This window comes from Corapipo altera, unplaced genomic scaffold (assembly GCF_003945725.1).
Source record: "Corapipo altera isolate COAL_440 unplaced genomic scaffold, ASM394572v1 24b, whole genome shotgun sequence".
Taxonomy (NCBI): domain Eukaryota; kingdom Metazoa; phylum Chordata; class Aves; order Passeriformes; family Pipridae; genus Corapipo; species Corapipo altera.
The window spans coordinates 10,775,451-10,989,884 of NW_020884888.1; the positions used below are offsets into that span (position 1 = coordinate 10,775,451).

A 214,434-nucleotide genomic window follows, 5' to 3' on the forward strand; every position below is an offset into this window, starting at 1 on the left:
TTTCAACCAGTTCCCTTTGCACACTTTTAACCCCAAGAAAGTTTTCCACCATTACCAAAAATGGCAAAAATACCCTTTTGCCTCATATGCCCAGAACAGTAAATTGTCACCTGTAATCAAAGGTGCCATTAGAAAAAATAGGTTTAACTTGCCAGGGGAGGTTTCTCCCAATAGAAGGTAACATTATTCTCCACAGCAGCACACCAGTCCAGCATTGAAGTCTGCCAGAGAAATACCAAATGCAAGATGTAAACCTGGTTTTATAAGAAATACATCCCAGTTCTACCTGACCTGTGCCTAGGAGCAGATTTTATTTTTCAGTGTGTGAGGCAGAATTTTCAGAGATGAAGGATCATGAGTCAGACCCACAAAATCATGAGACCAGTATCCAGTATGATGAGGGTTGCATTTTTCTGTTTTTAAGGGAACAGGTTCTGCCATGTGGTTTAGTCTGCCTGATTTCTGAAACTCCTTTGTCTATCCATGGAGTGTGGGTATAGCTGTCAGCACGGTCCTCTCTCGCCTCATCCCCCCAGCTGTGCTGTGGAGTCAGGCAGGGAAACCCAAACTGGCCCCAAAGGCAGTAAGCAGTTCCAGAAGGGATGTTGAGTCAGCAGAGTGCTTGACGAGCCCTAGTGAGCATGGCTTCTCATTCAGCCCCTGTCCATGCTAGTTTCTCCACACCGGGCATTAATTGCTCCTTAAAAGGGAAAAGAACCAGAATAAGAAAGATTAAAATATAATATTTCCTGCAAGCACTGTTATCACGCTGTGAAGCCTCCCTGGCTGCCAGACTACTGAATATTTGACCCAGGTTTGCCGGTGAGCACTAAAAAGTAGTCCAAGCCAGCACTCAGAAAATATCCAGCCAGATTATTTATTAAGACAGTTTTTACAGTATTGAGGAGCGGGGGAAAGGAACCTGTATAAAGTTTTTGCTCAGACCTGATTGACTCAGGTTTTGTACTGGTACAGCTATTTCCATTAAAGGTGTGACTTTTCTACTGAAATAGATAAACTAGTGTAACCACTGTTGTACTGGCACAAAGGTGTTTTATACCAGTACAGTTTATTCGCCTGCTTGTATTGAAATAGAAATTGAGGCATAAATAAGCTTCTTTATACTGGTATAACTGTTTCTACCCGAGGGAAATTATAGCATTTTTACTATACCAGTGTAGTTACAATTTTGTGTGTAGCCAAGCCTTCGCAGTGTACACCTTCTGTGTAGAAAAACCTTCATGGCTCAGTGCTTTACTGTGCCAAAAAGCAGCAGAAAGTCAATGAGATTATTCAGATATTAGTTATTTCACTGGATCAGTCTATCAAAATCTGGTGGAGGAGAAGGAGCACTTTTGTTTACTTTTGTTGGCTAGTGAAATGGTCCATGTATCTGGCATCAGCTGGCAGTGGTTTTGCTGATATGTAGAGACAGCAGACAACAAAAATGAGGGTAATTATTTTGTAACACACTCCAACAGGAAGAGTTACTTTTCCAATGTCTGCTTAAGTCCATTTTATGAGAGAGGAATAAAGCTTTAGTAGCAGAAGCCTGTCGCTGTTTGACTCTCTACTTTGGAAATCAGCATCCTTCCCTTGCTCACACCTGAATATCTCCAATTCAACTCAGCACGACATAGAAGCAGAAAGCCATTATCCTGTGAGATAACAGCCTATTCATTTGTCATCACTTACAGACAGTATATGTTAAGCAGAAAAAAAGGAGAAATACAACTTTTAAGGGTAGCCAGCAATGATGCGTATCTTTTCACCTTAAAATGCCTTGCAAACCCTAGTTATATTTAAACTTATATCACTAGAGTATGTCTGTGCTAGTCTATCCATGCGAGTGCTCTGTCCTTTTATAGATACTCTGTGTAAACATACAAGGAAGATAGGCAGCACTTAGCAGGTCAGTATATGTAACAGGAAAATGAGTGAACTGAGCATAGCACAGGTTGAGCTCCTGCTGTTGGGACTCCGGTGGGAGGGGAGGGAAGGGAAGGACAGGACATTGTCTCTCACAGCCTCTAGCTGCACTCAGAAATGGAGTCAGATTCTCCATTTATGTGATAAGAAAAGTAACTTGATGAATGAGGTGGAAATGATTTTTAAATGCCTGCTGACAGTATGATTACTTATGGCATTATTGATAGAGTATGCAAGATGGTGACCCAAGTCCTTTCCCACTAAATATAAATTCACCATTTTCCTCTCTTTGTCTGTAATAATTTAGAGGTCATTTTGGCAGTGTGAAAAAGGGATTAATTCATCTGCTATCCTGATGGTCATTATGAGAAAATCACAAAGTCAGAGCAGTGTTTTGATTTTTATGACTGAAGTTTTCTCCAGACATCAGTCTATTATTGAGCTGCAGAGCTCTGTGGCCCTGGAAGCCAAGTTACCAGGGTGAAGGTCACTGCTCTGCCAGTATTCACATTGCCATTACATGAAGTTTTAATCAGCAAATACTGGACAGATACAGCTCTGATACCATACTGTTAGATACAATGGAATTTGCCCCACAGATGTCTGTAGGTCCTTATTGTTAAATCAGGTCTCCCTGTTTACCTTTCAGCTGCAGATTAAACATATGAAATGTGCTATAATCCAGCTTTGCCCACATCAAAGGCATGAAGAAACCACTTTCTTGTAGCATTTCATATAAAAAGGTAACGTTTCTTCATTTGCCTCACATATCAAAATTCAAGGCAATCAGTCATTCATTCTACATCATAAATAATACATGTACCCAACCAAACACAAAAGGCTGTACTTCTGTCTGTTTTCCCTCCACACTTTAATAAGAGCGTCTGAATTTCAAGATGAAATGTGCAATCTCATATTTAAATCATTAGGTCCCTGTGTGGTATTTCATTTCATGTTTACAAGGTCAGGGTGGCCGATGTGGTCAAAGAAAGAAAGATAATGACTTTATCAGCAGAAAAGAAGTAACTGGTTCAGGGTGAAGAGGAAATAGGGGACCCAGCGAGGGTCAAGACTTGCTGGAGATTTGCAAGGGAGCTGTAAATCAGTGGTTTGCTACAGTGAGATGCACCTTCCCTCTGGTACAGTGTCCTGCCATAATGAGCCCTCAGCTCCTCTGTTGGCTCTTTCCCAAGTTTCGTTGTGTTTTGCTGAAAGGGTAGCAGTCCAACTTCCAAAATACATGTGGCAATTTTATGGAAACTGGAATAATCACTCAAGAGAAACAAAATTTCACAATATCAGTATGTGGCCAGGAGCTAAAAACTCCTGCTTTCTGAGCAACTTCTTGCTGTGATTCCCTCTTCAGAACAGAGGATGGTCCTGAGACCCAGCAAGCCTGGGTTACATTTTTGCCTCCTCACAGACTTCCTCTGTGACCCTAGGCAGGTCACTCCATTCTTGCATGCCTTGGTTTCCAGGCCTTTGTTTTGTACAGGATTTCCGCTCTGCTGGCCTCCCCTGTCCTGTCTGCTTCGAAGGAAACCTGCCAGAGAATGAGGAGGTGTCTGAATTGGTGTACATTGTTAATCACTGGGGAGGTCCAAATCTTGGGCAGCATTTCTGATCCTCCTAGCATATCCCTACTGTAATAATAAGGTGATTATTTTAACCCATCTGCAATAGCTTCCCTAGATGTGAAACTGCAAATATTTATGGTGGGTTGCTGCCTCATAAAGATGGTGTGGGTAGTGTTTTTGAGGCACTGGTTAGATTAAAGGTGCTAACTCGTCTTTACTTCCATATCTCAGCAAGTGTTCATATAAATGCATTGGGTACAGGAGTAAATGCTACAATCCTTATTAGTTTTTAGCACAAGCAGAAGCAGGACCTCAATCACAGTCCAAGAAAGAGTGAGACAAAAATTTGGCAGGCAAAGTACACTATATTCTCATGTCATCTTTATATAACCATTTAACCAAAAGAAAAGAAGGTCACCTATAAATCCAAATAGAGCCACACAACTCAACTCTAAAGCTAGTTTACAAAAGAGATTTCCAAAGCCCACATGCTTGCGTATGAGATTAAAAATGTTATTTTGGACCACAATAATCTGGGCAATACTGGGACCACTCTCAGCAGCAACAGCTTGGTCACAGAATAGCTACAGAATACAGAAGTGCATGATTAAATGTAGAGTGTTGAATGGGTAACCCTAGCAGAAGTGTCATGCCTTTCCCCTTCGTTATACCCACAGTACATTTAGCACAGCTAGGAAGTTTTCTGTGATTCTCAAAGCTGCTCTCCATCTTCTGTGATGCCCCTTACAGGACCTTTCACTAAGAAGGGACATCACAGAGAGCATTTATGGGGAGCTAACTGGGCTGTTAGGGAGAGTCTACCAAATGCCAACACAAGACACCTTTAACCCAAGTAAGTTCATTCAATAATAGTCCAGAGTTAGTGAAGGAATGACCGTAAGTGCTAAATGTAGTCTTTTGGCAGGTTGCTTTTCCCACCATGTCAACTGTTGCAGGCACCCACTGGTGCAGTGCTGACCTGTGGCAGGACAGCCTTCCCTCCCACCATCTCTCAGGCAGCCCCCTTTCCAGCTGTGATGCTGGAGGCAAGAGGAGACCTTGGCAGCTGGAATGGAGCTCATGGCATCACTGCTTGGTGGAGAGGTCAGAGGTTTTCAGAATTCAGAATCTCCTCACAGCCAGCACAGCCAGACCATAGTGGTCAACAAACTACTGACCACAGAGCAGTCATTGGCACAAGCTGAAGATTATTCATGAGAGGAATAGATTGTTTCCCCCTTCAATTATCTTTTTACTGCTGAAAGCAAAAAAAAAAAACAAAAAACATTTAATTATATGCTTTTTTTCAAGTCCAAGGGTTCAGGATAAACTAGCAAGCTTAAGAAAGAAAATGTTCATACAGAATAAAATGAAGAATTATGACAACGCAACGCAAAACACATATGCTTTTCTACTTCTTTTTCTCCTTTCTCTAAGCTGTTGAAAAAAGATGGGCTGATAGACCATCTTTGAACAACCCTTTGTACATAAAATATCTAGAAATTGAAATAAATACGTACAGTGAGTTATATTGACTGCCTTATATCTAAGCTAATCACAACCCAGATGGAATGAGAAAGACCTTACACACTCACACACACACTCAAGCAGGTGTCATATCTCCAGAGGAGGTTAAAAAGGAAACCTGTAAAGTGATGGATGAAAAAATAAAGTCCTCTCTATGTTTATTTAAATATGCATCCTCTGCAGTGCTTATCCGAACCCTGAACTCTTAAAGATGCTGATGAACAAGACAGACCTATTAAAGCCTCATTTGAAAATCTCCAGAACAGGCACCCAGCCTCATGTCAGCTGAAAACCCCTGTCTCCAGGGCCCCCAGGCTCCTATAGAAACATTAGTTTCTGGGGATTTTACTGATGCTCAAGCAAATCTTATGGAGGGAAGAAGAGACCACAAAGAGAACAGGGGCAGGGAATCACCTTTCAAAAGCATCCTAGTGCAGTGTGTCTCCTGGAGTGTGGTGGGGCCTTTCAGGATTGCCTCAGAGCTGCATTCGCTGTCCCTCAGTCAGTGAATTCACTGGTGAAGGCCCTAAGCCCTTTTTACACATGCAGTCCTAGACTCAGATGGGATCTGGGCCAGTTTCTGGAGTAATTATGGTCCTAAGGGGTCATTTGATAGAAGACAGTCAAAGGCACACAACAAGAACCTGCTCATACTTGGTTTCATTTAAGCACAGTCCCAGCAGCCAGGAGTTAGTGAAGGAATGACCGTGTTCTCCACGTCCTGCCCTTCTCCTACCCTAGCACAGGCTGATTAGTTAAAACTTCACCATGACTGGTCAGTCTCACAAATCAGTTCCCTCAAGAGTGAAAATCTTGCCCTCAGATCATGAACAAAAGTTTGTCAGTGACATAGCTCTCATTTTGCTCCAGCTCTATATGGATGGTTTATGCGCTGTCACTCCCTTTTGCCGGGTCTTTGTCTATGTGATTTTCATGAGCTTTTGAGCTCCCTAAAGAAAAATTTCCCATGAGAATGTAGTGCTGGAAAAGGTTGTTTTGCTTTTCTGCTGCAAGCCACACTTACTGTTACCCATTCACAGATCATCACTTTTCCAGCACTAAGGTTTGGAGCCTTAACAGCAGCTGAAAGGCAGTTGCAGTCCTTCTGTCCCTTGTTTAAGCCTAGTCAACATGTGTTCCTGGGCAGTTTATATTTCTTCTGTCTTTGCAAACGTTGGAGAAATGCTGCAAAACTTGTGAGTTGAAAAATGTGGCTAAATATTGACTTTCATTGAATTCATCTTCAACCACAGAGAGCTCTTAGGTACAGGCCTGCCTCTCTTCTGCAAGTTCAAACCACATCCCCGTGTCAGGTAGCTGCTGCAGCAGGACCAAAGGGGTGTTTTCTCCCTTCTGCTGAGATACTGGTTTGCTTGCAGCTGTATAGCTGAAGAGTGTATTTGCGCAGCAGAATAGCTGGTAGCTATTGTGGTAGAGATGGGCTCTGTAGTCTGCTCAGCCTTACAGGTAAGTACCTGCCTGCTTAACAACTGTTGTTTTTAGGTAATTTTTAGGATCATCTTGTATTACAGTAGTCCAGGCTTAAAAGCTTTGATGTCTCTGTGATAGAAACTTCTGCTCAAGACAGGATTTTTCTCCCTTATTACTCTAAAAGTGTATGAAGAAGTCCTAAAAGATGTACTTAATTTTTTTGACCTAGAAGGTGATTTTCTGATAGCCTTGTTCATGCCTGTCAAGAGGAGTAATGAAGTGGATTGTGAGATTTCTCTACCATTTGCTCAGGAGACAAGGTCATATATTTTTTAAGAAAGCTTCTCTCTCAACTGCTAGGAGTTCAGTGTGTAGAAGAAAAGAGCTGAGCACATTTGGGTTCACCTGCATGGCTGCTTTGCTAGTGGTTGTGGTACTCCACAGGCTCTCCTGCTACAAGACACATGTGGCTGGCTTTCCCCCAAGTCCTCAGTGCTCACATCAAGTATGAGGCATGCTTGAAAGTCTGAGCCGGAAGAAGAAAACGAGAGAGAGAACCTGAATTTCTGAGCTACGGTTTAAAGAAAATACATAAACAGCTTTCCTATCTTTTATGAGATGAGAGAAGTGGTCAGGCAGGCAGACTGGACTTTTTGTTATGGTTCTTTTTAAGGCCTTAAAGGAGTTGAATAAAAGGCATAATCTCATATTTCTCTTCTAAGGATACTGACTATAATATGTGGGTTTTATCTGATTAGAGAAGTAAAATCCTTACAGAAGAAGAGAAGATGTATCATTTTCTGAGGGAATGCTTCCTACTGTTTTTTGTAGCCCCTGGGCCAGACTGTAAGCCTTTGGACATGATAAACTCTGTGACCTCCTCAGGAGAATGAAAGGTGGTTTGATTTCTTTTTCTGCTTTCTTTTTTTTTTCCTTACTGCTCCAAGTGATATGCAGCTTGGCTGAAGACATTAAAGGACATTAAATTACTAGGTTCCCAGAGCTCACTTGCCTTCTTAGAAGGACTGCTTCTCTTTTTATTCAGCTTGATAATTTGATGCTGCTGTCTGGAAAAAGGTCAGGCTTGCTCACATTTCTGGGTATTTTCTTAGATGGGAAAAGTCTGGGTGCTGTCACCCTCCATGCTATAGAGGTCCTGTCTTGCACTGAATATTAGAAAAACTTCTTACAAATTCATTAATAGAACTGAGGTCCATTTGTAGAAAAAAATTGCTCTGTAGAGCATTTGCAGGAGTGATTTCTGTATCAAATAGAGATGATGTCTTATTGCTGATTGTGGACAAATACTCTTCTTCTAGAGTAAAGGCAGACCTTGCTGAGTCAGCCTTCCTGTCCTGGCCTGAACACAACGGCCTGAGCTTCTCTGTCTAATATACCCATCAATTATATATGTGGTACCAGGCAAGCTAAAGCAGGAGCTCCTTCTAGGTGGAGGGAGCTCAGTGAGAACCTCTGTAGCCTTATACCTTCTAAGCCATCATTGGCCAGTCACTATCTGTTACACCTCATGTGCCAAAAGTATGAGAGGAAGACCTGATGTGCCCTGGCATGTGTGGTCCAGGGATACAACACAGGTCTCCCACCACTCTTACTGTGTTTGGAATTACGTCATCTCTTTTACCCACAATCCCACTGACCAGTGCAGGTTGCTCCCCTGCTCCCAGGCACTCTAGTTCCCATCTCCACAGCAGCTCAGCTGCACCCCAAATGATTGTTAGGTGTTTGTTCCAACGAGCTGTAAGATGCCTGAAGGCCAGCAGATGCTGCTGACACAGCCAGAGAGCTGGTCAGCACTATCAGGATTGCCATGGCTTACTGTACCCTTTCCAGCCCGGGCCAAAACTATAGGACGGCCTGTCAGTCCCCTGGCTCTAAGGAGATCACATGGTTCAAACAGGGTTTTGCCAATTTTTGCAAATTTTTGGTTTCGGAGATGTGACCCTACAAAGGAAGAATGTGCCTCTTGTCTTGTCCTTCCAGCTTACCTTCAGATGCCACATTACCTTTTATAGTCATGTGATTCTTTGATCTAGGATCTTTCTACTACTGCCTTCAGACAATGTTCCCCACTCTCCTACCCTTCCCACCTCGGAAACATGTGTCTGCTCCTGAAACACCTTACACTAGTCCACCACTGCCAGCCAAACCAGCCAGGATGCCTGCCCCATGCATTAATAAAGTTTCCCTGTTTAAAGAAGCACACCAAAACCTTCTGGCTTTTTCCTGGAGTCTCTAGCACTTAGCTGCAATGAAATTTGCCATTTTTCCTTCCCCTAAAACTCAAGGAAAAGTGCTTCCCCCTGTGTTAACCTCCTGCACTCAGGGGCATGCTCTCTTGCAAAGTCACAATTCTTACCATGCACACATGTACACGCGTGTGCAAGCACCCATGCCATGGCCCTGCATAGCCACCCTCAGCTCACTGTCCTCCCTCTCCATATGAGCTTCAAGGCCTGTCACAGGGGTCTGCCCTTGAGTCCACCCACTGCACTTCTCGTGCTCGTGCCTGCCCTGGTGGTTGGGTCACCTCTCATCTCCTACCATCTTGCTTTCACCAGGACTTCCAGAACAGAGTTTCCAGTAACAATGGACAAACACTGGCATTTCTTGCATGATTCAGTCACATCAGGAAAATACTTGAGCTTCTGAAATAAGATTGAAATGTATGCATTATCTCATCAGCCCAAGTAAATAAAAGGTACATTGGGAGTTATTCTACCAAATTAATAAGCTTAATTCAAATCTCTGCTGTTTTAAAAGTATGTACTTTAGGTTCTCTGTTTCTTTTCTACTTTTGAAGTCCTTTTAGTGCAATTAGGAAGACACAGAGCTACTATTTCAAAAGTGACAATTGACCTTTTAACAATAGCACTACATCCAGGCGATGGGCTGAGAACAGAAAAAGAAAACTAACATAACGCAAAACTCATGATGAGATCCTGACCTGTCAACATCAAATACTTCAAGATAGTTAGAAGACCAGATATGTCTAGCCCAAATGGATATTTGATTTACTGCGTCACAAATATGTACTCATGGGTCACTTAATCCCTTCTGGAGCAAGATAGAGACAGTAGCAACTGCAGGCAGGGATACTATGTGCTGGGGATGGGGTTGGGAATCCCTTCTTTTTGTTGACTTTCAACAGAGAAGCCACTGGAGTCAGAAAATCTTGTTCCCATCGTCTTCTATTTGCACTTCTTGCGTCTTTGATAACCAGATGACCACATGGCTGAGCTTTTCTGCAGCACTCCTGTGCTAAAGCAGTTGTGTGGGTCTTGGTACTGTTACCTGTATGTAGGGACAGGGAATGGTGGTTGCTTTGGAGTTCCTTGCATGGACCATCTACCTAGACTTACTCCTCATGGCAGAACCAGACAGTTTACATGCAGCAGTGGAAAAAGTCACTACACAAGAAACACAGTGCTCTGTGGCATTCATATCTGCTTTGTTTTAATCCCATTTGTGCTCTATTGCCCCTTCTGCCAAACCACAAAAAGCAGGGAGATGGTCTGGGGTAGGTGAGGCATTTCTACATCAGGAGGAGATTGGAGGCATGGGCAGGGGCTGGGCATGTGGTATGGGAGAGGGCTTGGGGTCAGGCACAGGGGCTAAATGAAATAGGAAGAAGGTTTTCCACCCCCTAAGACAGCTAAGTGAGAAATTAAACCCCCATGAGAGCTGAGAAAGAGTAGAGTGATGCTGGGATAAGGCAGGACTGGGAGGTCACTGATTGTGCCTCAGCTCTGATCAACCTCCCCTTTCTCCCCTGGGGAAACACAAGGAGGGGGCAGGGAATGGTAAGCAGTTTTGGTTCTGGCTCTTTGTGGCACCAGCTCTCTGTCCCTGGCAGCTGTGCCTTAGGGAGAAGCAGACAGCAGCCCTGGCCCAAGGGGACAAGGGAAAAGCTGGGGGAAGCTGGGGGAAGGGAGAGACTTCAACAAGGGCCATGGGAGGCAGGCAAGCCCCAGCAAAGCACTATTTTCAGTCCACACCATCAGGCAGGATTTGTTCAGGGACAATACATTTCCCCATTATGACAGCTCTGGCAGACGGTGCAAGTGTGGCTGGTCCAAAGCCCTGCTCAGGGGCTCACTTCCTTATTAGGAAGAGAATTTAGGAAGACTTCCTGAATTTTTGTTGTTTACCAACACCCTGGTGGTCACCTTGCTAGGGAAAAGCAATTCTGCACCCTCGAGACCTTTGGTAAAACCTGCCAGAGGAAGACTGATGGAGAAAGTATTCATGGTACAAATAGTCACACAAAGGTTCTGTTTGCGCAGAAAGGGATGCACAGCCTTGGAGCTGACAAAGAAGACAAACAAGTAATAATTTTTGAGGATGTATTTAAAGCAGAATAATGAAGCTTACAGAGGAAGGTGCCATAGTCAGAGTGCTGGAATTAGAGATGATCAAGCAAATTAGGAGGCAAATGTAAGTAAAATACAGTTCTTTTAAGGAAGGGCCTTTATATACAAGCAATAATTAACTAGTGGAACTTACTGCCCCAGCTGCTATTATTGAGGTCAGCAAAGAAATGAGATTTAAAAAGGCCCATGAATAATAAAAAACACCAAGCATTGCACTCAGTAGAATAACAAATTATAAGGGATATAAATCACCATGCTTTAGATCTTAAATAACAATAAATTGCCCAGTGATTAGAAGGCAACTTTTGCTAGGGGCAGGTTCCTTAGTAATTGCTCATTTTAGCACTTCTTGCCCTTTTTTTTCTTGCTCTGAATGTGTGGTGCTGGTCACTGCCTCAGGAAAAGAAATGAGTTTAGATGGCGAGCAGACATTTTCTGTGTGTGGTGTACTGTAGCGAAGAATTTCAGCTTCTTCCCTTAGATAAGAATTATTGAAGAGGGAGTTTCCCTCACAGAAACAGTACAATAGCAGCAGAAAACCTGCAGTTTGCTACTGTAATCTGCTATGTTGGGAAAAAAACCTTAAAATAAACAAATTTTGAATTATTTATCTTTTAGCCTTCCCAGATTAGTTCTTAGTTTTTTTATGATCATTTTGTTGGCTTATTTGTTTTGGGCTTTTTTAAGGAGGCCTTAAAAAATTTCAAGATAAACACTGTTCTTAGGCTATTGTATTTTTGTGGTACCTACTTTTGGCTGCTGTGCCAGACAAACTGATTTATAGATTTGATAAATGTATGTTGCTTCGGTTGACACACCAGAAACCCTATGTTCAAGCTATTTAGATTCTAACTCCTTACTAATAGAGATTAATACAGTTCTCTGAGTTAACATTTTCTCAGCTGCCAAAAATAAAGTAATTTGAAGCAGCTAAGAGACAGTCACGGAGCTGAGCTGGGTACAAATTGAATCAAGGCTTTCAGAGCTCCACTCGCTGAGGCGTTGCTCCCTGGCTTGTTTCCTAGCAGGATGCAGGGCAGTGTTAACTGGCACAGGCTCTCTACAAAGACATTTTGTGCTGCTTCCCCATCCTGAAGTTTTCCATATGTTTTCTCCATACTCAGTAATTAAGCAGGGCTCAGGCAGCACCACTTCGCTGCCCTTGGGGTGAGGAACGTGTGCTTGGATCAGAGGTTTTACAGCTTAAGTCTATCTGTATAGCCCGGTGGCTATTCTGGTACCACTCAGCTTTGCTGAGCGTCTCTATATGCTTTGTGGCCTTTCAACGTGCATACTTCTTTATATTAAAGCTTTTTTTCCTGTAACAATTCATTACTACCTTCATTTTTGAAGAAAAGGCAATTGCATTACTTTTCTCTCTCCCCTCACAGCAGCACCCCTTGAAACACAACGCCTCACCCTGCTGAGCATCTCTAACGCTTTCCTCAAGCTCAGCTTGCCACCAGAGCAAGGCACAGCTGGCTGAAACCAAATTTGGTCAAATCCCCTTCACTGGGCTGACACTTTGTTGGTACGGTGAAAAATCCTGCAGGACACCAAAGCCACTCCTAACCCATGTCTGCCCCTTCTTTCCATGGGAAAGCATGATCAGTCCTGCCCCAGAGTGGGAGACTAATAATACAGTCTCCACTGTTTTGGACCAGCTGCTTTCCTAAAATTAAATGCATTGGAGTGCCTGGCGTTTCTTCTGAGGAAGTGTTTCTAAATGTTAGGCAAGGACTTTACACCACCGGTTATCATTTTGCAGGATGTGCTAATAAGGCAATGCTTGACAGAGCATGTATGTCACCCATACTGCCCAAGCAAAACTAGTGGCAACATTCACCTCCTCAGAGGGAAACAAGGAAACAACCTGATGGGTTTAGATTAAGATAGCAAAGAAACTAGAAAACATGTATGTACACCAAAGGCAGCCTACATTTTAACTCTGTACTGAGGACATGATTTTCAGATTTTCCATAGGATTTTTCATACTTACCCTATTTTGCATACACAAACACACATGTACACACAAATTTACTGTTTGGAAAGGTGGGACAGGCACGACTCTTTAACAACTCTGCAATTTAGACCAATGTGGTACAGTATTCCCCTAGCACAGCCTCGGCCAAGGTCAGGAGCTGGCCCCTGAGGTCTCAGTGGGAAGGGGACAGAAGGGGAGCAGCCACTCTCAGCACAGTGACCTCCTGGTGCCACCCTATAAATGGACGCCTATGGCCACAGGGTATTTACCTGTGAACACAAATGTTTAGCAAGAGGCTTTGGTTTGTTTTGTGTAATGTTTCTGTCTCACCGCAGGGCACTTATCATCATTTACCTGATTATTCAGTGTCAAATGGTTCTGCTAACTTTGTTCAGCTGGGTTCTTCTCAGGGAAGGACGACTGTTCCCATCCACTGAGTCCTTGGTAGAGCACTTAAGTCAGCATGATCCAGCCATTTTTCTGGGCCACCAGATAAAGTAGATGAAAAATCATAGAGCCTTGAGACCAAAGGGACAAGACAATTATTGAGGTTAATGATGTCTTGGATTGAACCAACACTGTTTTGGCAAATCACAGGAAGAATTTATGGTACTCAGAGATGAGACTCTGCACCCACGCAGACAACTGGGCATACCTCCCACGACTGTAATCGTCTGGCCTGCTGCATGTAGCATGTAAATACACTGCTGGTTTTCTGTGTGAGGAATCCCATGCAGGACCAAAAGGGCTTGCGGTGGTCATTTCCCTGGCCCTCTCCTCCTCCTCAACTTTTGGTGGCACTGGTGAAGTGTGTGGCACCATGGTGTGCACACTTGCCTATGTGTGCGAGCAGGCAAGGGCACTTGGAAGAAGGAATGCGTAGAAATGTTTGGTCCCAAATGCTTCCTGGAGACACTTCCCTCCTCTGCCACTGCATTTCACTGCAGGTCAAGAAAATCTACTTTTCCACTGTTGGCTGAAACTTATGAGGAATATCATAGCACTGACAATTACTGTGAAAAGAAACTCTTCCCATATAGCACTGCAAACTAACTTAGAGAACATAGAGAGACAGAAGACCATCGACAAATCAAGTGAAGAGGATGATTCAAAATGATACAATTAAATACTTTTTTCCTCTTACTGTTTTAAAATGAGGTTTTCTTCATGACAGAGTTCTGCTGGAAAAAAATACTCACCTCAGCTATTGATTGCAAACAATTACCCAAAATGCTTGCTTGTTTGTTTGCTTGCAGAAAGAGCCTCATTTCTTCTCCCTAGAGAACAGGTAAACTGGCAAACCACGCACCATGACCATTTGCTCATCCTCATTTAAGGTCTGTAATTGATACACTAAATGATATGATACGTTTCTATTCCCTTGGTGCTGTGATTAGATGAGTGGATCTCTTTTAAACAGAAGAATAATGAAATAATGACTAGTGAATAATAAATCTTTGTTTGCATGCTAATACCCTGTGGAGTATCAGGTGTGGTATAAAAAGTGGTTATCCCCCAAACAATTTGCTCAAACAAAACCCTTGTTCTGAATTCAAATACTGTTTCTGCCATATCCAGTAATCTGTAGCCAGAGGCTTTGCAGAGAAAGTGTGTTTCAAGGAATTATTTAAATGAAAATGGGTGGCTGCTTGGATCATAAAAGAGGGAAGGAGTTCCAAGAATGACAAACTACAGAAAAAGGGCCAAAATCATAACATGTAAATTTGTGTTTTTAGGAATTGTTCACTACGTTTCAAACAGAGGGAGCCGGCTATCCTCCACTCACTGGAAAGCTTGTCCCCAGCTCTGGGAGAAGGGGAGTTTGTGAGTTTTGTGGGAAGATCATGGATGACATAAAGAGGCAGCTCCAACCCCAGCATGTGCTGCCTCATCATTGCTGAAATCAGCCTGCGCCCGAGGCCCTGTGCTGGTCGCAGGCCAAGGATAGGCCCCAGTGCAAGGCCAAGGGCCTTTGAGCAGAAGGGCATGAATTCTGCACCTGCAAGGATTCACTGCTGATGTTATGATGGAGGTCAAGGAGGAGCATGACTTTTAAAAAGCATTACAGGGTATGTACACATGCACAAGCACCACGCATGTAGGTAGCAGATATGATGTGCCTATGGAATGTGGGTGCATGTGTGTGCACGTGCACATAAAGCATCAGATTGACAGTTGAAGTTGGTTTCTAAGAAACAGTTTGTTTCTAACACAGTTTGGCAATGTGATAAACCTGACTGTTTGCTGAGGCTGAAGAGTTAAAAGTGTCACATGCTGTGCAAGGGATTTTTATATTATTAGATTATTCTTAAATTAATTTTAATAGTTTTATTAGATTTACTTAGGTATCTGCTTTATTTACTTCATTGGATTACCCATTATGAGGACTAGATTTCCCTTAAACCTAGCAATATGCACGTTGCTATAGCTACCCCGGTTCTGGCTATTTTTTCCATAAAGCCAGAGTTATGAAGAGCTTCCTGTTCCACCATCTGAAACAGTTCACCCATGGGTTTTGTATTTGTGTGTATCTTGCATTTAAGACCTTGGAAGCTTCTGTTTCATCCTCCTCTTGAGAAATAGTAAGGACCTTAATCTGAGGACAATTAAACTCCACTTAGGTACAGGAGGGGACAAAAGGTCTTTGAAGAACACTTTTGAAATTAAGAATTTACAAAAGGCACAGTGAGGAAAGCTTGGAGAAGGAAAAATAAAAGCCCTCCTCTGCAAAAAATAGTTAGCAGGAAACTAAAGAGGAAAGACCAAAACCTAAAATGCAGCAGAGATGTAAAAGCTTAGCATCCCGACAACTATCTATAAGGTGCCATCCTTTAGGAAATCCTAGAGATGAGGAAAACATGCAGCTTTCATTTGTGTGCTCTCCCACTGATGGGAGAAAATCACTGGAACTTGCTTCCTACCAGGACCAGGGGAGAAATCTGACCTGAGGAGCAATTTCTCCATGTGAAATCTCAGGAGAAAGAATTCTTTGAAGGTGGAACACCATCTATGTAAAGTGGTCCAGGTGCACACTGCAGTCCACATTAACCAACAACCCTCTGACACCTGTGCTCATGTGAGACTGACAGGAAGAATGGAGGGACATGCAGGCAGGTGGGTGAAGATGTGAGAAAGGTGTTTTGTTGTACAGAGAGAGCAAATGAAAATTTACTGCCTTGGCAACTATCATATATCCTAAATGACAAAAATTACACCTAAGCAATCCTTCTTACGTGGCTCCTGATGTTGCTTCCCTTAGAAGCAAACCAAATTTATGGCTCAGAGTTTCTTATGCAATGTTCATACCAAAGGGTGACTAAAAAATATCATAGAGTTGATGGCACAAATGCAGAGCTTGGGGTCAAGGGGTGCACCAGACTTTCCCTATTTGTGCTTGACAAGCTGTGTAGACATAGCCTAGAATTATCACCATCCTCTACTCCATTGACATCTCTGGTATTTCCTCCAGGCCCTGCAACTGGCAGCACTGGATTCTTATTTTACCTGGCATCTGTTGTTTCCTTCAGACCAAATGGTAGCCAGTGTGTCTCATACACTTTAATATCATATTAGCAAAGCCACAAAATATGTTTGACCAACGGGAATGTGGTTTCCTAAGGTTACACATTGTCAACTATTTTAAAGTGTAATTCATGGGTTTTGAGTGAGGTAAACAAAATAGGGGAGAGAAGAAGTTTCTACCCAGGTAGGAGTTTTTAGCTTTTGGTCTGCATGATGTTGATTCAACAAATAGGGAAGAAATGGCTGGCTCTGTGAGGCATCCCTACACTCTTGCTGTGACTGACCACCTCACCTCAACCAGCCCCAACTGTTTGAACTGAAGAATTGGTATCTAACCAGTTTGATTTCACATTTCATTGAATGCCAAGTCCAAAGGCTTTTATTGTTCAACAGTTCATCTAAGCAGAAGGGTGTGACTCTTCGCAGAAACTGGGATTTCAGACTTGATGAGTGTCAAGCTACACCCTTATCGCATATTGAATTACTTTATGATTTCTAACAGCACAGGGTAGACTGTCCTGGATGTACAGTAAAACATTTATCAGCAAATAGTATAAATGTGACCTTATGTTCCTCGAATGAGCTGTAAATGCAGCTGACATTTCCCTGACCCCAGCTGTTGCCTATTTTGTCTCTTCTGAGACCTCTCCCAGCTCCCTAAGGACACTTTCCAAGAAATAGTCAGGTGCCTTCACTTCTTCCTTGGTGTTATGAACTAATGATCTCCTTGCTTCCATCTCCAGGCTATACCTTCATGCTTGCTGAGCATGATGCTGTCCCTTTACATGCTACAGGACCTCCATCTGAAATTCAATTCATGCTTTGAGTAGGCATAACTTAAGCAGCCCCTTCTCTGGAGAACTGAGCCCTGATTATGCTTTGGGCTCAGACCCTCCGAATGCCAATTTTTGAAAGTGACAATTTCCTCTCTTGCCTCTTCCAGTAATCAGGCCCTTAGCAAATTGCTGTCTTTCAATTGCTCCCCTCTAAGCTTTGGCAAACAATCCTACTGCTGGGCTGAGGAGCACAGACTGAGGAGTCACCTTGAAACTATAAATCTGTTTGAGGGGATGCTGTTTAATTAGGGTACTGTTTTGATCTTTCTTGCACCTTTTTTTAGCCACCACTCATGAGCTGATGTTAATCATTCAGATAAGGATAGTCTGCAACACAGATACACTGAGGTTATATGATATGCAGCTAAGTAATACATATTAAAGCTCAAACTTTGTGCTAAGAAGCTAATGATCAAGTTATCCACATCAAGGACACCTTGACTTAGTAACCTCAACAGAGACAGCTTCCCTTTTAGTATGGGCATGATGCAGAGGGCTGTGCTCAAGGTGCCGGTAACTTATAATATTAAAACAGTGCTTTGCCCAGAGATCACCATTTTTCCTTCATCTCCTGCAGGCACAATCTTGGTCATTACCCACCATTCTTTTAGTCAAATGCCTTTTGGATATCAAGATTCAAAGTATATGGAATGTACACCAAAATTCATTATCCTGACAAAATGTAGCAGAGACCTCTGTAATCTCTTCTATACAGAGATGTCTTCATCAACATGTTTGAAAATCAAAGATAAGAAAGAAGCTGTGCCTTTCCAGCCACTGACGACCTTTTTGTCATGAGAGCTATTACCTTCTCTTTACCCATGATAATTTGATGTTCGCTGCTCTCCTACTTTCCTCCTCCACTGGCATCATTTTCTTTGAAACCAGTTCTCTTGCTATTACCGTTTGTGTTTTTTTTTTTCTTGTACACACAGATTTCTAGTACAGAACAACTTACCTTTCTTCTATATTCAGGAGAGAATCCTTGAATAAGAAAGGCTGAAAAAGTTTGACCTTCTGTTTCTCTAGCTCCTTGGATTTTAGTCTGTTTATACTCATGGTGTCTCCAGCATAACATATCTGCTATGGATTCATAGACTTTGCTCATCTCAGTCTTTGCTTTGTAATCTGTATTTTGAGAACTAGCAGACTGCCATTATCAAGAAACTATGCTTAAATAGGGAAATATAACTTATTTTGAACTTCAAGAGTGTAAGATATTCATCACTAAAGTGTTTAGGAGTGAATTTGTTTACCTTAACTTTTAGAAACAAATATATTCTTCACATTTTCTTGAAGTAGCCCATTATGCAATTCAATTAACTGCTCCAAAATAGCAGAATAACATTAAATTACACTGGGATACTCTGAAGTCCCAGCACACTTGTTTAATCAAAAGTAAATGTTATATCTACAGAAGATTTTTAACTAAGTGTTATGACTATAGTATGTCATATAATATGTTATTAAACACATTAGAGAAAGTAATATAAAAACATCTGTTCTATAGAACAGTGGTATTCTAGCACAAATATCTTTCTATATTACCAGGTTGCTACAGAAAATGAAAAACTATAATAAATATGACTGAATTATCTCATGTTTTATCTCCTTATTTTCAAATTCGGCTTGGGCATCTTTCAGTTTTCAACTACTGACTGCTCAGCATGGTATTTAAGTTACCCAAAGATACATTATATAATTTATTTATATAATTGGTTCCAGCAATATGCTGAGTGTTGTTTGAAGCACAGTGATAAAAACAACTCTCCCCGCAAATTATTTACAGTCTAGAGAGAGAGGCATGGTCCAATTCCCTCACAGCTTAAAGCTCAGGACACAAACATCCTTTTAAAATGTTAAGGATTGTACTGGTTTCCAGAAATGTCCCTCAATAGTAGCAACTTGGCTGTGCACCTTTTGCTCAAAGTCTCTGTTGTGCTCAGTGGTGTTACGTGGGGCTACCTTGCAGTCTGCCTGACACCTTCAGGCACCCTCAGCCTCTTGCTGATGGGCTCCAGAACTGGACAAAAGTGATTTTGGCTGTGATCCATCTTGTCTCCTGTTCTCACATGCTGGACTGCAGGAGTTTGCCTGCTCAGGAACAAGACAAGGGACTTTATCCACTCCTTACACCAGTGAGGAAAAACCTGTGTAAACCATAGAGGGAAGGTATGATCCCTGCCTCAGAAAAGAAGTCTTCTGATAAGCACAGTGAATCACATTAAATGCAGTAACATGGAAGTTGTTAATTAAACCATTATATAAAAAGAACTTGCTTTAGCAATTTACTTGCATCAGGCATTTCTAAAATATATGCTGTCCCACCCAGATTTTTCATGAACTGCAATCTTAGGACATGTCTCTATTCCCAGCTGTGCAGGGCAGATAGCATTTGTCATGCAACGAGTCAGAGGCAGATGAGACAGAGCTGATTCCTGCAAGGCAGCTTAAACAGGTTACAGCACCTCATGCTGCACCACGAGCAAGCCAAACCACAAGGAGAGCTTTGCACAAAGCAAAGCTTCGGAATTGCTGATGCTTTATTCTTACATGAACCAAGCATCAGCCAGCACTCACCAACTATCTCTCTCTCCGAACCATGTTTAATTTATTGAATTGTTTCATTTGTCACAACCACAAGGGTGCTTTAAAGCTTGAAATGTATTATGTCACTAAGAAAGGCATGATCAGAGAGGGCAAACTGTCCTACCATTACTGTCATTACTACAGCCATTAAGAAGCATGGTCAGAGTTTTAATTATTCCCCTAATCATTGCATCATATCTTGTTTGGGTTATGGTAAAATGTTTTACGGGCTGGTCACCGTTCCAAAAAGTGACAGAAATTAATCAACAGCTGTTTCACTGTGGTCTGGAGATGCTGACCCTAAGGTAGACAAATCCCAAATCACCTCTCCATCAACACATGTGGCTGCTGAACTGTACAGCTTTGATTCCCCATGTGCTGGTACGAGAGGTGGGCTTGACACCGCTGGCACTACCAGAAGAGTCCTCTACCTGGAAAAGACACATAATAGACATACACAAAAGATGAACACATAATCCCAGCGCATGCCTTTTGTCCTGTACCCACCAGGGACTGGGGGTGCAACAGGAAGAGGAGCCAAAGAAAAGGCTAGTTTTCTTGAGGACACTGCCGAAAAGCTGTAGATGAGACCATATTGTTTTTAGACAGCAGCTTTCCGGAGGGAGTCAGCATGGGTTTTATCTGGCCAACTGCCTCAAAATGAGTCGCTCTAAATCAGTCCCCTGGAATCCAGGCAATGTAAACCTTTCCTGTCCCCAGCACATGCCAGCATTCACAGCTGCTGAGATGTGGGCATGCTCCTGCATCCCAAAAATAAATCATGATCATAGCCGATATACCCAGCCCTGCACCCAAGGCTGCAACTGTCTTAGAGGCCAGCTGTGGAAAATGCAAGGCACTTGGATGATTAGGAAGTGCTGGCTATAGAAGGGAAGAGAACACAGCAAAACACTTTTCATAATTTGTGAGTTGAGAAGCCAGGAAGACAATAGATACAAGTTAAGACATGAAAAGGGCTGAGATGGATGGAATGAAATGTTTTTTGGAGGGCAGAAAGCACAGATGAATTGAGCTATCTCCAAACCATTACCCATGTCTTCTCTGGTTGGCTTTGATGGGGCTACACTGGAGTACACCACCCAGAGGCTCTGACTTATGAAGTCAGGTGAACTGAGAATTTTTGTCTGATAATCTCTTAGTCCTTATGAAAGCCAAGAGAGTAATGGGAGAGCGGCACTGTACTGAAGCCAGGCAAAGTGCCAGATAGTATAGAATGCCCACTGGAGTGTCCCATCACCTCTAATATGGTGGATGGTTTAGTGACTTTGATTGCTGAGTCACTGGATCTTAGGAAAAATTAAGAACAGGTGAATAGTAAGTTCAAATTGATGCTACTGAAATGATAATTTGCTTTGTGTCTTGAGGAACACTTCAATTACAGAAAAAAAAAAAAATCATGCCAAGAGCTCATTATTTAGCCCTGTCTGTCCTTTGATCCAGAGAGGTGAGATGATTGCCAGACTCCCATTTTATACTGGTAAGGGCTGAGGCTGCTCATCACCTTGCAGAGGCAGATCCTGGAGCTATTTACGAGGAATATTTGTACATAGTGATGATCTTAACCACTAGCTGAAAGAACACTGCAGTCTACCAAAGTCCCAAATGCATCAGCTAAAAGTGGTAGTAAAAGGAGATTATTTGCTGCTACTGACTGTGTTTAAATACTGGATTCTCCAAGTGAAAAGAAATCTGCATAAAATATAGCTTATAAAAAATATTATATCCTACAGCAACAGCCTAGACACCTTTTGTGAAAGACAAATGGTTTAATTATAAACTGATGCTGTTAAGAATACATTCTCCTATCATTATAACTGTGATTTTTGGAGCTGAAGTTTGTGATTATTCTTTTTAATTTTCATTTTGGGTGGAAGATAGCACTCTTTAGAGAGGAAACAGGACAGAAATGAGGGCAAGAAATTTAAGAGAAGACATCACACGGCAACTTCCCTCTTACTACCAGTCATGATATAATTAAGAAATAGCTCCATTACACTCAGTGTTCACCTTTCAGAGCTTGGGATGAGAGTTACACAGACGAGACCACAGGAAACTCCATCTCCCTATAAAGTAAAGAAAATGACAGGGCAGGTTGCAAAATGCTGACATAAGCAGTAACTTGCTGCTCATAAAAAAAAAAGACATGGTCAAACTGCATTGGATAGAGATCATCGAGGAGGTGATTAATCAAATTATGAACTGCCTGAAATCCAAAGGCCATGGTCTGATGATGTGCCCCCTTTCACATGTGTCCTGTTGTCTGACTTCTCCCAGGCCCATTGTCTAATCACATAAAGTATGTGGTTGTTTTTTCCCCCCACACCTAGACTGTATAATGGGCAACCAGTAAAACCTTCCTGAGAAAATAAACCAAATTCTCCATTTCCAAACAGCATAAGAATGATTAAGCATAACTGAGGATCCTGAGAGAAGAATTTAACTTCACTGTATATACTTGAACCCGTACTCAGTTTAAAACATGACTTTTAACTTCAAAAGTAAACTTTAAAATAATTTTAAGTTATTAGCCTGACATCCTAATATTCTATGGACCAAGGGGCTGTGTCACTTAAGATGTGATGTGCAGAGTTACTTATATATTTGGAAATCAAATTTAGATCAGAAAAATAGAGCCACTCACAAAGATTCCTCCAAATAATAAGATAATTACTCTGAGAAAGAAGATTATGGCAGAGCCACTGCCATTTTCTATCCCATAATAAAAGGACTCTTTAGTGCTCAGCTGTGTTGCTTGTCCTAGTGTGACTAGGTCAGTCCTCACCAAATGTAACTTACCTCTTTCCTCAGGCCCCATTTTTGATTAACTTACTGAGGTTTGGCTACCCATTTGTTTTTTCTTTGGAATGCTAAGAATCTTGAACTTATCACAACCAGCATCATAACAGGCAGATAGGAACTGATTTGGTGAAAGAAAGGCTAGCCTCTTGCACCCCTGGGTGTGCTTGGAGGATGTGCAGCTTCTCCAGACTCCTAATGACCTCACAAACAGGGCTTGTAATGAGGTTCCTGCATGAGGGACTCATTTACTGAAACACCTTAGCACCTGAGAAAAACAAGTCAGGTTGAACAGCTCTGTCTGACATAAAGAGACAGAAAAAGAGGGCACCATTGCGTGTACATGACATAGTGTCTGAGTTGAAATGCCCACAGCAGGAGGTGTACTATGAGTCTTATGTTCACATGTGCCTTAGGATTATATCACCATAAACTATTAAGGCTTTGTTTTTTATAGTTCTGACAAATATAGCTATGAGTACTCAGGACAACAAGGCTCATTAAGTTTTTCTGCACTTGTATATCATAGATGTTCATCTCTGAAATGCTGGAAGATTATTCATTTTCTTATAGACCATCTGCAACATCCTAAAACAAATGCAAAAACCTTTTAGTTAAAACATAAAATAAAAGCTCATATTCTGCAAGAGGCAGAACAAAGAAGACCCTGATCATGGGGTTGAATTTCTAGCACAGATGCTCATCTTGACTTAATTTCAGGAGGCTTTGAGTGCACCATGCAATTAGGCAAACTCTTACCCAACACATCCCAGCACTGGAGCTCCAGTGACTTTTGTCGGATACCGATGATGCTCTAACCCTGCAGCTCAGCAGCCTCCTTCAAACTGAACAAAAATTCATGCCACTTTTCTGCTTCTCCCTACTGTAGTTTTAGACAAGATAAATTTTGAAGCAGACAAGTAAATAGCACCATTTCATTCTTGCTCTAGATCTGGTAACCACCCTTTGCTTATTTGCTAGGCAGATGAATTCTCATGGGGTAGTTTTTGAGACACAGAAGCTGGGATCTAAACACAGTGAACTGGATTGTCAGACAGCTTGGGAGATGTTGTCCTTTCTTAAAGTGGGGTGACACCGTAGAATAGGAGACATCTCATTTCCCTTAGTGATAATGTCCTTACCACGCAGGGGCAAAACTATTCAGCCCTTCAGCATTCATAGTTTATCCAGTCAGGAAACACTTTATTGTCTCATAAAATGGGACACCTGCCTCATTTTCCGTTAAATATTAACAGCAGCACCATGGAAATGAACTGTAATGGTGTTACTATAGTAATGTTCTGGGTAAATCTTATTACAATGTACTGTGGATGTCAACAAACAGAAAGGAAGCATGAAAACACAAAATTTATAAATAATTGCAGACTGGTGTGATTTAGACACCACTGCAACCTTCTGGCACAGGTAACTGTACCAAGTACTTTTTCTTCCTTCAGTCCTGAGTTACAGAAATGGTAACACTTATCACTTCTGAAGTATCTTCATTATCAGTAGATATCAAAGCATTTGCCTAGGACTGCAAAGGGCCTTTGCAGGGTGCTTCTGTAGCAGATGAAAGCCGGGTACAGACAGCACCTGGAACCAGTTGCATTAGCTGCAAGACAGGAGCTACAGAAATAGGACCAGCCCCCCGACGCCTGCTCTCCAGCACCCTCTCTTATCCACTTAGCAGTGCTTGCTATATAAGGGACAGCATGCCACATCTGCTGACAGCTTATATCCCACACAATCTCCTTAGCTCTGCTGCCTGGTTCCTGACCTTTGTGGGCAGAATACACCAAATCGGGGCTCTTGCTTAAAAAAGTCGTGTACTTCACTGTTCCCTGCTTCAGACCAGGCAGGAAGTGGCAGTACCGAAATACCTCACTGAAGGCTGTTCCTGCTGCTTCCCAAGCCTGACATTCCCATTCTTGTTCCTTGTGGACAAGGCTTCTGAAACCTCTGAGTTGTGCTGGGAGTCTCCAGGCTTTCTCAGGAGCTTTTCCGTTGGTCCTGGGTTTAGCTGAACTGGGAAATCTGCAAGAATAGCCTTTGTCCTGCCTCTGCTGTGTTCCTGTTTCTCAGCCTCACTGAAACAAAAGTTGCACAGGAACATTTTCAGTGTTGCAGATGAATAAGACTTTCCTGTAATGAATAAAAAGGTCAAATTTGGTTCCTGTCGCATCTCCTGCACATTTCTAGCTTGTGGGCCCTTGCTGAGGCTCAGCCACTTTACGCTCAAAAGCCAGCCACTGACATTTTGCCCAGTTTTAGTCCTTCATACAGCAATGTCTTTAAAACACACAACCAAATAAATGGTTTATACTAATTTTGCAGACACAAATCAGCAACTAATGCCATAGACATGAAAGACAGAAAACCACTGAAGACTCAGTTTTGTTATTTCTTCGTGTTTCTCAAATTTCCCAAAAGCAAAGCTCTTCAGGTTAAACTAGAGCACCACAATATTCTCTGTTCTCATCAATGGTATCCAAATGCTACAGCCAGGGACACAGTAGTAATTGAGCTGGGAAACTGTGACTTCAATTGAAAGTTGTAAGTTCATAAGCCAGAAAATAAATTACGAATTACCCCAAAAATTAACAATAAAGTCTTACCTATACAGCACCTCCATATACTCTCTGTATGTTATTTCCTTGAAAAAAAATGGTACTACTTTTAGAAATAATTCCGAGATGTCTTTATTTAATACAAATGCTCTTTTTCATATGAATTACTCTGTGATAAATTCAGACTTTCATCATACTATCTATCTACCATACAGGCCTTGATGGGGGAAAGAAAAATTGTGATGGATTAGTTCTGGAAAGACAAAAGCTGCCTACAATAGATTTTCCATACATCCTAACAATCCTTAAATGGAAGGAATATGAGAAAGAATACTTAAATGTCTAGTTTCTGTTTTTTGCCTTGATAGAGTTCATACTTTGGTATAGTCCCAGACTAAGCAGTGTGTAGGAATTGAAGGGAAAGAGAGATTTTCGTTGCTAAGGAAAGATAGGTGTTTTAGAGATTTGGAGGGGGAAGTTAACAAGACTTTGTGTTTGAAGCTGATCCGGGGCTTGTCTGACAGTTCCAGGACAGATGCTCAGGGATTTTTACAATTGTAGGGGCCTGATAAACACTGCTTGGGACTATTCCAGGACCCAGCTGAGTGATGAGAAGATTTACAAATGTATGTGTGAATAAATAACCTTACAGCTTCTTGTAGGACAGCATATTTTGTTACTTGAGTTGTTTGTAGGGTGATAGTATTTGTTAATTTAAAATATTTATCTGAAATTGATCTGAAATTGCAAGAAGTGGTTACTTTAATGGCTTTTTTTCCCCTTTTTTTTTCCTAATTGTTCTTCAGTGTTATCCTGTTAAACATTTTCAGTCATCTAGTCCAGGTGCTACAATTATGTGATATAGCACAGTATGATAAAGCCAGTAAATAACCAGAGCAAACAACTTGCAAAATAACTACAGGCAGATTATTAAACTTACCCAAATCATCCAGCAAATTTTTGCAGCAAATTACATTTACAGGCAAAAGTAGGAAAGATTTCATATTGTTGCACAGCCCAGAGAAAAGACAACATCAAAGAAATTTATGCAATGCTGGCTTCAATGCTCTTCAATGATACTTTTCTTCCAATATATCTTATTTATACACTTTTTATTGAACTTGACCTTATAGTAGAACAAGAACCCATCAAGTACATTCTCTACCTTATAGAATTTATATTCTGTCGCTAAAAAGTAGTATTAATGAATACTACAGTGTTTCAGATCATAAACTTCAATTCTGAATTACTGAGGAGCAGGTATCAATGTTATTTTATACTTGAATAGACAAATTTAAAAGGATTTTCTTTCCATACAAGACCAGTGTTACATTTAATGCCACAAAGACCTTACACACTCATCAAAAATTAACTTTAATTTCTGAAAAAGCTGTTGCTTTAAAAATTATTTACACATAGTTAAGAAGACAAAAGAGGGAGACTATGGAGCTGAGTTCTGTGTAACTGCTCTGAGACTGAAAAATGTAAACATATAAAAAATAGAAGCAATAATCCAGTTCAGTTGTGTCTAATGGCAGATAATGTTGGTGATAAGTACTGTAATATGTTCTGCCTTCTTATCTGGAAAGACCACAAATAATGACTAACTACTGATAAAAATAACAATCCCTTTGCAGACTAGCTTTTTCCCCTCCAACAAAATGTGGACTCTGTGAACAAGAGCCCTGTGATGATGATGACCTCTGAGTAACTTATGTGTTGTCTTGGAATAAATTTTTAATTTATGACTGTGTTGATTATGCTGGCTGAAGGGGAAAAAGCTCGAAGATCCCAAACCCCCACCTCCTCTGCTTTTTCATCCTCCGATGTTTTATTTTCCCAGCAGTCCAGCTGCACTCTCCTCATACTGTGTGTATTGTTGGGATTATCTTCAGCCATGTGAACTATAAACATGGCTCACTGCAGCCCAGCTAACAGAGTGGCAAAGGGCCAAGAAGGAAAATCATCCTGTTCATCTGAGAGGCATCTGGAAAATGGACCCAGAAAGGGTCTTTGCCTTGGTCTGCTGGAAGTTCTCTGACGTCACAATGACAAAGCAAAGTCCACAAAAAAGAAGAGTACATGTTTGTAGGTGATGGTATACTCCCAGGTAATAATCATGACCACAGTGATTTTGGTTCTGGTTGGGTTTTTGCCTTTTTTTAAGTTATGAGGGAATGAAAAACTTGTCCTCATTTCCCACCAGAGGTAGGGATGTTCTTCAGCAACACATTTTCAGAGGCTGAAAAGTAGAACTCGAGGACTCACCTTCTAACCACTATGACTTTGGGTAATGCAATTTCTCTGCGTCTCAGGTTCATCATATGTAAACATAGAAAGCAAATCCGCACACTCCTTTATAATGTATTCTTGTAGCTGTAATGTCCAGTGTTGAGCTTTCTGCTACAGAGAAGTATTTTATGTTACTAAAGACTACCTGAAGAGTAAGGATAATGACCAAAAAGGTTTGAAATCACTTAATACCCCTGAGAAAAACTAATTCTCTTTAAAACTATTGCACAGTAAAGGCCAAAGTGGAAATTAAGAACATAAAGAGCTCTCTGTATCTATGTCTGTGGTGATACTGATATAACAAGGCGTACCAGGGTCAGTCCCTAATTAAAAGAGAATAGTTGTCTGATTAATGGGCAGCACCAGATGGTATCAAAAGAGTTGCCTTTTTTAGCTTATTTCAGGCTTATTTGCTTATTTCAGGCTGTGATGAAATTCTCTTCGGTGAAGTATCACCTAGAAATTTATGTTCCCTCCACAAATTCCTCAAGTGCCTGGGAAGCAGTGTTCAGAATAGAGTAGTTTAACAATCTTATCATGTGCTATTGTTAACACTCAAACCATATTTTCACTTCTTTACATCCCGTGCACTTACTTTACAGTTTGGTGAAGGAGAGAGAAGGGCTTCATCTCCAGCCCTGGTTACCAATGTGCAGCCATGCTGATGCTGAAGTCAGCAGTATCAGAGCACGTATGAAAGCCGTATTGCCAGTGACCCTCAGCACAAATCTAAATTTTAAAGGTCAAACTTTGCTTCTGCCTTTTTTTTTTACTCAGAAAGCTAATGTCCTCAGGAAAGCAAGCTATTTCCTTTTATTTTATCGGTTAGTGGAAAGCAGCTGTACTGCTTAGCATAATTAACAAGGAGGTCAGACAGTAATGCTTTGTATACAGTAGTGTTATATGCACCACTAAGGCAAGTAATTGCCCATAAAACCCGTATCTTGTAAAAATAGTTGGGAAAATCCCCCTCCCCTGAGGAAAAAAGTAGGAGCACAGTACTTCCTTTTAGTCATCATTAAAAACATTACCCCTTCAGGTTCTTCAAGACCAGAAAATCATTTATCAAAAAGATTCAGGAAGAAATCCACGGTAATACTCATTACGGTTTACTGAAAATTTGCAACTGACTATTGCCAATACACATGAAAAATATCCATGTAAAAGGAAGGCAATTGCATGCAGCACTGCCTTTACTACCCCTCCTGGTGTGTCCACAGATATTTTTAAAAATATTACTAGTTGATCTTCTCAATAGTTTCCTGTAAGTTCCATTTTTGACAACTTTTGCTCATGTCTTCTTTGACTGCTAAACGCATTTCTACAGGCAGGTGGAAGAAAAGCCATTGGTATAGGCTCATTCATGATAAAATATCTACTTCTTTCCTGCTGAAGCCAGTTGGAGCAAGAACAGGAGGTACATTTTCAGAAATACTGAACAGGTTAACTCAACACTAGCTCATGCAGAGTCATTCATCAGGAAACTGAGAATGCTCAAGAAAATGGCAAGACAAATGGCATCCCTCTTAAGTTAAGTTTGTACTGTTTAGAATAGAATAGAACAGACTATTTGGAAGGGATCTACAGCGCCCATCTGGTCCAACTGCCCAAACAAATTCAGTACTGACCAAGCTAAAACTCGTTAAGGGCACCGTCCAACTGATTCTAAAATATTGACAGGCTTTGGACATCAACCACCCATCTAGGAAACCTGTTCTAGTTTTGACTCCTCTCTGAGTAAAGAAATGTTTCCTGATGTTCAGTCTGAATGTCCTCTGATGCAGCTTTGTACTGTTGTCTAATTTGGGTTTGATCTTTTTTGATAGCAATGCAGGACGGCTTCTGAAGAACACAAAGGCCTCTGGCTTGCTGCCCAGAGCATTTTTTTACAACCTTTTACGACAGATGATAACACAAAGTGTTTCTCATGTGTCCCTTTACTTAAGAAAGCTGTTTCTGTCTTTGCTATAAACATGACATCTGGAGAGTGTGCTGCCAGACTTTTTCATGCTGACTTTGTGCTTGTGCACAAAAGTATTCAACAGAACCGGAGGATGCCAGGATCACAATACATATTACATAGGTTGCAGCATGTATACAAAGAGTCAGTATAGAGCATTACTCTGTGTCAATGCTGTGGACCAGTGCCAGGCAGCACCTTACTCCATTTACAGTATCACTAATTTTGGTGAGGATGTTCCCAACGCAATATAGATCAATGCAGCTGATCTGAGAAGACCTGGTCCAGTATAAAAATTTTAGGGCCCCATACGAGAAGGTATATTAACATACAAATTCCTCTGGAATTCTATTTTATACATTTTGTTTGAACTTTTCAGATGGTACTACTTGCACACGTACCATGCTTTCCAAAAGTAAGGAATCTAGTCCTGTCTAGTCTGTTGGGGAGGTCACCTATACTTATTGTCTATACAGTCAATTTAGACAATCATTTTTAATTAGACACCTAACTTTTGGGTGGACAAAGCTGCTTGAGATAAATTCCCCTCCATTCTGTCAGTGATATTTTATACAGGCATACAGAGAGAAATAAAAACATTTACATCCACATGTTATATATTATGTATATATTAATATATTTTTTCTATATATATCCTATATACATGTATTTCAACATTTACTGAATTCCATATAACAAGTTACTTTCCCTGTAGTATACTACCTCAATACAGATATACCTGGCAAAACTTGTAATGCACATTTAGTAGTGTTCCACTTTTTTTTTCCTGATTCTTCTTCTGACTTGTTAAGTTACCTGGTAACTAGAACTAAAAGAATAAATAAAATAAAGTAGAAAGTAAAATAATGCTGACTGGCTTTGCAAAGGACTTCAAAGATGTTAAGCATTTGCTACACAGGCAGAATGATCACTGTCTCCCATTCCCCAGTGTGGGGAAGGTGGCCCTCCATGGGCAGGTTTTTACTTTGTCTTTCACATCTATGTTATACAGACTTCTGCTCACCATAATTGGAACATCTCAAACGGAAGGAGTATGTGGGAGGAAATACTGTTGTTATGATGTTCTCTGTGAATATTTCACATAAGAAACACTTTTACATCTTGGTTGTTTTAGCATGTCAATGACTGCCTTGGGGGCTATAGAATCGAGCTGGAGCTTGGGTTGTGGGCATTTTTTGTTGTTGAAGCCTGGAATATTAGGCAAGATCCTCAGGCGTGTTTTTCAGTGCACTGAAGGGACAAGTTAATATTTCAACCTAAGACACAAAGTTAATAATATCCTTATGGCTGGCTCTTGGACTCCCTCCTTGCGGAGACAAATGCTACCCACACATTCCTTTGCCCGATACACAGACAGTCATAACTTGGCGATTAGCGTGGTTCCAAGGCCTACTGAGATAAATCAGAGAGAAGCACCACATTGCTTTATATAGACTAATAACTTGAAGCAAGTTGCGAATGCAAAGAAAGCTGTGGGAATGGATATTTCTAATGAAAACTCTCTGTCAAAGATAACAGCAAGGAGCACAAGTGACGGATGACACCAGCAGAAGATAGAACATAGGAGAACCAGGGAGAAATTTGAAGGCCAAACAGTCAAAGATATATAGGCAATTTATAAATTCTTAGCTAATTCTGCCATCTCTGAGATGTGACTAATATGGAGACAATGACAGCACATGGATGTCTCAGGGAAAAATAAAATGGTGTTGGGAAGAGAAGCAGAGTTTTTAATTTCTAAACTGAAAAACGGTAGTGTCTGTTTCCTTTTTTTAAATTATCATTATCACAGGGACATAGCTGATTTTAAGCAGCAAGTACTCTCCTGGGAATGGCAACAATTTGTTTCATGTATGAGCAGTATCCATACAGAAACACACAATTGCCACATAGGAAAAAAGGAAAAATCAGAGCATTCATTTGGCTTTTGCAGTACACCTGAATCCATGGAAAGGATAGTTAGCTGTCCTTAAGTGTAGAATAAAATGGAGCTGTATTTTGGCTTGTCGGCAATAATGCAAGGCTAACAAAAAAGAGAAATAAGTGTTTGTTTTAGACAGAGGTTCCATATTTTGCATGCATCCATACTGATTTGAGGTGTTGTGTACTAGATTTTCCCTTCTCAGAAACAAGGACTTTGCCTGTAGATTTATTCTGGTTGATGCTTCTTTGATTGTGAAGCTGAAATAATGTACTCTCCAAACCCACTAATATTTCTATTGTGACCAGACTTGTCCAGAGTTTTACAATCCTAATTAGTTTCACAGTTGTCTTGTTGTTTTCCTGTACTCCCCCTCTGTCTGCTCATCACCATCTGCTGTTGTCCACAGTAAGATCTTAAAGCGAGTACCATCTCTTTGTTCTGCCTCTATACAGTGCTTCATAGAAATAGCTCATTATGGGAATCCAGGGCTGAAATTCCTAAACACCATGGCAATAAATGTAGTGGATAGAAAGAATAATGAGTCTCAGAAGCAGTGGAAAATGCCCAACTCCTGGCTTTTGGGTAGTGTCTCCTGCTTTTTGACTCTTGCACCATTTCTGCTCAGCCCATTACAAAAATTACTAGAAGGAGTTAGGTGAGCACAGAGAGCTTGATCACAATGCAGCCACCATTTGTGTAAAAAAGGCAAGGATGGATGTGGGAAAGGGAAAAGTGAACATCAGAGCAAATCTTCTTCCAAACTCACACAAGGGCAAATAGGAAAACATCACCTCTGTTGGTACCTGTATCTCAGACTGTCTGCTTGAGGTTTTAGTTCTGTTTTTATCAAGTTGAAAACATTTAAATGAAGACTCACTAGATGCCAGTCTGTCCCAACTGGGAATGGACGTGGATGTGGTCAGTGACAGTGTACTAAAATGGAGCATTAGCCCTAAGGATCAGTTCTCCTCATTCTTCAGCAGCTTTTTTTCTCTCCAGCTTTTTTTCTATGCCAGTAGCTGGGCATAATACTCAGCGGATGCTTCCTGCTTACTGCACCCCTATCACCTATTTCTCACAAGATCTTTACATTTGTTATTTATACATACCAAGAACATAAGACTCTGGTTCATTCAGTAACTGAAAGAACTGATGACATAAGAACAATAAAACAAAATTACCGTTTCAGCTGGTAAGTTATGGGTGGTCAGAACTAAGACTTCTCAACTGAACTCTATTATAAACTCTTGTGTTTTGGAGTCAGGAGGGTTGCTTAGATTTGTGATGAAGGATATGGAAAATCTGAAAAAAAAATTGATATTTTTCACTATTATGTAATAGAAAAGGCTAAACATAGCAGTTCAAAGGCCTTGCTTGGATTGAATGTGAAATGTGATCGAATTGCCTCCAAAATCTGAGGTTTGTGGCTATTAAAAATACAGCAGTTTGGGAGACAGTGTATTGAACCTCAATTAATGGATTTTGGCACTTGAACAAGTCAACATAAAATGGTGAAACTAGATATTCAGGAGGACTGGTCTCTTAGCATTCCTTAAGAGACATTAATTTTCACAGCTATTCATCTTATATTGTGGTCCATGGTATTTGGTTGCTCATAAAACTCTCCTAAAGTAAAACTGCATTTTCAAGTAAGGCAAAACTTGTTATTTATAAAGGTTTATTAATACTTAATCAATTGTTGCAAAGTTGATCAAGTCAATATGTTGTTCATTCCCATATTTTATGCCCAGTTTCATCATTCTCTCATAAAGTACTTACTCTACACAGCACATTCATTTATAGGACCATCATATGAAGCCTGTAACATTATTTTAACCCTATAAAATTTATAAATGCATCATTACTATAAAATTTAACCTGAATAGGTATTTATTTTTCATCTTTTGGATACCCACTACTTAAATGAATGTCCAAATCTGTCCCATTATTTTAAAATTATATGACCAATTAAGTAAGCTACAGCCCTGTTTTAAAGAACTAGACATCTCTGTAACACATGCAGTCTGTCTTAGTGTAGGAAATTGCCGGGTGATGAGCAAATGCTTGGGTCATACTATTTAGTTATTGAAGGTGACTTTAAAAGACTGAAATGACTACTCAAAAGATGATAGTGTTCCCAGGGAAGCCCCTAGCAGGGGTAACACAGCAATCCTTTGTGCAGGGCAGCAATTAGGAGTGCCAGCGCTGACTAGAATCCTGGGGCGCATTGTTCTTCCTGATTTTCAGGTCATTCCACCCAAAGGGCAGATGCTGGGGAAGTCATAATAGAGATTACCAGTTTGGGGATGCCACTTCAATAGACAACCATGGGTTAGTGTGGGATTTTCACTTGTCTGGATTCTGCTAGAGGAAATAACTGCTTTTGAGAGGAAAAGCTAACTACAATGAACACAAGTATCTGGTGTTGTATTTGGGGAAATAATTGCCAGTGTGCCTCTGGTACCTCTGGGGAGCCATCCAGACTCACATTCCTTTCCCTTCTAACACCCTGTCATCATCAGGGTAAAGACCATCATTACATGTTCCCTGCAGAAGTGTTCCCAGGATGTACCAACTGTTGCACCTAAAGCCTATGGATACTTGAAAAAATTCAGAGCTGCAGTAAATGGCCTAGAAAGTGCTTGCAAGCAGTTTGGTAGGCTAGCTTCAGGCAGATTCCTGGGGAGCTGAATGCTTTGGGTACTTGCCCTATCTGTGCTGGTGATTCTCAAAGGTCAGCATGGGGCTCTCAGCAGGGTGTGAGAAAGTAGGAATTAGAAGTGAAAGGCCTCCAAGTTCTGCAACAGAGAGACCAGTTGGTACAACTCATCTTTTTCATGAAGTAGGGCCCCAGTGCAAGGAAAGGTCAATGGTCAGCGTACCCTATTGACATGCTCCTCAGGGAGCAAGTTTTCTTGAGCAATATCAGCATGTTCAGACCATCTTTTTCCACCTGGGATATTTCTCTTTTCCCGTTCCCTCTATCTTGGACCAGACCAAATTTGGGTCACCTGTGTGTTCTCTTTCCCTTACTTTGTCTTATTCTTCCTCCCCATGTGAGTTGCCAGAAGATATTCCTAGAAGCAGTGCAATGACCATTGCCAATGGGGTTGATGGATGGTGCATTTAACTATTTAACAGTGAATGTAAGTAAGTGTTGGTAATTCACTGAAGAACATGGTCAAATCTAAATCACCTGAAGTCTTTAAAACAAACTGGCTATCAAAAAATACAAGATGTGTTGCGTAAACCAGAGATGTTTATACCAGCATCTCAGAGCCTAAGCATGCTCTACTTCTTAACTAAGAGCAACATATCATTCTTAGCCAAAGTAGTACCTGCAAACTGAGCAAATTCCTTATGCTTGCAAGAAAATATCTCTAATTTCAAGCCAAAATTTGTGCTTATGTTTCGCAAAATTTTTCACTCGCTGTACAATAGGTCATGAGGAGGCAGGAAAATCTGTGGTCAGGATCCTATATGGGTGTATAACTGCGCAGTGGTAAAGTATTTACTTGCAGCAGATGGAATGAATATGCGAGAACATCTAATGTGGTAATTGACGCTAAAATCTAAAGCACTAATTAAATGTGTGTTCTACTTAAGGAGTCAACTAAATGATGAGTGACAATTAAAAATGATGTCTTTATAATTATTTCAATTCCTATTTATGAAAGTGGAGTGTGACTGCATATTAAAATATGATTGAAGGTTTGGTGACTCCTTATTCTTTCACAGTTAAAACGTTTGCAATTATTTCTCCCTCAGATTAGAGCAATGCATAGTGATGTAAAGTAAAACAGAGTGGGTTTGATTCTCCAGTTACTTAACACAGGTTTAATACTGGCATATGGTGACTCCCTTAAGCAGAGCACTCCTCAGTTTGGGTGATTTGAATAGACAATTAGGCTCAGCATGCTAAATACTGCAAATTCAGTATGAACATCTGGGGATGCATTTAAGGATCAATGATTCATTTCTTTTAAGTAATTTGATTAGGTTGGAAAGTCCGTTGCAGCTGTGAGTGTGGAGATTTCTCCTTCCAGATGAAGCAGTGTGAAAAATCCCTTTCCTTCTCAGGGCTCAAGATTAGCCCACTCATAGAAGTCAGGGGCCTTTCCCTCAATCTGCCTGTATCTAATGTATTTCTTTGAAGATACTTAATTAGTACAGTAGATTCAAATTTTGCAAAAGGGCTGCATAGAGCTGTCTTTGGTTTAGGTTAGCTAGGAGTTGTATTGGTTGCAATACCAAGAGCCATTCTCAAACCAATTCTACACTTCCACAATGACTGTCTAAGACTTTAGACAGTGGAAAATTTCCTTCTCTTGACAAGTTTTTGAAAACTCCTCACAATTTCAGCCAAAATTAATTTTTTGCCTTGTTTATTATGTAACCATTATTATTCCTCATTTTCAATTATTTTTCAGAATTTATACTGCAAATATTTTTGTTCAGAAACAGAAGTTTGATTTTGTATTACATCCAAGAATTACAGGGCAGAGAAGATGAGCCCTTCTTTTATTTGAATTTTATTTTTATTTATTTTTACTTAGCATATCCTTTTGCCTTTCTTTCACCCTTCATACTTGAGGATATGCTGTGGAACCAGCAGTGTAAACCTTTGAGAAGGCAGTAAGCTCAGGGCTAGCTGGCAATGCTGTTGATTATTTTTACTGCAACTTTGAAAAGAAAGAGAATGAAAAGTGTATGTATGTGTATATATCTACACATTTATTTACACACACAGTGAAGATAAATATTCATGAAAGCTTTAAACCCAGTGCCAAGCTTGAGAAGCTGGCTTTTGTGCTGGAGTCTTTCCTAGCACCCAAGGCAAAGGACTCCCTACCTTGGCTGCAGAGCAGCAGCAAGGCATTCTTGCGGCCCCTGCACTTGCTTCTCTTCTGGTGGGAGAAGAGGGTTGCCAAAAGCCTGCTTCACCTGTCTGCTTTTTATACCCTGGTACTATTGCCAAGCCTCTCTTTCCAGTCTCCATGGCTCTCACCTTCTATCTAAATTTCCTCAGCATTTTGCAATAAAAATGCTACCATCTCCCATCCTGAGCCTCTTTGCTGGCTCCCCCTCTCTGATAGACACCCCTATCTGCTCCTCAGTGCTGCTGCAAAACACTCTCCCTGCCTGCTCCAATTCTTACAACCTTCATAGCTATCCTTACTCTTTCCAGGTGCTACACAAGTATTTCTACATTTTCGTGTTGTGTTTCTGTCTGGAAAATATCTTCTCTCTTCCAGTCCTTCAGCATGTCTCAGACACACCTTTCCTCTGTGTTGATTCCCCCAGTTGCCTGCTGCATTGGAATACATTAGCATTCCTGTTTACCTTGCTCAATTAGCTTTTGTTCTACTCTGAATTGGATTTTAGCAGCCCACAATTTGTGAATATTTAGAATTAGATATATTTTCTAAGCCATTTTAAAAACAAGGATATCAAGCTTCCAGATGGCATAAAACACTGGTTTATGGATTTAGTATTTCTCAAGATAGAACCTGTTAAAATCATACCTGACTGGAAGAGTAGAAAAAAAGCAAGAGGACAGTCCAAGTACTGTGCTTCTGGGTTTTGTTTTTTGTCTTTTTGTTCTCCTTCCAACAGGGCCTGTTACAGGTGACAATTACAAGGAAGTAGACAGAGAAGAGCTGGGCAATCAGTTCTGGAAAGCATAAGATGTGCTTAAAAGATGGTCAGGATGTGTCTGAGAAACTAACAAGAGGCTCAGTGACTTCTTGCTCCTCTTCACATTAAACAAAATGAAATGAGATGGTGGAAGTGCTGACATTGTTATTAGAGATACTAGTTTTATTCATATCACAATATAAATTCACTAGGACAATCCTATTTAAGATAAACAGCTGTATAATTTAGGTTTTCTTTTAGTTTTGTATATGTTAATGTTGTGAATTATGCCTTAGTCACAAAATAAGGTGATTTTTAAGATCAGCTCTCCACAGCCCATTAAACTCTTAAAATAAGTCTTTACTTTTTACTAGTGCCACTCCATTTCACTCTTTCTCTGCTTCTAAATTCCTTCTTTCTTTATAAAGCTACTGCTCATCACCTTGTCTCCCCTCCAGAGCCCCCAGATCTTTAATCCGTTTAGCCCATGTGTCATGGACTTTCTCCTTTCTTAATAGGGCAAACCTAAATATTCTCACTGACAGCCTATCTTTCTCTGGAAAAACTAGATGTACATCGCAGCTTGCTCCTCATGTGGAGGCTTTCCAAGTGCTTCTCCCTGATGATCTCTTTGCCCTGAAGCAAAGGCCTTGGTATCGTGCCTGGCTTTCTTTCAACAGAAGACAACTGATAAAATAACATATGAAAGAAAAATCTAATCTGGAAGTTCCCATTTAGGGAGGAGAAAGACATTTCTATCACATATGATAGACATACAGAGGAAGACAGGGCATGCTAAATATCAAAAAGAGTAAAGCTGCAGGATTTTGGACATCATGGAGAGTAAATGCCGGAAGTCCATCCCTTGGCTGGCCGCAATATAACCACATGGAGGAGAGAAAGCCACTGACTTACAATCCCATTGAGCAGGTGTCCTACAAGAGAAAGTCCTTTGTCTCATCACTTGCTGCATCAAGAACTCCTCTGACAGCTCAGCACTGAAGAATCCATAATTATATAAATGCCTATGTTTCCCTAACAGTTATGTCTGCCCAGGAACGGTGATATACCAGACTACATGTCAGTCACTTCCCCAAAAGCCCCAAAATATTGTATATATATATAATACGAGCTATATGATCCCAGAAGCACATGCTGAAGCACAGCTGGCAAAAAAAAATATATACATGGTGGTCTTTCATTCAGCAATCTTAGTTTACAATGTTGACAGAGGAATGTCTCCATGTTCATGTGCAGGTCTGCTGTCAGTATCGCGGTATTTATATTCCAGACATATTTACACAATATTTATGTATTGATACTGTTTTCATTAACCAGCTTTCCCATCCTGCAGCAGGCAATGAGGATGGCACCCAGCAACTGCAGATTTAAATGGAACTGTTGTGCTCTTTGAGGCAACAGGTACATACATTTTTGGTGTATGTATGTACATATATGTAGTACTTATGTGTAGTAAGGTACATATGTGGTAGTTATGTTTTTTATCTATGTAGGCATACTAGGCTAAGAGAATCTTAGCAAGTTTAAAAATGTATAAAGCCTGATTTTTCTGTGTGGTGGCAGGTCAGAGGATTTTTGAGTAGAGACTTATGCCTTCCAAAAGTTAGACGTGCTGACAAATTACCGCTCTAAACTAATAGCAGTGTTGAAGACCTCTCTGCTAACGCTATCAGATAAATACATCTACAATCTCTGCTTCCCACATTTGACACTTCTTTAAGGGCTTGCCTACACAATGAAGTTGTTCTTACATTCATTTTAAAAAATGTCATCTGTTTTATGAGTGATTTAGTTTAACCTAGTTTAAATAGATTCTTTTGAAAAGTATGTGTTTATATAAAACATTGGATGTATGCAAGAATAAAGCTCTGCAGAAAAAAACACTATCCAGGTTCTGACTTGGATAGAAATTGGATTGTTGTACGGTTTCCAGTCTTGGACTCAGATGAAGGCCTGTGCTTTGTTTTGGGATTTTTTAAAGAAATGAAAATGTCTCTAGGCATTTTAAATTAATGCTAAATTTAAAAAATTACATATATATGTGTATATAAAACCATATATATACACATATATATATATTACTTTTGTTGACATAACTAATGCTTTTATTAGATGTCTTTATCTGCTTGAGACGGTTTCACTGAATAAAATGAAGAGAAGCGCTATCTGAGACACTCATGTAACCCTAGTATTTCTAGACTGAAGTGCTTTCCTCTGTGAGATACAGAATGTTTAACAATTCCTTATCATATATATGTTGTAACTGATGTGAAACATCCTTTCTCTGTTGTACATCTAATGTTCTAACACCAGAGTTAAATAAGAATTGGCACAAGTAGGATTACTCTTGTTCTGTGATGTAGAAGAATAGCCAGTCATGGTTTGTATAAATTACTTCATAGTCACAGTTATATACAATACAGTTTCCTAATGAGACCAATTCCCCAGGCAACAGCCCAAATCTGCAAATGTCTAAGTGCAGAAATACAGCCAGCAGGGTGTCTAATTCAGTTGAACTCAATGGGTACTCATAATCATCTCACCTCCACAAGCTGTATGCCTGTTTTAACTTATGATTTGTTTTAAGAAAGAAAAAAGTATTCAAATGCTCCTTCTTAAGGGAATTATTTTAAAATCCCCTCAATTACCTTGGGTATTTTACTACCCATGCTTTGAAAAATTGTTTCTGCCCTGAAATTCAAAACAACGTTCAAGAAAAACAATTAAGAAATTATGCTGAAGAAGCCCTAAGTATATTTAACACAATACCTTGTGGCTTGAGTAACCAAAGGAGTCTACTTGTGACTATTTTATGTTCCTGAAATAAAAATAAACTTCAGTCTTTCAGATCACAGGTCACAAGCTGATTGACTTTTCCTTTGGCTTACCTCTCCATCATTCCATCTTTTCTCACTCACATCTCAATTCATCTGTGTGTAAAAAAGTGTAAAACTACTTCCATTACAAATCAGTGGGATATTTTGTCTTGTCAGTCCTTGAAGACAACTTCATATGCACTTCTGCATGTGTGACAACAGATGCATGTACTGCACCCTGATCAAAAGTTAGGCCTACTTGATTTCTTACAAGAAGTCTGACTGGACAGCAATGAGATAGCTACACATGGTGATGATTTAGCTCATTTTACAAGCATTGTTATGTCTGGGGCATCACAAAGTTGGGCAAAATCCTGACAATACTCACTAATCTGAAATCCGCCATCCATTGGAGCTGATAATTGCCAGTGTAAGTCACTAGAGTATTATTGTGAAACCTGTGTGGCCCCAAGATAGAAGGAAAATGTTGAAGCTCTTCCTGTACCACTTTTCCAGCCATGCCAAGTGCTGCCCAGCCTGTCCCTGTCCAGGAATCTGGTGTCATAGCAGCTTTGCAAGGGCAATAAAAAGAGTGATCGACTTTTACTCCTCCTAAAGGGCAATGCAAAGCATACGTGCTTCAAACCCAAGTTTTAATATAGACAGTGTGTAGGTCATAAATGTGTGATTCATTACAAGCTGTCTTATATGATAGGACAGAGCTCACCTGTAGGTTGGTCGCACTTTTTCTCCCAATGAACCCACTGCACCATGTAATATTAAACTGCTAGACATGAAAATGAAAAGAAGCTTGAGGAACTTTTGGGTACATTGCTCTCTATCTGTCAGAAAACTGCCCAGAGAAATGAGGTCATCTATGTTTTCAGAAATCATGCTTGAACCTGAGGGAGCCTCTAAATTGCAGGGGGTTTGACCTTCCTTACAGTGAAAGTGAAGGAAAATTCCTTATGCACTGTCATTAAGGTAGAGTCAGCAGCTTTAAAAAGCACAAGGATACAAGTAACATAGGGACTTGCTATTTAAGCTGAATAATAAAGTTTCTTTCAAATGTATGTAACATTCAGATGTGTAATGGTAAATGAAGGACTAAAAAACTCACCTGTTTGGTTTTGCCTGAACTATCCTTTCTGGATCTCTTCTCCCCATGGCGTGGGGCCACCCAGTTCTAGTTCCATTGCCATCTGAGGAACCATTTCCGACGGCTTAAGTGGATGGGGGGGGGACTCTAGAGCCAGGGGTTTCTTCAGGTCCTGAGCCTGGAGGGGAGAGGTGCTCTCCCCTCTCTCCACCCACGTGGCCCCATGGCAGCCACAGAGACAGCACATCGGTGTGGAGAGGAGGCAAGAGAGAGTTTATTGTTGGGGGGTTACATTTATAGGGTTAGAAGGACTCACAGAGTAACCAATTAGAAGACTCAAGGGGCTTACAGGAGCACCCAATCGCAGGAAGGGGTTAACAAGGTCCAATGAGAACACCTTAGGACATCTTCCCAGGACATTCCTGCATGGGATAACACTTGTCATGGGAAGAAGAAAGCATGAGTTAGCAAAGAGACTACAAGAAGCCATTTTGAAACATGTTTAAACCACAGTTTTCTCATATACTGCAGATTTACTGCCACAATCCTTCCATTGCTTTTCATTTAGCTTTGATTATCCTACTGCCAAAATCATGCAATCCAGTGGAGACACATTATTTGATACAAATGTATGTTATCAGGAATAAAAACAAATTACTTTCCTTTAACTGTATAGAGAGACTGGTAAAGATTTCTGCCCAGAGTATGATCTTGAATCTCATTCTGAACATTTTCTTTGCTGCTCAAGTAGATTTGAACTGTCATTTAGTAGGGGAGGAAATTTTCCTAGCTCTGGCTAGCATCTCTGCTGTACCATCAGTTTGTACATGAAGTCCTTTTAGCTAACCATGAACAAGGGATAAAAATAAATACCTGCTGAAAGAAAGCTTCTACAATTATGTCTCTTTGCAGCCAGATTATCCTGGACATGCTCTTTCCTACACAACATGTGAAAAAACCTGTAATTTGCTCCCCTTTCTGATCTCTATAGAGAGATAGATAGAAAGAAACAAAGTCTCTTCTTTTACATAAAATTTAATAGGTGAGGTTAGGGAGAGTTCTCCAGTAGATACAAATGGAAGAGGCTTTTGAGGGAATGCTCTTCCACCTCAGAGGCCTCTATTAGGAAGATCCTAAAAATTGCAACAGAATCTAGATGACTAACTACCAAGGTTTATTGAGGACTTAATCACAACGCAAATATGTGAAGTCTGCAGGGTCTAAGAACTGATCATCATACAAGGAAGAAACGGTTTTCCATTCTCCCAGTTTAGGTTTTATTGGTCTTCTGCCACTGAACTGTGAACAAGTCTGGGAAACCTGGGACTCTTCCATCTCTCATATTTAAAATCATGGTGTCCAGTTCCGAATCTGGGTGGAGAATGAAACTTCTCATTCTGGGGTAATTCACTCATGGCTGGAAGACATTAGAGTTGTTGACATCTGTAAAGTATTTTAGAAATTATGAGGATATATAATGATGAGCAACACAGAGGCCACATCAGAACAGAGCTTCATGGTCACCCAGGAGTTGCACAATTGAGAAAGAAATGTGGATTCTTTCCAGAAGATGTCAAACCAAGTCCATCTGCACCAGAGCATGATTGAAAAATGTGTACTGTGTTCAAGCAGCAATTCAAGCAAAAGCTCAGTCAGTATTTCCCTTTTACAGCTCTGTCAGATGTGCCTTTACTCAGATGGGCTGCTTTATGCTTCTATAGCAGTACAATTCTCCTTGTTATCCTTAACAAGGACAGACTTAAAGCCACATATTAAATTCCACTTTCCTTGTGCTAATTCTTTCACTGGTGTATTTGCATTCCTCCCTCATTTGTCTTTGTTCTCTTTCCTAGGCAGGTGACAGAGCTAACTAATTAATACTCTTATTTTTGGGAGGTAGGAACATGAAGCTGAAAAACAGAGGCATTACAAGTACTTAGCTGAGGACTGGGTGGGAAATTCTTCATCAGAAGACTGGAACCTCATAGTTTTCAGACAACATCCTGGGGGCCTGCTGTTCCATTCATGTGGACAGATCCAATTCCTCCTTGGATGTCCAGTCCCTCATGGTCAACCACAGAGCAATTCTCTGTTGTGGGTTTGCAGGAGCTTGTGCTGTTTTGCAGCTTAAGGGAATGCTTTTTGTATGTTAAGCTGCTACACTTCATATTGTATTTTGATTGCATCTCACTTCTTTCCAGCCCCATCCACTGATGTTTTGATTGCAAAGCTACCATTGTAGCTTACCTGGTATCTTGCATCCATGTAAATGAGGTGTAAACTCCCAGCAAATGGGGCTGCCATAAATTTAACCATGTCTGATGACCAAGTCCAAGACTGAGGAAACCAATGAAGGGAACTGGAAAGAGCTTACAGGAACCAGTGTTGGAAAGGTGTCAGTTGGGATGTCAGGCTTCAATTGCACAGCAACTTATGATCTCTGTATTACTATAGCAAACAGTTTCCACCTGTCCCCTCACAGTTCTTTTATTCTTGTTAGAGGTTTTTCTTTGCTATAGATCCGCTTTCCCACATAAAAGACACCAATTAGAAATTAAATTCCCTTTCTCTTCAAAGAGAGAACTAGAAATATGACCAGCTACAAATCCATTCATTTTGGGGGGGTGGGGGTTACAGTCGTATTTGTCTGTCTTTCTAAATTTTGCTTTCTTTTATACACTCTCATGCAGGACTTGCACAAACAGGGAGGACTGACTACCTAAAGAGTAAAGACATTAAAACTTAAAATATCAAGAGAGCTGTCAACCACAGTGAGTAAGTGGGGACGAGTAGAAATTTTCTTCTAATCTCTTTCAGCTATTGTAAACACTTCTCCCTTGCTGCAGCACATCTTATCAACAGATGTTGGTTGTTCTTGTCTTTAATTGCTGCTGTCACTTTAGCTTCTAGCAATTCCTGCTGCTATGGCTCAGTCATTAAAAGGACACTTCTCCACTAACCTCTCACTGCTCTGCTATCCTGTCCTCTCTCTGGAGGGGAGGGATGGGGGGGGTGGGAGGGGGGTGAGCGTGGGTGCGCTTTCTTCGCAGCTTCACGTCCCTGCTGCTGTGCTCGCATTGCAGTGTGGGTGTGCGTAGGTCGGTGGTGTAATCCCTCAGTGCTCAATGTGCACCGCTGATTCGAGGGATGAAAACTGTTGTCTCCCATCTGGTCACGGTCCAGGGAGGCTGCAAGAAAACTATGTGGCAGGTGCTGCTTAAAGAAAGCTCTTCTCATGCTCAGACAGGATACCCTTTTTATCCTGCACAAAAAGTGGCAAAGTATTTTTTCCCCATAATCATCTCAATTTCTGCCTGTTTGCTGCTCTTCTCTTCCTACCCCCACCACTGCCTTTTCTTTCTCCCATGGGATGGCAGAATCTCAGAGGAAATAAGTAAAGCTTTCCTAATATAGAAGCTCATCTTCTCTGAAACCACTTCTCATTCTGTTAATGGAGTTCTGGAAATGTGTCAGTTCTCTTCGTACACTAGTACTTTATTCTTTTCCTCTGATAACTGTCCAAGCATCAGTACCATCAGTTTTCTTAGCTTTATTAGCTCATTTTGCAAAGAAATGCACAGGCAGTCTAACAAAATAATAATAAAAAATTGGCTGGAGAGTTTTATAGCTAGGTACTCCCTTAAAAAAAATAAACATTCATCTGGAGACATCTTTCTGAGACCATTCTTTTATCAGGGTTTTACACTTCACAAATATATGTGCTCTACATACAAATATCAATGGAAGGTAACACAGGTTGTTTAATAGATTTACATATGTTCCTTCCCCCTTCCTCTCTTACCCTGATACACGTCTGGCCCAGGGCTCTTCTTCCAGAGTCTTTCCACCTTTGTAGATATTATATTAGTGCTCAATATTTGCAAATCCACTCATAAAATTTTATGTAACAAGTGCACAAAGTGCCTGCAAATCCTCCATGTAGAAGGGAGTGCTTTTTCTGTGCTCCCTCCTCCACATTTACGCCAATTCTGGGGAGAAGCAAGGGATGAGCAGAGCAGCTGACATGGAAATGCTCTTGTTCTTCAATGGGAGTAGAGTTTTCCACTGGGGAGAAGGTATGGGTTAGTACCAGGGGTCAGGTGGATCTGCTGTGCCCAGCACTGGTCCTGCAGGCTGCAGCAGAAATGGAGGGAAACTCAGGTACCCTCTTGTCTCCTCAAAACTCCAATTTCAAGATGGCCAGGGGTGGAGAGGCAGGTGCAGGGTGAGCAGGGAGCCTTCCAACCTCAAAATAGAAATTGTGGGGAGAAAGGACGTGCTAAGCAGAAATGCTTGTAAGCGTGGGAAATTAGCATGAAGAGGAAGAGAAGTTCTTCAGAACATTGACATCAGAGCTGAACACAGACGTATGGGCAACTGATAACAGGAGAAACGCCTTCAGTCGCCCTGGGAGAAAACTAGGTATACAGAACATATGAGGCAGGCTTGGTAAGCACATACTTAAAGTACACCTGCATTTTGGAGACATTTATTACCAACAGCTACCTTCCTTGTGCTTTACCCTAGCTGCCGAGGGTACGCTTTCTTCCTCATCCTTTTCTTTACACAATACTTGTAAAAATAGGAACAGACTGACATAAGTACCACGCAAGACATGGACAATTGCTGGCAGGTAATGCCCCGTCTAAATGGCTTCTCCCAAAGGCACAGGAGGGAGGATAGGAGAAGAGTTGCCTGGAATGGGCTTCCATCTCAAACAAGCTCTCTCAGTGAAGACTAATGGGTACCCCAACTAGAGGATGCCCCAGACCAGCACATACAGTGTTTCCAGGCAGGTTGCAACAACTGGTTGGCACCCTTTCCATTCGTGACCCATGAGGATGACAGCAAGGCAGTTGTTTATCTGTGGTAGAGTCCACCCAAAACTTAAAGTGAGGGCAAGAAAAAGATGCCTGCTAGAACAATTTGGTTGCATGAAGTGTAGTTTGGGAAATGAATTGGTCTTGATAAAGGCTAGCTATGCTGGTGTCAGAATACAGAGTATTTGGAGATAGCTGTATGCACAGAGTACAGAGACAGGAAAAACCTGAGCCAAAAAAGTGTGTTCTCCACCAGGAATACATATTAAAGGTGCTACTTTTATGCTGCATTTTTATTAGTGGCATCTCAAAAATATCACTTTCAGCATGCCTTTTTCACTTCTCCCACAGAAGCATGAAAATTAACATCAGCTAACAAAATTTTCTATTGCTCTGGAAGGAATGTTGTTCAGCAGTGTTTATACATTATTTGCCTCATTTGCTTTTTGTTTTTTTTTTTTTTTTTTACTTTATCAAAATCCAGTCGTAATGAAATGCCAATTTTTTTCTTCTTTTTTTTTTTTAATTTTAAGGAATGATTTAGTTCTTTTTCTCTCTCCTAGAGTTTAAGACACACACATACTTCAACAAGCAAAACACAAGACCCTTCATGCAGAGTCATTTCCCATCAAATATCACACTAGGCACGATATACCAGCTCAGATAAAATATAGAAGTGAAAGCCATGTGGTTTGGCACACAGCTCCCAGTCACAGGCAGCAAGTTTGCCCCCTGGATCGCTGTAGAACATCTTCACCAGTCGGATTTTGCTCTGTGTGAGAGAATAGTTGTGCTGCTCATAGAGGTGAGGTCACATTTGAGGGGTCACAATTCATTATTTCCTACCCTCTCCTTTATTCCAAGAGAAAGATGTTTGAGCTCATATATTCTTCTGGCTGTTGCTGTGCCACCTGAAGAGGTCAGAAAGGGCCTGTCCCCACCACCTTTTGCCTTATCTCCCCCCCTTAGTACCACTCCTTCCAAACCAAGTGGGCTAAGCAGATGTGTGACCGAACATCCAGAAAAACACACTTCCACAGCAAGCATAAGAGGAGAAATCATAGTCCAGTCCTAAGCTTCTGCAGCCCTTTTTCTGCATACCCAAAGCCCAGGGCATCACACCTGCCTGTCTTTACTTGCTCCCTGGCTGCACAGGAGTGACAACTAGTTTTTTCCCCGTGGCTGAAGTGCTACCACTTACAGGTAGCTTATGTAATCCTGTACATGAGTTAACTCTATCCCAAACAGGAACTTAAACAGAGTGAAGGTCAATTCCTGTGAAAATATCCTATGTTGCTGCTTGGTCTATCCTTCAAATTACTCATGGTCAGTTTTTATTTAATCATGTTTTCTTCCACGATTTTTTCCCTCCCATATTAAAAAAAAAAAGGCAATTAGATAACGAAGCATATGTAGCTTGTTTTCTTGGATTGTTTCTCAGCTTTTTTCTAAATTGTAACTGCCCCTTTGGACTTCAGTGGGATAGCCGCCAGGTTTCCACAGAGATGCAAACAAATTCTATGCAATAAAATATCATCTCTACATGATTTAAGCCCCAAATGTACATGGTGACAGTTTTATATTTTAGTAATATGAAAATCTGAGATATTGGATGTGAGTATAATTTAGGATATTTCTGTGCCCTGGAATCCAGTTAAAATGCACCATTGCACATGCCATGTTTCAGTGGTGAAGTATTGCTTGCCTCTGATTGCTGCAGGGTAAGAACTTTATTTTCCTACCCCATGATTTAGTGCTTTCCACCTCCCTTTAAAGTGTAACTAACAATGCCCTCTATGTGAGCTCTGGTAGCTGAGAAGACATGGTTGTGGCAGGGAGAGGGAAAGGGGGGAGAACAGAAGGGCAGAAAAAGGGATGTCTGCAACAGGTTAAAAAACATCCACAACTTGCCTTCTTAAAGACCTGAAGGCTGGATATTAGGCCAAAACACCAATTAGATGGTGGCAGTGGAGCTCCACTGATTTTTGAAGGAGCTGAGCCAGTCTGAACCAGCTGAGAAGCTGGTCTGCAGTCTTGCATTTAGTGCCCAAAGTGGTTGGATCAGGGGAGGTTTGAAACTGTACTCCTCACATAGCACGGAGAGGCCTGCAGGAATAATGTTTGCTTTGGCACGGAGGTAGGTTACTGTAGCCCCAACAGGTTCTGCATTGAAAGGCTCCTTTCTGCTCTGAGTGATGGTAACTTCCATAAAGAGAGCAAATTCATCCAGAGATATGTCTTAACACACATCCTTATTTAATTCACAATTCCTTGTGCAGTGCAGACCTCAAGGTGAAATCTGTGTAGATTCTCTTGCCCTTGTTTTCATTCCCGGATGTCCTGTGTTTCTCTACAGGGCACAAATCTCATGGTGTTTTCCCTGAGTACCTATTCCAGACTGCCTCTTTAGGAACTCATCAGCAGACAGAGTCTGTGTAGGGAGCTGATAAACACCATTGCTTTTGCAATGCCTCCTACAGATGTGGGTCTGGGTTAGGGAAAAGTTGCTGCTGCTGCATTTCCTCCATCTTCCTTCTGCCACACAGAAAGCCCCTAAGAAGGACTCTGTCGTAAGATTTTCCCATTTCTGGCATGCTTTCTGAAATTCACTCTCTTCTCCCCTCGTATCCTCTTCTCCTTTCCCATGATACTTGCTCTGGCTCTGTCTGGTTAGAAAGATTATCTTCCCCCAGTATGCAAAATTAAGAAGTAGTTGTGAGGAAAAAGTGGAGGTGGATAAGGGGCCCCTCACATCATAGGTAGCCTCATGCAAAATGTCTCAAGCAGTGCAGGAAGAGCTGAATGAAGGAGGGATGCAGCAGAGCTAACATCCACTCCATGAGAATCACCTTCTTTCCAAGAGATGACTAACAAAGCACAGGACAGGTGACAGAGAAGAGTGTCAGATTTCTAGTATAATAACCAGAGGCTATTTAAAAAGAACAGCAGGCAACAGGTTTAAAATAGACAGAGATACCACATTATGCAACTCATAATAAGTAGTTTCGCAGTTTAATCACAGGATTTCGTGAAGACTTAGAAATTGTATGGGTTCAAAACCTGATTGGCAAATACATTAAATTAAAAGATAACTCTCATGCAGGGAATCCCTGAGGCACAAAATATGAAGAACAGGAAACTACTGAAGGAAATACTACTTTGTGTTTTATTTGCTGCTATGTTCTCCCATGATCATCTATGTATTGGCCATCTTCCCAGGAAGAGCACCCGGCTGGTGGCCTTGGTCTGATCCAGTATCACCACTGTTATGTTCACAGGCCCAGTTGGTCAGGTGTTAAGTCCCACCAGAACTGCTGTGCTACTCTCTTCAAGAACTTTGAAAATAATGGGCTAGATCAACTTTCTCTCAAGACCAAATACTACCAAGGAATTGGCAATTCCAGATACCCTGTCCAGAAACTCTGAAGGTATCTTCCTTCTGTGCAGAGGAAAATGAATGTATACTGGGAAATTAAGTGATAGATACTTACCATACTTATTTATAAATAGGCATCTAGTTGATGCATATTTCATCCTTACCTGTGCTTGAGTCAATAGTTAAGATGGATATGCTGCCATTCCTAGAGAAATATACCAGTGACTCTTCGTTCACATCCTCTGGGCTCATGGTGTGCTGATGCTGCTCACCTGACTGCAGCCATGGAAAAACACCTCAGGTAAGAAAAAAAAGGCATTTTTAAAATCAGTGCTGAATGTGTTTTGTGTGGCAAAACTCCAAAGACAACCTTTTCCCATTAGCAATTCAGAAGGGTGGGACAAAGGACACATACTCTCCGTGTTCAGAAATGGATGCCAATCCCCAAAGGACTGCTCTGTTTACCTCTGATGCCACATTATGTCTCTTCCAACACTATTACAATTGACATCAGAAATCCTGACCCAGAATATGTGTCCATTTTCTTGAGGAGGTATCTCAAGCTCTTGCAGTACTTTGGGTTTGTTGCAGGCTGGTAAATGGTGATCCCATATCAGCTGAGATCTGGCGGTGTACTAAATGTGGCAATTTGAGCAAGATGCCGGTCTCTCAGTTAGAAATGCTTTCTTACCAAACGAGTTTCTTTATTTGGGTAAGCTGTTATGTCACAACACACCACACCGTGATACTAATTTTGTGCTGTTAAGGCTTCTCAGGATCTTAAGCATGTAACTAATATTTACCATTTAAAAACCACGTTAGTAACATGTCCATTTTTTGATAGCTCACAAAAACCCCACAGTTCTGCCTTGCAAGTATCTAGGATTTCTTTTAAGAAATGCAGAGCAGATGCTACAGCTCACTAATCACAGTTTCTTCAAAATTATAGAATCTATGTCATGATGTCAAGTCTTCTTGTTAGAAATTATTTGAAACATCTCACTGCTATCTGTCTGGAATAATCGTCTCATGCTCTGAGTGCCCTACTGTCAGTTAACGAATATATTAATACTGAGCATATGAACTTATTAATTCCCTGCTGAACGACGACTTATGGCCTGATAGCATTTAACAGTGGAACAGATCACTCGTCACGACAAACTGATTATGAGCATTTATAGGAAAATATAACAGCATATGCAAATTCAAGATTCTGTCACCCTTCCTCTCGTCAAACCCCACCTTGGCAAGTGGCTGCAATACCTCCTGCCCTCCAGTGCTACTCCCGGAGCAGGAATTCCTCAGTGAAGCCTCAGTAGTGCATTTACAAATAGAGGACCAATGATGTATTTCTTCCATTCCCCGAATTCTCTTACTTCAGCTCCTGGAATGGGATACATAACAAAAAACGGAAGACATTATTAATTCCAGTTCAACATTTTTGAATTGGCGGAGGTGGTGTGATACCTGAACAGATGCTTCTTTAGGTTTCTGGCATACCTACCTCATAGTTCCTGAAACAAGTGAGGATAAGGAAGGAAAACTATTTTCTGTCAATGGATTCTACGTGATTGATTTCAATGGGATCTACAGAGATTCACTTCACACTATTTATGAATTCACACTACTTCATGAAGAAATACCAGACTCACGATTCCTGAATTAATGTGCTTAATTAGTGGGTCTCAGTTCAGTGTTGAGGTCTGTTAATTGACTACATGTTTTGTCCTCTCATCCTATTTTTTTATTTGTTACTGTTTGTCACATACCCCTTTTAAGAAGGTGATGTCAAGTTCTAAGTCTCTGTACATCTTGATGTAGGCACCTATAGAGCTGGCTAATCTGGTGTGGTGGCCATTGTTCCATCAGATCTGATATTAAAGCTTCAGAAATAATCTAACCAGGTTGATCTTCTGTGTACTTGATGATATACCTAGTTGTCACAGTAATTTCTGAACTCTTCATAACTACAATGTACTAGTTATCCCTGTTACCATTGATGTTGTGTGTAAAACAATTGGGGCCTACCTCTGAGAACGAAGTTCTTAAGAAGAGAGATGAAGATATTTTAGGGATAAACTCTCAAATATCAGGAAGGTGTCCTAATGTACAATTTATTATGCAAATTAACTTACCCTATTCTGGGATTTCAGTAATTTTTCAGATCTTGCTAAGTGTGATGTGTGAAACTGCCACTTGCTTAAACTATAGTGCAACAAATTCAGTATTTGGTTGTTTGTTTTTGTTTTCATTCAAATTTTCATTGTCTGTAACTATAGGGAAAAAAATGCATGAATTTGGTTTCAAGATGAGAATTCCTGGATTGCATGGCTAGATGGGTCTAAACATGCAAAGGTGTTGAATGCTTACTTCTTTTTGAGTAAAATCCATCCAATGTCTTTTAGTTTGGCCAGTTAGAGATCTAACCTCATCTCCACTTATATTAACAGGAATTTATCCACTGCTTCAGTTGCCCAAACCCTCTACTGTGGTAAGAAGTAGTGTAGCAAAGTTCATATCAGAGTTCTCATTTCAGCTTGATTTTCAAATATTTTAATTTTAAAACCATCTCTAACATAATGATATGATATACCAAAGAGCAGGTACCAAAAGTATTGAGGAGTTTTATTTGGAGGGAGGGTCAGAAATTATACATGATTTGAACAGTAGCTGTCAAAGAAAATGGGAATTTTACACTGGGATGAAGGTAGATTTAATTGGGAGACATGATAGAAGATTGAGGAGTGAGAAAAAGGACAGGATATCTATGTATATTGTGAAATGAAAAACCATATTGCATAGGCCAACACTGCTGTGAGAGATGGAGGATAACAAAGAAGTTAACATTATCTTAGTCCTCCTGGCCTTTTTTAAATAAAGAATTATTTCATATGGTAAGTCTCACTTTCTTCATATCCATTTCCATTGTACAGATTTAAGTGACAAATTGTTTTTCTTCTCAGAAAGAAATGCACAAAAACACATAATAAATCTATAGGTAAAACTACAACACCAGTCTTCTGCTTACTTCAATCTAGATACCCTTTATTTTTTAAACTTGTCTTTGGCTGAATGATATTGGTTTCTGGAAGAGCTTGGAGTTGTGAACACTACAAGATGTCCTAAGCTAAATTTTGTTTTCCTCAGTTACGTTTATTTCACTACTGCTCAGAATTGTAATAGCTCTAAAATGTTTAAAAGACAAGTAAAATCATGTATCCTATAGCTATCTTATCCTTAGAGCTTTTGTTTCCAAGTTCTCAACCTTTCTTTTTTTTCATTTCTTTAAGAATGTGTCGAAATCCAAAGATGGACAGTAGAAAACTGCCTGTGGTAGAAAGAAGAACCAGTTCTGCGGCACATGTTCTCTTTGATCTCCTTATGGCTGGTCACTCATCACAACTGCTCACATTGCACCCCATATCTTGAACCCCATGTTCTTCTGCCCCTTCTTGTCCTGGTCTACTGTTTTTCCCAATGTCAAACTGCCTTTCCCTCCACAGACCATCTCTTCCAGCTTTTCATCTCATTCTGATTCTATTCCTTTCTTTCTGACGTAGTTTTGCAGCTTGACAAGGCACATGTTATTTCCTCTAGAAACACAAATTGATGGGTATGATCTACCACGTGTTTACATTGACTTTAGAAATTTTTGGATGTAATCCTCTCCCTGCAAAATATGGACTGTAAAGAAATATGTTATTTCTTCCTTGTTGGTTCTAGAGTGTTCCATGTAATACTGCAAACTCAGTCCTCGTCTTGCACACAGCATTCAGAAAGTTGCTGAATGTTGCTTCTGTGCTGTACATTTATTGACTGAAACATTTGAGTTGTTGCTTTTCACACTGGTAATTTTAGAGCACAGATGCCTAGCATGTTTACTCACATACCAAGGCTCACATTTAATGAGCAAAATGTCAAGTATATTGTTATCCACTATAAAAACTGTGAAAAATATCCTTGCCATCTGCAGTGTGCCTTCTGCTACAGCCTAAAAGACTTTTACAAGCAACTACATGAAATTAGCATTAAAGTCAATATTTATAAATGGAACCACCTCTAAAGGGCAGGATCTTCTCCCCTCCCACGTCCTCTGTTCCTCCAGGATCTAATGAGCTGGGGAGGCTGAGTGCAGGAAGGGAGCCAAGTTGCGCCTGTCTCCTGGTTGCAGTCAGCCAGAATAATCTCCCTGCACTAAGGAAGAAGCAGAAAGAGAAGAGTGGTACTAAACGGCATTGATGGCATCTGAGGGCCAGATCCTGTGTGGATGTCAGTTGGTGTAACGTCATTGTCCTCACTGAAGTGACGCAGCAAGCATAGACCAGCACAGGTTGGCTGACTGACATAGCACCACGTTTGATTTGTGCTAGCTGAGGATAGAGCCTGAAATAACACTCATGGAATAGATGGCGGATAGCAAAGCTGAAACTAGGATTTGATAGACTGCCATCAAAAAAGATTACCTCTTCCAAAAAAATGTTTGTTATTTCTCCACCAAATGTGGACAAGGATTGGCCATTTTTTCTGGCTTTTTATGGTGCCGAGGACAATGAAGATCTTGTCTGTTGCTAAACTGTCTAGCTTGTACTGCAAGAATAATAAAAAAAACCAACTACTACTAATGGATAACTACTCTTGGGCTCCAGGCAGGCTATATGACCTTTTAATTTTGCTCTTCAATCCCAACATGATTACTGTGTTGCAGAACTGAGATCTAAGCACATTTTGAAAAATGCTGCTGTCCACTACTGTTGTCCCAACATCCAGAAGCAGTTGAAATTCCAGCTGGATCTTTATGGTGCAGAGCTGATGAACCAAAGACCAGAACATGCTCCCTTGGATTGGTGACCAAGATAACTTTTGCCATTTGTTCCAGCTGTTCTGCCAAGTTGCCCACATACCCTCAGCTCCACCAAGCTCACAGTCTAGCACAGACATCATGAAAGCTGGTCATTCCCACAACCACAGGCTAACAAAACAAAAAAAGGTAGCATCATCATATAAGCCACACTACTTTGCTTTTTTCCTCCATCCCATGTTGAATAAGAGGATCAGGAAGAAAATTTCTGGAGTAATTAGCAAACATATCATAAATATTTATCCAGAAAACTCCAGATCAAATGGATTTTAAAATTTTTATTTACAGTTGTTTAGATGAAAACGTATTTCCCTAATTTGACTTTAAGAAGGGCACTCACATGTTTCCTTTAGAACATTTCTAGTGTAATCATTGCTTGGGCAATTAGGCCACTCACTAAGCCACAAATCTTATCTTTCACACTGGTGAGTCATAAATAAGGACTGAGTCACAAATAGACCAGACAGACAAATGGTGGCAAGAAGGAAATAAGGTTGGCTGTGAATAAATTTAGGCTGGAAATTAGAAGATGGCTGCAGACTACCTGAGGAATGCAGTTCGGATACAGTTTTCTAACTGGGAGGAACCAGAGTCGAGAGAGGTAACTTAAATTGCTTTATCATTTAGTTTGAGAAGCTCATGAGAGGGACTGTACGCCAAGCAGAATTTAAGACTGAATTAGACAATAGAAGTCCTCAAGTATTCAGTCTTTGCCTGCCATGATTACCTGCAATTAGAGGGTTAGTGGCCTGCTTACCCAAGCTGTCCCAGCACGTCCTGTTGTTATTAGTAGTCCTTAGGACTTGCATACAGCAGGGACAGATTGCACAGATACAACTATGCCAGTGTCATCATACAGTGAAGGCTCTATGTAATGCAGGATCTAGTGTTTGCACTGTGAGCTTGCAGCCATGTTGCTGTGGCTGTTGCAAAACCCTCCTGTTAGAGAAAGTGAGAACAGCTTGACTTCCCATGACTGTATTCAAGGGCAAGTTCAATTATGGGGTATGCTATGATGGGGTGCATCTAGTAAGATGAAGATCAACTAATAGCTCTATAAGCTAATGAAATGTTTTCCAGTGTTTGACCAGTGCAATGACTTTCTGTCATGCAATCAGAGTTCCTGGAAACTGTTGTGATACAAATAATGGGACTTATGATGTTGGGTTACCCTTTACTGGCTTCTGTATTTTTCAAGGAGAAAGGGAGACTGCGATTTTTGCTGCTCATGGAAGACAACTTACTTACTTCCTTTGTGTAAGTAACAACTGAATATGCTGATATAGCAAATAATATGTGAATGCTATCTGTTAAATGAACAAAGTCCCATGTCTGTCAAAGCGTGGATTTAACTGTGCCTCTCAGTTCCACATCAGCTCTGCTCTGCACCAGCAGTCTTGATTTTAAATGTGATCCTTGCTTTGCTGTGGCATATTGTGACTCAAAAATATTGTTATTTTAATCAATCTTTAGCACATGGATGCATATCCCATACCGTATTGGCCACATCAAGTCTTTTTACCATTTATATCCAGGGCATAGTTTCATTTCCTGCATGCCCTTTGGTCTCTGTCCTATCATATGATACAGGCATTGGTGTTTCTCAGAAATATTCATGATCACTTAGGCAGCAGGAGTTCATATGACATGATGTTGAAATTATATAACCATGTGTGATTATCATGTGATATTGGGCACCTGCATTTCGCTATAATGAGTGTCATGTTCCCAGCCCATGCTATATGCATCTGAATGAAAGTGCTATCGTGAACTTTGCAAACCATGCCATATATTCCACACAACGTACTCTTGAAGATAATGTTTGGCTGATACATGTTTTTCTAGCTCCACTTCTACAGAAAGTTTAGACCCAGTTAAGATCTGCTGTTGCGGATGTGCACTGTAATTTACAGCAAAGTTCTTTACTGTGTGCCCACCATTATTCACGCTTGAGGGTTTTGTTTTCAACCTCTCTGTGTATAGAATAAGGTCTGAGAAGTAAGCAACTTTCTCCCACTCTCAAATTAACTTCTTTATACCATCCCCCAATATTTGGGCTGAAATTCTTTGCATTTCGATATCATGACTGTATTGGTTACTATATCAGTGTAAGAAGTAGGAATCTTTCTGCTTTTTCCATTTTAAAAATGTCTCTTTCATTACTCAAGTTTGCTCTGCCCTGACCAGAGAAGCATACTGGCTGTCTATTTATGGCGAATTTCACCATCTCAGCAAGTTCCCTGTATCCAGCTGTGCTGCAGGGTATAATGCCTAGTAGGTATTTGCTTTCAGAATTTCAGTTCCACTTTAAACAAGTGCTTAACTTGTTCAAGAGGTGCTTTTTATTGGCAAGTTGTTTCAGGAGCAGCTGGATACTCCCCATGCACTCATGGGGTAAGCCTACAAAACACGACCAGGACTGAGCCACTCTGGGTCCAGGTCCTGCTATGCACTTTCTTGCATTGCTTGGGAAAGCCTCTTTTTGCCAATGGCTTTGTGTCTGCCTCTAATTAGCGTCCCTTAATTTCATGTACTTGATATTTGTGTGGTAAGCTTGTGGCAGAATGCTAGGATTTTAGAGATGCTGGTTTATCTTCAGATGGAGAATGGGATCTCTTTGAAAACGGTGGCCATGGGAATGGTGTGAACATGACTTTCACATGCATCAATTTCCCCACGTGCTAAAGCAGGCAAATCCTACTAACTTTGCTACCAGAGCACTGTAAAATTACATTCATTACTGTTTGTGAAAGGCATCAGGTTTCTTAAATCAATACTGCTACTGAAGTACAAAGTAATAGTACTTCTTGAGGAGGAAGAGGATTGCCTTTTGAGTTGCCATCTGCTCCTGGCCTGACTCCAAATGCTTCCTAGTGAGTAATCTGGAGTCAATTTTTTAGAATCAATTTTGTATCACATTTTTGTAATATGACATATATATCTCTAGATCTTAAAGAGGAAAGAACAATCCACCAGTAGTCCCACTGTAGAAGCAAATGATCTAAATTAGAGCATAGTCTAAATTAGACAGATTCATTGATTTGCTGGACATATTCTTGCTGTATTGTCATACCACTATCATTAACAGAATGAAGTTTGTATGTTTGGGGTTTTTTTTCTTAATATGGCATTTTCTAAATCATCTTCTCCCTGAGGCGTGGGTGAAATAAAGGTCCCTTCAAATGCTTTCCAAACCATAACTAGTGTAAGAAGATCACCAAATCTTTTGGGGGAGGTGAGAGAACCTACAAAGGAATCAATGTAAGACCATAAATGGTCTTATGCTGTCATCTTAGAGCAATGTCATCTTAGAACAAGGGCTGTGTAGAACAGAACCCACACTCTTGATGTGGGCACATGCTCACAGAGGAGTCACATTCCTGCTTCAAGGGAGCCTAATTGCCAGAGCCCCAGTCCTGCTGAGACCTTTTAGCCATCCAGCAACCTGTCTAAATCTTCATGGATTAGTGTGCTTTAGAAAGGTTCTTGGTGAAGCGGAAAGAACTGATCTTACCTGGCAGGTGTAACTATTCTGGAAGTCTTTTCTGCAAAGATATTCTCTGTTCACTTTCACTAAACTTTTTGAGGTCCAAATATCTTATAGTATTAGGCAGATGTGCACCTTTACACTACTAAGTTTAGAAAACTAGAACAAATCATAGCTAAATCTTACGCTATAGGTGACAAGCTTCCCTGTCTCAAATTTCCAGCTGTAGGATGTGAGAGCTTCCTGAGGAGCACCAGTGGATTTCCTCTCAGCTGCTCTAGTAGCTACTGTGAGACTCCCTGAGACTTCTGTCTGTCTGTGGACTTACAGTGCTGCTGCTGCTGCTGAACCTCTATGCTACTATGTTGTACCACATCTTGGTTTTTCTGTTTCATATCTGCTAAAGCATCAGAAGAAAATTATTAGGGGCAACCTGACTTTAATAACTTTAATTACAGTCTTTGATAGCTGAATGAACAATCTTCAAAGATTTCCTTCTCAAGGAAGTTTCAAATTGCATTAAAAATATATGCAGATTATTTGTATATGTCTGACAAGCCTGGAAAGAATGTCCTTTGATAAAGAACAGCCATCACAGTTTTGAGAGGAGACGAATCATAGAATCATTAAGATTGGAATGCTTTCCAAGAGATCTTCAATTTGTCAGGATAGCAACTACAGGGCAGTCCTTTCTGTTTGAAAGATTGCTCTCTTATCAAAGGATGTATATCACATTGTGTACATCATACAATTTGTCCTCGAAGTTTTTTCTGTTTGTGAGAGATTACAAATTTATGACAAGGGATTAATTTAGATGATAGCGCAGTGTGCATTTATTTTGGTTTGGCATTATTTTTTGGTAATTCTTGAACCAGGAAAGCAAAATATGACTTCCTTTGAAAACAGCAGTCTAAATGTAAGTCTAGTTCAGACTTGAATTGACTATTAGACGTCTACATTTTGCTCATTTAAAGCCACAGGATGGGAATTCTCCCAAAACTCCACATTGCCTGCTCTGGAGAATGGCTTAAGACATGAACTGGTTGCTATAGAGAGCAGCAGTGCCTACTGTACACGGAGAGAACCTGCCTAATACACACCTCAGCTCTGCATCCATACCCTGCAAGCCAACAAAAGGCACATGTACACCTTGCGGGACTGTATTGTACAGGGGTGCATTTTAACTCAGAGAATGCTGGGATCTGCACACAGCTCAGCGTACAAACAAAGGGAAGATCTGGTTTGAGTTCAATACAGTTAGACTGCTCTGTCTCTTCTCTCTGCTTGGTAAAACCTACTTGGTAAAACCTATGAAATCTCTTCTTGTTTGCACCATTTAAATGTTTCTGTTTTTCCGATGGTGCTAGCCTGATGATCCTGCTACAGATGTGGTGAGAGTATGCTCCTAAAAGCCTTAGCATGCAGGGCAAGTTATATCATTGAAGATTTTCTTTTTGTCTTTATTATTATTTTAATTCCCTCTCCCCCAGAAACCAAGAAAAGACTTGAGATGAAATCACTGTCATGCTAAGCTCCATAAAAGTTTTGCCACTGACTGCAGCGTGGCTGGATTTCATTCTGAGTCACAGTTCTTGCTGCCTTCTCTCGTCATCTGTGGCAAAGCTGTGAATGAGCACTACATGTTTTGAATAAATCCTGATTTCTCATGTCAAAAATGAGAATATATAGGATAGCTTGAACTGAATCTTCTCCTATTGCAGTATAATTTTGAATTTTTCTTCCCATCCAGTGTTATCTGGCATCCTAGTTGAAAACTGATGCATCAGGAAAGCAGCTGACTTTGACTTGGAAAAAGTAAATGCCTTTAAGGTGTCATTTCACTTAACATCTTTAATGTCCAAAAGCACCCATTTTCTTTATCACTTTATTGAAACTGAGAGAATATAGCAATTTATATTTATTAGTGTTGAATCAGTCTATGTGTTAATTGTGGAGCTAGCGTTGGGAACAGATGTGTTTTTATAGAAGGATGGGCTGAATGTATTCATCTTTTTAATGTTGTTTCTGTTTGAATGATCAGTATCACTTAAAATTCCCTTTTCCTCTCCACCACCTTGTGTAAGTGCTCTATTTTGCACAGTCCAGGAAGAGCACATCTCTCTCACTGGAGCTCAGGACTCCATCTCAAATTACAAAATGTCCCTGACTATTCAGCCTTTTGAAAAAGCTGTAAATAGAGATATGACTTACCTAGCAACAAAAAGTAGATCTCCACAATGTAGTCTATGAACGCAGTGAGTTCATTCAGTTGTGGTCATGCCACCGCTTTTCTTTTTCTGTTGCTAGTCTTTTAGAGATAGACTACAGGAAAAGTATTTTCTATACTCAGCTGATATTAAGAAACTGTCTCGATAACAATCGGGCAGAAGACAAAGTCTCTAAACTTCCAAAATCAGTGTTCTTGATGAAGTTTCTGCTGAGTCAGGTAAAAAACCAGACTTTAGCAATTACTGGTGGAAAATATGAAAAGTTTTGAAAATCTCAGTCTTTTGGTGAATATGGAAATTCAATCTGTATCCTTTGGCTCATACAGCTATATTTAGTGAGTGTTTTTCCAAACTTGTTTAGTTTCTTTCTTAGTGCTTTCCTTTCTTCTTCCAGCTTTCAATCTCCACCATAGTGTCAGTGATAAAATAATGGAAAAGTAGGATGTAGACAGAAAGGAATGAGAATATTTCCCCTCCACCCCCCCATCCTGATGTTAAAAAGACCTTTTTTTTTTTTTTCTGAATAGCTTTTAAAAATATTTTAAGCATTTGCTTTATCTATAAAAGCAACAAAAATAATTTTGAGTTGGTTTTGTTCCAGATTAAGCCTTATTAAAATTCTACTGTGTTAGAAGACTTCCTGTCTATTTAAGGTGAAAAGCTTTGTCCATGACAAAAGAAACTTATCATCATTTCAAAGGCTGGTCAGCACTTTTGCCTATATACCTACTAGGTAATAATGACCATGTTGACCCTTTTTTGATGCTGAATTCTTCTATCAGTGCATTCTACTAGTTAAAGATCATGCTTAATGCCAACTTTCATATAATGCTTTCATGAAAGTTCCTTTGAGAGTGAAAGTAATGGCCAGATTCTGATCTATCCTCTTCAGATCTTCTGTTATAGGATTTTCATTTCCTAAATCAATGTAATAGAAAAGAAAATTATGCCTGTTCTCAGTATATATGTGAAATACAAGAATGTTTCTAAAGAAAATTTCATATCTACTAGACAGTTTTCATTAGTCTATTTAATAAAACTTTAAAATTACCTTTTTTTCTCTTGGAACTAACTGAATTGTAGAGCTTAGTGTCCTTTGGCTAAGTTCCAAAATGAAAAGTCACCCTGCAGAGTTCAAATCTCTGTGGAAAGAAAACCGGGTCCACTGTACTTGAACTCCAACAGCTATTTATTATTAGGTATTGAGTCTTAAACGTAGTACTAAATAGTCATAGAATGTCTGTATTCTCCTTATATTTTGGACCTGGCTTTGAACCCTTAACACATGAGAAACTTACATTAATGTAAGTTTTCTGAGGAGTAAAAATGACAAAAAGAGAATTTTCTGGGCTTTATGGATATCTTGAGGGTAGTAAATTGGAGAATAAACTGATATCATAAGCTCAATTGTACCATGGGCTCTGAGCCTGGTAGCTGCGGGGCAGCAAGACCCCCTCCAGCTAGGAATGAACTGCACGCCCTGTCCTCTTCTCCCCCGGTGCCCTGGATGCCCCCAAGCACAGTCAGGAGTCTCATTGGTTCTTCCATTTTCTTCCATCAGGGGTCAGGGGAATTCGTCTTCTCTAACCCTAACCTTAACCACTGCAAAGAAGAAGAAAACAGGGAGCTGGGACAAACTTAGCCTGGGCACGAAGTCCTGAAGGCATCAAGGCTTTTGCCCTGATGTTTGCCTTTACTTTTTGGACTGTCCTTGAGCAGGAATAATGTTTACATAGTCAGAGTATATTATTGCCAACATTATTTCTTGTGTGGCTTTTCTTGCAGAAAATGACACTTTTTATTTTTCTTAGCAAAAATATTGGCATTTTAGGCTGTTATTTTCATGATATAGCATACTGTAGGGTGTTGCCAGAGATTTGTTAGTTAAGAGAAAAGATAAGTATGTCCTTCACTGCCACTGAAAAGATGCATTGCTGCTTCTCCAGTTAACAGTTTTAATGGTGCTATTTTGGATAAACAATTTTATAACAGTACAGTCTTGTCTTGAATGATACAGCTGTAGTCTAGGAAACTAAACATATCTTTCCTAATGTTTTTTCAATACTCATGTGTATCTGTTTTTTTTAACCCACCACAAAATAAAAAATATTATACTATTAAGACCTGAGCAGTCACTTATTTTTGTATGTATTAGAAAGAAATTTAAGTACAGACATATGCTTAATAATAATACAATTGAACATTTTATCATTGTCAAAGGCATTTTTAGAGGAATCCATCAACTCTTCTGATTTCCATACAAGTCAATTTGCTGTCTTCAAAACGTAACATTAATGGCACTCAGTGTACACACTGTAATCCTTTAAAATAATGTACATGGGAAACGGATATGTTCTCATGCATTAATAATTTAAAAGTTAATTTTAGGTACTTACTCAATATGATTAACTGATGGATCAGCAGTCTTACATATGAGAAACAGTGAGCACACTTAAAGGAAGAGCATACTGGAAGACAGCCAGGTGGTTGCCTGTGTGATGCTTCAAAAATACCTGAGCTTTATCCCTCCTGTTTCCATTCAGTGTTGGATGCAGAGCATCACTGTCATAAAGGTGGTCTCTGGTTTTGAGATTCAAAAATGTTTGAAAGTGCAAAGTGCCTTACAGGTTGAGGTAAGAGGACTTTGGGGGAAGAAAGGGGATGTTTTGGAAGGTGGGAATCCCTGCAATGCAATCCAGCCCATGGCTGGCTGGCTCTGCAGCACCAGACCAGTTATATAACTTCTCTCCTTTAATTTCTCACTTTTTGAGGACACACTGTAACACAGGGCTGTAAATTGATATTCTAGGGTGGAAATAATACAGATAACAAAGTATAACTGATGTATTACGGAGCTAAGGAATGTGCAGGGGCAAATAGCATGAAACAGGATGTAGAAAAGGCATGTCTTGACGTCCTTGGCCTTGCCTGCCATAGCAGGTTCTGCGAAAGCAACAAAACTGGACATCTATTGCACAACCCCTGGTCAAATCATACAAGTACATGTATGGCTGCAAAAAAGATGGAGATTCTCTCTTCACAGAGAGACACAGGGAGCAGACAAGCAGCAACAGGTAAAAGTTGCACGAGGAGAGGTTTCATCTTGATTTTGATTCACTATAAAAAAGGAAATTTTTTACAGTTAGAACAATCACCCATTGGAAAATCATCCCCAGGTAGGGGGTGGAGTCCCCATCACTGGAGGCTTTCAAGATGCGATTGGACAGTGCGACAGACAATGTCATCGTGGTTCCCTTTCCCATGAAAAGTTGGACCAGGTTGGACTAGATCTCTGGAGTTCCCTCCCAACCTGGGCAGGTTGACCTAAATGTGCAGAAAGCTTCTCATGTGAGCATGTGGGGTTGTGCTGCCAGCCATGCTGGTCCTTCCACCTGGGATCTGGCAGGTAGTAGGTGCCTCCTCTGGAGTAATCTCAGACAGAAATCTGATACCGCCTGCATTCACCTTTCCACTAGATAGTAACGTGGATAGGAGACAGCTTCTCCCTTGGTGAGGCACCAGCACTCTGAGGCTGGACCCACAAAATGCATGATCAGGGTGAATGATGGCTCACAGAAAGTCAGGGTAGACCAGCCCAGCAGTGGGAAGAGAGGGTTGAGAGGGGGGCTGAGAAGAGACAGCACGCGGAGCAAGCTCCCAATAGTCCAGGTCAGGCCAGGCTAGGCGGTAGTGGTGCTGACAGGCTGAAGAGCAATGCTCAGCACTGCATCAAGTGAAGATGGCCGAGGGAAATGCGGTCCCCAGGAGAGGTCAGGGGACTGGTGGCACGAGGAGGATGAGCACTGAGCAGGCAGGAGAATGGCACGTGCGTCCAAGAGGTTGAGGTGACACACACAAGGAAACTGGAGATTATTTGAGGAGTTGAACAGGGAGAGCGAGTGGTGAGAGCAGAGCAAGACCAGAGCAGGGCTGGAAACAGGGGGACCGGGAGGGTAGGCTGATAAGAAAAGCATTCCTTTAAATTCAGTAAAGAAGAGCCATAGAGGAAGAAACAGCAAGAGCAAAGAAGGTATCATGTTACATTTCAAAATATATTCAGCTCGGGCACTCAGCCACAATACTCCCATTAGTGTACATGCATCTGTCTCAGGAAGAAAAGCCCATAGATTTCTCCCACTTCTCCTTAGGCTCGATTTCCTTTTATAGGGTTGACCACTTTCTTATGAGAGGTGTTTTTACGTCTGGAGAATATTCCTCTCCTCTCAGAGCGTGACGGCTCATGTTAGAAGTCTATACACTTTAAAACAGCAGCTCTTAGGAAAGCGAGCAGCTTCGCTTCTCTTGAAAGAGCTTTACCACAGTCCGAGTTGCACGCTACTTGCAAAATTGGATGGTTTGGAGCTACCGGGGTGAAATACCAAAAGTCCCAATACACAGAAGTTCGCAGCAGCAGTCTGTAGGAGTGCTGGTAGCAGCCTGAGGATCCAGGGCGCTTTGCGGTACAGAGAAGCTCCGAGCAGCCCCCCGTACTGTTGGCACACGCCGGGCGCCTGCTCCACGCTGTCTGGAAGGGGAGCTGGGACACCTTCCCTGCGCAGTTTTTTTGGGAAAAATGTGAGAACGGGGCCCGTAAGGTTAAAGAAAAAGTCCACGCACAAATGCCTTGCATTTGCAGATGCTCTGTTAGTTTTATTTTAAAGAAAATCAGCCCTTCCCAACAAAAGCATGAGCCGATGCTACCTGCGGGTGAGCTTTTGTTGGACGGCAGGAGACCCTCCACGGTCCCGCGACCTGCAGCCCCCAGCCCCGTTCGCACCGGAACGGCGGAGAGTGGCGATGGGGGAGGACGCCATCCCCGCACCACCCGCAGGCGCCGCCGGCGCTCCCGGCCGCCTCCTGCCCGCGGCGGGGCGCGGGCCGGGGCTGCGGCTGCGTGCGGCGGGGGCGGGAGCGGGGCGGGAGCAGGGCGGGAATGGGGCGGGAGCGGGGCGGGGCGGCACCGGGAGTCAGCTGGGCGCGAGGCGAGAGCGCGGCGGTGGCGGGGCGTCGTTAGCACCGGGATCGGCGGCGGCAGCGGGCAGGCAGAAGTTTTCTCCGCAGACCTCTTCCCGCAGTCCGGGGACGCCTTGCGGAGGCGCGAACGTCCGCGTCCGCTTTGGGTGTGTTTTGCTTTTTTTTTCTTTTTTCTTTTTTTTCTTTTTTTTTTCTTTTTTCCCTCCCGGTTTGTTTAATTGCAATTCTTTTTTGTTTTATTTTTAATTTTATTTTTTTTTCTAAAATTGTAATTTTTTTTTCTTTTGTTGCTGTTGTTCTTGAGGCGCGTGGCTCCTAGAGCTTGCCCTCCCCCGCCCGTGTCCCACTCCACCCCGCCGCTCGGAGGATTCCCCCCTCCCCGCCCGTGCTCCCGTCCCCGCCGCCTCACACGACCCTTCCTTCCCCTGACCCCCCGCGCCCGCCCCGGGCTCGGCGGGTGCGCGGCGCCCGGCAGGGTCGGTGCCGGCCGCCCGCCCAGCAGGTAAGGGGCCGGGGGAGCGGTGCAGGGCGCGCAGGGGGGCAGCGGCTGCCCCTGGGGAGCCGCAGCAGGGGATGGGGGGGGGGGTCGGGCCGGGGTGGGTGAGAGCTCGCCGGCTCCTCGGTGGCGGAGGCCGGTGGGTGGAGGAGGAGGAGAGCAAACTTCCTTTTCCTGGGGCCGCCGGCGAGCCGCCCCCCCCCCCCCCTCCATCGTGCTCGCGGGGAGCGCCCCCGGCGCACTACCCGCCGTCCCCGGGCCCGGACGGGGGACGGCCGGCTGCCGCGGGGCTCGGAGGAGCGGCCCTTTCCCTCGGTTTGGGGCTTCTTTGCCGCGTTTTGTTTGCTCGCCTGCTGCGCGCCTCGCCCCGGCGGTGCCGGGAGCCGGGCTGTTTCGTCGCTCCGCACTGGAGGAGAGTGAGGTCCTGCCCCGCCAACTGTTGGCGGTGCTGCTGCCGCCACCGAAAGTCCCCGGTGTTTCCCCCGCTCCGTTCGGGGTTTGCGGGAGTGCTGGCGGATGGGCAGTTCGCAGAAATGCCATCCCGGAGTGCTGCCACCTCACTGCTCATCCACGGCGGGGATGTGCGACCACTCCGGGCGACCGTGTGCCTGCGGGAGAGCGGCCCTGCCCGCCGCGGAACCCCGGCCCTGCCCAGAGCCCCGCGCTAGCCCAGGAGCCCCGCAATAGCGGGGAGTGCGGGGCTGCTCCTGCCCCAGCTCCCCGCCGGGGAGAGCCGTGCACGCATGGCTCTCTCATTGTATAACTGTGGTACTGCAAGCTGGGGCTGAAACTGTGGCATCGTTATAAGAACAGTTTGCAGTTAATTGGTTTGGCAGATGAACTCCTGCTCAATCCTCTTGCCCGCTTCTGTTGCTTAAGTGCCAGGGCCCCCTCCCACCCTTTCCCTCCTTTTCCCCCCGCTTTCCTTTGAAGCGTCGCATAACTCTGTATTGCCAGCAGGATGGAAAGTGCTGATTCAGCAGCCAGGAGCCCTACTCCATCTGAAGTGGTGGTCTGCCTGAAATGTTCCCATTTGTTGAAATGGGAACATGTGTTGCTGGTATGTCAAAGCAGCATTGATCAGGTTTTCTAAAACAGACCCGAAGAATGTGGTTTGCTTTTCCCTTCGGTAAAGCAGAATGAATTTGGGTTTGGGGGAAAGCAAGAGCAAGCAGGATGGGAGGGATGTGGGTTTCTACCACCTCAAGGTACGCTTCTAAGGGACAGTTGAAATTGTTCTGCCTCATAAAGGTTGCAAGGATACATTAACAGTCCAACTCCATCTATTCCTGCATTTAGAGACTAGTAGTTGTGCTTAAAGCTCTAGAAAAGGTATGGAGAAGGGCAACAAGGCTAATCCTAGATTTAAAAGGAGTGAGTTATGAGGACAGGTTAAAAAAACCCACCATAAATGCATGAAGACTAGAGAACTCACATGGAAAAAGGAAATATGCTTGAAACTTTAAATAGGAGCTTTGCCTGTGCTTCATGATCATTTTGGAACTGAAGCAGGGTACAGAAGGTAAGCAGGATGCACTTGCCATTGCTGTGTTAGTCTTCCTTCAGGGCTTAACCTCTCAGTGCAGCATAAGAAGGAGCTGTATTCTTCTGGCTGTCTTTGTACAGGTGTATGTTAATATCAAGGCTGCTTGGGTTTTTTTTCCTCCAAAACCAAACTCTTTAAAATTCAGCACAATATAGAGCAAACAGCAAAACCTGAAGAGTACTGTTTGGTAGCCTTACTGCAAACAGTAAACTGACAGAGCAGCAGACCCTGACGCTTGCCTCCAGTGGTCATTTTACCATGTTATAGTCTGATTTATTTTCTTCACTTGGACTTTATTTGTTCTTAAAGTAGGTCTTGTTTGCCCTGGCTACATATTAAAGATCTTGTGGTACTTCCATGGTTTTCCTTGGTTTTGTTAATCAAACTGTCCCCTCCCTGAGCGCTGTGTGAATTGGCTTTCATCCTCAGATACAGCCACACCTGGATTTCAGTAGCATATTCCTGTGTTTTTTATTAGGTAGTCCAAAAGCGCTGCCTAAATGCAAAATGGATCTCTGCATTTCAGTTCTGCTAAAGTGTATGCTATGCACTCTGTGAATAAATCAAATTTTTGCAACCCTCTGTCTTGTGAGCACTTAAATAACTCCAGCAAGAATTGTCACAAGGGTTTTTTAGAAGTTTTTGATCATGTTCTCATCTGTGCTTGGGGTGTAAATGGGCAAAAAAGTATCTGGATCTTTCTGGCAAAGGTATCCTTCCAAGGCAGGGAGTTCCCAGCTGGCAGAGGAGAGGCATAGCTGGGTCATGCGCTGCTTCTGCCAGCAGTACGGGAGTGTTGCACTGGGAATTTGTTTTCTGACAGCCCCGAATGAACAGATGTCCATCTAGACTGTGAGGCACCATCAGCTTCCCTGGGCGTGCATAGCGGTGGCAGCAGGCAAGCTGAGGGGCTCCCGGGTAGCGTCACACTAGGTGGGACCATGTTGTTACTCCTCTCCTCCCTTTTGCCATGCCTCTCTATATCTGCTTGTAGAGGTGATCGTGCTAAATGAGGCTAGATTTCTAGATAAAACTTTTTCTTATACCAGTTGAGCCCTGTCTCAGGACGTGTGTATCTGTGTGTGGGAAATGCACTCAGTTGCTTCTTCAGACCACTGAAATCAGGAGTGGGGGAGTAGATGAAGCGGTTATCTTTTGATGTCCAGTGGTAGACATTTTTAGGATGCACTTAAGTATTTGCTCGAGTAAAAATGTCACTGGTTGCAGCAAACACTGTGGTGCAAAACCCTTACTATTTTCTGCTGGCCTTTTTACTCTAAACCTCTGGGTGAACTTTATTAATGCAGTCAAGAGAAAAGCTTTTCTTTACTTTAAGCCAACATTTTTGTCGAAACTAAGACTAAGGAAGCCTGCTTTTCTTTGGATTTATCTCAATTACGAGAGTATTGATGCCAGTTCACAGTGTAGCGTTTCTTACATTTGCCCACCTGGCCCAGTGTTTTCATAAACAAGGAAGATAACTCTTGAGACCTCTGCCTCTGTCAAGCTTGCATGCAGCTTGCCAACTGGCTTGGCTACAGAGTGATTGCATAAGCCTCCTGTATGAAAGCAGGCTAAGAAGTTCGGATTGTTTTTCTTGGAAACTGGACCTGCTCCTGGCCATGTCCAAAATATACCAGTTATGACTCTTCACCCAGGGAAATCTAGGAATGGTGATCCTTTACCAAAAAGTTGAACCCCCCAGTCTTTTTAAGAATTGCAAGGAATGAGGTTGCCAAGGTGTCCTTTTATTAGCACTGAACTTTATTTACAGGTTTGCTAACCTTGCACTGCCTGCTGGTCAGGAGAGCACTTTTCAGTCTAAACTTGGATGTGGCAAAGTAGTCTTGTTTCTTACCACTTTTTCTCCCAAACCAGTGGTTGTTGTGAAACATAATATTATGAAGTAAACAGATGTCACCTCACTGACTTCTCTTTATACATGTTGAGCTGTGTGCTTCTGAACTAGTCCTGTGCCAGGTCTTTCTTATTCTCATGCCATCTGTTGAATTGGATGATCTTTTTGGACAGCATTTCCCACTTAAACTCAGTATGCTCCTCTGTTGCATTGTGGATGTGGAGAGTAATGTCCTAGGAAGCCAGATTCCACTATGAGTGCAGCATTAAAGAAAACTGTTGATCAGTATGAGGCATACTGTCTGCAAACAGACTGTTAATCTCTTCAGTGATTAAACAACCAGAATAGCCTGACTATAAGATTTGGTTGGATATATTCTACAGTCTCTTTGCTTATATGCTTTATTCCTGTGGATACTGTCTCTTCAGTGGGTATCTGATATAAGAGAGACATATAGGCACTACATTTTTCATACAGGTACATTTTCATCTGAAAGTGGTGGGGTTTTTGGTTTCTAGCAGCTTTTGGACTTAAAATGTGCATGAGAACCCTGAATATCGAAGGATTCAAGAAGTGAGTTATCATCAGTGACAGGTTATCCTGAAACTGTTAAAAGAGATCTTCACATTCACACTAATGTGCACCCATTGCCTGAAAACTTAGCTCCCTCTTTGCTTTCCTAGGGTCTTCCATAAGTTGCAGAGGGATCAGTTCATGCAGAGCAGATGGACATGGTTGTCAAGAGTGAAGGCGCGTTCATGCCCTACTTTAGAGTAGTGTCCTTGTGAACAGTTCTGTCTTTCCTGGTCTCTATATCAGAAAAGACCAGGGGTTTCTGTTTAATGGTGAGGAGTGAGTCATGGAACCATGAGGTTTTGAGCACTGGGCGAGTCATCTTCCGTTAGAAGGTGGTGGCAGCTATATGGCTGCTTGGATTTTTACTTGGCAAACACCCTTTGTAGGCAAAGACCAGAGACTCAGGTGTGGATTGAACAAAAATATAGTCAGGATGAATAATGTGGGTTCTTCAGAGCCCAACACTAATGCTTATTTACAAGTCAAGAGAGCTTTTAATGAAACTTGCTAATTGCATCCCAATTAGTTAACCCATGGGGAATGCCGATTACGACTCCTGAATGGCTACAGCAAAAGCTGTCTGTCATGAAGATCAGTTGTTTTAAAGTGGATGATCTCTTTAGCAGAGCAGGAGACTTCCAGTAGCATGGATAATACAGCATGTAACTACTATTATAAATTAGTGTGAGGGACCTTTTTCTTGCTGAAGCCTTTCAGAACCCTTTGGTAGGTCATTGTATCCCTGGGTATCAACTTTGGAGAGAGTAAAACAGAGAGAAAAATGCGTAGTTCTCTGATGCGTTATATGAAGTAAAATTACAGGTTGTACCAAACTTGTAGATTGCTAGGCTAAAATTTGCATAATCTAGGCATATGGCATGAAAGTCTACCTTGTTGATACTGAGAGAAGTGAAATGTCTCTTTTGGAGCTCTTTGCAGCTTTGAAGACTGCTGTCTTTGAGATTATGTTGGTTCAGGTATGATGGGATAAGGCTTCTTTGCTAGAATAATTTGACCTCTTCTTGCAGAAAGGATCATCAGAGAGAAATTCTCCCTTTACCACACGAAGATGGGACAGACTCTGTTTATTCTTCCCTGAAGTGAGAACTGGGGAGAGGGTGAGGGGAGTTGCAAGTCTTAATTATACTCTGCAGTATGTTTCTGAAAAGAGCTGTGGCCTTATGGTGATAGTCATGATCCTTGGATACAGAGGTGATAAGTGCCCTAGATGAACTTACTGGGAACACCATGACCATCTCTGCATTCTCTTCTTGTGGGCAGAAGCTGTAGAGCATCTGAGAAAGAAACGGTGTCCTATTTCTGTTGTATTCTTTTGTTGGACTCCAGGAGAAGACTGCAAGAGGTTTTCCCATTATCTTACCCTCCTGCTGTTGGGCTGTCATCCTTAGGCCAACAGCAACCAGTTGAGCAGCCATGTTGATCTTAATGTGCACCAGTTTCATTAATGATTACAATGTTAACCATTTTAATCATTACTGTTTCAACTGAGCAACAGTTCTGTTGCTCTAGCCATGATATTCAAACAATGTATTTCTTAGTGAGTCTGTTTCAACTTTTTTGGAAGCCAAACCCAAGGAGCATGGGGAAATTCCAAAAAAAGACAGTTTTGCATAGACAGGGCATGATGAATGGGGTGATTGTAAACACATGTTTGGTTAAACCACTAGCAAACCAGCCTCTGATTCTTCCCAGCCTCCATCAATGCCAGCTTCTACTAGCTCACACCAGGACAAAAATAGGAAATTACTTTCCTGGCAGGCAAACCATAGAGGAAATGCCATGCCATCCTGTTGGAATAAACCTATAGCCCAGTGGGAAGGAGCTCTCCCACTGAGCAGCAGTGGGGATTTCTACATTTGTTCATACAGTAAACTTTGGAGGGTGGTGGTCCTTGTGCTCTCTTCACACTTACTGATGCAGAATTTGTGGCAACAGAGAAATTGGAGAAACTGAGCCATCTGCATTCAAGCTGAGCCTGTGGCTGCTGAGGGCTGCAGATAAGTAAGGTTGGATAAAACTTCAAGAGACCAGTATCATTCTTCCATTATGCATCCCTGGTGAGAAAATCAATAAGGAGGGAGAATCTCTAAGTCTGTAGATTCTTTTCATGATGGAGATTAGCACTTGATGAACGCTTAGAAGCTTCTTTCAATGGCCAGGATCTAAATTCTGCCTTTCTGACGGCTTGATCGAGTGGCTGCAGCTCATATTGTTGGTTTGTAACATAGAGTAAGTTTTCAGAAGTTATTTTTTTCCTTTGATTAACTTTATTTCTAGGTCATCTTCAGGTGCAATTTAAGTTTTGAGACCATGAGGAAAGGAATCTGTAAAATATCACCCAAATCTTTCATGAATGAGCTGTGGTTCTGTAATTCTGATTTGACACAAACATATTTTTGGTCAGGAAGTTGCAACTGGACTCTGTGTCTATGCATGATTCATATGTTTGTAAAGTGCTTTAGATGTCAAAACTAACTGGCAGCAAGGATTTGGATCATTTTCCAGAGAAAAATCTGCTAGAAGAATTTTCCCGGATAATTGATTTTAATGGAGGATGATAGCAGAAGATAATTGTATAATAGAAAGTATTAGAGCAGAAGTTTTCAAATCTGAAATAAAAATAGGGAAGGGATTTTTTTTCTTTTTCTTCCTCCCCCCTTTCTTCTTTCCTTCTTTTCCATGATGTTCATCTCTGCCAAACTACTAGGTATGGATTCAGATAGGAGAATGTTTTCTCTCCTTAAATGGGAATTGAGAGAGGGGGTGAGAAGGACTGGGGGAAGGTAAAATCTGTGGGTTGGTCTTGCTTAGTGTACTGTTAAAGCTCTGAGCATCCTTGGAAAGGAACGAGGAGCTTTTATTATATCGAAGCACAAGTGTGGAATTAAACTTCAAGGAGCTGGAAAAGCTAAAAATTCAGAAGGCTTTGCCACAAGACAAAAATATCACAAGCTTTCTTAAAAGGCCTGCTTTCCCTTCTGGCTCAAATGTATTGAAGTCCATTTATGAGATGTTAGGGGAGAAATATGTATTGCAAGGCCATTGATTCTTCCTGAATTAATGTCTTGTGGATGATCACTCTTCATTCTAATAGCTGATTGTGCTGACATCATCCAAGATGTCAGGGGATTATGTCAGAATTCAAGCCTTGATACTGTGCAGAAAAATGGCTCAAGTGCTGTCGGATGCTTTCTTGGTAGGTCAGTTTGCTTTTCTTTTTCCTGTCCAGCTCTAATTATGATGTTCCAGTTACTGTACATAGTCACAGCAAGAGATGTAGTAAACAATTTCCAAGAGAAACATATCTGTGCAGCATAATTGTGAGGGCTAAGTACTGCTTGCTTCTAAATCTTAGGCTAGAGGGAGATTTACCACCAGCATCTACGCTCTAGATGGAGAATGCATGCATTTTAAACAGTTAATGAAAAAGCTCACTAGCTATAACATTGTCATCTCCTGTTTTGTTATGAAATATTTAATTCCAGGAAATCTTGGAAGTCCGAACAGTTGAGGCCAAAAGTGGTTTTGGTGGTAGTGTTTTTTTCCTGATCAGTTGGTTGGTTCATTGCTGGGGTTTTGTTTGTTTTGTTGGGTTTTTTTCCCCTCCTCCCTGGCTATTGCACACCTAGCTTTACTTTCTAAATGATGATTATAACGAAGGCCCTTGTGATTTAACCTGTCAGGCAGCTAAACGCCACACAGTTCACTCGCTTCCCCCAGTGGGCTGGGGAAGAGAACTGGAAAGAAGGTAAAACTCCTGAGTTGAGATACACAGTGCAATAGAACAGAAAAGGAAGGTAAAATAATAATAACTAAAAAAGACTACAAACAAGTGATGAACAATGTAGAGGCTCACCACCTGCTGACTGATGCCCAACCAGTCCCAAGCAGGAGCCACTGCCCCCCAGCCAAATCTCCCCGGTTTTTTGTTCAACATGACACCATATAGTAAGGAATATCCCTTTGGCCAGTTTGGGTCGGCTGTCCTGGCTGTGTCCCCTCCCAGCCTCTCGTGCACCCCCAGCCTACTTGCTGGTGGGGTGAGAAACTGAAGAGTCCTTGACTTGATGTGAGCACTCCTCAGGAACAACCAAAACACCAGTGTGTTATTAACATAGTTCTCATCCTAAATCCAAAACATGGAAGTGTACCAGCTACTAGAAAGAAAATTAACTGTATCTCAGCTGACACCAGGACAGCCCTGTGAGGGGAAAACAATCAAAATAGCCCATTATAATGCTCTAGGAATGATCAGGATAGAATGTCACAGATTATACCCCATTTTCATAAACTGATGCTTTTGATATCCTTTACTGGTAGGCTGTTATAACACTACACATAGTCACCACATTTAACATTTGAAAGGTTTTAGAAGAAGCATTGGGTTTATTTTCTAAGAGGCTTCATGAGAATTGAGCAAGGAGACTATGAGATTAACTGTAGGAGTGGAGAGCAAATGCTATTTGGGTTACTGACGTCCCTGGTGTGTACTCAGACTTGTTTTGTGTTCGGTATGCATTATTTTTTCTAGATCTGATGCCAAAAAAGGTCAGGAAGAATCTCTGTGGAGTTCCTTGCTAGCAAAGCAAATGAAAAGTCAGAGAAGCATTGCAAAGGCTGTTGCAGATGATGCTGTGCACAACAGCATGAGTTTAGGTGTGTGATAACATTTACAACACCGAGTTGAGTTGTTGTTGGAGGATAACTTCCTCCCCAGTGTCCTTTGGAAAATAGTACCGATACAGCCTCCAGTAGGAGAAGAGCATTGCAAGATGTCTTGCTAATCTTATTCTTAGCTAATTTTGGTAAATGTATAATTTGTCCTGGTTTACTCAGAAATGGTTAAACTCTTCTTCCCAGGGTGCAGGTTCTCATGGTGTTTGGAAAATGGTCAATTTTGAAAACTTGAATGAAGGAATCCTGTGCTGTAACAGCCTGACTTTGTTTTGCTTGTATTCATCTCTGAGAAGTTCTTGGGTCCTTCATGTCCAACAGCCCAGCTCTTGTTTACAACGTTTATTTTACAGGGGTCTCATTTAAAGTGCATGTTAACTAAGGTGACATGTCTATAGGTGATGTGAAATTACCTTCCAGGTCAATTTGGCAATGCTCAGTAGAGTTTCAGGGAGACAGTGTGTGTGCAGCCATCAGAGATGCAAATCACTTTTTCCTCTTTGAGTGTTGAAATGCTGATTTTTTTTTTAAATTTTTTTTTTAAATGAAAAATCTACAGTGTGAAGAGGTGAAGAAACTTTTCCCCTGGGAGAGAGGCAGGTCATCATTTCTCAAGGGATGTGGGTCATGCTGAAAGCTCACTGCTGCCAAAAGATGATGTTTTTGTTAGAGCATTTGGGTCTCTTACCTCAGGCCAGCTTGGTTGTTCACTACCTATGTGCATGCCTAACTCCATAACTAGGTAGGAAAGCTGTCACACGTACTTGTCTTTTCTGGGATTGGTTTTCTTTTGGGTTAAAGGATGGAATCAGTTCTTGGAAGCATGTGGTGAGGCAGATGAGGTGAGGTGCCCTTACAGGGAAAGGAAGAAAAAGAAATGGGAAAGAGAAGAACAGGTCCCATCTCTTTTCAGTGATAGCAAACTGCTGGGTGAGCTTGGCCAAGGAAACCTACTAATTTTTCTGGCAATCCAACAAAGGTTATTTTTCTCTATGAATTCCAAAAAATTTTATGGAGCTATGTAAGCAAACAAGCTAATGACGTAGACATGGCTTTGCAGAGGGTCTCCAGAGCTTGCCTGTATTTGCAAGGTTTACCTATTGAAGGGCTGATGGGAATTTTTCTACCATGTGTGAGGGTTAACCTTGTGTCTGATCTGTGTGTTGCCCTCAACAGTGGTTCTAAGAGATGTTGTCTTTACTTGTGTCTTTAAATTTCCCCCTTTTTTTTTTTTAAATAAAATAGACTCGTGTTGTTGGGTTGTTTTCTTAAAAGGAATATGAAATATGTTAGTGCTAGGTGGGTTTTTTTATTGAGCAACTCAGCCATAATAAAAATGTCACTATTGCTCTTGTACATTTAAAAAAGGTAAAAATAGCACCTTCAGTTTCAGAAGATTATGTAAGGTATGTTTAGCTGTATCTTATATGATCATCATAAAGCAGAGCAACTGAGGAACTAACTGGTAATAAATCCATTATTATTCATATTATGAAAAATATCAAGAGTAATAGCCGTTCAAACACCAGAGTCTGGGTTGACTTGCTCTGAAATGTAGTGGTAAAACATACTTGTTTCAGACCAGTTACCAGCTGAAATGTGTTTTTTCCTGGAATGGCTCATGTTTCCAGTCTCAGGATCCCACAGCTACCTGTAAGCTGGTTCAGCCACCCTGCTCTGACCAAGAGGGGTGTCTGTAACCAAAGTCAAACAGAAGCATTAGAGGTGACTTCTCTTGTGCCTGCTAGGAAATGGTCTTAGTGGCTGTGGGGCAGATCTTGCCCGTGTACTCCTGGGACCCTTCAGAGGCTGCCTCAGAGTGCAAATTTCTCAGCCTTGCTAAAGCTAGTACACTTTAGCCTGAAAAAACCCCAACCACCCCACAGACTGAAAACCAAAGTTCAGTAATTTCAGTTATTATTCTTGACTGTGGTAAATGTGGAATAATTTTGATGGCAGGGTGACATGTAATGGATTTTCTTCATTTTACCAAACAGAGTTTGGGAAGATCTAGGGTTTGGGTTCTTGGGTTCTGGATTGCACAGCAGGGACTGAGGTTTCTCTTTAGAAACATATCTGAATAGCTGTTTCCATAACTTTAGCACAAAAATAGTTGAGTTAAATGACTGGCTCAGTCTTTCTGGCTGGGTACCAGCTCTATTATAGGTGGACTCCTGGATGGATGGAGGAAGAGATCTTTTCTCAGCCTTCATTACAGGGACTTGCCTCCATCTGAAAACAGTTTCTGTCTTTTGCAAGGTCATTTGGAGAGTGACAAAATGTGTGTTCTCCCCATACTCTGTTTTACTTTGAGCACTCTATACAACTGCTGAATGAAGTTTGGGTTTTATTACAAATGCTACTCATAAGGCTTTGGTTGGTTTGCATAGCTGTAGGATTTGGGGCTATTGAAGTGAAGGAAGTAATGAATGACAAAATGTGCCCATAAAATTACTTTTAATGTGGTTGTATACAAATACCAAGTTTCTTCCTCTTCTCAGGATATCTGGCCAACTTGTACGCTTGCCTTCAGCCATGTCATATCTGTACTGACTTTGGCAGTGATTCAGAGGAGATTCATCCAGCCAGAGAAGCATTCATGTGATGGGTAGTTTTTAAAATCAATTGCTTTATTTATTTTTTTTTTTTAAGTGTCTTGGGACTGAACCTTTTTTCCTATGTGCAACTGTGGCTTGTCTAAAGTCGATGTTTGACTACAGTTCAAGCTGTGTGGTCAGAGTGAATTTTTGCCTAAACCTATGTTAGAGCCATAAATTGTTGCATTCTGTGGGCAATGATGCTTTCATCCAGTAGCCGGTCTTAGACACCTCTTCCTACCAGTGTCCTCTAATTCTGCAGTTGTAACTCTGTAAAGCCAAGCAAGGAAGTGTGTCCTTTGTGTGTGAACTCTTTTTGAAATCCCAGCTTACTGGGTTGAAAGCCCAGAGGTTCCCAAAGTGTCTTTCTCTGCTCCTTCTCCTGCCCTGCAGCCAGGGCTACCTACCTGCAATATCACATTCTGTTCCCAGCAGCCCTGTGGCCATGCTTTCTCCCTTCCCAGACACCCAAATATCCCATTTCTCTCTCGAGGATGGGTGATGTCTATGCAAAATAGGATTGTAAAACCATACTTTTATGGAATACCTTATGGATATTGAAGGATTTTTGTTGAGCATTGACACAGTTTAGCAATATCCTGAAGGTTGGTAAAGGTCTTATGACTGATCCATACATAAAACTGACTGTTTATGTGCTGTGGGAAGATGAGGGGAAAAGATGAAGGGAAGAATGTGTTGCTTCTCATGGTCAGGGCGGCAAATGTCCTTCTGCAGGTCAGGCTTAGGACATCATCTGGATGGCTTCAACTGAAATTCAGCAATGTGGTGTATGAAGGGCTAGTTTGTGTTGGAGTATGCAGTAGGAAACATTGTTCCAAGCTGGGCTGCGGCGGGGGTGCTGCTGGGTGGTAGTGTGGAACCTTAGCAGGGCTGTGGCTGTGTGTGGAGCTGAGGGGCTTGGAGGAGAGAGCTTCAGGTTAAGTCTTCCTACTGTCCGGATCCTTTTAAAAGTACTGCTGTAACAGAGTAACTCACGATACCTGATACCTTAGCCATGTCAAATGAGGTCCCTAGAAAATCAATGGACTCAAAGGATTGTATTAAAAGTGACTTTTACCTGAGATGCTATCTCTGAAATTCATTAGCAGTTTAAAATTAAACACATATTCTTGGTAGCTTAAATGAATCTTAATGACTTTCCGACACTTTTATTTTACAACATTGTTGCTTTAAGTGCAGCCTGGATTGCAAATGTGTTATTTTACCATTGAAGATGTAGCATGACAGTAATCTTCCTAAAGATTTGTCTGGTCAATGAAGAAGTAACAGGATCGTATAAACCAAAGCAGAGCAGTCCAAAGTAGCTGTATCCTAAAGCTGACCTGACCTATAAAGCTTTGAATTACTGTGTCATCTTCCACAAGGGAACACTGTAAAGTCTTCTGCCCTTTTCCATCCTATAAGAAAGAATCTAGTCATCCCATTATTAAGGAGGAAAAACTGAATACAGACTAAAGATCTAAAATTGAACAAGGAATGTAAATGAATGCCAACTAAAAATGTTTGTTTTCTTTATTGAGATACTCACTGTAAAAGAAAACCATTCCAATCTGGTTTTGAAGATTTGATTGACAGTTTCCAAGTGACCTCTCTGCTCATATGTGTGTTTTGTAGCAGTGGGAGGGGAGAGGGGAATATGTTTTAAAGAAGAGAGTTTAGGAGACATGGTGAGAACTGAGAAGGCACAAAGAAGGGCAGTATTGATACAGCTCAACTTTTTCATCAACTTGATCTTTTGCAGTTTTTTTCCCCCTCCCAGTGCACACACTTGTCAGCAGTGTGAGAGGAAAAGGAATCAAATTGATTTCCATAGTCATGTATGTCTTTCTAGTGTGAAAAGGCAAAGTAGGCTGTATCCCCACCCTCCTCAGGTGAAAATGATGTGATGGGAATGTCTTAGCTCAATGCATGGCTAAATCATGACTCTGAAAGTGATTACTGATATGATTATCTTTTCCGAGTAATGCTAACACTTTCTTGGAGCTGCTGTCAGGCATCTGTATGAGAAAAGCCTGCAGTTTTTGGTGGCTGTGTAGTTTTTGGTGTTTTGCCTGTGTGATGGTTGTATCACTCTGTGTTTGCTTCCATGTCCCAGCTCATGGAAGTTAAATTCTCAGAGATGATGATTGTCTCACCAAAGGTGAAGGAAGTGTTAAGAAAAAAATTGGGAGAGAACAAGTATTTATACCACAGTGCAGAGTAAACATCCCACTTGTGATACAGGTAGCTAATCTGCATCTAAAACTTTACCTGACTTCAGTCCTGCTCTAGACCATAAGTGTCAATTTTGAGTAGATGTTTATGTGCCTTGTCCTGTGGTCTGGTGGCCGTTCAGGCAGCCAAGGATTCCGGGGATAACCACATGGTGAGACACCTGAGCAAAAACATTTCTGCTCTGAATACAAACAGTGGTACAGTGGAACTCCATGAAATGGCAATGCCTGTTCACCGTTCTTGACTTCAAATGCCTATACCTATTGATTTTTACTTTTGAAAACCAATTTATTTTCCTTTCTTTTATGTCCCAGCCCTGTCACTCTTTAGGAGCAACTGGTGCTTTACGTTTGTGGGCTGGCAGCATCATGCTCCAAGATCCCAGTATCTGCAGTTGTAAAGATGCAAAGTGGAGAGCAGAGGGTCATTCCTGATAGGGAGGGATGGGCACTGGTGCAAATCCTGTAAATCCAGAGCAAGTCCCTCTCATGCACAAAAACCTGATCTTAACTCTTATATCCTCATTTGCTGTGATATTTACATATAATTCCTACTTCTTAAAACAAGAAGGAGTTAGATCTAGTCAGATTTAAGGAAACCTGCATGAACTAGCCTTATAAATATTTATCTCTGCATCAGCATCTCACTCAGGGATACTCAAGAAAATATGACAAATTACTGTCTTTTTGACACTGCACAGTATAAAGCAAATGAAATTTCAAAGCCTCCCTTAAGCCTCTGTGGCATGCTTAAATATCTTCCAGTTGGATGGTTAAAGGCTAAAATAAGTCTTGTACCCAGGAGTACTGGATTTGGTAGATTTGTGAAGCGTCTGTCCCCAGCTACTTCCATTGATGCAAATGGTGGAGACCAAACTGCAGGGGAGGGGGACTGCATCTTATTGGCTGGATAAGATGATAGTGCTTGCAGTTATTTCTAATCAGAGTTCATTTCCTATAGATAATCCCATATGTTTTGCATAGTGAGAACAAATGCAAATGCAGTTTGGAATACACTGGTGGCTATAGCTCAGTGCTCACAGTCCACGAGCTAAAAAAAATTGAAGGGATTGAAGTTTTGTTGGGTTTTTCCCCAGGTTCCCCCCCTGCTCCACCCCATCCATACTTCTAGAGATGCTTGCTACTGAATAAGTGTTAATGCCAAGCTGCAGAATGATAAGATTGCGCTTTACAGTACCGACTCCAGTTAATTGTGCTGGGATGGCCGTGTATAGATTATCACCTTCCATGATCTTGTGGAAGAAGAAATTTCTCTATACCATGTATCCTTTGAAAACCTGACAGGCAGTGAAACCAGAAGATCTTCATCCACAGCTTGCTGATTGTGGGTAAGCATTTAAAAATACTCAAGACATTATAGTCAAAGTGGTGTTCCTGCTATTTGTCCCCCAGAATGAGACTGGAGAGCAAAATTTCTGGCATTGAAGGCATTTGCAATGTGCCTCTCTTTTGTCAGGTACCGGTTTGTTTGTAGTGTTAGGACATGGCCGGATTCTTGTATCAACAAAAGCAAGTAGATGGGTTAGCCTTCTTAAGCTATTTTAGCACCTAAGGTTTTAAGTTGTTTGTTTGGTGGAGTTTTTTTTAAGACATTTTGGCACAGAAGGTTACAGTTGGTAAGCAAGTTATTGGTATTCTCATTTTGAGTACTGTCCTTTGAAGAAAGAGAGGAGACAATGAATCTGTTGAGATTGTTTTTTCTTGTAGCACAGTCCTAGATCTGCAGAGGAGACTTTACAGAGGTCAACTACTCAATGAAAAGCAGGAGTATAGTTGTTTTTGGAGTATGCAGTTTTTGATGGGAGCTTGGTGAAAGTCATTGGGGGAAAATCTGTGTGCTCTGTTGACTCACTGTTTTTTTCCCCATTTTAGCAATTTTGATTTGGTGCTTCTCTTTTCTCTGTGCCCTCACTCCACACCTTCCCTGCCACTCCACCCAGTAATGTTTTCCTAAATATTTGCTTCTTAAACTTTTCTGTTTCTTCTTCTGAAAGTGCTGGGCACAGAGAACAGATTATTTTCTCTTTCTTTCCAGCAGGCTTTCACAGATTTAGAAGATTTCATCATGACCCTTACTTTTGCTTCTTTTGGCTGAACTCCAGTTAATTCTGGTTTTTCTTTTTTTTCCTCCCAGATGTCATGTTTTTCTAATTCTGTGATGTTCCTATTGCTTTTGCTTGGATTCTTTCCAGTCGATCTTTTCTGAAATTTACTGTAGACTGGGTACAGCTTTGTGCTGGAAGCTTTATCAGCCACAAGTAGAACAGAACTGTTGCTTCATGATTCTCACATATGTTCTTCTGTACATTCCTGTGTGGTATTTGCCTCTTTCTCAACAAAGAATTTCCCAGTTTTTCAAACTTGCTTTGAATTAACTCTTCCACCAAGCTGGCAGCTTCAAGTTAGCAGCTTCCCGAAGTTTAATGAGTGTCATTTTCTCCTTCATTATCTGGATCATTAGCGTTAGAACAGTGTGGGACCAGGGCAGATCTCTGCACAGGTTATTCAGTATGTCAGGCTATTTTGTTACTGTTTCAATTTTTTTTTGACATTTCAAGCAAATGTAAAAAATGTAATATAAGTCAGCGCAGTTACCCAGTCACTTTCAAATTTGCCATAAGATGACTGTTTGCATTGATAGCAGTATGAAAAGTTTTTCCTATCTTTTCATGAGAATGCAGTTTGAATTTTTTGATGTGGTTTTGCTAATGTCAAGATTCAGTGTCTACTGCTTCTGTGTTCCTAAAATACATTATTCTGACGTACTAGGATATTGAGTTGGTTTGACATGGCTTATGCATGAAAAACCAGTTTTTGTTAAGTCAATCTTTTATTTTCTTCCTGATGCTAGCAGATGGGTTAATGGCAATCCATGTGCAAATTAGGCAACAAATATAATTCTCCCAGTTTTTCTTTCCACTCCTTTCTCCTCCCACTTCTTTAGGATATCACTGTTTGCTATTCTGTAGCCTCTGCTACCTTGTCAATCCACTATGAAATTTCAAAAATAACTGCTAATGATTTGAAGCTTTAAGAAAAATTCAAACTATTCAATTCATGACTGAATTTCATGAAAACCAGCTAATTTGAAAGTTGATTAATCTAATTTCTTTTCTCTCCTCTGTCTTATCATCACTAGTAATAGTTGGGGGTTTTTGTTTTGGTCTTGTTACCTGTAGCTTTCTTCAGAAAGCCATGAGTGGACTGACCTTTCCCTTAATCATTATTTTATTGCTGTGGAATTACAGAATGAGTTTTTGATGTCTCTTGTTTCACTTTCACTTATTTTGGTATTGCAATAATTGTCTGCAGGCTATTGCTCTTTTAGTGGAGTGCAGATGAATGGACTTTGCTTGACCTCTTTAGCTAGCGAGATAGAAGAACTAACTGTTGCTTGCTTTTTGTCATATATAGGCAACAGCAAAACTTAAACATCTTGGGTCTGAGGATTAACTGGGAAGCCAATTAAAAACCGGAGATGAGAAACAACAGTCAGTGGCAGAAAGCTCTCTTCAAATACAAAGCAAATTGTTTCATCCAGAATCAATGCACTGAAATGGCTAATGGGCACATGCCAAAAGGCTGAATTTTTGCCTCAGCTGTTTTTGTCAGACTTGGGTTTGAGAACATCATTTAGTTGGTGCCCCTGAGCAACTCAGCCGTAATTCAGAAACCATGAATGGTTTTATATATGTTGGTTCTGCTGCTGTCTGAGATTATAATAATTGAAAACAGAAAGTACTGAAATATACTGATGAACCCAAATTGACTAGATAATGATATGATAAACCAGAGGCTTAGTCCTGTGTCACCACCAGATCTAGAAGCACGTTGGATAAGGGGCTGTTGATAGAGCAGAGAGAGAGAGAGAACAATGATAATGCTGTTCACAAAATAAGAACCCTTCTGAAAAGGAACGTACAGTTTCAAGAACAGATGGTCTAGTGGTAATAGAGACTAACAAATTTTTGTTGGCTGGCAGCCGTCTTTCAGGTTAGGATCTTGTCTTTAAAGCTCTTTCATAGAGTTGACTTCCTTGCTGCAAAGTACTCGGTAAAAGGATAGAGTAAATTCCTCCTGGGAACTTATTCTTCCTGGTCTAACAAAAATGAGATTACAGTGGAAGCACAAGGCAATCAGCTCATGGTGACAAGGTAGGCTTTGTTGGAGCAGCCTATGGTTTTTTTGGATTTTGTTCTGCTCCCTGCACTCCAGAATTAGCATGCTGCAGGACGGTTGTCACCTCTGTGATGGAAGGTGGGAAGACTGACTTGGAAACATGCACAAGTCTTGCTTTGATCATCTCATTTCTTCTGCAGAAGAAGCATATTGTTTGTGAGACAGATCTTACATAATCCTCCTTCTGTGTATGTGTGTGTAAACATATTTAACACAGGTCTTTTGTTTCTTAACTAGTTTAAATTTAATCCATAGTGTACGTGCAGTGTGGAAGGGGACAGAATAGGGGTCAGTTACAGTGCATTTTGGATTTATCCTCTTCTCCAGTGCCCCAGAACTTGTATGGACTCATAACAGGCAAAATGGAGGTGAAATAATCCCATTCCCATCTTCTATCTGTGCCCTAAAAGCAAACTGTCTCTAACTAATCGGTGGTATCACAACCCTCTGTCTTTCCTTGCTGGGTTGATTCTCTTGTTGCACAGTAGCTGGTAGAGAGGCTTTAAATGCAGAATTAACATATAAGCCTGTGCCATTTTTGGCTGGCTGTTAACGTTTAAAGTCTTTAAAGTCACCCACTAAAGACAAGGCAGAAGAACAAACGTTGGCCTGGATATGTGGCGTGTGTGTTCTTGTTTAATATCGGAATTTCTGGTATGACCAGGGATGCATGCCAGCTTTGGCAGTACAGGGCACAGTTCAGATACTTAAGTACTGTACTAAAAATAACAGGACTATTTTAGACTGGGACCCAATTAGGGAGAGAATAACTTGTTGCTCTGCAATCAGTAATCTGAAGTAACAGGCAGGTTGCAGTGTGCATGTAAACTTGTCTGTTTTGCTTGCAGAGTTGCCAGTTTTGACATCGCTTCCTCTCTGTGTTCCTTAGATGCTTTTCCAGAGGTTAAAAAAAAAAATCAACAAAACCCCCCTTCCTCTTAAGGCAGACTTTATGTGCTTTAGTTCAGATTTTGATATTGCAGTGTTTAATAGCATTACATCTCCTAATCCTCCAGCGTTTGCTTGGGAAATTCCTAGAAGGCAGGGAGCAGGAAGTGAGGAGTGATGGTCTTCATGATGCAGTGAGTGAACTTTGTCCTGCCCCACAGAAGGGCAGCGAGGGTGAATCTGGGCAGTCAAGGAGCAGAGGGGCTGGTTTGGAGACTTCCTTTTCCCCTGCTTTGCCTACTGGGGATGAAGGAGAAGGGAGTATGGTTCCCAATTTTTGCTGCTGCTGCTTGATTTCCATTCAAGAAGTACAGTGAAAATAACCTGCATGTTTAACCTCCTGAAACAAAATATTACTTTACATGTCAGTAGTTTCCCTCTGATGATTTTATTTTTGGTGATGCTGCTGGCTGCCACCTTCTATTAAAACACTTGGATTACAGTAAATCAAGTTAGAGGAATCTGAATTTCTTCATGTGCAGCGTGTGTGGGGTGACGGGGAAGGTGCAAGCCTGCTCCAGCATCCAAATCCTCTGGTCTGGGGGGCCTTTCCAGTGATTGGCTGCATCTGATCTCAGTTTTATGCCACTGATCAGAGCGGGGTTCTTGATGAGGGAATGCTTTATGGAGCCTTATGCAAATGCTTCATTGGATAGACTTGTGCTGATGCTTGAGATGAAAGCAAAACGCACCTAAAACTTCTATTTTTGTACATGTCTTTCTAGCATGCTATTCTGAGAACATGAAAAAGCCAGAATCTTTTTGGTGTCGTGACTCTTGTGTTGTTTTGAAAGTAGCTTTTCATTTTTTTTAAAAATAAAAAGCTTATGAGAAGTGTTCAAGGCTTTGTTCAGCTGTGGTCTCTTAGCAGCTTTCAGTATGGTGCTGGGCTTATGTTGTGATTTTTGGGAGGACATAATCAGGTTTCCTTTATCATGCAGGAAGCTTCGTGTTCTTTAAAACCTTAGATTTCGATTTGCTCTTGTCCTGACCTGAAATGCCAAGGAAGAGTCTTCCTAGATGCCCATTATGAAAACAGCATCTTTTGTATACAGTGTTAAAATGTAGCATATCGTGGATGTAGTAAGTTCCCATGGAAATAGTGGGAGAGGCACCTTGGCAAAGTGGATCATGTTTTGTGTGGTAGAGAGCCAGAATTTAGGCGTGTGCTTGTCAACTCACGGGCTACATGTATTCTACCTTCTTCATACTGCAGCAGCCTGCAGGACTTGCTGTTAAAAGTAAATGTTACATGGAGGATGCCTAGCAACTGTAGTTTCTAGTTCTGTGCCAAATTGTTAAAGGTGCAAATCTGTTAGATTAATGCAGTGTTTTTTGGAGGATGCAGTGTGGCAGTGCTGAGGTGGTACTTCTGCACTTCAGAGATGTAGCTGTCCCTCCAGCTCTCCTTCACCATCCCCATTAGGTTAATATATAGAGCCCACAGTTCACAGCCAGGACTATTAATTAAAAACAAAAATTAATTTGAATTGCAATTTCTTAGGTAGAAAGACTGCAAGGAGCTTTTCTCTGCTTTTAGACCCTTCTGCTTCATGGTGAACTGTACTCTGGTTCTCTAGAGCATGCACACCCATTACTATAGGTGCTGTCCCTTAAAAAGCTTTCTCCAGTGTTTAGCCTAAATTATTATTATTTTAACACATTGATCAAAGTCCAGTCACCCCATCGAAAAGATTTGCATGTTTCCTCTCCACTCAATGTTTGCCTTCTTCTCCCTCATCTGTCTTTCTTCTTCTCTGTGCCAAATAATCCAGGACTGTTCGTTTCTGCTTCAGGAATTCCTGTTCTCTGTACTCTTTTTAATTCTATTTTACCCTTTTAGTGTCATAACAGCCCACAGTTTTCAAGAAGTGGGTGTGTCCTGGGTTTTATGACTTGTCATGATTCTGTTTTGCTTGTGACAGTTCCTGGATTCTTAATACTGTATTACTATATTTCCTTGTGAGATATTGTCTGCTCCTCCCCCGCCTTCCCTCTAAGGTGATACTTCAAACAAGACTTAAGACTCCTGACACTTAAAACTTCAGTGGTACATACAGGCAGGGTTATTTTTCTTCTTGTAGATTGGCTTGAGTTTGTGGAAATTAGAGTTGCCCTTTTGGCTATCCATTTGCCTGCAATCATGAGATCATTCTGCTGTGCTTTGCATGAAGCTCCAACTCTGACTGAACACATCATACTGCTGGCAAATTTTGTGTCACATGTCAGAGAGCTTATGGATATGTTGAAAAGAATGGCCGCTACAGTCATTCTGGAGACTCTTTGTATGGAAAAAAAAGCTCTGTTTTCTTCCATTTAATTCTTATCCTTCAGCTGGGTGTTAAGAGGGAACCACTCCTGCAAACTATAGCAGCTCTGGTCCTTTGAAGTGTCCCCAGCCTAGGGATAATGTCCACATGTGTCTTGTTCATACAGTATCATAAACCATGGGTAGGTTTGAGTCATAACTTCTGCAAAAGAGTTACTGACTCTTCCTCATGCCATTTTATTTATTATTCAAGTCCATGTTATCTAGTTTTAACCCATTCTTTCAGAAAAGAAGTCACTTCCTGATGCTTCAGTTCACTGGATTTACCTTGAACTCATTTCTAAAAACTGATATAACTTACCATCTTCCATGCTATGACCAAATCACTTTATGTGTGACAGGGTAAGTACAATAATTAATAGCTTGGTAGTTTGATGTTTTCCTCTAGAGATCTTGACTAAATGCTTTCTGTTGTGCAACTTACTACAGTCTTTTATACTGCTCTTAAAAGTAATCTGTCAGCAGGTGTTTAGTATATATGGTGTCTGATTGGCTTATTTATTTTGACTTCTTTTAATGAACAAACATAACATCTCTTAAGGAACTAAAAAGAGTCCTTACTTTTTCTTTCTGTCAAGAAACCTAGAAGATGTTTTCAGCTAAGGTGAGTTTTTGAGATGAGGGGTGGGAAAATTTGATTTCCTGTATTTTGCATTAGAGCTGGTAGCAGGTGCCATTCTAAGCTGGTCTTTGGATTAAGTCTTGTGCCCCAGATTCAGTCTGGGCGTTTGTTTGAAGGTAACCATAAACATGAAATTGATCTTCACTCCCCTGACTTCTGGGGCTCTTGCCATAGGTTATTGGGTGTGCCTGGTACAGCATCAGTACATCCTGTGTTTCATTTCTGAACTTGTGTCCCTCCTCTGCGTTGCCTGGTCTCAAGTTACTGGGACACCAAGTTAACGTCTTTAAGTACACTTGGCAGAGGAATGTACTCCTTGGTTAGAAAACTTAACTCTCCAACTTTTCCAGCAAAAAGATGGATATAAACTTTGCACACCTGAGCAAGAAGTGTCAGGCAAACCTCCCACTGGCAAAGGAAAAGACCTGGGAAGCTCTCATGTATCTTTTGCAATATTTCTAGCACATAATTAAATGCTGCTTTGTTGTCCAGTCTGAGAACTTGTTTATGAAACCTAATACTGCCCTGTGAAACTCTACGCTTTGCTTCTTAATACTACAGCCTGAGTGATGCTCAATGAGGTGGACAGGGTGCTTTGATAACAGCGCTTCCTTAGCTGGCACTTGAAAGCTTCACTCGCTCCTGGGGAGGGGGAAGAAATGTCAGTGTCACGGCTCAATCCTGTAGCAGATGCATCCTTCAAAAAAATAAATAAAACAGCTGAGTCATTCATTCGTTCTTTTTCTTCCATGCTGCCAGCCAATCCCAATACACTTGTATTTCACACAGGAGGGAGAAGGCAGACAATACTGTCTTTTATTATTCATACCCTGCAGCTCACTATCTTCTTCACAAAATAAGGGTGGCGTCTGTCTGTCTCCACTTCATGGGAAAGATTAACAACAATTAAGGTCAGCAATTAAGGTTGTGAAAACCTTTGAATAACTGCAACATCTGTTCTTATACTAGAATAAATAAAATAAAACTGGAGCTCTAATTGCCAACAGAGTACTTGCTCATATCTGTTTTGTAATAATGGGCTTGTGAAATTCATATTGTTAACTGGTCCCTTGCCGACCAATATCACTGGCCAGCCATTGGTGCAAACTTGCATGGTTTAGCAGAGAGCCATGTGCTGGAAGTGAGGGTGCAGGATGAGAAGTGGGAATAGTGTATAAAATGTGGGACACTGTGAACCTTGCCCTGGCAGGGTGGCCGATTCCTGAGATGGCTGTGGGATGTTATCACCCTCTCACATTGGACAGAGCACTTGATCCCCTGAACTTCCCCGTCCATTTCAATGTCAAATAAAACTGTTTTTCCTAAACTGCTTTTGACTCTGGTTTTACTCTTGCTTTGAGACAGAATAGGGTTGTTAAGGGGAAATTTACTATTGCTCAACTGACTGTTGTTTTTTCCATAAGCTTAAATTTGATGGCAAGAGAGCACCTGAGTGTTCCAAGATGGACATTTCTAGAAGTAGTTATTTTCAGTGTTGCATCAATGCCTGACTTAGATCAGGAAAAAAAATTTACAAATTAAAGAAAGAAAATGTCCTGAACTTCAGTTAAGCATTTGTTCAGATAAAGCCATTTTGGTATAAAACAATGTTCCTTGAATGTTCAACAAATGGAATAGAACATTCCAGTTCAAAGGTACGTGCAATTATCATCCAGTCCAACTGTGTGACCACTTCAGGGCTGACCAAAAGTCAAAGCATGTTGCTAAGGGCATTGTCCAAGTGCCTCTTAAACACTGACAGACTTGGGGTATTGACCACCACTCTAGAAAGCCTGTTCCAGGTAAAGGAATTGTTTCTGTATATCTAGTCTGAACCTCCTCTGAATCAGCTGTGAACCATTCTCGTACATCCTGTCACTGGATATGAGGGAGAAGGTTTCCAGTAACGAATGGCAAGTTTACTTAATTTTGTCTGACTCTATGGGGTGATTTCTTAACTTGTCTGCAGACCAAATGCTCAACAGTGTTGTACTTTTCATCCAGAGAATTAAAACTTCAGTGCTGCTCAAGTGCTGGGAACTGGAGCCTAGTCCTTGGCACATGTGGCCTTCACAGAGGGAACTGTTTGTGTTCTGATTTGCTGCAAAACTGCACTTTCCAGTTGTCTTTTTTGGTGTTTTTAAAAGTGGCTGTTATAAGACATTTAAACCTTAAAAGGCTTAACCTGCTAGTCAGAGATCTGTCTTAAGACTTAGGGATCTATCCTCAAAGTCTGGTAGAAAACCAGCTATGTCTTTCTGTCCCTCGGACCATGGGAAAAATTCAGGTGTATTGTTTCCTGGTGTACTCAATATTTCTCCCTCTCCATCTGTTGGTAGTAATTTTCTATAATCCTGCATTTCTTTACTCTAGCTGGAAGACCTTTTCTGACCAGTGCTGCTACTTGCTGTCGTGGGAAAAATTATATCCATGTTATTCCTGCTGCATGTTTCACTGTTCTGCATAGTCCCACTGAGACAGACTGCATTATGCAATGTGTTGTTGCATTTCTGCAGGAGCAGACAATAAAGGTATGCCAGTAGCTTAGGAAACAACACGAGGAAGTTCTACAACTGGGTGCTTCTCTGGGAACAATGGCTATCATTTCCTGCCGTGGAGAGAAGAGCAGTTCTGTATGGACCAACCTTCTTAAATCTGGCTCTTGAGAAGCATCCAGCTTCAGTGAACTTCTGCTTCTGTCTTGTGTTTTGGAGAGAAGCTTTTTGGTTTTGTATGATGAAGAGGTTGTCATTTAGTTAAATGATACAGTCCTCATGAAAATTGTGCTGCTTATTTTAGGCTATTGACTTATATGAGTTACCGGACTGGAAAAGAGGCGTAGGCAAAGATGTTGCAGGAAACAAATCTGATGGTTTCCAAGCCATAGTGTAATTTATCTAAGACCAGTAATGCCATAAAGAGGAGAGAGTATTTGGTGGCAAATTCTGTGGTATTGCTGTCTGTTTGAAGGAGATGGGGAATATTACAAGCTAGTGATTGCTGAGATCTGTAAGCATCAGAGCCTTAGGTGAAGGGAATATTCACCCTCTTCTAATGACAGAAAGTAGCATGAAAGCCTGTGGGAGGTATTTATGGGAAGCAGGCAGTTGTGTGAAGCCATCTCTTTGTGCAGAGCTGGGTTTTAATAAAAAAGAACGGCTAATTAGTGAGGCTGAAATGAAAATCAAGACTTTTCTGATGCATCTGTCAAATTGATTGTATTAATTATGAGTGAATGCTTTCACAGATCAAAATACAAAGCTAAAAAACCTTTTTGAATTGTTATTTCTTCAATTAACAGCAGCAGTTAGAAATTTCAAATTTCTGATATTCACAGAGGCTTTTGCAAGATAGCTAGTCTGCTTTTTTGGTAAATCTTTTGTTTTCTTACACTGCAGTGTATTTTGAGAGAGGGAGAACTTTTTGGAGGAGCAAAGTGTGAACAAAATCTCTGCCTCAAACAGCAAAGGAAGTTCAGGGAAGAAAACTGAGATATTTTTTTTGTTTGTTTGTTTTGTTTTGTTTGAGGTGGACTGAGTTCTGCCTTGTCAGCTGAAAGAGTTTTCTTTTGCATTCTGTGCTGCACCTAAAAAATCTCTTCATCTGTTTACAGAGTTTACATACATGTGTTAAGAGTACATGTATAATATATATATATATATATATATGTATACACACACTGAGTGAAATCAAACTCTGAAAGTTGCTAGGAGAAACTGAAGCTTTGTCAGGATTGATTCCTGCAGTACAGAGATGAAAAGTCTGGGCACACTGCAGGGCTAGTCTGGTGTAATTTTCAGTCTTGTCCGGAGTTGCCGAGAGTTTAAAGATTAGGTGCTGAACACTGGGGAGGGATTCCTCTGGCTGGTTTTGTGCCTCTAGATTGTGGATGGCTACATCTGAGCCAGTTTGCTAAATTCCCTTTGTAGTCAGTGGAAAGAACCAGGTGCTCCAGTGGTGTGCTTCATTGAATTGTGTAGGTTGTAAGTGGCCTCTTGAGCTCATCTCATCCAAATCTCAGCTTTCTCTGACATCTTTTAGATAGCTGCCGTGTAATGAGATGGACTGTACATAAGGAGAGCAAATTTCTCCTCACTGACTGATGTGGCAATGCAGGGGTGTACATTTCTCCTGTACACATACCACCATGGGTATGTGACTTTCTTCATATCCTATATTAGTGTTGTGGTCAATTCTGTGTGTAGCCTGGATGTTGATTTGCTTCTGTGGGCAGTGTACTGCAGGCCTGTAAAATGACGTGTGTGGGGACACTTAGGTGCTGTCTTCTCCATCCTTTCTACTGCTGCCAGTACCAGTTGGACAGCTTTGGAGGTGGGACCTGCGTGTGGGTTCCAGGCTTGGAGTACAGGTGTTTTGTGGGTTAAAGTACATTGGTACATAGGGAAGGCACTTTGGCTACATCTGGAGCCTACACCCTTTGAGAACAAATGTTCCCCTTCATCAGCTCTGTAGTCTGAAGGTTAACTAGGCATGTTCCTTGTTTAATGTGTATCTAGTTAACCTTCAGTGATGGTGATATTCAGCATTTCATACCTCTGTTAAATAGTCTAATAAGGCCTGAAACAACAGATTTCCTTTATGGCATCCTGAAAGTACAGGGAAATAGCTCTTAATGTAGGTGGCTTGGCAAAATACTCTAGTCAAGTATTTGGCCTGCTACCCAGCCTTCGATATATAATCTTTCGGTGCTGCCAAAATACCATTCTAATTAAGTTGACATAGTCTATGAAGCCTGGGTGGTATTATTTCAGTTTTCTTTACTGTGCTTTCCAGCACTGCATTTTGAAAGGGTTGGTGGAAGCTGACACTTACAACCTCACCAGAGTCTTCATTAAGCTGAGATTTTGGTGACCTTGTGACCTTCAGTATCAAAGGAACGAATAATTCTCTTTCTTCCTCTCTGCAGGTACCTGTTAATAGCAATAAAGAAATGTACACTAATGCACATAAAACATGTGATCACTTGGCCAGATTTCAGCTTTTCATTGAACATTAGCCCTTCTACAAAACATTAACCTATTCTGTAGATTTATTTTCTATTTTGCTTATTTGAAAAAGCTCTGCCCTGTTTGTCCCAGGGTGGTATTATATTTGCAAGTAGGTCAGCATACTCACTTTTGAGATGTCAGCTGGAAACTGTTTTTCAAGGCCTGAAAAGCAAAAGGGGTTAAGAAAGACTTTTGCGTGTCCACTATACTTTATTTATCTATTTATTTATTTATTTATTTATTTATAGAAATTCTTAGCCTGTAATCAAGAATAGAGCACCAGTAACATTTTAGTTGTTTTCTGAAAGTCTACACTGATTGCCTGCTGCTAACTATAAGCCACCCGTGGATTTGAAGCTTGTGTGTTGCATAATACCAGCAAATGCATCTGAGATTACAAAATGGTCTCTTTGCTCTAAGAAGAGATTGTTGTGATTTGTTAGTAAGGCAGCGTTAAAGTACACATGGGGTATCTGTGACATCAGTATCTTAAAACCGCAAGCAGTTTTTTGCAGTTGAGGGTGCTCTGGCACTGCTGGTGCTTCATCTCATGGGAGTGAATAAGTGCAGACTCCAAACTGGGTACAGCTTTTATGTTCCAGTTAATCAATCAAGAGTGTATGTATTCATTAAAGTTTCTTTGCATTATCTTTTGCACTTCTTTATTATAGCCCTCTTGAATAGACAGGATTTTCTGTTCATCCCAAGAGCAACAGAGTATTTGTTGGAGCTGCCTCCTTGCACTCTTTGCAACTAGAAGCAGAGTTCATGGTCATCTGCTTGCTCGGGGTTGATGTAGTCCAGGGCTCTCCTGGCTTTATTGAGTTATCACTTAGAAGATACACGATGGTTACTCTTACTCTGCTGTGCATGAGACGTAGAATGGGTTTGCTTTTTCATTTAACTCCATGCTATTGTTACTTACTGTGGTGTCTCTATAGTAATTGTTTCAACAGTTGAATTCTTTAGAATAAACCGTGTTTGAGAATTTGTCACCCCAAAATTCTTTGGAGGGTGAATTAACATACTGTTGATATTGGGGAATTCATCCCTGCTCGCAGTATGTAATTTTTTTCTAACCATACAAATGAGATATGCTGAGAATAACCTGCACACTTAAGTGTACCTCTAACAATATCTCAAAAAGATACTATCTTAGTGAGTAGCCTGGTGTTTGAATTGAAATGTCTAAACTTGCCTTCCAGCTTCAACTGTTTATATGGTACTAGACAATGTAAATAAACTAGTGCTTATTCATGAACATAAATTATAGATAACTGTAAACCCCTCTGTCAATTGATTTGCTGTAAAAATGTAAACCTTGATGTCTAAACAAAAGCTTTTGAAAATCCTAGTCAGTAACTCTTAAAAAAATCTTTTACTGGGAGAACAGCAAGTGACATGTGTATGCTTAACTGTGTTAACTATCAGTATTAAACCCTGTAAATCATCAAAGTGAAAAACCTAATGTCTAATGTCCTTGCTCCACTATGATGAAGTTTTAGATCCAGGAAAAGTATTTTAACTTACCTGAAGACTCTGGAGAGCAGGAGAGACATAAGGAGGAATGTGAATGGTATTGACAGATCTCTGTCTGTAGCTTTCTGTGCATTTTGGTTTTGAAGTGTCTTATGGTCAGCCTTCTGTAGCTAGTATGGTGTTACAAAAACTAGCTGGTTCATTGAGAAGCTTTGCTGAGCCCCCTGCATAAAGCGTCCAAGTAAAGAAAAATAGGCTTGAATAGCTGTAATGATTGATGAATGGATCATTTGGATGAAACAGGCTTAAAATGCTTGAAAAACTGATCAGTAGGTAATGTGATAGGAGATTGCCTTTTGTTCTGTTCCTTTTTTTATTTTTTTTTTGTATATCTGTCTTTTGCATCAGCCAGTAGGGGAGGAAAGGCTTTTGCATATTCTGGAAGATTCTCCTCCAAAATAAAGGAGTGTTGTAGAGAAATGAGGGAACAGAAGCTGAAAACAGGGCATACTTGCTACAGGTTGCTACTCTATGAATTTAAAAGTCCCTCTATCAAACCTTGGTATATATGTTTCAACTATTTTCTCTCCTAAATTTTGTCAGGCTGAACTTGCTCTAATTGTATGGGAGTTGGGTAGAAAAATGTCTTGTGTGTAGTTTAGTCTCTGGGCTGGGGGGTCTAGAGCCATTGGCTTCCAAGTTCGACCCCAGAGCACCATTCCACATCATTCACACCAGTTGCAATTTGAAAGCATTAGGGCTCATTAGTGTGTTGAATGCAAAAAGCAGTGTTTTGGTATGTATGCAACAAAAGCAGACTTCAGTTGAGTTGGTACCACAAGGTGAAAGTAAATGGCTTTGAGAAAAATGCAACTTTATATTTTATTTAGAGATTTCTCCAGATGTTTCGCTTCTGTGAGATGTCTGGAAAGAAGTAATTCTCATAGACGTGCAGTAGGAAAGATTTGCCAGCTCCTAAAGGCAGTAAACAAAGAAAATGAAAGTTCACGTTTCCTTGGCCAATGCAGTAGTTTGCTGCCACTGGAAGGAGGTGATCGTGTTCCTTTCCTCTCCTCCTTATGGTCTCCTGCCACTCACATTGTGCCAGCTGAACTGCCTGTCAGATCTAAGTTTATTACACTTGTTTCCTTAGCAGAACACTAACCCAGCAAAATAAATGCGTTAATTAAAACAAGCTGAACTCATTAAGGACCATACATGACACAAAAGGGGGAGAAGGAGGGAGTACCATGAAGTTGCTGGGAGGAAGTGGAGGAAGAAAGCAGAGCAGGGGCTGATGAAGAGAGCGGGACATCTGTCCTGTTCTTGGCAGTAAAAAGCTTTTAAATCATCTTGTCTGTTGTATAACTTCACTCTAAGTCTTCAGGTTGGAAAATAAAAGCCTAAAGTAGCATAAGGAACTAATTATTTAGACTGCTTCCCAAAATTATAAAACTTTGGATTCTGTTTTTCGAGAAACGTGACTAAATTGAGGTGGGGAGGGGGGGCAAGGCAATGATAACACAGAGAATAGAGATAGTCTTTTTTTTTGGTTCTATGGAGGCAAAGAATGTTGTGAGGAACTGTACATACAAAATTAGAGACCGTTAGTCATTGCATTCTCTGAATTTCACCTTGGGCCACTTCCCTATGTATCTCCTGTCCCAGTCATGCATCTGTGGACCTGCCCTACCTCTGCATATGGCTTGCTGATGGGGTTGTCTCCTGTATACTGCATAGTTTTTTATTTCAGTTGCTGTCTAATTAACATTTTGTTTAGACTTGGGTACAGTCTCTGTTTAGTTGCCAAGGTTCCTGCTTCAAAGCTATGGATTTAGCTGTTAAAAGCCAGAAGAAGATTTTCAGTGATTAAGGGAGAGTGTGAAACTGCAGTTTTGGAAACATTTCTGAAGTTCATTGTAGGTTTGGGGTTTTTTTGTTGTTGTTTTGTGTTGTTGTTTTTTGGGTGGTTTTTGTACTTTTTTTGTTGTTGTTTTGTTTTTTATTTGTTTGTTTGTTTCTAACTGGAATACTTTCTTCAGACATAAGGGGGAAAATCCTTACATAGACAGGCTAAGTCCTATTTCTCTATTTTTCTCCCAGGACTTTATCTTTGCTGTCAGTGAACCTTCTCTGTCAGGAGGTGAACATGAATTCACAGGCTATAAGTCTTGAGCCTTTTCAAAATTTTAGGTAGATTCAGGAAACAAAAAAATGCCGAACTGCATATATTTTATTTAATTTTATTTGGCAAGACTGGAAGTGGGATGGCATCAGCTCTTCTGTGCTTCTTCTGAAGTATATATCTGTTTTGGCTTTCAAAAGCCTGAATTGCTGTTGCCAAGATTCTTCACTTTCTGGCAAAATTACAATGGCAAGTGGCTTCCTTTACAAGGTGCAATATTTAGACTAACAGCTTTGCAATTAAGAATGGCAAAAGGGAATTATATTCCCTTTTTTTATAAGACCAGATTTTTTAGTATGGATTCGTGGGAGTGTTTGGACGTAACTGAAGTGCTTTTGATTGATGATTTATATTTTGAACAATGCTTTTCATTTTAGTGTGCAACACTCACTTGAAATTTTAACTAGAACAATGCTTTGTTTTCAAAGATGTTCAAAGTATTTCTCTAGTTAGGCAGTTCCTCTGTATCATAGACTTGCAAATGCCTTTTGGGTATGTACGTGTAACAAAACGTGCTTGCAGATACCAACTTGTGCAAGGGAAGTGGGAAGAAATTGGGAAAGCTACAAGTATTCTTAAATATTACCTGCTGCTAATCTCAGTAGGCCATCAAGTTGTTGAGGATTGTGTCATTGAATCTTTTGTGGATGGAGAGTGATGCCTTTCTGGAGTGTTTGAGGAGATATTTTGGAGGAAAAAAAAACTTGTTTGAAGGGAAATTGACCAAGTATTATTTTCCAGCATGGAAAACCTGGAGACTTGGGGTGTGAGGAGGGACATTTAGAGCTGGGGAGAGAAGCAAGCATATGTTTGGACTGAGTAAATTGAGAAAGTGGTCAATAAAATGTTTGAGATGATGAATCCAGTCCTCTGAGTGCCTAGCAAAGCAATGCTGTGTTGTTCTGTGCACAGAAGGCTACCAGTATGATTTGAAGTCAGTCTTTTGATTTCGTCTGTTTGACAGCCTGCACTAATGAACCTTTGAGTCCTGCTGACCAAGTTATCACCTTGGAAGTGGAGGGCATCCTCATTCTTGTAAACTGAGAGTCTCCACCTGAAACCATCACCAAAAGAGGGCAACATGCTTTAGGAATCCTTATACATACTGATTACTAAAGCTACAATGAAATCTGATGGCAAACTTGTGTGATGCCAAGGGTGTTCTAGGATCTATTCTCCTTAGTCCAGTCAGCTAGGGAACCTGATGGCACTTTCTTTTCAGCCCACATGGTTGTCATTCAGGCTTCCTTCTTGTGAGAAGTTGTGTGGATCCTGAATGCAAAAGCACATCTGGGTCCCGCAGTTTCAGTGCAGCTGGGGACATTGCTAGCTGTCAGGTCTTTCAACTACAGAAAATTCACTGGCATGCCTCATGCTGCTTGTATCCAAATTTATTTCCATTGTAGCTATGGCAATAGGAGTAGATTAGGAAGAAAGTTTCAGAGGATGGGTCCTCATGCCCTGTGTTGTAGAGGATTGCTGGATGTATCTATTTATTTGCTTCCTCTTGAAAACCTCCTTCAGTGATTCAGATATCCATATATATGTATATGTATGTAAAAAAACCCCAGAACACTTCCCTAGGTGCTGTGAAGTAGTGGGTAGTCTGGAGCCAGGTGAGTGGCCAGTTGAGGTCTTGGAGATTGCTCCTTCTATAGACTAGCCAGATAGGGTCTTTTTTCCCTGAATCTTTAAGATGTTATATTATAAGTCAAGTAGACTTAACTCAGACAGTCCTGAAGGTAACTTAGGGGAGAATATTGTATGAACTCAGTTGTTTTAAGACTTTGTTCTAGTTTCTTAAAGAAAATCTAGGTTTGGTCTGCTAAGCATCATGCTGTAGTGTGGGGAGAAATGGAACAGTGGTATTTAGTTATGTTAAACCTGAGCTCTTAGAGAAAGGTCTTCAGATAAGTCAAAATTTAAGGCTATATCGAAGCGTTTGTCCCTTCCCTTTTTCATCGTAGTTCAGTTACAGAAAGCAGAACATTACAGAAGAAAAATAATGAAATATTTAAAAGAGTATAGTATTCAACGTGTTTGTTAAGTTACCTTTCAAAAAAGAGCATAAATCCAGTTTTCAAGAACTCTGGAGCTTGTCTTGCAACTCTGCCAGGTTAAAATATTTTTCCTTCCTGCTGTTCCCTACTAATATGCAAGCGATTGCATTTTAAAAATTATTTTTCTCTTGAATTTAAAGACTTTGACAGATGGCACATGTAGAACCTGGAAAACTTCCTGAATTGGCAGAGTGACCATACCCCTGCCATTTTCCTACCGCAGTATCTGTAGGTGCGTAGGCTGTGTCTGCTTCCAGAGTGCTGGGTGAGATACCGTTTTCTCTGCTGGGAATGTGCAGAGAGCAAGTGATAAATCAAAAAAACACACCTGGCTTAATTTACAGTTAATAAATAACATAATCTACTGGTTAGGTGGGTAATTTGATTGTGACTTAAACAACTCATTCATAGCAGCAGGATGCATACCTCCAGTGTTTTCCATGAGGGATGAATACCAATCTTTGTTTAGATTATGCGAGTTGGTTTGACACTTTTGAGAGACTGAGACATCAAAGCAATGCCTCACAATAGTCTATTCTTTAATCTAGAGAATGTCATACCAAAAATTAGTTTTATGACCTTTGAAACTTCGTTTATCATGACTGTCCTTCTTTCAGGGACTCTGTCCAAGGCAGAACTCTCAGGCCAATAACAGCACATGAAATTGCTTGGTTATGAATGCGCACAGGCTGTCTCACTCGATGTTGCATGACAGTTGTTCTCGCCACTGAATGTAGTGAGTTTTGTAACAGTGATTGACTACATAGCTTGTTTTCTATTTACAATTCTTTGGAATTTCCCTCCCCCATCTAAGGCATTTTAGGAAAAGGGCAGTAACTTGGCACTTCAATACCTCTTTGCGATTTGTGCTGTTTAACTTGTGTGGAAAGAATACGTATGTCTGTACGCAGCTACAATCTCTGAAGAGAAGTGCTAAAAATCATGTTTAAGGCAACAGCAAAGGAAAAGTTGATTTATTTTTTCTTTCTAAGTCCTAATGTTTATCTGTGGAACACATGAAATCAGTATACAGTTCTGTCCCTATAGAATTTATTAGTTGTTGATGTGGTACAACAGGGCCTTAGATCTTAAAGGCAAGAAAAAGGCTTTTTGTATTCCTAGGATCGGACTAGTTTGATAAACTGCTTTTAGACAGACAAAAGAGATGTGATCTTAAATCAGTGTTAATGTGTGACTGACCAGGAGTGATATCATCTAGAGATTGCTTTCCTCTGTTTCTGCAGTGTTAACAAATAAATACTCAAGAATGTAGCAGTAAAGCAAATGGTTCTTGATGAATTATGCAGTCTTGACTCCAACTATTGTTTGAGGTAATTTATGATCTTCCATTGGCATAATGGGGCTGTGGCATAAACTGCAGCACACCCTAGAGTAGACAAATTGGTCAGGTATTGTTTAGAAACATATTTAATCTATCTTGCTATAAAAGAATTGGAGCTTTTTGCTGAAACATCAAAAGACAGTATTTTGATATTCGGTCCTAAGTAATCTACCATTAAAGTTGCAGCAGTTGTGCCTTTTCCTGTTTTCTAAATGTTGAAGTGATAATAAACATAAAACCGTTGCTGTATAAAGCTGATTTTTTTCTCTTATCCCTTTACATAAACTTTTTTAGTCATGATGGGTTTAGAGGTTAATGATACAGTTCTCCTTGTTCTTGATGCATTTGACCAACTTCAGAACAGCTATTCCAGTGGCTTGCCTAATTTCACTGTACATGTGCTTACAGAAAATTGTACTTCCCAAATTGAAAAGGTTTTTAAGAGCTTTTCTTAAATTGCTGCTTAATTCTCCTGGAACAAACTGGGTGATTAGAGTGAAATCTGCGGATCAGTCTTAAAAACTTACTGCAAACTTTTAAGTGTGGAGAAATAGTTATGTGGCTGTAGACCACTGTTCATATTTTTAGAGATTAGCAATAGTACAAGTTGGGTATTGTGCCTACAGAGTTAGATGTTCGAGCTGGCTTCCCTCTGCTTCATCCCCCACTGTGAATGCTGTAAGATTTTGCGTTTAAACTTTCTTCTTCCACAGCATTTACTTACCTAGAATAAACAACTTGATTTATGCAAATTGGGTTGAATAGATTTTCAGACTTGCTGTTGCCAAAAGCAGTTTCCTCCTGAGGTAATTGGCTGTATGAACTGATCATGGAAAACTGCAGAAGCCCAGTTACTACTTTCTGGAAAGGAGTTCCCAGGAGTTTGCCTGCCTTACTGATAGAAGAGGAGGCAACCATACCTCAGCCAAACTTACCCTGGAACTAGATAAAATAAAGCTTCCTTGATGAGTGCATGGTTTATGTAGACCATAGGCTGCAACTCCTCTGGGAACAGTTTTTCCAAGATGTCTTTTACTCTTGTCTCTTACTTAACTGTCCCATAACTCTGGTTGGCAGCTTTGGTTTGGTGACAGTTCATGCTTAGCAGAGAGCAGGGGGTAGCCCGTTTAAAACTCAAGCTTTTGTTTTGAGTATATAATTAATAATAAGAGCGAACAAGACAGGAACTCACTTCTGGTAGAAGTTCTGGCTCTGCTTTGCAGCCTGTTCTCTCTGCTCCAGTCACCCTTTTTTCATCTACTTGGAGATGACATCACTTGTCTTAGTCTGCAGGGATGTCTCCAGTTGAATATCAGTGGTTGGAAAAAATACTGGACCAGCAAATAGTGCTTTATATATTTAATTATTTTTGTTTATTTTTCTTTCCTTTGTTATGAGACAGCAGTTAAAATAACTGTCTTGACATTGTCTTAATACTGCCTTCTCTTTTGTCATTCTTAGTTCTTTAGCCATATGTACCTCTAAATGTTTGCCAATTTCTTTTCAAACTGTATCTGATCACAGAAGCTATGCTTAAAAGAAACACAACTCACCTTGAAAAGTTGTTGCTGATAATCACTCAGAAGAGCAAATGCCAGACTTGAATGAATTTGTATGGGGCACCCTATTTGATAGATTGTGTGAGAATAAAATCACGAGAGAAAAGGTAGGCAGGAAAGGGTAAATGTTGAAGTTGTGTAACTAGGCATTGAAGGCTAATGCTACTTAAGGATCTTAAAGATCCTATGGGTCTTTTCCTATCTAAATGATTCTATGATAAGTGACTGTCATCTTAATCTTAATTAACTCAGATTTCAGTGTTTTCTTTCCACAGTTGAAAAGATAGCCTCAATTGGTGAGAGCCAATTTTTAAATGGTCGAGGTTTCAGTGCTTTATAATGAAAGAGAGGCTTTCATTTTGCCGGGATACTGGAAATAAAGGAGGAGTCACCCGGCCTGAGAATAGTTATGTTGGGATTTTAAATGAAATGCCAAATTGAACGTGTTTTCTAAGCTACAGACAGCAAATGTGCAGAATTGCTACTCCCAAGTTGATGCAAATCCTCATCACCTCATCTTGCTCTTCTTGGTTTTCCCCCTCCAACTATTTTCAATAATAAGTTGATGAAATGTCTTCAGTATGGTTTCTGACAGTTTGTTTGTACTCTGCAGGTCCTGGGAAGCAGTATATGTAATTTGAAGAAAATTTGAAGGAACAAATGGCTTTAGCTGGCTGCCCAGACTCCTTTTTACATCTTCCTTATCGGATAGTAAGTTGTGAAACTGCATGTTCCTGTCAGCTTGTAGCATCATATTGCTGTGTGTCGGTGATTGATTGTGCATTCAAAATTTTCATCAAACTGCTAATAGCTGTCTGGCAATTCTCTGGGTTTTGCTAATATTTGGGAATAGAGCCTCTGTTACCATCCAGTATTCAGGATCTGCTGCTAAAAAAAATTGGGTCACTAATATACACTGATTAAGATTTTATATTTGTCTTCAAAAAAGCCATTTCATACTTGGGAGAAGTCAATTATTTAAAAAAACCCCCGGCAAGCTACAAAATCAGTGAAATGCCTTGCACCGAAATGTATCAATGCTTGCTGAATGCTATATTTGTAGGAACAAAGGCAAAGATTTTTACACTTGGTTAGATCCTATGCTTTTTGAGTCATTGTGCTGTATCTAAGCAGCCAATATGGCATATTACAAAGAGTATGTTTTAATAAACCCTCAGCTAACTTCAAAGGTACTATGGAAAAATACATGTAACCGTTCCTTTTTTTTCCTGGGCAGTTTTAGTTGGCATAATTTTTTATGGAATGGCAAATTCTTTAGTTTGGATATGACCTTTTCTTTTTGCACTTTTTATCTCTTGTTTTCATAATGTGATTACCACCCTGAGGGTTCAGTTATGATTTTGGACCCTGTAGATACACAAATAATTAAACAGTGTCATGTGACATTAAAACCTTTTCCCTTTGTCGCAAGAGAAACATTACTAGTAGTGATTCCTACAGTCATGCTACTCATTTGGAAGAAAAACAAAAACCCAAACAGAAACAACAACAAAATTCCCCCAAAAAGTATAGTATTTATGCATGCTTTGTAATGTGTCAACTTACAATTTTTTTCCCCAACAGGAACCTTAAATGAGTTAAAAGTCTGATGTTAGTATATGCTGAGTTGTCAGCTGAATGTACCTTAATGCTTTTGCTGATAACAGGAAAAACATAACAGTTCCTTTATAACTGTTTTTGCAGCTATAAAAATAGAATGGACTTTGAGAAATTGGGTGTTCTGAAAATCTGTTACTATACTTGGATCTATGATTTTAAAAGAATATGTGAATAGATGTGCCTGGACTTCATAATTTTGATGCACTGTGAAATTATGCTTCCAATTCATTTACAGCATCATCTGAGTCATGATGCAAAGCTGAGGGAGAGGAAAGCTATGTAAGAGAAACTTGGCATTATATGCAGTCATTTGTGAGCTGCAAGTTCTTTAACTGAATGTCAGTCAGACTTGTGAAAATAGTGTCTTTACTGGTTCATAGGAAGTAAGAATGTGGATTTTCATTGTTACTTCTTTTCTCTGACAAACCCTGTAGATAATCTGCTTTAGTCTAGGGCAGTCAGCAGACTAAATGTGTCAGAGTAACATGGATGACTTAAGATGGTGGGAAAGTGACTCATTTAACTGTGGTCATAGCTGACTGTGTATTAACTACCCTAAATGCTTATAACCAGTTTGAAGACTGGCTTTGGAAGCCCATTCACAACTACTGTGCCTTCTGTCAGAACTGAAGTTTGCATTAAAAAACCCCTGAACATCTGTTTTTCCACCCCTACTAAATCTGACTTAGGAGCTTTCATCAAGTTGTCTTTCAAATTTGGCTGCAGTGCCAGCATTTTGTTGGTAAAGGGCTGAAAGAAGGTTAAACTAAATATGCTCTAGATTAGAGTGTAAAGTATTCTATTTTTTCGGTACATTTTCTGACTTAATATGAATGAAAGTCTGTGAAGGACACTGTTCCAGAGATCCCAAGGTTGGGACCTTAATGCTCTAACTTCAATATTAGAATAAATTGACACATCAGAGTTCGGGATTACATTCAAAACAAGAAAAATGAGAACCTGGATAAGTGAGTGTGCACTACAGAATAACTTTTGGGATGTCTTGTTGTCAATCTACCTCTGCTCTTCATTTTTCTTCTGAATTTGGGGAGATGAGTAAAGTATAGAGCTCTGAAATTCTTACTGGGCTCTTTGTTTGCAACCTTTGCTGCTTTCAGAAGCTTTCAGGTCTGGTTTAAGAGCCTTTTTTTTTCTTTTTCTTTTAAGTTTCTCAGGAGTTCGCACATAAACCAGTCACACTGAGTGCATTCTCCTAAAAACAATCTCTAGCTTTGTACTATCTTTCAGTGGCATTCAGGAGCCCTTTCCAAATTCTTGAACTCTTCAATAAAAATCAGGCAGTGAGAATTGGCAGTGTTTGTCTTCTGTTCCTGGAAATTCAGAACATAGTCCCAGAATTTCTCAGAAAAAATGGGATGATTTACTGTGTTTCCGTTCTTTTGCAATCTGTAGTCACAACAGTATTTATGTACAGTGACTTGAACTCTTGGGGAATATTTAGTTCTTTAACCCTTTGCATTAATTGTACAAGTCTCAGTGACATAAATAACAAAAGGATGAGGTTTTTTTCTTAATTTATGAGGATAAAATTCTGAGCTGCTCTTCATCTTCTATTTTCTGCTTTCTGTTTATTTTCTCATAACCAAGATGCAGGTATGGCTTCAGTAATAATTTAGAGTTTGTTTTCAGTGAGCTGAATTCTTATTAGAGAAAGGACTTGTAACTCAGCATAAAATGAACTATAGGTACTTGGTCACAAAATAGGGAGAAAATGGAAATTGCTTTCTCATACGTGTACAGAGCTTGTACAGGATTTTGGGATTGCTAATAATCTTCTTGATCAGATAAGAGAGCAGAATATTGCACATCATACTTGAGAAGCTTTGTGCACTTCACGAGTAGGGAATTAAATACCTAGGAGAACTAATCAGAGGCTAGCTACTGTAATGAAAGCCTCTTTTAATGATGTCAGATTTGTGGATGTGAAGGTGATGTGCTGTCAGTACTGCAGCTGCAATAGTGACATTCCTTTGCCTTCACCCGGAGGAATGGCTAGGCACAGCTAGGTTTTCCAGGTTTTAGTATGGCAGCTTGGAGCCTTGTTTTCAGTATAATGATACAGTAAGTTAGGTGACACCTTTGGAGGTTGTCTGATCCAAGTCCGTGGCGTATTGAGGTTATGCTTATTTTCCTAGAGTGCTTCATCTTGGTGAGTGTGGTTTTTTGGGAAACTTGTTTTTTTCATTTTCAGGAGTGGTTAGCTTTGATTGGGCAGTTAAAGAAGAGAGGGTTTCTGTTTTAGTGAAATGGGGAAACAACCCTTTTTTATTTGATTAAATCTCTAATTTAATTAGATAATTACATTGATGATAATTACATCTTCATCCTTGTGTGACATCAAGGTGCCTTTTGTGTGACTCAGTCTTATCTCTGCCACTGTGGAATTGAACTGTCTGTTATTTAGTGTAATATAAGTATACATGCTGCTGTCCATGTTTGCATACATAAAATGTCTTGTCCTAAGAAAACTTCCATGAAAAAAAAAGTTGATTGCAGAATTTGTCTCCAAGTAGACTTGGGAAGGGCTGTCAAGACCTATGTTTTGGCCCTCATTGTTTGCCTTACACTATTTGAAAATCTTCTTTTTCTTGATTATTGACAAATTGTTTATTGAGTCTATGGAGATCTTTTTTATTGACTGTAGTAAGAAAGACATCAGGCCAAAGTGGCTCTGGTCACCCCTCTCCTCAGCTGGGCAGGGGAGATAAAATATAATGAAAGGCTCATGAGATGACATAACGACAGGGAGAGAGAACTTGCCAGTTACCGTCATGGGCAGAACAGACTTGACTGGGGGGAAATTTATTGAATTTATTACCAATCAAGTCAGAGTAGGGTAATGAGAAATAAAGCCAAGTCTTAAAAACACCTTTTCCCCGCCGCTTCCTTCTTCCCAGGCTCAACTTCACTCCCAATTTTCTCTCCTTCCTCTCCTCCAGCAACGCAGAGGGATGGGGAATGGGGACTGCAGTCCGTTATACGTTGTCTCTGCTGCTCTTTCCTCCTTAAGGGGAGGACTCCTCCCACTCTTCCCTTGCTCCAGTATAGGGTCCCTCCCATGGGTGACAGACCTCCAGTGAACTCCAATGTGGGTCCTTCCCACTCCAGCATGGGTCCCTTCCATGGGATGCAGTCCTTCAGAAACAGGCTGCTGTGACCTGTGGGGTCACAAGTCCTGTCAGAAAATCTGCTCCAGTGTGAGCTTCTCTCCCCATGGGTCCACAGGTCCTGCCAAGACCCTGTTCCAGCACGGGCTTCACATGGGGTCACAGCCTCCTTTGTACATCCATAGGTTCCAGCATAGGGTCCCCTGCACCACAGGCTGCAGGGGATCTCAGCTCCAGTTCCTGGAATGCCTCCTCCTACTCCTTTGTCACTGACCCTGGTTTCTTCAGGGCTGTTTCTCTCATATATTCCCACTCCTCACTCCATTGTTTTGGTTTAGGAATGGTACTCCCTAATTTAGTTCTCCAAAGGAGACTCTTCAAACCACACTGCCCTCCCACCCCCAATGAAGGTGGCCAGAGGAGAACTGGAGGCACAAAAGGCAAAAATTACAGGTTGAGATAGTAACAATTTACTGGAAACAGCAGTGAGATAAGAAAATTAACAGTAACAGCAACAATTTTAACAATAAAAGTGTAAAGAGAGAATGGTTCACATGCAAAATGCTCAAGGAGCCTGATGCCCCTTCTCCTGGGAAGAGTCCCTTTTCCCCACCCCGAGCAACTGTCATGAGGTGGAACAGAGTAACTTCCAGGTCCTAGCTGAGTCTCCTCCCTCCTACTGCAGAAAATTAACCCTGCCCTGGCTGGAACCCAGGCACAACTGAATGGATTTTTCCCCCTCTTAAATCCAGTATCAATCATCCAGTGAAGGACTCCCTGCCCCAAGGGAGGTACTGCCACTGTTGCTCATGGCCTTGGCCTTGGCCAGTGGTGGGTCTGTTTTACAGATGGCTGATGCTGGCTCTGCCGGACACGGGGCAAGTTTCTGGCAGCTGCTTACAGAAGCCACCCCTGTAGCCCTCCCCCCCCCCCCTTGTCTTGCAAACCCAATACATGATTTTCAAGATTCAAAATAAACAGTACCTTAATTTAGTCTTATTAGGCTTAAACATACAAGTATTCTGCTTGCATAGAATTTGTCGCAGAGTTTGGGTTTTTCGTGCTAAGAGGACAATATGGAAGGACCAGAGTGTGCAGGCAGTCTTTCAAAGTCCTTGGGCATAGCTGAGTGAAAAAACACCAGATGCATTATTGCATTGCATCATTCTTCTACATATTGCATAAAGAAAAGCTGAAATGTTGCTACTGCCAATGCAGAAAGTCATCAGATTTGTGAAATATGGTGTCAGTCAACAGATCTTTTATTGACGATGCTCTTGTTTTAACAGTTTACATGTATATGGTGTAGAGGGTTGATGGACTGGAGCAGACAGAAAGTACAAAGCAGCGAGAACATTAGTGAATGTTTTTACAAGACATGTTGCCTCCAATATGAAGTTATGAAATCTGTCTCCCTGAGTACAGACTGCAAATGTTTTTTACAGATAGAGTTGATGCTGCTTGGTAGGTTTTCGTTGAAGATTAACTAAAGCTAGATTTCTAGCCTCTATTTTTCTTGGAAAGAAATCGGTTTAAAAACTTGTCCCAAAAGCAGTTGTTTTCACTAACATTGAAATAAAATTGTGGTGCTTACCTCTTACAGAGGCCATTGGAAGTGTACTTGCCACCACTAAGATTATTTTATATGAAGCAAAATATTGTAAAAGAAATTTGTATCTTACACTAAGCTTATATCCAATTGATTATGGTTTCCCGTCTTACAAAAAATACACATCAATTATTCTTTTTTGCTGTACCAGTTTACCTTTCTACATTTCCAACTGAAAGCCTGTACTTACCAGTTTGCACTTCTGCTTTTGTATTCCAATTTACACGGGAGTTGGTTGGCAAAACATGAAGTCTTTTTATGAAGGTGAATGCAAGCAAGAAATTTCAAGTGGCTGGGTCCACATTTTTCAATTATATGAGCTTTTTCAAGCCACAAAAAAAAAAAAAAGGGACTCAAAGCATTCTATTGGTCAATCATAGCATTTGCTATTTGTGTTACTACTAACAGTGGTCAGGAAACAACGTAGGTGTTTCAAATCAAGTGAGAAATTTAAGTAAAGAAGCTTATTTTGCATCTTTCTGTTAATGGTTTCATGCTTGAACACTAGACTGAACCTATCATTTAGTCTTGTAATGTCATGACATGCAAGCAGTCTCTTGATTTAGCTCTATTTTTCATACATCTTTAAATCTACAGTTTACTGCTTTTATACTTCAGAGAAAGTTGAGGGCGATCTTATGAATATATATATATATATAAAAGTACCTGAAAGGAGGGTGCAAAGAGAATGGAGCCAGGCTTTTTTCCGTGGTGACCAGAGGCAATGAACACAATCTGAAACACAGGAGATTCTCTCTGAACACTGGGCAACACTCTTCCACTGTGAGGGTGACTGAGAACTCACATGTTGCCCAGAGAGGGAGTGGAATCTCAATCCAAAGCCACCCAGACATGGTCTCAGGCAACTGGCTGTAGGTGGCTCTGCTTGAGCAGGGAGTTGAACCAAGTGAATTCAAGATCTCTTACAACACCAATCATTCAGTGATCCTATGAAAATCAAAAGCAATGTGTCTCTTTAGGTTCTGACTTGTATGCAACTTTTAAGATGTTATTTCCAAATTATAAAAAAATCCATGTTGATAAAACGAGACCAGTTTCTGGTGTTTTCTCACAGAACTTCATGAGAACATTCTGAAGCAATGGTAACAATCAGCTTAGCAGGCTATAGCACCAAATGAAATCCTGTATATTTTTTTTAATGAATGTGATCTTTTCCAAATGAGTAAATATTTGACAAGCTGTTTACCAACTGGTTATTTTGGAGAATTACAAGTGTTTTCATGTTAATAACACCTCTAACTTAAAAGAGAAGTTGATGTACCAGTCCTAAGACAGCTGCATACTTCAAATGTCTGGGTAAACATAACAGAGTAGAAACCTGAAATACAAGGGAATGGAAGCATTTTTTTTTAAATTGCCTTTGTTGTAATCAACTGGAATTATGTTAGTGATAGTTTGGGGGTGGTGGTTTTAATGAACCTTCCTTCTACAGATGTTCTGTGCTCTACATATGAGTAAATAATAATCAGTGGAGATGATTTTGTTTTTCAAAGAGGATGATAAGATTGCTGTGCATTTGGAGCTGTCACTTTTCAAGAAAGTACTGTGACTTGGAAAATTCTTAGTGCTGTTTTCCATGCCTGTTGGCTCAGAAAGGCCTTTTCTATCCTTGGAAGAGACCAATGACATAATATTTTCTTATATTTAAGTATTTCCAAGAAATATATCTAGATACAGACCTTGCATAAAGTTATGCTCAGTACATTTTCTTGCCTTACATAGTCTAAAGGGAATCTGTTTGATCAAAGGAAGGACAATATTTCATAAGCACTTCTTTAATTCCTTTTTTTAAAGTTAAAAGGGGGGGAGGGAACTCTTCCAAAGTACCACCCCCACAGTCAAAATCCTGTGATTCTGCATGAAGCTGTTTGTATGATCAACTGAGAGGAGAATTTTTCACCTTCTAAAAAGAAGCTGTGGGTACAGTTTCAAAACTTTATTGTTTGTGTGATGTCTCATGGCAGGGATCATTTTGTTTGTTTCTACAGTTGCAGACTTTCCATTCCTAATGCTGCAGCAAGTCCTGAACTGAAGCTGATTCAAAGAATGGATAGCCTGAACTCACTGTGGCCTTGGTGCTGGATGGGCCACTTACCTTGTAAAGCTAGGGATGAACATATCAGCTCCACCTATTACTAGCTATGATTGAAAATGGTCTTTACCTGCTACTTTTGCATCCTTTAAGAATTTTTCTTTCAGTTTCTAATGTAAGGCAGTCTGAAACACTCCTTTTTAACAGTTCTCCCTAAGTTCCCATAGAACTCTGCTGCTTTTCAGGTGTATCTTTCATTCATATTGTTCAGGTATGTTCCCTTCATGGAGATGTGGGATGGAGAGTACTACACAGAGCAAGGGCTTTGTTCTTGTGTGATTGACTTTGCTTTTTCAGGAGGGAATTTTACTGAATTGATCGGCTTTCAGGAATCCTTCATGAAGAGAGGGCCAGATTATTGGTATTAATGGCCTTTCATGCTAGATAGTATTGATATTTTAATCTGAGGCATTAAGATACAGTGTTTTTCTTTCTGGTTTTGAAAGAACAATAAGCAATCAAAAGTAGAACACAAATGTCCAGCAAAGCTCTCAGGCTTTACTGCTATTTTAAGATAGCTCTGGTCTGCGCACTGGTACGACCAGTGTGCATGCTTGAAATTCTAGCCTCTACAATGAAAAGACAAGCCCACGGAAACAGCCAGTGGTTTTGGAGCATGCTGGTCCTTTGCAAGCTGAATGTTAAACAATGACTTAAGACTCTACTACACGCTGGCTGTAGCTCTTGATGTCTTACACACTGGCTCCATTTTTTGACATAACTTTGGCAAGTGGGGAACCTGGCAACCCTTCATGCTAGAGGCCTTAGCTCTAATAAAGCGCTTTAGTTATTAGCACAAGTAAATAGTTGTCCATTTGTGCTTCATTAATGCATATTAGTCATACAGTAAATACTGTCAGCTGGCAAGTTCCCCAGAATACTGAATACTTCTGCACAGTTCAGGAGGGGGTTTCTGACAAAGTGGTGTTGGCACCTTTCTTGAAGAAGTTCTTGAACCTATTAGTGTAGGAGAGTGACAGGCCATTATTTCAGCTCACGTGGGTTTTGTAAAACTGATGCTTCAGTGGAGGCAAAGAAGTATTTTTAATGAATTTTATGCTGTTGCAGTCGGTCCTTCTCAGGTTTGCAGTTAACTTTTCTACAGTCTTCAGCTATATCTGAGGCAGATTGCTTTGGGCTGTGCGAAGTACAAATGAGGTGTCTACTTTTCTAATGAAAATGGATGTTCTGAAAATCCCACAAGATTGTCCGGTATTGTAAAATTTTAACTATATATTTGAAGAACCTAGAATGTGCAGCTTGATGAAGAAACCAAAAGGCAGCGCAATGATCCATGATCTACGTGTTTTGAATTCTTGAGAGATAATATAAATGGTATAAAATTGTGAGCTGAAATGTCAGGTGTGACTTGTTTTTTGGAACAGCCAGTGTAGATTTACCAATTGCTTTTTTTTTATCTTCTGTGTTCCTGGCAGTGACTTCCAGGAGGACTTGCTTCATAATCTTGACAGAAACCAGGCAAGGTTGACCAGCTTCTGGTTCTTCATATTGTCAGCCTCACCTGTTTTGAAGAGGAATGTGGTTTTTTGCCTCTGCACTCACCAGGATGATCCTTTCATCAGTGACTTACTCTTTTGAAGTAGCCTCTCAGTGCTATTGGCTAGCTTCCTTAGCACCTTCTGATGCATTCCATCTGGTCCTAGGGACTTGGTTCAGTTAGCTTGTCTGATCCATAACTTTGCTGTGAGTAATGGTTCAGTCCTCCAGATGCTGACACTGTGCTCAAAAAACTGGGAGACCTGAAGATGAACTTTACTAGGAAAAACTGAGGCAAAGACGTCATTGATCTTTTGTGTCCTTAGCTGCTGGGTCCCGTGCACAACTGAGGACGAACTGGACTAATATTAGCCATCCTTTTGTCCTTGCTTGCCTATATAAGCATTCCTTGTTTTTTCTTGTCTTCATTTGCTTGCTCCAACTCTTCTTCATGGGCACTTATCTCCATATTCTTTCTGCATAACCTCTTCCTGCTTTGACCTTCTTTGCAGTATGGCATTTGAGCTGACACAGAAGTTGCCTGTCCATTCAGCTTATCTTTCTGCCATTCCCTTGTGACTTTCTGCATGCCAAAATGGACTGTTTTTGAGGTTTGAGGAGGTTGTCCTTCAAGATCAGATTGTTGCCTTGGGCACCTTGGTCCTTCAGAGCAGTCTGCCATGGGAACCTTGCAAGCAGATCTTTAAACAAGCCAAAAATCTGCTTTCCCATAGTCCAGGACTGTTATTTTGCTAGTAATCTTGCTCCCTTTGCTTGGTCATTGCCATCATCTCCTCTGCCATCAACCTCTTCCTCCCCAACTGGTTCTTCTTTGTCCACAAGTTGTCTTTGCTTGTTGGTCAAGCAGCAGAATGCTTCCCTGGCTGGCTCACTGATTACTTGTGATGTGACGTTATCTTGAACCCACTCCAGAAATCTTTGTAGTGTCCAGTGCTGGATGCAGCTGGAACTGCACTGTTTGCTCGTGGGTGGGTCAGAAATGTGGTTAGCTGATTTTTCTCTCCCCATCCCATGTACCTGGCTGCAAAAATGGACTTGTTTGGCCTAGGCAAGACAGGTATTCTGAACTTTTCTTCTTAAAGATGATGGGTGCCTCTTTTGGATAGAAGTATTGATGTGGAAAATGAGGGACTTGCCAGTGTGACAGAACCAAAGGAGAGCCTATGGGTGCTAGTAGTTCAGGTGTTGCCTGGCCCACCTCTGTCCTTTGTGGCTACCCAGCCAAGCTGCTGGTACTCAGTCTCCTGTTGTGGCACTCTCCTGCCTTCCCTGATGTCTACTCTCTCTTACGAGGTTTGCATCCAAATGGACTACCTCCCATGCTGCCTTCTCTGAGGACTCACTGCCAGCCATATCGCCCCAGGACTGTCCTTGGGGCAATGTGGGGAAGGTCCCCCTTGCTAAGTGGCTTATGAGCTTCCACCCTCAGATCCGACTGATGATTCTATCCTTTGGTCACAAGTGCCCCTGGCTCAGAGTCATTTGGTGGGGTTGGGCACGAAGCACTAGGAGAGTCATGACCCTTTCCACTGTGAGCCCATTGCAGAAGAGATATCACCCATGTGCCTGGAGAGCAAAGAGACAATAGGGGTCAGGAAGGAAGGGCTGACACAAGCCTTCAAATGCATGAACTGTTCTATTGATTGTAAAGAGTTCATGGCTAACCTGGAAAGGCTAACACCTCCCTTTCCTAAAAGCCTGTGGGTTTTCTATCTCCTCCACCACTCTGGCAGAGACCTGACCCCTCAGGATTTCCTTGAATGGTTGTGTGCCAGCTGATGGAGGGTACTGCCTGGGGGAGCTTGGGAGAAGATATTCTGGCCCTTCTGGAAGGAAATAGCTGGCTTTTTCTGGAGGACATCTTGGCAAGGATGATGTCAGAAGACAGTTGATTGTATCTGGGGCTAGCCCACCTCCATGGGTTCTTTTTCCTAATCAGCCTCTGTGGTCTCTGGATCTCCTGCCACCTGGTTGAGTGAAGTCCTTCAGTTCTTCACAATCCTTCTGTGTGCTCTTACCCTGTTCCCTCTCTGCATATCCTCCTTCTTCCAGAGCCCTTCTCTTGGGCTCATTCTTCCTTGACTAGCAGGGAAGCAGGAAGCACTGGGCAAGCCACGGCCACACTGCCATGACCTCTTGCCATGACCAGTTGAAAAGATTTCTGTAGAAGGTAACTCTAGGATTGTATGTAACATACACGTTACATACATAAATAAATATCCATTTATTAAAGTGACCTAAAACATGTTTACCCACCCACACATGCACACTCAACTTACGTGATTTTTTTTTTTTCCTTTTTGAATTCATGACAGACTCAAGAAATTTTTAAAACCAGATATTAGTGTCAATATTTGAGGGAGTCATCTTGAGTGTTTTGTAACTGGAAGCATTTGTAGAGCCTGTTCTCTAAGGTGAATGTGAATTAAGACTTCAGAGGGACTGTTTCTCTACTTCTGACCATACAGAAGTATAAGGCAGTGTGTTGCAAGTTTGATGGAAAAAATTCCTTCCTACATGTTTGTTGGTAAAATTTCTGCATGGAATATATATTTTTTTTTTTTTTTCCTGACAGGGGCAAAAGAGATAACTAAGCGTACTAAAGATGTTCCTAAAAAGGCACCTCTTGCAATCTTGTTTTTTTCTGGAGTCCTTTATGTCCTCAAAATTATGACAAGCTGATGGCTGTTGAACATGAATTGCCTGAATGGTTTAGTCACAAACCATAACTGCTACGCTGGATGAGAGAAAGTTGGAAAAATAGTTTTCTGACAGTGTATCTTTTAAAATATGACTTGCCCTGAAGATTAAAATAAACCCAGACCCACAAGACCAGAAACTTCGTATTGGCTGTCCTACTAGCATCTTCTGGAACAGGGATATTGACACAATAACATGTAATATTAGGATGTAAGACTACACACATGCTGTCAGTATTGCAGTGTGCTAAGGAGCTCCCAGGTAATCTGCACAGTTAATTTGCTTGTTTTGGCTAAATGAATGGTCTTCTGTTCATCTGTATCCAGAAGGTGGCTTGTTCCTCTCACCCACAGCTTGCTTCTGAAGCTTAATTCAAAGTTTTTCCTCTTTTCCTCCTTTTTTTGATCTCTAGTTTGACTTTAATCTCAGCAGGAATCTTTTCCACTATCTTTATTTCATAGATCTGCATTTTTGGATTAGAAAGAATAGCTCAAAACTAGAGGAAGCAGTACAGTTAAATACTGATTGTGTTGTAAAAGGTACCGCCCTGAATGCTGGAGTTAATCACCATCTCAGCTGAAGTGTGGTAGCTGCTCATGTGCAAGCTGCCAGCCCCTTGAAGTGCAAGGTAAACAAGTCACTTCCCCTCCCTAGACTTCAGCAGTGGTTTCATGGAAGAGAAAGAAAGGTGTTTGAAAGCCACTTCAATACCAATTGAACACAACTCATCTGATTGCATCTCACCTTTTCTCGGAGTGAACAGTAGAAATTCATTTGCAGAAATTTTCTCATGGTCTGGCGACCAGCTTTGCAATCTCTGTTCAAATCTCTCCTTGTTTGGAGACCCTGTACCTGGGCAGGTCTCGTTTGAGGTGGTTTGCTTGTTTTGTTTCAAGTGCTACCTTGGCAATGTTTGGCACATCAGACCTTCTTCCAGTAGCATGCTGGTAGTTATGAAACCTCTTTGATCTGTTGAGGCTTTAATGTAGCCTCAGAGGCTTTGTGAAGAACTAAAGCAGCTGCTGCTAACTATGTTGAAGCGCTGCAGTGTATGTTCTGACGTGCTGTGGGTAACTTCCTTGGATGTGTCCAGTAGGCATTAGCAAGAGGTGGGGAGCATTTGTACAAAATAAGAGGTCACTTAACACAGTTATGCTGTAAACAACAGTAAAGCAGAACAAAACAAAAAGAAAACCTTCCAAGCATGAAGAGGTGTTTGACATGCTTGCTTTTGATGTGCCAGTTTCTGCAAAAACTAAAGATTACACTTTGTATTGTGTTTTCCTGGGACAGCTTGCAATTTTACATGTAATTTATTACTATTTAAATGCAAATTGCTGATCTTTTGTGAATTTTCTTCCTTCAGAGTATGTTAAGTCAATAAAGATTTTCTGATAAAGTCATATTCTTAATGCAGGATAACTGGTAGAGCTACTTACAATTAGCTCCCTTTCCTTAAGGAAAGGATAACATGGCAGCCGCTACCTTGAGATAGATATAAATATATATTTTTATTAATACTGCAAAAAGTGTAACAATTAAGCATATTTTATACTGTACCTAGATTTTTGAAAAGACAGAGAGAGATAAAGTATGCAGACCACTGAGAGAAGTTCTCAGGCTAAAAAGCAACTTTGAGGTGCTGGGATTTTACTACAGTCAAACTAGTTAATTCTTTTTCTAAAGACTCTAAAGATGTGGAAATTCACAGAATCATTAAGTTGGAAAAGACCTCCAAGGTCAAGTCCAGTGTTTGACCTTGTCAACTAAGTGCCACGCCCAGTTGTTTCTTGAAGAGCTCCAGGGGTAGTGACTCCACCACATCCCTGGGCAGTCTCTTCCAATGTTTAAGAACCCCAGAAATTCCTTCTGATGTCCACCCTGAACCTTTGCTGGTGCAGCTTGAGGCTATGTCCTCTCATCCTGTTGCTGGTTGGTTGTGTGAAGAGCCTGACCCCCCACTTGGCTACAACCTCCTTTCAGGCAGTTGTAGAGAGCCGTAAGGTCTCCCCTGAACCTTCTTTTCTCCAGGCTAAACACCCCCAGGCTCCCACAACCACTCATCATATGACTTATTTTCCACACCTTCACCAGCTTCGTTGCCCTTCTCTGGACTTGCTCCAGAACCTCAGTGTCCTCATTGCAGTGAGAGGCCCAGAACTGGACACAGGACTCAAGGTACATCTTCACCAGTGGCTGAGTACGGAGGGAACAGTTACTGCCCTGGTTCTGCTGGCCTATTTTTGATAGAAGTCAGGATGCCATTGGCCTTGGCCACCTGGGCAGCTGCTGGCTCATATTTAGCCAGCTCTCAAACAGCACCCCCAGGTCCTTTTCTGCTGGGCTGCTTTCCAGCCACTCTTCCCCCAGCCTATAGGACTGCATGAGGTTGTTGTGGCCCAGGTGCAGGACCCGGCATTTGGATTTGCTGAACCTCACACTGTTGGTCTTGCCCCATCTATCCAGACTGTTCGGATCCCTCTGCAGAGCCTTCCCATCCTTCAGCAGATCAGCACTCCCACCCAACTTGGTGTCATTCACGAACTTACTAAGGGTGCCCTCAATCCCCTCATCAATAACGATATTAAACACGATTGGACTCAATACTGAGCCCTGCAAGTTCATTTCATTTTGAGAAATGGGAATAAGACAGTGTCACCCTGAAATATTAAGGATGACTCCTGTAGTTAGTCTTATCTTAATCTTTGTTTTGTTTTCTTTCCAGCTGTTATGACTCAACAACTTGTGTGTAGGTATTTCTATAATGCAAACTGCAGCATCATTTGTGTTAGAAATTTTATTCAATCATTGTGTGCAAAGACTTGGGGATGGTGACTTTACGAGGTCTAATAGAGCATCACTGTGAGACTTTTTTCAGGAAAACTGTTTTGACCATCACTGTGAAAGGTGCAGTGATGTATGTGACTTTCTTAAAACTGCAAAGGTCAAATGAGATTCAGAAATGATTAAAGAAAGAAATGCACACATACAGGCATCTTGTTTTCTTGGTAAAGGTGTGGGGTTTGTTGGTTATTTTTTTCTGAGGGCTTACGAAGTAACCCGTTATTTGAATGTAAGCAGTAAAAAAGAACTTTTTTTTTTTTAAGTACCCATATATTGTAGACTGTTCTTAGACTCTGTAATTTTTTTTTGCATAAATTACATTACTCATTTGCACTGAGTGTAACCCTGCTGTTTGGTTAGGGGAGAGCACAGCATTCTGTTTCAATATGTGATCTGATGCTGGGTTATTAATCATGAAAATACATGATTATTGTGCTTTAGAGATGTGTCTGTGATTTCTGTGAGGTTTGAGTAGGGTAGAGAGCAGTCAGCTGAAGTGTATAAATCTTTACCCCATGTCTCAGATTCTGAAATATCTTTTTGGTAAGGCTTGCTGTTTTGGAACTGTGTAAAGAGTTAGTTCTGTATCTAACTGAGAGTATGTCACCTGAAATATAAATGCTCTTGTCTGAGGTAGGCAATGAGTTCTGGGGCAAACTGCACCATATAAGAGGCAAATGGTTCTTTATCTAAGCAGAAATGTGTGTGATCAATATAATTAGGATCATAGGTTTGATCAGATGCGACAGACATTTCTAGACCTAGTTAATTACTTATCTAATGCCAAGGATCACTCTTTGGAAGGAGGAGGGGGGTACCAAGCACAACCTAAATTACAGCAATTGAGAAAGTAGAGTGAGAAGGTCCATGTTCCTGATAGTTGAAGTAAGGATAGCAAAATAGTCTTGTATGAATTTGTTCAACATGACACTTTAAATTCATCAGTTTCAGTATGAAGAACAATTTCATTAGCGTGTGAATGTTACTTTGCTTGCTGGCATCCAGTAAATTTTAAAGGTCTCTGTGGTACAGAGGCTCCTGCCCCACAAGAGGTTTATCATTTTATCAGCTCTGTCAAGGGCTGTGGATAACTATCTTCATCTCTTGGCATGTTCAAACTCTTGCTTTGAACCTGAACCATCAAGAAGATGGAAGTATTGCCTGTAAGAGAGCAGACCCACATTCAGATGGTGTAAATTCCTTTGCTCTGTATTTCATACTACTTTCATTCCTTTGTTACGGTTTCATCTGTCTTGAGTTTTCAGGGCTGCCTAGCTGTGAGGGTACATACACTTAAATTTAGGTTATCTGGCTGTGGTTGCTGCTTCCCAAAGCATAGATATTTGAATATAAATTCCTGAAGAGAATGCACTGGGATGGAAATAGTGGTTCCTTCAACCCAGGTGGCATCTTCCCTTCTCTCCTCCCTCCCCTGGCCTGAGACACAGAAATTTTTTGCTGCAGTGCCAGATCCAGAGTCCACCAGCTCATCGTTTCAAGCGTTGAGCCTTCCAAGGTTAATTCAGGGCATCATTAGCTTGTACTGGGACAAACTGTCCAAGGCATTTTGCAGAACGTCTCCTGTCCACGTGGTGCAAGGATGCTGTCAACACCTGACTCCCAAAGCCAGTGTTCCGTGAAGCAGCTGGTCAGCAGCGCTGCTACAACCGAAGCTCTAGTAGATTTGATGCCAAGTAGAACAGATGAGCTACCTTGTATTTCACAGGTCTGAGCATGGGGAGGGCAGTGCATTGAAAAGGATCAAATATCCTATACCTTCTTTCTGTGTTACAGCTTCCCCCGAAAGCATATACGGAGATTTTTTTAATTTTTTTTTAAACACAAGTTAAAAGAAAATAATTTTGAAGACACTTTCTCAGACTGGACAGGTGTGTTAGCAAGTGTGTGACATGCTGAAATTTTCCATAGCACTAGGGCACAAATATTGCCATTGTATTTCTTTTCCTCTTTCTGATGAAGAAGGAATATAGCCTGACCATGCACTGAAACTTGGACAAAACATAGAAAGTGACCCTGGTAAAGATTCTTGAATAGGCTAAAGGTTTTATGAGCAACAACACATTGTTATGGGTTGCATTACTACCTGAGATTTCGTGAGCACCATTCAGTATAGTATTTAACACGTATGAACTTGTGCCTTTAGGTCAATTTAAGTAGTATAGTCTCTTAAGTCTCAATTCTTTGATAAGAGAATGATGCAATATATCACTGAAAAGCTAAAGGCACATCAGGATCTATAGGCACCAGCAGAAGAAACAAAAATTTTATGTAAGCATGTGATTTTTCTGCTGTGAAGAATTTCCTAATATAAACTTCATTTATTCAGTGGTGTTTTGTTAGAAATGAAAAGGAACCTAGTTTGTTTTAAAAAAAAGGACACAAAAGAATACTTTATCAGTAAGTAAGTGCTTCAGTTTTGTAAGTACTTTATAGATGAAGACACCTCTAAGGAGTGATTGCTTTCACTGAGAACTTTGTGCAATTGTTTCTTTTCTGTATCTCAGGACTTTATTTTAGCTGTAAACTATGTAAACTGTCTCTAACAGACCCAGTGGTTTTAGTCTCATTAAAAATAGAACAAAGCTCTTAGCATTTCTAAGCCTGTCAGTTGGATTCCCTCCTTGCTAGCTGATTAAAAGACAGCAACCATGATGCATTGAATTTTCTTCTCCCATAATAAATGGTAGTCTGGTCCAAAAAGTGCACAGTGTGGAACATACTATCCATTTTCTTGTGCAAAGTACTGGTAGACAGCTCAATTCTTGCAGAAGGAGTTAGTTTCTACTACGAGAGGACTGCATCTAGGGAGAGAAATTTATTTTGATGTCGTTATTGCCAAAGTTTGGGTCCAGGAGTGTTGAAAATCCTGTTAATGCCAGTTTTGCAAAGACTAGCCTAGAGAAGCTGAATCTGTAATGTTAGCCTATGTGTGTGCTGTAAAAGTGCATTGCTGGAGCTGTCAGCTAATGTGGTATGCTCACTCCTGCCTTACTGGAGAAAAGCCTTTTATTAATAAACTGCTTCTACCAGATATTGTTGGAGCTTGCTAGTCATGGTCCAGCTCTTGCTAAACTACATTAACTATTTGATTAATTGATTTGTTTATTTCCTGGAGGGCAAAGAGACACTTGGAGTTGGGGGGAGGATAGGAAGAAGCTAGTAGTAAGAGTAGTTTTTGGTGTGTCCTGATAGCAGTTGCAATGCAGGTAGTGACAAGTCACATAACCGGACTCCTAAAATAAATCTGAAGCACCTTCAGAAAAATAACTTTCTAGCTCAGCTATAGCAGTAGCTTCTATAACTATGTCAGCCCATGGCTTTTAGAAAGAAATACATCACTGACTTGGGGTTTCAGTGTCAATAACAGGGTCCAAACTCCCAATTTTTTGCTGAATTGAACGACTTACGGTCAGTGGGTTACTGAAGCCCAGAGAGGGTCGGGAGAGAAATTCCTCCAAGGTCAGACTGACAAGCCTTTCTGCCTTCCCCTGTATCATGGGGTGTAATATAATTCCTGTGATTCATTTAACAAATTCCCTGCCATTGCAGTGACATGGACCATGGACGCAGGTCTGTCTTGTCTATCAGTCTCATTTTCCTTCTTTCTTTGCTAATTCCTGGTCTGCTGTGTTTCTTGTAGCTATTGTATATGTTGCATGGTGGGCTAGTAAGTCTGCTGAGGGTTGTATGAATGTTTGGATCACAATAAGTCTGCACCGTGCCAGGTTTTCAGTGATTTGCTGCAGTGATTTGCGGCACCGAGGATCAGAGGTGCTGCTGTGTGTCGGGAGGAATGTACTGCTGCCTTTGCTTCTTCTGTAATCCTGAGCTGGGCTTGTTTGTTCTTGGTCTCTAGGGTTATTGCTCCTAGTCTTGACAGCCAGTACTGTAAAAACAGAAGGATTCCTGCAGTTAGTGGCTTTGCTACTTCAGGAGAGAGAGCCCAGCTTTTGACAAAGCTAAGTGGCTTTATTTTAAGCCCTTGTTTGTACAAGCTCTCTTAGCAATGGGAATGCTAAAATTCTAGGTTCACAGTTACTCTGTTGACTTACTGAGCCTTTCACTTGGCTCTTACCTAGTTAAATGACTATAGTTAAGAGGCAGGAAACCAGGTTACAGGTCTTTAATTATGTAATATGTGGGTTGTCTGAGAATGCACTTTAAAGTTTTTTGCCTAGTGTGCAAAGCTTCTTTTTTCTTTATTTCTATGAGATGTTAAGCACTCTTGCAGAAAACAGTAAAACATACAAACTGTGTTTGAATAAAGTTGAAATCATCTGCAAAGAAGTGACTTTGGACAAACCCAAGAGCCTTTCTCTTCCCTTGGGACATATGTCCTCAAACTCCCGGATGTCAGCTTGCTGAAAATATGCTGTACCAAACATCTGTCTGGTAGGGGACTGTGCTGCTGTATTTTTAAGAAAGAAGCATCACATGCATTGCTAATTGATCTGGACTGTGGAGTTTGGATTAGAACTTGAACCTAGGTTTGGATCTGTCAGTTGGATTTATTCTTGTAAATGCTTGTGTGTTTGCCTTCACAGGGCTAAGAGTAAAACTGAGTGAACAGAAACTCTGTAGATGCTTGTGGATACCAGTAAGCTATAGGACAGTTTATTTAGGTGAATAGCTGGCTATTCAGCACTTAGCATAATTGAGTATTATTCTCCTTGTACATTTGATGCTTCTAGTAACCCGCAAAATCATGGTATAAAGAAGCAGCATAGCTTAAAAAGCAGTGCAGAGCTTAAAAAAACAGTGCAGGAAGTTACTTTACCTAAATGCAAATAGTAGTTTGTTTGGAAAGTGAGGAATCTTATAAACCAGTCCTCAGAAGAAATTGCAACCTAATCTGTTTATTGCCTAAGGAAACTCCAGGAGCATGTTAAGAATTACGCTACTGGGTCAGATAAAGAAATGTTCCTCTATCTCTGTCTCCTTCCTCTAAGAGCAACAAGTTGCAGATACAAAGAGAGAGTATAATTTCTTCAAGTATCCCCTTTCTTCTCCAGAAGCCTGGAGCTGTGTCTACTTTTTCACAGCCCTTGGTGGACACTTCTTCAGTGAATTTTTGTAATTGCCTTTTTTGGAAACCACTTACACTTGAACACTCTGCAATAGCTTCCTTTGTCTGTACTAGCATGAAGTACTTCATTTTGCTTTACACAAGTTGCCTGAACAGAGTAAAGCTAAGGTGGTTCAAACAATGACTTGGCTAATTTTCTCTTTACGCTCAACTAGTTTTAAGACCTCTACCTTGGTGTGGTGAATGAGCTCTGCCAAGTGGGCAGGCAAGGCAGGAGTGCCTCTGTGCAAACAGAGGTGTATCTGCCTTGATAGTCTCCTAAACCACGGTGAGACCCGTCAGCACGTCTGACTTTACTTTCTGTTGTGCTGGACAGTGTACAAACATCAGAAGTATGTCATGATCTTAATTTGTCGCTGTGGGACTGCTGGCATGAGTACGCGTGACTCTTGCTCAATTGAACCTTTTGTTCAGGAGCACGACAGTGTGGGTTTGCAGACAGCTACAGTAAATCCAAAACCAGGGACTGTCATCTTGGTGGTCTGGACATCCTCAGTCTGGCCATGCTCCCAGGAGCTTCCGAGAAGCTGTGCTGCCACTTGTAGCCTTCCTTCATCTCGTAAACTTCCAGTGACTGCTGAAGTTAGAAAAAGTTGAAGCCTTCAGTAACAGGGGATTTCCAGACTTCTCAAGAAAGCTGCTCAGTCTCTGCTAATGTTAGGCCCCTTTATTTGCAAAGAACAAGGGAGAAGGGAAATACAGATGATACTTTATTATTTGTGCTCTCGAATCTGCTTCCTCCCTTCTCTAGGCACTATTTACCCATAAGATTATCCTGAATGACTGACTAGATAACCTTTGCTGAATGAATTAGGATGAGAGAAGCAGCAGTAGAGCAGTAGCAACACACTGGTCAGCCTAATAACACTGTCTCATACTGATAAATACTCTTCTGAGCTAACCTGCAGGTGGGAACAGTAGCACTTGGAGCTGAAGAAGTGATTTAAGAACACGTGTGCAGACAGTGGAGCTGCTATAGTATATGACTATCTGATTCACTGATTAAAAATAAGATTTAATGTTTTCTTTGATAACTGAAATGCTTATCGTGCTAGCACAAACAGCAGCAGGCATATGTCATAGTTGAGGGAGTGCAACTTGAAAGGCTTGGTTATAGATTGAAAAATAAATCCAGATTGTCCTGGTTACTGATACGTAGAGATAACACTGCTTATGGGTGGACTTTGGCTCTTAATGCGATGTAAACATGTCACCTCTTGTGTAGTGCAATACAGGTTTGCAAAAGGACACCATAGTGTGACCTGTAATGATGGTGTGTTTGACTATATGAAATCCTAACACTTTAAAGGACTCTGTGAAAAATAAACCCTGCTTCAGATCCTTCTAGCACTCTTGCTAGTCACTTGCTTAAATCATCCTTGGTTGCAGATGCTGACTGACGGAGAAAATAGTACATGCAAACAAGTCAGGGAGGGCTAATGCTCAGTTAGCTTCTAAAAATACTACAAAAGCTGGATGGTCCAGTAAGTTAAGTAACATGCTTTAATTTCATATTGAGAGCATTTATTGGAAAAGGAGGGAGAGCTGGGGATTAAACCATGAAGCAAACAAATGACTTCAAGCTTGGTTTCAGTCACGACAGGAGGGATGATGATAGATCAAAGCAGGTGCCCACCTTGCTGAGGGCCATGACCTCAGCCTTGAGACGGAGCCCAACAACAAGGCTGCTGGCACAGAGCAATTATATAACTTTATTTCCTGCCCCCCTCCCCTTTCTTCTTTTAACCTTGTTCCAGTGTCTGATCTCAGCTGCATCTGGCCGAGTGCCAGTGTTTGTCTGTGCACAACGGACACAAACAGATTCTGGAGGGTCATGTGAAACTACCCCTAGCTCTTTAAACCACACCGCCCTTACCTTTTCCCCTCCAGTGCCTGCATTGCTGTAACAGGTGTGGCTTTGTTTATGCACGGCTTGTTGCTTTGCTTTAGCACCTGGGTTTTGCTGGCCTTCAGTGTCCGGAGGAAACCTTTGTTTCCCTGCTTTGCTCAAGCAGAAGGAGAACTCTCCGGACCTTCTGAGCAGGTGTTTGCACCAAACGAAGTAGTCAGGGGCGTCAGCTTTATGAGGGCAGCAACCAGCAGTCATTAGTCACTATAATGTCTGCTTCTGAAAACTCTGACCATGGCTTTGGCTTAACTTCATGAGGCCTGTGTTTCTCAGCATCTTCTGGTACAGATGTAAGGTGATTCCAGAGAGGGTGTATCCTATTCCTGTAAATTATTGACAATTGCTATCTAAAAAAAAAAAAAATAAAATCCAGTTTAATTGAAGAGTTAACAGGCTTGGAGCCAGGTATAAGCCTGAAATAAGGTCTTTTCAGTTAAGTGTTTATGTGTTACTGCTGTGGGAAATGCAAATGTAAAATGATGCATTTTAGCCCCATTTCACCTTTGTTGATACATAGCACTGCATGAATCTTGCCTTGCACTTGTATGTGTTGGGGCAACTGCAAACACATTTAGATAACCAGTAATAAGCTATTTGTTACTTTTCTTGTTCCAGCTTTTATTTCTCTTGGGGTGCCCTGTTGTTCTTCCCAGACAAGAGGCAATATGTAACTGCACCCATGCATTGGACACTGGGACTTGTTCCTGGGAAGTGGAACTGATAGTGCTAAACTGCATCTCGGGGGTTTTAGCTACCCCATAAAAATTTGTCGTGTTGAATTGCATGGAGAGAAATGCACAGAGAAAAGCTCTTTGCTAGGGAGGGATGTTCTGCTGAGTTCTCCATGCCTGGGATGCTCATCTCTTAGCCTTTGTACTGAGAGCAATCAGCTTCAGCTTTAGGTTTTGACTGAAAATTTTCCTAGATAAGCATCTCCTCCTCCCTGTTGCCCTTGGCACCTTTGAATCAATTACACTTAATTTTCTGGGGAACAGACTCATAATTTTGTATGTCCTTTCTCCAGCTGCCTTCTTGTGTTCCAAGTCCCATACTTCCTGCCTGAAATTTAAAATTGAGATGATGTGAGCCAGGTCAATGATGGCTGTGTGGTGTCCCAGAGAAAATGAGATATATCCAGTGAGAATGACTAGCGTTCCAAAAGCACTAGTAATGTTGGAATGTGATACCCTGCAGTTGCAAGGGATTTGACAGAGACAGGACCTCATGAATTGCTTGTTCCTCATACATGTTCAGCTAGCTCCAGTGAAAGAGCTAAGAAATACTGCAGTTTCAAGTTGTGCTGACAGAAGGTCTGATGTTGTTAGGGGAGGTTTTTTTGATTCATAAGAAGCAACTACAAAAACTTGTGAGGTAAGGGAGATGTGGCTCAAGAAACAACAGCCAGTGTTTTGAAAAGCAGTGAATGTGAAGAGCAATACGTGGAGATAGTCAATATGGAGGCAGAAGTCTGAGTGGTCCCAGTTGTATCTGGCATAGATGGATGCCATTTTTATCTTATCATATATTGTTTACTCATAAAAACCTTCCTTAGTCATACCACTGTTGGCAGCTTTTGTCTTCTAAATGCCTGTGGGGTCTTGAACTGATCCCTGATGGTGAAGACACTAGAGTGGTGCTTGAGTACTTGAATCAAAGCTCAAGTATTTGCTAAGACAGTCTCTCTGATGAAGAGATAATATAATTTATTTCATATACTGTATAACTATATGCAATTCTAAGCCCCAAACACTACATCCATTATGTTTTTGAGTATTAGCTTATATTCTGTAAACTGGAAGTGCTGGGCTGAGAGTTCATGGTTGCACGTAGTTGAATTGCCACTTACTGTGGGCATGTTATTGCTCTGCCATAATTACAATGTCATTTGCCATGAAGGTGGTTCCTATGTTTTGACATAAATGTGGGTGATGCCACTGTGTATTTATCCCATACTTTGGGCATAGCAGGATTGTGTATACAGTCACGTATATCACTGCAGCAGTTTATGGTGGGTGATATATCAATGCAGTCAACTTTATGCACTTTTCCATACCCACCTTTAACTGGTATATGCAAAGGTATGCCAACTTTGTAAAACTATGTACCTGCTTTAAATCTCCTTCTCATACTTCGAAAATGTGACTTATCTTGCTTTTCTTATATTCTTGTTTATATTTCAGTTCCCCTGCTTTCTCCTAGTTGTCTTCTTTGGCAAGATCTGTGAGAAACTGTGGTGTTTTAGACTGAGCCAAATTCAGTTTGTGTTAAAACTTCATGAAACCTGATCTTGTGAGAGTTCTAGTATGAAAAAAACAACAGGTTGGCATCCAGAGGCATGGATGTTTATCTAAACTGAACTTCTGATTCCTCTTGAGGTTTAGTAGTTCACTACTGAATCTGTTTCAGTCCAGTTAATTAGTTATAAAACCCTAAGCCACAGACTTGGAATTAGAGAAAACAAAGCCCCAAGCCTCCGCATAATTTGATGTAAGAAACTTTTGTTAAACTAGGAAGTTCATTTACGTCACTGTTTCTCAGTTTGAAATGCAAACTCATGTACAGATGAACCAACAGCATAGTCATTGATTCTGGATTCATGCCACATGTGACAGTCTTGTGTCCCCCTATGATCTGCCCCCCCCCCACACCTTCTCTGACACCGATTTCTCCTGTCAGAGGTATGGCAGGGGGTTTTTTGTTTTGTATAGGTGGTTTGACTTTGTGTAATGTAGCTTACAGGAATCACAGAATGCCTGATTTTGATAAGATATTCTGCTCCTCTCTTTTTAGGACAATGTAGATCAGACTTCAGCTCATGGTCGGCGGGATCTGGTGGAACCGGGTTTCCAAGAACCATCTAACCGCATCTCCCTGAATCACCAAGGTAAGGAACGGTGGGTCGAAATCCAGGCTTCTCAAGGGAATGCAGATGCGGTTTGACCTCCATATTGCTGTTTTCCTCATTGGGGGAAAAAATGTACTGGATGGTTGGAGGAGGAGAACTGAAGAAATTGTTTCTTGTCACAACTGTCCTTTGAGCTGCAAGTGAAGATGATGAAGGACCTGTATGCATCTCAAGCCTTGCAGCCCAAAATGGAATTACTAGGCAGGGTGACAGAAGAGGGCAGGAGAGAGGTACTGAAATGGAATTCAACATTTGTAATGTTAAAGTTGTATTTAAAAAAATCTTCTGTTGCTATAAGAAGGATTCAGGGCTCTGGTTCAATGTCTGCAGTAGGAGAAAAGAAAAGCATGTTTACTTGCTTTCCATGATATAATTCAGATCATTTGGGAAAAGGAAGTCCTGAACTAGAAGTTGTAATGCTAGCGTAATAGTTTAGCTTCTGTACATCAACAAGAGTACATATAAAAAGTTAAAATAAATCTTAAAGGTCTGTCTTTGCTGATTTCTGTCTGTTCAGATGCATAAAAGGCAACAGTTACTATTATTGCAGAGACTGTTCAGTTCAGCTTTATTTTTTTAGGTTTGAAATAATTTATTATAGAGAGTGCTGTCTTAACCAGTGAACCCTTTTACCCTCGGGGTTCCTGATGGTTTAATTTGAAACCAAGTCCTTGAAGGTCATCTTCAAATGTTGTTTCATCAGTGCAACAGCTAATAGTAATGCAGTCAGAACAAGACTATTGAAACAAAAAAGATTACAGACGTATTACTTAAAATATTTGCCAAATATGACATGCTTGAGTTTGTCCTTTAAAATCCGGCATTTCTTATTTGTCAAGGACATCAAGACTGGAATTTCATGACTCGTAGATTATCAAGACCATTTAAGTTTCACAAACAAGTCCCAGAATGTAATGAGGATTGTATTTTAACTTGCTCCCCTCTCCACGCTCCAAGTCTTCTGGTGTTTTTGAAGCTTTGTTTTCAATTGCAATGTAATCCAGTCTAAAACTTGCAGTAAATCAGGCAGTGTGTTGTCACATGCTTGTGTGCATAGAGTAGAGTTTATAAATTCAATTTTTCATTTGTTTTAGAATGGTACTGTTACATTACTTTCACCTATCTCGGGATGTGCAAATCCTGGAGAAGATCTATACAGGTGACTTCTGAAGCTATTTGTAAATATCCCCCCTTTAATCAAGGGATTTTTTTTTGGTGGGGGGAACACATGCTGTGTGGTTTGATTTCATGCTTTATAGTATGTGTTGCTGCTGCTTTTGAAGTCTGAACATTTATAGAAGAAATAGGTAATACTGTGTTTTGATGGCAAAATGCCAGCTTTGCAGCCTGACATTTTCCTAGTTCCTTTTCAGGTCCTTCTTTTCCTCTATTAATATTGTTGTACTGCAGAAGGATCCATACAGTGTCACCTGACATGTGGCTCTGTCTCAGCCACTTTAAAACAAATGTCTGTATGCGGTGGTCCAAATTAATTTAGGAAACAGCTGTCTTTGAAGAAAATTTTGCATAGGGGGTACTGTTTCTAAAGCAAGACTCAGTTAACGCATTTCCCAATACTTTCTGAAGTAAAGATCACTTATGCATCCACAAATTGTTTGGGATTTTTCTTCTATGTCAGCTGACTGACAGCAATCAAATCCAGGATTTCTAAAATCTTTCTAATTTTGTTACTGAAGTAAGTATATAGTGCATTATTAATCTTGATGCTGTTACTTTAGTGGTGCGGATTAAGAACTGAAATCTAAATGCCCAAAGGTGGCCTTTAATGCTGTGCTGGGCTGTAGCACTTCTGCCTTTTTGCAGTGTTGGAGGGAAGCAATGTGCTTTACAGACATGATACCTGCTGCTTTGGTACCTTTTTGAAAATGGAAGTGACCATAAGCATGATATGGTGTCATGTTTTGTGTGTTCTGCCTGTCCAAGTGTGCACATCTACACTCTTTCATAGCATGTGACATATACACTGTTATCCAAGAACTTGAAAATACAAGTATTTTAAGAGCTGGCATATAGTCCAGTAATTGATTAATGAGTAGTACTTAGAAAAGTACAACAAAAAGAGCTTCAATGGGAGTTATGACATGGTCTGAACTAGCTCCCATGCAGTCACATTAGTCACATCATAAATAGGAAGACTAGATTATTAACATGAAATGGATTTTTAAGTTCTATGGCCGCTGTTTACTTAGGTTTTTTCTACTCTTACACAAAACTTTGTTATTCATTACTTTCTATTAAAGCTTTGCTGGCACTGACACTGGTTAAAAATGTAAGAGTAAACCTGTATCCAGAAGCAACTTGCAGGACCACTGCAAATTAATCTGGTAGTATGTCTTGATTATGTTGATGGTAAAGATACTTGCAACAGACTATGCCAATTTTTGCTTCCAGTTATATACAATGTTGCTTGCTGACTTCAGCATACACCTATTATTAGATCTAAAGCTTTTGTTCCTGTGTTTCACATGAGCAGAAATTGTGGAAGGATTAGAATTAGCTAAAATATTTAATGTGTTAGGTGTTCCCTGCCTTTTTCTCTTTAGTGTATTGTGTGTTAAACGGTGCAGCTGAACTTTGAGCAACCATACTTATGTTACTTTATGTATGCACTTCCAATTCATACCTGACCACATTGCTCAGCGAGTGTAGCAGATCTGCCAGTTTCTGTTGAACATTAACTTATGGCCCTTTGCTTTTCACTGGGGGAGCTTTTGGTACAAGCACTTGCAATTCTGAACCTGAACTGCTTTCCACAGCCTATAAAAATGGTGATTAGCTTCTTCCCAGGCATCTGAATCCCTTCAACATGAACTGGAAAAAGAGCATTCAAGTGGAGACTTGAGATAGCCCTGCCAACTGTCCCTGCCTGAATAAGCCCTTTCTTATGAAGGGTATTTCAAGTACATGTTTCCTGCTGAATCACTGTTTTTACACAAGCAGATGCTTTATAACTGTTCAGCTTTTTATTTCAAAAGAGTATCTTGCAAAGATTGGGAAGCAGAAGATACTTTTGTAAAGTGAGGAGTCTTTAGAATAGGACAGTTTCATGTGAAACACATGCACAAAGTTAACACAGATGGAACGGTATTTTTTCCTAGACATAGTTTAATAGCTGTTTATGTGTAGGTATGCTAATAAACTTGCTTACTTTAACAGTAAGTGTTTTTATATCTAAGCCATTATTTAGTACTCACTTTTCAATGATTCTGCTAATTGGGAAAATTTTGTAAACATACTAAATGCAAACAGAGGGAACAGTGATGTCTTTCCTATATTCCCCATAAGCTACTTCATAAATTAAATGTCATAGGAAAGAACAAGCTTTGTCTTGCTGAGCAATACTAATATTGCAATACTAGCAATATTAACAATGCTAATATTGAAATAGTGATATCCACTGATGTAAAAGATGCTTCAGCTACCTATTAAAAGTTATAGGAAGTTATCAACAGCCAGCCAAGATTTGGCATTTAATAACCAACAAGTCTAAATATTTCTGGAACAGTCCTTCCAGAAGTTGTAGTAAAGTCTCTAGGCTTGGAGAAGAAAAATTATGTGGTCTTTTCTGAAGAGGAAAAGGAAGAAGGTGAAGAAACAATCTAAACAACTACTTACCATCTTTAAAAACACCAAGAGAAAGAGAAAGTGAGAGCATGCTTAGGATAGGACAGGTATTGTTATTTTTTGAAATTTTCCCCTTCAGGAATGGAGTGTGGAGATGAAGGAAACTGTAGACCCCTCAGGCACATCTCACTTTGCAATACATTCAACAGTCACAAATGTTTAAAATTTTGCAATGAGAGGTTTCCTGCAGTGTGTAGTGTGTAGCCTGCAGCATTTGTACCCTGTCCAGTAGTGAGGGGTAGTGTGGAGTAGAGCAGGGGACCATAGTGGTGATTTTAGTCAAAAGCCCTGCATTCACATGGAGATGCCATTTTGAGGTTTTTAGTAGAGGTGATGGGCTTCAGCACTTGTTTTCCCTGTCCTGTCCCAAAGGGTGCTGCTGGTTCTCGTCTCTCCCCAAGCACCCTGACAGTGTAACCTCTGTTCTTCTTGGCTGCTCTGTGTGATGCCACCAAATTTGACATGGATTTCCCTGTGCTACTGAGGAAGAGTTTTGCTGTATGAATTATGGTGGCAAAATACACTATTCTACAGAAACTGTAAGCCCAACAGAATTTGTTGACTCTTGGACTTCAGGAGGTTTAACCTGACAACCATGCCACTACTGTTTCTCTTCTCACTCCATACTTCTGGGATTTTCTTTGTTGAGACATGTTTTGGAGCTTATTTTTCCTGTTTGTTTTTCTAGAAAGCAGCAAATAGTGCCAACTCCAGTCCCAGATGTGAAGTTTATGGGCAATACTTTTTATTGGTACTTGACATGTACTTTTTGAGATTGCGTAGGTACTTCTTATTCAGAATTTTGAAGCCGTACGTAAATAAGATGCATTCTGTCACCTTGCCTTTTAGTGGAAGTATTAAACATGCAATTCTGGCACTTTCTTTATGTGTATACTTGCGGGATGATTGTCAGTTTCTGTACAAATGTGTTTTGCCATGAGTCTATGATGAAAGATTTATCTTCCTTTTATTAATGCATTCACACACAGCCTTTCTTTCCTGAGCTCTTCTTGGACTTCATGCTTTTTGTCACTCCACTTTGCAGACAGAGCTTATGGTACCTCTGGCTGCACAACCAGGTGTCTCCAGCAGTGGAAAGGAAATGGTGATATGAATTGTTTTAGCCAACAGCTGCCCTTTGTCAACAGCCAGCTCAGCCTCTGGTCTTTCTTGATTGGTCATGGTAGAAAATCCTGTCTGTCGTGAGGCGGTGAATATGCTTTGGTTGTGGATTGGGTTGACATTAGTTTTCCTGCCTGTGTTTACAGACAACTTGCTCCCAGTGAAACTGGAGGGATCCAGGGCATCTGCCAACTTGCATCATACTGCAGCCAACTCTTGAGGTGGATGCTCTCTAGTACCTCATTGGCTAGTCACTAATACATTAACTTCTATAAAGACAGTAAATGAAAGCATGGTGAACACTACCCTTCTAGCACACTGCCTGGATCCAAAAAATACAAGCCCATGTAAATACAGTCAGACTTTTGAATGAGCATGGTTGTAGATGAAGTATTACAATGCCTAAGATTTAGCCCAGAGAAATAACCTTGTGTAGCACTCTTTTTCTCCACCACTGTTGTTATTACTTGCTTTTAATATCTTTTCTTTTGTATCTGCCTCAGGATAGACATGGGAGGTTGAGGCGATGTTGTTATTCATTCTGTAGCTAAGGAGGAGTGTGTTTAGTAACAGCCGGTGCTACTTCTGAAATGCTTCACTTATGGGATCTGACTGGGATGAGTCGGTTATCTGGTGTATCAGAACTAACCCATCTTTTTGCAGAATCCAGCTGGTACTGAGTTGAAAATGCAGAGTGAAAAACAGATAGTCTTGTTTGTATTTCAGGGACGATACTGCCAGACATTCATGAATTCTCATGCTTTGTGTAAATGTTCTTGTCATTGTCCAGCCTTAGAAAAAAACCACCATTACTGCCAAAAAGATTTACACTGACTAATCTTTTGAAGAGACTGGAGACCCTGCTTCCTGCCTAGCTCATTACAGTACCTTTGCTTGTTTTGGAGAACACTTCCATTTATATTTGGTGATGAATCTTGTTAGCTACTAGGAGGGCACCCGTCATAGCTGTGTAAAAATTTAACTTCCCTCTTTAGATTAGTTCCCAAACCCTTGGGCTAACAGAACTCTGAAAAAAACCCAAACAAAACAACATGAAAAGAGAAGACAAAGTAGAGTGGTGTTTAGTACAGACAGTTTGAGAGATTTGCAGCAAGCTACAGGAAGAGAGAGAAACTGAGTTTAGCTGGAAGACAGTTTATAATATAATGAAGATTGAGTGAAATCAGTGAAATGAGAAGAAACAGATAAAAAATTATTTAAACTGTTGCATGTTCAGAGAAAAATGTTTGCTGGTGACTGATGGATTTTCTTTTATTTTTATTGTATTTTTAAATTTTATTTTTATTTTTCATGTATTGACTTTTTGTTATCAGCTTTGCAAATCATCACTTTTGGACATATTTAAAAATCTTGTGTTCCTCTGAAACCATTCTGTGGCCTATGGGAAAATGGTAGTTGTTACCAGGTTTGCAATGACCTTGCTCTTATGGAGGGGAAATGGTTGCTGGGGCACAGGTGTTGCATTGGGAGAGCAAGTGGAGCTGGATTGGGAATTTGGGTTCCTTGCTCAAGATAGTCCATGATCACCCACCCTCAGGGACTGAAGCTGTATGGGCATATGGCATCTGAAATAGTGGTTTAGGTTTTTTCATGCTGAAAATAGAGGGATTGTCTTCACCTCTTTCAAGATTTGTATCTGCAGTTATCAAGGGGCAGAGGGGAGCAGATTCACAAGGTATGAATTTAGGGTAAATAGAAGGTCCTTTCTTGTTATTGTTAAATTCTTGTCTAAAGCTTTGGGAGGTGAAGGTGTAAATTGGGCCTCTGAGTGGTGTGATTCTCTTGCTTCTTTACAGATATGTCTCAGAAAAAAGGGCACTTAACTTCCCTCACCCCTTACCTTTTACCAACTGGAATACAAGTTACTAGTATAAGCCTAAAGTGATGACTCTGTAAGAAACTCACCACTAATCGAATAATGAGAGACACTGCGAAATCAATCGTAAAATCAAACGTCCTTTTTAATTCACTCTTGTCTTTAGTATTAAGGGACATACATTTCCCGCTGCCACTGAAGCAGAGCAAATCTACGTGTTAGAGCAGGCGCATTTTTGCATCCTCTGGGTAATGCAAGAGGTAGCATAGGGATGCCCTCTCTCCTTGTCTGGGGGTTTGCACTCTTGGGCATCTCGTGGAAGACTGTCTTTCTGTGCTGCAGCTATCGAGGCACGCTCCGGGGACTCTTGGTGAGGGGCTGGGATGCCAAGAGGCAGGTGATTGAGCACATTGGTCTGTTGGGAGTGTCTGCTCTGTTAGCAGGAGGCAAACATTCACATCGAGTATTTGTTTACCTTTGGCACGCTTTCCCAGAGGTATGTCAGCTCAACGAGGTGATGTCATCGGCGGCATAAATATTTTCTGTGCTGGTGCGACTACCCCGGTGGTGTCGGGGCAGCTGGCTGCCAGCCCAACGAGCGCCTGTCTGCTGGCAGCCTGATGCAACAGCCTTGCTGGTGGCTTCTTGGGAGGGACAGCACCTTGCACTGGCTGAGAGAGGGCTCCTGGAGGGAAGCAGCCTGGCAAGCCCTTCATGGGTATGATGTTGCTTCAGGCATTTCGTTTCTCGGGCTTGAGCTCATGGGTCTGACACTTCAACTGAAAATGGTGTGCTTGGAAAAATTCAGATATCAGAGGCAAAACAGTGTCTCAATATCCACTCGTGATGAGATGTTTCTCCCAGGTACCAGAGCTGAGCTTATTTCTTGTGCACTCATCTCACGTGTTCTGTGAAAAAAAAAGTAGAATATCCTATGGGTAGTGCACTCTATCCTCTGTAAATGTATTTACTTAGCAAATTGCATCATTCCTGTTGCTGAAGCAGCCAAATGCAATATATTTCACTAGTTTTTTAATCATTTTATATACTTATTTATCTCCTATCCATGGTATGGGGACACTCATGGTCTCGAGTCTTTCTCTGCCTCCCAGGTGGTTTATTTCTTCCATTTCAGTTAGTAGTCCATAACTGAACTTAGAGATCTGAAATACCCTCTTCTAATTTAATCAATACAAGTTAACTGTAAGATCTTGGGATTAGCACGTATGTTTTCTGGCATAACTTTATTGCTTTTATGTTTGGTTTTTTTTTTGTAATCTGACTAAATTTGTACTGTTAACATGTTAGAGCAGAAGGATGGAAATTAATATTATGAACATAGGTTCTTTTGATGGCTTCTGGATGATATATTTAACGTGGCTCAGTTGAATTCTGGCCTGTGCCACTCCACCCTCTTCCTACACATTCTTGAGGTTTGCATATTCCCTGTTAGGGGTAATATTTTAAGTGTATTTAGCTTTATGTAAGAAGCTTTTGAACCTGTCAGTGAGGGTGTTATAGCCAAATGTCAAAACATGGCTGTGGGCACTTAAAATAGTCTCAGTACTAATGAGCTTTCCAGCTAGGAAAGTTGATTTATTATGTAGCCTGGCTTTTAATCATGCTATAACAATGGCAGTTGTTCAGTAAAAACAGTGTCTCTGCAGCATCAGAATATTAACTTCAAATTCTGATACCTTAACCAAAATCAAATTCTAAATTTCAAAGGCAATTTGACATGTAAAGGGGAAGGGTATAGTTAGAGATGGAAACAATCTGCATACTCACTATGAAATACACTTCCGAAAATATTCTTTCAAGAAGTATCTCTAATTTTTGAGATAAAAGTACAATGTCACTGTACAAGGACAGCTTTAATGGAGAGAGTATCTGATTACATAGAAAGCTCTAGGGCCTTAATCTGGTTTCATGACTGTTGTGTTCAAGTCTGAAATAAATCTATTCTGCTTATTCGGACATTTAAAAGTATCATCTATCAGTAGATCAGAAATTGATTTTCATTTATCTGTAGTGCACATTTGAAATTACTGTGACTGTTGAGGAGAGGCTATTTTATTTTTTAAATCTCTCTACTTTGGTAAAAAAAGACAGATTTATCGAGCGCAGTGTTAACTGTACATCCTCTTCTTTCTGAAGACAACAGGGGAGAAGGGACCCCATTTTCTATGAAACTGATTTCCAAGTGTGTGGTTGGTGGCTGTGGTGTGGTGAAGTACAGGCAGTTATAATGCCAGAAACTGCTCCTTAAAGTGAGATTGGCTGGACTGCAGCTTCACAAGAAAGCTTTTAACAGCCTTAGTTCACCGGTATATTTAACGGTTTTGGAATCAGATTTTTTTTTTCAGAAGGAGATCCATTTAACCAGATGAAGCCCTGAGTTACTCCCACCCCCATTTAAAGCACACTGAGCTGATTTTTGTACTATCTCTGACCAGCCATGCACCTTTGATATCTCTTGTGATGGCAGGTGATTTCTAATAGCTGACACAATGTAGCCCTCTTGTCTGCAAAGAATTCTGAGAGACGTATATTCAAGTTTTGTATTTTTGTTTTCCCCTGACCTTCAAGGTTGTATTTTTGGTCTCTCTCAAAGTAGTGAGAGGGTGGAGAACAGTTTCCTTCCATTGTTTGTCTTGAACTTTGGTTTCTGTGTCTTCTTTCCAGTGCCTCAGGTAGAGAAAAGTATAAGTTAACTTACCTTTTTATGACTTTCGTCTTCTAAGCAGAGCTTTTATCATCTTAGAAATGAATATAGAAATTCACTTTGTTCATCTTTTAAAAAATAAAAGTAATTAAAAAAATAAGCAAGCAACGTCTAGATCTGTAACATTTCCAGGGGTAAGAAATAGAACAAGTGTGAGGTAAGACTTGTTTGCAAGAGTGAAATGGGGCATATTTGTGATACAGCAGTTCTCTGGGCAAAGACTTCTGTTTCTTTAGGATTCCAAATGATTCAACAACTTTGTGCTCCTCCTTTTCAGTTGTTAGCTGGTCTTAATCAGAGAAAGAATTATAAATGCTAAACAAAAGTTGGCCTTGTGCTCAAAAATTGAATGGATTTTAAAAGTTGGCTGACACTATTGTAATAAATTTAGGTTAAGCAGTCCAAACAAGTATAGAGTTAGTTTAAGGGTTTAATATCCTTTTCTACATATTAAAACAATTTTCAGGAGCTTACACAGTAGAAAAATGGGATTGTCACAAAAAGATGTAACACATCGTACAGCTGAGAGGAAAATGCCCAGTTCAAGTTACAGCTTAAACATGATCTTTCTTAGAAATGCCTTTTCTAATCTGTTTATTGGATTGGTTCAGCCAGATGACTGGGAAGTTGAGGACTGCAGATTTTAAGATTTTTCCAGCATGGGAACATATCTCCTTCAGTTGAGACAAACAAGTTGCACTGGAATGCACTCATGGTCTATATCAGCAAGTATAGCTTAACTTACTTATGTCAAAAAGAATATATACTATGGTATATCTGAAAAAATGAATGTCATTAAAAATACTTGGCTAATAAATTACAGTGGTTTTGGGTGAATGTGAAAGTAGGCTTTCTTAGTGGCAAAGTTCTGTTTATTTAAGTATCAACATGATTTTCTATGTTTAAAAAATGATTAAAAATTCATGAACGAAGTCAGACTTCAGATAGCAAGAAGAGCATAAAATGGCACAGGCTTCAACTGCAGCAGCTTTATGGTTCTTTCTTTAAGCTCTACTACTCTGCAGAGTGTACTGCCTGTATTTTCAGCCAGTCCTGGCTCAAAGAAGGTGATTTGAACGTGAATGACTTTGTGCTGACTGGCATCTTTATTGATAGCAAGATCCTTATGGGAGGAATGGTTCATTTTTCACTCATTTCGGAAGTTGTGTGGAGTAGCAAACATCCAAAGCCTGTGCTGTGGGGTTGCACAGACTCTTACACACATATGCAAATGAGTGGTTGCAAACTCTAGCAGTTAATGATGGCAGCAGCAGACCTGGCTCCCCTGTGTTAACCATCTATAGCTCAGGCATGTGTAAGGTGCTCAGAATAATTGGACTCACTTGAGGTTTTGATGAAACCGGACTGTAGAAATCGTTGCAGGACACTTCTAAGTGTCTGTTTCTTTACATGACCACACCGAAGCAGCCATGGGCTCTTCACAACCCCTTCCGAGCAGAAGCTAGGAAATACTTTTGGGGGTTGGCCCCTGTGCCTTTGGGGAGCAGGGCAAAGAGTTAGAAGCACGTGTTCAACAAATTAGCTGTTACATAGAACAAAAAAAAACACTGTAGATGTCTACCTACATTTTCCCCATTGGCAAAATGAGGACATTGCTATTGCAAAACTTCTGTCAAATATGTAGTTGAGATCTGCTAAGTAGTGTGCATGCTATTTTTGAGATTAAGTCCTACTTTGTTCATGGTATTAAGTGAGCCAGTTCTGATGAGATGAAATCAAGACTGAAATGTGAACATATGTGAGATTGTATATAGGATATACCTAGGGTAAACGATAGGGTATTTTTTGACATGATGGGTAACCTTTCTGTAGATTAACTTGTTTGCATGCCACGTGGAAGTGGCACATGGAAGTGGCGACAAATGATGCAACTTCTAAGTACATAAACGTGCTTTGATTGGTGGTGCATTATTCTTGACTCACAGTAGGGAGGAGGTCAGTGAATTAAGCTGAAGGGTAGCTGTAGCTTTTTCTTTGTGCACGTGGGGGTTGAAATTAAAGTTTGGAACAGTGATCAGACTTGCCAGTTTACAATGAAACGTTTACTAAAAACAAAAAAAGAAATGTATTAAATGTGGGATGATGAGATAAGGAAAAACCACTTGAGGCATAAAGCATGGTGAAAAGCCATGTAGTTTCTTTAAGACGGTTTTAGTGTGTAGCTGAAATGAAACTACTGAAAGAGATCTAATTTGTTTTCATTACTGTCGGAGCCGAGATGTCTACTAATACAGTATTTATGTTTGTGGTAATATCTTTCCACCATTGTGTATCTCTATAAACCTACTGTTTAAGAAAACGACCAAACAAAGCAAAACAAAAAAACCTCTCAACCCTTCTTTCGTATGGCAATAGTGCGGAGCTGTTTGGGCCAGGATACATGTCTCCTGCTGTGTTAAGCTGGTGAAATACAAAACAGAGAGATCTCTTTCTGAAGAGCAAGTTTAGAGATGAATCTGGCAGACTGTTGGCTCCAAGGCAAATTGAGACTATCAGAGAAATTTGTTGAAGGCCTGGCTGGGGTGAATGCCTCCTTTCTTACAGTGAGGGTGTTTGAGCAAGAAGAGTTGGTGATCTCGGTGCTGATGACTTTGCCCTGAAAAAAGATGTCCTTTCAAGTAGGCTGTTCTCAGACCATTTACATTCCCCGGGGTCTGGTGTCTCCCAGGGGCTTGGTGGTACAGCTGTGCTGGCACACTTCCTAATGTACTTGTAATAGCAAAAAAACACTTTCTCTGAAGGAAGTTTATTCTGGTTTGACAAATGAAATTAAATGCAGCAATAAAAGCATTCTTAGACACTTGTACTGAACTAGAAATACAGATATTTTAAAAGGAAAAACAGTAGAAATGTGGAGTCATCTCTACTGAACTGGTTGTGTGCAACCTTTCCTTGTATTTCAGGCAAATGTGCAGACCTACACAAAGTGAGGGCCTGAATTCAAGAGGTTAACATTGAATGTTTATGTGTCTCAGCTCTAGCCTGATTTTTGTGCCTTACAAACACAGAGGAAGGCTCAGTCTCCACCAATAAATCTGACACAAAAGAGATAGAGAAGAAGGGCTTTTGCACTATTAAGTTTTTGGTTTCAAATCTGGGAGGTGGAAGAGAGATTTTTGGTGCCATGGGTTAAATAGCTTTTAAACAGACTTGAAAGAAACTTAATGGTTAATCTATCCCCAAAACTTTTATGGATATAATTTTACTTGTATAGGTTTGTGATCCCTTTACCGTGTTTTTTACTTGTAATGATTCCTGGAAAAAAACCTGCTGTTCAGCATACCTCACTTTATTCACTGACCTGATATAACCAATGCGTGCATTTTTCACAGGTTAATAAATGTCTACCTAAAAAACCTTGGTCAGAATACTTGACATGTCTCATGCAGGCATCTAGATTACTTCTAAATGCATTTTATTGGTAACGTGGGAAGACAGTCTTCTAGTGAATCCTCAGTTTTGGAGGGGCCAACAGACAGACTGCCTAATGAGGGCAGAACTGAGGGGTGTTGCTGACAGAGTGGACACTCTAGATGTTAATAGGGTAGAAAAGAACATAAGAAGCTGTCAATGAAATGGTGCCCTACTGTGCTGAAAGAGGAAGACAGCAAGAATCTGAAATTCATTTGATTGAAGTACAGAAAAAGGTGTTATTCTTCAGCAAGATAATGCTCAAAATTAGTTCACCACAAGTTGTAAGGAAGCCCATGTGGGATGTCCACTTTGGAGGACTGTGAGTTATAGAGGAAACTTTGAGTGGTTTCTAGTGCTTTACGTAGATCAGAAGCTCTTAGTGCAAGTCTTTCCTGCTCTCAGACCATATGTTGGCGTTTTGTTCACTTTATGGTGAAAGTATGTATAGGTGCATAAACACATCAGAAAACAGAAAGAACCTTCATTTATTTTTTTAGTCCTAAAGATTAAAAATACTTTTAGGTAACTGTACATTCTGATGTTATACTGCATCTGCCTTTGCTTGTGCTTTAAGTTGTAAATTTGTCAAATAGGGAAACAAAGTCTGTGCTCGTTTGTTTTTCTAGTCAGATGGTCCTCAGGTTCATCTAAGAAAAGACTGAGGAACACCAGTGAAAATATGTTGTCATACCAAAGAAAATGCTTTTGAATTTTTTAAAGAGGAGTAAAATAGCAAAAGCTAATATTGTAGTGTTGCATTATTTATGGTGCTTATAGCTTTGAAAAAATCTTGCAGTGTTAAGACTGTCCTAAAATGAACTGGAATGGTACATTTCTTTTACTCTTTTTCTCTGATTTCTTATTTTGTCTATAAAGCAGCTATAGCAAGCTTGGGATTTGTTTTAAGATCACATAATAAGAGCAGGGGAGAAAACCTCTCAACTTTCATAGCTTAATAGAATAAGCAAAATCTGTAGAAAAACAACTCTGTTGTAATTTGATGTCAGTTCTGCACTAAAATCTTTTATCACAGTGCAGCATTGTAACAATAAGCCTCAGTCATCACTGTCTTTCAACTTACCTGACTGTGATAAGCAGTACAGTATTTGTTTCTGCCTTTATGTCAACATTGTGCTGCAAGTAGTTCATGACAGCACTTCAGCGTGGCAAGCTGTGTCATGTGAGGATACTTGAGAAATGCATCCTTTCAAGGCAGCTGACATTCTTGCATTGAGGTTGAAGAAGGTTGCAGCACTTTTCTTAAAGCCAAGAAGCTTCAAGAGGAAGATCAATCTGAATTTGCTACTTTTTCCACATCTCTTTGTACCTATTAAAAAGGACAAGCTTCTGCCAAGCTAGTTATATTTTCAGCTAAAAAAAGCCAGAGTTAAATGGGGCAAACCACCTAAATAAAAAAAAAAAGTCAAAATATAGCATGAGATGTAGCTAAATTTGGAGTTCTTAACAGCAAGCAGCTGCTTAAGTAATTAAAGTGTATAAGGTGCTACTGACCAAAGCAATTAGTGTGTAATTTCATTAATGGTATTAGGATTGCAGTAACAATATTTAAGTCTTTCTGTCCAAATCAAGATTGCAGGCAATTTGTGACATGCACAAGATGAGGTTAGAAGCAGTGAGATGTTACAGTATGTTACAGCACCACTGTCTGAGAGAATTTGTAACTGCACAAGAATGTGTCTTACACTGGTTGTATCTTGTTAACACTCCTAATTGACATACATTGCTCTGGAGTTTTCATATACATACACTTCTAAAATATATATGCTAGGATGTTTTTAAGTTTATATATAAAACAAGGCTTCATGGGGGCTGCTAATTTTTTGTTTATCTTTGCAATTAATTTGTGAGCTTGCTGTTGTTCAAAAGCAAAAGAGAATTATTCTTTTTTTTGTAGGTTTTTGTGGTTTGGCCTTTAAGTGGTTCAAAAATTCTGGAGAGCTCAGGCATAGTAACATATTCCAAGTCCCTCTGAATTCAAAAGTGCTGCAGATGATGGGTTTCTAAGTTACAAGGTCTGCAGCTCAAAGACAAGTGGGTGATGAGCCCAGCAACTACAGTTAGGTAACTTCATTCCTTCAAGAATAACTATAAATATTCTTCAGAAGATGACAATGAGTTTTAGAGACTAGTTAGAAAAATATGTATCAGAGGGTGAATATGGAATATACTAAAATCATCTCCAAAGCTAGGGTAGCATCACTGACAAATCATTCAATTACTACCACAGTGGCTAACCTGGAGCTGCTGACACTGTTAAAAAGCCATCAAGAGAAGTCCTTCGGAGCCTTCAGGCTTTACAGCAACACTTCTGGCCTACCTTAAGCTCTGTCCCGTTGACGCATTACCTCTTTCTAGGTCTAAGGCTTTCTAGGTCTGTAAATATGTGGGCGTGCTTTTGGCAGAGGAAGCCAATCTTCGCTGCTTTTCTGGGCTGTATTTCAGATGTGAAACGGAGCCAGGTGAGCAGGTTGTCTCACCCCTTGTGAACACTGACCCTGCGCCCAGAGGTTTTTGGGGCGTCATTCGTAAGAGGACTGGTGGGGGTGACTTAAGGCAGCGCAGTGCAGGACACTGGTGCCCTGCAAGCTCTTTCGAGCACGCTGGTGACATCCTTGTCACGTGGGGTGAAGGAAATGGAGATAGCCTTGTAAGAAGCAATGGTCTGTTAACAGACGTGGGGGAAAGTATCTTGTGTCCTGCTTCCAGCCTTGTTATATGGGTGTGCAAGGAGGTGAATCTAGACAGGGAATTGGGCTCCCTGAACACCGACTAGATGGAGAAGAGCAGCGGGCAAAATCACAGGGCACGCTGTGTACCTGAACCAGCAATGCACACAACTTGTAAAATCAGGCACATGGGTCTCAGAATGAAAACTGGCATAATGGACAAGTTGGTTTTGACTCACACCAATATGTGAGGAATCTTCTGTGTAGCACACCTTCAGCTTTTGCCTGTGGGTGAGCCTGATCCTGACTGATTTTCACCAGTGCAGCTTACCTGCGGGATATTAATCACAAAGGACCAGGTTTTGAGTAGCTGAAAAAAAAAGAAACTTCATTTGATGAATTCTGAAGAAATATTAGCACGTTTCTGGTTTTCTTAGGCCTAGATAAATTTAGACTGATTTTCAGTGAAGATTTGAATTCACATTACTTGTTCTTTTGTATTGTTGCTGGTCTCAGGGTTATTGTTGGTAGTTTTGATTGGGGTTGGGTTTTTCGGGGGGGGTTTTTTTGTGTTTAAAAAAAAAAAGGTTGGCTAGCAGGAGTTCTTGGAGTCAGTGTATTGCAGAAGGAAGCGTCACAGAGATTTTATAAATGACTGTTTTTCGCATCAGCGGTGTGCGGTACAGACACCTTCAGTGGTGGCTCCACACCGCCATTTGGGATGAGACTGCAGCAATATGCTTTGCCATCTGGGGATCCATGAGGCAGGACTGTGGTGTTCCCTTCTCATGCAGTGGAGGTTTGCGCTGTGTTCAGCAGTAATTCCTCACAAATTATCCACCCTTTGCTGATGGGGCCAGGGGAGATCTCCTTATTCTGTGCCCAAAAAGACCGTGTGATTTTCGGAAATAACCGCTCAGCTTACCTGAAGGGAGAGCCTAAAATAGACAGCCAATTCAAGGACAGCATATCTGTCTGCATGTGAAATCAAATGCATGCCCGAAAACACTGTTCCTTTAGTGGGGCAAAGAAATGTACGGAAAGCTTATATAGGTGCTGCATAGGCAACAAGAGGACATCTGGTGGCAGCTGCCTTCATCTGTGAAGCAGAGCTAAGGTAGGCAAGCGTGCTCATCGTTATTTATCAGGTGCCAGGTTTAAAAGTCCCAAGTCAGAGGCAATTTCTAATGTTCTATAAGTAAATTTATTTTAATCCTCAACAGGCTCTTAGAGAAGGATTTTTTGATGCAGTATTGCAATATCAAACAACTCTCCCCCAGTTCAGTCTCTTGTAGCTAATTTACTAAAATAATGATTGGAGTTAATAGGAAACTATTAAAGCTACTGATATAAAGAAATCAAAATTACCCTAGCATTAAAGCATTTTACTTTTTCATATGACTGTTTCTGTTAACTCAGCTCTGACAAGAAGTACCTTAAATATGAAATATTCCTGTTACCTGCTTTGCAAGTCCATCGGTCACAACTAGGTAACTATTATGTGCTGAAAATGCAATCTTTAATTAACTTGGAGGAATAGCTGATTCATTAATTGCTGTGTGCAACTTTTGGAACTTGTATTACATCCTCAAACATGCTTTCTAAGCCAGCAATAAACCTGTTCAAAGCAAATTTTAAAACTCGTGGTTTAAACTTGGTAGGAGTAAAGGTTAGCTCGGGTATCAAGTGATGAGAGACACACCTAATTTAATAACAATAACAACGAGAACAAATAATAATAATAATAATAATAATAATAATAATAATAATAATAATAATGCTTCAGCACCAGCTCTGCAGACACATCACTTCCTGAAGAGAAATGCTAATGGACTTTTTGAGTTAATCCAACCACTTTTTACTTGAAAGCTGTATTTAAGTTGTAGAGTGGCTGTGAAATAAAACCCCCAATGCAAGAAGCCTGGGTGTTTCTGGCTGCCAGGTGGGGACTTTCCCAAACAGGTGGGCGATGCTCTTGCTGAGCAGTCACCAGTACTGGTGCTGGAGCAGACACACATTACTGGCATTGGCTGGAGCGACCCAGCAGCACGTTAGGAAGTTACGCACGATGTTTCCCAGAGCAGGGATAAGGCTTGGACTTTCTTGGCAGGATGGGAGGGACTAATCCGTGCAGCGGTACTTATATTGATTTGTAAGGATTGTTCAACTGGGATTACTCGGCTGGGTATTATGGTGTTTAATCAGGGAGGGAGAACACAGGTTCCCTAAAGGAAAGCAATAGATGCTTTGACTGTTTTTAACTTTGTCTTTAATAGCTTTAGATTCGTAAGACATGTACGATGTAGAAGGTAACTCTTCTCATCTGTATGAATTTTTAACTCCTTTTTGAAATATGACTTGTGTAGTAATGTTGTTTATTTGTCTATATTTGATTTGCACTTTCATTTTTTATTTTTTTTCTCTGACACAGGTGATAAAAATAAACCATCCAAGTAAAACTTACGAGAATCGTTATGAGTAGAAATGTGTGTATAGGAAATGGTAGAATAAATTGGAAAAAGTAATAATTTTTATTCATGTAAGCATAAGTGAAACATAATATTTTAAAGCTTTCTATTTTGTTTCTTTTATGTAGAAGTATGTAATCTTAATTAAAATGGAACTAAACCTGACCTTTGCTATGTCAAATTGCAGTTCTTACTGATACAGGATATCTTCTTATAAATATGACTGTCTAATATAATATGCAGTGTGCCAAGCATTTACCGTGTGGTCAGCAGACAGTATTTCAGTTCATGTCCGCATTGCTACCCAAGGTTATGCTTCCTGAGTTCTGACTGGTAAGTATCTTAATGGCTCAGTGGGCTAACACGGTTTTTACCTGTTTTCTGAAAAGCTTCAGTGAATTTTCTGTTTGTTTTTTTATGGGCTGCACAGGCCAGGAGCCCATCTGCTGCCCAGCTATTGCCCCAACCATGTTCTCTTGAAGGATAAGGGACAGTCTTTCTGTAATCATCATTTTGGGATGTATTGACAGGACTTGCTTTCTCAGTTTTGCTCTTGAGGTAATGCACCAAAATTGAAGCGTCCAGTTAGCCTTACCAGGAAGGTAAGACTTGAATAGAGAATGCCTGTGGAAGTCAGTCTGTCTGTCTGTGTCTCATGCATTCCCCCATGTTCACTGTCTTTTTTGTTTTTCATCCTGAGTTAAGAAAGGGCCATAATAAGCCTATAGATTAATGACTATTCCTCATATATCTGTAATTTAAGCTTTAGGATTCCCTCTGTTCATAACTACTTTTGGACCAGGAAAATCCATCTGGCCTGCTCACTGTATAATGTATCGCGTCCTTCACCAATGTAACCACTCAGTCCTTGGGTTTTTTGAGGATTAGTCTACTCCAACCCCAGGTTTGGCCTTTGAAAGAATACACCATCCTGCCCACTATGGTGCTGCTTCTATCCTTGATGTTAGTTTCTATCCTCTGGGTAACTGAGGCTGCTTTGAGTTTTCCCCTGTCTTGATAAACACAAACAAATAATGGCTTTCTTTTTAAGGTCTTTCTCAACCTTTCTCTTAAATTTGTGAACTAAAAGTAGGTAACATGAGAACATGGTACAGAAAAACCACTGAACTTCATGGAAGAAAGCTGCAGATGTTACCAGTTTCTTGAAAATTAATCTTATGGCTGGATTTTGTAATCAACTCAAGAATGACAATTTCCCAGAGGTCTACTTAATCTGGTATTCTGCTTTAAGTTATGTGTTTACTCAGTGCTTACTGTGCAGTAGTGGTTGTGCAGGCACTGGCCTGAAAAGAGGGTTTTGAAAGGCCATCAGCTGCTTGTGATTGCTGTCATCGGTCATCAGCAATAACTGCACAAGGGTGTGGGGTGCTCACCCAACAGGAGATGGGCAGTTCCACTGTCTGTACAGTCACACAGGATCAGCTGGTGTCATGTTTGCCTTTGAGTTCAAAGTTTGACCTGATGATTTTTTTAGGAAGGTATGCTTTCTTCCTACACTGTTTTTTTTGTTTGTTTGTTTAGTTGGTTGGTTTTGTTCTGATGGTGGGATGGATTTTTTTGTTGTTGTTGTTTGGTTTTGGTTTTTAAAGCTGCAAATTTCCTATAAGAAAATGGGTATCTGGAAGATTAAGTTTCAGTTCTGCTACAAAGGGTTTATATGTGTCTGGAAAAGGGACTGGCCATGACTTAAATATTTTAATCCTATATCTTATAGTTGTAATATACATAATCAGAATTCTAGATGGTTTAGATGTTTTGCTTGGATTTCAAACCCCTCTCTCATAGTGATGCCATTAGTGCTTCAACACTTGTGAGTGTCTTAGAGTAAAGCAAGGATTCAGCAGTAGTGGTGGTGGTAGTGGTAGCCACCTACAGCAGTCGTCTGTCAAGGCAACTAACATCCATCCATGCCGCAGAAGGACCAGAGTGAGTCTACAGTTCTTGGGTTAGAAATGGGAGCATGCACACTGGGAGGTACTTCTGAATGTTGTCTGTGAATAATTGTAGCATCATTAAAGACAGAACCGTTAAAATCTCCATCAGAGACATGCCTTACCTTAATTTGCCTCTGGAATTAAATGAATAAACCCTCCTTACCCACTCCCCCTCCCCACAAATGCCTAGCTTTCATTGTATTTACTTTTTATGATGTCAAGCGTTAGATGTGTGACCTGGACAAGAACTGAATTTTCCATTTTTTTAACCATCCATTTTTTTTCCACGAGAATTCCTGAAACTCATTTTATGCACTAGTCTAAGGGTACAACTTCATTCCTTCCTGCTGTAGGGCACCTATAGCCAGTTGTTCCTGTTACTTGTTGAAACTTTGATTTTTTTCTACCAACACCTTTCATATGTAGCTTATTCCTATAGTTGTTACCTAGCAACATTAATTTTGTTCAATTTAGTTTGTCTTCTATTTCAAGAAATCTGTCAGGTTTCAAGAACATATCTAGAGTCCAACCATGAACATGTAGAAAAGAGGTATCTATAGAGGGAATTCTCTCCAGTACCTGTAATTAATGTTCATACATTTGGTGTTAGCCATCACAACCTTACTGGCAGAAATGGAAATAGATGCATGTGCCATTTAAAAATTACCCAGAGGATACTGGAGCAGTTACAAGTTCGCTGTTGATTTCCCTGTGTGGTGTTTCAGTGTGCTCAAAGAGCACAGATGCCTTTCTCAATTTCACGCTCTTTTACCAACCGGCATCTCTGTTTCTTGCCCTTCTCTCCACGTCATGGTCCATTTAGCATTTTGGAAGCTGCACATGCAGTGATGTGACATTTTCTAGGCCGGCAACCATAGTTACAGAGTAGAGGATTTCACTTGAGCTAAAGAACGTTAGAATGTAATAAAGGAAAGGAGTCTTCAGTGCAGAGTCCATAAGGAGACTTACAGGGTGCATAAAATTTTGGGGTTCTGGCTTGTAATTTTTAATTCAGACTGACCACTCTGGAGTTGGTGATGCCTCTGGGACACAAAGTTGTGTTTGTGTCTTCTGGTTTGACTTGAAATGAACAACAAACCTCTAAGCTTCTAATGTTCAGCTAAGGCAGTCTTGATATTTTTATAATTGGGTTTGACAGCATTCTCCGATCTGGAGAACAGTGAGAGAGCATAGGATTTGCAAATATTTTTTATATTGTCTTTTTTTTCTTGTGCAAAACTATCCACCTGTGTGGAGTTTTCAGGAAATTAGGCGGGGAGAGATTGCATAGAATTGGAGCTGATATTGGGAACGGAGGGTGTCATTCAGCTGTAACATCATTGTAGAGGTCACTGTGGGGTTTTTAAAAAATTGTAAGAGATCTGCTTATTATCCTTCACCTTCTGTTGCATGCATCTCTCAGAAGTGTACAAGCTGCCAAGTGCTAAATGCATGCATCTGTAGTGGGACTGTAGGTAGCAATTGTACAAGAATTGCAGGTCAGAATAGTCAGCTGGTGCCTGTGGCATTAGTGGAAGCTGGAATCGGACTATGGAGGCATGTGAGACATTTGGGTGAACATAGGAAATGTAGTTACATGCTCAGAGGGAAAAAGAAACAGAGGAGTATGAGTGTTACTCATGGACTTCTGTTTGCGTCGTTACAACTGTGTATTGTCAGCAATAGTATACTTTCAAAAAGTTTTAATGATTGAGATTTCTGAAAAATCCTATCAAAACAGCATGTGGATGCAGCACTGGAGGGACATGCTGCAGTTCCCATATGCAAGGGATCCCCTTAATAAGGGGTTGTCTTAGAAAAGGAGTTTGTATACTCATCACTGTAATCGTTACCTGAATTTTTGATCGTGAATGATGAGATTTCCACAATACCAACATCCTTGCAAAACATACTTGCATCACCAGTATGAATCAGAATAACTTATATGCAGTTTTAGAGGATTTGAAACAGGATGTTGAGGTGGATACCACAAGTTTTTTCCCCCTTTTCAAATTCTGGTTAAGTCCTACTGTCCATTTTAATATAAATATATTTTCCCTGTATCACCTATAATTACATAATGTTTGACTGCATCATCAGTGCAAGATGCTAGGATATCTACAACTTGTTCTTTTCTTTCGTTTCCATCTGTCTCCTAATGTGTGCAGGAGGGCCTGCTAACCACTTTGATACCATCCTCTACTGAGCTAAACCTGAATAAAATCTTATAGTCGTTGTATCTTAGTTTCTTTATTTTGTCAGGGTGGATCTTGACTGTGCTGCACTGAAACTCATTTTGGGGAACTGATTGCCATAGTTAGGTTGTTAAATAGGAAGAGGTGACCAATCAATAGCTGCATTACTATATCAGACAGTTGTTTATATACATGCTGTTAGGCTTCATATAGTACCAGACTTAATTTCATGGTGGCAGAAAAATGGTACAGCGTTTTTATAAATCTTCTACTCAGTCCCTATTAACTCTCACATCAGTATTCTCTGTGAACTGATACGAGGGATGATGCTGGATGATGAAATTAAAAAATGAGCAAATTAGAAGGAAATTATTTATTTTTTAAAATAAAAGGTTTTTACAAGCCTCTTAAATCACAGCTCACTTAAGTCCTGTTATGTTTTTTATAGTGTTTCCTGTGAACTGTAGACCATGTGTAAAAGGGGAGGGTATTTGCCGAACTGCCATTGAGGACATGAAATGCATCCTGGTCTGTAGTCGAAAGCTGAGATTCTTTCCATGTTCATTCAGTAAATTTCTGTAATGCAATGAGCCCCTTGACAGCCATGGAAATACCTGCTTGCTTTGAGAGACTGGCACAGATGAAGATAAACAGGGATCATTTCAGCTTTATGTTGCTTCAGAATAAGTGGGATCCTGCTTAGTCTTGTTAGCTGAGCTTAACATGTCAAGGCCAACAACTACCAAAATAAGTAAATAAATGAGGATCTAGGGGATAGAGAAGGACCAGAAGGAGAAAGACAAATGGGACATGGTTAAACAGAGATTAAAGTTTGCTCAGGCCTAATTTAGGGGTTATCATCCCTCCTATGGCGTGCTTGAAAACATTCAGAAAGTATTCAAAGTGCTTTGTTTTAGTGGAAGATGATATCTTAGCTCAATATCTCAGTAGAGGTTTTGTAACAAAGTTTCATTTTTTCCTTGGACTGAACTCTCAGATTTTTTTCTTGTAATTGAAATCATGATTTACTTTACCAAAAATATTACTTGCAACATCCAGCATAGCTGGTTTCTGAACAAAGCCAAAGTTTAACAAGTTGCAGGCAAAGAAACAAGATGAAGTTCAGGCAGCTGTCGGTGTATGCACTTTGGTTCTAGTTTGGGAAAGAACCCTGGTCACAGAGGAGTCCATAAAACTGCCAGTACCCTGTCCACCACCAGAAGTATGTCAGAGCTAGGTTTTGCAAGGTTTTCCTTTTAAAAGTATAGTCAAAAGCTGTTTGCATGTTTGTGCATGGAAGTGATAAGCTAGCATCTATGCTGTTCAGTTGAAGTGAAAAAATAGCCCTTGAATATCCACTTTCATACTCATTGATCTTATGGCAGAATTCAGTACAGATTAAGGAAAATATCCTTTTGTAGCCCTGGAAGTGCATGTCTGCAAGGTAGCTGGAAATCTAGAGGTTCCTCAGCTACCTGCAACTCTGCTTGATAGATCCTTCCAGGTCAGTCACAACATTTGTGTGCACACACTTAAGAGGGCCAGCATAGTGCTGTGCTGGCTCAAAGCCCTATGATTTGCAAATTTTGCTGCTGACTAGCAAGCCTCCTCAAAGTCAGTTTTGCCAGCTTTTTTTTCTTCACATGTAGAGTGCTTTTGATGGAGGCTCACTGGTCGGTGGAGAAAGATACTTTGAAGGATTGCACTATGTATGAAATACCCTTCTGAACAGTATACCTGCAGATGGTTAAAGTAGTTAGAAATTCCATGGATGGCATATTTCATTTTTATTTAGTTAAGCTCTGTAGAGAACCATCACAAGTAACATACTGGATTACTTGGCAGGCTGAGACATCTGCTGGCACTTCTGAGGTGTAGGCTGAAGCAGTGAGGTTTCCTATTGCATAATGCTGAAATCTCTTCAAAACACCCTGGTATTTAGTAGTAAATGCCATTGTATGGAGATGAAGCTGTATGAAATTCAAGATTGCAGGCTTTGTCTTTAAAAAGCATAAGGATCTGTGCTCCTGCAGAAGTTTTATAGCAAGACTGAGGGCTATTATTAGCAGTGCTGCACCCACAGAGAAAAGGAGTTGACAGAGGAGTGAAACCAGATTCTGGACTTTAGTGCAACATATTATTAGGAAAACTCTATATGCACCTTGTCAGTGCTTGTCCTGTTGGAAGTTGAATTGAGGTGTGTAATTGATATACTTAAAAGCTTGCTAATGGTAATTCAATGCTATAATCTATGTACTCAGTTTGCTTACTGTTTTGCATGAAGTGCCTCGTTTTATGCATATTAGGCTACATTGGACACCTTTGTAACTATTTGATTTTTCAGGGATAGCTTGAGATGACTCTTAATCGCTCCTTCCATGTTAGAATCACCTGAAAACTTAATGATCTTGCACACTAATAGCTTTGTCTAAATTGTTAATAAATTAGCACCCTTGTGGACCAAGCCATACGGACTTCCATTGAATGTACACCTTGACTTTCTTCCCTTTCTGCTTTTCACCCTGATAAACAATTGCTGTTGGTTGCTGTAATATATACTCCCTGACTCTGTCTTTTATGTCTCCTACATCCAACTCCAAAGCTTTTACTGGACAGCCACCTGACACCCTACAGCTCAGTTTTTTGGTACTTTAGATAAGTGATAAAATTCTAAAGCCTTGTAATTTGGCCTCTTCCTGTTTATACTCCTACTCCTGTGGTTACCTTGTGATTGCTCAAGAAGTGTTTTCAATATGTCCTCTTCAAATGGGATAAGAATCTGGAGTAATGAAATTTAAATTGCATCTCTGTCTCAAGATTGCTAAAAATAGCAGGAAAATTATTGTAGACTTTGTCCAAGCAAAGCAAAGCTTAGATTGTTTAAAATGCATGAACTAGCCTACGGACAGAAAAGATGGTGTAGCCTAGTGAAGGTGAATCCTAGTAGTAGTGTAGTAGCTGTTAAGTACTACAGATGGAGGAAAATCACCATAAAGAAACTGAAGGAAACAACCTGTTTATGGGGTCATGTGAGGGGTTTTCTGGGGTTTTTTTGGGTTTTGGGTTTTGTTTTTTTGTTTTGTTTTTTTTTTAACACATGTTCAAACCTAGAAATCCTCTGAGTACATTTTCAGTGAAGGCTAAGTGGCTGTTACTTTAGTAAAGAGCCTACCAACTTTCAGTGAGGAACATAGTATTTAAGGTCACTAAATAGAGCTCAGGTGTAGAGACATGGACCAGCACTTATTTAATTCTGAGCAGATCTTTCATTCATCCAACACTGAGAACTGGGGTTGTCAGCATCCCAGACAATTGCTGAGTAAATATCATGTTCAGATCCCATTATGGTTATCAGGGCATGTTGTTGGTGGACAGAAATTCAGTGGTGCTGTTTCAGATTATATCCTCAAGAAATGTGATACTAGTTCAAAATGATTTATGATATCTAAAAGAAAGTAGTACAGTTAGTTGCAAGCTGAATAGCTGCTTCTGGCGGTTCATTTACCTAGAAAACATGGCAAAAGAATGGATATCAGAAAATAAGGTGTGTTTTAGCCGCATAGCACTGTGCAAGTATTTGCTAGCTCCATTACTTCTCTCTACTTACCATCCATGTCATGAAAAGTTTTGTGAGATAGAAAGTTTGCAGGCAGCAATGGTATGTTTTGCCAGGCCAGTTGGTACAACTGGAAAATAAGGGTGCATTTTTTGATGCATAAAGCTCTGTTTAGTCAGAAGTAGCTGTTCAGGCAGTGGCTATGCTGTAACCAGAAGCAGATATCGATGTGTGTGTTCATCAGCCCACTGAACTCCTGATAGGGGATGACGTAACTTGTGGCTGGGAGTAATTACAGTGCTCTGAAATAGGAGTTCAGAGAGTGGTTAGTGCAAAGGGCTCCCAGAGTTCTCTTGTCTTGCAGAGTAATTATGATCATTAAAGAGGAATGATTGAGCACAAGTTACTTATTTACAGTGAGGTAAGGTGGCATATGTGGAAAGGTTGGTGTCCTTTTTAGGGACTGATGTTTCTCCAGCCACCCACACCACATCCCTGGTTGATTTACGTTGAGCTCTTTAAGGTAGGGGTCTATCTGTCACACTGTAAGACCAAGGATACAGATAGATCTTTTTATGAAAGTCCTTGGAGTGCCCTTCAGAATACTGTATCACAAAAATATGCAAAAATACAGGGGTTTTTTTTAAAGATATAATGTTGGCTTTCCGATGCATGCAACAGAGGAGTGAGTGTGTCTTCCAGCTATTGACTTCTGCAGCACTGTCTTATGTTTTTTTCTTCTAAATTATTTGGTCTTGCAAAGTGTTTATTACACTGGCAAACTGAACTTGATACACTGACAAGCTGAACTGAGATATTTGTAAATGGTACACTTTTAAAATGTATCAGTAAGAGATGTGGTGCTTCACATTAGCATTGTCATTAAAAATCCCACCAAATTCTCCCCCCCACACACACATGTATATATATAAATACTATTATAGAAATATTTCATTCTACATGAGTAGTTTTCACCAAGGAAGACAAAACAAATGTCCTTTGCTGGCTGTTACTATCTACCTTTAAATAAATAAATTATTCCTGCAATAAAAATTTGCACTGTTAAAATATAACTATAAAATTATGTGACAGTTTTACTGAAACTTCATCTTTGCTCTTGCTGTGTTTCTTTTATCTGGGACTTCCAGGTGCATTACACTGCCTTTATTTTTTCTTCCAGATGATGATGTGGACCTAGAAGCTTTGGTAAATGACATGAATTCCTCATTTGAAAGTCTATACTCCACATGTAGCATGCAGTCGGAAACCACTCCACTCCTTCAAAATGGTCAGCTCAGCCGTAGCCAGCTGCCATCCTCGGGACCCGGCACACTGCAGCCCACGTCTCCGAGGCAGAAGGTGCAGCGGTCTCAGCCAGTGCGCATCATGGCAGTCAGGTAGGAACAAGGGACTCGCCTCCTTTTTGCTAAGTTGACATCAAGTAGTTTCAAAGGAACTACATTTTAAAATAGGAGATCCACTTTGGTGAGGAACTGAGTAGCCTTAGACTGGACTTTTGCATAGCAAAATGTACCAGGTAGGTGAAGGACATAATATTTCCACGTATTATCACCCTTTTCTTCATGTAGGTTTAACGTATCTGTAGTAGCTGACGTGTAGAAGTGTATCATTGGTACCAATTGGCAGAAATTATAGACATACTTGGATTTGTTTCCAAATTCTTAAAAACCATACCTGTTCTCTCAGGTACTGACAGTCATTGCCAAAAAAAGAAGTGTTAAAGTTGTCCCCCTGTTCTAAGGATGAGGACTGGAATTCAAACTTCAAGTGAAAAACTCTTGATGGTGATGAGAGAGTCTGTAGGTGATGTATAGGTTCTTAAAATCTTCTTTTAAGGCAACAGGAGGAAAGGAGCTCCTGTCAGCATGAGTAGGTAAATAAATTTATTTCCTTCTAGTTAACAATATCTTCTCTAAAAAGTAATAATAATAACAAAATGAAAAGTAATGATATAATAAAAGAAAAATCCCAGATGTGGAAGGGGTTGCTTCTAGTCCTTTACCTGGATGTATTACCTATAGGAACAGTATACTTTAGACAGACAACTTTTCTGTTTGAATGGGTAGTATGCAGTAACTGTAATGCAACCAAGTCAGTTGATGATGCAATTAATTCTACAAGTATTTCATACTTAACCTTGAATAGGGCGGTACTAGAAAGTGTACTCTCTGGAGTACTGTAACTGTTGATGTTTTGTAAATATCTCAGTCAAAACACTTAATTTAAACTATTTTTTGCATTTCAAAACTTAGAAACTCTATTTTGAGAACACTCTGCCTTTCTGAAATCTGTACTCCCATACACACAAGAATATCATGTGTTTTATCATTAAAGAAAATAATGGCAAAACTTTTATTCAAGTTAATCTAGACCCCTACAGGGTTGATGGCTGCATCTTCTCTGCAGCCAGAACAGAGTGATTGACTACGGTCTCTTGAGAACACAGGTTCATATGCGTATCAGTCAGGATGTAAACAATGCACTGGCAGTAGTACAGACACAGCAGAGTGCAGCATAGAGAACTCCGATTTCAAGGAAACCACACCTTTCTAATTGTGTTGAGTCTGTGGCTCCACTTCTTACAGTGGAGGTCAGTCAAAAACTTGCAGTACGGTGCACTATTGCACAGTTGCTGATATGTCATGTCTAGTGGTCTGAAGAAATCTTACACTGTCTTTTTACCCTGTGCTACAGGGAACTGCAAACACGGGGAGCACCAAAAAAAAAAAAAAATCAAGCAGGTCAAGTAGTTTTTGGAGTGTAGACATGCAGTAGTTGTCATAGTTATGATTGGAGCCTGCTATTTATGGCGAACCCCCAGATGTCCAAGGCTCGTTTGTGGAACACTGAGGCAACTGAATTGCAGGACAGAGTTACCTGTGGAGCAGATTTCGTAGTAGTTAACATTATCAGCCCCTGGGTTCTGGTACAAAGACAGTGAGTGTACCCAGAGTGGGGCACACCGCCAGGGGCAAACCTAGCAGTTTTCTCCCAGGCAGCTCTTTTAAGGAGGCTGTGCTTGCTGAAGGCATGGGGAAAAATGAGAGCAAATTGAGTTTTTAATGATTTGTCCTTCAAATACAGAAGTTAGTTGATTATCTCTGGAAACTTCCATGATTGCCACTAGATGGTGCCTTCTGCTCAGGCCTTGAAGGGCAGACTGCTGCAGTCACCTAATGCATCTTCAGTGGTGATACCCTGGCATTAGGGAAACCTAAAGCCATCTATGTGGTCATGAATAGGTCTTACAGCTTTTCTGGTAGGTTTTAGTTTTCCTTTTTGTTGGTGTGGACAGTGCAGCTGTATTATAAACTGGAGCTTAAAACTCTTATTTGTCCTATGTATACTCATGAGGCATATTTCAGTAGGTGCAAATTTACCTGAACAGTAACTGTACAACTGGCATAAGGTGGGAGGGTGTAATTGCAGCTTATTGCTGAAGCTGTCTTTGCCTTTTCATTTCTCTAGAAAATGCCGAGTTGCTTGGAGATAGAATCTGGTATTATAAAGAGGTGACAATACTGTTTCAGTCTCAGCTTAGAGAACTTTAGAGTGGGGTACACATTTGTTTTCAAATCCATGTGAAATTTGGCTCCAAGTGACAGCCGTTGTGTTCTCCTCTTTCACGTTGGTTTGGAAGAGCTTTACTGACTTTCTGACACACAGAGCTTAAGCTTATAAGCTAGTGCTCACAAAAGTAAGAGTACAGATAGATATTTCTGTTTATTTTATTTGCACAGTTACCTCAGTTACCCAAGTAATCAAATTATAAGCAACAAAACAAGCATGAACACCTAACTGGTCATTTTTTAATGCAGTTACCTTCTTAGCTTTAGCAGGTGCTGTAACTGTATAGTAGTTACTTAGAAAAAAATTAGGTTTGACCTTGTATTTAGTGTCAGTCATAAATGGTGGGGCAGGAGACCCAGGTCTAGTGATGCCAGTTTGCTCCTCTTAATGCTTAGTGCTTCTGTGTCTATAGGCGTCTTCAAGAAGAAGAACAGCAATTCAGAACATCATCATTGCCAGCCATCCCAAATCCCTTCCCAGAACTTTGTAGCCCCGCAAGCTCTCCAGTGCTGGCCCCTGGATCTTTACCTCAAGGCCAACCTGCTAGTAAGCATGTGAGTATGGGACAAAGTTTTGGGTCATTCATTTGTGTGCAAAATAGCAGTGGACTACTTCATTTTGAAGGCAGAAAAAAGCTTCAAGATAAGTAAAAACACTTGTAGACTTTGTCTGTGAGTAGGGCAGCACTGGCCGAGAGAGTATCTTCAAATAGGCTTCCTTTCCTAAAAGGCTTGTAAGAATTAAGTGTATAAATGATGTAAGCCTCTTTCAGATAAAAGCATGTCGTTTATGAAGCAATAATGTCTAATGTCTTTCAGATTTTGTTATTCAATATAAAGACTTGCTAATTCAGAAGTCAAGTTAATTAGCTTAGAGTTGGAGGAGGATCTGTGCATATTATACTGCATGTTCTAGGTGCCACAAAAGCATTGAACAGGTGGATTCTTTAAAGTCATGGTGGTGCTTTATTTTGCTGTTTTTCATGAAGCTACTTAAAAAGCAAAATAGTGTTCTTAGAGCATGTAACTAGGCACAGGTCCTTGTAATGGAATTTAAGGGGAGTGCTGTCCCATGGAAAGCTGGTGGAGTCATTCTCCAGGTTCTTGGCAGTGAAGAACGCACAGACTGAGTTGCCATGTAGTCCAGAGCAATAACTCCAGCAACACTGCAGTTTTTCTTCTCTGTCCTACTCCACCCTTTGAGAAATAGTCATCTTGTTTCGTATTGTTCCTCAAGTACACTGAAACACTAAAGCTGCGCTCAAAAACCTCTGTAGAGTAAACTGTGTTGGCTTGCATGGGGATGAAAGGATAGGTTACTCTTACTGACCATTGGCTTACAGTAGTTCTGTGCTCATGTACCCAAAAATATTAAGAAGTTTTGCATCACTGTCCAGTTAGTTTGTAATTAGCTCCTACATCTGCTCTGACAGATAATTGGTTTGGGTGGGCAGCTCAGCTACAAGGAGTAGACCCTGATGTTTGTCCTGCCATGTTCTATATTGCGTTACACTGCCATGAACAGCTGCCTGCTGTCTTGAAAGACACAGTGCATCTTCATTGGTTTTACTGTATTTCTTACAAATACAAGACAGACAAATAACCAAATAATACACTGGGAAAAAATTGAGTCATCGTCTTGGGAATTTAGCACAGGGCCCTGTCAGAGACCTAAGCAGAGAGGGTGTTTTGCCAAGGAGGTGTTGATCTGACTCTCGGGAGACAAAACCAAGGGCAATTCTGCCTCCTAGCACTTGCCAACAGGACAGCAGCATAGCTGTTTTTCTGAAACATACTGTAGTTGCTGATGAACCTGTGTTTACCTCTCCAAATATTTCCTGGGTTCAGGGATTCTTTACCTTTTAGCTGTATGTTTTATTAAAATTAACCAAGGCACCCTAAACAGTGCTTTGTAAAGTCTTAAGGAATCCTCAATGATCTGAGTCAGTTTTTGATGGAATTTAGAAACTAGTGGTTTAACAGCAGATAAATATAAAAGTAATCAATCTTTTAATGTATGTGAGAAGATGGCTGTGAACACAGAATAAAAGATTTTTTCCTAAATTTTACTTTATAATTTTTTAAAAAAATAATCTATCTAATTTTAAAATGTAAAATTTTGACAAATGTTTTAAAAACCTAAAATGAAAGTGTTTATATTGTGTAGATATGATTGCAGCTGAATGTTTTAATCAAAGACAATCCATCATAGTGGTAAAAGCTTTCAGGGTACAAGTTGAGAAGGTAGAACATGTTGGGCAATAGAGGCTTCTTTTGTAGATGTAGATATACCATTCATTTCAGCTTGTCAGCTCATTGGAGGCAGATAAGAAACACTGGCTCAGGGTGAGGGAATGACAGAAAAGTGTTCTTTCCCTCTCTAATGAATTATTTCTCTCCCTTTAATAAAGGGATAGAGGAACAGAACTGAAACCCTCCCTGGTTTTAAAGTATTGATGGACAAAAGTAAAGAAGAGTAGGTTCAGTTTTTTGGGAAGGAAGGAAACTTATTTTTATACCTCAATTTTAAACATGGAGCATTGTTGGATAACAAAATAATCTGTCTAATCAGCCTCCTTGTAATTTGTGTTTAACCCAGTTCTAGTTCCCTTCAGTGGACTCTGCTAAACATCATGAATAAAAAAATCAGTAACTTAAAAAATGTTATACATCTTTCCAACTTCATCCCACTGAAAAAATGTAAAGTTTAGGAATTTGAGTAAATTATTTTAGGACATGCTTTGGCTTAGATAATGTCCATAGATACAAAATAAACTACTGTTTAAAAAAATGAGTGATGAGCTTAAAATTAGTTAGTTAAAGGACTGCAATAACATGTTTTAATAGCTGGCAGTTAGTGAAAATAAGTTGTGCTTTAAGAAAAATATAAATACAATACTGAATGCAAACCAAGGTTCAATATCAAGATGCTTAATTTCAGGTTCTCTGCTCATAGATTATAAACAAAGATTAAATTTGGAGAGTGGAATGAGCCATTCTAATTACATGGGATATATGAGGTGTTAGTGAAAAGTGATTCCTTTTGTGCATCTGAAGGTAAACAAGCAAATGGCAGTTCTGGCCAGCAGTGCTGCAGCTCTGATCACACAGGGCATCACAACACACTCATGGCATGGAGGAAGTGTTGCCGTTGGTCAGCTCCTATCTAGGGCACTTGACAGGAACACAGGTTAATGTAGCTTTAGGGGATTTCAGAAAGGAGTGGATATTTTGTTTACTGACCATGTGAAACAGTGGGGGGTCACTGGAAAGCTGTGATGTGTGATACAACTTCATAAGAAAGGCAATGTTGTTAATATTGTTCCTCATGGAACACCTCAGTCTTGTTTTTAATAACAGTAAAATACAACTCTGCAATGATAAAACCTAGTAGTGGTTATGCAAGAGGAATTTAAAGATCCAGTCTTGTTAAACACAGAAGAGCCTCATGTCATATTGTCAAGCCTTAGCATAAAGAAATGCCAGTTCTGTTCAATTTTTACTAAAACTTTTTCCCAGTATGTTGTTCCCTATAGGAAAAGGATGCGTGTGTGAATGAAAGAGTGAATAAAGGAGCTTTCAGGTCATAAAGCTTAAATTATATTTTCAGCTGAAAAATGGATATTGTCTTTTCCCATATGCAAAATTTTATTCATGCAGCTGGAGCCCGAGATATAAATTTCTTGTTGCTTCTGAGTCTTTACCTTGTTTTTTCATGCAGTTACCACTGCTTTTTTTTAACAAGGGGTTCACAGCGTTGCTTTAAAGGTAAAAGCAGTAAAGCAATGAAAAATAACTGTAATAAGCCTTTCTTACCTTTTTGTGGTAGTTTTTTTTTGTTATCTCATGATGATGAAGCATTTTTTTGTCTTAGTCAAAAAATTGTGCATATCAGGAATAATTTCATTTTTTAAAGTATTTTTTATGAGATCTGTTGGGTAATGGTACTAATTTCACCACAGCAGGAAGCAAGATGCCACCTCTGGCTCTACTGCCAGTCAGGCACTGAATACTGCTTCTAAAGCTGATGGCTGCAGCAGCATACTGTAGCTGCTCCCCAGAAGACAGAGAACAGCGAGAAATAACGGATCTTCTATATTAGCACAAAACTAAAAACACATGTAGACAAATGGGATCGTCATTTAACAGGAGAAGCAATCTGGGAGGTAAAACTGGAATGTTAAGTTTATTGAAATCATTCCAGATTTGGGTTTGGTTTGTTTTTTGGGCTTTTTTTGTTTGTTGGGGTTTTTTTGGTTTGGTTTGGTTTTTGGGGGGGCGTGTTGTTTTTTGTTTGTTTGTTTTGTTGTTTTTTTTTTTCATTTTGTTTTGTTTTCTTTTAAACTCTGGATAATCTTCTCTGTTTTAGAAAAAAACCCTTAAATTTAAAGATCTTGTAGATAATTTTTTTTGAGCACACATAGGTTGAGAAATTGACACATAACTTAGTAGTAAAAGACTTAGTAAAGAAATAACTGTGAACCTTTGGGTTATGTTTCAAAAGCTGTTGTGCACTGAACAATGTCCACAGTGGCAGTGTCTGTGCTAATACAGTTTTGTGACTAAACACATCTAGTGGTAGACATTAAGAAATTAGTTGTAATTAAAGGATACATGCTTCTTTGGAGTTCAGCACTATGATCCTTTATTACAGGTCTGCAGGTGGAAACAGGCCACTGTGAGCTAAGTTTTGCAGTGAAAAATGTTAGATGTTGACCTGTTGATAGTAAACAGCACATGGATCTGTAAAAATTGGCACTGCTGAACTTTAGTAATGTAGCCAACCAGCTGGATGAAAGTACCTGAGTACCTGGATGAAAAGTACCAACTACGTGTGCTGTTTGAGCCAGTAGCTACTTCAGGTACCGGTGTGGTGAGTGAGGCACTGCAGATGTATTTGGAGAAAGCATGACCATTCAAGTGGTAACTGACAAAGAGCTCTTAAGTTGAGAGCAGTGTTGTCTGTGAGCTTGGACAGGAGGAGGGTGACAGGAGAGGAGCCACCCGATCAGTGCATGCCCAAGCATTCCTCTCTTCATCATGTGCCTCTGTGCAAGTCCTGCAAGTACCACCCATCTGCCCCTCCCCACAGAGCCCCAAACTTCAGCAGACTTCTTGATAGCATGCAAGCGCTCCCAAATTTCCATGCTTAGGAAGGGCAAGAAAAGGTGAGAGCAGAAAGGACATGTTTTGGGTGACACTATGCGGCACTGCAAGACCATTTGATATTTTTCTTCGTTTGCCTATTCCCCACATCTTTGTATGTACAGCTCATGCACACCTACAAGCAAAAGGTCACCCCACGTCTGAGGAGGACAGTGGTTGCAGGCTGGGAGAAGGGACAGCTGAAAGTTTTTAAAACATTGCTTACTTAACAGGATAAATATATTTGTTTAAGAAAAATGGAAACCAGAAAATTACACCAAGCCAAAACCAAACATTTGTCCAAAAGATTGCTAAAAACATCAGACAGCTACGTTACTTCCAACTGAAGTCCATCTTTGTGTTGCTGGCATAAACTAAGAACTGGTTGGTAACTTAGGTTATAATTTCTGGTTGTGTACAAATATTTTGGAAAAAGCATGCAATAATTACATGTAGGTCACTGCAGTGCCACAGGATATTAGGCTTAAGTATCTTGTGTGAGTCAATGAAGCTTTCAACTGTAAAAATAGGGCAAATTTCTCACATCCCCCCTCTATACGGCCCAGGCAAACTTCCAAAAAGCAGTTTGATGTACCAAAATTGTTTACTCTTTTTAGCAAATTAAATTCACAAATGGGTATGAACTAATATAATTCTTTTTTCCAGATTTAGTTACCCTTCAAGGGAACTCCTGCAAACAGACTTCTTAGTTTTAATTGTTCTAATTGCATGTTATGATGCACATTTTTTTTATTTGTCTTCCCATAAAACTTTTTTATTGGCTCTTTGGAAGACAAGAATGTTGATTTACAAAAGAGAAGCTGTATAAAAATACAAACCTCTGTATAATGCAAGCATTATGTACTATGTTGAATTTTGCATGTGTGACAGCATATTTTTTTACTTGATCCTGTGGTGGAATAATCTTCAGCAACAAGACATTTTGAAAATAAGTGATGACATCAGAATGAGTCAACAGGACATTACTTTCTCTAAATAAGCCAAATCATTAGCAGGTTATAATCTGGACATTTCCTTGGGTCCAGGTCCAAGCATTCCCTTTGGCCTAACTTTAAAATATGGGTTTTCATGGGTATTTGCCGTGACACATCATGTTTTTTCTCTCAAATCTTTCTTTGAAGCAAGGCTCTTAAGCTAATTAAATAAATCATACATAAATTGCTCTTCAGCATGTTTAACTCAGATGCCTTTTTTAAAGTAGGTTGCAATTGTGTTTGGAAAAAATGGGGAAAGAGCAAGCCTCTGCTGCACGGCTGTGATATAACTGCATGAAAGCAGGCCTTGCACTTCCCTTGCACTTCTTCTCATTTGGAGAAATAACACTTTCCTGAATTGAACAAGCTAAATTTGATGGGCAGTGTAGGAAAGACATTGCATTACTTCTCATCTTGTCTCCTGTGTCATGAGAACATGTTGTCCTCTTAGTCCTGAAGAAATTAGGGTGGAGGGTGAGCTCATTTGGTTCTGAAAGTCTCACGTACTCGTTACTGAAGAAGAGTGATGAATAACTGAAGACTAACGAGTCTGCTGGACTAAGCTAAAGACTGGCAGTCCTCAGTGCCATTAGCACTGGTCACCCAGTGGGTCTGCAGGCTCTCCAGCTGGAGCCCCATGTGGCCTGCTGGAAACTGAGATCAGCACAGAGTCAAAGCTGCTGTTCCTCCTTCCTCACGCCTGTTACAGTGAGAAGCTTTGTGGTAGAAAGAAATGAGTCTCTTTGTTCTTGCTTTTGGAAAGTGCCAGAACAGTAGTTACAGTCCCAACTTGAATTACTGGAAATATTAAGGGCATCTCACGCTCAAACCCAAGAGTATATTATTTGTTGGGATTTTTTTGTTTTTAATGACATAAACCTGGCCCAGCTCCCAGGAGCATTTTGGCTCCCTACCCGGAAGCGATGCTCTGGCAGTGGGAGTGTGCTGGGAGGAGGGTTACGTGGTCAGGACCAGCAGCAGCACGCAGGGGAATGCATTGTCCATCCAAAAGAGGTCTGGCACACACTGCAGGATGGGACCAACCTGACCCAAACCTGCCCTGCTTCACATGTGCCGGTACCCCCACTGGGTCTGCAGGCATGGAGTCGTGTTTGCAGTTGTTTTAAGAAGCTGTTGCACAGAAGTAATACTGAGAAGTCTGTAGTATGTGCTGCAGTAAATTCATTAGTGTGTTCACACTAGATTTTTGTGTGTGCATCTCAGTTACATGTGCCCATGCACATTACTCTTGCTATATTTTATTAATGACACAGTGAGAATATAACTTAACTGTTCTATGCTTTGATCAGGAATTGACAGAACTGAGAAGCCATCAGGCTGAGAGTGCAGTGAAAAATGGGAAAACATACCATGAGAGGAATTCTAATTCCCTCTGTGCCTAGTGAGGCAGGCAGGAATGCGTTTGGGTATAAACATAAGTGCAGTAGGGAATAAAAAAAAAAATCGCAGAACTATATTGAGTGACTGTAATTATACCATAAATGAATGGTTGAGATGTCATAACTTTATGCTGACAGCCTTTGAGGAGTCACTCGACATAGTAGGAATAGCTATGCTGAGTCTCAGCTCTCCTTGATGTCTGTGCTGTCTGGACTCAAGGTGTGAGTTCAGGTCAACTTTAGACCTTTTGAATAGAAACCTTTTTGGACATCTGCTACCTAGATGAAAGAAAGCACTAATTCATAGTTGTCTCTGTTGTGTATTCTGCATGACCTTGTGGCACGATGTTGGCAGCAGCTGGTAGGTGAGCTGACCACAAAGTCCTTCCTGAAGTGAGTTGTGGCACCCTTACAGAGCTGTGCTGGCACCTGTGACTGAGCTGCCAATGATGCCCTGGTGGATACTCTGGACGTATGTAGTGCAGGACTGGGAAGACGCCCAAGTTTTTGCTTGTTTGCTGGCATCTACTTCTAGGGATGGAAGGCAAAGCCGGTGTTTAGTTTGTTCATTTCCAAACCATCAGCACAGTCGTCGCTTAAGTATCAGAAGTAATGCTATTCATTCACAGCAGGTAAAGGCTTCTTTGGACTTGTAATTTCCTGGACAGTGATCTGTGCCCACAATGAAAGTGAAAATCTGTTTGAAATGTCCGTCTCCACTTAGGTGGTGTTTGTGTGTGGACTCAGGAGGAGGAATGAACTTGGAGTTCATTGTTTTGGTAATGGGATGGTTTTGCATTGCTGCAAAGCTTGCAGATACAGTTTTGTTCCATGTCCTAAACAGAAGGGAATGTTAGTTGGAATTTAATAGCATTTTTTTATTAGAAAAATACCACTGAGTTAATTAAATCATTGTGGGATGAGTTTCAATTCTCTGTGCTCTTGATTTATAGTCTCCTATTGCTATCAAATTCCTATTATATTATTCTTCCTCCTAATGGGAGTGCAGAATTACTGTACTAAAAAGTGATTTTGTTTAATTAATGTAAGTACCTTCAATCTTTGCTTCAGCTTCACTGTAATCTGATAATCATTTACAAAATTTACATAAAAGTGAGTTTAATCTGGACTTGTTAAAAGGCAAGCCACCATTGATTCATAAAAGCTACATGTCATGTTTCTCTGTTGGCGTTAGGATTGCTTATTCTCTCCAGTGGTATACCCTGCTGCTGCCAGGGTTACTGGAGCTGGTTTCTCCTGCTGCATTTCAGGAAGCAACAGAGTTAGAAATACCTTCATTGTGCTTCATGCCTGGAGTGTGTGGTTTTTCTGGTATTGCTGAGGGAGAAATGAATAGCAAAATTGATTGATTATAAGCTAGGAGTTTGGATGCGAGATCCCATATTGAGCCTGGGATGTTTCTGGGGAATGTGGATAAAGCAACTTTGTCACAGCAGACTTATTACCAGTGAAATTTCATTAGCAGCAAAGCAAACACTGTCCTGTAAGTTTTTATGGGGGAAGGGAATGAAAGTGGGAGAGACCTTTAAAAGCTGCTTCTCTTTCTTACTAAACAGATGCTACTTTAAAGCATCCATACTTGCCAGCCACCCATTCATCTGCCTAGCTCTCTTGTCTGGACAGAGTGAGGAACTACTCTGTTTTTTGGGGTTATTTAGATACGGACTATGAGGACACTGCTTTACCCTGCACACACACAGAGTTTACGGTGCACACTGTCCATCCAGACATCTAGGAACATCATCCCTACCCATAGCCTCAAACTTGCCAAGTGTCCCGTGCTGTCGCAGGAGGCACTGGGCTCGCTGAGTTGCTCTCAGGAGCCACAGAGGGCACGAGTGTGAAGACACAGCTTTGAGTGCTGCGAGTGATGTCTGTGCCCAGCAGTTACCTAGGAAGGTTGGCTGCCTCACTGTGTGGTGACCTTGCACATGTTCCTCCCCTTGCCTTTTACATTCACCTTTAATAATCAGAGTTGCCTACCATCCTTGTCAGAATAGGTAATTAGAATAAGAACAAGCCGTTCATAAGGAACAAACATTGCTTAAAAAAAAATGCTGAAAAAAACCGAGGTGCAAAACATTATGGAAAGGAGTATTCTAAGCTAAACATCACTGTCCTGATAGTAAAACACCTGGATTTAACTTTACAGACAGTTTGCCCTTGGGCTTCTGTGAGTCACTTTTGAGCATGTCCCTGCCTGCAAACTTTAAGAGCAGCTAATTACTCTGAAGTAACTTGCTTGTCATATTGTTGCTGATCACACTTACTTTCCCTGATGCTTAATAAAATCCACTGAAAGCAAGCCAACCACAGTATTTCTAGATGTTATAAATAGCTTTACAGTTTATAGTTTTGAGCAATTCCCGTTCACCAAGTGCTCAGTTATGTCAAAGAAGCTATAGATGGGATCTTTGATAAGCATCAGGTATCAGGTCCACAGTTTTAGCATTGAAAAATACCTTTTGTGCTTCAGTTTATGAATGCCTTTTACTAAGTTCTCCGAAATTCCAAACTAGTGTTACATTTAAATGACTGAAGTGCGTGTGTATATATATATATATATATGATTGTATGTAGGAGAAGATCAAAAGATTACTTACAATACTGTCACACACTTTATAATGGATTTATGGAACAGCTTGAAAAGAAATAGATTTTAAATATATAAAGGTCACCCTCCCCTTCATGAGGCAAAGGAAAAAAGCTAATGTTACAGGAATAGCAACATACAGTCATGCAAATAAAACCATGTATTTTATATTCTTTAAGTATTTTTCTGTGTTATATGCTGGTTTGTTCTATGTATTTTTTTCCACAGCTAACCTTTGAACTTTTTTCTTTAACAAACTAGCTTGACAAAGCTTTGTAAAGCTCATCCAAGTGAGACTGAGACTTGCTTGTGTTACAGCCTTGTCAAATGAGCATCCTCAAATAATGTGTTGCTGAAAAATGTGCTTGCTATGCTTGAAGCTAATGTTTTTCCATTTGCAGCATTTAAAAGGTCCTAAATATATTTGAGAACCTTTTTTGTCGTCTTCACGAGAGATGCCAAGGCTGGGTTTTACCCGTGAATGTGGACCCAGTCAATATTTTTGCTGAAAGTTTTGGTTTATGCTTATTGCTTTTCTTTGATAAGAAAAGATGTTATATCGCATCTTTGATACTTGTCCATCGTGATTTGCATCCTAGTCTGTTGGGGATTTTGGTTATTTTTTTGGCATCGGGTTGGGGGCTTTTTGTTTTGTTTTTTTTTTAAATGTCTGCACAGATGAAAAAGGTAATCTAAATCCCAGGTCTTTCATCTCCTGCAGAGAGAGGCTGTCATTCCAAGTGAAGTGCTTGTCAGCTGGGGAGGCAGAAGAGCACCATATTCAGCTCAGGGATAAAGAATATCTGTTTCTAACAATTTTTACAGTGTGACACATTTCTTAATATTTTCTAGGATATTAATAAGAAGGAGAAAATCAGGAGGCTGCCAGCTATATTTGTGCAAATGTACCTTCAGTGTGATTTCCCTTTGCTATCAGTGAACATTGAGTTCTGCGTTACACTGCATACAAGTTACAAATGAGCATTTGCTTACAGCCTGATTAGCATAGCTTAGAGCAGTACTTAATTGCAACACTTCAAGTAACACAGAGGAACTTGAAGCCAATCTGGATAACATGAAATTAAGTTTGTGCTCTGCCCAAGGTTGCATTACCTGCTGTGTCTGTAAGGCTTCATTACAGCTTGCCCTCTCTATGTCCATGGAATAGCTCTTAGGCAGTCTTCAGAGATCGCTTTTTGTCTAAGAGAAACCTTTAGGATTTAAATTATAGCAGGAAATTCTGCAAGAAGTGAGACAAGGCATGACGGAGTCTTTCAGCGAGTAGGGAAATTGCCTGTGCAGCAGATGCTGGCTTTGAGTATCCCTAGCAGTTCATCCATCGAACAGATGTCCAAACAGGTCTAAGGTGAAAGACTGCTGTGTTGACGTATAAGCATTAAAATGAAAGAGCTGAATGAACTTCATAGGCTTTATATATGTTACTTTTATCCCTTAAATAAATAAATAATCTAGTAGTTCCGAAGATGGTGAAATCAATTTTACAACACTGTAAACATGCCCACATCAGTTTCTCCGCTTTGCCTCTTTCTCAAGCCTTCTCCAAAATGCAGCTGTAAAAGCTGTGGTGTTTAACTTTTCTATCAATTTGCTTAAGGATGATGTGCATGCAAAGGTCTTATTTTTGCCCTAAGCCAGAGTCTTGGAAGTGCTAATAGCCCTACATTCAAATAGTAGCCATTAAAAAAGGGGAGACCCTAATAAAATTCCAGCAAAAATAATATAAAAAATTTTGCATAGTGTCATGATTCACATGATAGTAAACGTGATACGCAATGACTGCATTCTTTGGGTTTGCAGCAGTCTACTTTCTGCATAATTGAGTTCATCTCTAGCACAGCTGTGTCTTATCTGAACATATTAAGTGCAACTAAGGCAATATCTGGATATGAGGACTGATGGATTGCAGGGGAATTTGTTGATATTCTTCATTACTCTATTTTAAAATCTGTAAATGTAGGGAAGTAGAAAGTATTTTTCTTTCTCTTAAATTATGGGACTATTTACATAAAATTTCAAGCCAGTAAGGTCTCACTGTGTTGAAGAAATACGTTAGAAATAATTGAAGAGAAGGTATTTAAAGTCTGAATTGACAATAACTCAGAGTGCTTGGCTTAGATTTGCAGAACTCTGACACTGATATGGAAGGACATCTTCCATTACTTTTGTACAAAACCAATTCTGTTGGTGCAAAACTTTTGCAAGGCAAGTTTTCCTTCAGTGACTTAACAGATCTTTTAAAAGGTTGTTGCAGGGTATTTCTTTATACTGAGCAACTCTGCTTTTTCACTACAATCACAATTTTTGAAGGATTTATTTGTCTTTACATAAAATGGTTGCTAATTAGTTTTGTATGCTGTAGTTGAACTACCAGTATCTGGACTGAAATACTTGTATTGACTATTGATTGCATATTGAATTATAGAAGGTGTTCGTTATTGTAAGACAAACTTGGAGGTCTTTACCTTCAGCTGACAAGTAGTAGGAATGACCATGCTTTTCATGTTATTTGCTGTGCAGTGGCATTTTTTTTGCTGCTGGAAAGTGGCATGTAGACTAATGAACATATCCATGTAGTTGTTTTGCCTACCTATAGGGAGCCCTTTCTTGAATCTCAGCTTACAAAAAGTGGAGATTGAAATCTTTAACTTCAGAGGAAGATACTGAGATTTCTTGCTGAAGGTAATCTTCACCTTTTCGCATCCAACTTTGTATCGTGAATATTCATATCAGCAGTTGGCTCGAACTCAGTGCATAAGTCGCTTATAAGCTCTGAAAGAGTGTTGGGTTTAATCACCCTTAGGTTGTCATATCCCTGCTGTCAGATGAGACATGATAGTCCCAGCCTTTTACTCTCCTTCTGTTCATAGACCTTTTCAGGTAGCTGCTTGCTTCCTGTTAAAAACAACTTAACAGCAAGTGCTATTTTGGGAAGGTATTGCATTCCACATTTTCCTTGATGAGCCTCATGTCTGACCAAGGGACCTTCGTGTGTGCTCTGTTCCTTCTCACCTCTTATTTGGGTTGCTTGTCTGGGTATCTGCAGTTAATGGTGAGATAGGGAAGTACTCTTCAAGTGCAATCACACTGTCTTATGGTACAAAGCTATAAAAGATGATAAATTGCACAGAGTACCTCTTCTTCTTTCCATTGACCACACTGGGAACCTGAATGACTACTGATGACTAGATGTGCTTTGACTGAGGTAGCTAGTGACAGCTGAAATTACTATCACCTCTGTGTAATTTGGGAATGCAAACCAAACCTTAAATTAGGTAGTGATCTGTGATGATGAAGATCCTTTCTTTCCCCTAAGTTACCAAGATGTTTTGTTAGGACCAAATCAGGCCTTGTGTCTAAGTGAGAAATGTTTGTTGACCATTTGCCTGAATGGCCAACCTCCTCAGTTACTCCTGGAAGAAACAGCAGAGTTTGGTTATCTGGAGAGATGCTGGCAGCTCCAGGGCTGATTTTTTTCCCATCATCTGTTAAGGGCTTGTGATGAAAAATTTTCAGTTCCTAATCACATTCCTGTTGTGCAAATTCAAGTCAGTGCTCTTCCGCATGTCTGTTTAGTGGTTTAACCTCAGTACGCAGTGTTCAGACATCTGAGGTAGCCATTTTCAATATAGGAATATATATATGATTTAGGGAGGGAATACAGATTTTCCTGGACAGGTACTTTTAGCCACTGGTACTTGATACACAATAGTGATGCCAATTATTTTTTTCTTTTTTTTTTTTGGAACAGATGGGAGTCTGGGTGGGGGGAATACCTCTTCTTCAAGAGCCAGTAAGCCCATGGGGGAAAGTAGTAGCAGAAGTTTCTAAGGTAGAGGGCTGTGGAACTGGATCACCATTACAGAGAGTAAATTACCTCTGATTGCTTTCTGATTTTGTACTTGGGAAAGCTACCCTCAGCTCTTGTTTTGTGTAGAAAAACAGATGCAACAAACTTCAGTTGGTTTGTAAGAAGGAAGGAGGATTCATTTCCCCTGATTGATTATCTTTGCAAGGCACAATCAAAGTAATTAAGATCTGTTTCTGATGTTTTAGTTAACTAAGAAATCTTAATTTGTCATCTCCAAGTTGTTTCCATCTTGAACCCCAGAATGAAGCTACCTGGTAATTTATCTAATTCAATCTGTACATATGGAAAATAATGGTGTTAGGCTTAACGCAGCACTGTCCATGGAAGCAAAGTGTGTTAGATCACAACTAGAAGAAGTGTGTACCTTTTCACTTATTCTTTAAACACAGTTTTCATGGTAGAGCTTAAGGAAGTTCGTGCACTTGCTATTTTGTTATGCTTTAAAAATGAAATCCACAGGGTGTATAGGTTGGCAAAGCCTTAGTTGATGTGAGCCAAGCAAACTTGGGTTGTTTTCTGTACAGCTGGGTGCACTGAAAGAAGAACCTGCAAAACTCTGGCAACAAACCCACAAAACCACTTATTTCTTGCAAGTTACACTTTGGGTCTGATCAGTGTCTGCTATGTTGAAGGGTGTATAAGCAGCAGTTGAACTGAAAATAGTTTCAGTACCGAGTATTTTTTGTTAATACTCTACAGCTAGCCAAAAATTTTTACTTTTGCCATGTGCAATCTTGTGCAGCAAGACGGGGGAGTTGTGGAAGAAACAAATGTTGTGACACTCTTCCACTTTGTACAAAAGGCAAGATAGATTTTTCTCCAGTAAGAAACCTTATGCTCAGCCACCATCCAAAGACACAACCTTCTGAAGCTTGAAAAGGCAATAAAGTTTTTCCTATGCGTAGAATTGTCTCTATGTGAATCAATTAAGAGTGATAACTAGTGAGATTTGCTGAAGTCAGCAGATTTTGTTTGTCATAGTTAGAAATGCAGCAATAATTAATAGCTAATATTAAGTATTATTGCCAGTTATAATTATTAATACGATATGTTTTTAAAGGACACTTCACTTCAAAATAAATTAGTTTTCTTGTGTACGACTGTGTATTTAACCTATGAAATTCTACATGGCGACTGAATGAAAGAATTAGATACTGAAATTTTAAATGTATTGAGTGACATTTAAATGTATGTTACTGGTTTACGTAAATATAAGACTCCAATAAGCAGATAGACTAAAGGAAGCAGATCTTAGTATTCAGATTCATAACAAACGCAGGCTAGTGTTTGGGGTGGGGAAGGAAAGGAAGAAACCTGTTTACATTCAAATACCTTTGATTAAAATTTTGTCTAGAAGGGACTATTAAATTACTACATTGCCCAAGATCCTAAGATGAGATGTTTACATGTCTTCTGTTATATGTTGATCTAAACTGTACTTTTGCCCTTTAAGCCTAACCTTCTTAAAGTTGTACTTATGTAGCTGAGACTGATAGCCAAGTGCACAACATTTAAGAAAATGTTTTATTTTCTTAATAAAGAAAAAGAAAGGAAAAAGAACCTTCAGAATACGAAAGATGTCCAAAGGTTGATCTACCTTCTTCCAGTCAATGAGCTTGTGAAAAGGCAAAGTAAACCTGACACTAATGCCTTTATATTCTTTTTCAAATTCTCTGTGGTTCGGTTCAAGAAGGTTCCAATGACCTAGATTTTTCTCAGCATAATTCTTAAAGAAGATCCATGATATAAATACAGAGCCATCAAATTCCTTTAAGAAAAATATTATCATTCGTGCCAGAACAGATAAAGTTACTGGTATCTTTGCATAATGGATTTCTTTAACCTCTTGACAATAATTTAGAGAGGGGGGAAAGGGGAAAAAGGGAGCATGCTTGAAGGTAACAACTCTTAAGTGTTATCTATAGCACATAAAAATACAGAGTTAACTCCGTTGTCATTGCCTTTTTGAGTCTTGAAATGGTTGGTTTTTCTATGATCATCTACAGTAGTGAGGCCACTGTTAAAAGATTTCCCACTTAATACCATGCAGAATTGGTTTCTAGGGAGTGTTGATTCTCCTAAAGAAAAGATTTGCCCAGTGTTTGGTCTTTTCTTCTGGGGATCTTTTTCATACTCATCTGCCTACTCCAAACAAAGAAAATAAGCATGTGAGCTATTTGAATATAATTGTCTTTCTAATGCGGGTAATTATTTTAAATGTTTAATGGGATCCTCATGAAAATTGTTGCATAAACTTTTCAATTAGAGAGAAGGTTGTTTGATTGCATTTGCGCAAGATCTTTAATTGGATGGACAGCACAGAATAAATACATTTAGAAATTATCTCAGATTACCTACTTTTAGGGGGATGCCTATAGGGAGGAGAAAGTTTTGCTTCCAATTAACTTCGAAGATAAGATAGCTTAATTGGAAGCTAACTGTGCCTTGACAGCTTCAGAGTAGCAGTGACTTCCATGTAGAATAATCTGAAGCAGATGCTGAATGAAGAAGTAGCATTTTCTTTCATGCAAGCTTTGGCATCAGATCTCTAGCATTATGTTATCTAGTTCTATATCAGGAAGCGTATTTTTTATTGTGACATTGGTTTCAACCACTACCTCAAATTTATACCTACACAGTTAAGTTCATCAGCCTTTAGCAAACACTAACTTAAAGGGAACTTTGAACCACTGTGGCCTGGCTTGGGAAAATACTGCTGAAGGATCCTAGGGAAAGACCTATTTAGAGTTCCTAAACTATGATCAAATGTCATTAGATCTTTCTCATGCTTTTAGTTAATATTGCGGTGTTTATGTAACCTTTCACTATCTGTACAAGAGATTACAGGCTAGGGGAATGGGCTGCAAAAAACCTTATGAAGTTCAACAAGGGCAAGTGTAAAGTCCTGCATCTTTAGAGGAACAACTTCAGGCATTAGTACATGCTGGGGGCCACCCAGCTGGAAAATAGCTTGGCAGAAAAAGACCTAGGAGTCCTGTTGGACTCCAAGTTGAATGTGAACCAGTAATATGCCCTTGCCACCAAGAAGGCTGATGATATCTGGGCTGCCATAGGCAAAGTATTGCTAGCAGGAGGTTTATTCAGCACTGGTGAGGCCACACGTAAAAAGTACTGGTTCCAGTTCTGGGCTCTCCAGTACAAAAGAGACATGGACATACTGGAGAGCATCCAGCAAAGGGCTAGAGAGATGACTAAGGGATGGGAGCATCTCTGCTGTGAGGAAACTCTGGGAGAACTGGGACTGCTCAGATTGGAGAAGAGAAAGCTCAGGAGCATTTTATGAATGTGTATAATTACCTTGAAGGAAGGTGCAAAGAGGACAGAGCCAGGCTCTTTTCAGTGGTGTCCACTGTCAGGACCAGAGGTAACAGGCACAAACGGGAATGCAGGATTTTCCCTCTGAGCATCAGGCAACACTCTTTTAGCCATGAGGGTGTCTGACTGCTGTCAGTCACAGCCAAGAGAGGTTGTGAAATCTCCATCCTGGAAATATTCCAAGGCATCTGGATGCTGTCCCGGGAAACAGGCTCCAGGTGACTCTACTTGAGTTATGGGGTGGACCATCTCTCTGTTATGTCTTTAAAATTTAAGTTTGGAATTATGAGGATAAAGCTCACTATTAATTCATTTATAACTACTGAGTTTCTAAGAGTAATGTTTTTACTTGCCTGGCATGTGCCAGCACTATCAACATAATCTACTTGAACATCTTGCAAGAATTCTATTAAAATTTACTTTAGGGGGGATTTCTATGTTGAATGTTTGAGTCTTATTTGACTATGAACAGTACTGAAGTTAAGCAATGGCAATCAAAATACACCTAAATATCTGTTCTTTGTCCTACATCAGTAAAAATAGAGAGAAGCCAGTTGTCTGTTTTATAAATGCTGAGAACCTGGACCAGACCACTTAGAAGATGATCTGTTCTCATGGGAAATCCTCAGCCTTGGAGGCACTAAAAATAACATCACTCAAATGCTTATTCAACTAGTCATAAGGGATAGAATGAAAGATTACCAGTTGGCAAAAAAAGATGATGGAAAACATTTAAGGACTGTGAAAAAAGGTTTATATGATTCAGTGCAGCTTTGCACTGAAATCTGTTTGATAAGTGGCAGTGGAATACTGATAATGATGTACTTTCAAAGGAAAAAGCCTGATCTAGCATGATGGGAATGACTGGGTGTGGAGGGTGTATTGATGTCAAGGTAAGAGGATCTGCTTTCGAGTAGGTCACTGTGTCAGTCAGCAGCACAAGGCAGCGCTCACATCTCTCTGTTGTGACCTGCAGCAGGAGATGCAGAGAACTGACACGTTACTCTTCAGGATTGGGATAAAGAGAGGAGTTGTAAAAAAGGAAGGACGGAGCAGTGTGTGATACTTCAAATCAGGCTGATGAAAACTGAGGAGAACATAAGAGAGGAGAGAAAAGGCTGTTACTGTTGAGTCAGTTACTTGGCCACAGGTCCTGTAAAGCAACTTGTGTGTATGTCCGCTGAACATCTTACTCATTGTAGCTTTAGCAAAGTAACCTTCTTTTTAAAAGTTGGCATGAATGCTGCAGTCTTTCATCGAAATAATACCAACCATAATGAGCTCAGTACTTCACTTTTGAGCCACTGCTGCTTTAGGAATTAGTGCTTGGAAACCTCAGTACACTTAGATGATAGGGGAGAGCTTCTGGAGGATTGTTTTGAGTAAGATTGTATAGAGGACTGTTTAGTTGCCTTTGTTTCTCAGTTTTTGGTAAAAACTGGTTGATTGAGTTCATAATAGGCTGAATACTAAGCTGTTTCTATAATGTCATGGATTGCTTGTTCGGCATCTTTTTAATTAGTGACATTTTATTTAGTCCAAATTAAATGTGCCAGATGTAGCTGATTTAGTAGCTAACAATGATGAGTGAGGGGGGGAGGGAGGTCTGTTCTCAGGGAAGGTTGTTTTTTTTTTGTTTTTTTTTATTTCTAGTTCCACAGGAGAAGTTGGAGTGGTAACCATGGCAGCAGGGAATTTGTCCCTGTAAGCTAAGCAAAGGGTTGGGTTGTGTGGGGTTTTTTTGTGTTTGTTTTTTTGTTTGTGGTGCCCCCTCTAGGAGGAAAGGCTGTGCAAAGTGGTCTTGATCAAGCCCTGGAGAGGGAACTTGGAAATAGATAAGTTCAAGTCCACTTGCTGTGGACTTGAACTCGTGAGTTGGTCTTACCATAGCATGCACGGATGGATGGGTGCAGCAGTGAAGCAGAGCAGTGAGAGATACAAAAATGTCTTGGTAACTTGGATCTCTATATTAGGTGTTTTGGGGTAGGGTAGTTAGACACTGTATGCTAAGAAATCTCTTGTATTGTTGTGTTTGGATTTACACCAATATTTTTCTCACTTTTTTCCACTGAAAATGAATAATTCTTAGCAGGTTGGAAGAGAGTGAGATTTGCATGGGACTAGCTGCATTCAAGAGAGAATATCCAGTCATGGTGACATAACCCTAGATTTTCCATCAGCCCTGGAAACTTTTGCCATATCATTCTTGAATTTGTGGAAAAACATTGTTTTCATCTGATACTTAAATCTACCAAAAATTAAACCGCAGAGCTGTTTCATGGAACGGTTTCCTTCCCATTAAAGCAATTGCTCAAAATGAGAATTATACATGCCTTAGGGAGAGGATAACATAAGCCCTCTTCTTCCATTGATGTATCTTTTCCTGGGTAAAGATCTGCAGGGGGTAAATTCTGGCCACACAATCGATGCTTACACGGTTGCGCAGAAATAACCCCCCCAACGCGAGCAGCTCTGTTAAAAGCATTTATTGTGTGCGTGTGACAAACTGACCCATAAAACATCCTGAACATTGCAGGCAGTAACAATTAGCTGATACTCACTGCTTGAAATCGCTGGCTTCCAGAGCCAGTAGCTTGGGAGACGGGAAGTTAAGCAATATTGCTGAATACTGTACAGTGAGGAGGCAGCTGATGGCTGGGCATTAGGGATGCTTTGCCATGCTGCTATAGTTAAGCCCATCACCCACTTCCTTATAAAGCACCCTGCTGTTATTGTCAGAGCAGTATGAACTCAGTCCCCTTGGAAAAACCTATTGGGGGTTGTGAGTGATGCTGTTGGAGTGCGGGAAATTTGTATTTCCAAGATGTGCTTGAGCTTTTGGGATTTTCAGCACATGGAGGCCTTATGTTATGCTATAAATTCTCATAGTGTGTTTATACTTTAAGGTGCCACCCTTAAATGGTCATCATTCCTTGAGTGCCTGGAGAGTATAGGCAGTTTTCGTTAGGAGTCTTTCTTCATGTTTTGCCTTTTTTTCCCATAGCTTCCATTACCTTTTTCACTGCCCTAAGTTTTTCTCATCTTCATATTTTCACACTTTGGTTGGTTGTAGCCCTTGTATTGTGTGTCCATGTGACATACCATACTTGATTCTTCTCTGATCAAGCTATGCATATTAAATTCATAGAATTTTTCTTAAAAGTTTCTTTTTTTATGTCGGTTTCCAGCTTCCCTCTCTCTCCTGGCACCTTTGATGTAACTGCCTTGTCTGGCATGTCAGTATCCACATCATCAGGATGTGGGGGGAATAAAGCAACTCTTGTAGATAATTGATTTTTTTGTTATCTAGTGCACCACTGCATTGGTCTCTGAAAACTCTTTTCATCCTACTGTAGACAATTCTAGCAAGACTTGTTAGGTCTAGGAGTTGGGTTTTCAGTGAAGAACTTGTTTTCATTAATTTTTAAAATTTATTTTAGCCTCCAGGGATGCAGAGAAAACCTTAGGAACTCTGCACTTGCAAGCACCAGGGAACAGATTCACAAGTCCTTAAATCCTTGGCTTTCTCCTTGTGATTACTTTTTTGGGAGGATGGAGGAAGAAGCAGGAGTGGGAAGAAGGTCCATCTTTATCTTCCCCTATAGCATTCTAAGTTTGTAATTTCTGTCCAGCCCTGCATCTTATGCTTGCTTAGATTCCTTTGCTACTAGACTAGGTAAATTGGATTGCATTTGTTCAAGACAAATTTCATAACTATTCATTGTTAAAATAATACGTTTGTTTTGTTGTGTCTGGACATTCCAAATATAACTTATTTGGCATTGTCCCCAGCTGGGCTGCTGGTTTTGTTCTATTTTACTTCTGTTATTACATCAACCACAGTCAAAATCCCAAGGTCCCATTTTATCAGATAAGAGACAGTCACTGCCGCAAAGGTTTTCCCATGCGTTAAAAATGCATGTATTTTCAAATACTAATCCTCAGTTTCCAAAGACATCTTTGAAAGCAGTCTCTGGTCCCTTCCCTAATAATACATGGCTGGACTGGTACATGCAAATGGAGTGCTAGGTCTAGCTAAATATGCATCTCTTAATGGCATTACCATTGTCTGCTCTTCAACCTCCCTGCTCCTTTCTGCTCAGAAAAGCATGCAAGGGAAGGGGGGTTTTGTGGATTACCCATGTAGAAGTTCTACTTGGATAATTGTAAATCAAAGTGAGAACCAATTGCACATTGCCAAACCCTGTGCTGAAATGGCTTCTTGGCTCATAAGGTGGCCTGGGCACTAGATGACAAGTGCCTCAGCTGCAGTTGTCACAATGTCCTACTGGGAAGGAAGGAGCCATCCAAGTCTTTGGGACCTGCACCATTTTTCTAAATCCTATGGGAAGCTGCTCCCTGGAGCCTTGTTGCACTCTCTGCCAAGCTTCAAATTAATGTGGTTCTTGTGGTTGGAAGCCTGTGCAGCAGGAAGATGTGGTAATGATTCCTTTTCTACAGAGTAATTTATAATGGCAGAGCAATTTAAAATACTCAGTAACTAGCTTGGTTACTTAAGAATTTAATCAAGAAATTATTATGTTTTTCCTTTTTATTACCCTTTCTAGGGTTGTTAGTGATTTAAATTGTGTTTGCAAGAACTTTTCTACTAAACCTTTCTCTTGGAGCAAATTCAGACAATAAATAATGCATTCTGTAAGCACAGCTGAGGAAGATTGCAAACTATCTAGGGATAAATTGCACAATAAAATATATGAAAGACAAAGGTTAATGCCAGCAACATCACTTAATGTCTTTCATTACATAATCAAAGGAGTGTAACAGTGCCTGTAACTATCTTTTTTTTCTGTATGTAAAGGATCTTGAGACCAAGAAGGATTTTTGCATAAAAAGTAATTGCTGTTGGAGGAGCTCTGTGGAGAGAAGGGAGTGCTTTTACAGACTTACAGTCAAAACTAACAGAAAAAGCTGGAACAGTCTGGACCCTCAGATTAGGAACTAGGGGAGCTGGCTATTGCTGTGCTCCCTTGCTGCTGGTGTGGACTGGTACTTTGTCAAAGCCTATCCAAACTGCTTCCCAAGCGTTCTGTCTTCCAGCATTCATCAAAATTCATAAAGGCCTATTGTTGCTCTTAAAAGGATTGAAAATTAGTCTTTCTCCTTTCTTTTACCTAAAAATGAGAGGGAAATGAGGAATTGAGTGGGAAGATGTGAAAATGTCAAACAGGTCAAATGATCTATCTGAACATCGGAGCATTAAACCAAGTGGGAAAGAGTGAAACAGCTTTTGGGAATACTGTCACAAAATTGATGTGTTGTCTGCATGTCGGTATGCATCACTTAAAACTGCATTCTGCTATTTATTTTTAAAATATGGAAATTATAGGGTAGCAACTTACAGTTTCCAAACCTTCAGCCTCTATGTGAGCACATGTTGGAATAAATCTTTTGTTCATGCAGGCAGTGGTTATGTCTTGTAAACGTGCTCTGTACAGTCTTTTCTTAGAAGTGTATTGCACAGTTGTACGTAAGTAGCTGAGATTTTTGAAGATTTGATGCAGTTGCTATACAAGCCTAAAGCTATACAGAGAGCAATAATACTTTAAGTTTTGAGACGATAGAAACAGATAATGACTATAGATTTTATTCAGTGCCTGCGTAACAAATAACCATTTTCACACGTAGTTTTGAATTAGAGAAGGAAAAGTTTTGGCTTGCTTTTACAATTATTCGTGTTTTAAACTTTATTAGTACCCCAAATGTGCTCATTGTATATGTTCCTTTAAATGTGCTTTGTGTACATGCCACATCACATACTTTGCTTATTTTTTTAAGCTCAAATATCAACAATTGCAGTGTGTAATAGTGCTGGTTTTGACTGGGCTAGAGTTAATTTTCTTCTTAGTAATTGGTATGGGGCCATGTTTTGGATTTGCAATGAAAGCAGTGTTGAAAATTCCGGGATTTTTTTAGTGACTGGTAAGCAGTGCTTACAGAGTGCAGGTCTTTTCTGCACCCTCATCCGACCCCACCAACTAGGAGAGGCAGTGGGAGGGACACAAGAAACTGAGAGGGGACACAGCAAGGACAGCCAACCCCAACTGACCCATGGGAAATCCTATACCATTTGGCATCATGCTCAGCATATAAAGCTGGGGAAAGAAGGATGGGGGGACACATCTGGAGTGGGGACACATTTGGAGTGATGGCATTTTTCTTCCCAAGTCACCATTACACGTGATGGACCCCAGCTTTCCTGGGGATGGCTAAACACCTGCCTGCCCCTGCATAGTAGGGAATAAATTCCATGTTTTACTTTGCTTACATGCATGGCTTTTGCTTTCCTGATTGAACTGTCTTTATCTCAAACCATGACTTTTCTAACTTTTATCTCTCTAATTCTCTCCTCCATCCCATGGAGGGGGAGTGAGCAAGTGGCTTTGTGGGGCTGAGCTGCTGTCTGGGGTTAAACCATGATGTGCATAGAGCAGAGAAACGTGTTTGCTTGATTAGTCACCACAGTGACCTGAATTCAGCCAATACAGCTTATGGCATCCAGCTTAAGCCCAGAGTCAGGAGCCTAGATTCCCTCACCACCTAGCAGATAGACACAAATGCCTTTGTCATGTGCTTTAGATGTTAAGTTACTCCATCTCTCTCCTTTACCTTCAGAAGGAATTTAACTCTCCAAAATTACTTGGGTCAATGTGCAGCTGGGTGTTCATACATGATGGGTTCAGAAGAGCTAACCCTCCAAATATGATGATGACTTGAACCCAGTGCTAATCCTGCCCCGTCCTTCTCTACCCACACAGTTGTGATTCCCAAAACTTCTCTCACTGGTGGAGTTCATGACTTTAGTGTTGGTTTTAATGACCACTGAAGATAAAATGATACTGTGATTCCCTGTCAAATCAGGTTATTCCTCTAACAGTCAGAAATGGGTTTAAAATTAAATAGCCCAGTGAAGAGGGACAGAATCAGGGTTTTGAAACATGGCCAACTTAAGTGGTTTTTTGTGGGATTTTTTTTGAGGTTGCTGTTCTGAATATGAAAGTCAAAGACTAAGATCTTGATCTTATAACAGTTGTTCTCCTTTGTTGTTCATAGGCTTTTAAATGTGTACCTAAATATAGTATATGCCAGAGGAGAGAGTTAATGTTGCTATGAGAACCTTAACCTCAGCATTTCCTAGGGTTTTATGTGTATATGTAGGGGGAAAAAAAAAGCAATTATCTAATAAGTCACAGTTGTTTTCTTTTATAAGGAAGCACTATCTGATGCCTTGTATATGTGATCTTATCCACGACGTATTGCTGTTACTGCTGCTGTTTGTCTGCAGGGTTTTTTTCCTCCACAAGCAGTGCAAAGAGAAGGCAAAAAAAGCCATAGGGTTGACCTATATATATATATATATATATATATATAATTTCATTGCAACACTTGAAATTCCCATGTCTTATAAAGCTGCCTCACTGCTGCTGGGCAACTAAGGAGGGACTGGCTGGTGCTCCAGCATGTAGATGTCACTGACGGAGTTGCTTTACTGTCAGGTGTGCACAGAGCATGCCTAGAGGCTTTGCCTTGTTAAAGGTTTGCAACTTTAAAAAGCAAAACCTTCCTCTAATTTGTTGCTTTTTCAACTAGGCAAATAGGAGTTCAAAGGTAGCCTGCACCCAGAGCTTGAGTCTTCAGCAGCTCTGAGTTGACTGATCCTAAATGAAAGCTTCCCCATTCCTCCAAGTGACTCTGATTCTACTCTTGTGAGGTGATGAGCTTTGATTATAGAAAGCTTTTGGAAAAAAGTTCTCATCAAAACAGGGTTCCAGTGAAAACAGCAAGTACCTACCTGGTACGTAAGTGCCTTCTGCAATAAATAGTTACTTCTGCTTGCACAAGGTACAAGCATTTCAATTCCACTTTTCTTCTATTTACCTCACTGATTGTATGGTTCTCATGTCTGAATGAGTGAAATCGGAGGATGAAAGTCAAAACTTGCTGGACTGATTTTCAGCTTGTGCAGCCCTTGGTAATGACTCTTTAGTGTATTTAAATGGCTTACTATGAAGTCTCTGATCTTCATGTCTTATAATGGAAACTTTTGAAGAACTAGTGTACTGAAACCTTTTATCTATTAGATTTCAGTCAGAGGGCCTTCTGATAACTGGTACTCTCTTCTTATGTTTGGAGTCATAACTGAGGATAACAAAGGTTGGTTTGCACTGCTATAAATTACACTTTGTTTAATTTCAGATTGTAGAATGCAAATGTAGATCTGTTTGATGCTGGAGATTTCCAGCATAATGTCATTTAAAAGCATGAATTTTTATGATCATGGTGTATAGTCACAGGTTTTGTTTTGAAGAAAAAGAAAAGAAATAGAACAAATAGAAAAGTGGAGAAGAAATAATGTGACCATGACATGACTATTTCATTTTTTGGTTTTTTGTTTGGTTTTTTTTCTCCACATTCCTAAAATGTTTGCATTACTTGATGCACACAAAATACTTCAGTGAGGTTGAGGAACTAAGGCTGGGAGATGAAACAACCATGACGATACTCGAGATACATGACCCATTATATGAAACCACTGAAGTGATGAATATTAATGTTCTTTTAAATTTTTAATTTTTTTAAGTCTTTCTGCCTTTCAAAGAAAAAAAAGAGAAAAAAAGAGAAAAAAAAAGAGAAAAAAAAGAGAAAAAAAAAGAGAAAAAAAAAAGAGAAAGCTTGGGGGAAGAATTCTTCCCAGAACAATGGTGCAGTCTGTTATCTGCTCCTTTGCACTGTAAAGCACTGAATGTTCAGCCAATATACTGCTCTGGTTGGCTTAGCATTCTTAACCTTAATTTTGAATAGAAGGTGCCTTGTGCCGCTGACGTAATTAGGGCCTTTTGTAAATCACTGTTGCAGGCAGTCTGCTGTTGCATTTCACTGCATTTCTCGGAGGGATGCAGGGCAAAAGTGTCAGACTAACTTTTTGAACCTCTCTTCAGGCTAAGTGTTTTCATTATTGGAGTATTTTATTCAGAATGTATTATGCTTCATTTTCCTTTGTAGATAATAAGCCCCAAATCAACTTTGGAAGTGAAACAGCATTTTTGCTGGAAGAAGTCTGAATAGAGAGCCCTTAACATCTTAAAGCAGGAGATATTTTCTTGAAGAAAAAAAAAAAAAGAAGGAAATGTGAGAGGGTTGGATTTGACCAATTGACTTTAAACTCAGTCCCCTCTGTGATACAGGAATATTGTTATCTGCCTCTTTTGTCACTGAAGCTGTCAGAAAGTTGGAGGTGAAGCTTTGTCTTCAAGTTGGTTTCATATTTGTGGTTGTACATTATACTCTGCAGCATTGTGTGGGGACATAAAATGCCCTTACCTTTCACATAAGCCTCTTAGGGGCCATTGGACTCTTGCCTCTGCAGAGGCATAGGGTTTCATCTCACTTCTGCCTCTCTCCTGTCCCCTAGGGCAGGGTTCAGCTCAGGCCATTACATCCCCTCCTGATGTAGTGTTTTATATCTCTGATGTCAGTGGTGATACACGGCCTTGCACTGTCCTTGATGGCAAACACAGCACTATTAATAGTCAGTGAAGTTAACTTGCTCATTGCTGCATTCATGCTGCCCACCCACTGCATTCCAGTCCCTGGCCTTTAAAGGCACTGTTAAAGCCCCAAAGGCTGACCAGTCCCACAAATGAATGTATCCATGTTTGTAACACAACTCTCGTAGTGGCTACGGTGTGGGAGTAGCAGATGCTGCCTGCAGGGCCTGGCTGTCGGGAGAAGAGAACATGGCGTTACAGCAGTTGCACACTGAACTGGGTATCCAGTACCTGCTTTGAGATGCTATGGTACTTCAAAGGGGCTGGCATCAGCATCAGCTCTGGCTCTGGGCAAGGGAGGGGAGGCTGGAACACACACCCATGACCCCTTTACTTCATATCGAGACAGCATAGCATGAATAAGCATAAAAGACAGCTGCAGTTTCTTCCAGTGGCCTTATGCCATTAAGTCTTTCCGTGCTTGGGAGCAGAAAAAAGTGTGGTGGTTGTCTTACAGCTCTCTCTTTTCCACCTGCACAGGCTGGAGAGGCACCTGCAGCAGAACAGCTTTGCCTCTCTTCTGGGACTTGGCATTGACAAGGATCAGGTGCAACCTGTCCTGTATCACTGACTTGTTCCCAGCAAAACAGCAGGGAAGGAAAAGAGGGGGTTTTGTGCTCCAGGTGTTGCAAAAGAGGCAATTGCTGTGGTGTATTCCTGATTCAGGCTCCCTTGTGAATGCTGAGGCAGCGAGCGCAGGGCTGTGCTTCTCGTGACTAATGAATGAATGATGTCACCAGGTTGCTTCCCGAGGCAGGAAATCCATCCAAAATAGTTCAGTTTCAATACAGAAAGTGGAGTTACGTGCACAGAGTAAGCTGAAAGTAGAAAGGAATTCTTTCATCACCAACTTTTTGCTTGTGTCACTCCTTTCCAATCTATAGCTATACTACAAAAAGTAGAAGAAAAAAAAAGAATCAAGCAGGCGTTAGGTCCCCCCCATTCCCCACTAAAACCAAAACAAATAAAACAGCTACTTTCTGTCTTGTTGAATAATGGCTTTTCGGTGTGCTCACACGTCCAGGGAGGGAACACGAGAGCTGCGCTGCCCGCTTGCAAACCGGTGTGATGCCTGCGGGGTGTCTCAGGCATCAGTCCACTCGTGTCCCCCAGTTCCACGAGCGCGTTGCTGAGTGACAGAGCGGGCCGGGACCGCTGCAGGTGTGATGTGGGGCTCTGCTGCGAAACGGGGGCTAGCAACAGAACAAAGACTTGCCCACAGGACAAAAAGCGGGGGCACCCCCACGCCCAACAAATTCCTGCGTTTGCGAGGATGCCTCTGGCTTGGCTAAGTGTTGGCAGGAGTGCAGCCGTAGCATTGTACAGCACGCATGCCTTCCCCAGAGCAACTGGGATTCCCCCTCCTCTCCTCTCCAGAGCCCACTTCTGAAAGAGCTGGCTCATCCCTGCTGTCAGATGAAGCCGTTTCCTGAACGCGCGGGTTTGAGTCACTTGGGCTGGGATGAGGCTTTAACTCCTCCCTCACTGGGCTCGAATTTGTGCGTGGCCGGGGCACTGGCGGGCGGGGGGGGCAGGGAAGGCGCCGGGCGTGCAGCGCTGCCGCCGCCCCCTCGGTCCCAGCCCGGTGGCACCGCGGGTCCCGGAGCGGGTCCGGACGCGGGTCCGGCCCTGGCAGGAGAAGTTCAAGTGCCCAAGTTGCAGGCGGATGACATCAGCCGCGGGCAGGCCGGGCTGCGGGCGGGCTCGGCACCGGCGCCGGGGCAGCAGCACACGCGTGCCGGCCTCCCCCCGCCCCGGGGCGGCCCCAGGGGGCTCCAACGCCCCGAAGGTCGTCATAAAAAAAAATTTCCTTTGTAATTCCTTTTTCTTTTTTCCTTTTTTTTTTTTTTTTTGGGGGGGGTGGGGGAGGCGGGAATAATTTGGAAGTCTGATAGTGTGTGGGAAATGATTACATCAGTCGGAGGGAGGGCTAGGATTGGTCTGCACAGTGTGGTTTGATTCACTACCGCAAAGATTGCGTGTAACCCTTTGAGTGGAGCCCTGGCAGAGTTGTTTCCCTCCCCAGAAACAGTCCCCATAGCAGGGTCTACGTGACAGGTAGGGTACACCCACCCGCTGACACTGCCGGCACCCCGAGCGCCCAGCCGCAGGCTGCACAGGGTCGGCGGAGGCAGACAACTAACTCTCAAGAGGCAATCCCTATTTAAAATGCCATCTTGTTCTTCCGACTGCTGCCTTTTACGTGCTGTTGAGGTAAGATTTTCCATATCGAATTACCCTCCACGTTTTTGTTAGACTCTCCTTCTCGTGCTAGGATGTGGAGCATTTTAAACACAGAGTTCATTTAAATCTGGGACCTGCACGTTTTCCCAGAGAAATAATTTTGCGGCAAGTGTCTCTTGCTTGAGCAGAACAATGCAAAGAGGAAAGCATCTGTATAATTCAGGAGGTGGGGAGAAGGTTTCTGACTTGTTCTTTCATCCCCATTAATATTTAGGATGTGCAGCGTATGCACATTTGGTTTTGAACTACTTTCAGGCTAGCATCAGAAAAGAAGTCAGGGTAGGGAGAGAAATCTGTGGACTGTGCTAGGTCATTGATCCGCCGGCAAACTGCAAGTGGGACTTCCCCACATGAAACAATCAAAAGTTAGTGGGAACAAGAGAGCCATATTTAATCTTTGGGGTCTTGGCCTGCTCCTCTGTGAATGTTCAGAGGCCTCTGGGATCGCAGTGAAAATTGTGTGTGTTTGAGTGGATGTGATTTCTCTCGCCCACTGTTGCCAAAGTACTCTCCTGACATTGTTTCACGTTTGCTTACCTTATGCAGCTTTATACAGAACTTGCTCTCTCACTTTTTCTGTGTTCGTGGTCATATTAATCCTGCTGAACCTTTGTTTAGTGCAGGGAGGTGTTGGGGAGGGGGGAGGGGAAATAGGTCTAGGGGGCATCTAGAGAAAGTGTTCTAAAGTGAATCATCCATTTCATTTGTCCTGGCTGCCAAGGTGCTTGGAACCCTCATGCCAAGAGGATGATGCTTTTCTACAGTAGCTGTGTGGTTTGCCTATGTTCAGAGCTGTTGATCTGTAAGTGTACCCTTTATGTTGCAGGATGTAAAAGTCTTTAGTGAAGATGGAACAAGCAAAGTGGTCGAGATTCTAGCAGACATGACAGCCAGGGACCTCTGTCAGCTGCTCGTTTACAAAAGTCATTGTGTGGATGATAACAGCTGGACTCTAGTGGAGCATCACCCTCACCTAGGATTAGGTAGGGAATGGTCAAAGGGGTGGCATGGTTACCTGGGAACATAAAATATGTGTAATTCATATAAATGTGCTTCCAGACGGAACATTTTCTTTCCACTGCTTTTATTTGTACAATTAGCTGAAGTCACATACGTGCTTTCTGTGTATTACAATTTGATGTGTTAAGCGTTTAAGCCATTTTAAGTCCTTCTCTTATTTCCCATCTTCTGTTTTTTTTATATAAAAAAAAGAAGAATTGTCTAATCTTCACACTAGTGCACTATTGCTACCTTGCTGTGTCTGAAGCTATTGCAAATAAACAGCTTAGGCAAATTAAGCTTGATCCTTAGAGTACGGTCCTATGAAACAGCTCAGCTCATCACCAGCTGGGAGACCTGGGTGAACAGACTCAGCTTTGCATACCTACAGTAATGCTTATGAAAGCTAGACATGCTGAGGTGGGGGAGGGGGTTGGCTAAACTTGACTTCAGGCAGGGAAAAAATGGTGGCACCACCCGCAAATCCATGGGCAATTTCTGGACCAGCAGTGGCATCTGCTCTCCAGGCAGCAGCTCCTCCACCTGACTGAAATTAAGGTGTCATGGTTACAGTTTCAAGAAGGCAGCAAGAGGAAGAACCATGGGGAATTAAATAACACCGTGAATTGGTTTAATTACAGTACCTGAAAGGATCTCATGTTATTCAGTCTTGCTTTTCCTGTTTTTTTGTGGCACTGATTAGTTGCAGGGTTCTGCTATGCAGCTTGCAACTGCATATCACTCAGGTAACACTATCTATAATTCTACGTTGCATAAAATAATGCTTTAGACAGTGTAGCATTTGGAGTATTAGTCAATATACTTCATGGGAAATTTTTTTCTAGAAAACAGAGGAAGACAAATCATAAGCTGTGATCACCAGCATTGGAATTGTGAATGCTATCTGTAGCTAACAGAGGGATTTTTATGTCTAAAAATGTAATTCAGAACCCTTACAAATAAAAAAAGGAAACGATTTGCTGGAAATGTAATGCCCTAAACCAATACTGTTAAATGCTAATAAATGCACTGCTCTGCAGACCAACACTTAAAAAAAACCCCAAACCCATAGGATATCCTGATTGTTTAATGGTTTTATTATCTCTCCTAATGTAGAATATATGAAAAAATTAAGATTAAATACTCACTGGAATATGTCTAAGATATACTTTCAGTTCGGAGAACATAGGAGAAGAGGTGAAGAATTAAGATATAAATTACAGAACCTTTATCTCTGTAGCTTAATATGCCACATGCGCTTCTAAAAACCTTTACAAATTTTCAGTTTTATCAATGCTCATTAAACTACCAGGCTCTCTTTTTCTATATTCTTTTTCCCATCATTGCTGATTACCAAGGTATTGTGTAAACAGAAGCCTTCTCCTTTGTAACCAACATCCTTCTCCTGCCAGATTCATTCAATGATGCCACAATTCAGTGTTTGTGACATCACAATAGCTTCCATGGTGACTAATTGTGCTGTCAAACTCTGGTGTGTGACATCTCTGAATGAATCGGGCAGGGGGCTGATTAGGAAATCAAAAGCTTCTGTTTACACACAAATAACTTGGTAATTAACAATGATGGGAAAAGAGCAAGATACTTATCGGGCTGCATTTATATACATGGGGACCTGCCTGCTTTGGACCTCTGTTTCACACTGAAGCACAAAGCAAGCCCCCAGAGAAGCGGGGTGTGCAGGTTGGAGCTTCAGCAGCCACCAAACTTTGTTCCACAGGGACTGCTCCAGGGCTGTCCTCTGTATGCCACGGAGTAGATCTGTGTGAGAAGTAATGCAGCCTTTTGGGGTATAAAGCAACCAAACAAAGAAGAAAAGCATTTAAAGAATCAAAAAAGATATAATTATACAGATTTCACATACTTGAAAGGACGTGGACATAAAAGAGAATAAATGAGTTCATTTAACGGGAGACAACTTCATCGGGTTTCTTATGTTTGGGGTCCAAAGTATCCACTGTGATTTAGTCAGTAAAAATTAAATACCAACTTTAATGCTTCTGCCAATTTTTGGTTGCAGTTTGAATTTTGTATTACTTGGCTGCTTATTTCTGCTTCTATGAAGCTTAAATGCTACCCTGTATTTCAGAGACTGTCAGATCAAGGTCTGCATCCTAGGTGAATTTATCAGGTGTCTACTGTTCCATATTTTTTTCTCTAGATATAAGATTGCTAGTATAAGTATGAAACAATGGTGTGTGAAAAGAAATATGATTTAAGAGTAGTGAGAATTCTGTGTTTCCAGAAGACATTATTTCTTACACAATACATCCTTGCTGACTTAATGCTGTAGGTGCTAATCTTGAAGCCCACCGAAAGAGAGGAGTTCCTTCATTTAGTTCACTATCTTTTTTTTATCTTGATCTTGCCTAATACTACTTTCCAAAAGAGTTCAGTTTGCAGAACCAGTTCATCTTTTTACTATTGGGCAGACTGAGGACAAGATCAAATTTTTGAAGCCAGCTGCATATTTATCATTGCAGTGGTCTTCTAGGTCCCACTTTGTAAGGAACCCTCACCTGACTCTTTACTGTGCACGCGTGGACAAGTGTATTCCAAATAACATGCGTGCTTGCAAATCGCTCCAAACAACTATTGGACTGCACAAAGTATTTGTGTTCTCACTAGAGGCACAGGTGTGACAATTTGACCTCAGAAAGTATTAGATTTGACATTTAAAATGTGGTCCCTGCTACACTCTACCACTAGTATCTAAAGCGCTTTGTGGTCAAGATTTAAGCAGTCTGTGAAACTCGAATTGGTCCCATTATTTCATTTGCTACTAGAAGTACACCTAACCTGTTCATAAAATGTGATATTCTCCTTATGTGCTTCTTCGTGCTTAAGTATCATTAATTTAGGATGGGGATGGAGATCTCTGTATTGGACATTAGCAGAAATAATAATGATGAAGACACATCATAATAGTATGTGTCTAGACACCGAAAGAATCCCTACCTACAAACCTAATTTTTCCAGCTGCAGAATTGACTATGCATCCTATTAAATATAGTTGAACCAGGAAAGAAAAGTAGTAAGGCTCTGAAATATGTGAGGGTTAGAAGAAAGCGTTGTTGCAGTTTTGTACATAGATTTTTTTGTTTACATGCCTTAATATGAATGAATTAAAAGTGGAACAGTTAGACACAGCCCACACAGGGAGGGCTATTTCATATGGGGGTCCACTTGTCATTTGTAGTGATTCTCTGTGTGGGAATTTAGGGCCATGCCTGTGAGTTGTTTACAATGGATTCATCCAGCTCCTCCTCCCATCTTGTATCACTGCTACAGTTTTGTAGAATTTTTGATAATAATACAGAGCAATCGGGGGGAGGGGGTGGTCGGCAGGGGACTGGGCAAGCCTGTTCTTCTAGGAAGTGTGCAGAGGAGACTGAATGGAGCCTATCAGATAAACTGAAAGGACACATTTCTGGTCACTTCAGCAGCAATGCCACTTGAAGACAGACTGACCTATTGAACTTAGCAGGCTGACATCTGTGTGTCTAGTTTTGTAGCAGGAAGCTCCAAGCAGGGCTGAGGCTGAGTTGCTGGTGTGTCAAGTGGTGGTTCATCCCATTTGTACTAACCAACTGCAAATTACCCAAGACTTTCCAGGTGTACAACTCCTATGAAGTAGTAGCAAACTGACCAGGACTAGCTTCCTTTTTACATGTACCTGTTATGAAATGCTGTACCTTTTCTCCAAGATGGCTTTTACCATCAAAACAAAAATATAAACATTATATTATGGGGGAGTATTAGCACAGAATCTGAAAAGGTTCTTGATTTAGTAACAGAATACATGTCAGTTGTCTAAAGCATATAAGAAAACAGGCACTGAGTATATTTACAGAAACTCATCATTGAAATACAAAATCAGTTGACAAATGGTCATCTATATTGCATTTCCTCAGAACAGAATGAACTATTTGTCCCTGCCCTTAGGTGAGCCATTTTCAGTGCATTAGGAAAGCGAAGAGCGCAACTTTGTGTGGTCACAGAAGCAGACAGTAACAGAACACGTGGTCTTTTGGGGTTCATACTGTGATAAAGTTTCATACCAATGTAATTAAATGTTTTTTGGAGGAAAAATAATGTAAAAAAACAGACCCTCCACCCTCATTGGCCCACAGTCCTCATCACAAAGTGAAGGAGATTTGATTTATTAAGTTGCTTAAAACCACGATAGTAGCAACAGATCAGAAACCTGAAACTTTACCCGTGAAGCCCCTAGATAATGTACAGGTTTAGGTGATGAATGCTGAGGTGGTGAAAAACGTCCTTCTGTAACAGCCACCAGTGAAAGCATTGTCACACACATTAGTCAAAGAATACCCCTTAAAAGTGATGTTATGGCTGATGCACTGGAGCAGCCCACTATGGAAATTTTTCTATGTTAACCCCTGGAAAACGCAATCTGTAGCAAGGCTGGATGTTGCAAATGCACAGTAAATGCTGAAGTCATCAATGAGCTGGTGATGACTGACAACCTAAATGCAGGTGAAAGAGACAATGGGATCATTGACATCGGTTAAATTTTCAATCAAAGAACATACATTAATCTGCTAAGTTCAATAATTAACATTCAAGAGCTTACTCTTCCTGAGATGCCAATGACTGCTTGCTTTCTATCCTGAGAACACCCCAAGAGCTTGGGTGGCACCCTGACGTTTCTAACTGTAGGAATGCAACACGAAGTAGGTAAGGGACTCTCCAAACTTCTTCGGTCAGCAAGTCACAGACATTTTGTTTAAAGCTTTGCAAAAGTTATGTTTTGCTTGACCTAATTTTTTAATTTTGTATTATATAAGGGATGAAAGCACTGACTAGTTAAAACTTTTGAAAAATACCTAAATATTTTCATGGAAACTTCTGAAGACTTGCCAAGATAATGAGTTCATTAAGTAGTGCACACTTAAACAGTTGCCTTCTTTCGAGTTACTGCTTTCAGTGAATTGGATTTGTTAAGCTATCTGTTCATGCTTTGATGTGCCATTCTTTTGACCAGAGAAGTGGTGGTTATGGGGAGTTACCTTGTAACCAAATCTAGAGCAGAAAATTGCCCTGTCATGTGTACAAAACGTTTGTCTCTGTCAGTATTCCTGTAAAGTAGATCCTGTGACCTCTTTCATAATAAACCCCATTGTCTAACATCTACAATAAAGGCCTGAAGTTCACCTTGAAATGAACTGGTTTTATAGAGTGTGATCAAATAGGACACTGTATTTCTGTGATAGTTCAAGACCTAACAGTGGCCTTTCTGTAGCTTTTTTTCCCCCTTAAACCTGTCCACCTTGCCAGTCCCACAGCGTACAACCAACACAGAGTTTTGTCTTTATCATTTAAGCTTCTGCACACAAAACAAATATATTCCTTTTGAGAAAATCTGTGTTTATGAAGCCCTGATACAGGAAATCTTTGAAGAACACTGCCATATGATGTTAAACTTTGTAATACTTTACAAAGTAAAGCATTGCTTCATGGCAATGTGGTTTGAAAGCTAGAATGTGTTTTGCTGATTTCTTAAGAGGTAATGGAATTACACTGGGTTGTTTTACTCCTTTTCTTAGTTGATCTCTCTCCTTCTGCTTGTTGGCTGTATGTTAACATCATGTTCTTTTTCCACAGAGAGGTGCTTGGAAGATCATGAGCTCATAGTTCAAGTTGAATCCACAATGGGAAGTGAAAGTAAATTTTTGTTCAGGAAGAATTATGCAAAATATGAATTTTTCAAAAATCCCATGGTGAGTCTCATTACTTAGTTGTTTACACCACAGAGGGGTGGATTGCAATAACATTGCTGGGCATTATTATGTCTTAAACATCTATTATAAAAAAAAAAGAAAGGCAACCAACTAACAGAATTCTTTCCGAAGAAATTTTAACCAATGTTTAAATTCCTTTTACTCTCCTCCCAGCTTAAAAACCTCAAGTGTTTTCAAGTTACCAAATATACTTGCTTCAAAATGTCTGTTGCTAAATTGGAGGGTGACCAAGACAGGGAAATCTTGGTTGGTTTAAGAAAAACAATCAGAAGTGCAATTTACTCATCATCTTAAAAGTTACTTGATTTGAAGCAAATTGATTGCATAGCATGCAGTATCCAAACCTTTTAATTTCTGACAGTAAAAGCAAAACCCCTCTGGGTAACCCCTAAAGCACTTACTAGATACGAGGAATTTCCAGTTTATATATATTGAACATTGTTTCACCTATGGCTGTGTTTTTTGCTAGTGTGCTCTACCTCCCTTACTTATCATAGTAGCTTGCCCTCTCTATGTCCTCATGTATATCCATGGTTGAAAAGTATTGTATGTCATCACTACTTATTCCTGTATTTGTAAGATCCTTTGAACAGCATAATTTTAAACTAGTTACTGTGTAACTGCATATCTGGGGATGACTTTTCGCATTTTATCTAAACAATTAAGTTGGAACAGACTGTTGATGTGAAACAATATCAGCTGGTGTAACCCATCGTGATAGTTGAAAAAACATAACCCAGAGGTGGTTAGGTAAGAACAGATTTTGGGTCAGTCAGGCATTTGTGAGGTGAGAAGAAAAAAGATACACGAGATCACATGTAAACTCATTGCTGAAGTAACTACAGATTATAAACTCATTCATTTTTCTCATAGTTACTAATCTACGGTTGCTGCATCCTCACACATGTGCTTGCACATACATTTGTCATCTGCCAGTGCTTGTTTCAGAGTCTGTGCCTTGACTTACTGTGTGAAACATTTCTGTGCATGGAGTGTTCATAAGTTTTCACTTCTGTTGATCTTACCATCTGATAACCCGAGAACATCTGAGTGTTGTATAGAAGTTTTGGTATCATAGGAGCTAGCACACTGGTTTCATGTGGTCTATTTTAATTAATAACAGAGCATGGCAGTAAAACCAGAATTCTTGGCATTCAGTCCCAGGCTCCTGCAATCACAGAATAAATAATTCTTTTGGTGTAAGAATGCAAAGGCTCCCTATCCGTTGCATTAGCTGTTGCCATATGGCACTGTTTCTACTCAAGAGAGGCTTGTAAATGTTAGCTTTCATAACTCATTGTGCAACTTACCTGGCAGAAGGGTGATTCCTCTTCAGTCCTTCTCTTTATGCCCTAAAGACCTGAAATTTATATTACCCGAAGAGTAACAAATGTTCTAAACTGGAAATGTTTTTGTTGTGATTCATCTTGTTATAATCAGTCATTCTTTTATTTCAGTCATTTCTGCATGTCTCCATGCTTCAAATAATGTTTAAAAATTTCCAGAATGACTTCATATCATTGCTGTGCATAGTAAATTCACTGTACCAGATTATATAAGCATTTTAAAACATATCAAGTGAAAGGGGAACTGGAGGATAAAGTATGAAGTCAAGTCATTGATGCACTAAGCAAGGAATCACTGTATATTCAACCTGCAGGACCATTCATCCTGTCCTTTCCAAGAAAGTAGAGGCTGTTAGCAATCCCCAAAAGCCCTCAGTAGTAGAGGAAATGATGGGGAAACACAGCTATGAAATGGTGTATATCAGATATTTTAAAAACCCACAGTCTCTCTGCATGGGCATCTGGTGAGCAGAAGGAAGCGAAGAACTGCACTTGAAGGGCCTTGTATTACTTTCTCTATCAGGGGATCTCCGAATTGATTTAATAGTGATAGTTCCAAAAAATGAATGACTGGAAGAAAATTTCACTAGTTTTGTGTAAGAGTGTTCACATATAAAGTGACTTCCAATTGTCTTTTTTTGTCTAGAATTTCTTTCCAGAGCAAATGGTTGCCTGGTGCCAGCAAACAAACGGCAGTATCCCACAGTCACAACTTCTGCAGGTACTGTAAATTATCTGTATGGATAAAAAAAAGTTTTGGAGCTGGAGGGGGGAGGTTGAGAGGAAGGAAGAGAGAATTCAAGGGTCTGGAAAGAGTTAGTCAGAGAAAGACCAGTTAGCATATGGTGCTAATGTTGAAAATGTCTGACAAAGATCTTACCCGGTGGCATTGAGGTGTAAACACAAAGTATTCATAGCTGTGTTCACATATACTTGTTCCATTAATACTCACTCTGTGGGTATCTGGTTTGGCCACCCAATGTTGCTCCGAAAACAGTCTTGGCAGATATATTTCTAGGAAAACAAACACCCTTTTTATAAAAAGCAGAACAGAAGTACTCTTCTATACTCCACATCATAGCACAGGAGAAAATGTAAAAATGCATCTTGATACTAGAAGATGAGTTTGAGATGATGAGAGGTTTTGCTTTTACTTTTTACATCCCATGTTTGCGCCTGTCAAGAATTAACAATAAGGACCAACTTTCCCATGGTTCAACCAACTAGCTGCTTTTTTGTATAGAAAAATAATGCCCTAAGAAGTAGGTGCAAGTAGAAATTTGTATATAGTATTTGCAAAGTAATCCCATTTAAAGCTTCCCAGATTAAATTACAGGGGTGTGTACTTTATGCATATGTGTTGGTAGAGTCGTGTAATATCCGTGGTAGTGGCACGTGTGCTGCATTTATACTGAAGTTCTGATGTCGCTGTAGAGCTTCTTGCTTGCTCATGAAGGAACCATGGTGGTGGCACAGTTAGTTGGCCTTTAAGGATGGTGCTGAAGAGCAGGTTACCTCTCTGATCAGTAACTGATTCTCTTAAATCTCTCAATTTTAGTGCTGCAGTCTAAACCTCATAGTCTAAATCTTTTAATTTCAGTTGTTTCCTCAAACTGGGGTCATTTAACTCAGGACACTCAACTCAAAACACAGTTTATTCAAAGAGTGCTGTATTAAGAGTATAAGATCATGGTGCCTGGAAGACAGTGACCAGAGTACCAGGCAAATTATAAAGCAGAAGGCACAAATATATGAAGAACGTATACATACAAATAACTGATTTTAGCTTGACTTCTGTCATTTTGCATGTTTGCAAATATGCACTGACTCTCTCTTTGAAGACAACAAGTTTCCACTGACTTTTGAAACAGTGCGCTCATTTTGTCCCATAACCATATCAAAGTCCGTTAAATTCTGGTACCATGTTCACTGAGAAGAATTTAAAGCGTTAGCATCCACTCTCAGCTGGAAAACAAACAAACAACAAAAAATCCAATTTACGGAATTATAAATGAAAGTCACAAACAATGAGGTTGTAATCAGGAACCAAAACTGTCATGGATTGGCATCACCACAGACTGGTAGGAAGAGAGGTGTTCATATCTTGGACCCTTTTTCCTGTAGTGTAAGTAGAGAATTGAGTTTGTTTGTTAATACAAGCAGCAGGACTCCCTAAAAGAGTAAGATGTTCTTGAAGATAGAAAAGTTTTGATCCTAGGGTAATTTGAGTGGTAGCAAAAGGAAAACCTTACAACCTCTGGAGATACGAGAGTTTTCTTCTGGGAATGCTCACTTAGTTGCGGTCCTGGAGAATCAAAAGTCATGGGGGTTAACAACATGAGAAGGGGAGGAAAAGAGGATAAGTATATTCTCTGTTTCATTGTTTAACCATAAAAGAACAATATTCCTTAAAGTCTTTATAGTGAATATTCCTTTTCTTTAAAAAAACCCACACAACTGTTTTTCAGAATTTCAGTGGCAACTGTAATTTATTGAAGCCTAGTAGTTATTAAACATGTTGCATCTGAGGCCACCTTAAACACTGAGCAATTCCACTGTATTTAATTACATGTAGAACAGGGAAGAATATTAAATATCATCTCATTATATCATATACTGTATTAAGAGCTAATATTTTTAGTCTTAAGAATAGCAGGATCTGTTTTCCCTAGTCTCGACCTGGCTGAGTTACGCAAAAAAGCCTGCATCTTAGTTTACTTTTCTTTTATCTGACTGGACAAAAGGAACATATCTTCTTTTTGTTTTTCCCTTTCACAGCTGAGAAGTGGATTCATAGTACAAATAGCAGGAAAATTGACTGGTTTTTTCCATGCTGTTAGATGAGATGAGAAGGAGGAATGGGAAAAAATAGCTTTTAATTCTGATCCAGGGCACTGATTTTTGGGTTTGTTCCCTGTGGGCATTGTCCACCAAATAACACCAAAGCACAACTTTGAAGACTTGCAGAGGCATCTAGCCAAACAGGTTTATGCATTTTTCTTATACTGTTGAATTTATTAATTTGGTATTTGACTTACTTGAGCAAGCCCTCTGTCATTTAAACATCTGGCCCATAGTAATAAGGGAGCAATCCATCAATTCTCCTACCATAATGAAATGCTTCCTTCCTATGATATATCACAAATCAAATTATTCCGTATGTGGTCCCTCTACTTATGTCAAGAACTTAAATGCTTCTGAATCTTGAAGTCTGGTATAATTGGTGGCACTTATTTGACTGCTCTACATTTCACTTTCAGTTAAATATTCTGTTGTCTGCTATACCTCTTGTCTTGGGACAACTTAAATGCCAGAAATCCTGAAACGTGCTCTTGCCTTTCAAAAACTTTATGATAAAGACAGAGATTTTGGCCAATATTTCCAAGTGAGACAATTTGCCAAAATTGCTGTGAGAAGGTGTTATTTTAAGAATTAATAGGCTTACTTCCTCTCCCTTCAGGCAAGTGCAAGAAGAATGGGGATACAGAGAAATGCTTAGCTTTTTGGAGATATAAGTATTGACAGAGAGAATAGGAAGATGTCAGTGGTGGGAGGAGATAGCTAGGTAGATGAAATGGGAGGAGCAGGAATTTCCATTTTGACCATAAATCAGATTAAACATCTAGGTCAGTTTAAGCCTAGTGTGAAACTGCACCTCAAATCAGCAAAATGATTTGCTGTTTACCTCTCTGGTCTGGAAATACAGTGACAATTTTATAATCCATCCATAGGATACGATCTTCATTTACATTTTTCTCTCCAACAGAACTTTTTAAACTCCAGTAGCTGCCCTGAAATTCAAGGTTTCTTGCATGTGAAAGAGCTGGGTAGGAAATCATGGAAGAAACTGTACGTATGTTTGAGGAGATCAGGACTTTATTGTTCTACAAAAGGAACTTCAAAGGTAAGATTAAAGAAGAAGTTGCACAGTACTAGCATGTGAAAACATTTTCTTCTTTTACAGTGGGCAGTTTTTTGCTGGTTTTTAAATATCTCCACACAGTGTTCCCTGTTTTTATGCCATAGAAAAGGATAAGTAAGCCATGATCAAAAGACAGTCAAGCCCTGGGCTCTCAATGCGTGAACATAACCATATAGTTTCGTTATAAAATAAAACCAAACTAGCCAGGCAACATCATTGTGGCTACTGAAGTTGTGCTAACCTTCAGATTCCTCTGGAGCAATGTAATAGGTTATGCCATTTTTAATGTGATGTGTTTGCATAAGTATAGTATTTTGTAAGCTTCCTGTATCAAGCACCTTCTGTTGGTAGGCTGATATTCAAGAGGTGACAGCACTATGTCCACTTGAGGCTGCCGGGGAGAGGAACAGTATTCGTACACTGCCCTCTGTTGGAGGCCAGGCTGGAGAGACTGCAAAGCTTGCACAAGATCTTCCAAAACCTTACACTTACCTGTGATAAAACACGTTATTTCCCCAGGAGCCAAGACATTTGCAATTGTTGGCTGACCTGGAAGACAGCAATATCTTCTCATTGATAGCAGGCAAGAAGTTGTACAGTGCACCTGCAGAGTATGGATTTTGTATAAAGGTAAATCTCATTGAGTTCTTCCAAAGTTCCAGATGGTGTTGGTAGCTCAGTCACCCCAACCCACAGCTAAATGGGATTTTTGTCTAAAACTCTGCAAGCCTTTTCTGTCATGAGGACTTGATCTTTAACATCTTTCATTTGGCAGGCATGTCCTGTGAATCTTATCATCATTTTATGAGACATTTTTAACATTTTATCTGGTGCTCCTTTGGTATGGGAAATTTCTGTGCAAGAGCAGCTCACTGCTGAAGCATAGTGTGCCTGCGAGGTGGCCTTGGTTCACCTCACAGATGAAAACTTTTTCCAAGTACTCTAATTGAATAGAAAAGTTTCTGTGGACAGTGAGCACCAAAATTATACAGCAACAAAGGATCAAGCTCTGACGGGTAGTAATTTTATCATTATTATGGACCAGAGGTTTGCCTTTATTTAAAGAGGAAGATTGTCTTGGAAAAATGAAAATAAAAATAAGCAGTTGCCTTTGAAAATTTTTAAAACTGTTGTGTTGATAGATTGATTTGGACAGTATTTCTAAACTTTGAAAAGTGTAATTTTCTGAGAAGAAAATAAGGCTGGAAGCTGATTTTACTGACAGCAGTGAACTAGTCTCCTTCCACCAGCCATTCCAGAGCTAGACAATAAGGGTTTGCATCAAAGAGACTGGCAGCAGGACTGATCCTCAGTCAGTTATGGAAACTTTCATCCTTCATCTCAAAATAGGAGCTTATAAAACTTCTCACAGATTTGGGAAAAAAAAAAAAACAACAACAACAAAAAACCCACCCTAACAACCAAAACCAACAAAACTAAATGCCCTGGTTTGGTTGTAGCATGGCCTGAGTACCTTGTTCCTATAAACTGCCAGAACTGCAGGTTATTTCAAAACATAGCATCATAGAATATCCTGAGCTGGAAGGGACCCTCAAGGAGTCTAACTCCTGAAAGTCAGAAGGCACCAACATTTATCTTGCTAGACCCAACTGAGATTTCTTTCAAAGCATGCTCAGCTTCTCCTGAGCTTTAATTCAGAGTGGTGTGAGCTTTTACTGGCTAGTTCTTAAGATTAATACTGCACCTGACTTTACTCTGCAGTAAACTTAGTTGTGCTGTTGGTTTTCTATTGAATGTAGCTGACTTCGCTCTAACACTTTAAAGCCCAACAGAGTGAGAAATGAAACTAAGGAACTGAGGTTGTTATGTGCTGAAGACGAGCAAAGCAGGACGTGCTGGATGACTGCCTTTCGACTCCTCAAGGTATCTAATAATCTCTTCTACTTGTGCAAGGCTACATCTAGAGTTAAATTGCATTTGTTACTTTGTTCATGAGAAATTATCTACGTTATTAAATGTCATCTGTTCCAAAACAATACAGATAAGAGCAAAATACCTGGCAGGCCTGCCCTACCTAAGATTTTAAGCACAGGACTGAGCTCTATTCCTTCCACATATGAATCGAGTATAATTTTAGTTTTGGATCCAAATTTGAGATATGTGAATGAATCAAAATACCTTAACAAGGTATTTGCAAGTTATCATAAAGATAAATAAAATGTTTTGATAATGGTAAGTGGTTCTCCTAACTAGAACAGAGTGCCTTTTGCAATTTTTTTTTTTTTAGTTTTCTGAAGGTTCTATTAAAAGAAGTAATAAAAGTAAGTAATTCTATCTCCTGATGAAAGTAATTTATATCTGACAGCAAACAATGAAATTTCTTGGTAATATGGTAGGAGGCTTCATCATTTTTTTTGAAACAAAATCAGGATGGAGGGAACTGAGGAGAAAGTTGACTATTTTGTGCCCTTTGAAGCAGAGAACTTCCTGGTCTTCCTAGAAAAAAGGGCATAAGTTCTGATTTGGTTTTAAATCTTTCCCTGAATGTGCTGTCTTGAAAACTGCTGTGTCCTTCTGTATACCTTACTACATCCTATGTACAGAAAAAACGGTTTTTGTTTTTAAGGAACACTGAAAGATGATTAAGGGAGTACAATCAGCGAAAATTAAGGCTGTGCCTCAAGGCTTTGTCTGTGACCCTTCTTTTTATTCACCTTTAGTTTTCCATAGTCCTATATTACCCTGTTCACAAATTGTATAAACCATTTCAGTTAGAACATTCAGTAAGCAATGTTGCTACACTTCAGCACTGTGCCTCTAGGGAATGCACTGAGTAGGTGTTTTCCTACCATCCTAGCTACTAGTGTTGCTAAAATTTATCATGTTCAACGAGGAGCATGACTGGAATTCAATCACCTTATTTTTATAAGGGTATGAAAAGTACCAAGTGTTATTTCCTGCTGAAATTTATTGAAAGAGCTAGTGAACTAGAAAGGTTCTTATTTTTTATCATTTTGAAAACTGAGTTTGAATGCCTTATGCAGAATATTTTTAAGTTCCCATTACTAGAGGGTAAAAAGAAGGTAATTAATATGTGTGTTCTGACCTCGACTGAAAGCTTGTATTCTACAAGGAAAATAGAGTGATAGCTCTGGTGATTGCTGAGAGTGGCAGAAATTACCTGTGTATTTCACTCAGGCTTCTATTTTTTAAAGAAAACTTGTGTGTATTAACAGCTTGATTGCCACCTACCAATTGCTATTGCTCAACACAAATTGCTTTGGGACAGCTTCTGATCAGGAAAATAATAAACTGGTGGCACCTTGCTCCAGTGTAAGTGGTATTATGAAATCACTACAGTTTTTTTTCCTAGGGTATATATTTGAATAATAGTGTCCTTGCATTTCTTTTCGCAGTATGGAATGCTACTGTATCAGAATTACAGAATTCCCCAGCAGCGAAAAGCCATGCTTCCACACTTTTCCACTCCAGTAGTAAGTAATGAACTTACCTCATTGACATACGATGTTGGAAAAGATACATTTGCTTTTGCATTTTAAAAGTGGAAAATTTTACGCTAAGGAATGTAAATTCAGCATTGTGTAGCAAATCAATGTAAAGTTCATGTTTTGCATGAGTACAGTTTTCGTGGTTGGCTCTCCATTATCTCAGGCTTACATGATCCACATGATTGAAAAATCTTGGCTATGTCATGCTCTTTGAGACGTACAGTAGAGAGACATCTGGCTGTCTCTGCAGAAGCCAGCTTAGGTCTGGCAAAACTAGCACGTAAATTTCTTAAAATAGGCTGGGCCAAGAGCTGACTGTTAACTATCTAAAAGTGAAGATCCTATATTTGGATCCCAACTGGCCCTGAAAATGACTGGAATATAGTAATAGGGCAAGTGGGCAACTTGAGCAATACAGATTTTATTCTCAGCCTTTGAATCCTTTCCCTCCCCTGTGGCCTAAAAAGAAAAGCCATCTATTTTTGTGTCAGTGAATCTTTTGAAAGAGATAAAAAATGAGATGTATTTTTCGTGATGTTGAAGGAGAACCTTTGACAGTCTTCTGAAACAAAAACATTTTGAAATTATACTCTCAAGCTGGATTTTTCTTTTCCTGTTTTTTGAAACAAGTGAAAATTCCTTTTCAGAGAAGTGTATCTGAAAACTCACTAGTAGCAATGGATTTTTCGGGGCAAATAGGAAGAGTTATTGAAAATCCTGCTGAAGCACAGAGTGCTGCCTTGGAAGAAGGACATGCTTGGAGGGTAGCTATCTTCTCTTCTTTTCTATTTTTGCAATCAGTGTCTGTTGAGAGCCAAAACACAGTGTTCGCTATGATGTTAGTGCAGTGCTGGTCACAGTATAGCTTAGCTCCGACCTGAAGCAATCACACTGCAAGCATGCAGATCTGAAAGTCAATATCCATCTTTAGCAAAACTGTCACATTCACAACAACCTTCTACCACTGCTTCTCTGTCCCCCTAGTGTCCAGAGGAAAGTTGAGGGGGAAAGCAGACCCACCAGAACTTTACTGCCAGTTTGCAAAACCAGTCTCTGAGGAGGAATATGTCAAATTAAATGCTTCCCCACATGGAAGAGGCTGGGGCTCTGACTAATGGCTTGCTCCCAGTAAGTTTAATTGCAGAATATACAAGAGGCAGGACCTCTTGCAATGAAAACTGATGTAACTTGTTTATAGTGTCTTGTGGACAGACAGCTGCAGTACAAGTTTTCCCACATGCTCGTCTTTTAGGGAAAAGTAGTCATTACTGAAGCATTAGCTGGTGCTTTATGTACGGGAGGGAAACACTGCTTGATTTACTGAGTGCCTGGTGTTTTGCCTGAGCAGAGACATATCAGACTTTTCTTTTTTTCTCTCATTTTTTTCCTTTTCCTTTTTTTTTTAAAAATTTTTTTAGATACTGAGCTTTCATCATTAACATCTGGCTTGTGTTTTAAGCCAACTGAAATGAGCTGCTGCTTGTAGATTAGCCCCCTCCAAAGTTGCATTTCTTTTTCTCATTCTTGCATTAAATTTGCCCAGCCCCCAGTTTCCTGTAAATTAAATCTGTATTGCATGTTCACTAATTCTCTTCTGTTGAAACATTAGTGTGGATTTAACGGTAATTCATTTTCTCTGTAGAAACGTAGCACAAGAATGAACATCTTGGGTAGCCAAAGTCCACTCCACCCTTCCACACTGAGTACAGGTAAATTCTGCTGGTTTGTAAGCATAGTATCAGAGACCTCTGTGGGTAAAGAAAAGCTGTATTTTATATAGAGTGCAGTCATGTAGTATTGATGTAAAATACACTGTTTATGTTTATCAGTAGCTTCTGTGTCATTAACATGCTTACCCATACAGGCGTAGTAGAAGGAATTTGTTTTCCTTTGATGGCACACTCAAGCTTTTCTTCAGAACTAAGTTTTTTGAAACTCAGATTTTATAAAAATAGACACTCCATAAATGTTTCCATTTAAAACAATCCAGAAATCAATTCCCCGTTTCAGACAAGAAAAGTCAATGAGTGATCTGTTAATTTTTAAAGAGTAAAAATGAGAGTTTTCAAAATGGAATTCATTCCATAATAACTGACTAATGTAAAATATGTATGCCTGTAATGCAAGTCCTGAACATCTGAGATTGTAAGTTCATTAAAATAATAGGAAATTTCATAATAATATCCTGAACTTCTTAAAGGAAACACAGCTATTCTCTGTTGCTACTCTGTGTTTCTACTCTGTTGAACAGAATTTAAAAATACCATTTGAAAAATAAACAATAAACATAAAATATTTGGGGAAAACTCTGCTCTTGAAAGCATAAGCTAAAGTGTTTTTCTATATTTGAGACTTAAAGAGACTTGATTCTAACCCATTAGCTTATACATTGTCTTCTAAGAATTGCTAGTCCCAACATTTTCAAGAAGCTATGAAAAGGCAATATAAGAGATTTCTCTTGTTAACTTGTACATCTGCAAATCAGAAAATACATGAAATAATGCCTCTCTACTTGGTATATTAAGTAGATGCATTTTTTGATTTTTTTTTAATATAGATTGATGGATGATACTTTATAACAAAAATATATATACCCACTTTTAAAATGTGTAAATAATTAGTGCGTGGAAAAAATGTTGCACATGTAACTGTTTTTAACCATCTTCTCTTTCCCTCTTTTCCCTCTCGCCTCCAGTTATTCACAGGACACAGCACTGGTTTCACGGCAGAATCTCTAGAGAAGAATCTCACAGGATTATTAAGCAACAAGGGCTTGTAGATGGGTAGGTACTGTTGTTGCTTAGTATTTATGGTCCGATGGTGAGCTTTACAGACAAGAGCACAGCCTCTGCTGGTAATGCTTTACAGGTTTCTGAGCACTTCTGAGTAACCCGATTCTCGAGTAGTCCCATTATAACCTGCCTGGCTTTCAAAAAGTCAGAGTGCGTGTTTGTAGGAGAGGATCTTAACTCTTAATTTGAAAAATAAAATCTTAGAAACACAGTTAAACTTCTTTTTTTTTCTAACAGAAGCAATCAAGTTTTAGAGACTGTTAGAATCTGAAAATAGTTAATTCTTGTAATCTGCATTGAGGATATATTTTTTAGAGAAAGCTGTACCTAACCATTTGCCACAAATTTATAATGTCATTTGTGCTCTTTTGCATGAATCAGAGGAGTTAATGGTGATTTCTCACTATTTGTTTCTGTTCTAGAGCAAAGAAATGAAAGTAACTTAAGTGCTCTCTAAAATGTTTTTAGTTGAGATTTAAGTATCTTCTGTATCATTGTTTCCCTCATTTATATGGAGTTATGGTTATTGAAGGAAAGTTGCTTGAACTGCATTCAGCAGTTCTTTATTTGTAGGATGGGAAAAGCATGGTTGCCTTTGGTTCACTAACCTAACTGCTGTCAGGGTTAAGGTAGAAATGTCCATGTTGGCTTCTCAGAAGACAGTGAAGTTCAAACCTTTCTTTGGTTTTTCTGACTTTCTGATTCAGAACACTTATCTTTGTGCAGAATAATATAAATTAGAGAAATAGAAGTTGGTAGTGCATATATGTATTTATCAAGCAGCATTTATTTGTTGGTTTGGGGTCTTGGCTGGGCTAAGGCTGGGCTAAGTATTTTAACTTCACAGGTCAGATAGAGAAGAGGCTGAGAAAGCAAAGGCGCACTGCTGACTTGCTGGGTTTCTGGTTCTCTCACACTACAGATCTTTATAATCTTGGGGTCATTTTGACTTGTTGCCTTAGGAATCTGGTGGCCTATCCTTCATGAGGTTTTCAGGAATGTGTTGTGTTAATGCCTTTGAGGAGGTGTTAAATTTGTGCCTAGTCAGCTTACTCACCATGGACCATGAAGATTGGTTAGTTTGGCTGCAGCAAGGTCAGTCAGCAGTGACAAAAGAACTATGTTACCTATGTGCTCCAAGATCTAAGGATTGTGATTTTCAGGATGGAAAAATCTTGCCTATGTTTTCCTGCTGTGTGTTCCTGAACAAAAGAAGGTAGAAAGTTAACAGTCTCCTGATGGCTCATGGAAGAGGTTCAGCAATGTATATATGCAGCCGATACTGCTATCTTTGACTGTCTCTGGAAGCTATTGTTGAGGATGCATCTATCTTTATAGTCATTGTTTGTGCAGGAGCCAGTTGCTTGCCAGAGGCTGAGTAAACCATTGCAGTTTCAGTTGTGCAGAGCTCTGCTTTGTGCCACCAGCTTATGATAACATGCATTATCTGAAACAGCTACATGAAAGATAATTTAGAGATACCTGCATGAACTGCAGTACCACAGGGCAGGTAAGACCTTTCTCCCTGACATGGACCCTAATGTATAAGGGCTTTTGTCCCTTTGCCACACATCTGGTCTTCCTAGGACTAAAAAGGAATGTCAAATACCCTTCATGGTTTCTGATGGTGGCAAGACATGCCTGTCTCTGATTACTGAACTGACAGTGGTTATGATGGTGCATTTTTGTGGTATTGACATTTCTCAATCAATTCTGAGGAGCTGGAGTAAATTCTTTTGGGTTCCTAAGACTACAAGCAGTTCTTGCAACTCAGCCTTGGAAAAGTGTGTTCCTGGCTTAGTGATTAGCAATTAAGAGGGCTTGAGGCCTGCCCCCATACTGTATTGGACCATCTCACAAATCCACTAGTGATTAGTGCTGTAAGCCTTGTGCCAAAGGTATATTCTTGTTTTCTGTGGCATGGAGAAGATCTGCTTCCTTGGTTCATAAATGTCAAGGGGAGAAAATGTGGGGGTTTTTAGCCAGATTTTTTTTTCCTCTTCCTATTATATGTATTTAACCATTTGAGTTAGGACTTCAATTTTGTGAGTCAACTTAAAAGTCACAGTTAGATAGTGTATGGTGTTGCTATCTGTACTGCTAAAGTACATTTTCTCCCAGTGATGCCGAGGGACAAATACTGTGACTGTTCTAGAGGAAAAACCAGTGTGTATTTTCCCCATCTTGATAATGTGGAAGCTACTTAACTGATAAGTAATTTTAAGAAAGTACTAAGCTATTTCTGTGCAATTGCAGCCATTTAACCTAAACGTAATTTTGCTGACACTGGATTTTTGTGGACTGATGCAAGATACTGGAGAGTGGGAACAGATTCGCATATATTACTTTCCAATTTACAGAAATTCAGATTTGCTCAGGAGTTAAATGATAATATTTTTTTCATGATAATATTTTTTTCATGAGAGTACATATCGTTAAGGGAAAGCTGAGTTAGAGAGAACCTTAAAAAAAAGCGTCATATGTACATTCTTAGGGGAAGAATTACTGTCATATATGTTTCACTACTTGTTTCATCTATTACTGTTGCATAGCCATGGTATAAAAATTGAAAGCAAATTGCCAGTTATGGAATTGTCTGTTAATACAACTAAAGAAGAGTTAGGCAGTGGCACAAAATTACTTAGGAGTTCTGATTATTTATGAAGAAATAGATTGCAGTATTTAGTTTGCTCTTAAAAACGTTCTCTCCTAGATTATTTCTTCTCCGGGACAGCCAAAGCAATCCAAAGGCATTTGTACTTACGCTGTGTCATCATCAAAAAATAAAGCATTTTCAAATCTTGCCGGTAAGTAGATTATTTTTGATACTGATAACGAAAACCGAAATTTTAAATCATGAAGCTTTTGTCAACATCTGAGAAGACCTCTTATTAATTACTGATGTAATTAACAGGGGTGTTCCTATTAGCAAGTATATTAGCAAGTATTTTTTACAATTGTGAAATGTCTGATTATAATTATTTATTAACATTGTCCGGAAAACTAGTGTAAGTCACTGCATTACACAAGTCTGTGTAATGCACAGAACTTGTTCTCTGTGACTGACAGCAGCAACAGCAGCTGTTGTCTGCCTGTCACTTAGGCAAACATGGAATAACTTAGGGAAACTTTAAAAAGTTTTATTCTAGAGGTTATCCAATAATGTTGAGCTTCAAGTAATGTTACACTGAGATGTTGGGAAACAATTTGATTTTTATCTTGATCAAAAAAGCACCAAAAATTTAAGATCATGTAAATCTTTGTAGTGGTCCTCTTCTCTTGTTTAGCCTGCCGATTTTACAAACAGCTAACAAATACTTTTGAGGTATTTTCATTTTATATAATGAAGTCCAGTGCTGTCTCTACAACTTTCAATTACTCTGCCCACAAGCTTTCAGTTTCATAAATGAAATATTACAAGTTGAATTAACATATGTTAATATGGTGCTGTGCATGATTTCATGAAGAACTCTGGGCACTAGGTTGTTTGGGCAGTGCCCATCTTTTATGTTATGTCACACGCTGGTGGTACTCTTGTCACACTTGCATCTCTTCATGTGCAGTCTAACTTAAAAAGGATGCTTTGTGTTTCCCTAGTGTGAAGATGATGGACAGATATTTTTCAGCCTGGATGATGGGAACACCAAATTCAGTGATCTAATCCAGCTTGTTGAATTCTATCAACTAAACAAAGGAGTCTTGCCCTGCAAACTCAAACACCACTGTATCCGAGTGGCCTTATGACCTCAAATCTGACTCTCACTGAAGACTGGATTTGCTAGAAGAGTAATTGTAAGAGAACGTTGACACTGGGGAATTGGCAGATTTGTAAGTTGGTAAAAAAAATAAATATTATGCACCTTGGGACTCTGAAAGGGATGGATTCGACAGGTGCCAACAGACCAAGATTGCTGGTTTGTCTAACACCTAAGAGTAACTGCTGCTGAGTGTCCCAGCATCCCAAAAATGGGGGGAGGGTCTGTAAAACAATGAGTAAATTTGAAACAAAACTGGAAACTATCTTGGCTGGGCCACTTAACAGGAACAAGTGTGAAGAGAAATCTTTGAAAAGAACTCTTGCCCTGGAATAATCTTGACAATTGAGACTAGTGTGTTTACTTTTTGTATTGATCACTTTTTTTGCACTCCTACTTTGTTTCGGATATTGTATGCAGCCTATATTAGGAGCTGATGTGGCTTTTAAAATTCATGCAGGAGTTGGGTATTAATCTGCACCCTAAAATGTATGGAATGCTTCAGCCTAAAAGGATCTAGAAGAAAATCAAGAAGTGTGTGTGTGTGTGTGCGCGCGCATGTCTCAATACTTCTCTGGAGACCTGAGGTTCAATGATCTGCAGATGTCTTTGAAGAAGCAATGAGGATACAATTCTAAAAGAACATACCACCAATACACATATTCTTAAAACTGTTGACCTGTAGCATTATGGCTGTAGTGTGTTGATGGCATATTAGTGGCATTCAGTCATCAAAGACTGTATTAGATTCTATGCACAAATTTTTATTATTGGAGTGGTGGTTTGTTTTTTACAGCCTTTTGACTGTTTTCCTGAGGAAACTTACTGTTACTAAATAGAATAGGACTGAATGACTACACTTGTATTTGAAACCACCATTTTTTGTGAGAAGAGTCTTCTGCGGGTAGTCTTAGTATGACAAAATAAAAAAAATAAATTAAAAACCAGTGTTTTTAGCTTTATAGCTCCTTGAATTTTCAGACTGTTTCAAAGAGCTCTTTCCACATAGTAAAGCTACAGTGACACAAAGCTCACCTGGGGACAGGGCATAAGAAGAACTGTACCCCTTCTGCTTTTTGTAGGGCCGTGGAAGTTTACATGGTGAGAAAGAACATACTGGGAATAGAAACAGATTTGATTGCGAACTAGCTGCTGGCAATGTCATCCATTGAGATAACTGGTGATCCCTGTGTCATATATGCTACCAAATGGCAGACAGGCATGTATCTTGCTCTGGTGCTGGTTTGTCATCAGAACTACTTTATTGTTAATGTTTAAATGAATTATTTAATGTTTACACAATAACTCTTTCTGATGATAAATCGGTATTAAAGTTGGACAAGTCCCACCTTGATCCTCCAATTGCAAATAAATCATTCTTTCAACAACGTGGTTGGTGCAGGAACTGTTTTAAGTGAAACAACTTCCCAGTGCTTCGTGCCGTTAGCCACAATGAGGAGTATTCCACCCTGGGAACTTGCAGAGCATAGTGCAGAACAGAGCATTCTTAGGATGGTAAATGATTTACACGGGCTAATTCATCTTTAGTATTTGCCACTGGGTTTGAAATCCTAGCCATCTGAAAGGGTAAAGAAGGCAATCCAATCCTACACTTTTAGGTCTTCATGTAGTGTTAAGAATAGCTTAAGACAAACCATAACCTGCCTGAGTCATCCATATCAGCTTAAACTATGTCAATGGTATAGAAACACTGTATTTTAGTTTACAGAACATATTTAGTATTTTTTTCCATTCAATGTCTAGATACTAAAAATGAAGAAACTTGATTTTGTTTTTAGTAGAAGCCTTTTTTGTTTTGGTTTGTTTTTTTTTTTTTTTAATTGTACATAGTGAAATGAGTGTTCCTGCTTTCTAGACAATGTATTTTAAAACCTTGAAATTAAGCTAACTTAAGTCTGACTTCACTTTGCATGCTTCTATTTGGCCCCTATTAGGAGAAAAAAAGATACTTGTATCGACTACATTACCAGTTTAATAAGACCATTTATGCTGTAGTTTTAAGTTTTTCTGTTTACATAGCTTAGTGACAACCATGCATTTTTCCCAGTAGGCGGATAGTATTTGCAGTGTTTCATATTTATGAAAAAAAACCTTGCATCTTATTTAAATTGAGAATAAAAGTTTGACTATGAACCATGATTTTTGTATGTAGATGGTTGACTTAGTATTTTGTACTCTTCCCAGCTAAAGTGAGCTGTTTTGAGAAAGTGACCACCTTCAAAGTGGCAACAATCTTACTTAAGCAGATCACTGCTTTGTCTTCTTTCTGCTGGAAAACAGTCCATGCCACCTTAGTTTTCCAACAGATTCAGCTGGCTGCCAGCTCAGAATACCAAGGACTGAAGGACATTTGACTCTTATTTTTGTATTTAAATGACATGAATGTAAAGGGGATGCTCAGGGTTGTTTTGGAGCCTGTTGAATTTTTATCTTTTTGCCTGTGATTTTATTTTTTAAATAAATACTTCATGTAGCAATCTTGAATATGTTGAGAAGGAAAATGCCAAACCATTTTGGTAATGAGGTTACTAGTTAAGTTATGTTACGATAGGTGTTAAAGTACAAAAAAACTTTTTATTTGTTAATTAATCTTGAAGAAACACGTGCCTCAGTTTAGATGTTTTGTCTTATCTTTTCTGCACTAAATACCTGACAGTTTGACCAATCAATGCACCTTTCCAGTGGCAAGACTTGCTTATCGTAAATTATATTGTCACAATGCAAGATTTAGTGACTGTAAAATGAAATAAAGTTTAAAGTTTCAGGGAATGCAAAAGGTATTAACTTAAGAGACAAAACCTTTATTCAATATGCTTTGCTTCATACTGTAAATAGCTTTTTGGCTTGTGAACCTAATTGTAATCTTTCAGGTATTTTTGTACAAATAAGGGACTGATATTCTGTTTCTTGTAATTAGAAATAAACGTTAATACAATGCTATTCATTTTATATTGGAATGAATGTCGTCTTTTGGATATATCTGTACACTATGTCTCTCTTGCCTTAATTCAGAGTTAATTGGGTGGGTTACATTAAACAGCTTTTAAGAAGAGTGAAGAGGAAAACACAAACCCCAAGATACCTTTATTCTGGCTTTTCTGTCTTAAGGTTCTTATTAGGACAGACTGCACTTTATTTAGAAAAAAACTTGTTTGCCCCTTTTGTTTGAGGAAGATTACTGGGGACATTCTGCTACGACATTTATTCATCTTGGAAGGCTGCTAAAATCAAATCAGAAAAACATAGCATGTGCATCTTTCGGGTCATAAAGCTATAACTCACTGAAAATGTGCACTCTGCATAAAACACTTTGTTGGCCTGATAGCTGTTGGATCAGAAAACTTTTCAATAGTGCTTTCAGAAAGCAGTTGTTCATGCCTGTAATCCTTGTATTCAAGTGGTCTATCAGCATTTGTCTGGAAAAGCACATCTTCATGAAATATGTTCTTCCTTAAAAAATCTGGGTTGGGTGAGGGGCAATTGGTCATTCTTCTGGTAGATGGAATAACAGAAGGTTAGGAATATTTCACTTTTTAGTTGGACACAATTCTTTCCTGTTTCTGCCTTGCTAATCCATAGAAGCCATCAAATGCATTCAAGACTTTGTCACACTGACTACTTCTGCATGCTTCATCTTCATATAAATTTATACTGAACTGTGGCATGAGTTAGTATGTTACCATTATGAAATTCACCAGCACATAGAGGCAGAGTACTTCCTTTGGGTTTTGATATTTGCCAAGTTTTTTCTATCTGGAGATGCATATTAAACTTAAAGTGCTTAGAGTTCACTATCCTGCACACAGCAAGTTACTTTTCCACTGAGTTAATGAAGGGGACTGCTTGCTTCCAAAAGGTTTGAAGATGCCTGTTTCTTGCTTAGCTAAAGGAAGCCATGCTAACATTGAAACTGGCCCCCTCTGTAATCATTAAAAGTCAAGGACTATAACTGTACACAAACCTCTAAAAAAAACCCCCCAACAAAACAACCAAAACAAAACAACAAAAAACCCCAAACAAACAAAAACACAAAAAAATCTACCCCAAAACCTCAGCTTACTTTATTGTATATATTGCATTTGGAACAGGCAAGAAGATGGCATTAAAAAAACCCCAACAGAACAAGAAGATCTTGGTAAGCCTGCCCAGTGGCAGGGTAGTGCTGTCTGCATGTTTGCCACCGGTGTGGCAAATGCAACACAATACCCGTGAAATCTGGCCCCTGACATTAGCAGCAGGTACCTGTGCTATCAGAACATCACCATTGCAAAATTAGTCTGGGCCAGAAGTGGGTTTGTGGTACAAATTTGAATTACTTTCCTGACAGAAGGTTTGTGCTGCTTTCACATTAGTTGCAGAACAACAGACATAATGAGACATATGATGCCACATAAAGCATTCTAGCATGAAGTTTATCTGGCAAAACAGGTCAAATGCATTTGGACCTATAAATAAATTCCTATCAGACTAGTGTTTTACAGCATGTGGCTGGAGCACTTTCATCCTGACACAGAGAACTCCTAAGTTAGGATTATTTTAACACTAAATTGTTGCTTCAGCCTGTACCTGTAAAACCAGATGAGAAAAACATCCCCAGAATGAGCCATTTCCCTTGAAGTAAATAGAACTTTGTATGACTTTGGGTCTTTGTTATTGCTAATTTAGTAATGCTTTAATCTGGTTTGTCAATGTCCAATCTGTAGATTGCTTTGTGTCTTGGACATTTTTTTGTCTGACATCTTGGAAACCTCAGTAACAATGTCAGCAGATGGAGAAAAGTATCTTCCTTTGAAATACCCATATTGCCTTAATTTGGGTTGCTTCTGCATCTTAAATCTTATGTCTTCCTTCCTTAACTTGAAGCACAATTTAATTAGTATTTGAAAACCCAATATATCACAACTATGTCCAAGAGCTATATGATTTTCATTAGATATTGTGATTAGTCACATCTGAGACTTCAAAATGAATTAGCTTCTGTAAAACTCACATTGCAAACTCTTAGCCTCAAGACATTCTCCTCTAATTGCTCATCATTTCACACAGATACTAGCAGATGTTTTAGCAAGAAAGATTGGTTCACGCAAGACACTAAGCTGTGATTAACAGGGTCTTGCAACACTTGTTGGTTACACAGGTTTGTGTGCTTTGCTATAATCAGGTGTTTTCCATCTCTTGGCTGCAAGATTCTGGTGCCACAGTTGGGGAACAGGAAGGTGAAATTACAAACAGCTGCCAGCTCCGAGCCAAAGTACAGCCTGGGTTTATGGGCTCTGAGGCTCATCTCAGCTCAGCTCAGCTGGGAAAGAAGTGGAATAGAGAAAAGAATTACTCTTTGGCAGTATTGTCCAAGTGATGGTTTGGATGTGACTAGGTACATGGTGAAGACAGTGCTGTGATGCCCAAGTGCTGCTCACCAGTCCCTTAGGGTCAGTTTCCTCTCCGCTTCCCTCAGACTTCCCTCATTAGTCTCTGCTGCTGAATATATTAACATGATGTTAATGTGCTCTGTGTGACTTAGCAACTCCAAGTTTTCCGGTTGCCGTAGTACTCTTCAAATCAGGTCCAAAGGCAAAACAAATATAGAAACAAGGCAAGCTCTGAGGATTAGAGCTTCTTGAAAAATAACTCCACAACAGATCTAATGATAGAAGAATGCAATTTGATAAGTACAGAATTGGTGGGTGTGTTGTTTTTTTTTTCACTAAAGACTGAAAACATGGTTTGTGAAGACAGCTGGCTAAACAAGGATGAAAGTCATCGAAGGCTTATGAAGTTTACCTCAAAATATTTACTATCAATTGCTGGAACAAGCGTTTGACCTGCTCTAGAAAACAGTGTTTCAGAGAAGAGCGTGTGCCTAGAAAGGAATTGCATCCTCTTGCTTGTATGCATACCTTCACTAACAAAATCCTAGAAGATGCTATCCTTGAAAGTATAAGAGAGCAAGAACTCCTATGACAGGAGCAGAAAGAAAGACTTAGGATGCAGTAGAAATGGAAGAGCAGACATAAGGGTCAGAGGAACAATCAAATATAATAAGACAGTTCAGTCAACTAGAAAGCAAAGAGTGAGGGTAGGATAATAGACACAGATAAACATAGGCAGCTGAGCAGAATACAAAACATTTAATTACAATATTTTTCAATACATAGCTCAGAGTCACCTGAAGTATGCAGAGGCCCAGTTCAGGAAAACCAGAAATATTTCATCACAGACTGCTCATGTAATCTCTAGTATTCTCCACCACAGAATGTGGCATGTGGGAAAAGTTCCCATACGTTCACAAACTGCTTTAAACATGATAGAGAAAACTCAGTTGATGGATGTTAACTACAAAAATACCATCTTTCACTCTGGAAGACCATTGGTCACATGCCAAAAAGTGCCAAGAGCAGTCTTTAGGGGAAGAATCATTACTTAACTGCCCATATATATATGTACATCTTCCCTACATGTCCACTACTAAGTCTTAGACAGGGAGTAGAGAGATTTTTGATCTGATCCAGTGCATGTACCCACATGAGGGCTGGCTCATACAGAAACAACTGAAGGTAGCACTAATAGTTGAGGAAAGACCAAGAAAACTTGCTCTATAATCAACAGGAGGCTCCCATTGACTGAATAAAGGTTAAGGCTGCCCTTGGAGAAACAGCCATGTCAGTATCGAATATGCTTCCTACCATCCAAGGAATGGGATGCAACAGCTGTCCCTGCGTGCCATCACCCTCTCCAGCCTGCCACTGGGATCATTTGCTGGGTATGGGGGGGCTACTACAGCACAGCCAAGCCTGTCAGAGACCTGAAGTTGTTCAAGAGTAGTGTCTGGCTTCATTAAGCCCCAAAACAGGATGATAAATGACAGGGACCAAGCCCTATATTCTAAAATGAGCTCAAAACTGGGAATAGGTACTACTCCAGTTAAGTCTGGAACAGGCATTCTAAAAGTTGTGCATAAATGGGTATCTCTGGGCATTCTTGTTCAGCAGTGCACAGGAACGTGTTGTGAAGGTTCTCCTGGATAAAATGCAGCTTTTCCTGCCACTGGGTGGGAGCTGAGGAGCAGAAATGGATGTGCACCTGCTGAAGCCTGGTAATTCCTCTCACTGAAAGCTGTGGTGCAGCTGAAGGGACAGTGCTGTGCTGTGCTGGGTGGGCCAGATGTGGGAGGCACATGAGTAGATGATGAGGCTCTACCCAGCCACCCACTGCTGCCCAACCAGGGAGAGAATGGGAAGAGCCAATCACAGAATTGTTAGTCCTGGAAGGGACCTCTGGAGATCATCTAGTCAAACACCCCTGCCAAGGCAGAGTCACCTAGAGTAAGTGCCCAGGTGGGTTCTGAATGTCTCCAGAGAGGGAGACTCCACAACCTCCCTGGCCAGCCTGTTCCAGAGCTCTTCCACCCTCAACATAAAGAAGCTCCTTCTCATGTTGAAGTGGAACTTCTTGTGTTTTAATTTATGACCGTTGCTCCTCATCCTGTCACTGGGCACCACCAAAAAAGAGTCTGGCGCCATCCTCTTGGCACCCCCCTTTGAGATATTTATACGGATCTATGAGATCAAATGCTGGTGCCCAGCCCGGCTGCATCCTGCCCTGGAGGGTGTCTGGGCATCCTGCTGCCGAACAGCCTCCCAGCAGTGCACATCAGAGGGCGCCCCGCGCTGATCGACCTTAAACGTGCGGGTCTGGGGCTTTACGTCGGTTTGGTTTCCTTTGTTTTATGGCGGCACCCTGGGCCTTGTCTCTTGTGAAACTGCTGTAAAACAGCTCTAAGTGTAGGCAGGTTGCCCCCGGCGGGGCGATTGCTGCACATGGCAGCGCCGGCTCATGGCTGGCAGTGAGGTGCCCGTCCCTTCCCTTCCCCTGCCCCGCCAAGGGGAACATGTCTCCGGTTTGTGAACGAGAGGGTTTCCCCTCCCGGCAGTCTGGCAGCCGCTGCCCCAGAAGACCTGGCTCTGGGGTGTCCCAAATTGTCCCGCTCGCTTCCTCAGTGGGACCCGTGAGACACCTTCTCTGTGTGGACATTCTCGTCAGCGAAACTGCCCGGCCACAAACCGGCAGA

At 40.3% G+C, this 214,434-nt stretch overlaps 1 protein-coding gene and 1 long non-coding RNA gene across 2 annotated transcripts; one reads left to right on the forward strand and one right to left on the reverse strand.

The window, feature by feature from the left end:
• Positions 1 to 20,188: 20,188 nt before the first annotated feature.
• On the reverse strand, positions 20,189 to 23,377 carry LOC113947371. The gene is made up of 3 exons (XR_003527692.1): positions 23,363 to 23,377; positions 21,815 to 21,870; positions 20,189 to 20,217 (listed from the first exon to the last, which is right to left on the reverse strand). It is a non-coding gene; the product is annotated as an uncharacterized LOC113947371 (long non-coding RNA).
• Positions 23,378 to 64,699: 41,322 nt separating this feature from the next.
• Positions 64,700 to 209,315, forward strand: GRB10 (growth factor receptor bound protein 10). The gene is made up of 17 exons (XM_027643863.1): positions 64,700 to 64,832; positions 101,035 to 101,132; positions 125,760 to 125,853; positions 152,680 to 152,896; positions 155,503 to 155,644; positions 185,105 to 185,261; positions 190,924 to 191,039; positions 193,053 to 193,127; positions 196,173 to 196,310; positions 196,848 to 196,958; positions 198,114 to 198,212; positions 199,706 to 199,783; positions 200,446 to 200,562; positions 201,441 to 201,507; positions 202,494 to 202,581; positions 205,304 to 205,397; positions 206,188 to 209,315. The coding sequence occupies exons 2-17, from the start codon at positions 101,082 to 101,084 to the stop codon at positions 206,332 to 206,334; spliced, it is 1,791 nt and encodes a 596-aa protein (XP_027499664.1). The 5' UTR covers positions 64,700 to 64,832; positions 101,035 to 101,081; the 3' UTR covers positions 206,335 to 209,315.
• The last annotated feature ends 5,119 nt before the right edge of the window (positions 209,316 to 214,434 follow it).

Excerpts from the sequence above, each read along its gene's own strand:
- GRB10 (XM_027643863.1), top strand. The coding sequence starts at position 101,082 with ATGGCTTTAGCTGGCTGCCCAGACTCCTTTTTACATCTTCCTTATCGG. Across the intron at positions 193,128-196,172 it reads CACAGTCACAACTTCTGCAG|AACTTTTTAAACTCCAGTAG; the intron begins GTACTGTAAATT and ends TCTCTCCAACAG. Across the intron at positions 196,959-198,113 it reads AGTATGGATTTTGTATAAAG|CCCAACAGAGTGAGAAATGA; the intron begins GTAAATCTCATT and ends AACACTTTAAAG.